This window comes from Mustela erminea, chromosome 9 (genome assembly GCF_009829155.1).
Source record: "Mustela erminea isolate mMusErm1 chromosome 9, mMusErm1.Pri, whole genome shotgun sequence".
Classification (NCBI taxonomy): Eukaryota; Metazoa; Chordata; class Mammalia; order Carnivora; family Mustelidae; genus Mustela; species Mustela erminea.
In genome coordinates this window covers 77885530-78173887 of record NC_045622.1, presented here as the reverse complement: position 1 = coordinate 78173887, position 288358 = coordinate 77885530, and the positions used below count along the sequence as shown (strand labels likewise).

General features: G+C 35.3%; 2 pseudogenes; both read left to right on the top strand.

Annotated features, from left to right (window-relative positions):
* The first annotated feature begins 119134 nt into the window (after window positions 1–119134).
* Window positions 119135–119889, top strand: LOC116599846 (annotated as a pseudogene).
* A 13200-nt stretch (window positions 119890–133089) lies between these two features.
* On the top strand, window positions 133090–288106 carry LOC116599845 (annotated as a pseudogene).
* Window positions 288107–288358: the final 252 nt, after the last annotated feature.

Sequence of the window (288358 nt, the reverse complement as noted above, 5' to 3'; positions counted from 1 at the left end):
CTCCCTTTACTAAACCCTGGAAACACAAACGTAGAGAGGACATTCTGATTACTGCCAAGATGAACTAAAAGATTTACTTTGCTTCACTGGGCTTAACTTGTTATTTTTTCTCTTTTCTTTTCCAAAATAAATCATAATAAATTTTAAAGTCTAAGAGCTACTACCCCACTCAGAAAACTATTTTTGATTATTCTAGATGCCAAGTAAAGTAATGGGATTGATAGCTTTGTCTTTGGAGGCAGATTTACCTCACCTGAAATCTTGACTTTATCTATTATCAGCTGCATGATGGAAAGTTACTTAATTCTCTCACATTCTGATTTCCTTGCCTTAAAGTGAGGGTACTCTCAGAGTCTTTCAGTAAAGTTGTTATGAGGACTTCATGTAAATTACAAGTATTGGGCAGTACATTACATATCCATATGTTAAATCCCCAACAAAGCTCTCAAGAACATCAGGATCTCCATAATCACTATTGCCAGCGTCCTTAAATTCAGTCTATACCACTTACCATCTCTGCAAACGTTAAGCTCTCTCTTGTACTGTTTATTTAAACATTTATTTATGTATTATGTCTTCAAATAATTTGTAACCTCCTTGAGAGCAATAACTGAATTCTTATATGTATTACATGATTGGACTCTAGGAGCATAGCTAGTTCACATTAGTTCACATTGCTGCTATAACAAAATACCACTAGCTTAGTGACTTAAAATACAACATTTTGGCTCTTTCCACCTTTGGCGATTGTGAACATTACTGGTATGAACATCAGGACATATATGGCTGTTTTGTTCACTACATCTGTATCTTTGGGGTAAATACCCAGGAGTGCAATTGCAGGGTTATAGGGAAGGAATGGAAACATAATAATGCTGTATCCATATAATAAAATATCACTCGGCCACCAAAAAAATGAGTGACATCTGATATATACTACACTATGGATGAATCTTGAAACATTAGGTTAAATGAAAGAAGCTAGTTACAACATATGGACAGATACTGTGTGATTCCATTTACATGAAATGTCCAGAATAGGTAAAATATGGAGAGAAAGTAGTGGTTGCCTAAGGTTGGGGGATATTGAAGAAACTGGAAATTGATAGCTGAAGGTTCCAGCTAAGTTGCTCTGCTACCACACTGGGTTCCTTGCTATTACCTAATCATGTTAAGTGCCCTTCAATTTCAGGATCTTTGCACAGAATGTCTTCTCTGCCAGAATACCCTCCCACCTGTTACTTACATGTCTAGCCCCTCAATCTATTTGGGTTTCTTTTAAAATGTCACCTCTTTGGAGAGTCCTTTCTCTAAAAGATTGTATAAAATATTATCTTCTACTGGGGCACCTGGGTGGCTCAGTGGGTTAAAGCCTCTGCCTTCGGCTTGGGTCATGATCTCAGGGTCCAGCGACCGAGCCCCGCATCCGGCTCTCTGCTTGGCGGGAAGTCTGCTTCCCTTCCTCTTTCTCTGCCTGCCTCTTTGCCTACCTCTCTGCCTACTCGTGATCTCTGTCTGTCAAATAAATAAATAAAATCTTTAAGAAAAATATTATCTCCTACTCTGGCTGGAGTCCTTATGCTCTTTGTCTGCCATATGATTTTTTTGTTGCTGTTTCTTAACTTAGCCTTATCTGACATCATATAATTTATTTATTTTTATATTTTTATTTTTATTTACTTAGAGGGGCCTCCCACCTCTAGAATTAAATGATTCTGTGTTTTCACCAAGTTATGCCCAACATTTAAAAAGTGTCTGGAATTGGTGTTTATTATAGTTTGAACTGCCCCCCCAAAACACATGTTGAATTCTTAACTGCCCCAACTTGTACCTCAGAATTTGACCTTGTTTGGAACTAGGGTCTTCTCAGAAATCATCAATTTAAAATTAGTTCATTAGGGTGGTCCTGAATCCAGTATGACTATCGTGCTTGTAAAAAGGGGAAAATTGGACAAAGAGAGAGACGCATGCAAGAAGATGACATTATGAAGACACACATGGAGAATGCCATGTGAAGACAAGGAATTTAAGTAATACAGACACACACACACACATGCACATAAGCCAAAACTTGCCAACGAATGACCAGAAGCTAGGAAGATGCATGGAAGGATTTCCCCACAGGCTTCACAAGGAATATGGCTTCTAGCCTCCAAAGCTCTGATATAATAAACCTGTTTTGCTTTAAGCCACCCAGCGTATGGTATTTTGTTATGATAGTCTTAGGAATCTAGTAAAATGCTCAATAAATATTTATCAAATAGATAACTGAATTAATGGATCTGAGTTCCACAGGTAGATTTTGGAAAACACTCACACTATACAAAGTTTAAAAAATAACAAATCTCTAAAGAAGGAAGGAAAGAAGGGAAGAAGAAAGGGTTAGCCTAGGACGACTAAATGTGGTTCAGGAATCCAAAGTGTTTTATTAATGAAGAGGAAAGTATTAGTATTATTATTTCTTGTTATAATTCAGAAACTGATTCTGAGTCAATGTGACGTATGTTCTATGACATTTTCAAAGTTGTGAGGGGGAAACAATAGTGTTTTCAAAAACACCATTGGGATTTTGATAAAGTTTGCACTGAATCTGTAGATTGCTTTGGGTAGTATGGACATTTTAATAGGTTTTTCAATTCATGAATGCAGCATGTCTTCCCAATTATTTATGTCTTATCTAATTTCTTTCATCAATGTTTGTAATTTTCTGCATGGACCATATGCGTAGGAGTCTCACACTGAATTGGGGTCTTTTAGATGCTATTCAACTTCTCAGTCCCAGGCATCAGCTGCCCTCAGGGAACAGCTGCCTGCCTGCCTACTACCAGCACTATCATCACCATCTTTATAGATATAAACAAAAGAGAGAAGGAAACTTAGTTGAGGGGCTAATTTACTAACAGAGAACAAAGCTGATTTCTACAAACAGTCTCATTGAAATCTTTCCAAAGACTTAAAAGGGTATTTTTTTTTTAAACTTCTTTAATGTGAGGGAAATAGAAAGCTCAGAAAAATTAAGATAGTTTCCTGAGAAACAGAACAAAGATTGGTGGAGGGATTTTGAGTTGGTTCTATCTGACCATAGTATATATCCTGAAAGGCAGGAGAAGTGAGTGTCCATCTCACTGCTTTCTCTTCCACCTCAGAAATCATCCCAAACCAAAAATTCCAGGAAACTCATTTCTTTCTCCTCATATCCATATTTTACAGTTTTAAATCACTTCAGAGAAGGTAAATGTGACAGACTTAGGAACAGAGCAAATATCTTGATGACAAAACTAGTGTCCTGTTGTCCTAAGCAACATGAGCCATGTCAACTGAACAGTTAAAGTTGATGGGATTATTTTCTTCTCAAGAATGGGAAGCATCATCTCTAGGGAAGCCTTCTCGCTCCTTCAGAAGAGTCCTTCAGCTCTTACCTTATGCTTTCTCTTGCAAGTGAGAGAAGGAAAGATGTTTAAAAATGGCCACATTAAAATATAATCAAACCCAGAGAAAGGTCCTTGCTTAGATTTTCTAACTACCAATGCCTTTACAATGTCTGATCATTTTAACCGTAACTACTAGGGGAAATACTTGGGACATTTAAATACATGATTTATTATTTCCTTGAAAACTCAGGAAGGACCTCGTTATCACTGTCAGGCATCATCCTTTTCTCCCTTTCTTTATAGTTGTTCCAACTTGTTTATTGCTCCTCTCCTGATTTATGTTTTTCTGTGAACATTATAACCAGTTATGCCGTAAACTGCCTTATACTACATGCATTATACACTTCAGAGGAATTATGATTTTTTTTTTCCCAAAATGCTATTTGAAAGAAAATATAATTGGTTTACTTTTGTAATTTTGCCTTTCAGATACTTAAAATATTTTCCCTTTTCATTTTTATTTTGCCCTTTAGACATTTCAAGCCTACTCAATAAGGGAGTTTAAATAAACTCTAAACTCTAAACATGCTCAAATTTTGTTCTCCAGCTGTCAGAGGTATCTCTCAAATGTCATGTCACACATCTTGCCATCTTATAATGGATACAACATCTCTGTGAATGGAAATGACAAATGAAATCTTTTTTTTTTTTTTTTTTTTGCTCTTGCAAGTAAATGATAAATACAAAGAAAATGCCTGATGTATTTATTCCTACATAAGGTGCTGAATTTTTTAAAGTTAAATGAATGCAAAGAGGTTAATTAACATAAGAAAAGAAGCAAATACTGAAAGCAAATGGAAAAAATATTCATCCTTTTGAGTAATCAACAAAATGCATATTTAATCAACCTTGAGGCACCATGTTTATACTGTGAACACAAGACAATATTACAATTATAATGCTAATTGCTAGAAGATTTAGTAAAATGAAAAGAAGAGTTTTAGAAACTGTAAATGGCTTTAAACTTTTGAAAATCAATCAAGTAATAGGTAGCATAGTTATAAAGATATTTATATATTCTGATCTTGTAGTTACGTGCCACCTTGAAATTGTTGGGGTGCTTGTGTTTCCAAGTTTATAAAAAATAGACAAAATTTCAGTTCACAAAGATACTCATTGATACATTACCCATTATTTAAACAGAAGGGGGGAAAAAAAAGCCTAGAAATAACTGAAGTACACAATGATATTTAAATGGTACATCAACGCAAGCAATTATTATCCTATCATTAAAAGTAAAATTATAATGGAGACTAAAGATAATGTGGTTACCATTTTGAAATGTACATAAAATCATAAAATGAATTTATATTTATTCAATTATTATAATTGCAATAATATGTTTGTTTGTGTATGTATTTGCTCAATTTGAAGAATGGAAATAAAACATTATGGTTTTGTTTTGGGAATTAAATACAATAATATAAAGTGCTCAGAAAAATGCCTTACTCATTCTAAGCCTTAGGTATATGTTATCATTACTATTACTGTGAAATGCCATAACCTAATTATGCCTTTGCAGTTACTTTATTTTATGTTATGTCTTGGTTTACTTTGCTTTTTTGTTTTTTCTTTTTTTTTTTTTTTTTTTTTTTTTTTTTTGTCAAATTCAGTGGTCATAAGACTATTGTTAGGCGATCTTTATGAAGTCTCTATCCCCACAACTCCACAAATCATGTAGTATGTATTAATGAAATTCAATTCCTAGCTTGAATTCTGCTGTTCATAGAAACATGTTTTGGAAGAATGCTTTTGAACAAACACATACACACTAAAGTTATACATTTATGGCAAACTTGGTAAAGTTACAGTTGTCTGTCTTATAAGAAGTGTTCTGAAAAGTATTTCTTGAGGAAGTTGCAACAATATTTAGTGGTTGGTTAGGCTAATTTAACTGTCTGATCAAACAACAGAATCTTCTCTTAGTTGCAAGGACACAGTGCCAAATCTGAGCCCTAAACTAAAAAGTATAGTCTGAGATTGCAGTGTGCCAAGATCACCTTATGAGATTCTGAAAAGGGCAGAGATGTCTGTAGAATTTTCCTGACTAATCTACATGTATTGTTGTGCAACCTGGACTGGATCCTGACAGAAGAACCAAGGGGCACTTGGAGACTTTGGAGGATCAGAGGTTTATTTAACACCAGTGGGCTCAGATGAGGTTGTTCTCCAATGGTCTGAGCCAGAGCACAAGCTGGCAGGGGGCTAGAGGGATTTATACCCTTCTACTTCCGCATACTTGGTACTTTCGGTGCATGCGGGAAACAGGGTAGGAAAGAAGAACCCAGAAGGGCTTTGAGACAGGAAATGGAATTCTCTTGCTGGTTTGGTCAGTCATCTTAGAGTACAGTTTTTCCCAATTGTTTCCCCCTTTGATGCCTTTTTAAACACCTAGTTTAGAGGGAATCATTATCATCTATTACTGTGGTCCTGCAAAGCTAGTATTTGGACAGTGACTCAGTTGGTAACAATGTTTTCTATGAACTTAGCAATCCAACCTAAGGTTCCTAAGGCTGCCCAATAAGCAATAACAATTACAAGTTTCTGGGAGAAAGTCCAGACAGAAGGGGGAGCAATGTAAAGTCCAGCTCATGAGGTGAGGGTGTCAGTGTCATGTTGACAATAGTGAGGGACCATGGTGAACAGATGTCCATCAGTTGGTAGGGTCTCATCGAAGGTGGAGCTAGAGCAGGTCCATAGGATCTGGTTGGGCTTTCCACAGTGTGATTCATCCAACTGGTGAGGACCTTCTTTACTCTAGAGCAGTGGACCCATTTGGTGACACCTAAGACCCTGAAGGTAATAGGGCTGATTAGAACAACAGTGTGGGGCCCTGTTCACCATGGTTTGAGGGGGTCCTTACTAAAGCTTCTCAGAAGATGCACCTTTGAGTTTTTCCCAGGACTTGGAGGTGTTGGAACACCTCTAAGTTTCCAATCTGTTCAAAGTCTCCTCTAAGGCTACTTACTATGGAGGATGGCCAGCCATAGAGCTTTTGAGGTGAATTACAGCTACAGAAATCTTTTAAATCCAGTAGACTAGAATGAACAGTATCAAAGACCTCCAACAGTTATGTTCTACAGAAGAATGACATTCAGGTCCAGGCATAAGGGTAGCTGGATTTTAAAGTCTGACAGGTTTTAGGTATTATTTCAGGCATCTTTATCAGTGTAGCCTGGTATTTAGTAAGTTGGCTTCCATCATCCATCATAGCCTTTGGTTTATAAGACAAATCTGGACCTGACGTGAAGTCATTACTGTTAGAGACTGTCCCATAGTGAGCTCTGAGGCTCCTTTTACAAGGAGGGCTGTTCTATGCTTATCTAAAGCCTTTGTTTATAATTGTACCTCAATAGAGGTGGCTTCTAGGGTAAATATGACTAAGGGATGAAACCATTAAGAAGCCCTTTTCTTGAGTGGTCCAGCCTTAACAATATCCCAATTACAAAGGATCATTGGCAAGTGGGAGAAAAATTGTCAAGAGATAAGGGGAGTCCCACATGCATCATCCAATTCAGTCATAAAGAAAGTGGGGTCATCTATTATCTCCACAAGTCCATAGTTAATCCTATGGAGTGGGGGGGCATACTTCTGGCTTTTAGGCAATTTCATTATCCCAGCCACACAGAATTACAATTTTGGGGGAATCAATCCCATTTTCCAGTTGTTTAATGATGTGCCATGGGTTCCTGTTATTATCCCTGCAGAATAAAAAGATCATCTAAGCAAGCTATTGTGCAACTTCTCTGAATTTTACATCAAGTTGTCTAGCTTAAGTAAACAACAAACATTTAAAGACGACCAAATCTAGAATCCACAAAGGTGTGTTATTAAGACATAATTTTTCTCTCTAAAATAACCTTTATTTTCAGAGATAACCAAGTCAGGACTAATTTATTTGAAAAATAAAGTCCAGTTAAAACAAACTTGGCCTAATTACATAAGATCAGAAAGAACAGTGAGTGATCATATAGAATTTTTAGAATCTGCTTTGCAGGAACTTTATAAGGAATCTCTAGGTTGAACTTTTAGTAGCCTCTCCAGGCCAGAAGCCAAGCCACATACTTGCTATTAGACGTGCCTGTAATACCTCCCGATTTGGGCGAATTCCTTTTCCTGAAGTCCCCAAAGTATCCTGAGGTTCCTGCACCTGGCAGGAAGTGACATCCTTTACTCACCTGGTGAGGCTGCTGGGAGCTCTGTAAGCAAGGGATTAGGCCAACAGTTCCAAAGGGCTTTATGGCTCCAAGTTTCATGAAGTCAACTTTAGTTCCTTTAAGCTGTCTGGTCGTATCTGAGTCTATGCATATCTTTCTCAAATATGACATTCCAGTCAAAACCTTGGTACAATAACCCATGCTTCCAATAGTGTCCTGTTACAAGGAGAACAGATTCTTATTTAACTTGTGCAAATGACTGATTGCCATGGAAGAAAGAATGCTTACAGAGACCTTTTGAGTTTTAGAGGGTTCAGATAGAGAGAAAAGGTGAATGCTTTGATTCGTTTACAAATGAATATTTTTACATTTCTGTAAGTCACAGATAACTTAAGTAAAATTTTCCTTAGTGTGAAAGAGCAAACATTAGAGAACCAGCAATGTTTCAAACAAGAGGCACAACACTATAATCTTTTAGTACATTTAGTATGCAGCTTTAGTTAGTTCTGGAAATTCTTCTCCATTTCAGTTTTAGGATTTTCAACATAATGAATACCTGTAGTTGTCCTGAAAGTCCTTTATATGAATCTCCTTTAAGGTGAAACTCATTTTACAAAACAACTAAAACAATTATATGTGACCAAAACTCAGAATAGATATGGTTATAGAGTTGATGAAATGAGAGTTTACAATATAGCTGACAAGGAAATCGGGTTTTTTCTGTGACACATAACACTTTAATAATTAAAATATCAAGTGATGACCTTATCAAAAGATTAAAGCTTAGGAAATGCATAGAACCTCTAGAATCCTTACAGCATTTACCCAAATGTAACCCAAGGTTTATCATTTGTTTAGCGGTACTTCCTGAGTAACTTAACATACCAAGGAAAAGCCTAATGAGTTAAAAAGATTTCATTTACAATTTAAATCTTGTCAACATTTGCTAAAATCTTCAAAAATTTTAAAGCACATGCCTAAATGTAATTAGGATTTTAAACACCTGATATAGGCAAAATGTGGGAAATGATTTTTCTGAACAGGCAAAGAGGAAAAAACTGTTTATGTTTTCTTCTTAACAGCACATCAAGTAACCTAAGAAAACTTTGTCCTTTTGAATAGAGAGAAAACCAGCTTTCTAGACCAGTGTCTTTTAAAAAATTCATTTCAATCTTAGTCCGTCATGATCACACTTAAAAATCTTTTCCTAAAGACTTCCCTTCTCAAATCTTCTACAACTTTCCTTTGCATTTAGGTTTTGTCCCAAGCCACTTCCTTCCAAACAACCATCTCATTCAGGACAAAATTACCTTCTTTTCCCTCAACAAAATGCATTCCCATTCCTTACATCTTTCTTACATATCTCCTACTTTTCCACATACGGAATTGTTTCCCTTATTTCCATCAGTCATAGTTAGCAGAATTTTGTACTCTTAATTCACCTTAATATCTAGTGATGACTAAGTATTAACCATTTGTGAACTGTTACAACAGAATTCTTTAGATGGCAAATTTATGAATCACAAGACGTTTAATCACAGGACGTTTACCAACATATTTAAATATTCTTAATTTCTTTGCAGTAAGTCAAAAGTACAAACCTATGTCCAGTAATTAATCACTTAGCATTTTATCCTATTTGAAAGACCTAGATGTCCAATGAATTTAATTCCATTTGTCATTCAACCAAAACTTTAAAATTTCAGTTTACCAAAGACTTTGAAAGCTATATTAACAATTACCCATGAAAACTTTGAGACAACTAGCCATCAGTTTAGTCATCACTTTGCTAACAAATTTCAACTGAGATAACGAGCTTATTTGACCTTCAGTAAACCTTGATAGAATAAAAGTTTCACATTTACTACTGATAACTTAAAAGATACATCTGTCTGAACTAAACCAACAAACTTAGTTTAAATGCTGAAAATGTCCCACCAGGATCTTCCCCATGGTTAATTTTCATCTGAAACACATGGGGAAAAATCTGGAATGGGTGGTGTTAGGTTCTGTGGGTGCTCTTCTTGCTCCTTGACAAGTGGTGCCTGAGGCACTGAGGATGGTCTAGAAGCCAGTAATGCAGGCCACACCCAATGCGGTGCAGAAACAGGACAAAGGGGGATGGGGAGGCAGAAGAGACAAAGTGCCGCCAGAGGGCAGAAAAAGGGTTCCCAATTCAGGAGATCATCAGCTCCAGAGGAGCAGATGCCATGTTTTCCCACTAACAAGGGCAGTATAGACAATCCTTATTGGGCCAGAGAAGACAGGGAACTTCCCTGAAACAAAGGAGATTTGACCGCTGCTTGGGAATATTCCTTAAAGTCCCCATCCCGAAGGACACCTGGGATCGTGACCTGAGTGTAAGGCAAATGCTTAACCAACTGAGCCACCCATGCGCCTCCCCCACTTTCACTTAAAGATAAATATGAGAGCTCCTGTCATTTTACATTCTGTTTCTGTCTGGATCAAGTTTCCTGTGGGCCTATCAGAGCTGCTAATCAGGTATCTCCCCACACATGCCTCTTCCTAGAAGCAGGGTAAGTGTCTTCCTGTGGCTCAGCTTTAGGCCACAGGTCAAAGGAGGACTGTGGTCCCTACACTTGCTGACGGGTTCATCCTTGTCCAGAGCTCATCCACGTTGCTGCTTCTGATGCCCCCTGGCCAGGGCCTCCCTGATAGGCTTGCTTCCTTATAGACTTTGGGCTCTTTTACTTGGGTTACAAATGTCCTACTCTGGTCCTTCCTATTAGCACAGAATTGGACCCATGGGGGTAGAGTTTGGGCTATCTGAAGCCAAGAATCAATATATGGGAAATGGTCAGGGTGTCTGGGAGTCCCAACCAAAATAAATTACATGGACAGTGGGTCATATACCCCCTGAGAGGTTTTACCTATGAGCCTTCTAAGAGGTTCCTGGGAGCTGATCAGTTTCCCCTTCTACCCTTGGGGTGGGTCTGACTGGGTCCTGGGCCATAATCTGGCCAAGCCTTACCAGAATCTGATGTCAGGACCAGGTCCTCACCTGCTAAGTCTGCTTTGAGCCTGGGTAGGAACAGCAGAGTAGGCTAGCCTGAGGCAACGGGGCAGGAGACTGCCCCAAACCAGGGAGGGCATGCCTTCTCCCTTACGATCCCTCATTCCGTCACTGCCCCGCCATTGCCCCAAACTGGTGGCAACAATGGGCCAGCGTGGTTGGGTTTCCCAGTCAGGGAACCAAATGTTGCAGATCCTAGACTGGATCCTGGCAGAAGAACCAAGCAGCACTTGGAGACTTTGGAGGATCGGAGGTTTATTTAACACCAGTGGGCTCAGACGAGGTTGTTCTCCAAAGGTCTGAGCCCCGAGCACAAGCAGGGTGGAGGATTTATACCCTTCTACTTCTGCATACTTGGTACTTTTGGTGCACGGGAAACGGGGTAGGAAAGAAGAATCCAGAAGGGCTTTAAGACAGGGACTGGAATTACTTTGCTGTTTTGGTCAGCCATCTTAGAGTAGTTTTTCCCAATCAGTATCAACCACTATACATTCCCGCAGAAAAAAGTAATTCTAATTATTTATAGTAACTAGAAAAATTCTATTGAAAATATAGCCATAGTTGAAGCACTTTTAGTATACCATTGTTGGATAATGCATAAGTGATTAGAGAGCTTCAAGTGTTAACTAACACTAAAGTATAAGACACAGACAAGTATTACACTATTTACTGACGTGTTATAAAGCAAATTAGAGATAACATGATATTCAAGATTACTGTTATTATTATTATAAATATTCTATACATGCATGTGCAGTAGATGGTTATACAAGCAAATCCTGGGCAAGGATGAATGGGATACTTGATATTAAAGGAAACCATTGAATTAATAATTTCTATACACTCCTAGAAAGGGTTCCGTTTAGATGTTATTTTCCTGCTAAAAGTCAGTCTGTTACCACTTCAGAATCTGCTGAGCTGCAAAGGAAGTGATGCTGACAGCCTTAAAGGAATTTTTCAAGAAAACTCTCCTAAATTTCAGCTCTACACAAAACTTTGCAGTAGTAGCTAGTTGGAACCAGAATAGGTTGGTCAATATAAATTCATTATGGAGAAGCTCTTATGAGTTATTTTAGATAAAAAGTTGAGATTTCTTTGTAATTAGTATAGAAATTCCAGTACAAGTGACAGATGTTACAATTAAAGTAATGAGTCAGAAGATCTAGGGTATGATAGGAAATTAGCATTAGATAAAGTAGCAGAAAATCTGCAGTATCACTTAATCATTATTTCATTTTAATATCAAGTAATATTATTTGTGTTTATATTATATAAAGTATATACTTATTTGACTCTAATTATGAAACTAATTATTCTCATAAATTATTTCTAGTGATTTTATATAATATTAGATTAAATCTCTTCTCTAACAGGAAAAATATCTTATTGGAAATAAGATTCTTACAGATATAATCAGTCAAGTTAAGATGAGGAGATTCTGGAGTATAGTGGGTCCCCACTCTAATATGCCTGGCATCTTTATAAAGAGTGGAAATTTCGACCAGCAGACTTACAGAAGGAGTATGCCATGTGAAGACTATAGTTATTCCTTGAGCCATGGACCTATCGGAAGCTAAAAGACCAGGAATACATATTTCCCTGGTGTTTTCGTAGGAAACGTGGCCATGCTGAAACTTTGATCTTGGACTTTTGGCCTCCAGAATGATGAAACAGTAAATTTCTGTTGTTGAAGCCACTCGGTTTGTGGTAGTTTGTTAGGGTAGCCCTGAAATGGTAATACAGCTCTGGCTACCTCATTACTGATCCTACCCCCATGCCAGTTCCCAGTTCATTAGCTGCTCTCTCCTTTACAGTTCTGGAAAATGTGAAGCTTCCTTCACATTCCATTTCAGATATAATGTGTCTTTATGAAGGTGTGTATTTTAGATTTTAAATCCCATTTTCTCTGAATCAAAATAATTTGAAGCAGCTTACAGGGTAAGCCCGTTGTAGAGTAAGACACTTTGATATAAAAGCAGAACCAAATACAAGAGAGAAGACCCACCAGAGGAGAACAGAGTCCTCTTGGGAGAGACTAGTGGTGGTTTGGGACCCACCAGGAACCCACTTCGCAGTTTCTTGGTAGCTGAAGTAAATGAGTAAAGTTATTGTTTTTCATTTCCTGATTAGGAGGTATGGTTTAATTAAGGTAGATTTGCAAGTAGGAAAGCTGAAATTTGGTCAGGTCTTGGTGGAGATGTGGGGGTACAGTGCATAGCTTCCTGAACCTCAGTTCCTCTCTGGCTCGTCTGCAGTTCCAGAACATAGCATCCTACCACTGGATGTTTGACAGGTTTGGTGATTGGGAACCATTTTTGTGGGTTTTTTTGTTTTTTGTTTTTTGGGTTTTTTTTAGATTTTATTTATTTGCCAGAGAGAGCGAGAGAGCACAATTGGGGTGAATAGCAGGCAGAAGGAAAAGTAGAAGCAGTCTCTCTGATGAGCAGGGAGCCTGATATGAGACCTGATCCCAGGACCCTGAGATAATGACCTGAGCTGAAGGCAGACGCTTAAACACCTGAGCCACCCAGGTGTCCCAGGGAACAATTGTAACAATGATGGTTTGGGAGGGGGCCAATATTGTTCATCCTGAATATGTGTACATATTTTGATATTTTTTCTGGCACATGGTAGAAAGATGTCCTGACCAGAAGAGCTATTTTATAATTCTCTTCAAGACAACATAGAGGCACATATTGGCTCAGATCTTCCTTTAGAATTTATGTACACAATCTATTTATTCTTATAACAATGCATTTTAAAGGAACAATATCCAGATTTTACAGTTAAAGAGACTGATATTCAGAAAGACTGCAACTTACCCAAAGACACAGAGTTTGCCATTGATTGAGAATTTGAATCCCAATCTACAAATGGAGCACGTATAAATATATATATTTCACATATCTATATTTACTTTTTATTTATATTTGTATTTTTTTTTAAGATTTTTATTTATTTGAGAGAGAGAGAGAGCATGACCAAGGTGAAGGGCAGAGGGAGAAGCAGACTCTCTGCTGAGCAGGGAGCCTGACGTGGGGCCTAATCCAGGACTCCAGGATCATGATCTGAGCCAAAGACAGACGCTTCACCAACTGAGCCACCCAGGCACCCTTTTATTTGTATTTTTAAAATGAAAACTTCCAACTGTATACAAACTAAATAGAACACACCCATGAGTCAGGCATTTGATACAGAGGGGAGTTGAGGGAAGTCCCAGCAATCGTGGTGAGTAGTGTCTGTCACACATGTGACACAGCATCTCTAAAGTAGGACAAGTCTCTCTCGTGGCAGACATCAGTTATTATATCATTTATTCTGAGGAGATCATATTCTCAGTAGAGGTCATTGTGAAAATACATGTAATATATATTTTTATACAATGTATTTATTTATCCTTAATCTGCAAATTTGAGTCATTCCTGTAGGGCTTCTGATGAAAACAAATACTGTGGCTAGAAAGTTGCTGGAAAGGCCAATTTTCTTGATTCAAGGCCAAGCTGATGGAAACAATCATTTCAAATGACTTTTTGTTGGCAGTGCAGAATATCCAATATTCATTTTTGAATGCATCTGTATTTTCATATCTTGCATCCATAATTGACTATTTTCATACAAAATCATCTTACTCCTGAACAATTGAGAACTCAGTAGGCTAGAACACTTCTGCAAGCACAAAGAATGCATTTATACACTAAGAAACATGCCTGTTCTAATAAATTCTAACTTATCTGCATTTGAAGATCTAATTTTTAGACTGCTTCATTTGACTAAATATAGTATCCTGGAATGTTAAGGAAAAATGCAGTTCTGTTTTCAAGCCCCATTATCCTATGGCCATTTTTATGTAGAGAGAAAGCTCCCAGTTTGTGACTAATGATACTAAATGAGACGTATAATTAGTAAATTCTTTAGAATATAATTAATATTATATTTTACCATAGATATAAATGCACTAACATTACTGATCCTTTCTTATGACCCAGGGACTATCTGCTGTGTACTCCCTAATTACAACTGTGATTAGAATATTGTTCTGTTCAACAAAGTCTGTCTTCACATTCCCTGGTAAATCACCATGCAGCCTGATTTTATCTATCCTGAGCCAATGAGAATAATAAAATGAGGATGGGGTAGGGTAAATTTGTTTCACATGGGATGTCCTCTTCTTTATTTTTGTCCTCTTTCGTATTTGCATGATTACGTGATGGGTAGTGTATATTGGGTGATGCAGGGCAGGGTACTGAGAACTACAGAAGGAGAAGAGGGATTTATGCCATTAATTGAGAATCACAGAGACTTATGGAGATGCCAAACTTTCTAATTTTAAACTTCCCTCTTAAAAATAAAATAAAAACAGGGCGCCTGGGTGGCTCAGTGGGTTAAGCCGCTGCCTTCGGCTCAGGTCGTAATCTCGGGGTCCTGGGATTGAGTCCGGCATCGGGCTCTCTGCTCGGTGGGGAGCCTGCTTCCTCCTCTCCTCTCTCTGCCTGCCTCTCTGCCTACTTGTGACCTCTCTCTGTCAGATAAATACATAAAAAATCTTTAAAAAAAATAAAATAAAATAAAAACAAACTCCCCTCCTGCTTTGCTTAGCTACTCAGGTTACATTTTAAGTAGACTGTGGGCATTCCTAAATGTACAGAAATACATTCCTTTAGGAGAAGATGCACTCATCAGTAACCCTCCGGGCTACAAATCACTGCTACTCCTGTGTTTTGTGGTGCTGTTTATCCCACCAGATCTGATGCTCAGGATGAGGGAAAAGTAAGAATCCTTAGTTGGACTTACCAGCATTTTTATCCTTCCCTTGAAATAGAAGTTTAGTAGTTTTCTTTCCCCAGGGCTAAGTGTTTATTGGTTTTCTCGGAATAGTCACCCAAAACACAAATAAATAATTTATAAAATCTGATAAATAAGATCTGTCAGTACAAGATCTGATACATTTTTTATCACTTATGATCAATGTAGCTATATTATAAGTGCCTCAATTTCAGACATTTGTTTTCACTTGTAGGGGATGTATTTACCTATCATATCTGTTTTTATATGGACTGCATGGTTTGACTGAACTCAGAAGTTAAAGCAGGTTGAAGTTAAATCATGGATCTGTTGATCAGTTGTGTCACCTTGGGCAAAGTGTATAAGCCTTCTGATTTACCTTCCTAACTGAATGCTGTTGAAAGTATTAGACACAGATAACATATGGCAGCACTGAGCATGCTATTTCAACTAACAGCGTTTGGAGTGTTCATTGAATTCACAATGACACTCATCGTATAAGAACATTACCCAGTGGGAAATGTACTGAAAGCTATGACCCTTAACCCATGGCCACAGATCCAGAGATGATTGGATTGCTGGAGGAAAGAAAGCCCCAGACCCCAGAAATCTGAAACTGAACTAGTGACATTAGTAAAGGAGAAAAGATGTGAATTGCAGTGTCGTATTAGTAAAAAGTAAAGTCTTTCTGCCAAAACAAAACAGAACAGAACAAATGAGCAGGAATGAAATAGCTCAAAGAGGAAAACAGATTAAGAGAAGAAAGCATGGGCCAGAACATTTCCAGCTTCTGGAAACAACCTAAATTCTTTGCTGTCCTTGCTCCAAAGATGGTATAGGGGCTCTTCAATAAATTCACTGGTCTAAAGCAAATGCCTACAACATGATAAATACTCAGTAACTATCAATACAACAACTACTTAGTTACACAAATGCTTTGCCAATCTTTTACTCTAGGAAACACAAGTATGCAAATACACATTTAAAAGTAAAATTAATGATTAAAACAGCAATGAGCTAAGATTTGACCGCTTTTCTATGAAAAACAAATTAAAGATGTGACTTTGTCTTTGCTTTTTGTCTTTTTTAAAGATGTTTTAAAAATTTTAAGTGATCTCTACATCTTACAACGCTGAGATCGGGAGTCCCATGCTCCACTGACTGGGCCAGGAAGGAGTCCTTGACTTTCTTTTATACAAAGCAAATAAAATATTTTTAAAATCACACACATCTAAAAACTTAATAAAATATTCTTTATTAAAAGAGAAAAACAAAATGGAAAAAGATATTCTTCATGAAAGAATACAGGGGTAAAGAATAAGAGATAGACTTCCCAAACATCAGGCAAACTGATTCGAACAAAATAAAGTTTTCGTTAGCAGAATTCAGTGTCTAAATCTGTGAATTTAAATTCACAGAAAAACCATATATCCACTTACATTCCGGAGGGGAAAGACCTCTGAGACCAATCACACAGTTCGTTTTTAAGCTACCAGAAGGTGGTGCTCTATTTATTTGGCAGTATATATGTCCATCTGTTGTTAAATGTTGGGTAATATAAACCCACACCGACAAAAATCACCATCATAAAACATAATCAGCCAAAATCAGGTCTCAGCAATACACCAACATTTGTCTTTTGCTTTGAAAAGAATCTCTAAATTGATGTGGATAGCAAGGCAAAAGAAAAAAAAAATTAAATTTCCTTTAAACTTAACAGCTAATTGACAAGTCCTTGAGACAGGCAGACAACCTTCCTCTAGGAATGCAAGTGCCTCAATGTTAATACTTTAGCTGAACATTAGCCTGACCTCCAGGATCCTGTAAGCCTCCTTTAACATATAAAAATTCTTTTGGAAACATCCTTTATCTCTACTGTCCCCAAGATACATGTTGACAATCATCAATCAAGCATCGGCCTACTTAGATACATCTGCAGGGTCTCATTACAACGGTTTGGCTGGACAATAAAATGACCTTTTCCTAACAACAGCTAGCTCCTCAAGGTCCTGGAAACCTTGCTTCAAAATTTCTTAGAAACTTAGCTATCCCTAACCCCCTCCCAACTTGAAAGTATATAATCAGCCATTCCTCGTGACCCCAGTTCAGCTTTCTGCCCACAAGTCCTGTCCCTGTGCTTTAATAAAACCACTGTTTTTGAACCAAGTATGTCTCAATAATTCTTTCTTGACCATTCACTCAGAACCCCAACACTTTCACATCATAAATTGTTTGCTTGAAGGTATACTAGCATTTGAGCAGTTGGCTGAAGATTTTGCTCTCAGAGATGTCTATCTGCAGAGAAAAGAGCAAAGCTTTCAGATCACATTTCAAAACAAATTGGATGACAATACCCTTTTTGCAAATGAATAAGTTAGTTTTCACTAATTGGGAAAGAAAGATGTATGCACATCTCTACGTTTATAACACTTTCTTTTTTAATGTTAAGGAGATCTGTTTTATCAATCCTACCATATTTGGATCAAAATGTGATCCAAGGTAAATGTTTTCCTTCCTGAATGACCTTCTGAAATTGACCATTGCTATTCTCCACTGATTTGGTGCATCACCATTTCCTGTCTGAAGAGACCTCCTTGAGGTCTCTTGAGGGACCCTTCAAGTAAGAATTCTTGAGTGAAAAATTAAAAGAAAAAATCTTAGTGAAAAAAGAAAAGTAAACTAAAAATTGAAAAACTCCCAGTTATAGGAGGCTATAGGACTAATTTCTATACCTTAAAATGTGCATATCCAGAAAATACACCCAAGGTTTTATGTGCTATTATAGAAAGAAATTAATGTCACTTTGTGTCAGAGTTGGCTAATGATAAAGTTATATTTACCTATGGAGACATTCCCCATGTTTACTCAGATTTAACTTAGGTAATCACTAGGAATCATTATAAATCTAGGTAAGACCCTGTTACACTAAAAGGCAGTAAGTAAATTTTAATTAGTGGGTTGATAACAATTATTATAAAGCCATAGATCTTTTGAGAAGAGGGACTCAGGAAATCCTGTGTGTCTCAAAGAAGAGGTAAAAACCGAAGGTATGCTGTTAGGATAATGCTTGAGGGAATGCTTGATATGGTTATATTCACTTCTAGAATAAAAATTCTTCATATTTGCTCATTTTAAGCTTAGGTACTCACTACTAATCATCATCAAGAACCAGATAAGCAGTGAGTCAATTAATCAGACCTGGCAACCACCTGTATAGCACTTTAGTTATTGTCTTCCTGGCCTCGGTGAATCTTAATTTTTTAAGGTTAAATGAGGACAATAACAGCTATCTCATAGTTCACAAAAGGTTGTCATGACAGTTAAATATAGTTACATGAAAGCGTAAAATAATGTCCATAACTTAAAATAACAGTTCATCAAAAGTCAGTTCACTCTTGTCCATGAATTTCTTTGTGAAAAAGTGATAGTTTGATAAAAAAGACAGAAAGTCTAAGGGATAGATTGGTGACTGATAAATTAGAGAAAAGATCATGACTGAGACGCCTGGGATCTGGGTATTGGTCCTGGCTTTGCTATTGATTTAGCTGGTCATGAACTTGATGTCACAGGGCACAAGTGCCACAGCACATCTCTCAAGAAACCTCAGGTTTTGCACTCCATAAGGTGGTGCCAACTTATGTCCCTCCTTCCCATTACTTCTACCCTCTCTTCTTGACAATTCCAACCCAGGACGCCATTACTATACAATGAGGGCTTGCATGCAATGATCTGCTCTGAAGCTGCCTGTTTTTGATTCAGGCTTATCATTCCTTGCCCGGGTGAGCTGTCTGTGCCACATCCAGGTAAGGTGGCCCGTACAGGATTGTGAGAAGTCTGTGTCTGTATATCAAACCTGTCACTTCATAGTTGGGATAAGTCCTCACACATGGAAAATCTTTATCATAACTGAAATTGAATTTTCTAAATTGTTTTTAATTAAGACAGTGATAAAGGCAGAAGCTAAACACCTGTCAGGATCCTTTTCACTGGAGAATTTTCCGTATTAATGCTATTAATTGACACGGAGGTGTCAATTAAATTTCAGTTATATTTATGCATATTCTCATATCAGTGATTCTGACAAGTATCTAGAAATTCCTTCAATTTTATAACTTTCTAAATCACATCTAAAGGAAACATATCACATTTGAAATGACAGAAAGCTTAAATTTTCAAGACAAATTAAAAAGATACATGATTGTAAGAGTAATTAGAAGAGAACTCTTTTATTAAACATTTTTCTCTTTTGATGCATGTCACTGTGGTGCTGTCATGCCAAAATAATTTCTAACATTTGCACATGATCATTAAAAAGGCAATTCTTGAATTATCATGGAATTGTAAAACTGTGCTTTTCTTTGGAAAACAGTGATGAGAGAATAATATTCTATTCCATTCCTTTGGTACAAAAATAGTTTAAACAATTTTAATTTAATTTAATAATCTGAATAGCCTTATACAATTTTTAAAAACAGTGATGTAAAATGATTAAAGAACTATTTCCATTTGATTCTAGGCTGGGATCCAGCGTCAAAGACATCTACAGATAAGATAAACAAAGATAATTCACTACTGAGTTCTAGAAGTCATGGGACATTAAAGTGACTTTAGGATTGCCTTAATAAAATAAATTTACATAGTAGCTGTAGCTTGGTATTAAAATCACCAAGAATTTATCTTCTGTTTTGGAAACATGAGTAAAGATGCAGTTTCATTTGATAAGCAAGTGATAGCTTCGAAAATGCTGTGCAACCATTCTCTAGGTGATCCTTTCCCTTTGTTAATGAAAGAAATATCTCCTGAACATTTTCATCTACAAAATACATGGTATTCTTTTTATATAATGAGCATTTTTAGTGAACACTCATGGAGGTTGCTTCTTCATCTTTCATTCAAATTCTCGCTTCCAACCCATTACTTTCTCCATGTTTAAAAGTGTTAGTTACTTAAACAAAGTACCAAAAATTGCCTTGAACATCTAGGAAATGAGCCATCAATTATTTAAACAATAATTCTTCAAGCTGTAAGTTGTTAGATATCTTGCATCCTGATACAATAACTCTGCTTTATAGGTCAGTGATTTAGTATTCCTTTGAGTTTCAGATTTTTTTGAAAAACTGATAAAATCATGGATATTCTCCAGAGAACATATATACACTCTTTAATTGGAAAAAGCACACTCTTAACACACTTTTACAAAACCACATACATAAACCCAAATACCTGAAATGTGCCTACAATTTCAGGGGATTCCTAGATGCCCTAAGATTTCAGTATGGTCCCAAATTATAATATTGGATACATGGAAATAGGCTACTCATTATATACTCATGCAGAAGGATGTCTGGCCAGTTTACCTAAAACAACAAGCAGACTATGAAAGCATTTGGCAAATGGGAAGAGCCTATGACACTAACAACACTTAGATCCATACTACCAAAATGATATGGAACAATATTCTGATATTCTGATTGTGAAATTGTATGAAATTTATGTTTAAAATAAAAATAAACTTGAGGATTTGCTAAGCAACATGAATGTCTGAATCAAATAACGTAATGACCACATCTGGTGTTGGGTATTTGGCACAGCAGATTGGGCAAAAATACAGAAGCTACATGGTACTGTTCAACAGACTTTTGTGTAATGTTCTGTGTTTGAATTGTCCAGTGAGGTAACCATTACCCACATGTGATCAGTGAGCACTTGAAATGTGGTTAGAGAAGTGAAGGAACTAAGTTTGTAACTTACAGTTAATTTTCTAAGACTTGATTTTTTAGAGCTGTTTTAACTTTACAGCACAATTGAGAGCAAGATGCAGAGGTTTCCCATATACCTACTGCCCCTACACATGCATAGCCTCCCCCATGATCAACACGCCCCACAAGAACTGTGTATTTTTGTGCAACTGATGAATTCACATTGACCCATTATAATCATCCAAAGCCCACAGCTTACATTTAGATCAATTCTTGGTATTGTATATTCTATGGGCTTGGATAAACGCTTAATGATGTGTACCTGCCATTGTAATATACAGAGTATTTTCACTGCCCTCAAAATCCTCTGACTCCACCTGCTTATCTTCTCCAAGACCTTGAGTTTGGCTCTAATGCTTGCTTTGACCTCTCAGGCTCTGTTTTCCCATTTATTTATTTATTTATATATTTATTTATATCAGAGAGAGAGAACCAGAGCACAAGAGCACCGATGGGTGGGGTGGGGGAGAGGCAGAGGGAGAGGGAGAAGCCGACTTTGCACTGAGCAGGGATCCAGAACTTGAACCCAGGACCTTGGAAACAAGACCTGACTGAAGGTAGGCACTTAACCACCTGAGCCATCCAGGAGTCCCTCCTTCCTTTTAATATGCTGTGTAGTTTGCGTTGAAAGACAGGCATAGTATTTCTGGCGGGAACTGAAGTTAACAGACCTTACTCTTAAGATTTAATGTTAATGTGACTTGGAATTGGGTTGTTTTTAATGTTTTCTGTAGCTTTAAGTGTCAAGGCTTTGAATGCTTCTAGGCCCCTTGTTTCTTCCACCTGTTGTCTTTGGGTTTTCCTAACAGCTCCTCTTAGGCAGTGGCATGTCTCTTACAGCTGCTTGAGCTATAATCTGTTGTTACCTTGGACTCTTGTTAGTGTGATAGTAAGTTGTCGGGGGAGGAGCAGGGTTCTATGATTTTATGATTAAATCTCATTCTTTAAATGGGCCTAAGCTGTGAATGTGGCTGTCACAATGTTCATTAGAGTCATTGCATTTTTTTAACCCTCATTATCTGAGACAGAAAAATTAGAGGGGCTGGAGTTAAGTAAATTAGTGAAAAGTTCAGAGAAGTAGACAGAGATATTACCATTCTGTGTACATTATACGTCAGGAGATTTTGAGGAAAATACAAACCTTTTAGCAGATCATTAATGCATAACTCAATATGTGGTATATATTTTAAAATATAGATGATTTTTATCACCCAAGGACTTATTATTAAAAGATTGCAAAAGAAATGCCCACCATTGTGTAGACAAATGAACCAAATAATATACACTGAAATAAAGAATCAGAGATGACAACCTTCTAATGGCATTTATTTGGGAATTTAGCACTAAAGGAAGCCAAAGCACAAAACCATTTCATAACAATTCATTTTGTACACAATGTTAATGATCTCATTTGTTAACTTCAGAAGCCATTTCAAAATCAGGGGGCCCAACGCAAAATTCTTACTGTGTTACAGGCTGTTTCCGACAAAGCAACAAGGAGCAACAGACATAAAATTATATTCATGCTTAATCAATCATCATGAAAACACACGCTCAAGTTATTTTCCTGGCCACAAGGATTAAACAGTGAGCTAATGAAGCCTGAGTGCTTTCACTTTGTGAACAGTGGTTGGGGAGAAAGCAAGTAATAAAACTAATAAGCTTTAAACACCTATGTAGGGGAGGACAGATATATTTTCCTCTAATTTTCTAAGTTCTAGAGTGGGGCCCCTATAACAAAAGGCAGACTGACAAGGCCAAAGCACAGAAATTTATTTATGTAATATAAATTTGGGGTGATGTGTGAGCCTTCATAAGAAAATGTAGACTTGAAAAGAAGCTGGGTCTGAATGTGTTTATGGTAGAGTTGGTGATGTATGGAAAGCTGTTAAAATATGTGATGGAACGGGGGCACCTGGGTGGCTCAGTGGGTTAAGCCACTGCCTTCAGCTTGGGTCATGATCTCAGGGTCCTGGGATCAAGTCCCGCATTGGGCTCTCTGCTCAGCAAGGAGCCTGCTTCCCTCTCTCTCTCTGCCTGCCTCTCCATCTACTTGTGATTTCTCTCTGTCAAATAAATACATAAAATCTTTAAAATGCAAACTATAAAAAAAATATGTGATGGAACAAAAGGGGTATGAGCTCAGGGGAACAAATGGGGGAAATTAGCAAGACTGTTTGTTCAGATTCCTCTCATAATTCCTGTGAATCCAGAGATAAGGATGTTCCTTCCCTTCAAGTATAGGGGGTTACCTCTCACATAAGGATGAGGGCCTTAGGATCTACTTCAGGGGAAGGTCCTTCCTGCCACAATAGTTTCTCAAATTCCTTCAACTTAAAATATTCAGTTTGCCAAGGTCCATCTCTATGGGGTAGTGTGTTCTGAACTCCATTATCTAAAGTAATTAAATGGGGCACTATTCTGGATATGTGTGTGTGTGTGTATTTATACATATAATCTGTCTTTTTTTTTAAAGAGTTTATTTGACAGACAGAGATCACAAGTAAACCATAAAGTGCTAAGCTAATATTCATCCCTTGCAGGGGAGAAAAAAATAGATTTTTCAGGCATTGGTAAGGGCAACATTTTGTTTTCTTTCTCAAAACTCCCTGTTACCTCACCAATAATCATAATTACCATTTTTCTTATAATCTGTCTCATTTTTCATATGTTGGTGAAAGAACCTATATTCACTTATGTGAATTTAGTGAAGGTGATGTAATAATTTGAGGTCCTTGGTGTGAAATGGCATGCTTTTATTCTAAGATGCTGATCAATTGCTTTTGGAACTGCTTTGGGTTTCAGCTAACACAGAATAATTTCAAAGAAAAATTTCTAACAATAGTCAGGAAAAAGAGGCATTTAATACCTTAATATCAAAAGATCTCAAAATGTTGTTTGAGTGCATCCATCCAAAATCTTCTCAAAAAGCATTTCCAGTAGCATTCTCTATAATGCTTTATATAACGTTATCCAATTTTTCTAAAAAAAAAATGTACCTATCTCTTGGACCCTATTAAAAGATGAGCAATGTCTGCCACAAGTGGGAATGATACAATACACTGAGGGCTGCGAGAACTTCAGGCCCAAATTCTGGCATATAGTAGTCCTAAATTCAAGTCATTTAGTTTTCTGAGTACAAACTACATATTTCCCCAAATATACATATATATAAGTAGACTTATAAAAGGTGTTGTTAATTTTAGACATCAGAGAAAATATAACTGTTTATGGCAGAATTATTAAATATACTCTATAAATTTTAAGAATTGTTATATAGGAAACTGCATCAAAATCTTAATTTCTTAGATGTGGTTAATAATAGCAGTTTTCAGTCTTAAAAGAGATTAAGGTAGAAGGATTAGAAATTAAGACCAAAAAAAAAAATCATGGTTTTGAATTATGTAAATTGGCTGATTTGAGGTGCTGACTTTTAAAGGGGTAAGTATAAGTAATTGCAGCTAACCAAAGCCGCTTTGGAGAAGAAGGCAGATACTTGCATATGGCCTTGCACGGTTTAGAAAGTTTTTTCTTTGGGTCCCAAATATTAAATTGAAATGTAAAGGAGAGGAAGCAGATATCAACATAAGTTAGCACTATGTCGAAAGCTCAAAAGGATACAGGATTCTTGGTATCTGTAAACTTAATATGAGATCATGTGGTGATGTACCCCTCTCTCTCATCACTCCCAAAATAAGGCCAGTTAAAACATAGCCACGTTTGATTTTGAATATTAAGAATGATAAATGTCAATTCTCTCACCTTTTTAAAAAGTTTTTATTTTAATTCCAGCTAGCTGATGTCCGGTGTAATATTAATTTCAGGTGCACAATATAGTCATTCAGCACTTCTGAACATCACTTGTGCTCATCACAAGTGCTCTGCTTAATCCCCATCACCTATTAGCCCATCCTCCCACCTCCCTCCCCTCTTAAAACCATCAGTTTGTTCTCTCTAAAGATTTTATTTATTTATTTGACAGAGAGAAATCACAAGTAGATGGAGAGGCAGGCAGAGAGAGAGAGAGGGAAGCAGGCTCCCTGCCGAGCAGAGAGCCCGATGTGGGACTCGATCCCAGGACCCTGAGATCATGACCTGAGCCGAAGGCAGCAGCCTAACCCACTGAGCCACCCAGGCGCCCCTGTTCTCTCTAGTTAAGAGTCTGTTTGGGGGTTTGCCTCTCCCTCTCCTTTATTTCCCCTTTGCTAATTTGCTTTATTTCTTAAATATTCATATGGTGAAATCATATGGTCAGTCATAAAAGGAATGAAATCTTGCCATTTGGAAGGACATGGATGATGCTAGAGAGTATTAGGCTACACAAAATAAGTCAGCCATTTCTTCTCTAATTAGACCAAGGCTTGACCACTGGATTCAGTTGCTTCCATCTTAGTGACAATCACCTAAGTGTTCAGAGTAGTACATCTAACATGATATGAACACTGTGTAATTTGAGGAATGACTGAAAGAACTGAGAAAGAGTAAGGGTGGGGGAGAAAATCATCTCCCCATATCTGTCCTTAAAGCTAGAGTACAGAAATATGACTAGTTTGATAGATGTAACAGAGAAGCAGACGTTTCTTTAATATAAGAAAGAATTTAAAAATGATTGGAATTGTTCAACTATGAAATGGGTTATCCCTGACAATGATTTCCCAATAGGTGCAAAATGTTACATTACGGTCAGGATGAGCATATATTGGAGAGCAATGCCCCTCAAGTTTAATATGTCTAAAATCACCTGGGGATCTTGTTAAAATGAAGGTCTTGATTTCAGAGGTGAGAGAGGGAATGGATTGTTTTGTATTTCAAAAAGTCTATTTTTATGCTAATACTGCTTGTTTATGGACTGTGCTTAGAATATAATGTAGAGAGGTTACATAGACTTTTTTTTGGTAGGTTTCTTTTAACCTTGATAGTTCACTAGTTCTTGATGGGCATGACATGAATGCATAAGTATCTCAGATTAGACATTTGCTCACCCATCCCACTCTGGTCATGGAAAAGGGAAAAATTTTTCACAGAATATGCAAGAAGAGCAAGTGAGATTACATTGCCTAATGGAGAGGAAATCTTCATCCTGGTAGGTGTGTCACCACACACTACACTATTTTTGCCTTCTAAATTTAAGTTTTTGGGAAAACAAATGCTGCTCATATATTATTTTCTAGTGCCTTTTAGTAAATGCTTGTATTTTGTGTCACTGATCCTTGTTTTCATTAATATTGTTGGCAGTGAAACTCTTCACTAAGATGACTGCATCAAGGTCTTACTTAACTGCATATGGATCTCAACAAATTGCATGTGTCAGGTGAAAATTTGGAACATGACTCAAGTCTTTTCTTGTGATTTTATTTCTTTGTTGTTTCAGTTATAACAGGGGACAATTAAAACTTCAGATGCTTGACTATAAATTTGAAGGATGGTGGCTGAATCGTCTTTTGGATGAGAACATCTAAGCACTATAACTTTTTTTTTTTAAACACATAAAAGAATCTAAACTTTATTTGATTTGGCCATAATTAAATCATTTCTTTGAAGATGAAAAGCAATATTTGGTGCTTAAGAAAGTTTCACTCATGGAATTTAGTATGTGCTTCTCAGTTAGATGGTGGTTGATTTAAGTTTTAGCTTATTTAAGGGAAATCAAGGAATAAAAAGTAAAGATTTAAAAATTGTTTTCAGATCCTACAATAGAACAGGCAAAACAATCAACATTTTCCCCTTTATCACTTTGAAGGTCCAAATTGTAGTAAAGAAAAGAAATCATTTTTGTTTCAATGTTTAACTCATATCTTACTCCTTTAATATTTAGCCTTAAGAACTCTTATTATTTTTAATGAACTTATCTGTACCAATAAGTTCCAGAAGGGTGAAAGGGGTGGAAAGAATAAGAAGAATGAAAAGGATTTTAATTTTTTAACAAAAATCCCCAAGAAATCTAATTAAAGAAAAACGAGGACAAAAAAATGTATTAATTGACTTATTCTAGATTGCATGGCAAATCGTGATAATTTTAATTTGGAGCAAGGAGCTAAGCTCTAAACCTTGTGCTCTGACATAGAAACCAATCTCTGATTCACCAGATGAAATAAAGGATATTTGCCTTAGAAGAATTTAGGTTGAGACATGATTCATCCTCTTAGGGGAAAGTAAAACTATATATTGTTTGAGTTCAGATGTCAGTCAATGAAAAAACAACTCTTATAAATAAATGCTTTCTTGTTATTTCATCTATCTTCCTGCCTGCTTTAGGATGAGACTGTCAAAAAAATATTTTAGAAGAGCAATTTTGGTATAGGTCTATGTCTCAGAAGTGCATAATGAGCTATCAAAAACCAGTTCTGTAGAGTGTTAGTTTTATGGAAGATGGAAAAATAAATTTCTTCACAACCCAATGGAGAAAATAAACTTTTGGGTGCTTTAGGTAATAGAGAATTACATAAAATCATCCTGAGATATATATGTGCATGTGTGTATGTGTTACTTATGTACATATGTATGTTTATATATGTGTATACAAATATACATGTGTAACATTTATTTGCTACATATACATAATTTATATATTTATAATATATAATAAATTATAATTTATAATAATCCCCAGGTTAGAGTTAGGGTCATGGTTACCATTGGTGTTCATGTTTCTTATGTACTAAGTGATCTTTAATTCTCTTACAACTCTGAAATTTATGATTCTCATACACTAACTGAAATTTCAAAAGCCTGTGAAAATTCACTGAGCTGATGGAAATCACATAGTCCCTCACTAAGCTTCGGATGGCAGATGAAGAAAATGCTCCAAATGCATAGTTTTGTCTTGCCATAGCATTTTGTTCAGTTATCTCCCTATAGCTTTTATTGTACATATAGAAGAGAGAGTCAAGGATTCGGTGTGTTTTACATAGCCTTACTGGCAAAACCCAGAGAAAGTTTAGGGTTGGATGACACACATTCAGAATAGACAGATGATAGATAGATAGACAGACAGATGGACATATCCTATCTACATACATACAAAACATATATATATATATATATATACAGAAAACATTATGTGTGTATATATATATATACAGAAAACATTATGTGTGTGTGTGTGTGTGTGTGTGTATGTATATATAAATCAGTGATTTCTAGAGACATCGAAAGCAAAAAAATTGTCTTAGATATAAGAGAAATATGACTTGGAGAATAATTTGAATACTAAAAATATTGTTATTGAAAACGATGGGCTCTTATTCTATGTTCGGCGTCCTTCCAACACAAGTTCCTTAGACTTTAATTCCTGAAAGTAATGTCCTGGTTTCTATTCTGGGAGAACTTTTTTGACAGACACAGAAAGGGATTCATGGATGTAGAATGTTTGCAGTCCTCCTCCTCCGTAGTAGCGTCACTATTACTGAAATGATTTCAAGTTTCTTTATTTTCCTGGACAGTTTTACTAAAATGTAGTGACACAGTAGGATGTGATAAGGAAACAAAGAACAATGCGTGGCCACACCAAGCAAATAGCTCATCAGCATTAGTATACTATTTTTCTCAAAGACTTATGTACTAACATAATTGGGGCTCACAATTATAGGTGAAGTTTATGATCTTAGAACTATCAGAAAGAAACAACAACCAGGGCAGAGTATGAAAATGTAGCTTGTTCAACTTGTAACATGTCATCATCTCTGCAAAACAGAGACATGGTCATACACACAGTTTTCTCATAAGAAAGCTATTTGGCAAAATATATTCATATATATTCTTATTTATGTATTTAAATACATACCATATTAAGAAGGGAAAAGAAACAGAGAAAGAGAGGTGCGCACATTTTCTGTGTATGTGTGGGGGTGTGTGTGTGTGCATGCGAGTGTGTATTTATTAGCCTATCAAATTTGTTACATTTATATTGCCAAGTAACCCTGGGGGATACATGATTATAAGCACAATGTGAAAAACAATAACTTTTACATTGTATTATATGTTGAATATATATGAAGCACTCTTCTAAGCTGGCTACATTTCTTTAATCATTTAAATCTCACCACACTCTAAGATAACTGAAAAGTAAGAAAACCGAGGTTCAAGGAGCTAGAATGATCCGTGGAAGGTCAGACAGTTCATGTTGGTGGAACTGGAATTTAACTAGGACAGTCTGGCTCCAGAGTTGTCTCTATTCATTTTAACCTACGTCTTTTCACAAATAAAGAAACTTAACCCTGCTTTTCTTTGGACAGTTAATAGCATTCTGTCTCACCCTTTCATGAAGCTGTGGAAGACGTGCAGTCTTCAGAATTTGGCACTGCTGCCACGTTTCCACACTCCAGCAGAAATGACTAGATGGAAGACTCTGTGCCTTCTGCCTCGGTTATATACATTGCTAAGCCGGCAAATTCAACTGCAGTTGACCCTTGAACAAGGTGGGGGCTGGGAGGGCTGACACTCACATCTTCAAAAATCTGCATAAAACTTTTGAATCCCTCCAAACTAATAGCTATTTATACTATTGACCAGAAGCCTTATCACTAACAGAGTTGATTAACACAGAGCTGGTAGGTTTTATGGATGATATACTGTATTCTTACAATAAAGCAAGCTAGAGAAAAGAAAATGTTACTAAGACAATCATAAGGAGGAGCACCTGGGTGGCTCAGTGGGTTAAAGCCTCTGCCTTCAGCTCAGGTCATGATCTCAGGGTCCTGGGATGAAGCCCCACATCAGGCTCTCTGCTCAGCGGGGAGACTGCTTCCCCTCCCCCCCACCCCCCTGCCCGTCTCTCTGCCTACTTGTGATCTCTGTCTGTCGAATAAATAAATAAAACCTTAAAAAAAAGAAAATCATAAGGAAAAGAAAATGCATTTGTAGTGCTGTACTGTATTTATATAAAGTTAAAAAAATCTGCCTATAAGGGGGCCTACGCAGTTCAAATCCATGTTGTTCAAGGGTCAACTGTATAGGGAATATATAAATCAGGAAAATTTTAGTAATTAAGTAATTTAATAGCTGAAACTCGTAAGAATAATGGGTTTTCCATGGGAGTTTGTGCAGTAAAGGAACTCAGGAAGGACATCAAATTAGAGACAATGTTAAGATTCTCTCTTTTTCAGTTTCTGCATCTCTATAAATTAGTATCATTTCTGCTTTATTCCTTTGACCCCCAGACTTCTCTGGCCCACAGGGCAGAAACACGGTCCTTCACAGCTCCCACACTTGCGTGTACAGTGAGGCTAACTCCTCTAATCTTTGTCCTAGTGCCAATCTCCCAGCTCAGATTCTTAATTCAGATATTAGCTCAAGTGTCGGCCGGGTGGCCCTGAGAGTTTGCATAGTTGGTTAATCAAAACATACCTCCAAACATTGGCTATCCCAAATTAATTATTATTAATACATACAACTCTATGTGACAGATAATGTTGTTAGAATAAAAATAATAGACACAATACTCAGGTTAAATGATGTGCCCAAGTGAATGTGAAAATAGTTCTCAAATTTGGTTCTCACCATGAGTGCCTGGCTGGCTCAGCCAGTAGAGCATATATATGACTCTTGATCTTGGCTTTCTGAGTTTGAGCCCCATGCTGGGTGTAGAGATTATATAAAAATGAAATCTTAAAAAAAGAAAAAAACTGGTTCTGATCAAAATTTACACTTTCTTTCTTTAGATGACACTGCCTCCTTGCTGCGAGGTAATTTGTAAATTTAAAGAGCTAAAAATAATGCATATGTAAGTTTTTACACTTCGAATTGCATATATTTGAATAAGAAAATGCTCATGTGCATTTTAAACTGTTGTTTTCAGTAATCAAGAACCTGTCATTTTCTTGTGTTACTGAAGAGCTCAGTCTCAGCTATTTTCCAAGTTACATGATGGCACTTATGAACTGAGAACATATGAAGTGGGTTATTGGAAAAATGTGTGAAAATATTTAAGTGTCCATCTTAGATTTGAGGTATCAAGGACTGTATGATAGTATGTTTTTAAACAGTTTAAAATATTCAGCCTAAACACTTTTAACATTTTATGTATCATTTAAAATTATTTTTATAAATAATCATAATATAAATATTATATATAATGTTATATACATTATAATATAAACAATATTATAAATAATCATAATAATCTCTATGTACAAGAAAGTATAACCTATGTTCATGTTTTAAACACAATTTATTTCACATAACCAGCCCTTTTATTTGAATATAATCATCTGTATTTTTAATGGAAACAAAAGAGAATCATGAACACTCATAATCATCTCTTGAGACAAAGATTTTTGTTGGTGTTGGGATTTACACCAAAGATCTAAATTCATATATACAGCCTATCCCAGTATTACTGGGGAACATTCATATATAGCATAAGACCATCCAACACCCCCTAATTTTTAAGCATAATGGCTCCGTCAAATTTTAAGCAAAAGAAGTAGCCCAAGGATAATAAACTCCATCATCTTTTTAGAAGAAAGTGTCTGTTTCTTTGAGCTGACACACCCACACTTACATGCCCTCACCTTCCTCCTCATACAGATGCACAAATGTCTTCCCCAGCCACAGCACCCATGGGAAGAATTTGTCCAGTTTTATTCCGCAAGCACAGTTCTATCTGCATAGCCAGTATTTTCTTCTACGGTTCTTAAACTGCAATTTGTTTTCTGTGTTCATCAGCCAATGTGCTTACAGCTCAAGCCTCTACAATTAGCATAGGCTTAGAAAGGATAAGAAATGAACTTTTCCTGCTAATTATATCTATATATCTCTATCTATCTACCAATCAAATTTTCTGTGTATCTGTGTGTGTGTATAAATATTTAGTCTGAGGTAATTTTAGGTCCATGGGCTATTTTAAGATACAGAGAAATCCTTTATACTTTTCACCAAATTCCCTCAATGGTAGCCCCTTGCATAACTATAATTTATTATCACAATAAGGAAGAGGACTTTAATACAATCCACCAACCTTACTCAGATTTGAGATTGGACCAACTTTACATTTTGACTTCTTTTTTTTTTTTTTTTTTAAGATTTTATTTATTTATTTGACAGTAGATGGAGAGGCAGGCAGAGAGAGAGAGAGAGGGAAGCAGGCTCCTTGCTGAGCAGAGAGCCCGATGCGGGACTCGATCCCAGGACCCTGAGATCATGACCTGAGCCGAAGGCAGCGGCTTAAACCACTGAGCCACCCAGGCGCCCTACATTTTGACTTCTTTACTATAATTGAGTCTTCTAATCCATGAATACATTATGACTCTCCATTTTTAGGTCTTTGATTTTCTTCATCAGCTTTTGTAATTTTCAGTATATAAATCCTATCCATGTTTTGTTAGATTTAGAAAAAGTATTTCCTTTCATTTGGAGCCATTAAAAATGATATTGTGCTTCTAATTTCAGGTTCCACATTTGTTTCTAGTATTTAAAAATGTGATTGAGGGGCACCTGGCTGACTCAGTCAGTAGAGGATGTAACTCTTGATCTCAGGGTTGTGAGTTCAAGGCCCACACTAAGCACAGGGAGACTTTAAATCAATCAATCTAAACAAAAGTTAAAAAAAAAAGATGTGATTGATTCTTGTATATAGATCTTTTATCCTGTGATCATGATAAAGTCATGTTTTCAGTGGGACTCCCATGCAATCCATAGTGAATGCATCTACTTGGACTGGCTTCTTCTGATTTGTTAGGGTTCAGGGTATACTGGATCTGGGTTACATACTGAAGCAGGGTGGAGGTCATGAGATGCTAACTTCCAATCCTGTGATCTTCAGTCCCTCCTCCTTTTCTTAAAAATTTTCAGTATCCTCCTTTGTTTGCCTATTATTTTATTTCCAGGTTTTATAGGGTTTTTTGTGGGAGGTGAGAATTAGAAACAGATGAGTTTTAGCATAAATGATAAAGCAAGTATAGTTTCATGGATTCATTAATGTATGGTAGCTATAAGTCAGTAAGAATTAGTAAGTAAAATCCCCATCAATAGTTGGGTAATGAGTAGTCATAAAAAAGAAACACGGTCATCTTAATTAGAAAATGTTAAGCAACAGTTACCATGTAAAATGGTATTCAATTTACCTTCTCTTGACCAATAATTAAGTTACTTACATCATTTATTTATTTTTTTCATATATTCATTTAGTTGAATAGTTGTTAGTCACCAGTTGTGAATTTATTTTTTGTTTTTCCCTGAATTCCAATAGAATTATGTCCACATGGCTTCTGCTTGTTCTTGCTATTTCATAAGGTGCTTTGTATAAACTTTAGAACTTGTTGGTTTGTAAATAAATTAATGGTAGTAGAGCAATTTGACATTTCAATTGGGATAGATTTGTCTTTGTTTATATTATGAGCATATCAGTCTGTCTCTTTCCATTTAGAACTAACAATATTATCTAAATGCATTTTTTAAAACTTTTTCAACACTTTTAAGAGGGAAAATTTAGAGTAAAATCACAATGCCAATAGACCCCGGTAATCTTTTATCTTTACAAAATTGTTTCCTGTAAGACTTATTTCTACAGAATATGAAACTATTTGTTCTTACAGACCAGAAAAGGATCTCACAAGATAAGATAGGTAGACAGGTAGGTGGATAGGTAGGTAGGTAGATAGATAGATAGATAGATAGAAGGCAAAGTTGTGGATATAACTCAGCAGATAATTCCACAGTCATCATTTAGCTATAACTATTACTGTAAATACATATTTTTAAAAATATTTTATAATAAAGTCTCCCAGAGCCCAGAATAAATTTAGCAACACATTAGTATTTGATGATGGTGTGTATTATATTATTTTATGAACTTTTGTATGTTTGAAATATTTCATAGGAGATATAGCAATATATTGTAACTCATTATGTGGTTTTCTCTAACTAACACTAGACAGTTACATTAAAATGTTCTCTTGTGACCAATTCCATGCTTTGCATCCCTATTTCAGGAGAATATCAGGGACATTTTTCCTATTTCCCTTAACAAAGGAAACAAGGACAGATCAACTAAAGGCCTTGCCATTTATATAAACTACATTTTGCTTCTTGGAAGAACATCTATTATATGTCATTTTCTGAAATACAAGAGTTCATGACTAAAGCAGTTTGGTGGAAGAAAAATTACTATTTTAGGGACAGAAGTAATCTGTGTTCAATATTGGATTTGCTGCCTACCACTCCTTTTTTCTTAGTGTTAACATTCTATTATTGTGAGGATACATAGGACCACTGAGAGAATTATTTTTCCATTAGATAACACATGCTAAGGAAGAATAAAATTTTACAGTTTTTATTTAGCCTATACTTAGTTTCTACAGTGCTGTTCTGAGGGATTCTTTTTTTAAGGGAGAATATAGCAGAGAAACATCTGATTAGAAAATTATGTGGTCCAATGAGTACATTAAAACACGTTTTATCTTTTGTGAAATCATGAAAACAAGGCTCATAAAGGTCATAATAAAATGGCAAACATAACATCCCACTGATAATGAAAATTTGTAAAATAAAATTATTTCAGCCATGTGAAATAAACTAATGCATAGAAACAAAAAAAAAAAAAGAAAAAAAAGAAAATTATGTGGACTCTCTGAAAGTACCTAATATGTTCTTTATGAGGAAAAGTGCTTATAGCAAGTGCCTCAGAAGTACAATAATAAAATATTTTTGTAATAATCAAGAAGGATTTGACCAGAGTGTAAGCTACTTATCACTATGAATAAATTAGGTTGTCTTTATATTCATAGAATCTGAGTTTTAAGGGGGTTTATATGTCCTGTCATCCAACTGCTTGATTTTATAGTCAAGGACACTGAGCCCCAGAGTAACTGACTGATTTGCCCAGTGAAGTACCTGCAACCCTCACTTATTATTTTTTTTTAAGATTTTATTTATTTATTTGACAGAGATCACAAGTAGGCAGAGAGGCAGGCAGAAAAAGAGGAGGAAGCAGGCTCCCTGCTGAGCAGAGAGCCGATGCGGGACTCTATCCCAGGACCCTGGAATCATGACCTGAGCCAAAGGCAGAGGCTTTAACCCACTGAGCCACCCAGGCGCCCAACCCTCACTTATTTTATACAGAGAATATAAATTAGTCTAGTTTCAATAATGCGTTTTTGTGCACATTTTTCTGGTGTCCTCCACAATACTTCTTTTTAAAATACGTACTTCATAGTGATAAAAGATTTGAAGTCTAAAACCAGAGGTTGCAAAATCTTATTCATACTGTTTTTATTTATGCAAATGGGAAAATCCTGAATCTTTGAAATACAGAAACCCCTGTAAACACTGAGGTTAAAATATCAACCCTGATCTTCTTCATAAGATTCAAGATTGTTTTTTATTACAGATTTTGCCAGATATTTTGTAGATGTTGCTAATTTTATCTCTACCCATGTTTTAATCTTTTTCTCTCCCAAGGGTAGCTGTTGAAGGGAATAGTATATTGAAATTGCTATTTCTTTCTATCCAGATATTTGTATTTTTCTATATACGGACCTATTATAGTGTATAATATTATTGATATGTTTTGAATTATTATAGTATATAATATTGTGGAAATGTTTTGAGCATATCACTTTCATTACATATTTTATATCCTATTGGTTCACTCAATATTATGTAATCTCAATCTAGTTTATTCATTTTATTTACTGGATAAAAATTTATAACAGCATTTCACATAACTAAATTTGTCCATCCCTCTTTTCAGGAACATTTTGGTTTCTAGTTTTTTGATTATATACATTTTTCTTTAAAAAGCATTCATCTACACATTGTAAAAGAAATATTACACCAGAGTTATATAGTCAAGGAAGCTGTTATTCAACTCTCTATACAATGTGGAAGAGAGATTGAATTCAACCTCACTGAAACAAGGGTGAGAAGGATTTTAAGCATGAGGGTTACCAAGCAGAAAAATACTGAAGGAGTTGTGGGAGTTTGGTTCATGGAACATGTCCAGCTCAGTAAGTTTCCCCTGAGTTTTCAAAGGTTTATCTCTGAGATTACACCATATGTGTTGCTACTTGGCCTTATCAAAGTTAGGTTCCTACAGAGACTTTATCTCTGCACCATACAAATCTTGTTTGCTCTCCTGGGGTAGATGTCATTGTGGAGCGAGGTAATAAAAATAATTAATTAATTTAAGCTTCAGACATAAATAAATCAAAAAAGAATTGAGAATGAAATAAATTAGCTTTTTTAAAAAAAGAATGGACAGCACATTCATCATTCATAGAATTATATTTAAGTAAAGACATGAAGAAGATGAGGAGAGAGCCATGTGTTTATTGAGGGGAAAGAGTTACAGATAAATTTTGAATAGCAAAGACTAGACCTGAGGCAGGAATGTGTCTCATGTGTTCAAGGAACACCCAGATGGACAATACAGCTAGAGCAGATTGAGACAACATTTGGTAGACACTTTTAACAACTTTGACTTTACTTTGAGAGAAATAGGGAGCCAAAAAAGTTTTGAGCAAGAGAATGATAATTACACTTGTGTACTGGAAGGACATGATGTACTGGAAGTGACCACAATGTTGACAGTAGAGAAGTGGGATTCAAGAACAGGAGAGGGAAGGGAATTGAGGAAGCTATTCTAATAAGCCAGGCATGAAGGTAGTGAAATAATTGTCAAATGATACGTATTTTGAAGGTGGAGATGAAACTATTTTGGGGAGTCATCAACGAGCTGGAGTGAGAGGGAAAGTAAAGATGAATTGGAAGTTTCAGGCCTGTGAATTAGAAACATTTTCACTGGGGCATCTGGTGGCTTGGTCGAGAGATGTCTGCCTTCGGCTTGGGTCATGATCCCTGGGTCCTGGGATTGAATCTTCCATCTGGCTATCTGCTCTGTGGGAGGTCTGCTTCTCCCTCTCCCTCTCCCCTGCTGTGTTCTCTCTCTTGCTGTTTCTCTCCCTGTCAGAAAAAAAGAAAGAAAGAAAGAAAGAAAGAAAGAAAGAAAGAAAGAAAGAAAGAAAGAAAGAAAGAATTTTGCATCAGTTTCTTTGAAATGTATAATTATAAAACTTTATTAAATCAAGATATAAAAAGGTAGAGTATATAAAGTGGAGTTTCATGGGAACATTGTCCTTATTTTAATATACAAAAATCATTTGGACAATTCTTGGCTCTTGAATTTTTAAAGGAATTTTAATATGAGCTTGTTATAGCCTGTGAAAATCCTGATGATATTTTGACTGTCATTGTTTTGAATATATTAAGTTTTACTCTCATGGAGAGTAAAATAATAATTACTTATCTAGAAATATATTATTAATATAGCAAATTTTATGTCTTTATTGCCTAAACTGCCATCTTTAAACTAAGATATATTTCAGATAATTTCCATTTTCCTTGGACTAACCTCTTTTAAAAAAAGTATTAATTAAATTAAAATTGGCACTCAGGTAAAAAATATACAATGACATATTTAACCAAGAAACTAGAAACTGTGACCAAGTTCTTTTAATCAAAACAGAGGAAATAGCATTTAGAATCTAACATAAAAAAAATTTCCAATTAAAACTATAAAAATTACATGAGACTAAATCATTTAAATGCTTTGAATAGAGACTCAAAGAATGATATAATTCCATGCAATGGCCTTTAACACTTAAATGTTCCCTAGTGACCTACAGATATAATTTCTACTTGACAGAAGTAGTAATTAGGAAATACTGCACTTAATTATTACAATTGGAATTGGGTTAGATTTATAGCTGACTTTAAATAGAGAACATAAATTAACTGGAATAGTTATAAATTGATGTAACAAAAGAAAGTCAATGAAAATATTTTAGTCCATTTCAAATAGGGCTTAAATTTTTGAAAAAAAAATACATAATTTCAGTATAGATATACTCCTAAACCTAACATGAGTAATTTTTACTTCTCTAATTTGATAATCACTCTAATTAGCATATGCATAGTTTAAAGATTAATGTCTTTATTGCTAACTTTGAAATGATTTTTTTTAAAGACTGTATTTATTTATTTGACAGAAATCAAAGATCACAAGTAGGCAGAGAGGCAGACAGAGAGAGAGGGAAGCAGGCCCCCTGCTGAGCAGAGAGCCTGATGTGGGACTCGATCCCAGGACCCCAGTATCATGACCTGAGCTGAAGGCAGAGGCTTAATCCACTGAGCCACCCAGAAATAATGTTTAATAAAATTAGATACCTAGTTGGTTTTCAGTCCCAAGAAAAAGATGAAAATTTATAATTAGCTATTGCCCCAAGATGTCCAATGTGTCCCACTTGCAAATATTTATTCCATTTCCCAGTAAATAAAAACAAAGCAAATGCCATAGAAAGGAATTTGTGAAAACTTTTTAATTTTAAAGCCATTATGTAAGTTGAAAATATATTTATTAATCAACTCTTTATACCTGCTATGAAAAGTGAAGATTATTCTATGCATGAGTTTCCATAATCTGTTTCTCATAATGTGTATTTTGTGTTCTGTATATATATATATATCAATAATTTGAGAAGCTGCAGTACTATAGTTGATTTTCTAAAATGCCTTGTATTATCTGGAAAAAAGTCATATTCTCCAAATAATTGATTTAGTGACAGTGGGTAGGGAATGTGTTAGTAATTATATTCTAGTTGGCCAAATCCAATTGCTATACTCAATTTGTTCTGTTATTTCCGTTTTTGCTTCTTTTTTATTATCAATGTATATAAAATGCCTATTTACTGGTAAAAGTTTGGAATGGAGTCAGAAAAACAGCATAGTGATTTCCTTTTTATTTTTTTTTTGTTTTGTTTTTAACTCTTTTTTTTTTTTATATTTAATTTATTTATTTTTTTTTATTTCCAGCATAACAGTATTCATTATTTTTGCACCACACCCCGTGCTCCATGCAATCCGTGCCCTCTATAATACCCACCACCTGGTACCCCAACCTCCCACCCCCCGTCCCTTCAAAACCCTCAGATTGTTTTTCAGAGTCCATAGTCTCTCATGGTTCACCTCCCCTTCCAATTTCCTTTTTAAAAAAGATTTTATTTATTTATTTGACAGAGAGAGTGCGAGAGCATGGTTTGGGGGATGCGGTGAAGGGGAGAGAGAGAATCTCAAGCAGACTCCCCACTTAGCACAGAACCTGAAGTTCCCCAGAACATAACCTGAGCTGAAATCAAAAGTCAGACTCCCAATTACTGAGCCACCCAGGCACCCCATCATACCAATTCCTTAAGTGTTTATCCTGAGGGTCAAGATTAAAAGGAAATATACTCCATATTTATTATCTATAAATGTAAGATAATGAATCATCCAATCAGACACATTCAGTACAGATAACTTACCCCGTGTCAAACTTCACTAATAAATTCAGGTCATTCTGAGCTCCAGGAAAAGGAAGGAACATCAATCTTAGATCCTGTCTGTCCACATAAGAATGTTCTTTGGACCAGATTTTTGTTACAGATCGCTTTAAATATTGCAAACAGAGCATCACTTACAGAGAATGATGCAATTTTGGTAATCAAACATCTCCATTTTATGCCCGGATAATTATAAAAGGATATTATAAAATTTTATAAAGATGACCAGTATGTAAATCTATATATTCCATGATTATTTATTGTAGTTGATCCTAGACAGAACAGGTTCAGCCTCCTAAAAGCATTCCATACTTACATATTTTCCCAAGGATTTTCCCATTATTAGTGTGGCTGCCAGTAGGTCTGTCATTATAATATTCAGTAATCATTTTCCACCCTTCTTTTCCTCTCTCCCTTCTCACATTTTTTCCTTCCAATCTTTCATTCTTGGACTTCCACTGGAAAAGTAGGGGTTAGATTTAAGTTTTGCTGTCAGTACTTTCTTTTCAACATGCCAAGAAAATAACCCTCTAAAGGAAAGATGACAAGTCTTCTGAAATCTCCCCAAGTCATATCAGATGTATAAGGCACCTGATATGCCTCCTTCAAACACTGCAGAGGAATAAGGTATCAAAAATTGGTTTGCTGTATGGATCGCTTATATGTGGAATTTAAAAAAAAAAAAAAAAAAGCTTCATAGAAATGGAGAATAGGATGGTGGTTGCCAAGGGCTGCGGGAGGGGGATATAGGTCAAGCTTTCAGTAACAAAAGTAAGTTCTGAGGATCTTGTATAGAACATGGTGACTATAGTTAATAACATAGTATTGGACATTTGCAAGCTGCTGAGAGTAGATCTTAAGTGCTCTTACCATGCACACACACAAAGTTAACATTATGAAGTGATGGCCAGGTTAATTATCTTGGTCTTGGTAATCGATCCACAGTGTATCCCTACATCCAATCATCATGTTATACACCTTAAATATAGATAATTATATTTGTCAAGTGTTCTTCAAATAAATTGAAGGAAAAAAGAAAAAAAAGTTGCTTCCAGAATCTCTTTTGAATGAGAAATTTTTAAAAAATGTTATTTCACTCTAGATTAGAAAGAAATACAAATTGAGGGAGCATTAGATAGTTGGAAATGAGCCTATATCCTGCTTCAATATTCCTTGTAAGAAGTAACACTAATTTTGCATAGAAAAAAAAAGAATATGAGAGTACATATTTATAATATGGAAAAATTATAGAAGATGTGAGATTTTTTGGCTTCACTGAGTATGGTCTTTGCAGAACAGACAGAAGTTACTTCAGATTTTCTGAATTAGGGAATCATTGTAAAAATCTACCCAAGATGATTTTTTTTTAACAAAAAGACAAATAAAGACTGTATATTATTTTAAATTAGGAATCAGATAGGATTAGAGTCCCGTTACACTGAAGAACAAAAAATAATTTATATGGAACCACACTGTTGATCAAAAAAATAAACTATTTCCTTGAAATTAAAATACCCAAGCGAAGTAAATTAAGCCAGCTAAAGAATTGTACTGTATACTCACAACATGATTTATCTTACCGTAAATTTAATGAGCTGATAGAAATTGGGTAGCATCTGTCATAGGAAAAAAAGAAAATTGGAAGTTAGCATCTTATTCTAGAATTTGATATCTATTTTCTAGATTTAGAAACAAATTTCATGTGTGAAAATGGTTTAAATGAAAATTGAATGTGAAAGTATTCTACTCTTTCATTTTTACCACAAGTACTTCTGTTGTGTTCCTTATCCTTTCCTGCTATGAAATCCACTGTTTTACATGTCAGTCACACTTGGAGAAAAATTAAATTTCATTTTAATCTTACTGAACTGTTTAATCAGTTTTATTATGCCTACAAGAATTCATCTTTAAATAACTTGTCAAAAGCTCTCTGCAGAAGAATTGAAGAAGAGTAACATCTGATTAAAATGCTGAGTAAAAATATTGTCAAATAAGTAGCTTCCATACTGAATGAAATAGTGCAACTTCCCTTCAATTCTTTATCCATATTAATTTTGTATAGTTTTAATATAACATGATGTGATGTTCTGTTTCTATTTATATTACAGGTTGCATTTCATGATTTAGTAATTCAGATCATTCCATGTCCCTTATTCATGATACTTTTTTCGGTAACCATCCCTTCTGTAACAATAGAAGAATTGTTCCTCTTTGTGTCCTCCACTGAATTGCCCTTGTTTTCAAATAGAATATTCTGCAATTATTGTCTCTCTAACCTGTATCATTAATTTCCTGCGTTTATTCTGTCCTTTTTATTTGTTTTTAGACACACAGATGCCTTAAAAACAACCATCAAGAAAAAAACAAACAAACAAAAAAAACACCCAAGACTCTTCCACCCTCACTCTCCATACATTACTTATATCCTGAATTATGTCACATCACGAAGTATTTTGTGTATATTTGCTATTACCATGCACAACGCATTCTTTCTGTAACTTATTCCATTCAGATGTATTAAAGTCTCCAATGGCAATATGAGGCTGAAGTCAGTGACTCATTTTTAATTCTTCTCCCACTTGGTCTCTCAACAGCATTTGATGCGGTTGGCATCTCCCTTCTTTTCTTCATGAGGGTTTGTTTCCTCAACCTCCCTGGACACCACACCCATTCCCGTCATTCCTTCTTCATCATCTGCCCCAACACAGTTTTCTTGTTTCCCCCTCCGGGAGGCCTCCAAATGTCTGCGTGCTCCAGTGCTCAGTCCCCAGTCCTCTTTTATGTGTGTAATCTCACTGACTGTCAGGACAGTAATAAGATGTGCAAATGAATGAATTTCTAATCCACAACCCTAGCCAGGAATTCTCCCCTGAGCACTGATGTGCTGTATCCAACTGCCTCCTTGACTCCTGCATTTAAATATTTAAATAGTTCTTAAATTGCCAAATTAGAACTATAACTGTATTTACCTCACTCAAACTGCTCCTCTGGATCCCTTCTCATTAATTTATTCAAGCGCTGTTTTGAGTGCTAACGTGTGCCAGACACCAGCAGGGCCATAGGGAAACAGCAGAAATGGTCTGCCTGGCTTAGGTAATAAGTGGGCATACTTTCTGAAAAGAAATTTGAAACCTCACAAAAATACCTGAAATCTTAATCATGCAATGGGAAACCTAAACAATGTCTGTGAAAAAAGAGATGTCTCCATAAAGTCTAAATATTTTCTTTGATTACCATTGTTTTTAAATACATGTAAATTTAAATTAGGACTTTTTTTTTTTTTTTCATTTACCTTGTAATAAACTTTTCACTCTATCTGGAAGTTAATTTGAATAACTTGCAGTGGACAGTTTGCCTCCAACCCGCACAGATTCAGCTTTCCCTGTTGGTTCAGAAAGCCCGCAGTGCCTCCAATTCAGCTGGCCTTGTTTCTGTTTGCAGCGGTGCCTCCGCACGCCGTGGTAGGACACATTCTTGTTTGGAAACAGAATATTCAACATGAACAGCCACAGTGGAGGGCTTACACAAAAATAAAATCTTTGATTCCTCAATTCGGGAATTCCATAGCAATGTTTAGGTATTTTATTCCTGTTCAGAATCTAAAACAATGAAACAGTTCAAGGTGTTGTTTTGCTTGATAAGTGTACATTTTCGTTTCTATGAAAATAGGTTTAGCAAATGTGAATACCACCTTTAAAACTGGACATCATTCCTCTTTATTATGGCTAATTATATTTTAAAGCTAAATAATGAATCAAGAAAACGATAGTCCTTACTGACTATCATCTAATTGTTTTTCAAACAGTTCTGTCAAGTGGAGGGGAAGCTGTTTAAGAGGACCTCCTGCAGGGGTTTATTATGCTTCATACACAACTGGCAGAACAGCCTCTGAAGACACAGGAAGTTGGAAGAGGGCAGGAAGAACACCTAATCGCAGTTATCACTAGTTCCAAAATCTCAGTTAATAATGTTAAGGGCTTCTTTTCTTTTCTTGGTTCTGCTCTCTTGGTTTCAGTCTGTGGTCAGTTGACTGCAAGTCTCCGTAAAAGCTGCAAGTCCAGCTTTGAATGCTTTGGTAGCTTATAATTTTAGTAATGAGAAAGACCATTTCTTTCCCATCAAATCCGTATCAACTGTTAGGGTTGGTTTCATTGGTTCAGTTCAGGTCACACAACAATAACTGGGGCCACACATATGGAGTATTCTTATAAACTGTGGATCTTCCTTCGTTTGTGGTGAGGTTATGTCCCAATAAACCCATCTGAAGTTGAAAATATTTTAAGTGAAAAATGTAGTAAATACACCTAATCTACTAAACATACCTTAAACTAGCCTACATTAAATGTGCTCAGAACACACTTATTTTAGCCTACTGGTAAACAAAATCATCTAACACAAATCCTATTTGATAATAAAGTGTTGAATAGCTCATGTCATTTTTGGAATATTGTACTAAAAGTGAAAAACAGAATGGTTGTATGGGGACAAATACAATTTTGTATTGTGATGTGTATTGGCTGTTTACCCCCAATCCTGTGGCTGACTGGGAGCTCTGGCTTGCTGCCCAGCATCACCAGAGACGAGCCTACTGCATATGGCTCACACAGGAAAAGATCCAAATGCAAAACTCGAACAAGGGTTTCTACCGAATATGTATTGCTTTTGCATCATTGTGAGGTAGAAAATTATAAATTGAACCATCTTAAATTAGGACCATATATAGTCTGAATTAAGTCTATACTTCTTTTGTTTGAGGATTCTCTGTGATAAACTTAGTATAATCACAATGATTTAAGTTTTGAGATTAATTCCCAATAGAAAATAAAAAAGAAACCTGTCCCTACTGTATGATAAAATAAAGGAAGACAGTAAATAAAATACAAAATGTGGCCCATCATAAGCATTGAAAATATGCACTTTTTTCTTTTTCTTTTTCTTTCTTTTTTTAAAAAATATTTATTTAGAAAGCACTCAAGAATATCTTTAGAGGACCAACAGATATGCACACACATTTCCCTACCTTTATTAATATTGCCATATTGTTTCCTAAAAGAATGACATATTTTGCAAAAGAGCATGGAATAATTGAATAAACTACGTTTACATTCATTTCAACATTGTTACATTTTTTATAAATTTATGTATAGAAAATTATAATTCATTCTTTAGTACTGTAATTTTAAAAATTTCTAGTGCTGTTATTCCTAGTGTGGTCAGATATTCTTTTATGAATATGACTTTTTCACTGTTATTTCTTATGTGAATTGCTTCTTTATGCCTCTTTTCCATTTATCTATTTTAAATGTTATTGGGTTTTATATTCTAAAAACAAATGTACTTCTTCATTCTTCTGTGTCTTTTTAATCGACTAATTACTTTTCAGAAATAATCAGATATAAAGTAACTATTAACTGAACTACTACTGAGAATGTATGGTGAACAAGAACATCTGGTCACACCCTTCCTGGAGCTAATTTTATTATGTCCACTTATATTTCTCAGAAGTATAAATAATGTTCATAGTCAAACATGCAAATGTTTCTTTTCTAAATTTTGAAAATATTTATATCTTTAGAATAATTTTCTAATGATTGTGATTTATATTTCTCAAAGTGTTGTCTCTCTGAACACTTGTACCAAATAAGTTAAAGTTGATATTACTCGAAACATGTTCTATAATCATATATGTGTAGTAACGTTTGGGTTAAACAAAGTTAAATAGGTTTCTCCTACTGCAATTCTTCATGTCTATAAAGTATTACTAAATAATGCGGAGAAAAGGAATAGTCAATCATAGTTCTCAAACTTACTTTTTACCATTAAGTCCTTTCTCAGTATCATTAGTTAGTGGTTAATTCACTGGATTTGCTTGTGTAGCATTTTTAATATTAAATAAAGATTTAATTTTGTCACCCAGCTAGAGCATCATTTAATAAATGATATAAATTGTAGACATTATTTTACCCAAATACCTATGTTATTTTTATTTTATTTTACTTTATTTCATTTTACTTTATTTTATTTTATTAAGTAGACTCCATACCCAGCCAGCATGGAGCCCAACACGGGGGGTTGAACTCGAGACCCTGAGATCAAGACCTGAGCTGAGCTAAGAGTCAGACCTTTATTTTAATATGACTGATTAAGTCTCTTTTTTTGCTGTTTTGTCAGAATTACCACCATATATTAAATTTATATGTAATATTCAGTGTTTCTGGAATTTTTCTTCTGATAGAGAACTTCACAGATATTAATGTATTTTAATAGCCTAATTTGTTTTTTACTATTAGCTTACTCTTTTTTCTTTGTTTCTTTTTAAAAATATTATTTTCTGAACTTTTGAAATCTATTTTTCAAAGGAATTTTAATATATGAATTTTCAGCCTATAAAATTATCTTACTGGTATTGACATTTTACTGTACCAAATTTATGGATCAACTTAGTGAATATTCACAAAGGAAGAATATTTACCATTTTTCCTCCAAGAAAACTATGTCTTTCTGCTATGCAAATTTTAAATTCTTGTTAGAGATCTATATTTTATTTTGGTAATTTTAGGTAATATTTTTGATCATTTTTATTTTATTTTAGTAGTAGACAATTATTCTGTATATTGATTCTTTTAACATTTCTCCATCAATGTACATAAGAAAGCTTATGTCAAAGTTTTTTTGTTTATTTATTTATTTATTTGTTTGTTTTTATTGTTTTAACACTATTAAGTTAAGGAACAGACTTCATCATCCATATTTTTTATAAACATTTTTCAAACAGAAATCACATGCAATTGAACTAAATCTTGCTGTCTTAGTTTTTCTTTTATGATAAAATAACTTGTGTATATAAACTAGAGATGATGTTTTCGGACAAGATTATTTTGTGTGATAAATGACTATGATTATAAGATATATTATGTATTTCACTCAAAATATATACACACATACATACACATATATATTTTCGGCTTAAGTAAATCTCTCTAAATTATTTTCTGATACATATGGAGAATATTTTTATTAAATTATAGTAACTTTTTTCCCTATCTTACACATTATTCAGATTGATCATAAATCTTAATAAATTTAGCTCTGAATTACTTTAACCTTTTAAGAAAGCATTAAACATGCACCACTACACTTCTCAAAGAATCAGCTTTTGTGATGATATTGGGCTTAAATTTAAAAATCTGTACCCCAGACAGCTGGGGGTTTTCAGACTGATCTGTATATAAGGAGTTATGCCAATTCTTCCAGTAATTCACTTTGTGACATGAGGCAAATTACTTTCACATTCTAGACCCTGGGTTTCCAAATGAATGTATGGATCATGTACAAATGTTTGTATCCTATGCAGTGTTGTTTTGGGGGAACTAACACATTCTAATACACAGTCACTATAACTTTTAAGACTGACACATATCCCAGATCTAGAGCATGATAAAGGTAACCCAAAACTGGCCAATCTGAACTCCATTTCCATGACAACATTCACATTTCAGTGAATTGCAAATTTATAAAACAGAAATTGGCAAGTATTTCAAATTGGGGCTTCAGTCAATAGAATCAATCCTAAAAGTTTTTCTGACATTTTGGGAAGACAAATCCTCTTCCTGCCAAGATTTTGAAGGGGGTAGAGTTTTAGGTTAAGGCTGGCAAACATTTTTTTCTGGCTGGGAATAAAGCCAGGAAAACAATGTGGAGAGAAACAATTAAGAAATGATAATAAAAGTACAAGACTCTTTTTTGTAAATACTTTATGCCTAGTTGATATATTCCATTGTGTATTCATCAGTCTTTCTCCAAACTCATATTGTAGCCAACCTGTGTTTGTAATTAAAAACAAGGGTAGTTCTGACATATCGCCTATTTTCACTTACAGTTATGTGTAAAACCAAAGTGCACAAGAAAGACATATGCCAAATGTTTATTTGTTTATCACACATGTAAATGACTTCTTTACTAAATTATATGTAATTTTTGAATTCTGGAAGAAATTCACTACCCCCCCCCACTTTTTTTTTTTTTTTTTTGCTAGTCATAATATAATGGCTGAAGATATGATACACTTTTTCTTAGGTTTTTAGAAAGACCAACTTTATTAAGGTATAATTTACATACACAATCCATTTATTTAAAATGTATAATTCAATAGTTTTTGCATATTACATGAATTGTTACAAATTGCCCTTTCTTAATGACTAATGACATTGAGTATCTTTTCATGGGCTTATGGTATCTTCTTTGAGAAATGTACTCTACCAAACAACAGCAGAATACACACAGGAAATAAAACAACAACAAGGAATCCAATTAAATAATGGCAAAGGATATGATGCACTTTTAAGCTTAATTTGTCTTATTAATGTTTTCCCCATCACTTTAGCCAATCAACATAATAATGACTGAAGCCCCAATTTGAAGTACTTGCCAATTTCTGTTTTATAAATTTGCAAATTTCTACTATGATTTATTCCAACCTACCAATATGACATCACCGAGATTTTACACTGAAAAAGATCTGTGTTGTTACCATATATATATGCACACAGAGGATTCAAACAATCTCAAGAGTACAGGTTATAGTAAGTAGAGTGAAATGATTAGAAAATTATGAATTTTGAATAGATATTAATTTTGGGTTTAATATGACATAGTTATGTCTCATTTACATAAGTTAATTTTTAATAATGGCTGCATGTAACACCTTTAACAATTTGCTCACAACCATCCTAAGTTTAACAATTTCCACATTAGGACTTCAATATTTGAGTCACAGTTTCTGGACTTCAAAATGGATAATTTTGAGTACAAATGAGATGATTTGTGCTGAATGGAAAAGAAAATTGTGATTCTTTTGAAAACAAAAAGCTCCTTTGGCACCAGTAACCTCATGAACATATTCAACCTCACTTAACATCAATTTCTTTATAAATAAAATAGAATTGATAAGAGAATCTTCTTTATAAGATTATTTTAAGAACTAAATGAGACTTATGAAGCCCTGAGCACAATTCATGGGAATAAAAATTAAGTAATACTATCTATTGTATTACTATAATTATTAAATCATTACTTTTCTTTCCTACAGCTGAGGCCATTAGTTCCTGAGGTAGCATTTCCTCTTTCTTTTGCTCATTGTGTAGAATAAAAATTTTGGCCATTCAATTCTCTCTTGGCAAACTTGTGTCCTCTTGATGGTTTCACTAGTTGTGCTTCTGTGATAATGCTATTGCCTGGCTGAACTTTATTTCACATTTTTGAAACTCTAACCAGCTTTTCCTAATTCTTAGCTCTCTGGACCCTCCAAACATGTGAGTAGTCCTTAGTATCTCCAACGTGCTTCTTTTCACATATTATCGATTGCTTATTCATTACCCATAATAATCTCCATGAGAGATTCTGCCAGTGAATTAAGGAGTTTATATCACTAGATAGCTCTACTACTGAGGACCAAGAGGATAAACATATAATAGTATTCATCCTTTTACTAATGCAAATCATCATCACTCTTCTTGGGAGCATTGTGTTTGGTAAGATTAGAGTTTGGTCCATTCATCATGGAGAGTTATTCAAACAGGGAGACTGCTCTTCAGTAATGTGCCAGTTACCCTTGCTTGAAATTAGTCAGGAGAGTTTTCAATGAATGTCCTCTTCCAATTCCAGGTAAAACTAGGTAAAGTGATTTTAAATCTATACCATTTTCTCAACTATAACTTTAAACATGAGGTTTTACAAATATTATTCCTAAAAATGGTGACTATATTTGTTATTAAATTGCCTACATACAGTTTTTAAAATGTAGTGTTAAATTATTACATGTCTTTTCATTAGGTCAAATCTATATTGAGGTTTACAGTCTTAGATTTCCTGGTAGAACATCTCCCACCTTTTAAGACTTGACACTCAAGCAATTTTAAATTCCTCTATGTGGTATTATAATGATTAGACATTCATTCTGACATGATCTTCATTCACTACATAACATAATATTTATTAGTTTCAAGATTCCTTTGTGAATCTTCAGTTTATTTTGCCAGTGGAATTAAATCATATTTTAAATAAATTTTCCTCTACAGACTGAAGTTTACTATATGTAGAATGTGCTGGAACAACAGTCAACCTAAGCAGGTAAGAAGTTTTAGGTTATATTACAAGGGCTATAAATTTGGGAATAAACATTATTTCTGCCACTTAGAAGGGCCATAACTTTGAGGTAGTTTTTTTTTTTTAATCAGTGCATTTTCATTTTTCTTTGTTATATATCTATATCTACATATCAAGATTATAAAATACACAAAGTAAAATAATATAAATAATGTACATGATATAAACTCACTGAAATTCAAAATGCTTGGCACACAAGAATTGCTTAGTGAATGCAATTTCCTTTGGCTGGGAGGACATAATAAATATAAGAGAACTCACTTATTAACCATGCATTTAATGACTAAGCCTAAATTGCCCCAAATACAGGCCTAGACATTGAGTATGTAGTGGTGAATGGAGCAAGTCATAATCTCTGTCCTGGTGGAGTTAACTTACAAAAAGGTGATTAAAAATCCATCATTATTATAAATGTAATATAATGCATTTTACTGTATACTTTGTGAGATAAGAGATATGTTTAAGTTTCTTATGGGAAAAATAATGAGAGAAAGCGAGATGTTTAACAAAATCCAGGGACTATAGATGAAAGGCATAGCAGCACAAGGGTAGACATTTTTCTTTAAAAGCCTTAGCAAATAGGTTGAGGTAAGGAAATTTCAAATCTTTGAAGTGAGTTTTGGTCTAATGGGGGACAAAGTTGACACTTGTGTAAGACGGACCTAATGTTCGCAAGTCAGGCTGCTTTGAAATGTTCTGATGAGCTCTAGCATGGAATTAGTGTAGAGAGAGCTAACTCTATTTCACCATATGTTATAGAAAGTAAAGAAATTTATAACTGCTTTTATAGACAGAAAAACCTATAGTTATAGATATGGGCATTTTGGTAGATTAGATTATTTTTCAAAATATTCACTCTCCTGTCTGTCCTCCATGGAAAGATTATTTTACCAGTTTGTTTGGTCATGTATCTTGCTGTAGGCTATAGGATATTAGCAGATATGAGATGAACAGAGGCTGAAAGTGTGCCTTTGGGGTTGAACCTGTCTTTTGCAAATCTCCAATATCAATGAGAAGTAAATATGCCTCAGGTAGCTGCACCTCCCTCAATCTGGCACAAGAATAAATTCTTCCTGAGCATATCTGAATGAAACTTACAGATAAATATGCAGGTAGAGATAGTCACTGAAGCAAGCCCAGCCTGTGTCAGCAACACCTTAGCAGACATACAACTATGATAACAAGAATAAATTGTTGCTTTAAGTCACCGAGTTTGTGTGGTTTGTTATACAGTATGATATCTAATAAATATAGAAATTGGTAACAAAAAGGGAATACTACTTTAACCAACACCTGAACTATGTGGCAGCAGAGTTGATGTCAGGTAGTGAAGAGAGAGAGGAGACTGTAAGCAAACCATCCTCCTCGTAATAATTATATAAAGAAAGGGGAGGATTTGTTAAGGATTTATTATCTAAATGTATGGAAAAAACTGTGCAGGATTATCCCTGAAAGAGAATTGAGAATTTAAGGCTATTAAATTAAACACACATACAGATGGTATTAAAATATTTACCAAGTGGAGGGGCACCTGGGTGTCTCAGTGGGTTAAAGCCTCTGCCTTCGGCTCAGGTCATGGTCCCAGTGTCCTGGAATGGAGCCTCCCGCATTGGGTTCTCCAGTGGGGAACCTGCTTCCTCCTTTCTCTCTGCCTACTTGAGATCTCTGTCTGTCAAATAAATAAATAAATCTTAAAAAAAAAATACCAAGTAGAAAGGAATAGGTACCCTCCAACTTACACAGGTACAATGAACAAAAGGTGAGAATGATCCAGAGAATGATCCAGAGCATGAGTGGGGAGGAGAGGGAAAAGCAAGCTCCCCCAAAAGAAAGAAGCCCTACGCGGGGCTGATCCCAGCACCCTGGGATCATGACCTAGGCCAAAAGTAGATGCTTAACCAACTGAGCCACCCAGGCACCCCTGAAAATCCTTTTTTAGGCACATTTTACTTGTTACTCCCCATTTGTTCTACCAGATTTTCTGTGTATTTCCTTTACCCTTGTGCTGTGCTCAAGAGTTCAACATCTGTTGTGCAGGATGTAAGCTCAAGTTCACACTGGTTTCCAGTTAGCTTCAGTAACTGGGAGTCACAGGTAGTAGAACATAGGGAGAAAGGAGAAAGATATTGGGGATCTTTTTATTTTCCACAGCTATCAGTATTCACTCCCTCCCTCTGGAACAGTTATACTCTGATACAATGATCCCATTCTGGTATTATATCCCAGGAGAATATTATAGGCAAATATTAAAAATGTCACTTCATTTCCTTATGTGTATCCTGATAGGATGGCCAATGGTTTGTAGACATTAATTTTTGTCATTGAATCTTAAATTGAATTGAATTTTAGACTCAAACTTTTCTGTGTTTTCCCCCATAGCCAGAATAAATGGGTCTAGAAACCAAGACATGGAGCCAAGTGTAGCTTACTTTAGTACTTTCCCTAATAGCCCACTTCTAAAGAAATTTTGTTTCCCATCCCTACTACTTGTAATTAGTAGATATGGAGGCCTACTAAGCTAAATAGGAAATTTTCCTGAGGAACATGGACATGGTGAATTCTAAGGTACAAGCTCCTCTGGGGTTCCTCTCTCTTTTTTTTTTTTTCATGGCTTTAACAACTCTCCAGGCATCACTAACCTTCAATAACCTCTTCCTTCTTCTTGTTCCCTTTATTTCTAGAAGTGCTAACAACTTCTTGGTGTTCCCGGCCCGGACTTCCTCAGGTTTGTTAGATGCCTTAGTTACTATAAATAATCTTTCTTTAAATTCTGTTTAGGTAAAATCTTTGAGTGTCCTTCTGTTTTCTGCCAGAATTTTGCCTACTATACACACCCATAAAATTCCCCCTGAATATTATCTTCCTTTTTTCCAATTTTCTTTTCTTTAGTCCCTGTCTAATCTCCACCTGCATTAAAATGTCCCAGAAAGAAGTGATTTTATTCTTTGCTACAGATGAAATTTTATTTATATCATTTCAATTACATGACATTTTAATCAGGTATTAAAATCATACTTTTTGAAAAATGACAATGAACTAGGGATTTTTTAACTGTATGGATAACAGAACTACTTCAGCCTATTGGAATTTTAACTTTCTCAGAGGGATTTCTTTTCCTAAACATCTTTCCTTTATATACTTTTACTAAACAAGGTCATTGAGCTACTTCAATTTCTCTGGCTTAGTGAATATAAATGTAGAAAGGATTTTAGAGCTTAACCAAATCCAGTTTCTCTCAAAATGCTATTCAGACAATTTAAAAAAACAAAACAAAACAAGAAAAACTTCTTTCTCATTGTGGTTATAGACTAAGGCACCCAGGGTACCTGGGTGGCTCAGTTGGTTAAGTGATTCTTCCCTTTTGGTTCAGGTCGTGATCTGAGTTCTGAGGTTCAGCGCCACCACCAGCTCAGCACTTTGCACAGAGTCTGCTTAAGACTTTCTCTCCTGGGTGCCTGGGAGGCTCAGTCCTTAAGTGTCTATCTTTAACTCAGGTCATGATCCCAGAGTCATTCATTCCCACATCAGGCTCCCTGCTCACCAGGGAGTCTGCTTCTCCCTCTGACCCTCACCCGACATGTGCTCTCTCTCTCTCAAATAAATAAAATCTTTTTTTTTTTTTTAAGATTTTATTTATTTGACAGACAGAAATCACAAGTAGGCAGAGAGGCAGACAGAGAGAGGAGGAAGCAGGCTCCCTGCTGAGCAGAGAGCCTGATGCGGGGATCATGACCCTGGGATCATGACCTGAGCTGAAGGCAGAGGCTTTAGCCCACTTAGCCACCCAGGCATCCCTCAAATAATTAAAATCTTAAAAAAAAAAAAACTCTCTCCCTCTTTTCTCTGACCCTGTAAGCACACATATGTGCATGTTCTCTCTCTCTCAAATAAATAGCATATTTAAAAACAGATTATGTCCCTCAGTTATGGATAATAAACATATGACTTATTTTTGTTTTCCCCAATGTCACCAATATTACCTCTTAACATAAATAAAGAAAAGATCTAGAAAATTATCTCAAAAGGGAACAAAATTGCATTATTTAGTAATTCTTGCAAAGTAAGTGAACAAAATCTTGTAGACTTTGTGATGTACAACAGAGACAGAAATAACTTTGTGTAAATAAATATTATGTGACAAGACTAATAAATAAATGTGGGGTTACCATGTCATGTTCTTGAGGTTTTCCAAGGATCACAATATCTTTGACACTTTTGTCTTATGGACTGTAAGTACAATACAGAACTATCTTGAGTAATTCAGTCTTTTTTTCCCAAGATAATTCAAACTAGGAGTACTCCCTCAGAAGTGAGAAAATTACAATACCTGCCCTCTGCACACACAATATTTGCTGTATGTGGTGTATTCAGAGATGGTTTTTACACACAGGTACATATGTTCATCTTGACTATAAGGACACATGGCAATACTTGCATTTATTCCTACACATGGAATTCTAATCATAAGAGAGTGTGCATTAAAACCACTACTTGTATAAAATTTTATACATGTTATTATGTTCCTACACACGTTACATACATTGCATAAAACTTATAGAAGGGTTATTATGGTCCAGGTATTTTGTTTATATTATTAAGATAAAGTAATATATTAACATTCTAAGGGATACCTACTATAATTATTAGATAAGCATCCTTATTCTCAATTTTAAAATGATAAAAATGGGACACATAATGGATAAACAGTGTGCCTAAGATCACTCAGTTAATGAATGGTTGGACTCAGAATCCCCAAGATGTCCAGGTCCAAAGCTTTTGGCCTCTCTCCCTCTCTCTCTCTCTCTTTTTTTTTTTTTTTTAAATTTAAGATTTTTATTTACGTGAGAGCGAGAAAGAGAGTGAGAGAGAGAAAGCACAAGCTGGGGGAAGGGTCAGACAGAGAGGGAGAAGCTAATCCCTTGCTGAGCAGAGAGCCCAACTCAGGACTTGATTCCAGGATCCTGCGATCATGACCGGAGCTGAAGGCAGACGTTTGAGTGAGCCACTCAGGGACCCCTTTGGCTCTTAATCATTATGCTGAACCATTTCTACTATATACATATGTCCCCTAAATGACTGGACCTTAGTATGCTGGTCCAAGCTGTTGGATAAGCATATCTGAGACATTCTTAATAGTTTATTTAAAAGATCACAAATAGAAAGCCATGCTCAGGAAGATTTCTGCAGGCCCCTGAGAAAAAGCCACCATCCCATCCCCTGAGCCAGACAAAGTACATCAATAAACCTTCAGAGGTGAATATTGGTAAGCTTTCATTGTTGAAGCATTTCTTAGGGGACAACCTGAGATGATAAGAAGGAGAGAAATAACTTGGTTAGCAAGTTTAGTCCACAGATTACCTGTAGAGATTATACAATGAACACTAGATCTTAGATAAAAGCTAAGAATGGTTGGCGGGTTATACCAGGGAATAATAGTTAGCATTTTGTTTGAGCTATTAAAACATGTTTGGCTGGCATTACTGAAATCTCAAATAAAACATGTAGAGAAGAGGCAAAGTTATAAGGGATTGCTTGTTTTAAACAAAAACTAAGTATCATTTTACTCATAAACAGACACTGATTTCAAAAGCACATTAGTTTTTTAAAAAATAGTCCATACTCAGAAATAGCCAAAGCTAGTGTCTATAAGAACATTCTGTCTATTGTTATTGGAAATGAATGACATATTCTATTTTCCTTGACATCATAACTAAATTATTATGTCTTTATTAGTACACATTCTTTTCAGTGTGGTCACAATGTGCCATCTAACCTACTTGCTTCCTTTACTTGCATACAATTAAAAATATCCTGGATGTAAATCAGGATAATTTATAAAGTTCCTTTAGGACTCTGTGCATACACAGGTCTGCTAAAACAAATCCAGCCTTTGACATCCAATGAATAAATCCAAATGTAACTCCTTAGTCCAGATCCATGTCTAGGCAAATAAGTGGACATGAAGATGTAGATGAAGCCTGTGTCTATGAGCTTTGGTAGCTGTGGACAGCCTGTATTAGTATATTGGGTCATTGCAACAACATTGGAACTTCACACAACATGAGTATCTAACATTTTTAGAATCCTAATACCTAGTAGTTTTAGAACTCTTTTGTAAATAATGCTGTGAACGGTTTAAACAAAAACAAAACCACAACAAGCAAATAAAAAGGTATACAACACCTCTTTGTACATTTTCTGGATTTATGTTATGAGGCATAGAAACATGTGTAGCTACATGTACACATGCATATCGGGGTACACATATACAGGCATATATGTACATATGCCCAATGCATGTGCCCACAACTATGTGTACAAATGCCTGAAACCACAAATAAAAATAGAAGCACAAGCCTTTGAGAATGCTCATGATGAGGCTGTACAGAGAAATACACACTCACAACAGGAAACATATATTTATACAAATCTATGTACAAACAGAAATGATAATTTTCAGCTAATAGTAGAGATCTCAAAGAAGGAAACATTTACATTCTAAAAAGAAGTGAAACTTATTAGGCAACTCAAACACCAGGGAATCCTTATTTTTTTTCCTCCACCATGAAAGCAGAAATCACAGGCAGTGAACATAATATTGTGAGGTAAGATCTGTCCTGGGTGTTCATTCAAAAGCTCTTACAATTCTTTAGAGAACGTTTCTTCCAGAGTTCTGATTTTCCAAAACTGTAATCAATTCTTTAATCTCTTATTCTGTTAATAATCCTCATATTTAAATTAATCTGTATTCAAGTTAATCTGAAAACACGTAAAGGGAACTCTCAACTTACTACTACATTTTTTTTTTTAAAGATTTTATTTATTTATTTGACAAAGAGAGATCACAAGTAGGCAGAGAGGCAGGCAGAGAGAGAGAGGAGGAAGCAGGCTCCCTGCTGAGCAGAGAGCCCGATGCGGGACTCGATCCCAGGACCCTGAGATCATGACCTGAGCCGAAGGCAGCGGCTTAACCCACTGAGCCACCCAGGCACCCTTACTACTACATTTTGAGATTCATTTTCTTTTTTCAAGGATTCTTGAATTTATCACATTTATTATCACCTCCTGCATTTTCCTGAATACACCCAGCTATTCTCGAGTTTTGCTCATTCAAGTTAGTGAAAATAATAAAAATAGAGCCATCACTATTTTATATATATATAATATATATATATAATAGAGCCATCACTATTTTATATATATATATATATTTATATTTATATATATATATATATATAAGCAAAATTTCTTTCTTATACACCTGAAAAGGATGGATATTTATCATCTTGGATGTGTTGCTCATTTAATAAGGGATAAGTGGAGAGCCTAAGCAGAGCTAAAACTTCTGCTGTATCCTTTAAACTTAAGCAGAACCAATCTGTTAAATACCCATCACTAGACTTATGCAGATGAAATATTCATCTAATAGCCAGATTTTACATAATAGTGTACAGATTGACTAGAATTTTTTTAAAAAAAGGAAAGAAAAGAACAAAAAGGAAAAAAGAAAAGAAAATAGAAAAAGAGTAAAGAAAAGAAAGAAAAAGAAAGGGAAGGGAAGGAAAGGAAAAACAAAGCACAAGCCCTTGCTTTCTATTCTCTTGTTTGGTAGAGATACTCTCTGTGGAAGTTAGATATCTGCTCGTTGCATAACCAGGATTGTAGCTTACGCCCTGTCAAAGTGGAGGGTGGGGGTTGCTGGGTACAAGTATAGGGCCTTACCTGTTCTCAAGACATTACTGTGTTTTAGCAGCATGAAGTTGGATTTGAGCTAAGATAGATAAAGGAAAACACATGCACACATTTTCATTTGTGTTGATTTATGGTAGAGAAAGTTTGGGATCAATAATTTTAATATCAAAATTCTGGCCTTCTGATATGCATGCACTAGAGATACAATGGAGAGAGAGAGACAGACACACACACAGGATATAAAATATCTATAGAAAAAATTAAGTTTAAAGGGCAACTAACTTGATCTCAGAAAGCTTGCACAGAATAAACAGCAATGGCATTGGTTTCAGGTGATGCTATCATTCTCTACCCACTAACTTCGCAAAATTATTTGGTTATTTGAATCCCAGCACACACTTTTTAATATTTCAAGGCAGTATCTGAATGAAATTTTCGTTTGGAGGTTTTGGAAATCCATAGAGGAGAATGTGTTAGCTAAGCTTAATTCAAATTCTATTTCCTCCGTGAAATTATCAGACAACTCAAACACATTCTGACACCTCTGTGCTAGGATCCTCATGTTTTTCTTGATAGTAGTTATCACTGTTTGTAATACAGGCTGTGTTGTTCAATGTTTGTCTCTTCCACCAGAATATGGGCTGTTTTAAGCCAGGGCTCCGCCTTTTCTGCAGAAGCAGTATGAAATGCTGGTTAAACACATGCCTACATGGGATGTCTACATGGCTCAGTGAGTTAAGCATCTGTCTTTGGCTCAGGTCATGATCCCAGCGTTCTGGGATCCAGTGCTACATTGGGCTACTTCCTGGTTGAGGTGCCTATTTCTCTCTCTGCCTGCCACTGGCCCTGCTGTGCTCTCTCTCTCCCTATCCCTCTCTAACAAATAAAAAAATAAAGTCTTAAAACAAAAACAGAAAAAAACCTTCAAAGAACACATGTCTGTAGTAGATCACCTGCCAGAGTCCCAGCTCATCCTCTCACTGCGCGTGTAACCACGGACGAGTGCCCTAATATCCTTTAACTCATTTTCCTCTTCTGTAACATTAGGGAAAATAGAGTATCTATTTCCAAGGTGTTGTAAGGATTTAATAGGTTAATACATGAGCAAACATTTAGAGCAGTAGCTGGATCATAAGAATATTAGTATTTTATAATATTTTTATTATAGTATTTCAAGCAGTGTGTATAATTCCTGAAACATTGTGAATTTATAAGAAGTGATTCTAGAATAGTTTGATGACTAAAGTATTTAACAAATAAATGATGGGAAAAACATCCTATCTTCTTTGATCCTTATCAAGTCATTTTAGCTGTGGACCCCATTTTCAATCAAAATTACATATTAGAGACCAATGTGTTAGCCCGATAATGCCTGAAATAAAAGAGAAGATACTGTAATTTAATGCAGAGGGGGGAAAGTTTGTGGAGCCCAGAGTCCTATTCCTTACATCTTAAGTGTCTCTTTACCTCCTAAACAGTTCCAGAGTTTTCTGCTAAGAGACTAAGCATCCACAGGAAGAAAATAGGAAAATCAGTAATTTCAGTCTTACCCATGAGGGTCAAAAGCGAAAACCTCCTTATGTCCAGTCAAGAACTAAAGCCTTCTGGGGTGCCTGGGTGGCTCAGTGGGTTAAAGCCTTTGCCTTCGGCTCAGATCATGATCCCAGGACCCTGGGATGGAGCCCCAAATCCAGCCCCACGTCTGGCTCTCGGCTCAGCAGGGAGCCTGCTTCCCTTCCTTTCTCTCTGCCTACTTGTGTCAAATAAATAAATAAAATCTTGGAAAAAAAAAAAAGAACTAAAGCCTCTGACTCCCTATCCACTAGTGTATTTTATCCTCACATTTCTTTCAAAAACATGTTTGTACCAGGCACTAGGTAGACACAGGTGTCCTCTCTCCCTCTGTCTCTCTCTCTCCGTGATACAAAGTGTACCCTATTCAATTTACAGACAGTTGGAATATACAAAATGAAACCAAAGCACAAAAGAAATTCCTAACTTAGAAATAAAATCACATAACATACTAATGAACATTTTTAAAGAACTGGAAAGAACTAAACTACTTTTGTGTTTGTTAAGACCTTATAAAATCATGCTATTTCAAGAAATGACATGGTTATTACTCAAGAATCATTGTATATTACACGAAGATGGACAGTCTTTGACTCCTTGTCGTTATAGGTCTACCACACAGTTTTATTACTGTTCTCTGACACTTAGTTGAATGTTTTATTTTACATTAAGGTGACAGGGCTCTATATGTTAACAAGTTAAAAAGATCACTTACATATATAGCTATACTTTTTAAAAATATGATACCTATATTTTAGTCAACAGCTATAGACATTAAATAACTTGAACCTTTTAAGCAAGTAAAAGAATGCATAAAATAAACACATGGATTAAATTTAATATCATAGAATATAGTGAAAATAACCTAGTGTTTTCTATTACTAAGGAAATATACAGTATTTATTTTCAAATCCTTAAAAGCCACTCTTACTATCATTTTTATGGTAGAACAAATAATGCAATCAGTCCACTGCAATAAATACTTACAGATGCATGGTTTTGTGTGTCTTCGGAATACAAGAACTCCCAGTGCTGCAAGGCCCAGAAATGAACATGCCAGAAATTAAAAAAGGCAAAATTTGAATATATGGTCATATCTCAGAATGAAAATTTAGAACAGTTAAAGAAAACAAATGGGAAAAAGTAAACTTATTCAAATCTGATTCTCCATCTAGAAAAATATTAGGCCAAAATATTTGTGTTTTTTGGGGGGTTGGGGGGGTTGGTCAATGTATTATTGCCATGTAATTCCTGGCAAAATCAGTCTGCTTCTTCTGTCAAGTCTTATAAATACTTCCAATATGTGTCATGTTAATGTGGAACAATGACCAACTTTGCTTTGTATTGCATAGGGTGGAATGAAGTGGGATGAGGGGTGGACCTAAAATTTAAATATTTCCTGATTCCCTATCATAAACTTGTAAAGACAGTTAAAACTCTTCCTGAGAAAAGTGGAAAATTAAGGGGTTTTGTAAGATGCAATATTCACTCACAAAAACACACATTTGTAAGAGCTGAGAAGGGGCCTCAGGGAGCCAGCAGGAATTTTTGTTTTTTGTTTTTTGGTTTTTGGTTTTTTTTTTAATTAATTTTTTATTTTTTGTAAACATATATATTTATCCCCAGGGGTACAGGTCTGTTAATCACCAGGTTTACACACTTCACAGCACTCACCAAAGCACATACCCTCCCCAATGTCCATAATCCCACCCCCTTCTCCCAAACCCCCTCCCCCCAGCAACCCTCAGTTTGTTTTGTGAGATTAAAAGTCACTTATGGTTTGTCTCCCTCCCAATCCCATCTTGTTTCATTTATTCTTCTCCTACCCACTTAAGCCCCCATGTTGCATCACCACTTCCTCATATCAGGGAGATCATATGATAGTTGTCTTTCTCTGCTTGACTTATTTCGCTAAGCATGATACGCTCTAGTTCCATCCATATTGTCGCAATTCCTTGGAGAGCCTGGGTCCTCAGTCAGTTAAGTGTCTGACTCTTAGTTTCAGCTCAGGTCATGGTCTCACGGTTGTTGGATCGAGCCCCACATTGGGCTCTGTGTTCAATGCAGAGTCTGCTTCATATTCTCTCTCCTCTCATTTGCACACACTCTCTCAAATAAATAGATAAAATCTTTTTTAGAAAAAAAAATTTTTGATTCTTCATTTCACCCTATTCATTTCATCAGGAAACTCAATCATCTATAAAATTGGTTCTTTCTCTTTCTTTCTCACACTCTTTGTCTCTAACTGTGCTATGAAAATGTGAAAATTAGATCATAAATGACACTAACTTACTCTTTGAGTAAAGTCTCTATATTTTAAAATAATAATTTAGTACTGGTAATATTTTTCCAATTCTCCAAATTATTAAATTCTTTTGATATGTCACAACCAAAGCTGTGAATCCCAAAATGGAAGGTGACTTATTGATTTCAGCTTTTATTTAATAAATTTTTAAAAGATTTTATTTATTTATTTGACAGAGATTACAAGTAGGCAGAGAGGCAGGCGGGGGTGTCGGGGTGGGGGAGGCAGGCGGGGGTGGTGGGGTGGGAGGAGCAGGCTCTGTGCTCAGCAGGGAGCCCAATGCGGGGCTCTATCCCAGGACCCTGGGATCATGACCCAAACTGAAGGCAGAGGTCTTAACCTACTGAGCCACCCAGGCACCCTTATTTAATATTTTTTTATGAATAAAATACTATATCCCTCTAAGTCTCTGGTCTCCCACATCTGAAAGAAATTTTTGAGATGGTGTACATGGCACAGGACCTGTAATTTACATTAATTTAAATGTGCTCATTGTGCCTTAATACATTTTTTTTAAAACCAATGATTTCTTCATTTTTTGTATGTTTTTATGAAATGTTAGCTACCCAGAGAAACTGAATACACTCAGGGTGGAGAAATTACTGCTTCATTCAATCTATTTTATTTAATAGATTAAATCGGGCTTAAGGCCCGATCTATTCTATCAGTCAAGTAGTTATTCAAATACCAATCTCCTTAAACTTGAAAGCCATTTCCAGAATGTTCAACAGTGCATTTAATTTGATTTCTGAGGTCATATCAAGATTCTAATTTTCAGATATTAATAAAGCCATTAAATTTGTAACACTATGTTTGTGGTTTAAAAGTATGAGTCTAAGATTATTGGTTGTACATGAATTTTTTTCTTCCATTAAATCCCACTTTCTTAAACTTCTCTTTTGTTATTATTTTTTAAAGATTTTATTTACTTATTTGACAGAGATCACAAGAGAGGCAGGCACAGGGAGACGGGGGAAGCAGGCTCCCCACTGAGCAGAGAGCCCAATTCGGGGCTTGATTCCAGGACCCTGAGATCATGACCTGAAGCAGAGGCTTAACCTGCTGAGCCCCCGGTGCCCCTTAAACTTCTCTTTTAAATAGAGCATGTTATCTGCTTGTTGTATGTTTGTTTTCTAGAACTGTTCATGCCAGTCCACATTCCACTAACTGATTTACACAAAAAATTATGTTAAACATTCCTAACAAGTCAGTAATTTTTCTAAGGGTCCTTCCATGAGATATGCATACAAGAATTGTCTTTAGAATGTTAAATAAAGTAATTGAATCATTCGTCTAGATTTTTTTTCAAATAACATGCCAAATATCAGTTGTAATGAATTCTTTCACCAAGTACTAAATTACGTAATTATTTTTTCTTAACATTACATAGGCTTACTCGTATAAAGTAAGTAGAGAAATGGAACTCACAGTAATGATACACTCACATCAGCACAGAATCCAGACTTGAGAAAAGTGATCTAACTGGTTGTGTAAACCAAACATTTATGGGACAGTTGTAAGCTTGATCCTAATAATGCTAAGGATCCACAGGTTTTCATAATCCACAAAGTGATATTAATAACTGGATCATAGAGGGATTAGAAAGTAGAACTAACCAGAAACATTAACTGTTATATAACACTGGGTTCAAAGCTGATGAATTAATAATTGGCAAATTCCTAAAAAAGGCAATACAGTCTTTATGAAATTATATCTGCAGATGTCTATTCCAAATAGATTATTTATTTATTTATTTATTTTAAGATTTTACTGATTTATTAGAGAGAGATAGCAAGAGAGGGAACACAAGCAGGGGGAGTGGGAAAGGGAGAAGTAGGCCTCCCACCAAGCAAGGAGTCCGATGTGGGACTCGATCCAAGGACTCTGAGATCATGACCTGAGCCGACGGCAGACACTTAATGATTGAACCACCCAGGCGCCCCCAAATAGGCTATTTTTTGAAGGATCAAAATTGGTCTGCCATCTTCTAGGGAAAAAAATGGACTACATTACAAATACATAGAATTATTTTTTAAGTATCATGCTTTTCAACCAAGATCAAAGTCTAAAGTATTTAAAGAAACAGCAACTAAGTGAATATAATTCAGCTGTTGGCTCTATCTAGTTGTTTGTTTATAGGTTTTCTTCTGTACTTACTATTACTTAGAAGTTTTTCACTTGTTTTTCTGCCTCTGTGTGTGTGTGTATATTTGTATCTCACTTTCTGGTGTAAGGGCACTTTAGAAATATCTTTTAAAATAGTTACAAAAACAATAAGAGTCAAAATTAATATAATTTAATAAATAAAAATCTAGAATCCTAATAATTTAAGATTAACTTATTTGGCTCAACAAATTACAAAACAGGGAAGTAATAAAGAAAATTAATATGAGGCAAAATTATTAAAATCTAAGTATCATCTATTTCTACTTATGTAATGCACAAAAACATTATGTTTGTAGACGGTATGCTCTGTTTTAATAACAATTCTGAGAAGAATCTAGACACTACATTTACCTCTGATCTGTCCAAACAAAAGGATCAGAAGTGTTATATTGAAAGAGATAAAAGTCAAGTCTTTCCATGATACAATAGATTTTGTCAAACACAGAATGGTAATACTTGGAGTTCAAAATAATTTCCTCAGTTGCCTTTTTTTGAGGGTAGGTCTAAGTGTTTGCATTGTAACCTCTCCCAATATCTTATTTATCTATTTTGTGTCTTTAAAAATGTGCGCAATCTTTTAGTTTTGTTTTTGTTTTTGTTTCTGTTTTTTGGGGGAAGGTATTTCCTTCACTCTCAAACTTTAGTGCACCTCATACAAACAAATGGAATCATGTCATAAACTTAACACCAGGAAGGGTGTGTGTAAGGTGTCAGGTAAGGAAACAGACTCCTTCTTGCATTATACCTGTGCTAGAAGTTCACAGGATAGGATCTACTAATAGTAGTAAGTAAATCTAATAAAGGCTTTCTATAATCAGAACCAGAAATATCTCCAGGCAGTACTGTTGCTTATGAGACATTCTTTATGCTTTACTGAACAGGTCCTGTAGGTGTACCAATTGTGAACAGACCAAAGAAGTTAAATTTGAGGAGGAAAGGGACAACAGATTTGCTTGAATTTTTCACATTTGAGAAAGTCCCATCGTTTTAATACATGTGGGCGGGACAAAATAGAGACAAAATTACAAACATTAGTGGGATCTACAAGAAGAAATCAAGTATTCTCAGTGGCTTCAATAGACATAAAGACATTCAGTCACTATGAACAAGTTGCCACTCGAAAGTTCTTCCTTTGTTATAAGTAAAATATTTTTTATATAAAAGAATGAGAAAAGCATTGAAGTCATAAGGTGTCTAGACACTATAATTTAAAAAAATGATAATGACCTATGTGCTTGTAGATACAATAATGGAAATCATGACACAGTTTAAAAACAATCATCAATCTGTCTGGGGAAAAAACTCAACGTCTTCTAACAGATAGTAGCACATTGAAAACTAAGAGACAATTTTTTGTTTATCAGAAAACCTCATCTAATATATCAACATAAGTATTTTTTAATAAGATTAAGTGCTTGTATTCTAAAAGCATACCAGCTGTTTATTATCAGAACCCATACTTCAAAAAAAACAATTATTTACTTATTTGAAAGAAGAGAGAGGGAGGATGCATGCGTGTGCACGCATGCATGAGCATGTGGGGTGGCACAGGAAGAGGAAGAAGCATGCTCCCAGCTTAGCAGGGAGCCGGATGCAAGAGACCTGAATAGAAGGCAGAGGATACACTGACTGAGCCAATCAGGCACCCCTGAACCCACATTTTTAGTAAGCATCTAGGTGATTCAGAAACCCAGCGAGGTTTGAATTGTACTACCTGATAACCATCAAATATAATATGAAGCAGATACAGTGTAAAGCTTTTCTGAATCTGTTCCCTTACCCTGAAACGCTTTCGGTATAGCATATCCCTTGAAAATATAGTCATGAAAAAATCACTTTAGGATATGCTGTAGTGTGGGTTCCTTCATTAATGTAAGCATAGATAATTATGCAGATAAAATTCTTTGATCATCCCAACAACATTTATTAAATTTGAAAATTAAAAAACACGATTGATGGCTGGATATCAGCAACAACCTTGTCTGGTGCCTTGATCTTATTGACAAAAATATCTTTAAATTTATTTTCTTTGTTCTCCTCAAGCATTATGAAAACTTAGCAAGATAATGTTCAGAAAATTTTCAGTGTTTCTCAAGGAAAGAGCAAGAGATAAGTCCAAAATAATTATGACTTGCAAGTGTTATGTCTTAAATATCTTATCAGTGATGGGGCCCGTGATAAAAGGAGCGAGACTGATACAAAGCAAAGGTCAAGGAAAGCTTTATTTCACGCCAGCACCGAGAATCAAACCAAACAACCGGGGCCGTCTCTTATGGAGAGAACGACCAACCCCAGCTTCACAGACTAGCTTTTGAAGAGCAAAGACCATGTGGTTGAGCCTGGCCAATGAGATTGTTTCCACCTGGCCTGACTCGTCCTTGCATTCTGGGCTCTGCTATCTCCACCTGACCTGACCTGTACTTGTATTTGGGCTCTGTTATCAGGGACTGGTCAACCATATTTTATTGGTTTCCCAGACTTGCTTTTAAGTAAGTTCCTTGTGGGGGGGCAGGCAGGGTCAGTTTAAGTTTTACTGCACAAACAACAAAATGGCTGTTTAACCGAGATGGTGTTGCTCTGGCTAAATAGGCCCCTACATCAGCACGGTAGCTGTTGTTGAAGCTGGGTTTCTTTCTGGAAGAATATGAAGGGGACGTGGATTATTGATGGATTTCTCTCCACCTCCCTCTCCTCACAAATAGCACTCACCTTGCCTTGGAAGGAAAAAAGTGGTCACAGAAAATACCCCAGATGATTATAAATGCTGAAATCAGGGAGAACTGCCCCTTCTCCTGTATTATGGTAAAAAAGGCAGCATTGTCATGCTAAAATTAGAACTTGGTTTGAGAAATTACCCCAGGAATAGTGCCTTTTTTCAGGGAAGCAGCTTCACCTGCAAATGGCACAAGAGGTTTGGGATGGAAATCTACAGAACTGGGAAATGAAAATAGCAGAAAGCTGAACTGTTCTTGGAACTAAAGCCCTGTAAGTAGACCAGACCCTCCATGCTAAATGTATTCAGGGTAATTGTCTGTTATAATACAAGTGTTAAATACTACTAGAAGCTCTCCTGACCTAATAACCTACATCTATAGGATTCCTCCTAGAATCCTAATATAATCACTGCTCAAACTAAATCCAGGAAAACCACAATTCAAATAAGGAGAGAGAATCAACTAATGCCAATAACAAGATGACTCAGGTGTTGAAATTACCCGACAAGAACTTTAAAGCAGCCATCATAAAAATGCTCCAAAAATCCCTTGAAGAAAAAAAGAATTAAAAATCTCACCTTTTTGTTAGAAAAGAAATTATAAAGCAATACATGTTCTACAAAAAACATTTTAAAGAAGAAAAATCACCCAATCATATCATTTGATATAATTCAACACCCATTCATGATCCAAAGTAGGTCAGACCCCCTATGTAAGGAGCTGGAAAATCACCACTCCATCGCAGAGAACAAGTGAAAAACTAAACTAGATGAATAATGAGTAACTCTTCTTGATCCCTACAAGATGGGAGGACACAGAGCAAAGAGCTGCCCCCAAAATTTGAGAAGCAGACATGATTATAGAGAATTGAGGTTTACCAGAGCAGGGACTCATGACTGGAAACCAAACGGAGAAACAGGGCAGGGGTAAGAAACCCCGAACTGTGATTGACTAGTTGCTGGAGGCTTTGTGCCTGCAACTCTTGAGAGTCAAAAGCTCTGTGTGGATCCAGTTTAAGAGGTGGGGGAGATGATAACATTGTGACATTTACCTTGAGAAGCTCGGAAAGATTCCCACATAAACATCAAAGAAGTATCCCCTTCTGCTTCTTGCAGAGAGAGGGAAAGAGAAATCATTTTGAAATATACCAGAGATTTTCTTAACAAAGCTCACCTTCATGAGAAACTAGTTAACCGGAGCCTAATCCAACGGGTATTCTCAGTGCCTAACTGACCCGGGGCAAAAGAAATGCTGAGCTCCTTCCTGCTCTCGTTTTCCATGTGGGACAAGGGAAACATCCAACTTGAGCCCACTTTAGCCAACCAGTCTCACTAAAGGAAAGAGAGAAAAACTGAGAAACACTTGTAAGGTTCACAGTCCAGAGGCACAGGCTCAATAAAAGGCAGAGACTAAATGATAGGACTATGGATTGCTTCCTTTCCCCACTCGCATCACTACTGCATCCCCAAAGGCCTATTTCTAGCATTTTTTTCTACCCTTACTTCATATCTGGCTATCAAGAAAAAATTACAAGTCATAGAATAGGGAAAAAAGCACAGTTTCAAGAAATAGAGCAAACATCAGAAGCAGAGATGGCAGGGACACAGGCATGATCAGGTCACACATCTAAAACAAATCTGATTCATATGCTAAGGCCTCTCAAGGATAATGCAAACTGCATGTTAGAACAAATGGACATGTACTAAGAAAGTACCAAAGAGAGATGATAGATAAAAAAAAAAAAAAAAAAAAAAAGTAACAAAAATAAAGAATGCCTTGACGGGCTAAATAGCAAACTGGACATGGAAAGAATCTCTGAGCTAGAGGATTATCAACAGAATTTTCAAAAACTGAAAAGCAAAGAGAAAAGACTAAAGAAGCAAAACAGAATATCCAAGGTATATGGGACAAGTAAAAATGGGTAACACATGTTTAATGGAAATAAAAAGCATAGTAATTGGGAAAAAAAATTGTTTACAGATGACATGATCATCTCTGTAGAAAATCCAAGAAAAATGATTAAAAAAAATCCATAAAATGGAGTATTATGCAGTGTTAAAAAGAAACAAGCTCAGTCCTAAATATGTACTACCAAGTGAAAGAAGCCAATCTGAAAAGGCTACATGCTCTGTGATTCCAACTGTATGACATTCAGAAAAGGCAAAACTATGAAGACAATTAAAAAAGAAGCCGGGGTTGTGGTTGGTGGGCCTTGGGGGCCAGGTGAATACGGGCAGCACAGAGGAATTTTCAGGCTCTGAGAATACTGTATGATTCCGTAATGATTGATACATCTCGTCATCCATTTGTCCAGGCTCATAGAATGTACAACACCAAGAGCACAAAAAGCCAAGAATTTAATGTAAACTATGGACTTCAGTGATTATGATGTGTCTGTGTAAGTTCATCAATATTAATAAATAGACCATTTTGGTGGGGGATGTTGATAATGTGTGGGTGGGACCAGGTGGTCTATGGAAAATGTCTGTATCTTCCTTTCACTTTTGCTATAAACATGAAACTGCTCTTAAAAAAAAGGGGGGGCTTAATAAAAAAGCCTATACTATCAGAAAACTAAAAATAGAAGGAAACTTCTTCAGTCTATGAAGAGTATCCAATGGAGGGGAAAAATTACAGCTAACATCACACTTAAGGGTGAATGACCAAATACTTTTACTCTAAGATCAGGGACAAGGCAAGAGCGTCCACATTCACCACTGTATTCAACAGAATATTGTAAATTCTAGCCAGCTCAGCTCATTAAGGGAATGAAATAAAACAATTAGAGTCTGAAAAGTTGCAGCCCCTGCTTGTAGATGCCATGATTGTTGATTTAGAAAATCCCAAGATACAAGAAAAGTAAAAAATTAATGAGTTCAGTTCACAGGATAAAACCTGCCTGTATCAATTGTATTCCTATAATGAACAATTATTAGGTCACCAATATTAAAAAATATAATACCATTCCAAAATAAAATAACTAGTTGTTAATCTAATAATAGATATGCAGGACCTATATCTTGAAACTTAAAAAATCTTGATGAAATAAATTTAAAAGGATCTATAAATAATTGGAGAAATGGGCAGTGTTATGGATTGGAAGGCTCAATATAGCAAAGATGAAAATCCTCCCTAAATTGATCTATAGCTTTAACACTGTTCCTGTCAAAATTTCAGCAAAGTTTTTTATAGATGTAGAAAAATTTATTTTGAAGTTCATATTGGAAGAGAAAGGCCCTAGAAGAGCTAAAACAATTTTCAAGAAAAGAAAAATAAAGTGGGAAGAAGCACTCTTCCCGATGATATAATTAAGACTGTGTGGGAATTGGCCAAGGGACATACATATCTGTGGAACCAAATAAAGATCTCAGATACAGAGCTACACAAATACACCCAATTAATATCCTACTAACAATCTGACATTGAAATCAATCTGGTGGGTCTCATTCCAACTCTGCTGGGTGCATTTCAACTTCCTAATGCTATGGATTTCCTTCTCATTTTATTCCAATAACTATCAATGATGTGAAACAAAGTATATTTTAGATAACGTTATGTAAGTATATTTTAGATAACATTATGTCGCCAAAAAATCATATATAATAGCATTTTAGAATTATATATTGTATATACTATATAACAGAAAAACACAGGACAACTTTAATATTGCATTATTAGTATTAATAGAACCTATTTAAAGTAATGAATTGCAGGACACCTGGGTGGCTCAGTGGGTTAAAGCCTCTGCCTTCGGCTCCGGTCATGATCTCAGGGTCCTGGGATCAAGCCCTACATCAGGCTCCCTGCTTGGCAGAGAGCCTGTTTCCCCCCCACTCTTTGCCTGTCTCTGTGCCTATTTGTGATCTCTGTCTGTCAAATAAATAAATAAAATCTTTAAAAAAATAAAGTAATGAATTGCTACTAAATAAGAAAGTACTATTTTACACAAAACAAAAGCCAAACAACAAACTTACCCAGTTTACTTGTCATGCATAGATTTACTGTTGCTTTGCCCTAAAAAGAAAGTTGTGTCTTGAAGATAGAAAATGAATGCTGACGTGATTATAGGACGCTGTCCTTCTGCATTCAAGGTGGTAAACTATTTCACAGGAAACTGATTCAAGAATCTGAACTAAGGAATAGTGCAAAGGATCATGGTGGGGGTGGTGGGGGAACTTAAGGGGAAGAAATAAGAGAGGGAGACAAAAAATATCAGACTCTCAACTCTGAGAAACAAGTTGAAGGCTGTGGAAAAGGAGGTGGATGGGAAGATGGGGTAAATCGGTGATTAACACGAGATATGATGAGCACTAGGTGTTATATGCAACTAATGAATCACTGAACATTATATCAAAAACTAATCATGTACTATATGTTAGCTAACTGAATTTAAATTAAAAAAATAAAAAACAGAAAACCCCAAGGTACTGGATTTATTTTCTGACTCTGGGTAGATGGGTCCAAGATTATTGGTGTAAATAAAGTTATTTTAGTTAGAATGTCACACCCCTAATAGGCTTCAAAGAGTGAGCACTCCTCCCTGTGGGCATTCTCCCTTGCACTTTGGTTTTTCCTAGCTGCCAACAATATGGGTTACCTTCAAATCCTGATACAGGTTTTGGGGAGAGTTTTATAAAAGCGACTGTCTTTTAATGAGCAATGTAAAAGACAAATCTCCAAGGCTAATAACTTCTATGGAGTTAAAAGGTCATAAGCATCCCTTTCAGTCTGACATTTCCCCCCGTCCTCCACCAGAAAGCGTGATCACAGAACTTCAAGGTAACTACATCTAAATTGGATTCATCTGTAAATATTCTTATGTACAGAATGCCAAGGAAGAGTAGGGGATTTTTGAGTCCCAAAAGATTGAGTGTGAAGGAAAGAACAAACAACTCAAAAAAATGAAAATGCCTTTCCTACTGAGAAAACATCCCATATTGGCTTTTCTAATTTTCTATATTTGAGGAAATGTACATTTGGAAATCTGCAAGCTTTTTATGGCAAAAGTATAAAGACTTGTTTTGCCAGATTTTACTTGCAAATATTTTCCTGTTTGCATCTGGAATGATGAGAGAGGAGGGAAGTAAAAATAAAAAGTTGTATGAGACTGTTTAATTAAAAAAGTGAGATGAGATTCGGAATTGTAGCCAACGTACTCACCTTGATAAATCATACCAAAGTCATGGTAAGACTAGTACCACTACATTTAAATACAACAACAAAGAAAAGAAACAATTAAAAAAAAAAGAAAGTGAATAAAGAAAAAGTTTAAAAAAGAAAAAATATATATATATTAGATACACTAGTTTAAAAAAAGTTAAAAAAGAAAAAAAAAGAAAAGCTCCATATCACTCAGCATCAGGGAGATACAAATTAAAACCACAATGAGATATCACCTCACACCAGTCAGAATGGCTAAAATTAACAAGTCAGGAAACGACAGATGCTGGCGAGGATGTGGAGAAAGGGGAACCCTCCTACACTGTTGGTGGGAATGCAGGCTGGTGCAACCACTCTGGAAAACAGCATGGAGGTTCCTCAAAATGTTGAAAATAGAACTACCCTATGACCCAGAAATTGTACTACTGGGTATTACCCTAAAGATACAAACATAGTGATCCGAAGGGGCATGTGCACCCGAATGTTTATAGCAGCAATGTCCACAATAGCCCAACTATGGAAAGAACCTAGATGTCCATCCACAGATGAATGGATAAAGAAGAGGTGGTATATATACACAATGGAATACTATGCAGCCATCAAAATAAATGAAATCTTGCCATTTGCGACGATGTGGATGGAACTAGAGGGTATCATGCTTAGCGAAATAAGTCAATCGGAGAAAGACAACTATCATATGATCTCCTTGATATGAGGAAGTGGAGATGCAACGGGGGGGCAGTTAGGGGGTAGGGGAAGAATAAATGAAACAAGATGGGATTGGGAGGGAGACAAACCATAAGTGACTCTTAATCTCACAAAACAAACTGAGAGTTGCTGGGGGGAGGGGGGTTGGGGGGTGAGGTTATGGACATTGGGGAGGGTATGTGCTATGTTGAGTGTGTAAACCTGGTGATTCACATACCTGTACACCGAGGGATAAAAATATATGTTTATAAAAAATAAAAAATTATATAAAAAAAAACAAAAAACAACAAAAACAAAAGAATCTGCACTCACCTATTTGGAAACACAGTCTTGTTATACTGTTAAACATGAGCACAAAACATTTAATTGCCCCTAATACATTCTTTCCTTCATTTGCCAACATTGACTAGAATAATTATTAAATTTTCATTCCTTAATTTCTGCCTGATGCCGTCTATTTAAATACATAACTCTTGGAAAGATGCGGGGAATGTCTGATATAAAATACTTTAAAACAAAATGAGTACATATTATTGAACACATTAGCTAGTCTAATGTTCAAGGTCTAAAATCTGCTTTGTGCTTAATTTCATGTTTTTATGTATAAAATAAAGTGGATAATTCTATTGTCCTGGATATTTGGTAAGTTTTCCTGTTTTGTCTGAATGGATTGTCGTATGTCTTAGAAAGAAGATAATTGCTATCATTCAAAGACTTGGTTAATATTTGGCAATTATAGGGGCACCTGGGTGGCTCAGTGGGTTAACCCTCTGCCTTTGGCTCAGGTCATGATCTCAGGGTCCTGGGATCGAGCCCCGCATCAGGCTCTCTACTCAGCAGGGAGCCTGCTTCACCGCCCCCTTCTCTCTGCCTGCCTCTCTGCCTGTTTGTGATCTTCCTCTCTGTCAAATAAATAAATAAAATCTTAAAAAAAAAAATTTGGCAATTCTAGTCACAAAAAACACTATCAAAATGCAGTGAAAAATATCTCAAATATTTAAAATGGTGGTTATGAGGAAAGAAGGGCTCAATGTAATAGGTCCTTTTCCACAGATTTACCTAGAATAATGGAGTGCACACTATGGAGAGGCTGGATTGAAACCTTTACCAAAAGGAACATTTCTTAAATATAGGAATTTTATTTATTTCCAAATGGAATTATCTTGAATGATCTTAAAGACAAACTGCAGTCCCTGGCTCTGTACATATTTATGCCAAATCAGAAAGCTTCCTCCAGGACAATCATAAGTCAGATTCATGCTGATCTGCTGACTGCCACTGCCCAAAGGTATCTCCAACATTTGATAATCATACTTTGTTAGAAAAAAAAAAATACTAACTTCAAGCTATTAAAATTTGGTTTGTTCACGTACAGAAAATTACATCCTACCCATATTTCTTAAGTGATTTATTTTATACAAAGAATTTTAAAAAAAGGGTAAGGATGGTGATTACAGAGAAGATTTAGATTCAGCAATCAATTTAAGTACAAGGTAGTTTAATACACATTATAAATCTTCTCCTAACCAAAACTCTGCAAAATTTATATCAACACTAGAGTTGATAATTATGTCTGTTTTTCTCAAAGAAAATCACTAGACTTAGTAAGAATGAGAAAGATTTTAAAAAACAGTAGTATTTGGTATGTTACAAACTAAAACTAATATGGAAGTTCTGAACTTAAAGAACTCAGTGAGAATTTCAGCAGTTTAGCACAGTGGACTTTGAAATAGGAAGACCTGGGTGTGAATTTTATTTAGAATTTTCTTATGTGTAAAATCAGTGTGATAATATGTATGGCAAGTTATTACCTGTTATCCATGTAATATTGGGCTTGTTACTTAATCCCTTTGAATCTCTTGTTTATTGTCCCCATTTCCAATATCATAAAAGAAAGGACACAGCAACAGAATTCATTTCATGGGATTGGTGTAAGGATTAATGGAGTTATACTAAAAAGTTCTTATATAGTTCCAGGAACAGGCTATATTCTCAATAAACCTTATCACTATTATAACATTTTTTCCTTACATAGACACAGACCCATATGGACACACATTCACTAAATGGTAGTTGTCTATAAATTATGATTATTGTGACCCGTCCAATTTATTAAAGAATTTAGTTATGAATCTTTTCAGACATATTTATGTCTATCAAATGCCAGCCTCAGTACTTTTGCTTGTCAGACATAACAAATAGCATCGCTGTTGGCTAGAACATAATGAAATTAAATCACTAAGCTCTTTTACTTTCAATGCTATCATAATAATAAATTGAGTCAGGGTTTTGGATACTGCTTAAAGATAAAAATAGCTTAAATAGGTCCATGATTCAATTTCTTTCTACTCTGGAATTTCCCCTTTGAGGTAAATAATCTTCGATTATATTAAAACTTTATATTATTGGAAAGGTAGAAAATAAATAAATGGTTGAATATATACAGGAGGGTTAATTAATGATACCACAGTAACATTACATAGTCTTAGTGATGGAGGTAGCATTTCTTAAAAATGTTTAGAAATGTGAAAAATGCTTATAGTAGAAGGATAAAATAAAATTTATTTAGATGATTATTATGACTACATGAAATAAGTTTTTTATATAAAAAGATGGAAATGAAAACATAAAATTTTTAATATATTCCACCCATCTTTGGTTGGTATTTCTTAGGTAGATGCTTCCACTGGTTATTATTTTTGCAAAAATTTCTGGGGATATGTAAAGGAACCATGTATAATTGGGAATTTTTGTGCTTCTGGGGATAAGCTTTCTGAATACACTGAAACAAAGCCGAGGTGTTTTGAGGCTGCCAACGAGGATGTGAGGGACCTGGACTGAATGTGCACTGATCACAGAACATGGAGATTCCATGGATTCCTAAATGTCTACTGGGAAGCTACCTCTTTTTCATTCACCATAGACCCACCATTCAGGGAGAATAAATACTTTTTAATGGATACATGTTAGAATAATCATAAGATGGGGAGGGAGACAGAAGAGAGAGGAAGAGTGGGAAGGTAGGAAGAAAGACAGGAGAAAAGGAGAGAGGGAGAGGGAGAATGAGAGAGAGAGAAAATGAAAAGTGTTAAACTGCTCATTTCCTCCTGTTCTTTGTTTTCCTTTCTCCTGCCCCTACCCCACTGTGCCTCTTACCTCCTCCCTCCCTTACTTACTTACTCGCTTACTTACTTCTCCCTTCCTCCCTTACTTTTTCATACTTAGCAAAGGAAGAGAAAAGGATAATAAAATTAATCCACTGGCAGCAGATAAAAATTCTAAGTATTAAAATGAAAGTCCAACCTGGATGTATGTGCCTTGAAACTTCATGCTCTTTCTGCTCAGCAGCAACCAGACTCTGGAAAAATACAACATCAGTTAAGGTAAAAAATAAGAGAGCTGATATTAGACAGGCTTGACTTAAATTTTAGATCTGCTACTTGATGACATGTGACCTTGGGAAAACTACTTAAATACTCCATTTTAGTGTCATCATCAGAAAAAGCAGGTTAATAATATGTAGCTCATATAATTATTATAAATGAAAAATTCAAGGTAGGCATTTAAAGTGTGAAACATTTAATATTAGTTCAATCTCTCTCTCTCTTTCTCCTTTCTGAATTTCCACTTCCTCTTTCCTTTCCACTCTCTTTTTAGTTTGTGGTTTTTACAATTTAGTTAATCTACCAGTCTAGCTATAAATTAAAAAAAAAAAATCACGAGAACATAACTGTTTTGTCACTTTATTTTTTATTTTATTTTATTTTTTTATTAGTGAGAAGGAGGAGGGGAAGAGGGAGAGGAAGAGAGAAAATCTCTCAGGGTTCAATCTCATAACTCTGAGATCATGACTTATGCCAATATCGAGAGTTGGATGCTTAGCCAACTTGAGCCACTCAGGTGCCCCGTTCTGTCACTTCAAATAGAAGTATTGCCATTTATAAAAATAGAGTATCTTTGTATAGGTGGCCCAAATACTTATTTCATATATATATATATATATATAGTTTTTGAGAACATAGGCTCTCCATTCTGCATCAGTTTGAACCAATGATTATCTTTCTTGAATATTTGAAACGGTCATATCTTACTTCCCTTCACCCACATTAAATTAAACAACTATACTGTGATTTTGAACTAGTGAATAGACATGTATCTCTACATAGTGGGTAATTAATTAAATTTATGGAAGAACTACTTTCTATTTTAAAGGAATCAAAAAAATGAAAGTGGTAAGCTTAAGAATTGAACAAAAGAGTACAATGAAAGTCTAGGCACAGGTCGTCAAAACACTTATCTTGATTAGTTAAAAATTCAGCTTGATTAAAAAAGGTACCTTCTTTAGAAATTCATGTAATAAAATATGCAGGAAATCATGCACAAATTCAGCTGCTTCAACACGCAGTTTGCCCATTTAATTATACAGGAGACCTAGGGAGGAGCACAGCTGGATCTGTAAATTATAAAATGGGATGAACCACGAATGCATCTTTATTAAAATGATTATACAACCTCTCTCCTACATACAAATTTCTACCAAGAAATATCGGAATAATCAGTTTATTTCTGTGCTTTTTGACAACAATCTACCATCTGTTAAAATGTGATAATCTAGTAACAACAGCATGCAAAATAACACCAAAACTCTTACATAGGTAAGTAAAGATAAGTACTTATGTAAAGGAGTAAATGCCCCTAATTACTTATCTCTTTGCATGAAAAACAACACAAAATCCATGATGAGAAGGATGTTATACTGGTGTATTCCTGAATAGTCAGCAGAACTCCTGTCTCCTGGGGCGAGAAAGGCACGGAGTTTCAACCCCACCTCGTACCAACTATGAAAGTCTAAGTGAAAAACATAGATTCCAAAACTTTTGTGTCTTATAGAATAGTAAAATTAAGTACCAGTAACAGAAATTGAGGTTCCAAGTGTAAAATTTGACACTAAGACACATAAACTAAAAAATAAATCCAACTACAACCTTTAACATGTTAACAGTCAAAGCACAAGAGATATCGAATATCAAAACAATTGGTATACTTTAAATTAAAAAAATAATTCATGGAGGTCACAATTTTATCCTTATTTTCTCATTCTTACAGGTTATTTTTTATCTTTGGATTGTTAAAAAACATTACCAAAAGCTATTCCTTGTTTGTGGGTTAGTGTTGGGAGAAACGGACAACCCATTATAAAAGTGAGTATAAGAAAGCTTATTCTTAAAATGTTGACACTGGTTTGAAATGAATTAATGGATGCAACACACATCTGGGAAATAGATAATAAATACAAACAAATGTGAGTTAGTTTCTGTCCCTTCTGGAGGAAACATAATGTTGTGAAATGCGTGAAGATTTTGTCACCCCATGTTTAACTTCTTTTGCTACGTATAAGCTGGATCAACTTGGAAAAGTGTCTTTATCTCACTGATGTTCTGACTCTTCTTCTATAAAAAAGATAAAACGTGGGTGCCTGGGTGGCTCAGAGGGTTAAAGCCTCTGCCTTTGGCTCAGGTCATGATCTCAGGGTCTTGGGATCCAGCCCCGCATCGGGCTCTCTGCTCAGCAAAGAGCCTGCTTCCCCCTCCTTCTCTGCCTATTGTGATCTCTGTCTGTCAAATAAATAAATAAATAAAATATTTTTTAAAAAAGATAAAGCAATACTTATCTGAAGGGATTGTTGGAAGATTATGTTAAATAAGAATATATGACCATTTCTGATAAAAGTCCATAGTAGATGATCAATTAAGTTTTGTTTGTCCTGTTTCGCTTCCTTTCCTGGAATTCTTTTCTTTCAATCAAAATATCTATATATTAGCAATAAATGCATGGATTTTATTAGGGTAGAAATAGTAATATTTATTTATTTTCATTTTGCTATTTTTGATGTTATTACACTGGCTAAAACGTAGCTATCAGTTCATCAGCCCAGACCATCTGATCTAGCCTTTAGAATTTTTAAAATATTATTTTAAATTTTAATATGCATGCTTGGTTTCAATACAAATATCTCATTTGAAAATTTTTGTTGGTTCAAATTTGTCCTAACAAGGACATGTACCAAGGAGTTCTTAACAGCTCATTTCTTGAAAGTCCTTTAAATGAGAAATGTCATTCTTGTTTGTTTGTTTGTTTTACAGTGACCTAATTCTCTGGAATTAAAGAAAAAAATAAGAAAAATGCATAAGTAAAACCAATACAGGTTTAAGGCTTTGTAGTAATTCATTGACAAGTCTTGGTTGAGTTTATACCTATCTCCCCTGTCTGTCTTATATTGGTTCTATATTGCAAGAGAAGTGCATTAAATTGAGTCTAATTTATTTTCTGTAAAGCCCTTAGAAAACACAGCAAAAGCAAAAGAAAATGCAAAATTGGTAAACAGAAATTATAGCAACTAGAATGATCTATGACAGAACAAATCAATACTCCGTACCTACTTAATTAAAAGATAAATGAGAGTAGAAGCTGATATTAAGCATGTTTTTTCTAGAATATTACAAAGGAGAAAAAATTGTAATTAAAGTTTAAGCTGCTTAGAAACATGTACATTTTGATACAATTTTTCTGTGATTCTACCACAATTTGTTACATTTATGACAAAGTGCACTTCAATACTGTTAACTATTCAGAAATCTTCAGATATTGGAATAAAATAGGGAGAAAAAAGAAGTGACAAAAGAAAAAATATGATTCTGAATCAAAGCAATAAGCCAGTAAGATGTCAGATGGGGAATGAGTATGGGAGTCTCAATATTGATTCTATGTTAACAGACCTGGGGCTCTAGGCAGTCTTCCCTCCCTCTTTTTTCTCCAATTTGTATTCAAATTATTATTTTTCTGACATATACCTTTCCTGTACCTTTAAATATATGCAATTCTATATGATAAATAAAATTAAACATTTGCTATGACAAGAATTTTGATAGGTGTTGAAGAAAACCTAATGCTATAATTATATAGTCCGTATTTTCAAATTTCTTTCAATCTAAAGGGAAAAAGAGAATCTTTAAAGGAAATTAAATTCTTGTTGTAAGCCTTCTGACTTGACAATATGGTGAAGCTCCATGTCCATAAAGTACAACTTTAACCTTTGAATATGTAAGATTACAAGAGAACTCTGACAGGTGGAAAAAGGAAAATAAATGGTTAGAGACCCCAGGGTTGGAGGAATAACACGCATTAGGCAGGGTATCTTATGACCCAAACATAAAAAGTAAGGCAACCATTTCACTAAAACAGAACCTAAATACTCTAACTTTACCTGTTTAGCCTTAAGTAACAAGCAAATGACAAACAAATAACTGAACAAGGTATCCTTCTTCATTTATATTTATACAAGTTCAACTTGGGTGTGGGTTACTAATAGGTAAACTGCTCTTCTCCTGTTTCTTCACTCTTTCTGTTTTTGTCCCCCTTCTGCATGTTTTTGTTTTTTGTTGTCAACTCTAAATATTCCAAATTAGGAAAAAATAATTAAGCTGATTAAGCTGAAATCAAACTTCAGAGTTGGCCTTCAAATGGATACATAGGTGAGCATGCTGAGATAGATGCTCTCGGTGGATCTGGGATCAGAAATGGGTAGCCCTTGTCATCAGAAGGATTATAAAATCTCATCTCATTTACTTCCATAAATGACTTCAAAATAAAGCAGATTAAATATTATAAAAGAGGACACAAGTGAGGCGCCTGGGTGGCTCAGCCATTAGGCATCTGCCTTCGGCTCAGGTCATGATCCCAGAGTTCTGGGATGAAGCCCCGCATCCAGTTGCCTGCTTGGAGTGGTGCCTGCTTCTCCCTCTCCTACTCCCCCTGCTTGTGCTCCCTCTCGTTCTCGCTGTCAAATGAATAAATAAAATATTAAAAAAAATAGGACACAAACAGTTGTGTTTTTATTTTTCAATTTTTATTATTGAAATATAGTTGACACACAATGTTATAGTATTTTCAGGAGTGCAATGTATTGATTCAACAATCTCATATGTTATGCGGTGTTCATTGCAAAAATTGTAGTCGCCATCTGTTGCCATGCAATGTTATTACAATATTATTGACTATTCTTTGTGCTGTACTTTTTAATCTCAACAACTTACTTGTTTTATAACTGAAAGTTTGTACATCTTAATCCTCTTCATCTCTCTCACTTATCCACCCCACCCCCCACCTCCCCTCTGGCAGCCACCAGTTTGTTCTCTGTATTTATGAATCTGTGTTTGTTTCATTATTGATTTGTTTTTGTTTTTTTTTTAATATCCTACATATAAGTGAAATCATATGGCATTTGTCTTTCTCTGACTTATTTTACTTAGCAAATACTGTCTAAGTTTTCTGTATGGTGCACACAGCACATAGCAAAGGAAACCATCAACCAAACAAACAGGCAACCTACTGAACGGGAGAAGATATTTGTAAATGATGTATTCAATAATAGGTTAATATCCAAAATATATAAAGAATTTATACAATTCAACACCCAAAAAATCTGATTTAAAGATGGGGACAGGATCTAAAATGAATAGACATTTTTTTTTTTCCCCAAAGGAAACATATGGGTGGCCAAAAGGCACATGAAAGATGCTCAACATCACTAATCATCAGAAAGCAAACCAGAACCACACTGGGATATCACCTTACACCTGTCAGAATGGCTGGGATCAGAAGACAAGAAGTAACAAATGTTGCTAAGGATGTGGAGAGAAGGGAACCCAGTTCACTGTTGGTGGGAATGTAAATTGGTACAGCCACTGTAGAAAATACTATGGAAATTCTTCAAAAAATTAAAAATAGAATTACTATATGATCCAGTAATCCCACTACCACTTTGTTATCCAAAGAAAATAATAACGCTAATTAATACAAAGATATACATCCCTAAGGGTCACTGCAGCATTATTTACAATAGCCAAGAAATGGAAGCAGTGTTGTGTTTTGATTAAGAGGGTCAAGAGCAAATCTATTTGGAACAATTAGAAAACGAACATTGGGCTTTGAAGAATAGAATGAAGTTTGACAAATTTGACAACAGTGAGGGAGGACATGCTATGTCCATGTCCAAGTTCATGAAATAGCATGAACAAAGACATGCAGGCATAAGACTCTTGAGTCTTATGCTCAAGAAACAGTATATCAGCCAAATTGCTGTTTATAGGGTAAGAAGGGTGTAGACCAGGAAGATGACACTTGAAAGGAAGGAGCTTTAAACGTTTAGCTAGTGAGTGTGTGTTTATTTAATTCATGTGGAGCCACTTACACACTTTTAATGAAAGAGGATGGCATCATTAGGTTCCTGACAGAACAATGTGGCAGTAGTCAGTGCAAGAATTGGAAATGGAGAAGCTTTTGGTGGGTGAATCCAGTTAAAGGGCATTTAGGATCATGAGATCTCAAAGCGCTAAATTAGGGTGTCAGCAGTGGTGATGTGACAAAACTACATTTTCTTAATCAGAGAAAAAAAGATTAGAACCTGCATAATTTAGAAAATTCAGCTGAAATAGAGATGAAAGGAAAGGGGCTGTGTTTAGTTAAATAAAATTTTAAAGCACTTGCAACTTTTGCAGAAGACTGAAAGCGGTAAAAAGCAGAGAAGGAGAAAGGGTCAGGGGAAGCATTTATTCTAACTAAAGTTTATTTGGCATTCAAAATGTTTTTCCTATGGCTGAAAAACTGCAGTACAGTTAAGGTATAAAGCTGCTGAGAACCAAAGAAGCTTAAGTAAATACTACTAATAAAACCACTTGTCTCTGCTGGCATTCATGACAAAGCTAGCTACAAATAGGCTAAGTTAAAGAATGGAATTAAATTACAGTAATAGAAAAAAACAAATTACATTAATAGACATCAGAGCAAACTTAGCATGCTTTATTTTTGTTGAATAATCTCAAAATGGAATAAGTAGTCCACCTTATTTCTATAAATCCTAATTGTATAATTATACTATAACTACATTAAACAAAATTAAAAATAAAACTCATCTATTATTTTAGCATCAGTTATTTTTATTTCTCTGGGTTGTCCTTTTCCTTATGTTTGCATATTTTATACAGTTAAAATTACAATGCTAATAGTATTTTGTACTCCACTTTTCTACATATAAAGCGTAAATTTTTTTCATGTTGCTTTATGGTTTATATTTTAAATTTTCAAACAAGAGTCGATTGATTAAATTTGTGAAAAGATGTAGATTTATTCTTCAGTGGTTGAAGTGTTAGGCTCTTTTGAGACTTTCTATTATTAGAATTAATATTGTGGTTAACATCACTTTGGATATTATAAGTCTTTTCTCTAAATCTTGTTAATTCATCCCAGATAACTTCTCTAAATCTTTTTGCTAGGCTGCTAACTCCCACTAGGAAGTCATTTTTCCTTATTCCCCATTGCATCTGCTGAAACGCATAGCTATACTCCTAACAAATGTTTTGTATTGTGTGTGTGTTTGTGTGTGTGTGTGTTTCTCTTTTCATCATTCTAGTAAGGAGAAAAATAAAGAATATATAGTAACTGAAAGGGAAATGAATGTATGAAACATCTACAAATGACTGAGTACCTTCATTCCAGTAGAAGGCATTTCCCAGATTTTTCAGCTACAAATTATCATTATTATTATTATTATTATTATTCCCTCCCTTTCTTCTGGAACAGCCTTTGTTCCAGTCCATTCCCAAGCTTATCTCTCCTGTCCTCTCCTGGATACTGCAACATCCTGATGTTCTGTCAATAAACTCCTTTGGTTCACCTTGTCCAGAATCAATGTTTTTGCTTGTAACCAGAGAGGTCTGTTGCTACAAGTAATCAAAGCATTAAATGCAAGTTAGAGAATTCATTCAAAGTTCTGTGGTAGAGGCACTGGGAAACCACAAGAGGGAAACCTAACCAAGCTCAGAATATAAAGGGCCTTTGTCAGTTTCATTTTGCAGATTATTTATTTATTTTTCATGCTCAGTTGAAGGTCCTTGCTAATTGCATCGAAGACTAAGAAGGTTGGATTAATGATGCTGGTGCACAGAGAGTGGGCAAGTATGAAGGAATGACAAGGTAACTTTTCCCTTCAATTAATGCTATTCATTTGGCAACTGGCAAGCCTGACTTGTTAACTTGTATAAGAACACTAATGTTATCTCATCCGTTTAACTTTAAATGAAAACCCATATGTAAAACATGGTGACTACTATAGTTGGCAACACTTTATTATATTATTGAAATTTGCCAAGAGAGTAGAAAAGAATTAATTAATTAATTAATAATTAATTAATGTATTAATTAACTAGGTGGTGGAGCCCTTATATAATGTATCCATATACTAAATTATCACATAGTACACATTAAATAATCTTATAATTTTATTTTCAATTATACCTCAGTAAATCGGGGGAAAAGGCCATGTTAAAATTCAAACCATGAGAATTATATCCACTTCACCATTCCTATACTTTCTCCACAGCACAAAAAATAAACATAAAAAGTTAAATTTCCTTAAAATGTGATAGACATCATTTGTTGATTATTGTGGGACTTATAATTGGACAAATATGAACATAATCTTCAAAATGGGTCTCTTCTGAAAATGGGTTGGCTATTTCTGAAAATAAATTTTATTGACTCTGATACATTAATACTTAAATGAGATACCACTGAACTCAGGGAAATAGAATGAGTTTTGTTGGAGTCAGAAAAAAATTGAAGTCTGATCCTGGCTTAGCAGTTGAAAACAATGGGACACTAGCTAAACTGTGTAACTTCTCAGTCTTGTTTTTCTTCTCTGCCAAATGGGGACAAGAACACCTTTAGCATAGGGCTTTTTGTTACAAATGGAGAAAATGAGCATTAAATGCCTGGCACTTTTTTTTTTTTTTTTTTTTTTTAAGATTTTATCCATTCATTTGACATACAGAGATCACAAGTAGGCAGAGAGGCAGGCAGAGAGAGGGGGGTGGAAAGCAGGCTCCTTGCTGAGCAGAGAACCATGCGGGGCTCAATTATGACCTGAGCGGAAAGCAGAGGCTTAACCTACTGAGCCACCCAGGCACCCCAAATACCTGGCACATATTAAACAGTACATTGTAGCAACTGTTATTTGAACCATTTAACTGAGAGTGCGTGGGTGGCTCAGGTCCCTTAGGTGACTGCCTTAAGCTCAGATCAGGAACCCATCCTGGTTGGTCTCCAGGGTTGGTCTCCCTTCTCACCAGGGAGTCTCCCTTTGCCCTTCCCCCTGTTTATTCTCACTCTCTTTCTCTTTCTCTCAAAAATAAATAAATAAATAAATATGTGTGTGTGTGTGTGTGTGTGTGTGTGTGTGTGTGTGTGTGTATAATCTTAAAAAAAGAAAAAGAAAAAGAAACCGTTTATCTGAGCAAATAGTGTTCTACATTCCTCTGGGGAGGTGTAGGCCTGAGGAGACTGGCTACTCCTTCCAGTAAATTAGAAACATTTTAGAGACTCATGGTTTCAACTTGGAATGTATTCTAGGGTTCTAGGACCCAGGTCAAAGCTATACATTTAAATATTTCCTTAGTAGAGTTCCCAGGCCTTCACTTATATTTTCTGCTGCAAGTGTCCAAAGCCCAAAGCCAGGCATTTAAAATCTACTTGAGAATTGAATCCACGTTAAGCACTTTTAAAGTTTCACTGAGTGAAACCTGGGTGGATGGGACTGGATGGGATGTTGTCTGCCTTCGGCTCAGGTGGGATCGAGTCCCACATGGGGCTCCTTGCTCACCCGGGAGTCTGCTTCTCCCTCTGCTTGTGCTTTCTCTCTGACAAATAAAAAAATAAAGAATGTTTAAATAAATAAAAGTTTCATTGGACTAAAATGTTTCATAAACTGATCAAACCCCTGGCTAGGGTGCTTGTCAAATCCAAATTTCCAGGAAAAATGATGTCATAGCTCCTTTCTGTGTCCTTCAGTAGTAAAAGGCAGAGCATGCAAATCACACCAATTATCTTGCTCTAATTTTACCTGTTTTTAAAATATACTTTAGTACATATTTTTCTATAAAATCAAGGAAACGAAAGAAATGATGTCTAAAATTCTTTAAAGGGAGTAATCTCATTCTTAGAAATAAATGAGTAACATAGGCCAAGCTCTCAGCAGTAGAGAGATCCTAAGTGATGGTCTGTGTCGGTGGAGGTTGCAAAGCTGATAATCGGTTCTGAGTCTGGGCTCTTGATTTAAACAAATTAAAAATATATCAAATACTTACCATATTCCAAGTAGATTTATAAGCTTTGCATATGCAAACTTTCATTTGATGATCTCAAAACTCCATAAGAGAGCAAGATTCAATGTGTTTATGTATTTGTCTATGTTCTTAATCCTGTATTCGGCTGCCTTTCCCTCTGCTGCTTTTGTTCAGCCACTCATTCGTCCATCTGTGGTCTTCTAAGTCCCAGAGGACATATAGAAATAAGAGATACAAACTTTTTCAAGGGTTCAGTATATTAAGTAAGATAAACATGAAAACAAGTGAACCTTGGCTAGTTTGTATGTTATGTAAAGAGAAACAACAGCTTGGAGCTTGGAGCTTGGAGGAGTCATTCCTGTTGGAGCAAGCTCGTTCTACTATTGTGTTTCTAAAAAATATAATGCAACTTTACTCTTTTTGTTTCATCATTGGTACATTAGAGCTAATAATATTTATTCACAGGGTATGAGATAATAAGATAAAGATTCTTGGAAGGTCTGAATTGTCAAGAAATGTAATTCTCCTTTATATAGTTTTTGTAATGATTTCTTAGGAGGGCGAAATCTCTTTCTTCTAGCTTCATCTTCAGGATATATGCCAATTATGATAATAATAAACTAAATTCAGAATATATATATGTATATATATAAAAACTTTATATATCTTATATGCTTCTTATAACATATCCAAATGATACCATATAAAGAATGTTATATAGATGTTTTGCTACATCTTTAAAGAACAGAAATCTCTTCCTATGCACACTATTTTTTTCAGATTTATTTATTTATTTGAGAGCGATCAAGAGCATGAGCATGGGGAAGCAGGGTAGAGGGAGAAGGATACAGAAATTCTAAATATCGAATCCAATGCAGGACTCTATCTCACCACCTGGAGATCTCGACCTGAGCCAAAACCAAGAGTGGGATGTTTAAACCCCTATACCACCCAGAGGACTCCCTAGGCACACTATTTTAGGAAGAACCAAAGAAGGGAAGCAAACCATATGAGATTCTTAATTACAGAGAACAAATTGAGAGGGTTGATGGAGAGTGGGTGGGGAATGGGGTGAATGGGTGAGGAGTATTAAGGAGGACACATGCTATGTGGATCATTGGCTGTTATATGTAAGTGAAGAATCACTAAATTCTACTCCTGGAACCAATATTACACTATGTTAACTAACTAGAATTTAAATAAAAATTTGAAAAAAAAAAAGAATAAGAAAAAGAGAATACTCTTCTAACTTATTTTATAGAATTAAAACTAATAGAAATTAATTCAGACATACGTAATACAAGAAAAGCTTATATTATAAATAAGTCTTAGACATACAAATGTACTAAATAGATACTAAAATCAAATTTATTAACGTACCAAAACATATATTGTGATAGAATTTCCATTTCAAGCCATGACCGGGTAATCCAGCCTAGACTTACTCTCCCTTTTTAAATGATAAGAAAAATAAATTATGTGAACTAATGATTTCCTGATATTGGGCAATGGGCAGTATGAAACCATATTCCTGAGAGAAAAAAGAAAATGACATAGCTCTAAGATTTTCCCAGTTTATTGCCTGGAAAAAATTTCCATATCATGGTGGAGAAGGGAGGAACCCTAGCAATGGGAAAAAAAAAAAAAGGAAATAAATAAATAATAGAAACAAGTCCAACATTATTTAAAGGCATACAACAAATATTGCACCCAAAACCATAATATTCACTATATCCAGCAACCAATAAAAAAACTCTCAGGCACAGAAATAAAGGGGGAAGATATGATTCTAAATTAGGCAAAAGAAACAAACAAACAAAACACAATAGCTAAAAACCCAGTCAGTATGAAGGTGCCCAGAAATGGCAGAGATTACAAAAATGAACAACCAAAGATATTAAAACAGCTATTATATATAAACTTTATAATTTCTTGAAGTTGCAAAAAATAAACTGGATGAGGAAAAATTGGAAAATTTAATAAAAATCTAAATGAATCATAAATATATGAAACCATTCAAATATTGAAAATGAAAAATACACCAGAAATATTTACTATCAAATTAGACATTGAAAAATAAAAGATAAATAAACTTGAAGAAAAAGCAATAAAAATATTTTAAATGATGAGATTAAAAATAATTTGTGGAGCATAACAAATAGCATGGAGGACATGGGGACTTAGAGTGGAGAAGGGAGTTGGGGGAAATTGGAAGGGGAGGTGAACCATGAGAGACTATGGACTCTGAAAAACAATCTGAGGGTTTTGAAGGGACGGGGGGTGGGAGGTTGGGGTACCAGGTGGTGGGTATTATAGAGGGCACGGATTGCATGGAGCACGGGGTGTGGTGCAAAAATAATGAATACTGTTATGCTGGAAATAAATAAAAAAAAAATAAAAAAAAATAATGAGCTTTATCTAAACTATAGGAGAATATCAAACATTATTATATATATGTAATTGGAGATCAAGAAACAAGATGGGAGAGAGTGAGTGAACTATATTTGAAGAAATGATGAAATTTGAGAAACAAAACAAAGAAAAAAGAGACAAAAATCAGACTCTTAAATATAGAGAACAACCTGGTGGTTGCCCAAGAGGAGGCAGGTGGGGGAATAGCTGAAGGGGATTATCTTGATGAGCACTGAGTAATGTTTGAATTGTTGACTGCTATACTGTACACTCGAAGCTAATATCTTTGTGTTAATTATACTTCAATTAAAAAAATGACATTTTTTTCTAAACTGAACGAAAACTCTTAATGCCAATATCCAAGACACCTGTTAAATTCCAAGAAGAATAATTTGAAAAAAAAAAACACACAAAATATGTCATAATCAGCAGAGGAAAACAGATACACACACATGAACATACACACACACACACACACAAGTTGGTCACAGATATGACATTATCTGAAATTGCCTACCAGACTCAATGGAGTGAATTCTCTAAATTAAATTGCTAATGTATATTCTATTACCGATTTTTTAAAAAGTGAAAATGAACTTTTGGGATTTCATCAAGATCAAAAGCCTCTGCACAGCAAAGGAAACAGTCAACAAATCAAAGAGGCAACCCACGGAATGTGAGAAGATATTCGCAAATGACACTATAGGCAAAGGACTGATATCCAATATCTATAAAGAACTCCTCAAACTCAACACACACAAAACAGCTAATCATGTCAAAAAGTGGGCAGAAGACATGAACAGACACTTCTCCAAAGAAGACATACATTTGTATGTCTATTTGTATTGCTAACAGACACAGGAAAAAATATTCATCATCAATAACCATCAGGGAGATTCAAATCAAAGCCACATTGAGATACCACCTTACACCAGTTAGAATGACCAATTCTAATGTCTTTAACAATTCTAATGTCTTTAACAAGACAGTAAACAACGTGTGTTGGAGAGGATGTGGAGAAAGGGGAACCCTCTTACACTGTTGGTGGGAATGCAAGTTGGTGCAGCCACTTCGGAAGACAGTGTGGAGGTTCCTTAAGAAATTAAAAATAGAGCTTACCTATGACCCTGCCATTGCACTACTGGGAATTTACCCCAAAGATACAGATGTAGTGAAAAGAAGGGCCATCTGTACCCCAATGTTCATAGCAACAATGGCCACAGTTGCCAAACTGTGGAAAGAACCAAGAAGCCCTTCAACAGATGAATGGATAGGGAAGATGTGGTCCATATATACTATGGAGTTTTATGCCTCCATCAGAAAAGATGAATACCCAACTTTTGTAGCAACATGGACGGGACTGGAGGAGATTATGCTGAGTGAAATAAGTCAAGCAGAGGGAGTCAATTATCATATGGTCTTGCTTATTTGTGGAGCATAAGGAATAACATGGAGGGCATTGGGAGACGGAGAGGAGAAGTGAGTGGAGGGATATAGGTGGGGAGACAAACCATGAGAGACTATGGACTCTGAAAAACAAACTGAGGGTTTTGGAGGGGAGGAGGATGGGGGGGTTGGGTGAGCCTGGTGGTGGGTATTATGAAGGCATGTACTGCATGGAGCACTGGGTGTGGTTCATAAGCAATGAATGCTGGAACACTTAAAAGAAATAAAATAGAATAAAATGGGCAAAAAAAAATCATTGAAGACACCCCAAAAAATTCAAAAATAATTATGAAATAAAAAGAAACGCAAAGATCAATCTCCAACCCTCCCAAAACCTTAGTAGATGTTATTGCCAAAAGATTTGTAGTCCAAGAACCAGAAATTAAAGGAATTTCTTTGGCGAGAAGGAAAAATGATACCACATGGCAATTAGTCTATACAAAACAATGACAAGAACAAGAAATGAGAAATATGTGTGCAAATATAAATCATTTATTTTTTTCTAATGGAACTGATTTGGGGTGCCTGAGTGGCTCAGTTGGTTAAGTGTCTGCCTTTGGCTCAGGTCACGATCCCAGGGTCCTGGAATGGAGCCCCATGTCAGGCTTTCCACTCAGTGCAGAGCTTGCATCTCCCTCTCCCTCAGCCTGACACTCCCCCTGCTTATGCTCTCTCTCTGACAAAGAAATAAAATCTTTTTAAAAAAAAGAAACGGATTTTTTAAAACAAAAAAGCAGTGTTTAATTTTTTGTTTTATACATAATTAAAGAAGTAGGAAAATATATCACAAATATGCACAAAGGACAAAAATGCAGAAATGCACATAAAGTTTTATAGTATTCTTACTAAATACATGAAGTCATATGGTGTTATTTCAAGGTTGACAGTTACATTTTGAAAATCTACATTATAAACCATAGAGAACCACAACAAATTAAATAAAGGGGTATATAACTAATAAGCTGATAGTGAAAACAAATCGAATGCATAAGAAAAACTTGATGATTTAAATTTACATGAGAAGAAAAAAATAGGACTGATGAGACAAATAGATTGCAAATATCAGACAGTGGATATAAAACCAAAGGAGTTTACTTCTCATTCATAAATATACTTTAACATGGATCTATTTTCACTTTTGCCCTCTTTTTATTGGATTGTTTCTTTCTTATTAATGAGTGGTGAAATCTTTTTATATTTTCTCTATACGTGTTCTTTCTCAAGTATATGTTTCACAAATAATTTTTTCCCTCAGTATGGGTTGCCTTTTCTTTTCCTTAGCATGTTTAAAAAAAGTAATTTCTTTCCTTAGCATGTTTAAAAAAAGTAAAATTTCCAGTCTATAAAATTGTATCCTATTTAAGAAATATTTGACTAACCTATAGTCACAGATTCTTTTCTGACTTTTTCCTTTAGAAAAGTTTGATAGCTTTAGCTTTCATAGTATACATAATTCATTTCAGGTTAATTGTTTGTATATAGTGTGATAGGTGCTAGATTCACTTTTTACATTTATAGATATCCAGGTGACTTAGTAGAATTTCCCTAATGGTGTCTGCTTTATCCATCAGAGTATCTTGAATCCTTTGTCAAAAAGACAATATGTGCAGGTTTTTGGTTTTTTGTTTCAAGATATTTATTTATTTATTTATTTATTTGGAGCATGCGAGTAGGAGAGAATCTTCAGCAGCTCCACACCTAGCACAAGCCCGATGTGGGGTTCCATCTCACAATGCTGAGATCATGACTTGAGCTGAAACCAAAAGTTGGTTGCTTAACCAACTAAACTACCCAGGCACCTCTATATAGGTTTATTCTTACAATCTATTTTGTTCCATTGATTTCTATTTCTATGCTTACCAATGAGAAAAATTGAACCAATGAGAAAAATTGTACCAATGAGAAAAATTATCTTCATCTATGTACCTTTAAGTAAGTCCTAAAATCATAAAGCGCAATGATTCCATTTTTTAAATTCTTTTTTAAATTCTTTTTTTAAATTCTTTTAAATTCTTTTGAAAAATCATTATGATTAAGTTTTTGCATTTCCATATAAATCTTTCCATATAAATCTCAGATTCAGGCTGTGAGTTCGCCAAAATGCTCTAATTCCCAAGAAGGGAATTACAATGGGAATTATTGAGATTATACTCAGTAGATCAGTTTGGGAATCAGTAGGTCAGTTTGGGAAGAGCTGACCTCTTTAATCACGTGGTGTAATTCATAAATTTGGTGTTTTATTGGTCGAACAGTTTTATTCATAATAGCCAAAAATTGGAAACAGTGTATACACCTATCAACAGGTTTATGGGTAAAGAAATTGTGGAGTAAGTATACATTGAAATATTACTTGCAACGAAACAGAACTAATACACATACAAGCAACCTTATAGATCAATGTCAAAGGCATGCTATACTAAAGAAGCCATACACAAAACGCAATGAGTTTGTAGTGATAGTGACAGCAAGCAGATCAGTTGTTGCCAGATGTTGAGGAGAAGAGGATGGGATTGCCTTTAAATGAATATGTGAGAAGTTTATAGGGTGATAGAAATGTTCCATGTAATTATGATTGTGGCTGTATTCCCACAACTGTCTACTATTGTCAAAATTCACCCAATTGTTCACCTATATTGGGTGTAACACCTAAAAATTCAAAGGTGAGAAAATAATTACTCTATCAGTATAGTTTGTTAAATAGACAGTGTTGGCAAAGGAAGTCCACCATGGACCTCCAAGCATTCCTTCATGGTCTTTCTGCGAATGCCAAATTTCAAAGTTTGTCAGTCTTCTGACAATGAGCGCTGTCTCTAAATAGAGATACCTACAATACTAATTAGGGCAAGGAAGTCATAGAAATTGTTTGCTCCCTGAGGAAGTTCTTTTTTAATGCCAAGGCCCACTTATAAAATGGAATTTCCAGGAAGCCAACCAAAGGCAAACTGCTAACTCCTCCTGCAATGAGGAACACAGAGAAGAATGCAGTTTATTGGAATTAGGATGTGAGTGACTCATCTCAGTTCTCAGAACTTCTGACTAAAATAAAACTGTGAGCTTTCGCAGGGCAAAGATAGTACCTCTTCCATCTTGGTAATGCCCTTCCATGACATCTTTTTGGGAAGAGCTGTTGAGAGAGATACAGTTGCTCATGTTTAGGCAAGCTCAGGAAATGAGAATGTGTGGCTGTTGTCCACGAAATTAAGTAATTAATGATGTAGGAAACAAATGTAAGGTTTCTTGCAACAAATATTATTTAAGCACATCCGTGCAAAATATTAAACTCAATATAGATTGAAATAGCCTTAAAAATCCCATAGTGAGACTGACATGAGGGTGGAAAAAAGAAAGTTCATACTTAGCAATGACTGAAAAAATGTTGCATAGACTATGACCAAAGTTATTATTGAAATGTTCTTTTTTCTAGTCCATGAAGATGAAACTCTTCCTTTTGATCAATTTTGAAATATTGAATTCTAATGTGTTGAGGCTCTTTAAAAGGTGCTACCTTTGGCTAATTGTGGGTCTCTCATACATACCCATGATTAACAAAAGGAGAAAATAGCATAAGAGTAGGGTTTTCTTTAAAATCATTTGGGTAATTCTAATGTCTAATAATATATAATTATATTATGACTCCTTTCCACATAGATATAAAAGGAAATAAGATCCCACAAAGTTTTAATTAACACTTCTATGGCTTTTTGAAGTCCTTAGTTGAAAAGTACTAACAGAGTATAAAGTATTATAATTAATATTCTAAGAAATGTAGATTTTAATTTGCTTTTCAATAGAGTTCCAAGATTTGAGAGTATGTGATATCACAGACCAGGAAAACTGGTTATAATTAGGCACAAAGAGATAGTTTAAGTAAAATTGCTCACATTGACTCTGAATTTAGTTACTAATGGAATTTATGAAAAAATTATAAAAATCACAAAATTTTTATCATGCTGAGGGTGAAATAAAACGGCATTTAATGTGACTGCCTTTGGGCTCTATTTAACTCATATTGGAATAAGAAAAAGTGGATGAGGAAGAGGGATATTGGTCATTTGGAATTATAATACATTCCCCATAAATAAAATAAATTAAAATATAATAGTTACAATGAAACATTATTAAATAACAATTTTCCCATTGATTATGGATGATTATGTGAAGGAGAAGCTTTATAACTTTATGCATTTTTAAAAATTATATTTATACTTCAATGAACACTTATTAAAATCTCTTAATGAGCGGTGTGCTAGATTCTGAAAGTGTTGTGCATATTCAGACAAATCTCTACTGCTTTATATTTGAAGGAAAGGGGAAATTGTTATGTAATGATTATAGCAATTTTTAGCTAATACTTCCTGTACAAATTTGGAATATCTTATTATATTTCTGCGCCATAATTTTGAAGTCCAAAAAAATTGTATCTAATTTAATACAAAATTCAATTCAGTCCCTTGAAAAAAAAAGAACATGAAACAACTACTTCTCTTTCTTTCTAAAAAAAATAATAATTCCCCTTTTTCTTAATATAGGTGTAGAAGATGTATTTAAGGATTAGTTCATTATTTACAGAATTTGGAAGCAGATAGCCTGCCAGAATTCAAGCTTCAATATTGGGTTGGTTTTGTAAAATTCAGCAAGATAGTTATACTCACTCTGTCTTAGTGTTCTCATCTGAAAAATGAGAGTTACATTTCATATTATCATGAACATTGAGTTTATTCATGAAAAGTGATTAGTACTTTTTGCATTATAAGTTTCCAGCAAATTAATTTAATTAATATTTAGTTATCATTATTACTGTTATTATTGAGTTTTTAAAAAGTTTTAAAAAAATTTTCTGTGCTACTCTGTAAAATATGAAAGCAATTAGCTAAACAACAGTTTTGAGAGATTTGGGAAACAAGTGAATAAAAATAATAAGGAATGCTCATGCAATAGAAATTCAATATTAAACCCATAAAGGTTAGTTCATAAATACTAACAAGAAATGCAGACTGCATGAAGTAGAAGTCATGGAGAATCTCCCTTAGGCTATCAAGATGGCATAATAACAGTTCCTGGACAATTAAATTTGGTGATTGAGAAAAACCATTCTCTATGAAAATGGGTTTGTAATGAACTTGCTCTGCAAGAAGGTGTCTTCTGGAAATTAATTTACTCTGTTTTGGATATTCCAAGTTGAAAGAACAAAATGAATTCAGGTCCTTAAGCATGAAAGTCATTGACTTGTATTCAGATATGAGTGGGGAAAAGGGTAAGTGGTACTGAAAGGAAAAAATTATGGCCTCGAAGGGTGGATTGGGGCCAGACTGTAAAAAGCCATATTTAGACTCGATCTGGTAGTTGTTGACCAAATGGAAATCAACATGGCATAATTTATTTATACCTTTATCTTTTCACATGAATGTACAAAATCCCCACCATGATCTGGGTACAGATCAGTCACTGGCCATGGAACAATCATGAGCAATGAGAATCAGAAAACTTTGACCCTACTGTTACTGGACCCCCAACACCAAGCACTTGAGTCTCAATGTCATAGAAATGAACACTGAACTAGTGAGAAAGAAAAGAGGCAGAATTCATTAGACGTATCTTGTGTGCAAGGGAGCAAGCAAGAAAGAGGAATGTCGCTCCCCAAAAGGGTAGCATACCCTACTTATAAAGGCACTTTTCCAAAGGGTGAGAGGCAGGGAGTAGGGAAATCCTTAAGTCCCACGGCCATTGCCTTGTGGTCATTACTTTTTAATGGATACAAGAACCACAGGATGCCTTTTTCCGTGGTCCACATTCTTTCCGAGCTCCTAGAAAACAGAAATACTTGTGCAAGCAGGTTTTAAGTTGTTACTTCTGGTTTTGCCCAGGTAGCCATTACTCCCTGTCCATTATTATCTCTCATTTGTTTGTTTGTTTGTATCCACCAGAAGGAGATATTTCCCTCCAAGTACATGAAAAATTTGACCCTTGCCTCAGACCAGTGTCTTCCCAGGAATGAAGTCCCTCTTGCTTTCTCTAGACTGTCTCACTGATTTGTTAGTGTAAATGGGGGGGGGGGCGTAAGTGAGGGAGGTGAGCTAGGAAAGTACTGACCATTATAAAGAACTGTGGAATTGTGTGAATAAGGTTGGGCTGCGAACTTAGGGAGCACATGTCATATTCAGGTGTAGGTAGCCTAGAAATTTGTCCCGGGGATTCAAGAATTAAAAAATGAGCTGTTTAATGAAAAACTAACAAATGTGTCTTCAGCATGAAAGGCTAAGGAGGAGTCCAGGAGAAATGGGTGAGAAGGGGAGCTATTTAATTTGGCTTCTTAATTTATGATTCTTTTTGTTTTTGTTTCTATCTAAACTTTTCTATCTTTTCTAAAAAAGTTTCTATCTAAACTTTTTTTTTTTTAAAAAATTCACGCTTTCCTGTCAAAGTTAGGATCAAAGGCAGCTTTTAGTTATGGTTTAACTATCTGATGTCCACATTAAAAGTACGTCTCATGGATGCTGTTATATGTTATTAGAATCAATTTACTGATCCTCTTGTTCATCAAATGTTCATTTAGTTCTTAATATATAATATTGCTTTTCCATGTACTAGAAGTATAGTGATTAAAAAGAAAGTTCCCCTCTTCATGGAGTTTATATTACAAATGGAAATATTAAAAATCACGTATAAATATGAAAATGTAATCGTAGACAGCAGTAAATGCTATGAAGAAAATAAAGCTGCAAAAGAAATTAGAATGTAGTAGATTTAATTGATGGAAGTAATTTTTCATCATTCTCTGAAACCACCCCTTTGTACATAATTAAGGGTTTTTCTTTTTCCTCATCAAGAAGTGAAATGTATTCTTCATCCTATTGTTCCTGAAATTGGCCACTTAATTCACATTGGCAAGTGAGATGTCAGCATGCACAATGTAAGCAGTCATGTTTACAGTGCCTATGCTTGGATTTTCTGTATCACTTCGGTATCCTCATAAAAACACATGCCTGAAGAAAAAAGTTGGAAGACACTTCCTACCCAATTTCAAATTGCCCTATAAATCTACCGTAAACAAGGCAGCAGCACAGGTACTGGTGAAAGTATAGATATGTAGATCAACACAATAGAATAGAGATCCCCAAAATAGGTCCACATAAATATAGTCAATGGATCTTTGAAAAAGGAGCAATGCAATGCAAATGAATGAATGATCTTTTCAACAAATGTTGCTGCAGAAATTGGACATTCATAGGCAGAAAATTCAACCTAAAAACAGACTTCACACCTTCTACAAATGTTACTTAAAATAGATTATAGCTCTACAAAAAAAAAAAAAAAGGAGAAACTCTCCGTGGACTTGGATCTGATCATGAGTTTTTAGATATAAAAGCAAAAACATGATCCATAGAGAAAATTGGATACACTGTTTTTTTTTAATTTTCATGTCCAGAAAAAAATATGAATAAATCTTAACTCTATACCTCTATGTGAAAAAAGCTAGTTTGAAAAGGTGGCATATTACATAATTCTAATTAAGTTTTATGAAAGACGAGAGTGTTGGTAAACAGATCAGTGTTTTCTGCTGAACTTAAGGGTTCAGAGGAAAAGGAATAGAGCTGAATAGAGGAAGCACAGAGCAGTTTTTAAAAAGGCAAAATTATTCTACATGATACTAGAATGGGAGAATACATGACACTGTCCCTTTGTAAGAATGCAAACAACTTTAAGCACAAACATTAGAACTTACAAATTAAAAACAAATCATTTAAGACCCTGGGAAATCATGGCAGACATGCAGGATACAAAAAATATCAGTCTAGCTGCATTACAAATATATTAAACAATGCCATCAAAGGGCTTGAGATATAAAGGAACTGACCTAGGTCATGTCGGAAATAAATGGAGGGTCAGTAAGACTGAAGGCAAAAGGAACTGCACAGAAACACTGTTCTCTAGATGGCAGAGTTGTTTCCCTCAGGGGAAAGATTTAAGAATTATGACCCTGAAAGTGAGCAATTAAATAAATAGATGGAAGATGATGGGAACCAGGTTTCTTATTGTTGGAATGAGAATTTACAGATAAGCAAGAAAAAGGAGTTTAGAATGACCCAGATAGTAATGGGTTAGAATTGGAGTCATCAGAATGAATTCATATTTTACTTAATATATTTACAGATAGCTACATATATAAATATTTATAGATATATGTATACACATTGTTAGTATTAACAAATACTTTTCCTTTGTTAGCTAAGTGGGACTAAAACAATGGCACCTTCAGAGCAATGCTTACATCTGGTGGCTAAACACTTGTTTCTAAAGCCATCCCCCAATAAGAGTACTAGGATTCCTTGAAGAAAAGACTGGTTCTAGGACTGGCGTTTGAAACATTACTAGAGGGTCCTACAGTGCCAAAAAGTAAAAAGTACTTAAAAAAAAAAAAAGTCACAGTAATGGAGGTTTATCAAAAGTATTCAGGAACCAACTGAACGGGAAGGGTCCTCAACTGCCAAAGCCCAAACAGTTTGGACAACAAAAGAAATAAAAAGAATTTTGCATTATAACTCAAAGTCTGAGATAAATATCCATAAGCCCATAGTGATACAAATAAATGATTGAAGACATAAGTTAATGAGGAGAGAATAAACACAACTCCTGTTCAGGAGAACTCCAAATAATTGATGTAGATACTCAGCCTTCAAGGAGGTAGAGTCCAAATCTTTACCACTAAGTGTCTTTCTACATAGACTAACTTCTTTCCCAAAAGTGAAGCCAGAAATGGGAAAAAAAAGTCATTTTATAGTGATCTTGCTATAGAAATCTCACAAACGCTACCTCAGCTATGTGATTAAGTTCAACATCAACAGTGATAAGTCACGCTGATAGCAGGTACTCTTGAGAGTTGGAGATGAAAATGACAATTTATTTCTGTGGTTTTCCTCCCCCAAACATATAACTCCAGTCTATTCATGAGAAAAACATCAGACAAATTCACTGAATGGACATCCTGGAAATACCGAACCAATACTCCTCAAAGCTGTCCATGTTCCCAAAACAAGGATAATGTGAAAAACTCACAGACAAAACAAGCCTAAGGAGGCATAATAACTAAATTTAATGAGGTATCTTAGATGAGATCCTGAAAAGAAAAAGGATATAAGGTGAAAAATAAGAAAAGTGAATCAAGTGTGAACTTTAGTTAGTATAATGTATTGATAATGGTTCATTAGTTATGTCAAATATCTATAATATATGCTAATAAAAGATGTTAGTAATGGTGGGAGATAAGGTCTGGAATAGCAGGGCTGGTATTTAAATACTGACTCCTATCACTTTCTGGTTATGTAACTTGGACAAAACACTAACCTCTCTACGCCTCAAATCTCATTTCTGTAAAATGAGGATAATATCAGAAACTTCCTCGTATAATTGTTATGAGAATTAAATTAGAAAGCATTCCTAAAACACTTAGGATATTAGCTGTTACATAGTAAGTATATATATTTGGTAAGTAAAAAGGAATTTGGTGGGGTGCCTAGGTGACTCAGTGGGTTAAAGCCTCTGCCTTCGGCTCAGGTCATGATCCCAGGGTCCTGGAATTGAGCCCCGCATCGGGCTCTCTGCTCAGCAGAGAGCCTGCTCGGCAGGAGCCTACTATCCTTCCTCTCTCTCTGCCTACTTGTGATCGATGTCTGTCAATTAAATAAATAAAAATTAAAAAAAAAATTAATTTGGTTTCTAGTTTTCTTTTCCTTGCTACTTACATATCATAAAATGAATTAAATTAGCGATCTTGAAAACTTGTGATCTGGCAGGGACAATAGATTCTAACGGGAATAGCGAATGTGTCACCAGCTCACAGGATTTCCATTATATAAATTGTTGAGGGCCTCAGTGAATCTGATATAAACTAGCTTAGGGATCTTGGGAATTGAAATATTACAGAAAGAGTAAGACAAGGTGATTACTGGAATTGTGATTAATGTCCCATGTTGTGATAGATTTGATCCTATTCCTAAAAGAATCATCTGTTTGCATTATTGTTGCATTAAAGTCATAAAAACATAATAAAAGAACATGATTTCAGAGTACTAAGCCAACAAAAGACTCATGAGGGCCTAGAGCCTTTATTGGATTTATTTAGTTAGTGTTTTGTCCATTTATTTTAAATGACGTTACCTTAAAAAATGCATAATTTCAATATGAATGTTTCTAATGTTTATAGATTGTAATATAATCATACAACCCAACTTAAACACAAATAAAATCTTATGTGTAAATAAAAGCACAATAGATCCAGAGAAAACATAAATTATAAAGTGTGACTTCAGGTGTGGCTATAAGGATTAAAGTGGACGGCAGGAGAAAATTGCTCTGATAATAAGGCTATAATATTCAAGGTATTTATTTGCATAGCTGAGGTGTAAATCTAATTCCAACCTTCCTTGAAGCCAAATGTAAAGTAAAACACAGTCTGTTTTATAATCCTCATTATCAAGGAACAGAAAAGTTACCAGAGACATAGAAAGAGCAAAACTATTTCAAGCAATAAACTCTAAAATAAAATTCTCACAAACCAATGTCATAATTCAACTCAAGAAAATGAATTATTCCAGAAACCAAGATAATATAGTCCAAATCTACGGCTCTTCTTAAACCAAAGATAAAGCTAAAATATATATTTTTAAAGATTTTATTTATTTATTTGACAGGCAGAGATCATAGGTAGGCAGAGAGGAAGGCTGAGAGAGAGGAGGAAGCAGACTCCCTGCAGAGCAGAGAACCCGATGCGGGGCTCGATCCCAGGACCCTGGGATCATGACCTGAGCCAAAGGCAGAGGCTTTAACCCACTGAGCCACCCAGGCTCCCCAAAGCTAAAATATTTTAATGGTTTTCTTCTCAATGCACACGAAGTGGGATGAAAAGTCCAAATGTTTTTTTTTTTTTTTTTTTTTTCTTGTGGTACACACTCCACATCACTTGTTCTCACTCACACTGGAGAACAAGTGAGAGAAAGTCAGTGCTATACTCTAATCTGTGAGGCTAGAAGAGTTTCCTCAGTGTTGTATTCTTAACAGCTAGCAGTGTCTGACACATAATATTTTGTGTAATGAACAATTTAAAATGTTGTCTAAAAGTCAGTTTTGAGTAATACTGAACTAAACTAGGGGTGTAGGGGCAAGCAAGGAGGTCCCTGCGTGTTGTCTAAATTCTCAATTTGACCAATGACAAAGCATGGTGGGGAAGTCTGAAACAACAAAAGCTAAGTATGAGGCTATCCATGCCTACCTAGATCCTCTAAGGCATTCCTCCTGCTTGGAGAGACAGCTGGGGACAGTTCTACTCTAAGACAGATTCAGAAGATCAAGTAGATCAGATTCTTCAAACATGTAGCTGAAAACAGATCCAGTGAGTATCTGGTTTGTTACCAACAAACAACCCCTCTCTTAGGACGAGGGTAACAGTATTACCTACTGAGAAAATAATTTATCTAAGGTCACAAATGTATATAATGACAAAGGCATAATTCAAATCCAAGCAATCTGGCTCCAGCATTAGTGCTTCGAACAGGGATACTTGTATATAATGTGTAATTGGTAAAATATGAACATACTTAAGGGTGTGCTCTGGAAACTCAATATTTTAAATATTGAAGACCATTCAAACTATCTTAATGTGTTTAAGACTATTCATCTAATAAGAGTAATGAATTAATGAAACGGGAGCACTTAATAGTGGTTGGAAGAACAATGCTAGGATTACACACCAGTTCAGCTCCTTTGTAAGTATTTATAAAGCACATGCATTCCGTTTAATAGCACCGATCTGTATGCTGTGGTTAATACTTGATATTTATAACACATATACACAAATCATTCTGCTTGTCACTTTACCCTCTTTTTAAGGAGGTTGAAAGTCAAGATCCCTGAACAGACACAGACACACAGACACACACACACAGACACACACACACTCAGTGAAACATTAAAATTAAGATTAACTTTGACCTCAGGTTTTTGTTGCAACATCTGGTCCTGTCAATGATAATATCTGGTGATTAACATTGAGAGAATTGGCCTTGAATCAGTAACATATGTGTAAGGACCTGATTTGGTTTCTAAATTACACAGAAATAGCTTGGCATAACATCTGGTTAATGCGTTACTAAAAATGAATTTCATTTTAATAGATTAAAGTTATATAAGTTTCCTTTGGGAGAAAGAACAGACAAATTGAATTTTCTCAAATGTAAGAATTATGTATAATACAAATTTCTGAAAATGGGAGCATTTTTATTAGAGTGGGTATGTGTGCAACATTTTCAGACATATAAAAAATCTAAAATAATGAGTTTTTCTTACTATATATTTTGTATCAATTTCCTTTTTTTCTTCCAAGAGAACGCAGTTTTTCTTTCAGTTGTGTATGTATGTATGTATGTATGTATGTATGTATGTATGTATGTATGTATGTATTTTTGGTGTATAATACAGGAAAATGGAGGAATCTCCTCCACCTCTATCTCTGATGATGGATTTTGGATGAGATTGCTTCATATACACAACAGTGACCTATGATTGCTTAAGTCAATTTCATGTTCCAATGGGAATTTTCCAATTTTCTGTGGTATCTGTCTTACAGATGGTTATTTTGAAATACATTGTGGATGATTAATTTGCGAACTTGAAGACATCTCTTATGCCCTCCTTTCTCTCTTAATTGAGTGTTAAAAGTCTATGGGTAGACTTAAGGTGAATAATTATATTATGTGTGAATAAAGATGGGTACATTTTTCTCTGGAGAGGATTTATGGTTTTCACAAGATTCTCAAATGATCAAGCATCAGAAAAAGAAATAAGTGTAATGCTTTAGATCAATATTGAATTTCTCAAAAAAACATTCCAGTAGCGATTACTTTTCTCAGGGTCAGAATGAAGTTGTTACAGGATCTAAACCACTCAATTACTGACTTTAGTTAATTGATCTGTAAAGCAAGTACTTTGGATTATGTTTACCTTTAGTGTCTTTTCTAACTAAAAGAGTCTACAAGTGTTTGGATTCATTACGAAGTAGCAAACATTTCTAGCGCATGTTTAGAAATAAAGAAAATATTCTCAGATTCAAACTTACCTAACATAAGGCTATTTATTTCAACTTTCTAATGTTATTATTATTTATTGAAGTTATTAATAAGTAATAACCTTGTTTTTAAAGTACCTGTTATTATTTTTAAAGTTATTGTTTCTAATAAATGGGCTATTTATTAACATTGTAAGCTTTTAATACATATTTAGTAATTTTCCATAGGACAATTATTTGCAATTCTATTTATTAACGGAGTTTTGATTAATCCTCAGTTGACTTTTAGTTATTTTAAAGAAATTATTGTGTAGAAGACCTGGTAAATGCTATCTCGTATCATCCCTTCCCACCTAGAATTGATTCTCTTTTTAAAACTGTGTATAGGGCCCATGGGTTGTCTCAGTTGGTTAAGTGACTGCCTTCAACTCAAGTCATGATCATGGAGTCCCAGCATCGAGTCCCACATCTGGCTCCTTGCTCGGCAAGGAGTCTGCTTCTCCTGTAGACCTCTCTCCTCTCATGCTCTCTCTCTCTCATTCTCTCTCTCTCAAAGTAAATAAATAAAGTCTTTTAAAAAAATTAAAAAATTAAAACTATGTATACACACACACACACACACACACAAATACAATTTTATATTGTATTTTCACTTGGCACATAGTGTATATGTGCCAAATGATGGTCCTGTTATATTTATGATTATAAAAAGTGGATGATTTCCTGGAATATCTAAGCCCATGAAGAAAATACAGCAACAAGGTGTAGATAAAATTTCATTACATGTATTCTCCCTCTTTATTCAATCTTTCACAGATCTTTAATATCAACGTATTAAATTGAAAGCATTTTGTAATTCACATGTTATTTTTATTTTATTATTTATTTGTTTACTTACTTACTTACTTATTTTTAGAGAGAGAGAACCCAAGTGGCAGGGAAGGAGAGAGACTTTCAGGCAGGCTCCGTGCTCAGTGTGGAACCCAATGCAGGGCTTAGTCATGACCCTGAGATCATGACCTGAGCCAAAATCAGGAGTTGGGTGCTGAACCTACTGAGCCGCACATGTGCCCCTAATTTGCACGCTATTTGAAAAGAGAAATATTGTCTCCCTTTTCTTTGTCCTTTTCTCCCACCTTTATTTTGTTTCTTTCTTCACTTTTAGTTTCAGTCTTTATTTAGCCAGAGAAGAGATAACACATACAATACAAAATAAAACCATATCTCTGACTCCATGAGGCTTATAATGAATAGGCTTTTAAAATAGTCTTATATTCACATAACCCTATATCTTGCTCATAGTGGTGTACCAAAATGCATTTTTACATATTGCATGTATCCGAAAACTTACCTTTACTATTAGAGATTATTGTCAGAAATCTTTTTATCATTTCAGTGGTTCTCTTCTTAGCTACACAATCTGCTTCAAAGTAGCAATTGTCTTCTCCACTAACTTTCAGGACTAAGCAAGTAACAATATATTTTTTAAAGTTTTTATTTAAATTCCAGTTAGTTAACTGGAATATATTATTATTATATATTATATATATATAATTATATATATATTATATATACATATATACATTATAATTATACTATTAGTTTCAGGTATATGATATAGTGATTCAACACTTCCCTACGCACTCAGTGCTCCTAGCAGCTAGTGCCCTCCTTAATCCCCATCATCTATTTTACCCAGCCCCTACCCACCTCCCTTCTGGTAACCATCAGTTTGTTCTCTCCAGTTAAGAGTCTGTTTTTTGGTGTGTCTTGCCCCCCCCCCCCGCCCTTTGCATGTTTGGTTTGTTTTTTAAAATTCCACATACGAGTGAAATCATATGATATTTGTCTTTCTGTTACTGACTTACTTCCCTTAGCATAACACTTTCTAGTTACATGCATGTCACTGCAAGTGGCAAGATTTTATTCCTTTTTACGCTGAGTAAATATATTAAAAATTCAATACGAAGCATGTTGGGCATCAAACAATTACGAAAAAGTTCATATTTGAATTTTATATTGTATTTTCAGAGCAACCGAGTTAACTTTGCAATGTCAAGATCACAACCAACTGGCATATTTGTATGTGTCTTGCCCCAAGTAATATCCATTTGTAATAAAACTTTGATTTTCTTTTGTTGACTGACAATGGCAGCTCTTTCACATCTCAGGACCTTTGCATGTCCATGTTCCTTCTTCCCTAAAGACTACAATTAAGAATATTTACTGTATTCTCAATTAGAAATATTTACTAACTCTTACTCATACTTTACACTTCAGCTGTAAATTCCATTTTCTCAAAGATATCCATCTCTGATGACTCCACTATAATTTTGTCCTATTTTTCTTTTAACGTGTCGTATTTTTCTTTTAAGTATTTTGACTAGGTATATAACTGTAATATATACAGCAAATTACATAACAGCAGGCACCAACCAACAAAGCTGATGCTATTTTTATGCTTGAGTCCAGGAATGTTCTGTTGGAAGAGTTATTAACTATTTAGCTTCTGGACAATAGTAAGTTCAGGATAATTCAGAGGAATGGGCCAGGATAACTTAGGTAATCACTATTTACCCAGTAATACAGAACGATTTCAATATTTTAAGCATTATTAATGCTATACTGACACATAGCTATATATTAGTCTGCTTTATCACAGTCTTCATTGTCTCCCCATTGTTCTTTATTTCTCATTACTTTCACTAGATAATATTTTCCATTACCATAAACACTGTCTCTGTTTCAATATCCATTTAAAGTATAATGACTAAAGATGACTAAAGAATAAATAGGTGACCGATACTGATGCTTCATACTCCACTACATGTTCTATTAAAAAAAAAAAAAGTTCTGTACTCTCTTCCAAAGCACCTAGAATTATTGTTTCCCAGTTAGTATTTGAAAAACCTAGTCTTTTTTTTTTATTATGTTCAATTAGCCAGCATATAGTACATCATTAATATTTTTTTAAAGATTTTATTTATTTATTTGACAGAGAGAGAGATCACAAGTAGGCAGAGAGTTAGGCACAGAGAGAAGGAGAAGCAGGCTCCCCACCGAGCAGAGAGCCCGATGCGGGGCTCAATCCCAGGACACTGAGATCATGACCTGAGCCGAAGGCAGCAGCTCACTCCACTGAGCCACCCAGACGCCTCACATCATTAGTTTTTAATGTAGTTCAATGATTCATTACACCCAGTGCTCATCACCACATATGCCCTCCTTAACACCTGTCACCCAGTTACCCATCCCCCAACTGCCCCCCTCCTATAGCCCTCAGTTTGGTTCCCAGAGTCCAGAGTGTCTCATGGTTTGTCTCTGTCTGGTTTCTTCCCATTCAGTTTTCCTTCCCTTCCCCTGTGGTCCTCCGTGATATTCCTTATGTTCCACATATGAATGAAATCATATGATAATTGTCTTTCTCTGCTTGGCTTATTTCACTTAGCATAATCTCCTCCAGTACCATTCATGTTTAGGCAAATTGTGGATATTCATCCTTTCTGATGGCTGTGTAATATTCCATTGTATATGTGAACCACATCTTCCTTATCCATTCATCTGTTGAAGGGCATCTTGGCTCCTTGCACAGTTTGGCTATCATGGACATTGCTGCTATAAACACTGGGGTGTATGTGCCCCTTCTTTTCACTATATCTGTATCTACAGAGTAAATACCCAGTAGTGCAGTTTCTGGATCATAGGGTAGCTCTATCCTCAAGTCTTGAGGAAGCTCCATACTGTTTTCCAGAATAGCTGCACCAGCTTGCATTTCTGCCAAAGGTGCAAGAGGGTTCTTCCCTCTCCACATCCTCACCAACACTTGTTGTTTCCTGTCATTTTGTTTTAAGATTTTATTTATTTATTTGACAGACAGAGATTACAAGTAGGCAGAGAGGCAGGCAGAGAGAAAGGAGGAAGCAGGCTCCCTGCCGAGCAGAGCCGGCTGCAGGGCTCAATCCCTGGGATCATGACCTGAGCTGAAGGCAAAGGTTTTAACCCACTGAGCCTCCCTATTGTTTCCTGTCTTATTAATTTTTGCCATTTTAACTGGTGTTAGGTGGTATCTCATTGTGGTTTTGATTTGTATTTCCCTGATTGGAAAGCTTATTTTTAATATGTAGGGACATTCTACCTAGTTGAGAACTTAGGAGAGCTCGAATTCACTCCCATAACAGAATGAAGAATACTTCTCTAGAAGCTATTATGGTTCATCATGAAATTAACCTTACAGACAGTGGCTAACTTCCTTCTTCCAAGCACTGGAATGGATGATTTATTAAGGCTATAAAAAATCTTGCTGAGGGGGCATCTGGGTGGCTCAGTGGGTTAAGCCGCTGCTTTCAGCTCAGGTCATGATCTCAGGGTCCTGGAATCAAGTCCCAGGGTCCTGGAATCAAGTCCCGTATTGGACTCTCTGCTCAGCAGGGAGCCTGCTTCCCCTTCTCTCTCTCTGCCTGCCTCTCGGCCTACTTGTGATCTCTGTCTGTCCAATAAATAAATAAAATCTTAAAAAAAAATCTAGCTGAGGAGTGGGGGATAAAATACATAAAAAAATTGTATAGATGTCACAATTACTAAGTCAGTGATGTATAAGTTCTATAGGTACTTTTATATAATTGTGTATGATTGAAGGTAATTTTCTTTTTTGTTGTTTTTTAAATTTAAATTCAATTAATTAACATATGGTGTATTATTAGTTTCTGAGGGAGAGTTGTGATTCATCAGTTGTGTATAACACCCAGTGCTCATTACATCACGTGCCCTCCTTAATGCCCATCACCCAGTTACCCCATACCCCCACTCACCTTCCCTCTACCAACCCTGTTTGTTTCCTATAGTTAAGAGTCTCTTATGGCTTGTCTCCCTTTCTGATTTAATTTTATTTTATTTTTCCCTCCCTTCCACTGTGATCCTTTATTTTGTTTCTTAAATTCCACATATGAGTGAAATCAAATGATATTTATCTTCTCTGACTGGCTTATTTAACTTAGCATAATATCCTTTAGTTCTATCCACGTCATTGCAAATGGTAAGAATTCAATTTTTTGATGGCTGAGTAATATTCCATTGCATATACATACCATATTGTCTCTATTTGAGAAAAATCCTTCTGTCATTTGACGGCTGAATGGAGACAGTTTTTGAGTGTGTCACGGACAAATTCTAATAGCTGCATTGATTTTGGTCCCCAAAATCGTTTATTTGCTTAACTAAAAGAATTGTCTTTAACAAAGTCAACAGGTAATAAAATGACCAGATATTAGCTTTCAAATTCTCCATAATTATAGAAGTATCATCCTATGAATTCAGTTTCAATAACTCTAGGAATTTTAATACATTCTTCTGCATTATTGATCAATGTGATTTATTATTTACTATAATATCTAGCATTTAAAATAGAACACAAAACTCTATAAATTATCTGAGCCTCAAGATTATAAGGACATCTGGTAGAAATGGGTCTGAAAATCTTGTACCTTATGCTAGTATGTAATGTCTTACGTAATTCTACATAGGTCTATGTTCAATGTCTTATATATGGAGTCTCTGTTGTGTACTCAATATGCTTTTTAAGAAAAATATGCAGAGTTTTTATTTTATGCAAGTCATATTTCAAGCATTTAAATATATTGTTACCTTTAAAATATCTTTTAATTTAAAACTTTTTGGTTAAAAAAAATTTAAAAGTTTCTTTCTCTCTCTGTGTCCCTCCCTACACTCTTTCTCTAAAATAAACAAATAAATAAAAAATAAAACTGAATATTCCAGTTTCTACTTTCTCCATGAGGTTCATGGAGGCTAAGGAAGCTCTATAGCTAATAAATTACAAAACACAGTGATAACCCAAGTCGTAATGATTCCAAACCCTTTCATCCCCTTTAGACCATAATGTTACCTTGTCAAGGAGGCCTATTCTGCTACCTAGTGGATGCTGCGACCACCCCTTCCTTTATCTTCTCTCTCCAAACTCCCTAAATACCATACCTTTCTTTCTTTCTTTTGTAACTTTTATTATTTTTTTAAAGATTTATTTATTTGAGGAGGGGAGGAGCAGCAGGAGAGGAAGAGAGTCAAGCAGACTCCCAGCTGCCTGTGGAGACAACATGGCAATCAGTCACATGATCCTGAGAGCATGACCTGACCTAAAATCAAGAGTTGAACTCAACTGAACTGACTGAGCATCCAGGTGCCTCTACTCTTCCTCTTTTAATGTAACATTTAACTCTCTGATATGCTATATAATTATGTTTTTTGAGATTTATTTATTTGGTTACTAAGTACCACCTATCTCCACCCTCTTGAATATAAGCTAGATCAACTGTGGAACCATATCTCTTTTGTTCACTTATGTATCAAACATTTAGAACATAGAAGGACTTCCATAAAAATTTAACTGAATATATTATTGTTACGTCTAACAGGCAATAGAAGATAACTGTGAAGTTTTAGATCCTGTAGCAGAAATTATCCAAATACTTTAATGGAATTGAGTTCATACTCAATAAATAATACATATAATAATAATAGTACTATTATTAGTATAAAGATATATATATATATATATATATATATTTATATTTTTTAGTAGTCAGACTGCTACCAATTTATTTGATATCTAGTGAGTTTGTTTCCCAGATATAGAACTCTCTTCAAATCTTGGAGTTATATTGTTGACATTTTTTATATCTCTCCTGATTTTTATTCTATTTGTTCTATCACCTTGTTATATCAGTTCCCAAGACAGGTGTGTTAAAAGCTGTTACTATGTTTGTGAATTTTCCATTTATTCTTCTAGTTTTGGAGTTACCCTTTAGCTGTTAAACAAGTAACTTCTAAAATATATTTGTTAATGATGCATATGTTATGCATTCATTTTCAAATATACCTCAGTATAAACATTAAGATTAAAAGAAATTTCATGGAGCTAGTTTCATGGAATCAAGAATTTCATGGAATCAAGAATCAAGAATTATTTACTCAAATAATGTGTGCACATATGACAAAATATAAATTTCTTCAGTGGATAAGCTGGAGAGGAAGAAGTAGTGGAATCTTGCTTAAGACTCCTGAATTTTGATGTATATATTAAAAAGACTAATAAATTAAAATGAATATTTAATAAATGAATTGAATTAAGTATTTATTTAATATAGCACATTTACTGGGTGTACAAGGAAATACCAAAATGAAGAAATTACACAATTATTCTAAAAATACATTTCATGGAAACATGCAGGAACCTGAGTTCTGGTTCTGGTTCTATCTCCAAGCACATAAGCCTGAAAATTATGTTAGTTCTCAATGTTTTCACCATACCTTACCCATCAGGAAGGAGTAATAATGCTATTCTATCAGTCTGATGGTAATGCTGTTACTGAGAAGTTAGATCAACTTAGAGCCTGTAAGTATAACACAATTGAAAAACATAAGATATTTTACCAATGCAGAAATTTTTAAAAATTATTTAAACTGTTAAAAACACTTACCCAGAAAATCCCCCTAATTTGAAGGGAGATATGCACCCTTCTGCTTATTGCAGCATTATTTACAATATCCAGACTATGGAAGATGAATGTATAAAAGATGAATATATGAAGAAATGTGGTATACACACACAATGGACTATTACTCAGACATAAAAAGAATGAAATCTTAAGAGGGGAAAAAAAAATATTTATTTATTTATTTATTTGTTAGATATTTGTCAAATACAAAGCTGTACTCTCAAATTGACACGTTTTTTGTATTTTGTAAGTTAGGCTTTCATAAGTTAATGTTTCAATAAAGCATGTTTCTTTAAAAATAAGTAAAACAGATAAACCACTGAAAAGTTAGAAAAAAACAAAAAATCAAATTAGAAATAAAATGTGAGATTCAGCAGAAAAATAGTTTTTCATTTACTTTTACTTTACATTTACATTTACTTTTACTTTAACTTTACCTTTTAAATACTTAATAATGTACTCTAGAGTAAACATCTTTGCTTTAAAGGATCTGAATACAGTCTTTTTCTATATTTGACAAAAGCCTTTCCATGTTATTGTATATAGAACTTAAAATCCACAAAATTCACAATAAGATTGTCTGGGGCTTATGCCACTCTCTGCAAAGCCCCAGGAAGGAATCTATGGGTTCCTATAGGACTTAAAGACTGACACACAATAAACGGCTCTGTTTGCCCTTGCAATAATCTTCTTGAGTTTAGATCAGCAATTTGGGCTTCGGTAAAAATTCTTCATAATTATATCCCCATTTCTTAGGCCTATTGCTTCCCCACAGACTTCTGGAAAGACTGATTTCCACTGACCTGCTTCATCTGGCATTGCTCTTTTCTTACAGTTAGAGAGGTTGCACACCTGGAGTAAGAGCTCTCAAGGTCGGAATGTTTATCCAGCTAGTTTTAATTGTTACATCAATTTTATCTACTGCCGTCACCACAGCCCTTAATTTATTTGTGTATCATGATCTGGAATTCACAACCAGAAAATTAGCAAAGAAACTCCTTCGTATTGAATTTGTTTTACTGAACATGAGAAAAATGTTTTTTGTTATTGTTGTTTCATCTGGCAGATTAGTAGATTAAACATGGCAAGGAGATTCCAGAAATTTGATTGTTCTTCATCATTTCATCGTTCTTTATTCACTCATTCATCCTCTCATTACTTCACTAGGTTTTCCATTTATCACCCCAGCTACTTGCCAGTGATCAGCCCCAGCTGTATGCCATCCCACTGATTTCATCCTTCATTTTCCATTCGTTACATCCCTCTCATGAATTCTCTGTGCATCTGTGCAAGAGTGTATCTACGTGCTCACCAATCCGTCCATCGTCCATCCTTTATCCGTCCACTCATCCCCCTAACTCAGCATCTACCTAGCCACCCAATACTACAAAAACTAATTGTGAGTTTGGCATTAATCTATGTTAGACATTTCAGAAATAAGAAAGAATTTCATAAAAATGGTCTCAGACAAGAGAGGAGAAGAAGCTTATGAGTTATTAATTTTTTTTTCATTTCACTTTTTTTTTTCATTTTTTATTTTTTATAAACATAGATTTTTATCCCCAGGGGTACAGGTCTGTGAATCGCCAGGTTTACACACTTCACAGCACTCACCAAAGCACATACCCTCCCCAATGTCCATAACCCCACCCCCGTTCTCCCAACTCCCCTCCCCCCAGCAACCCTCAGTTTGTTTTGTGAGATTGAGTCACTTATGGTTTGTCTCCCTCCCAATCCCATCTTGTTTCATTGATTCTTCTCCTACCCACTTAAGCCCCCATGTTGCATCACCACTTCCTCATATCAGGGAGATCATATGATAGTTGTCTTTCTCTGCTTGACTTATTTCGCTAAGCCTGATACACTCTAGTTCCATCCATGTTGTCACAAATGGCAGGATTTCATTTCTTAATTTTTTAACAGGTTGTGACTTTCAGAGAACTTTTCGAAGTTCATCTTTTCATCTTTATTTACTTAAGTCATGAATATTCAGAGCCATGTGGTTACACAGATAGCAATTACCTGTGGAATTTGAGGAAAACATAGACACCCAGGTCTAACCCAACTTTCAAATATAGGACTTAATAGAATGTCTTGCATATGAGTCATAAAATAACATCTAAATGCATATACCTATTTATTCTTTATGTCAAACTTTCATTTATATGAGCAACTTAGCCTCAACATCAAAATTTTTGATCACTCCACATCAGTTTAGGTGCATAGACAACATTCAGAACTCCTGGATTCAGAAAAATCCTACAGTGCAGTTTTCATTCAATAGTAAGTTTCCCTAACACACTTCAGGAGAACATGGGTATATGTATTAATCAGGCTTATCATAAAATGTAAATCTCACATTGTGGAAAGATATACATAAATCAATATAAACAAACATATTTAAAATGTGTGTCATTACAGTTGTTAAAAAGCCCTACACATGTTAATGGAAGGAGAAACAACATGTTTTATAACAGACATATTTTTCAAGAAAAAATAAGAGATTAGATTTCTTTATTATTCTTACAGTTTTATAGGAAACTCCTTCTGCATCTTCCAGGAGGAAATAATATTGAAGATATGTTTCTGGATTCTCATTAAGAATGCTCATTAAGTCTCTCTCTGCCTGACTCTCTGCCTACTTGTGATCTCTCTCTGTCAAATAAATAAATAAATAAATCTTAAAAAAAAGAGAAAAAAGGTCGGGGGGGCACCTGGGTGGCTCAGTAGATTGGGCCTCTCTGCCTTCAGCTCAGGTCATGACCTCAGGGTCCTGAGATCGAGCCCCACATTGGACTCTCTGCTCGGTGGAGAGCCTGCTTCCCCCTCTCTCTCTGCCTGACTCTCTGCCTACTTGTGATCTCTCTCTGTCAAATAAATAAATAAAAAATCTATAAAAAAAAATGTTCATTAAGGCAGGAGGGGTGTTTTGTGAGTGGTGGGTTGAGAGTATAAGATTTATTGATCTTTTTTCCCCTCTCTCTATTCAGCAAAGTTAAGGTAAAGTTGTCTTTTGTCTGGTGATTTCTTTATTTTTCTTTTGAAACTTCCCCCTGTGTAATAAACATCCCTCCCCAATCTCTTTATGATAAGCACAGTTAATTTACAGCCTAAAGCCTGCTTTCTAGAAGCATTGGTGGAGACTTTCTCTCTGTCTTGTTTTCAGGATTTTATGAAAACTAGACTGCAATTTGTTCTGTAGCTAGTCTAGAATCTGTCCTTCAAACCCAGTTCTTATATGCATATATAGCTTTAGGATGCAAAGAGAAGAAATAGAGAAATAAATATGATATAAAATTTTTATGGCCTAATATTCACTGCTGGTAAGTCTGGAAACTTAGCAAATGGGATGGTTCACTGAGAAATTTGTATGCCATGATAAAGAGTCTGAGCTTAATCCTATAAGACTTTGGAAGATATAAGGGATTTGAGAGAGGAAGAAATGAGGCCATCTGCATTTTTTTAAAGACTTTATTTATTTATTTGAGAGACAGCAAAAGGGAGAGAGAGAGAGAGAGAGAGAGGAACAGAGGGAGAAGCAGACTCCCTGGTGAGCAAGGAGGCTGATACGGGGCTTGATCCCAGGATCTTGGGATCATGACCCTAGCTGAAGGCAGACATTTAACCCACCAAGCCACTCAGGTGCCCTGACCAGGCAACTATTCAAACTACAGTATGGGAGACACTATTCATGCTATTCAAGTACAGGGTGGAGGAGAAGACTGAGACAGGGGACCTGTCTATTAGGTTCTACAATGATGTGGAGGAGATGATAAAGTCTGGAAGAGAACAGTGGCTGTGAGAAAACAGAACAATATTTAGAATGAAGTATTTATTTTAATTTTGTGTCACCATAAATAACATGCAATCACTGTTGGGATGTCTCTTAAATCTCCTGCTTCTGATTCCCAGAATTAAACAAGATCATCTACTTTAATGTTTTGGGGTTTTCCTATTAGTAAAACAGCAGAGAGAAAGATGTGGAAGGGATCCATTTTGACATCGGAATATGTTGCTAAATCTCTGAAAATGGCAAATAGGAGTCTATTCTGGGAAATGTGCTTCTTGCCAGTAACATCTGGCAGCTTGTTCTGAGATGTTTTCCAGGTTGCAAAAGACTTAGGATTTCACTGCAAGGATTTCAGGGGAAAGAATTTGCCTTTGCTGTTTTCAATATCATTGCCCTGAATCAGAAATTTGCATGGATGCAGTTATGAGCATATAAATCTCATTTAAGATGCTCTATCCATATCCGATTTCAATTAAACTCAGAAAGCTGCTACTGCTCATGAGTGGTAAAGTTTAAGATCTTTAGACTGTCATATAAGGGTCCCAGTATCTTTTCAGTTCCTGCCAGGACACCACTGACACTTTGTGAATTTGTCATATCCAAGCTGTCCATGTGGTCATGTCTCTCTTCCTTTGTTCATGCGATGACCTCTACCCCAATTTCCCTTCCTCCACTCCATCTTCTTCTAAATTCATCTCAAAGTTTAATTCCTCTTTGAAATAGTTTTATACTCTTCAACCATTTGAGCCCCCTCACACTATCCCTATAATCTACGCAGTTTTCCAACTCCACATTTTTCCAGCTTATTCTGAGAATTTTACAGATTTTAATGCACACGTGATCAGCAAATCAGCATTTAAGTTTACTTAAGAGTGGCTCAAAAAAGAAACCAGATTATTATAGCAAAAACTCCTGTATATATAATCAAAATTAGAGCTTCCATCTGTTATTCCCAGAAAAACACGTTATAAGCCGTTGATAAGATGAAATCTTTCACATCTTTTCTCAGACAGCAATTGGCAACAACCAACTTAATGAATTGCATTTAGTTTTTGTCCTCAATATCCATTTCTCTTCTTTAATAAAGAGGTTTATGTAAGACTTTTATTGGACAAAATATTCCAGTGACAGTCGCATTTCAGAAAAGCTATAAAGACCTTGCTTTTTGGTAGCCTGCTACATACTAGAGAACATAGGCTGGGTCCCCTCTTGAATGGGCTGAAGAGGCTTTTGCTTCTACAAGGTTTAAATAAGCAAAACAAATGTTTTACCTGAGGTGAAATGATTGAGCTGCTCTCCACTGACTTACAAGGGTGGGTACGTAGCTAGAGGAAAAATTGGCCTGGAATATAGTTCCACATAACACAAAGATTGAAAAGTACAAGGGTTTGAGTTAAAAAGGTACAACATATTTCTCGAAAGGGAAAGAATAATAGATTTAGACTCTCATAAAGTTGTCTGAAAGTTCCTCGAGAAAGATAATGTTTTTGAAAAGTGGATAGTAGTTCATTAGTAGTGAAGAAAGTAAGTGAACTCAAATATAGGGCTTAATAGACTATCTTGCAAATGAGTAGTAAAATAATGTTTAAATGGATATACCCATGTATTCCTACTGATCCTATGAATCTATCAACTAACATTGAAGAGCATATGATGATCAAACCCTTTACAGATAGGGAAATTGGGGTCCAGTCAGTTTTACTATCTCATTTTCCAAATAATCACAAGAACTAGCATGGAATTCAAACAACACATCAATTACATTTTTCAAAAATGATAAAAATTGATAAAATATTCAGAAGAAAGGAGGGTACCTGGATGGCTCAGTGGGTTAAGCCTCTGCCTTCGGCTCAGGTCATGATCTCAGGGTCCTGGGATGGATCCCGCAACAGGCTCTCTGCTCAACAAAGAGCCTGCTTCCCCCTCTCTCTCTGCCTGCTTCTATGCCTACTTGTGATCTCTCTCTCTCTGTCAAACAAATAAATAAAATCTTATAAAAAAAAAAAAGAAGAAAATGCCACACACACATACATACATAAAATAAATTATAAATGCTTGGAGAAGACTCAATATTTCTCTATATTTAAAATTGTAAGTTGATCTTTTAAATTATTTTTTTTCTGTTTCTTTCAGCACATAGCTCAGGTTGGCTCCTTCTCTCTGTGGCATTTGTTTGCTGTAGTATATTGATCACCTGGTGGAATGCAGGAAACTGTCCTATCACAAGTGTTTGACAATGCATAGAAAGAGAATATTTGCATGTCAGAAGTGTATTCACACCACCTGGTTATTATCAGCTTCAGTAAAATTCCATAGTTCCAGTTGTTGACACATGATGGAAAATGTGGGATATACACAAACTGTCAAGTGGGGTAAAGGAGAGATTAGTCGCTGCCAAAGAAGAATGAAAAGGTATTGGTGATTACAGTTTCAGACCGGTTTTGCCTTTTAATTGCTGCCTAAGTGGCAGGATTTCCGAGCATCAACATGACTTTAATAACCTCCTTAAATACTCAACCTCTCTCCCCTTCTTCTCCCTCTTGCTTTAAACTGTACCATTAACAACCGAGTGCCTTCTCATTTCTGCTGAAAATGCAAACCTGCCTGGGAATGGAAACCAGGTACATGATTCACTTAAATTCTCTTTCCTAAGGGGAATTGAGAAACTGAGCATAAAGAACAGAGAAGTTAGACACAGAAGACAGAAAACAAAACGAAACAAAACAAAAAACAGGAAGAAGGAGAGGGGTGCTAGGAAGATGAGAAGAAAAGTAAAATGATGAGTGCAGAGATGAATCACTGTCACTGTCTATACCTCAGAGCCGGTATTTTCTGTGCATATCCACTTCATCAGGTTTGCTGAGAGAGAGATACAGATTTTCTAATGGAACTAGGAAGGGGAGAATGGCTTGATTATGGTGCACCAATTTCTAATCACTGAAATTAAAATAATAGTGGGGATAATCCTTTTAGCATTCTGCCTTGGCAGAATGAGTCTCATGTTAGTTGCAGTGGGATTTATAAATTTCATTCCCATGAATCATTAATTTGGGTTCATTGATTGCATTATGTCTATACTTTTACCTCCTACACTATTGTCTGATACTTAGAAGACACTACAAACCATAATTCAATGAATTGATTAATTAATTTTATTACCACCTTTCTTAAAATGGAGAGAGGAACCCACTTTCCAGAATGTTAAACTGAGTCCATACGTGGTTTTTTTTTTGCGTCCACACTTTAAATAAATAGGCATACAGAGTAAATGATTCAGTTATAATGAACATATTGCAATGCATTTTCTATGTTACACAGAACCAGTTGATGAAGCAACTAGGCATTAGGAAATAAAAATGCAGACATAAATATCCTCCAAGGTTTTATGAAGAAAGAAATATATACATTATTCTTAAAAGTCTAAAAAGTGCAGGGAAGGTTAGATTATTTTTTCTAAATGAAATGTTAGGTGAAATGCTCTCACTAAAAGTACACTGTTATGAATATGATAATTCATTAATTAAGTAAACTTTTACTTTACAAATTTAACTTAGTTTTATACAAAAGCTTTATATCTCACATCCTGACATTCTTATCTGTGAACAAAGCATAAGGTATTAGTATTAATTTTCTTACATTTTAATTTTTACTCAGTTCTCAGTAATCTATTGATTTCTTCAGAACAAAAGTCCAAAAAAGCCTCTTATCAAACAACAAAATCAGTGGCATCCAGACAGAAGTGAATTGAGTTTTTGTTTTTCAGCCTTAACTGTGTGAAACAATTGGTGCCCCTCAGTGATTAATAAATCACTCAGATGGTCCCCTGGAATCACCCATTATGTCTGAGCATAGTCATAGAATATAAATATGGGAGCTATTGGTACTCACAAGTCTTACATATTTGGGTCGGGTGGGGTCTGTTACTAAAATACACAATTAAAACCATGTAGTTTAATAGATATGCCTATATATGTATATGTACATATGTACATATGTATACACACATATATAATATATACACAAAGTAAATGTATACACATGTAGTTTTAATTACACATATAATGTATATACACATATACAAAATGGAAATCATATGCATATTAAAAATGAGTTAAATCTATAATTATTGCATGTTTTACATTCTCATGTGAGAAATTCAAGTAGTAGACAAGCAGTGGTTTTGGCTCCACTTTTGAAAACAACCATACAAAGTGTATATGTACATGTGTTTGGCTACATGAAATTTTATAAATGAGGAAAAGCATACACTAGTTTGTTAAATGTCATACTCTTATATTGCATGAATGTCTAGAAAATAAAACTATCTGTACTTAAAATTCACATTGAGATGCAAAAAGATTCAACAAGCATATATTTAAAGATTGGAAGGCAAAATATGCAAGTGAAAACTTGTACTTGATTAGCTTATGTGATTATCCGGTAATTTTCTTCATCAATTTATTATTTATGTTACTTTCTGTTATTTACAGATTTATGTCATTTTAATAGAGTTTAGCATATCAATATAGTAACAAAATAATCCATATATATTTCAATAGACTTCAAACTTAAATTCAACTATGAAAACAGAATTAAAGACAATGCCTTATATCAATGTAAAATACTATTAAAGTTGCAGCTAGTAATACATAAAAAGAAGAAACGAATAAAGAGTTGAGACCTGAAAGAGTTTTTCTATTGTTTTGTTATTTATATGTAGGACCTGTTCCCTCATCTAAACTGAAATCTGACTCTGTCAGATTTTTCCTGGGTTCCCACTGGCTCAAAGTGCCCTACCTAGAATCCGTATTCAGCGAATACTTGTCACAAAAAATAAGTCCAATGTTGACTGACTCAGAATTCAGAACCTTGAAGTGACCTCATCTTAATAACAACTGCAAATCATAAAGAATTATTCCAAAATCACATCTGAAATCTCCGCTAGCTTTGTCTTCATAGAACTTCTTAGGAACATAAAAGAGGAAACTTTTTATAAATAAAATGCAATGGTATTAACACATGTCATTCTTCTGATTTCATAGGCTTTCTTTTGTTTTTCCCCAGTAACATTTTTTTATTGTGTTATGTTAGTCACCATATAGTACATCATTAGTTTTGATGTAGAGTTCCATGATCCATTGTTTGCATATAACACCCAGTACTCCATGCAATCCGTGCCCTCCTTAACACCCATCACCAGGCTCACCCATCTTCCCCCACAAATCCTGTTTCTGTCCCCAAGTCCATAGTCTCTCATGGTTCATCTCCCACTCCGATTTCTCCCCTTTCATTTTTCCCTTCTCCTAATGTCCTGCATACTATTCCTTATGTTCCACAAATAAGTGAAACCATATGATAATTGACTTTCTCTGACTTATTTCACTCAGCATAATCTCCTCCATTCCCATCCAAGCTGATGCAAAAGTTGGGTGTTCATCCTTTCTGATGGCTGAAAACCCACAGCAGACTCCTTAAAAAATCCACTGCAATGTATTTCCCCCAGGATACTGCTGTATCTCTTAAGGGCAGACTAAGTGCCCATATTATGGTGGTTCATATCTCTGCCCCTTTCACTAGAATAGCAGTCTCTTATTTTTAAGAACTACATTTCTGTTGTTTTCTTTTATTGTTTCTTTTAAGTTTTTATGAATGTCTTTAGTTAAAAGGACAAATTAGGTATTCAACAAATATTTGCTGAATGAATTAAATACACAATGGAAGGGTTATAATCTCAGTCTGAGGATCTTATACCTAAAATGCCTCAGATGTGGTAGGGTGTTTTTGGATGAAGCTGAACATCTCTTTCCCAGATACTGGCTGCCAGAAACTCATCGTGGCTGCCAGAAACTCATCGTGGTAGACAATGAATGAAAACTTTGTGCCTTTTATGAGAAGTGTATGATCACACAAGTTGCTGCTGATGTTCTGGGTGAAGAATGGAAGGGTTATATGGTCCAGATCAGTGGTGACTATGACAAACAAGTCCTCCCCATGAAGCAAGGTGTCTTGAGTCTACCTGCTGTTGGGTCTACCTGCTGTTGAGTAAGGGGCACTCCTGATACAGACCAAGGAGGACTGGAGAAAGAAAGCACAAATCTGTTTAGGGTTGCCTTATGGATGCCAATCTCATTGTTCTCAACTTGGTCATTGTGGGGAAAGAAAAGGGGGGCAAGGATAATCTTGGACTCACTGATGCTACTGTGCCTTATTGCCAGGGACCAAAAGAGCTAGCAGAATCCACAAACGTTTCCATCTCTTTAAAGATGATGTCCGCAAGTATGTTGTGAGAATGACACTAAACAAAGAAGAAATCTAGAATCAAAGTGCCCAAGATTCAGTGCCTTATTTCTCCATGTGTCCTCCAAGACAAATGTCATCATACTTCTCTAAAGAAACAGTGTACTAAGAAAAACACGTGAGAAAATGCAGAATATGCTAAACTTGTGTCCAGGAGAATGAAAGCGGTGAAAAAATAAATGCCACAAACTGATTGCCAGGAGATGGAAGCTGTGCTCTATGAGAGTTTCTACCTCTGTCTGAGGGCAATCAAAAATGAAATTTCCTAAAAGTAACAAATAAATATGATCAGACATCAATGAAATGCCAAATACAGTCACACATATTGACGCCACTGGCTATTCAGTATGGAACGTACTCCATTGTTTCCTCAATCCAGACGCATTCTAAATATTACCACTTAACAGAGACACTAAAACATTTTTCTCTAAATCTAACATTGTAGAGATAAAAATATTAACCAACATGTTTTACAGGTGTCCATACACTGAATATATTTTAAACCTCTTCTTGACATTTAGATCTCTATTATAAAGATGAGTTAATATATAAGATACAAGTGATGTTATTTTTGCTCCTCTTTTAAGTGGCTTCAGATGTATATAATGCATATAAGCAATTATAAAGAGATATTTACCTGTATGCACAATGTTGGCATTATAGAATATTTAAAATTTTATATTCAGGAATAGCCATTTTTGCAATGACTTATTAAAATTATATTACTATCTAGATGAATCTTCTCAGTGAATACCAATGAATAAAGAGTTCCCAGAATCTCATTACACTTAATTTATGTATGAAGTTCCCATGACCCAGTTCTAATGTGCTCTCAGAGCTCAACATCTACTCATCACATAATTCTTACTCATAAATCAGGCTTATAAGATTGATTGGATGCACTGTTTTCCACTCACCACCAAGCAACTGTTTCGTTTACAAACGATGATTCCATTTGGTCATTTTAATAGTCCTAATAGATACAGAAAAAGAACTGACAATTGCCAGAGGGGAAGGCTATAGGAAGTGGGCAAATCGGTGAAGGGGAGTGGAAGATATAGGCTTCCAGTCAGGAAATGAATAAGTCAATGCAATTTTAATAGCACTGTATGGTGACAGATGGTATGGTATCTATACTTGAGGTGAACGTAGAGTAAAGTATAAAGAAGTTGAATTATTATGCTGTATACCTGAAGCTAACACAACATTGTGCGTCAACTAAACTCAAGTAAAAAGGTTTAAAGGGACATGGGTAGATCAGTCAGTTGAGTGTCTGCTTTAGACTCAGATTGTGATCCAGGGTCCTGGGATCAAGCCCTGCATGGGGCTACCTGCTTAACCGGGCGTCTGCTTCTCCCTCTGTCCTTCACCCCCACTTGTGCTCTCTCTCTTACTCTTTCTAAAATAAATAAACTCTTTTTTAAAAGTTTAAAAAATATTTCAATTTGGAAAAAAAAGTATTTTAGTTATAGCAAAGGTAAATTAATTCAATTTTCTCTTATTCATTCTGTCATATTCCAAGGAAGCATAATAAATGTTTTAGTAAAAAGATTTTTTACTCTTTTGGTCAATGCACCTGGACTGGTGTATAATAGACTCAGGAACCTAGCCATGGCGATCCACATAGCTACCTAGAAATGGGCAATAATTATGATGCCCTGTGGTGGACAGGTGTTCTAGGCAATGGTGTAAAGCAACGTATTTTCATCATGCTAAATTTCATAGTCAGAGTTTAAAAGTTAGAACAAAGTTTTCCAAACCTTAGAGCAAAACACCAGAGTGGCCTGGAAGATTTTTAAAACACAGATTTTTTTTTTTTTTTTGCAAAGCCCCCAGATTCAGCAATTCTGAAATGAGGCCAGCTATTTTGTGTTTCTGACAAGTTTCCAAGGTGATATCAAAGCTGCTGGTCTCAAGACCACACCTCAAGAAAAATCAAGTTAAAGACTTCCATTCTTTTTAAAGATTTTCATAACTGGGAATAATCACCAGCAGCCAAATTACTAACTGATCCAAATGTACCTGAAAGCTACATGTGGTAAAGGCAGGGCAGGGGGATCTTACCAAGTCTCCTACTGTGATTTCTTTCTTTCTTTTTTTTTTAGATTTTATTTATTTATTTGACAGACAGAGATCTCAAGTAGGCAGAGAGGCAGGCAGAGAGAGAGGAGAAGCAGGTTCCCTGCTGAGCAGAGAGCCTGATGCGGGGCTCATCCCAGGACCCTGGGATCATGACCTGAGCCAAAGGCAGAGGCTTAACCCACTGAGCCACCCAGGCACCCCTCCTACTGTGATTTCTTAATGTCAATCACTTTAGAGCCTGGGATAGCACAGGTTAACTGCAGAAAGAATGTGAACTCTCAAACTATGTGCTAATGTAAACTTTTTTCGCCTCATGATATTTTTTTTTTGTAATTTCAGGGACAATCATACTTGAAAAGTTCATGCACATTAAGAATGTGATCTCTATCTTTTGCAAACACACATGAATCATATCTATCTTCATCTACAGAATGGTTTTCAATCTTATCAAAGCCAATACCCTTTTTTTTCACAAAAATTAACACTCATTTGTTGAAGAAGCTGTTCATGGGTAATATAATTTACCCACAACATAATTTAAATAATCAAAATAATGCCCTCATTTTCATATAAAATATGAATGGAAAGTTATAACAAATTAAGACTATTTTAATATGTAAATGATTAATCATGACTACTTTGAAAATATAATTAAGAGACTAGAGGTTTGTACCTATATGTAAAATAGTCGTTAATGCAACAATGTCCAGTAAGACTGTTATGAAAGTGTCATCACAACTCAAATCTCATCATCAGCTCTGTTATTAATGACATGATTTTATAGAATTTATGCAGTCTTTGGTTAAGTTCTGAATGAGACAAGTATTATTTTCCTTAATTTGTTTTGTAGTTGAATGCATTTTGTATTATAAATTAAACAACTTACAAAATGTGTAACATCCTTGAGAAATACTTTATGTTGACCTACAGAAACAGCCTCTAGTCTAGGCTCAGGTAATTAAGTGGGTGTGTTTGTGTGTTTGATCCACATGTCATGTTGGGTGTGGGGCAATAGTTCTTTGCTTGGAATAGCCTGGGCATTGTAGGATGACTTATGCTATCATTTCATCATAATCACTATGAAAACCCCAATACTGTACTTTCCTCTACAATTCCCACAACACCTCCAATGGCTGGTACCACCAACGTTAAAAACAACAGTTTCTAGATAGATTCCTCAGTCAATAATCCATTTTCACTACTGACAACTTACAACAATTGTAGCCAGTTATAAAATATTTGCTCCAAACAACTATGCAATTCACCTGAAATGAGGTTCTCATTTTGCTTGTAAAATCCTTCATTGTCTTTTGATAAAACTTTTAATAGTTGAAGGGCGACTGGGGGAGGGGCTCAATCGATTAAGCATCAAACACTTGTTTTCGGCTCAGGTTCAGGTTAAGATCTCAGGGTCTTGAGATTGAGCCCTGCATCAGACTCCAGGCTTAGCATGGTGTCTGCTTGTCCCTCTCCCTCTGCTCCTTCCCCTGCATTCTCTCTCTCTCTCTCTAGAAATAGTAAATAAAATTTTTTCTTTTAAAAATATTTTATTTATTTATTTGACAGAGGGAGATCACAAGTAGACGGAGAGGCAGGCAGAGATAGAGAGAGAGAGAGGGAAGTAGGCTCCCTGCTGAGCAGAAAGCCCAATTCAGGACTCGATTCCAGGACCCTGAGATCATGACCTGAGCCGAAGGCAGTGGCTTAACCCACTGAGCCACCCAGGCACCCCAAGTAAATAAAATAAAAAAAGGAGGAGTTAGCTGAGATGATATTTCTCTGGGAACACTCCCCTAATACTCTAATCCAAATCCTGTGCCTATCCTCCAGTCTACACAGAATATCTCTCTGCTTTTATACTTACATATAGTAGTGAAATGACCAGTTCACAAATCTATTTCACAACTGGGCTATAAAGAATCCCTTGAGATAATAGGAGTATCTAACTCCAAAACATAACTAAACACTGGGCATATTGCACATATTTGTATTAAGCATTTCCCAATTTTGAGCTTTCAAGGGATGCTCAGCTATTTCTCACTAGCTTTTTCATTTAAATCAAAATGTTTCAAAATAGTTACAATCCAGATGTACTCCTATTTTATTCTACTGGAGAAAAAAATTCTTGATATCAAATATGCTAGGTTGACTTTTGTCGACTTTAAAAATAAACAACCAGATATTTGATCAGCTAAGGGGGTTTATTAGCAGGGAATTGCAGCTCCAGACAAGCAAACTAGAGCAAAAACCATGGGCAAGTCCAACAAGCAAAGGAGAATCATGTTACTTTACAGGGAAAAAGGAAAAATTGAAAGGGGTTGTTTCAAAGAAAAGGCCATTGGAGGAAAACCAGGGCTCAGGGTGGTCACTGTTTCTCACTGGCTGAACTGCTGGGCAGTTCCTCCTTCCTCCTGCTGAGGTAGGAAAAAGGCTGTATCAACTTGCAAGGTGCCTCATCTCTTCTTGTTGAGGTCTGTGTTTGTCCTTCCTGCTGAGGTCTGTAATTGAGGTGGCGTGATACTGCTAAGGGCTCCCCCTTGTGGCCCCCTGGCTCCACTTTTAATGAGGTTTCCCAGTATCCGTTTGCACACTTCCAAACTTGACTCCTTTGTGGAAAACATAGTCCTTCATAGTATTTCTCTCCAGATTTACTTTTTTTCCTCTCCCTAAAATAGCAATACTCTTGGCAATAGACTCTGCTTCTTCTGTTATTGCTGTATCCCTGTCTTTAGTATAGTGCCCAGCCCTCCTGGGTTAGAAATTGGGACTAAATATATGGCAAGCATTCACCACGAAGATTATTTTGTGAAAGACACATCCCTTCCTTCATCGAATTATTAAGCCCTTGTATGTTCCAGGCACTGGGGCAACAGAGACCTCCTATAAGAGGTTGTGATCTAGTAGAAGACACTAACAGAGAAATGCCAAGCTCTGAAAAAGATAGCCACAGGAGGCAACTGAGAATTGCACCAGGGGATGACTGAGCTGAAAGTTTGAGAGAGTGAAGAGATCTGCTTGATATGGAGACATGAACAGAGAAAAGGATGTGCAAAAGCCCTCTGAGGCGTTCCCTGTGGATATATACCATGGGCTGGTGAGAGAGATGAGTGATAGGATTGAAAGAGGTAGACTAGCCATGAGCTGCGTAAAGCCCATTGTGTCAGACAAAGATGACTCTGAAGATATTTACTGGAAATCACATCATCATGCTTATACTTTAGAAAGATCAGTATTCTGGATACTGAATTATTTTATATATCCAATACTGCACCTTATGGGGCATCTGGCAGTTAATTTATGCTTAGTGTTTATAGATCGAGAATAGAATGATCTGGTTTATGTTTTGTTTCCTTTGGGCCAAATTTTAGTAGATTGATTGCAAATATGCATAGGCATTTCCCCATCTGTATCTTGTGCCCCTTTTTAATAGATGCTACAACACTCTGAAAGAAGAAAAGGAATCTATTTCCCCACATCTCAAATCTGAGATGGCCCTGTAACTTCATTTGGCCAGTAGAAAGTGCAGGAAGAGCTGTGTGATATTTCCAAGCCTAAGGACTCAAAACGCTTAAGCATTTCTACTTTTCTCCTTGGACCCCACACCCCTCCCTCCAACACAACCCTTGCCGTGCAGTCATGGACCAGTGAGCAAGCTGGAATGCTGGACAATGAGATCACATGGAGGACAGACCATTCAGCTCAGTGAAGGACACCCAAAACCAGGTAGACCTTCCCTAACCTACTCATGAAGAAATTTAGCTGAGGTCAGTTGAGTGTAACACAGCTGAAAATGGGAAAATGCAAATGTTTATTGTTGTAAGCCTTTGGAGTTTGGTAGATCTAGAATGCACATTATTATGGCAGTGGATAACTGGTACACAGACACCGCACAGTGTTTTAATACATGGCTTTACTTAATGCTTATATCTACTTTGCAAGGCAAATATTATAGTCTTCATTTTGTAGAGGATAAATCTGAGGCTCAGACAGTTAATCTTCTTTCCCCCTTGCCACTAAAATGATAAATTGCAAAGCTGAGGTTTAAGTTTTGTCTAGCTATTGCTAAAGCACAGAATCTTCTCTGTCAATTCTGTGGTCTTTTCAATTTCTCTGTCTTGAGGAAAAAAAAGAATAAAGTCAAATACTTTCGGTCAACAGTGTCACTTATGTACAAATGAACTGAAACTCACTGAACAAAACATATATATCCGTTGATGTAATCATTAATGAGTTTTTAATTCCAAGAAGTCTACAGCCCCCTGGACAGGCAATATAAGTAATTATGCTTTAAAAAGCAACTTCTTTCCTAGAATAGAAACTGAAAAGAACATGTTGTGAAATCGTTAGAAAGGGTTGGTAATTCCATTAGAATTACCGCCATGGGTATTCTCACCCGAGCCTAGCCAATTAGGGAGCACGGTGACCAACTGCTGTGGTTCCAAAGAGATTTCTCTTCTCTCAACCTACGGCAAAAGCGAATTATTTTTTAAATGTTATCAGGAAAATTATCATTCCCTTTTTTCGAGGCCCAGAATATAAAAGCATGCTGCATATTTCCACATTCATGGGGAAAATGTGTGAGTTGCTCAAGCCATATTCAGGTCCCCTGTTTAAATAATCATGTTATGGCCAACCATTGCTAATCAGTGGACTCGATATAACAAGAATATCAGAGTTAACTCATTAAAGAGAATATATTCACACCTGGCTTAACACTTTTGCTATAATTGAAACTTGCCAAATATTCACTGCTGTGATATAATTGAATGTTACTCAGCTATAAAAAAGGATGAGATTTTGCCATTTGCGACAGCATGGAGGGACCTACAGGGAATTATGCTAAGTGAAATAAGTCAGACAGGAAAGGACAAATACCATATACAATTTCACTTATATGTGGAATCTAAAACACAAAACAAATGAATAAATGCAGGGAGATGTTGGGAACGTCAGCATCAGAGGTCTGATCACCAAGACGCTAGTGACTCACCTCAGCCCAAGTTACAAGCTCTGCATTTATCAGAAATGTGAAGTAGGGGCGCCTGGGTGGCTCAGTGGGTTAAAGCCTCTGTCTTCGGCTCAGGTCATGATCCCGGTGTTCTGGGATCAAACCCCACATTGGGCTCTCTGCTCGGCGGGGAGCTGCCTCCTCCTCCTCTCTCTCTGCCTGCCTCTCTGCCTACATCTGCCAAATAAATAAATAAAATCTTTAGGAAAAAAAAAAAAAAAAGATGTGTAAAGTGTTCCCAGACACTTTTTTTTTTTTTTTTTTCAGATTTTGAAGGACTCCTTTTACAAGTAGAGGAATCCCAACCTGGTGTTCATTTCAACCTATGAGTTTGTCTCTAGTGTTACGTTGTTTGGGCTTTTTTTATTCCTATAGTTCTTGAAAGTGGAACTCCAGGCTGCCTCCACATTTTGTAAAGCTTAGAGAACAGCAAACTTCTGCTTTGAATCTCTTCCTATCATCCCAAGAAAACATTTATCTTCTTTACCAACATCCTTCTTTTTGGTTTTCTTTGTGCGTGCCTTTTAAATTTTGCTTTACTATTGCTATGTCTTACACAACTGGGAGTGTATTGAACTCTAAAATTAAGGAATCAACTATTAACTTCTTTTAAAATTATTTTAAATTTTTTTTATTTTAATTGAAGTGTAGTTAACATACAGTGTTCTATTAATTTCAGGTGTACAATATAGTGATTCAACAATTCTGTATGTCGTTACTCAGTGTTCATCAAGATGAGTGTACTCTGAACCTCTTCACCTATTTCACTCATTCTCCCATCCACCTCCCCTCTGGTAACCACCAGTTTGTTCTCTATAGTTAAGAGTTTGCTCTTTTTGTTTTTGTTTGTTTGGTTGTTTTGGTTTGTTTTTTCTTTCCTTTGTTTTTGTTTGTTTCTTAAAGTCTACATATAAGTGAATTCATATGATATTTATATTTCTCTGACTGACTTATTTCACTTAGCATTATATCATCTGGATCCATGTTGCTGCAAATAGCAACATTTCATTCCTTTTTTATAACTGAGTAATATTTCATTGAGTATATAATTCACATCTTTATTTATTTATCGATGGACACTGGATTGCTTCCATGTCTTGGTCATAGTAGTTAATGCTGCAATAAACATAGGAGCACATGCATCCCTTCAAATTATTGTTTTCATATGCCTTGGGTAAGTACTCAGTCTTGCAATTACTGGACTGCATGGTAAATCTATTTTTAATTTTTCAAGGAGACCCCACAATGTTTTCCACAGTGGCTATACCAGCCTGCAATCCCATCAACAGTACACATCGTTGCCAACACTTTTTGTGTGTGGGGTGACAGGTGTGAGGTGATACCTCATTATGGTTTTGATTTGCATTTCCTTGATGTTTAGTGATGTTAAACATATTTTCATGTGTCTGTTGGCCATCTGGTTTTCTTCTTTGGAAAAATGTCTGTTGATGTCTTCTGCCTGTTTTTTTAATAGATTATTTGTTATATTTTTGTGCTGAATTGTATAAGTTCTTTATGTATTTTGGATATAAACCCTTTATGGGAAATGTAATTTACAAATATCTTCTTCCATTTAATAGGTTGTTTTTAGTTGACTGTTTCTTTTGCTTTGTAGAAGCTTTTTATTTTGATGTAGTCCCAATGGGTTATTTTTGCTTTTTGTTTTCCTTGCTTCAGGAGACATATCTAGAAGAATGTTTCTCTGACCAATGTTGTAGAAATTATGTCTCTTTTCTAGGATTTTTGTGGTTTTGAAGAATGCACTACTAATTTCTGAATATCTTTGATTTGTGATATGCACTTGTATAGCAGGTATCTGTTCCTTTTTATATGTATAGATATTTTCCTAAAAATTTTGAAAACTTCTCTTCATCAAATGATAAAATTTTCTTCACTGATCCAATCAAAATAGTTTCAATTGAATAAAAACCCAAGTTACATGGATCAAGAGTTAGTCTTAACCTTTCTAGCTTCTCAAGTTTGTTTTCTTAGGCATGGTTAGGAAAAATTGCTTTTAAAAATTATATGTATATGTATCTACAATTTAAATCTATTTCTCATCCACAACTATATATGTGTATATATTATTTAATCAGAACAACTAAATATATATGTATATAAATTTATATTATATTTTATATATAAAGTTTTGTTTTCATCATATTATGTTTCTATTGAAAAAGGCCATAATGACTTCTAATTGTTTATCATACCAGATATCAGTTCCTCAGCATTCTTTTCAAAAACACTGACTGTTTCCCATATGCTATTTCACATTAGAAGTATTCTCTTTGATTGATAAGTGAATTAAATCCAACAATTATTTTCTCTTTTTTTTTCTCTGTGTAAGGTAATGTCCTGAACAAAACATAGTTCAAACCCTCAAGCATTTTGTTTTATACAAGTGTACTAAGATAAGTATTCTAAGAATTATAAAAAAGAAAATAATATGTATTAGCTTTATAAATATTTTGGGTTAGATTAAATAATTATTTTAAGGGTATTTTCAGAAATGATATACGTTACACCAAAATTTCTTATCAGTATTTGATTAGATAAGAATATAAAGAACACTATGGAAAAGAGAATGAGATCTCAGTTAAATTCACCTGGTCTGAAACCATGGCTTCATAAATCATAAGCTATTTGGACTGACCTATCTGGCCTACAGGCCCTAGTCATGAAGATGGGAATAACAATAGTACCTGTCTCATAGAGCTGATAAGGGTATTGAGATAACAGAGTTGTAAAGCAAGTAGGAAGTGTTTGGGGGAGGGGGGAAAGTAAGTGGTCAATAAATACTAGTTGCCCTTATTCTTAATTATCAGTATAATTCTCTATAGTCTACTAATTTCTGTTTGCCTTTTCTTACTCCTAATGGCCAGCTTAGCATATCTATCACCAACCCCCCAGTACCATTCCAAGTTGAACATGGCCTTCAAGGCCCAGATGCAAATCTTTCTCTTCTAGAAACTTTTTACTTAATAAGCTCCCTGTCCATTGGATTCTTCTCAGTTCCATATTATTAGAGTTGCTTTCAGCTTGGTGTTGTGCTTTCTTCCTTTAGTTTTATAACCTAAAGTCTTTTTTAAAAACCAAGTCTTGAAAAATGTTCTATATTACATTAAACCAAAAACTAAGTTTTTTCTCAATGCCAGACACAGTGTTCTTCTAACAGAATACTCAATAAAATTTTAGCTTAACACCTACAAAAAAATATGCAGTAGTAGAATATGTAAGCTGTGCATTTACCCATTTATAAATAGTTCTCAAGGTATGCATTCCTTTTATTTTTACATCTGTGCCATCATATTCCTTGGTGCTGTACAGAATTTAAGTCTAGTTAAAAAAAGAAAGAAAGAAAGAAAAGAATAATCATTTCTTTTTTTTAAGATTTTTAAAGATTTTTAAATCTTTTTAAAGATTTTATTTATTTATTTGACAGAGAGAGATCACAAGTAGACAGAGAGGCAGGCAGAGAGAAAGAGGGAAGCAGGCTCCCCACTGAGCAAAGAGCTCAATGTGGGACTCGATCCCAGGACCCTGAGATCATGACCTGAGCTGAAGGCAGAGGCTTAACACACTGAGCCACCCAGGCGCCCCAGAGTAGTCATTTCTTAATGGAGAATTTGTTTGGCTGGAACACTGCAGTGAAATAATGTTCTCAAAAACTAAGGATAAAATTTCATTTAAGCTACCTAAAAATAAATTATAAGCCCAATAATTTCCTTAAAAAAGAAGATTTTATTTATTTACATGTCAGAGAGAAAGAAAGAGAGAGATCATACAAGCAGGGGGAGCAGCAGGCAGCGGGAGAAGCAGGTTTCCTGCTGCACAAGAAGCCTGATGCTGGACTCCATTCCAGGACCCTGGGATTATGACCTGAGCCAAAGGCAGACACTTTACAGACCCAGGCATCCCACAAGCCCAATAATTTCTTAGAGTTCAGCATGCTATGGAGTGAGACTAAATTCATTGTATTAATTAATTAATTAAATCCACTTGCTTATGTGGATTTAAGACTATTAAATTGGGAAGAAAAATTATAGTAGTGAGACCCTCCCAATGTTCAATGCTAGCCCAAGGGGTACATGGGTTTGATAAAGGAGATTTTTACTTACTGTACAATCTTTAGAGAGATAAGTCTATTTTATAAGTCTATTTTACAGGCTGTTTTCATGAGCAAACCAAGTTGATATTGATTGCAAACCTGACTCTTCCTTAGAAAACAGCTTGGAATGATTCATATCATTCCCTTTCCTAGGACGGTTATGTGTCATTTATTACAGAGTGATTTGGATCTATTTGTCTTGAAGAATAGAACAAATTACATTGTGTTGTCTTTACCACTGGTTAGATGCTTTCAGCTTGATGTCTATTCAAATCATTCTTGAGCACAAGGAGGGCTAACAGACAGTTTTAAAATGAACTGCTTAGTGTTTTCCATTACACAAAATTAGCTCAGGGATATGAATGGGAAAGGATGAAGATAGTTGGACACCAAAGTCAAAATGCACATTAGCTAGCATCACACTTACCTGCCCCACGCATCATCTTAAGCACATGTTGGTTGATTCCTAGTCCAATGCTTTTGTTCATTTCACTGTTTTAGTTCATTTGCTTTGTCTTCCTTTCACTAACTCTTAGAAACAGAGTAATGGTGTCACAGTGGCCAAGCATGTTGTGATGGGAACTGTGGCTTCTTAAAGGAAACATGCTGTGCTACACAAATTTTCTTTTGAAAGTCAGTTACCTCCAAAGGAATTTTCCATATGTGAATGAATATTTTAATTTTCCAGGCATTTTTGTGCATATACCTGATAGAAGTACTATATATTTTTTAAAAGATTTCTTTATTTATTTGAGAGAGAGTGAGAATGAGTGGTAAGAAGGGACAGAGGGAGAAGGAGAAGAGAGAAGTAGGCTTCCTGTTGAGCAGGAAGCCAGATGCACAGCTCAGTCCCAGGACCCTGAGATCGTGACCTGAGGCGAAGGCAGAGGCTTAACCAACAGAACCACCCAGGCACCCTTGTCTGTTTGCTGATAATTGAAAGTATGTGATTCACAAAATCTTCTTATTGATATGGACTTAAATTTTCAACATACCCAGTACCCTTTTAACATGTTTATGAGATTCTATCCATATTGTGATCTAGCTTACACTTAAACAGGTCTGAAGACAGAAACTCATTGCTTTCATAACATTGACTTGGGAAGTCCTTCCTTATTATTTCTCCCTGACAAATAAATAAATAAATAAATGATAGATAGATAAAATCTCTTAATTTTTTTTAAAGATGAATCTCTTATATGATGATACTTGAAATACTCCAAGCTCAAGGCTACCTCTCAGCACATTTACAATGGTTTCCTATAACACTTAAAATGTCAGTATTATAGCTATGTCCTTTATTTATAGGTGCATTACCATACACTCATTCCTCAGTCAAGCATTCACTGAATATGTGTGTGAATCAGGTGTAAAGGCATAAGATACGATACTTGACATGAAGGTCCTCATTGTTTATTGGAAAATGGATATAAATGGTATGATGCACTAAACTATAATTTAAAGGTATATCACTATTTAAAATAAAGCATACTTGACCTTCACATAAAATGTATATTCTCTGGGGAACTATATCAGAAAATATTTGGGAGATAACATCAATAATTAATGGTAGTAGGATATCATTAAATTTATATCATCATCATTATTATAAACTATGTTTTTCTAAGTTTTTTTAATAGCAGGTTTGTAATTCACATACCATAAATTCAATGTTTTTAGTATAGTCACAGAATTGTACAACCATCAAGACTCTTTATTTAAAATATTTTTACCGGGGCACATGGGTGGCTCAGTGGGTTAAGCATCTGCTTTTGGCTCAGGTCATGACCTCAGGGTCCTGGAATCGAGCTCCACATCAGGCTTTCTACTTAGCTGGGAGATGCTTCTCCCTCTCTCTCTGCCTGCCTCTCTGCCTACTTGTGATCTCTCTGTCTGTCAAATAAATAAATAAAATATTTAAAAAATAAAATGTTTTTAACACTGTGAAAAGAAGCCTCATATCCTTGGACATGAGGTAGTGGTCCAGTTGTTCAAAAAATAGCATTGGTGCTAAATGTACTAGTATACTATAAGGAATTGGAGTAGCAGGTGCAATGTCAGGTATGCAAGGTGTGTGAAGGATTTGTAGCTATAAGAATGGTGAGATCTTAGGACTATTGCAAGGTGCCATTTATACACACAAAAGAATCATGAGCAGCCTAAGATGAGTAACAGGCAGTTACAATCAAGGTATGAAATCAGGGGGACTTTTTGATGAGCTCTCATCATCCACTGCAGGAAGATGTGGGAAATCAAACACCAAGCACAGGATCCATCAGAGACTGAATATCAAGGACAGGTAAATGCTGAACTAAGGTAGGTCTGTTTGGACAAGGCAAAGTTCCAGTCTGAGAAAATACTGACTCACATGGTAAGAACATCTGAGGGGGTGCTTGGGAAGGTTTTTTACTCCTCCAAATTCTCCAAATCCTCCAAATCTATTCAACTTAAACATGTGGCTCACTGCTAGCAGTGATCTCTCTTATCATTGAATAAAGTGCTGAGGCTTCCCTCCATAGGACAACAGCTGCTTTCATTAAGACCTATCACTCTTCCTCTCCTATTTACTAATTTTATAACTATAGTTAAGTCACAGCATATCCCACCTTGCAATATGCTGAACTGGATGATAGAGGAAAAAACTCTAATACTCAAAGGACTTGTAAGGCTTAACTAGCATGTACAACTTTCAATTTTCTACCACTACCCAACCTTGTCTGTGCACACAAATCTACCTTGTTAGTATGGGATAAATCTTACTGTGCTAATAACAAATGATTCTATAATCTCAGAATTGAGTTGACTTACCCCATCACACTAGTTTATTTGCTACACATATGTCAAGGGACATACCAACCCCCCAGCTCCATGAATTCTTCCTTGTGGGACTCAGAAAGTTGGAGCAGCCCAATTTGGAGCAACAGTTCTCTTTACAGATAATGTGAAGGAAGGATACACTGGTTTTTAAATTTTCATCTCGGAAGCTACATGCATTACTTCTACTCACATTTCATTGGCAAAGCGAGACTTGGCCAATGGCCAAGTTGGTCACCATCAAGACAGATAAATATTTTAGAATAGAATTTTAGCAGAGGATATTTCCTACACTACTACAATCTGCCGTGTCTAACTATTTATTTTTAATGACAATAGTATTCCACAATATAAATGTACTCTAATTTATATTACCCTTTTTCTAGTGATGAATATTTTCATTGTTTCACGTATTTCAATGTTAGAAACTATGTTGAACAGAACATGGATCAAACCATATACACATGTCCACATACAATTTTTAGATTGGATTTGATAAATAAAAAGAACACAGAATTATTTCTTTCGGATCTGAAAATCTTCTGAATATCAAATATACAAAACCTTTCTATATCTGACTTTCGCTAATATTATATTTTTTTCTTTTTTGTAATAATCTTTCTGTGAATAGCTTCATCATTCCAAAAGTACTGGGCAAAAAGTTCTTCTAAAAATGCATTATTTCAGTGGCAGAGTGCAAGACCACCTTTACCTTTGGTTGTTAGAAAATGGACATTTCCATGTCTACAGAGGGCTATGCTGTCAGGAAAGAGGAGGAAGGTTGGTCTGCCATGCTCTGATATGGTTTCCTCAGCACTGCTTCATGTATTTTCTCCCATTGGGCTCCGGTTGCGTAAGAAAACAAGTACTTATAAGCCTCTGACTACACTGGGTCTAATGGATGAGTTCTGATCAACTCTGTGATCATTTCTATTCCCTAATCCATCAAAGGTCTTAACACAGAGCTGATGTTTCTTGCTTCAGTGAAATGATGCCATTCTTTTCCAATTTATGGAACAAAGCCAATCAAAGTTTGTGTAACATTCTCTTAATTCAGAGAATAAGTGTCAAAGAGGTACTATCAGAAATAACTCAGAAACTGCCCAACATAATTCATTATACATATTTTTAAATCCACATGATCATTTGTAGCTATAACAGTCTTTTCAGAATAAATTAATCACATCTGACATATAAGGTGAAGTCATAGTTTAATATTCAAATTAAATATATCATTTCATGTTGTTATCTAAAGAGTACAGTTTTAAATAATTTTCAGTTACAGACACATAAATATATTTTTTATTCCTTCATTCATCACAAGCATCATGTTGGAAATTTCTTAAGGCCTTCAGTTAAAGACAATAGTTGAGGGTTTCTGAAAATAAGGGAGAAAGACACGAGTATGTGTTCTCAAAAACATGTGCAGGAATTGAGCCTATATTAAAGCTGAAAAACTTTCTCTTCTGTAACAGAGGAAAGAGAAGAAACTATGAGCTTGGATGATGGCAGGATTTTAGTTTTGATATGGAACAATTAGAAGTTTTCAGAACTGATAGACTGAAAGTGGCAGAACCTAGTTGGTTATGAATTAAAGTTCTGGCATCAGGTATCTGAGGCTCAGACGTTGTTCTGAGTATTTAGGGGTTTACAATTCACATTCAGATACTCAATCTGAACCCTCACAACATTCATGGAGTGTAATAGAGTCATTATTATTTCCTTTACAAAAAAGAAAATTAATCAATTTGAAATGTAAGTCACATAACTACTGCCATAAACAGATATTATATGATCACAGAAAATAAATGAAAGAGAAACTCAGTGTATGCTGAAAGGGTTTCAGAATTCTTCAAAGAGAGGATAGAATGGTTTCTACCTAGATTATCAGAGATGCAGGAAAGAAATTTTATAAAAAGTTGGCAAAAATATATAAGAAAAGACCCACGTGAAAACCAAAGATAAATTTGGTATATAGTAAGTATATTACTTTGGATTTAGTAGGCAATTCTTTTTTTAAAAAAATTTAAATTTTTTTATAAACATATAATGTATTATTAGCCCCAGGGGTACAGGTCTGTGGATTTGCCAGGTTTACACACTTCACAGCACTCACCATAGCACATATCCTCCCCAATGTCCATAACCCCACCACCCTCTCCCTACCCCCCTCCCCCAGCCCCTCTCAGTTCGTTTTGTGACATTAAGAGTCTTATGGTTTGTCTCCTTCCCAATCCCATCGTATTTCATTTCCTCTTTTCTCCCCCCAACCCCCCCCATATTGCATCTCCACTTCCTCATATCAGGGAGATCATATGACAGTTGTCTTTCTCCAATTGACTTATTTTGCTAAGCATAATACCCTCTAGTTCCATCCACATCATCGCAAATGGCAAGATTTCATTTCTTTTGATGGCTGCATAGTATTCCAGTGTGTGTGTGTGTGTGTGTGTGTGTGTGTGTATCTCACATCTTTATCCATTCAGATGGATAGATAAAGATGTCCAGATAACATATGTCTATCTGTTGATGGACATCTAGGTTCTTTCCATAGTTGGGCTATTGTGAACATTGCTGCTATAAACATTTCGGTGCATGTGCCCCTTCGGATCACTATGTTTGTATCTTTAGGGTAAATACCCAGTAGTGCAATTCCTGGGTTGTAAGGTAGCTCTATTTTCAACTTTTGAGGAACCTCCATGCCGTTTTCCAGAGTGGTTGCACAGCTTGCATTCCCACCAAGAGTGTAGGAGGGCTCCCCTTTCTCTGCATCCTCGCCAGCATCTGTCATTTCCTGACTTGTTAATTTTAGCCATTCTGACTGGTGTGAGGTGATATCTCATTGTGGTTTTGATTTGTATTTCCCTGATGCCGAGTGATGTGGAACATTTTTTCATGTTTCTGTTGGCCATCTGGATGTCTTCTTTGCAGAAATGTCTGTTCATGTCCTCTGCCCATTTCTTGATTAGGTTATTTGTTCTTTGGGTGTTCAGTTTGCTAATTTCTTTATAGATTTTGGACACTAGCCCATTATATGATATGTCATTTGCAAATATCTTCTCCCATTCTATCAGTTGTCTTTGGATTTTGTTAACTGTTTCCTTTGCTGTGTTCATTTTTGCCCTTGCTTCCTTTGCCTTTGGCGATGTTCCTAGGAAGAAGTGGCTGAGGTCGAAGAGGTTGCTTCTTGTGTTCTCCTCAAGGATTTTGATGGATTTCTTTCTCGCATTGAGGTCCTTCATCCATTTTGAGTCTATTTTTATGTGGGGTGGTAGGAAATGGTCCAGTTTCATTCTTCTGCATGTGGCTGTCCAATTTTCCCAACACCATTTATTGAAGAGGCTGTCCTTTTTCTATTGGACATTCTTTCCTGCTCTGTCAAAGATTAGTTGATCATAGAGTTGAGGGTCTATTTCTGGGCTCTCTATTCTGTTCCATTGATCTATGTGTCTGTTTTTGTGCCAGTACCATGCTGTCTTGATGATGACAGCTTTGTAATAGAGCTTGGAGTACGGAATTGTGATGCCACCAACTTTGGCTTTCTTTTTCAATATTCCTTTGGCTATTCGAGGTCTTTTCTGGTTCCATATAAATTTTAGGATTATTTGTTCCATTTCTTTGAAAAAAATGGGTGGGATTTTGATAGGGATTTCATTAAATGTGTAGATTGCTTTAGGTAGCATAGACATTTTCACAATATTTGTTCTTCTAATTTATGAGTATGGAACATTTTTCCATTTCTTTGTGTCTTCCTCAATTTCTTTCATGAGTACTTTATAGTTTTCTGAGTATAGATTCTTTGCCTCTTTGCTTAGGTTTATTCCTAGGTATCTTATGGTTTGGGGTGCAATTGTAAATGGAATTGACTCCTTAATTTCTCTTTCTTCTGTCTTGTTGTTGGTGTAAAGAAGTGCAACTGATTTCTGTGCATTGATTTTATATCCTGACACTTTACTGAATTCCTGTACAAGTTCTAGCAGATTTGGAGTGGAGTCTTTTGGGTTTTCCACATACAGTATCATATCATCTGCAAAGAGTGAGAGTTTGACTTCTTCTTTGCTGATTTGGATGCCTTTAATTTCTTTTTGTTGTCTGATTGCTGAGGCTAGGACTTCTAGTACTATGTTGATTAGCATTGGTGATAATGGACATCCCTGCCGTGTTCCTGACCTTAGCGGAAAAGCTCTCATTTTTTCTCTATTGAGAATGATATTTTTGGTGGGTTTTTCATAGGTGGCTTTGATAATATTGAGGTATGTGTCCTCTATCCCCACACTTTGAAGAGTTTTAATCAGGAATGGATCCAATCAGCAATTCTTATAAAGAATAGAGAACAGGTAGTTAGATAGTGATTTTTAAAATATTGATTGGTCTAACCTTGGATACCAGGATACAGATTTTTTTTTTTTTTTTTAGAGTTGTATTTATTTAACATGAGCAGGAGACAGACAACAGGGGAAGAGGGAGAGGATTTCAAGCAGACTCTCCTTCCCTCCTGAGAAGCCTGACAAAGGGCTGGCTCTCATGACCCTGAGATCACGACCTGAGCCAAAATCAAGAGGCAGACATTTAACCGACTGAGCCACCCACGCGACCCTAGGACATAGGTTTTAGGCTTTAGTAACTGATATAGGTACAAATATTTCAGGGCTTACATGTATCAAGCACTAGCATAAACAATTGACATAAAATATCTCATTTAGAGTTCTCAGTGACACTAACAAGTCAGCTGATATTATCCTGATTACTACAGGCATATCAATTAGTGAGGCTGTTTTTTGTTTGTTTGTTTGTTTTGTTTTGTTTTTAAGTAGGTTCCATCATGAGCATAGAATCCAACACGGGGCTTGAACTTATGACCCTGAAATCAAGACCTGAACTGAGATCAAATATCGGATGCTAAACTGAGCCACCCAGGCACCTCTCAAAGGTATTTTGTTTGTTTGTTTGTTTGTTTGTTTTCCTAATGAACAAATTGTAATTTGTTACATAGGAAGCCTATAATGTTTTTAAGGGAGTTGTCACAGTTTGAACTACAAAGACCAAAGTGTTAAATTTTGGAGATCCCAGCTTTCCCTTGGTAAGAAGAAGACTGAGAAAGACTCTCAGCTAAAAATATAGACTATTTTTCATAGACAAACAAAGATGACTCAAAGGACATGGACCCAAACACAAAGGAGAGATTTAGGGACTATGGAGAAAAATAAATTAGGAGACAGCTCCTGAATCTAAATAGGCTCTAACAGAGACCCCTTCCTGTTTCCAGTCAGATCTGGTGGCATACACCTGGCTGGATTTCAGAATTGCCTTAGACACGATTGCTACATAACTTACATTCCACCCACAGCCTTCTAAAGGGGAGGGCCTATGGGGGATAACTTTTTCCTGTCTTAACATTGTATATTACATCTATTTGAGGCAAATATGTTGTCACTTTAGTTCATAGGTTTGCATATTAGGAGCAGAAACACCTTCATCCATGTTTGGAAGTGAAGCAGATCATAAGGCCCTGGAGTTTGAACTTGTTCTACTAATAGGATGAGGCTCCCAGGGAAGTTAGTAAATGTACTTTGTAAGTGGAGAAGCCATGAATTCTTCTTACAAGAGGGTTGACTGTGCAGATTGCTCTTGAAAAGTTTATTAACAACCTCTCCTCAGCTTGTATGCATATGTCACTATTCCCATTAAAAGATGTCCTTTCCCTTTTATATGAACTGACCTTGTGACTTGCTTTGGAGAATGTAGCCAGTTGTATTAGTTCTGTGGATAACCCTTAAAAGACACAAAACTTTCTGCTTTAATGCTCTGATAACTCGGAAAATACAGAAAGGAACAGTTGAGAAGAACTGCTCTTCCATGCAGAGAACTGAAGTGCCCAAGCCAAAAATAAGCACATACTGGTAGACATATGATGAAACCTTCTCTTACCTTAATAGCTTCAGCCTATCAGGTAATGCTGTCACATTATGACCCCTGCTGATGTGACATGGAACAGAAGAAGTACCATATGTGCTTAGTCAACACATGAGAGACAATGAATCACTCTTGCTTTAAGCCATTATGTTTGGGTCAGTTTCTTCTACAACATAGGTAACTGAAATGGTATATTAAGAAAACAACTCATTTCAAAGGGAGAAAGTACAAGAACTTCTTGTTTTTTATTTTTTATTTTTTTAAAGATTATTTATTTATTTATTTGACAGATGGAGATCACAAGTAGGCAGAGAAGCAGGCAGAGAGAGAGGAGGAAGCATCCTCCCTGCTGAGCAGAGAGTCCGACGTGGGGCTCGATTACAGGACCCTGGGACCATGACCTGAGCCAAAGGCAGAGGCTTTAACCCACTGAGCCACCCAGGCGCCCTCCTTGTTTTTATTTTAAAATTTTTGATATCAACTCATAAAATCCCTTATTATCATGACAATAAGAATATAAGCGAAAATGATATTTTATTCAACATCATAGACTCCATTTTAAAATTTCAGCTTGAATTATGTCTTCTGTGTCTTTGGCTAACTCTATGCTATCAATGAATGAAAATGGAAAAAAATCCAATTTGTGAGTGGAAATAACATTCTCTTTTCAGGCATAACTAGTAAATGGAAACCACATTTCTCTTTACTTATATGAAAGGGAAGAGTCTCATCTTAACTGAGCAGTGGGGATATACATTATATCCTCTGTCCCAACACTAGGTTCTGTCTTTCAGTTTGGTAAGATTCCATTAACAAAAGGATTTATTTTTATTTTAAAAGCTAAGACACTATGTCTCCAATCCATTACAGAACTATATTCTACAAGTATATTGCATTTTTGAAAGTTCATGCATTTTATTTTGATCTAACTAGAGAGAATATATATTCCTTTCTATGCATTAAGTCTAAATACATGGTTAGCATTTATCTTAATATAGCTTAGAAGGAGAAAAATGCAATTATTTATATATGGAAAGTGGAACTTGGTCATTAGGTAGATGATAGAGACTGGAATGGAATGGAATGGAATGGGATATAATGGAAAAGTCTGGAGACCCTTGGGAGAGGCTCTGGTGGTTTAAGAAACTATGATGCAGAAGATATTTTATGAGTGGCTCAGATGGAAATCACAAAGGCACAGAAACTCAAGAAGCATAATGTGCTATTTCCAAAACTTAAAGTCTGTACAACAAAATTAAAAAAAAAAATGTAAGTACAACATCACATGATTTAGCAGGTCATTCTCGCCATGCAGAAATCTCTCCCTATGTCAAAAGGTACGTGTAATCATCCACAGAGAACATCATGAATAAAATAAAACACTTGGCATTGAGATCATTCTAAATGGTCTGAAATTTCTTGTAAAGAACACATCCAACTAGCTCTATTCATCACATTTCATTTAATAGGTCACTTTGGGATGATTTTATACTATTTTTCTTGCTTGTTCCAGAAAGTGAAACTCTTACATAACATTATATTATCAATCTACAGACTTGCATATGCCCAGGAATTTAAAGAATGGCCTTACTGTTCCCCCCCCTCTCTTTTGCCCTTTATCAAGACATACATTATTTATGTTCCTTACACGTCTACAACCAGATACACCCTGCAGATTTTTTGACTCTAAAAGGATGTATATTAGAACTGGTTCACAAAGTTGTTGAACAAATTTAAAGGTCTTTAGCTTATTTCTTTCACCAAAATTTTCCTTGCCTTTTCCTATACCTCATATTACTTCTCTTTCTGAGTTATTTGTACCTCCCATCTTTCTATTCTCACTGGTCCCTGTGGTCTCCTGAGTTACTGTCTGAATATTTGATCCATGACGACTTTGAACTGATATCCTTATTTCCTCTTTATCATGTTTCAGATAATAACCAACAAGATAAAGTGACCAATATCAGATGGACTACAAATTTTGTTTATCAGGAAAAACAAAACAACAACAAACAAGGCTTGGAATTCTGAAAGAAAGAGAATCATCTTTATTTTGAAAAAATAATGGCTTAACAGGGCGCCTGGGTGGCTCAGTGGGTTAGGGCCTCTGCTTTGGGCTCAGGTCATGGTCCCGGGGTCCTGGGATCGAGCCCCACGTCGGGCTCTCTGCTCAGTGGGGAGCCTGCTTCCTCCTCTCTCTCTCTGCCTGCCTCTCTGCCTACTTGTGATCTCTATCTGTCAAATAAGTAAATAAAATCTTTAAAGAAAAAAAAATAATGGCTTAACATATGGGTTTGCACATCTGGTTGGACTCTAAAGATTTTTACTTAGTCAACATTTCTGGTTAAGTCTTGCTGTATAACAAATAACCCCAAAACACAGTGCTTAAAACAATACATTTTATTATATCTGGTAGATTATTTTTAGGGTCAAACATTCAACCAGGGAGACTTTCAAGTTTCCACTTTCTTTTTTTTTTAATTTTTTTAATTTTTAATTTTTTATAAACATATATTTTTATCCCCAGGGGTACAGGTCTGTGAATCACCAGGTTCACACACTTTACAGCACTCACCAAAGCACACACCCTCCCCAATGTCCATAATCCCACCCCCTTCTCCCAAACCCCCTCCCCCCAGCAACCCTCAGTTTGTTTTGTGAGACTAAGAGTCACTTATGGTTTGTCTCCACTTTCTGATGTAAGGAGCTTGCAAGGCATCATTCCATCCCAATAAGTAAGAAGATGAACAGCCTGAAAAATCAACAAATCTTCCTGGATCCATAGAAAGAAGAAGACACAGGGAAAATCACTATTAGGACTGAAAAGACAGAAATGCGAATACAGAGAGATACAGCTTACCAGAGCAGACCCTCATGAGCTGAAACAGCAAAGGACCCGGTGTCAAAATAGGAAAAACTGAGCACTAAAGTGAAATTCTGGGCTTTGGTGATAATGATGTGTCAATATAGGTTCATCCTTGGTAATAAATACATTATCTGGGGAGCGATGTTGATCACAGAGTGCATATGGGGAGGTAGGCATATATGGGAAATCTGTATTTCATAACAATTTTACTGTAAACTGCCCCCCACCAAAAAGCCTTGAAAAGACATAAAAGAAATTCAGGCAGGGATCTGCTAGGTGATTCTTCTCCTTTACACAGTTTTGATTAAGGTGTTTTAGTCAGCTTGAAAACTAGATTGTCCGTAGCACCCAGTTGGCTTTATTCATGTATTCAGGGTCATTGTTTGGGTGGCTGGAAGGATGAGCTGATCCAGATCTCTCAATCAGAGAGCATGCACTGGCTGTTCTCAAGGTAAGTGGACTTCTTATGGTTCTCCCAGATAGTGCTCATAGAGCGGGAAATGGAATCTGACCGTTTCTTCAATCCTGGTCCCTAACAGGCCGTTCTTTCTCAGCATTTTATTGGTCAAAGCTAGAGAGTTTCCCCAGAACAAAGGAAGTGGTATAGATCACAACTGTAGATACTGGGAATGTCAAAGAATATAAAGGATCTTTAATCTAACTCAGTAAAATCTTACCTAGATCCCCCCAAATTTGGGGGCAGTACATAGTTATAAAGCTCACCAGTAGAGAATGTAAAAAAATAGTAATTGCCATGAGTTCTTTGGGGATGTGTAGTGTTGAATAGTTTTCAGATGTTAAAGGTCATTTTCACTGTCCACACCGATATGCTCTACAAATCCATGGAGTGATTCTAAATGAGAAAGATGGCCATGGCAGGGCTTGACTGAGGCAAAATAATCGATGCAGTCCAGCCCACAGGGCTCTGCTGACTTCTCTAACATTACCCAATACTACAGAAATGCTTTTTGTCTTGGTCATTCCAAATTTCTTTCTTTTCTTTCTTTCTTTTTTTTTTTTTTTAAGATTTTATTTATTTGCCAGAGAAAGAGTATACACAAGCAGGCAGAGAGGCAGGCAGAGGCAGGGAGAGAAGCAGGCTCTCCGCCAAACAAGGAGCCCGATGCAGGACTCGATCTCAGGACCCCAGGATTATGACCTGAGCCAAAGGCAGCAGCTTACCCAACTGAGCCACCCAGGTGTCCTGGCCATTCCAGATTTCTTGAAATCCCATGACCCCACCATCAAAATGCACCTCCTACACTTCTATGGCTAGGCACACCTCTCAGTATGAATTTCAACAAGTAGAAGTCCACTAATCTTTTTAAATTAAGATTAAGAATTACTTCCTTTCTTGAAGTACTCTACTTCTAGTTTACTTCTCACTCTTCTGAGTGCCAATAGCCCACCAAGCATACCTCTATTAATTTATCATCTATATTGATATGGATGTTGCAATTCTGGTCTCTTCTAAATGGCTGTAAGCATTGTTGGTCCACAGAGACTGAGAGTCCATTATTTTCCTTTTTTGATATATGATGTAAGTACCTAATGAATGTTTGATTGTTGATTCAACAAAAGTTGATTGAACAAATGACTGAACCAATCAGGTGTATTTCCTGTTTGCCCTTATCTTCAGCTCTAGAATGTTTATGACCATTTAGTCATTTATCCTCTTTTCCCCAATATCAATCACTCTTTTTTCAGCCAGTCTTTTTTCACTGGCTGCTTCATCATTGGTCCCTCTTGACCTGTTGCTCCTAACTTTCACCATACCACTCCTCAAAACACAGTGAAAATCCCTGTCATGGATCCAGGTTCAAACAGGAGACCACAGCCTTGCTCCAGTAAACTTACCCCCTCTCTCAGTTTCTCCAAACGAGAGGTAAGAGTGAATTCTTTCTGTTAATAATTTCTGGGTTTTCTCCCCTTCCCTTGTTGACTTCTCAGCTCTTACATAACTAATTTTCTAAGTTAAATTAACTCCCAATTTAAATATTTAGAGATGTTTCTATTTTCCTGTTTGTATCCTGACAAAAACAGTCTCTAAGAGAGTAGAATTTGGAGAGATAAGTAGGCCGTAGCAAAACTTCCAAGGTCAGAATGGGGCTTTCCTCGTCTACTTTCAGGCAAAAATTACATTTTCTTAAAGACTATCATGGTTTCACACAAATCATTTTAATCATGTTGACTGCAATTATTACTAGTAATCTGTGTACAAATTTAAATCATAATAAATGGACATGGGTATAATGGATAGACAAGGTGGTTATAATTGGATACTCAAAATCACTAGCATAGCATCTTACTATGTCAACATGCCACCAGCTTTCAACTACAGGGCCAGTATAAGCTCATAAATCTAGAAGCCTAATTTCCTTGTATCAAATGGGACTTAATGGCTGTTATTTGTTATTTTCCATGTTTATAACTATATTTGACATACTTGGCCTACATTTAGTAGAAAGTTAATTCACTTTTAAAAATTCTTAACTTTTATTGGGAATTGGGAAAAAAAAAGGAGACCATCCCACTACTTAAAAAACAAATGCTTTTCATTAAAGAGTTATCTTGTTACAAAATCTTTAACTTGGAATTATTCTCAAACACTGAGAGCTAGATATTAGAAATGATAGTTTCATCAGAATTTCCATTACCAATAATACCAAAAATAATTATCAAGAAAACCATTTATTGAAGTTAGTTGACATCAATAATTTGATTAATTTTTCTTTCAGTGTTGGTCCTGTGAAATACAGCAGTTGGGAATCTCTATAAAAATGTATACTCTATAATAAAGACTGTAGTCTACAGAGAAAAAAATAACATGTTCAAAGTTCCCAATTTCTTACCAATGACTAACAATGCATTTTTTAAAAATTCTACACAGGATCTATAAAAGCACACACACATGCACATATATATATATACATATACACATATATATACACAACATATATGTATATGGCAAATACTATATTTAGTTTTACATTTATTATTTTTCATACAATATTTTTGTGAATGTTGGGGTTTTTTTGGTTAAAGAAAGCATTCTACAAATAGATTAGCTGGATAAAATATTTGGTCATTTGAGGGCTCATGACATTTGAATAAGGGGCCTAATAGAGATGAAAAGCACTCCAGCTAGAAAGGACCTCAAGTGCAAAGGCCCTGAGACAGAAGCAGGCCTGACAAGTTATAAACATCATAGGGAGCCATTTTGGCAGGGCAGAGCAGTAAGGAAGGAGAATAGAGAGCATAAGGATTCCAAGGTAACTGGGAAGCAGATCATGTAGATAATCTTTTGAGTCACTCTAAAGACTTTGTTCTTAATTCTGAGAGAGAAGGGAAACCTTCTGCTCAGGGTTGTGAGCAGAAGAATGACACAATCTCAATTATGTCTTCACAGAACTGTTCAGGATCTTTGGTTAAGTGGATGTCGAGTGAGTGGGGAGAAGCAGGAGGATGAGTTCATTAGAACGCTGTTACAAGAACCTAAGCAAAAGATAAAGAGGGCTTGGACGTGGGTGAAGGTGACAAAAGTATTCAATAGTTTTGGATTCTATATATATTTATATGTTCGTGCCAAAATGAAAGTGACAATTGGAAGTGGTATATGAAAGGAAAAAGGCATCAAAAATGACCCCAAGGTTTTAAGCGACAACAAAGAGAAAAATGGAATTGGGATTCACTCTAATCATAGATATTTCTTTCCCTCCAAATTTTGCTTCATAATCCATGTGCCCAAGATCTTGCATACTGGATCTTGCTTACACTTTCAGCCAATGCCCTCAGTGGAAACTTTAGCACCATATAACCTGGGCAAAAAGAGGATTTTCCAGATAAAACCCCTTGTAATTTAAATAAAGCAGTATTAACAAAATACAGAAGTTAAAATCCTGAATAGTCTAAGCAGGACCTCTGTCTTCACACATTCTAGGGTGAGAATCTGACTTTTACACCATTTTAAGAAATGTTATGATTATTATTCTTACAGTAACTGAGTTTCTCTTTCTTTGGAGGAAATATGGGCTGGTGCTGGTACTTCTGTTAGGGTAAAGGGGAAAGAAGAGAAACAATCAGAAATTGAAAACAAAGTGGAAAGAAAACATTCTTGCTGCAGGGAACTCAGATATATGCCATCAGACATTCTTCGCTGGTTCCTATCGTCTCTTCTTAGAATACTGATTTCTTCCTTTCTAATTGGCTAAATCTTAAATTTATTTCAACAGTTTACTCTGGTGCCTTCTCTAGAAAACCTTACTCGAGCTTATCCACGTATGTGAGTCTGAATTAATGCTGCCACGGCATTGGGCTGTTTGCAAATAGTGGTGTTTTTTTCTCAATCTGTATAATAATCATACACATATCTCTTTCCTCCATTAAACTGACTCTCTCTGACCACACAGATAGTCTCATCCATTTCTTATTGCCAACACCTACCTCTTAGTGCTAACATCAACTTTATACATCAATTCAACAAACAGCATCCCCCTTACTCTGTATCAGCTGCTCTGACAGGCACTGATGATAAAATACCAGACACATGAATGCCTGCCTTCATGACCTGTGTAGACTGAAGAAAGACTCGTGAAAACAAAGACAAACCCACATGCTGTCTACACCAGCAACACCACCAAGCATAATCATGAAAATGTATCCTTAGGTGGCTGCAATGGCCATGTAGGATATCACTGGTAAGTCTGATGTTCTATTTTGGGCAAAAGTTTCCTTTCCTTTTAATGGATTTTAACATGACAAATGACAGTGGCCCCAAACCAGAGCTCTGTAGCCAATCAATCATCCTGAACCTCAAAGCCCTTTCTCAGAGAACAGGTGATGAGAATAAATTTATTCCGGGGAAATTTTCCGTTACATACAATGCATGCTAACTTATAAGGAAGAAAAAGCCAAGGACAACGTTTTTACATTTCAGAAGTGGTCAATGATAAATGGAACAAATGCAACCAAAATTTTAAGACAGTAATAAATAAATATTACATTCACCAAACCACAAGGAAGGGAAAAGTCTGCCTGTCATTGTCAACTCATCTTTACCAGAATCTGCCTGGGACTTGAAAGACATGTTTTCAAAGATATTTTCTGTCTCTCATCTCTTGGAATATTCATGACGCAATGCAGTCTTAGAGCCAGGTGTTTACTTTGGGACTCAGGAAATCTCTCTATGAATTATCCAGGAGGGTTTGTGAGTTTAACTTTGTCGAGTCCCTCAATTTTAGAAATAAGCTCTTTCAAAGTTGTTCCTACTAAGATCAATTCTTAACTGTCTCGCTTTCTCAGTCTCCTTTCCCAGAACTCTGTTTCAGATATTTGAAGATGTATTACTTTTAAAGCATTTATTAATGTATTTACACATTAACCGAGTACCTACTAGCACTCTTCTAGGCACCAAGACTATACCTTTGGGTGAAACAGATCGGATCTCTGCTCAAATGGAGCCTATATTGTGACAATGAAAAGTTTATTCACACATCAAAGGTGAATTTTTCTAGGGATTAAGTTACTGCTTATTATTTATAGTGAGTTTTAAAAAAGTGACTTTCATATCCACGAAAGTTAGGGAGGACACAGGCGTAGAAACAAACAAGAAATAAACAATATCCAACAGGATGAACCTGATTTATCTGTGATACTCATATATTCAGAAGGCTTCTTTTTTGCAGCACTTATGAGAAAACATACTAAAAATAAAATGCTTGATGTTACCCCAAACCTCATGTCAAAAATGTTATTTAAATCATGCAGCTGCATGGACATCTAGATATTCTATTTATAGAAAGTTTATGTTAAGAAAATTTCAGAGTGAATGTTGTAAAACTGTAACCTTAAAAGATTATTTCTCTGCTTTCTCAATGTCCTATACTCTACCTTTACTACAGCAGGTAATTTTACAAACAATTCCTTTTTCATATATTTGCCAACTACTCTAAAATATTGTTATCAGGTAAGAGGATATGAAATGTTTTTTTGAGTACAATCACTCTAATTCTTCATAACATAATCTTATTGCTTTAAAAATAAGAGTAGAGGGGCACCTGGGTGGCTCAGTGGGTTAAAGCCTCTGCCTTCGGCTCAGGTCATGATCCCAGGGTCCTGGGATCGAGCCCTGCATGGGGCTCTCTGCTCAGCGGGGAGCCTGCTTCCTCCTCCCTCTCTCTCTGCCTGCCTCTCTGCCTACTTGTGATCTCTATCTGTCAAATAAAATTAAAAAAAAAATAAGAGTAGAAATCTATTTTCAACATTCAACAGAAGCTAGGTCAAATCTATTGTTCAGGTAGATACCAGTTGAATGTGGCAATTTTCTTACCATTCGTTCTGCTACTCAGAGTAATGGTTGTATGTATCTTTACACATGTCACTTCTAGCATTTCTACTAGGAAATATCTGGAAATATCTGGAGCAGCTCCCACTTACCCCAGTTGCTTCTACTGGATTGCGTGAGTTTTGTGTTTTACTTCACTTTATTATCACTCTGTGATTACCTGATGTTTAATCCTTGGACATTTTGCTACCTGAAACGTGGTCAACAATTTTTGAATACTTCAAAAAGGAAGTTATACAAATGACTAGCCAGCATATTAAAATGCACTCAACATTATTAGTCATCACTACTTGCAAATTAAAATTACAACTCCAATAAGAGAAGGACTTAAATTAAAAAGATTGACAGCATCAAATATTGGTGTGGATATGGAGTGAAGAAACTCTCTCACACTTTTGGTGGGTGTGTATAAACTATTACAGCAACTTTGAAAGAATTCTTGTCATTTCTTATAAAACTAAATATAAAGCTCCTCAGTGACTCTTATTTGAAAAAAATACATGTATTCACAAGAAGAAATCCATAAAAATGTTCACAAGAGTTTTATTCATGATGGCTGACAAATTTAAACAGCTAAAAAGTTCATTAACAAGAGAATGTAAAAGGAAACAAAACAACTGTGATATAGTCATAAAGTGGAATATTGTTTAACATAAAAATAGAACAAGCCATGGATACACGCAAAAGTACTGATGCATCTCATAAACATTACGCAGAGTGAAAGAAAGCTTCAGAATATACGAAGTCAGTCTACGATGAAAATCATCATAACAGTTGTTGCATCTGGCTGGGGTTGAGAGAAGCAGAAATTGATTGGAAAGAGACACAAATGACTTTTCTGGGGGTGATTGTGATGTTCAATATCTTGATGTAACAAAACTATATTCGTTTGTCAAAACTCAGCAAATGGTACACCAGATTTGTACATCCTATTCATTACCTTTCCACTAAAATAAATAAATGAAAATATTGAACTCAGTTAGTGATATTCAGGATGAAGACTCTAGGAGTGAAATGTACTGGGTTAGTAACTAGGGATTATTAGACATCATCCAACCTATGGTAGACCAACTACATCCACAAAAAGGGCATATAAGATGATAGGATAGAGAAGTGGCTAGACGGATATATATGTGTTAAAGCCAATGTGGTGAAGTATTTATTATCGACTGTATAGGGTGTTGTACGATTCTTCCAAATTTTCCATAAGTTTGAAAATTTTTATGATAAACGTTGGGAGATACACAGAATGGTAACAACAATAAGACAAAAGTTATATTTCGAAGCATCCAGTAACTCATAAATTTGGTTAATGTGAAGTCCTTCTAAAATAACTTTTTAAATAATGCTGTGAATATTTTAGCCTCCAGCATTGCTTTGAATCAGAATCTGCAAGACAAGTAGAGTGATTGTTATCTGTGTTCATGAAAGAGACTGTCAGTGTCCCTTTTGGCACAAGGGTTTAGGATAAGTCTGATTTTATTAAAACAGAAGAATTTCATACATTGACAGGATAATAAGGCCTGTCATTTTGTATTTTTAAACAGAGATATCAACAATGTTCAAGGACACATACTATTTCCTATGCAGAAGAAAAGCTATGCTATATAACATGAGAATATTTTAGGAAATTTAATCTTTGCATGGCACTAACTCAGCTTTTTAAAATAAGATTTTTACTGCTGTCGTTTAGTTTAAACATTAGAAAACTTCCAGGACACAGTTTTCTCTCTCAAGGAAAATTCAATTTACAGATTTAGTCTGTGTTTCCATGGGATTATTAATTCTGACCTACAAAGAGAAGATAAAACCAGCTCCATTCTCTTTCCAGAATTGTGCAAATACACAATATAAGACTTGGAAGAATCTTCAAGATCATCTAGTTCATTGCTTTCCAAATTGTTTTCATTGGACCCCTAACATGTGTAAAGGGACTTCCAAGTTTAACCTAGGGAGCTTTGGCCCCATTTCAATTAGAGAAACTTCCTCTTTAACAGATTTGGGTTGTAAGATTCTGTTTGAAAAATATGTACTGCAGCAGGAAAAATGCATGCCTCGAGAAACTATTCATGTGATAACTTCCTCATTTAACAGATTAGAAATCTGAAGGTTAGAGAAGCTAAGTTAAATGATAGGAAGTAAAACAACTAAATAGTACCAGAGCTAAAAGTGGAACGCTCTTCTGCTGACCTTTAATTTAGTGCTCTGCCTCAGAAACTCCCCAAACCCTTCTCTTTGTTGTCTGTTTTTGCTGGATAGCATCATATCCTCTGATCACTGAGAAAGATTAAGCTTCTATGATGGAAATTAAAAAAAAAAAAAAAACAGACAAAAAAACGACAAAACACAGAAATAAACTCCCCCCTCCCTAAATTTAATTGTTTAGCACCATTTGTATTATAAGCTGTCCTGTCATTCTCAAGACTGGCACACATTAGAATCACCAGGAACATTTTCTTAAAAATATAATCCTAGGCTCCCATACCTTGAGGTTCTAAGGCAGTAATATCAGGAAAGAGTTTAGGAATATGTGTTTTGGGTATGAAGTTTCATACAGGAATCCTCTGTTGTCTTCTGAAGCTATTGATTTAAAAAACACACTTAATGGTTGGTGTTTCCCAAACCTGGCTGTTAACAGACTTATTTGAAAAGGTTTTTGAAATTATGGATCATTCGGCTAAGACCTATATACTCAGAATTTCTGAAATGAGACCCAGGTTTTTCATTTCAAAAATCTTAATGGGGGTGCCTGGGTGGCTTAGTGGATTAAGCCTCTGCCTTCGGCTCAGATCATGATCTCAGGGTTCTAGGATCGAGCCCTGCATCGGGCTTCTCTGCTCAGCAGGGAGTCTGCTTCCCCCTCTCTCTCTGCCTGCCTCTCTGCCTACTTGTGATCTCTCTCTGTCAAATGGATAACTAAAATCTTTAAAAAAAAAATCTTAAGGATACAAAACAAGGAAGAATTCAAGCAAAACCAATCTCTGTGGAGTTCTGATTTGGGAATCAACGTTAGTTGACAATATCATGACCTATGGACGTTCATGTTAGCTTTCTGTGAAACAAACCATGCTTTGGTTTTTTGGGTTTTGTGTGTGTGTGTGTGTGTGTGTGTGGTTTTTTTGTTTGTTTGTTTGTTTTCTTTTTTCCTTTAAAGTTAGGTATCCCAAAGAGTCATGTTAAATTGCACTTTCAGGACAAAGCCAATGTCAGTCTACAAAAATTATAGTGAACATTTTTTTAGGCAATAACTTCCTTTTCACAATTACTATGTAGATTTATTATTGCTATGCTTATTATAGTAGCATTCTGGTCAACGGGTAAGCATGGAGAACTTTGCACTAGCAAAGTATATATATATATATATATATATATATATATATATATATATATATATAAACTAGGCAGATATTGGATGAAAAATCAAAACCCCCATTCTCCCAAAATTGGATGAGAGAGAGATACACAAACAAAAAATAAAAAACAAATTTAAAATCTTCATTTAGGACAGCAGTATTTAACAAAATAAATATGTACCTGTTGGAGCTAAGTTTCATTAGTTAATGTATATCAGACACTGACTCATCATTTGTTTCCTCAAAATATTGCCAAGGCTTCATCTGCACCAGAATCACCTGGGTGAATTTGAGAAATGAGGATTGCTGCCTGGCAGCTAGGTATGTTGAGAGATAGTGTAAGTGAAGTGACAGAGGTGGGATGGGCACAGGACTGGAGAGTACTGGCAACTAATGCAGGATGTAAGGGTCAGAGTAGCAGAAGGGAGGATTAGATGGTTAGATTAGGGGTTCAATCAGTTGGGTCTGAAATACCAGCATAGCTAATTGCTAAATTATTTGCAGAGTGGGGTGGCAGGGGCAGAGATGAAGGGATGTCATCCATCTAGTTGTTCCTTGTCATATTCTAGGGAAGAGTGTTACACTCAAAGGTCAATGATGTACTTACTCTTGTACCCTCTCTTTCCTCAAAGAAGGGTGTTCTTCTTCCTCTAATTATGTGCCTGGAAACTCTCAGACATCTTGAGATCCACTTAAAATGCCAAATTTTTTATTTGTTTTGTTTTTCTCCGAAACCTTTTTTTATTTGCATTTCTTTTAAATGCATGATTCTTATTCATCTCTGTTATCACAGAATTATATTAACCCTTGGTTTTAGCATTTTAGTTAAGGAAATGGGTCTGAAATTCTTCACTTGTATAATGGGGTTTTTTGGCATTATCCATGCCATATACATTTTGGGGGATGAACTGGAGTAACCTTTATAATGTGTTAGCAGTGTCTGGCATGTAGTAAGTGTTCTGTAGAATTCTAGTCATTGATTGATTCTAGTCAAACTAGAGCCACTGGTCTGCATCTGTCTTGTTAAACAAATGGCAGTTTTTTAAAGGATGGAAATGTGCCTAATACAAGTGGAGAAATCACCTCAGAAGAGTAACTTGGGTATAGCTGTTACTCAGTAAGTTTGGCTACATCTGCTGGGAATATTAGAATAACAATTCTAGAGCAATGCTTAATAGTGCAGAATTAATCAGTGATACAGGAAATCAGGCATGATCAGGAAAACATTTTTTTTTTTGACTACATAAAACATTTACAAATGTTTTATGAAGGAGTCCTTTATGATGCCTATGTTTTTCTAGGACTTAGGCCATGTAGACTGCTCTTCTGTCTAAAGCCAGAATTGTTTGCCAAATCTCATATTTCATGCATATTTCATTATGATAATGTATTAGTTTGCTGGTGTTGCTCATCAAAGCACCGCAAATGGAGTGATTTAAACAGAAATTCATTGTCTCACAGTTCTGGAAGGTAGTAGTCCAAGATCGAGGTGGCAACAGTGGTTTCTTCTGAGTGCTGTGAGGAATAAGCTGGTTCATACTTACCCTCTATCCTGCGGCTTTCGATAGCTGTTGGTACTCTTTGGTGTTTTTTGACTTGTAGAAATATCACCCAATTGCCTGAATCATCTGCTTTCATCTTTACATGGTACTTACCCTGTGTGTGTCCAAAATTCTCCTTTTCATAATGGCACTGGTCACATTGGTTTAGGGCCCACACTAAAGTCCTCATCTTAACTAATTACATCTGCAGCAAAGCAATTTCCAAATAAAGTCACATTCTGGATGTTAGGTCTCTTATGAATTTGCCGTGGCAGAGGGGAGGAACCCAATTCAACCTATAACAGATGGACTAAAACTTTAATATAGGGTATCCTATGTAAATAATTCTCCCTCTTCAAATAAGGTTACATTTTAAAAACACATCAACTTCCAAGGTCACTTTAATGAAGAGTCATTGGAATTTCTCAGGTCTAGAAGGACATAACCAATTTTTTCTGATGTATTTTCTTCTAAATATTCATATTTTCATAAGAGCTTTGAGTCTGATCTCTACTTTTATAAAAAGACTTTTAATGGACACATTTGAGTCCCAAGGAATTTCACACAATGATAAAGAGAATATTTATTCGGGTGTAATGAGAATATTTATTCTCGCTAAGTGGCACTACTTTAATAGAAATTCTGCTGAGTGACTGGGCCAAGAGAATTACTAAGCTGCTATCACATAACATGTATAGATAAAATTTAACTCACAATATTTACCCAGGCAGTAAAAACATTTTTCTTAATAAATTTGGATTAGAGAAAGGAAAGTACACTGAAAGTATATATTGCAGTAAACCTTGATTTTGACATTTGATGTCCCTAGGGACACAAAGCAGAACTGAGGAACATCAGATCAAAGTATGTTGCAGAAATTATAGATAATTTCCAGTGAATACTGATGTCAGTAGCCATATCCTCAGAAACTTTGATATGCCTCATCTATAATACAATCTTTTTTTTTCTCTTTTTTCCTAAAAAGAACTAAGCTTAACGAGTCTCTAAAACAGCTAGGCTCTAGAAGACAAGGCTAGTTTTGTTGAACATGTGAGCAATGTGTCATACTTATTTTTGTTTTCCTTCTATAATATTCACAGCTGCAATCACAAAGATGAGAATTTTAGTTATTCTATAAAACTTAAGGTGGACATTAAAATTATCTCTGTTTCACAAGTAAAGAAATGGAGGCAAAGAGAAGGAGTAACAAATCCAGGACATGGATTCCTGTTTCTATTTACTTAACCATTAAATTACACCATTTTTAAAATGGTACCCGTAATTAATTTCCATAATTCCTCTTGAACTGGTCATTCAGCTGATGTGCAAATGCTAATTTAATGGGAAAAATAAACTCTTCATAAAATTTTAACCAAGAACTATTAAAGAGGTTCATCAATCAAATATTTATTGAACATCTACTCTGCCAGGCTTTGGGTGACACCTTGGAAATAGCTATGAATGGCACAGGCAACAAATGGGAGTTAAATCTGGACTCAAGGAGGAAGGAGAGAAGAATAAAGGAAACAAAGAAAAAATAGCTTTGGTGCTAAAAAGAAAGTAAAAGATACGACATGACATGAAGTGTTGAGACAGATTTTTGAAAGAGTGGAAGAATGTGATCTTCGAAGGTAAGACATTTGGGTGACACTCTGGTTATAAAACTCTGGTTATGAAAGAGACCTATGGTAGGAGTGTTCCAGGAAATGAATGGGGAAAGCAAGTGAAGAGGTGACTTGCTTGGTATTTGCAACAAATGTTAGAGAACTCTGCACCAATTCTCAGGATCAAGTTCAAGAGATTTCATGAAATTTTAGGGAAACCTAATGATTGAGGACTCTGCTTATGTCTGCTTGTTCTCCCAGTGCCATGACAAAATTCTTAACAAGCATAAATGGGAGGTCACCAGTTTGTGGTTCCATATCAATTAGAACTGGGGCCTTTTAAAAATCAAACTCTCCTTGGAAACCAGTTAAGATTATATTTAGTTAATGGATAGAGGGTGATCTTTCTTATTTAAATATATAGGGGGAGGGAAGGAAAAATAAAATAAGACAAAAACAGAGAGAGAGGCAAACCTAAGAGACTCTTAATTATAACGAATAAACTGAGGGTTGCCGGAGGGGAGATGGGCAGGGGATGAGTTCAATGGCTGATGGGTATTCAGGTGAGCACTTGTTGTGGTGAGCACTGGGTGTTATATATAAATGAGGAACCACTAAATTCTATTCCTGAAACCAATACTATACTATATGTTAACTAACTTGAATTTAAATAAAATCTTGGATTTTATTGGAGAAAAAAATATATTTCTTCTATTTATAAAGCAATGCATCATATATAGTTACATAGCCTCTTTAATAATATAGGAATAATTTTACATTAAATAAACTGATGTCTGAACTTTAATCTTCCTTTCTGTTTTACATATTATTTCTCTTATAAACCTATCACTTTTTACCATACAATTTGATTTGTAAATTTTGTCATTATTGTTTAAGGATTTTTATTCTCTGAAGAATATGAGCTTCATAAGTGCAGAGATTATTGTCTGTTTTGTTCAGTAATGTAAAGTCCAGAAAAATGGTTCATAGACAGTAGGAACTCAATGGATATTGAGTAAGTAGACAGATTAATGAATAAATGAATTTAAAATAATGTTTAGTGGCTACGAATTCAAAATCATACATGTATATTTTTTGTGAGGGGTAGGACATCAGAAAGTGTCAATACTTTAGAGAGAATCCTATGGTTGAGCCCGGTCATCTCTTAAATTTTCTTAAGCCTTTTCCATAATTAATATGTCCATGATTCTCTGTCACAACCATCTAGTTTAAAATCTACATATTAATGTTCAAAATATAGACAAACACAAATATGTATGTAATATTCTAAGTAATATTTTGTTTAATATTTTGTTTTACATTAAAACAGTATTTTTTCTTTTTATGAATCTCTAAAATTGGCATAGATAAATGTATGAACTTCATATTTTGGGTAGCAATTTCTTTTTGAGATTTCTAAAATCCTAAAAAAATTTAAACTTAAAAAGAACCTAGTTTAATTGGATTGATTATATTTTCTTTTGAATGTGCAAATACATACCAAGACACCAAACACATGATTCACGAAAGGCTAGTACTATGGAGGAAGAAACAAGTCTTTAGTGTGTTAGCACTTAGAAACTTTAGTTTATGAAGTTTATATACAGTCCATGTCCATATAAAACAAGAGAGCTCTTGCCTTCCCAAACACACAAGATAAATTTTATTTTTTTTTAGAATTACAGCTACCCTATAAATACCTAACATTCGTAAACACTGTAAACTTAGTAGATTTTCAAAGTAAAGAGAAACCATCTATAGTCGATGTGCTAAATCATTCATAGTGTAGCATAAAAATAGGGAATGAAACCTAAACTTCAATGCATGCCTTTAACATGTTATTTTTCCCTTTCTTAACTTTTTTATTTACAAAGATAATAAATGTATCTTAAAAAACTTTTACACTCTTCTTTAACCCCAGAATGAACATCACCTTCAGAAACACATATTATCACATTTGTAGGAAACCTTCAATGACTCATGTTATTTAGAAAGGAAAAAGTACTCATAATTGACAGCCTATTTTAGAAAACTCCTTTCTAAAATAAGATTTTGTTTAAGACTTACTTATCATGATTTTGGACAGCCTTATATTAGGTAAGCAATTTTGAAAAAATAAAATATTTTTATAAGATCTTATTGATTCAGCAAACAAAAGAAAAAACCTTAGTGTGACCTAACTTATGAAAGTATACATGAATATCATTGTAAAATAAAAATATGCACATATTTTTCTCAAACTGTGATTAAACACCATTTTAAGTTCATTTATTCACTGATCTTATTTTCTTTTTCAATATCTATTGAGTACCTACTCTCTATCAAGCATTTTTCTAGACTCTACATTACTGAACAAACTAGAGTTTCACTAGTGACAAGATTGAGACTCAGAGAAAATGAACACGTCTTTGGCTACAAAGTGAGAAATATAAAATGCAAATCAAATTTTCATTGACTCAGTTATTAATCTTATAGGCATTCTACACTGTGTAGAAAGAGCTGAAAGGAAAACCAGCAGAGAAGGAAAATTGGTTAAATAAAATTTGTTATTATGTGAGTCTTTGACCTAAAATGCCTTTCCCCCCCAAAAAACTTATAATTATCTTAGAAATTTCTGTCACTTTTATAGAAATATAAGGTCCACAAAGTAAATCAATGTAACAAATATACTATTTTCTTTATGGCTGGGGATTTTACGGAGCCTTGGGTGATACTTTTGAGACTATCAACTCATGTCAGCATGAGAAAACCACCACAGTATTTCTGTTTGAAATTTTTTCTTTCTTTTTTTTTTTTAAGATTTTATTCATTTATTTGAGAGAGAAAGAGAGCATGAACAGGGAAGGGATAGAGAGAGAGGGAGAAGCAGACTCCCTCCTGAGGGAGGAGCCCCACACAGGCTGGACCCAATCTCAGGACCCTGAGATCATGACCTGCTCTGAAGTCAGACACTCAACTGATGGAGACACTCAGATACTCCTGTTTCAAAATTTTTCTATTCTGCTTATATATTTAGACGGCTTGGAGGCAAACAAATATACAAACTTTTTTTTAATTTAAGATATTGTTTATTTATTTGACAGAGAAAGAGATCACAAGTAGGCAGAGAGGCTGTCAGAGAGAGAGGGGGAAGCAGGCTCTCTGCGGAGCAGAGAGCCTGATGTGAGGCTCGATCCGAGGACTCTGAGATCATGACCTGAGCCGAAGGCAGAGGCTTAACCCACTGAGCCACCCAGGCGCCCCTAAACATACTATTTTAATACAACTAGAAATGACCATGAGCAGACTTAGTCATCTTAAGCTGAACAGATTTTTATACTAGTTTTTTTTAGTTTTAATGCCAAAAGACAATCAAGTGATAGACGAAATAATGTTCTTACAGCGTAGTGATTAAAAGCGTGGGATCTGGAGCCAGATTCTGATTCTCTGAATTATAGTACTGGATCACCCACTTAACAACCATGTAATTTTAAGTGAAGTAATATTCTTCTCAGTTTCCCCATCTGTAAAATGGGGTTTAAAAATGTGCCCATCTCTTGGTGTTTTGCTGAAGATTAAATAAATTAAAGAAGGATTAAATTAGAAGTATACCTGGGTTTTTATTACCAGGATGCAGATAGAGAGGAAGGTTAAATTATTTCTGTAATTCTGGACAAGGCCCTCAGTTTTCTGTGCTTGTGGTTCTTCATCTGCAAAATGATGATATTAGGTCAGAATCCTCTGCTGAAAAACTGAGCAGATGATGCCCCCTCAACCCCAGAAGTTTGGGGATTGCTCTTCTTGGGCATTCAAATAGCTCTGGGCATAGTGGATCTGAGTGAAAAAAAATGTATCTACGTGACACACAGAATATTTAACAAAAAATATAGACACTACAGTGATATTAAAAGAACTTTAGAAAGAGAGCATATGAAAGGAACTAGGGGTCCCGATATCAGGGACAGGTATTCATATCTGAAGGAAACTCACTGAGGGTATGGAAACTGCCATCATTACCAAATTCACTTTTCAAATTAGGGGAAAAAAAGCTGGTGTTTAAGGGATGTTGGAAATGGTGAGACATGCTCTTCAAATTATTTTATTTTATACCAGCCATAATATAGTGGCTAAGCATGTTAGCCACTGGCTAAGCCATGCTAAGCATGTTTTGACCTGTTCAGAAAAATCAAATGAAAGTCTCAAATAAAAATGACTCCGCATTATTGGAGACCTCATTTTCCTCTTTCTCTATGAAATGGAAAGCTTATTACTCAAGAAGACTGGCCACTGTGACCTCCTTGTGAAATACCTGTGCCAGAATAGAAAATTCCATCCCCTAAAATGCCAATGGAGGCTATACGTTGTTGACTGTTTGAAATACAACAGATGTTATGCAGGAAGAAAGAGAGTCTGTGACGAGTCAGCATTGGGGAGGAACTTATCAGGCAAAATTAAACAAGTTTTTTGTTTGTTTTTTGTTTTTGTTTTTGTTTTTACAGGAACACTGATCAAGGCCTTCCGTTCATGCATGGTTACCATAATACACACCGTGTCCTGCATTTAGGGGAATACACGGGAATAAGAATTATTTCACAGAAGTGATCACACTGTGGAAAATGAAGAGGACAGGAAGCCATTTGGCTGTTTTGGAATCTGCACAATGTAGATTTAAGTTCTGCTTCAGAGTCTCATAACCTTGGGCAAATTACCCAACTGCTCTGAGCATCCATTTTCTCATCCATAATTAGAGACACAGACTTCGTCATCCTCTACTTTCATATCTCAGATGCCAGTGACTCAGAAAGATATTATTAACATTTGGAATCGACTTACAGAAGGTATTTCATGAACTTTGCTATATAAACACTGCACCTGAATACAGTCTAAACGAGCTTATTAAAATTTAACTGATGTTCTCTCCTGTCTTTACATTTCTTGATTTTTCTCCCAGTTTCCGGCACAGATTGATTCCATTTTCACTTCTCTTTGGATGACTCAGAAATCCATGTCTGGAACTTTATCCACTCTCTAGGTCCAGCCTCATAATGCTGGCAGCCTAATCCATGTTTCTTCCTGGCTGTTTAGCTAAATCCCTGATCATTTCAACTTCTTTATGTGTTGTATATTCCACAACCTTCTGTATATTGTAGTACCTTTCAATTCATCATATCTGCCCTGATATTCATTTATTCACCTAATACTGAGAACCGTGATCAGCCACTTGAGAAAAAGAACTATCATAAATGAGGTAAATTCAGGTAAATAGATTAAAAAAGACATGAAACAAAATACATATCCATGTAAAAAACGTAGTAGAGTTCCAAAGACATAAAAAGAAATGAATATATATAAATCCACTAATTTCAGTAATAACCATACAAAATCACTAAAATTACTCATGATTATTAGTTATTAATATAGGGTTTTAATAATTTTAATCATGTTAATTACAGATTAATAAAGATGTTAAAAACATTAAACAGAGAACTTAACATGGTTTCACAATCTGGTTAACTATTTGCACTCTTCTTTCTCTAATATCTTAATGCAACAAACAGAAAATCACTTAAAATATTTACATCTAATTCTATTGCTCCTGCCTTACTGCCTAAAACTTTCTCAAAGCTCACCATCATAATTTTTAAAAATCCAACTACATACTCTGCTCAGAAAGATACATGCGACCAGGACACTGCCTGGCTCTTGAGTCCATGACATATCTCTCTTTCAGTGGATTTCTGAATCTAGCTACACTAGCTTCTTTCAGTTCCTGAGGTTTTCCTTCTCGAAAACCTCTTTATTTGTTGACTTTGCTCTTTACGGTAAATATGAAATTAATAATGTCATCATGCTATAGTGACTTCATCCTGTTAAACTGACACCCTGTAAAAACCACATAATTTGTAAATCCCAAAGCAAAATTAAAATGTGAGGACTTTTGTTCAAAAAGAAAAAAAAATAAAGTTGTATTTTTAAAAATGAACTAAAATAGGGATGCCTGGATGGCTCAGTCTGCATCTGACTCTTGATCTTGATCTTAGGATCCTGAGATTGAGCCCTGAGATGGGCTCTGCACTGGACACGGAGTCTGCTTTGGATTCTCTCTCTCCTCCCCGACTTGTGTGTGCTCTCTAAATAAATAAATAAATAAATAAATAAATAAATGAAGTTTGAATGTACTAAAATATAAAGCTTTTTCCTTTCTTTTGTGGCCTCTCTCTCTACTCATAGGGCATCACACTTGCTGTATGTTAATGAGGTGACAAGAACAATAGGTGTACATATTGGGCATAGCTTCTCTGCTCATGTGCCTGGTCTGTTGTCTCATCAGCCTTCACTTTCACAGACTTTGACAACAAAGTCAAAAATAAAATTATCAAAAATTTCAAAACAAGAAAAGCAGAATATTAAACCAAATGTGGAGCCATCTGAGAGTGAAGCTTTGTGCAGTTGTGTGGGTCTCATGTTCATGAAGACAGCTTTTCTCCCGTCCATGGCCTATTCTCCCTAGTAGAAAGGATCCCTTTAAAGTATAATTCAGGTCATGTAATGACATTCAATGCCCTTCCATAACTCTAAAAATATTTTATTCAGCTTTTCATGGTTAACACATATAGGAATGGCTGGCATAGTAAAGGTTGAATAAGTAACTGATGAGCAGCTATTTAAGAAGATTATAAACCCTCTATGAAGTCATGGGCTCATTTTTTTTTTTTTTTCATGAACAACTGGCTTTAAAGAACCTAAATTCCATAATCAGACTGTGATCTCCTTCTCTTGAAACTGCTCTCCTTCTCTCTTTTACGTTGGCTTTATTCTCAAGAAAGATGTCTCTACAGACTGGCCATGTTTTTCCCTGTTGTTTTTTATCCTACCATTTTTACTTAGTTAAACGGGGACTTTCCATATCATTATTTTGAGCAGAACTACTAAACCTAACTCTAGTTGGCCCCAATTAAATCACACATCCGTAACTTTAAAAAAAAAAAATATTGACTTTGATTCTGTTAGACTAAGCCTAAACCACCCCAAGTGGTGAAATGTTCATTAAAACAATTTAGGGCCCTTTAACTGGAATAGTGATGGATACAAACAGAGAATATTTATGTCTTCAACCTGCTAGATAAAGCCAAATTATTCTCTGTGCCAGTGGGACCAATAAGTTGCAATTATAATTTAATTTTGGGAAACTGTTAAACAAAAAATGTTTGAGTATATTTGGGTAGATAACATGAGAAAAGTATACATTTTATTGATAGAATTATTAAATTTGAATCATACAGAAAAACTAAGTTCCTTGAATTTGAGAAATCTGGAAAATCAGGGATCCATGACAATTATGTCTATAAGCTACAAAGTCTCTTTTCATAAATGGTGTGGAAATGGTAAAATAAGAGGCTATTGGCCACTCAGTAAACAGGGACTTGGTCTGTTTCTCTAGATTTTTCAACTGGAAGAATCTGGGTTTCCTAGAGAGTTGAAAACTAATGTGATACAGAACATTGAGTAGGAGCCTGATTATTACAGAGGATCTAATCTTTTTTTTTTTTCCTGAAAAACTGAGATAATGGCATTGAACTTTGGCTTTAGCAAGTAAAATTTATTACATGTTCACTACATACCAAGTCCCATGTTTATTCATATAATCTTTATAACACTGAGTTAATAATAGAAATCAGCCCCAAAATATACTTGAGAAACTTACCTCTTAGAGAAGTTAAAGAATATAAATTAGGTTAAATAAAGATAATTACACAAATAAATACATGTGTTTATCCTTTGCTTCCAGGATTAGCACAAGGGTCTCTCATTCTCTCATCTTCTTCCCTCATTGTGTTTGAATCAGGCATGTTTCCTGCCTTGCCGGAGTAGCCGTGATACAAACATTAATAATCTTATCCTTTGCTGAAGGACATTTATGTCAGGTCATCTTATTTATAGCTTTAAAATTTGCCAATGATAACATTTATAGTTGGGAGAAATTTAATTGAGGCATACTATCCTTTTGAATGTTCATTCTAGAAACCATTTTTCCCCTTTTTACTCCAAAAGCCTGGCATGCTCATCATGCCATGTCCACTCTCCTCCTCATACACAGAGGTGAAGTAGACGGCATGGTGTTAGTATTCTGGTAGAATTGAGACACCATAAAAAGTTAGTAGGGGAGATATTTGGTTGGTATTGGGCCATCCCATGAAAGTTTCTATGTAAATTTGTTTCTTCTAATTGGTACTTGGCTTTTTCCACAGAGAAAAGTTTTCCTGCCCCATATGCCTCCATTTGCCTTACTTAAACTGCTTTAAGATGCCAGCTCAAACCTTGTGACAGTTGTGCACGTAGGTGCAGTCTTCACATGTAAATGCTATTCAATACTTGAGTTCTTTGCATGAGACTTTAAAGTATAAATATCCATAATCATAGTTTACTACCTACACTTCTAGCCTAACTAAGCAATGATTGTGAGTCTTAAATATTCATGCTTGATATTTAAACTCATAGCAAGTGTTAGAGCTGAACTTTATAGTTAATTGTTCTGCTTTCAAGTAAAGACTTTACTATTTCTTAGCTTGGGGTCATCTGTAAATCACTTACTCTCTCTAAAATACAGCTTCTTCTTCTGAAAGTTAGGATTGTCTTCATAACTATCTCTTAGTATTGTTATGAAGATAAAATATAAAGAGAACATGAATGTGTTTTAAAGAGCTGGAGAAATGTTAGATACATTTCCTGAAATAGAGGCTATATATTCTGTTTTTGTGTATAGAATTTGGTATTGTGATTAACAGGTCCCCTAGGTTTGGGAGGCTGACTGCCTGAATTCAAGCTCTAGTAACATTATTTGTATTCTATGATGGTGTGCAAACAGTTTCATCTATAAAGAAGATCAATAATAACCTAACCCCGTAGGTTTATCATGGGGATCAAATGAAATATATATGTAGACCACTTAGCAAAATTCCTGGGACATAGTAAACAGGAAATGAACATTAGATTTTGGTGATGATGGATGGATGAAAATGTTAACAGATTTTTCCAAGTCTGTGACCATCGGGTATTATTACTTTGTTTGTTATGAGATACTGTTTCTAATAGTTATAATGCATTAGTCACCCACAAAAGATGCTTAGAATATGAAAAATATTTCAAGATTCTGCCAACTTTTATCTTGAGTCATACTTAATTAACTCCATTATGTTATAAAAAGTATCCCTTCTCTGCTAAGAAAAATGCAAACTCCCATCTTAGTTTTATGGTCAAGAATAAATACCTCGAAGTTCAGTATGTTAAGATGCATAGTGGCTGTCTTAGCAGAGAGAAAATTATGTATTCACAACAAAGACCTTATCTACATTTAACCCAAATAATTAGACTTTTATGAGAGCGTGTGTTATTTTAAAACCAGTAGGTCTGTGTCCCTTCCTCTGGGACTGACATGCCAGCAAAGCTAACCTAAACTTCATTTCCTAAGCAGGAAGATAAGGAAATTAAAATCGTATTAAAAGGATTCACTCCTTTTTGCACATATGTCAAACAGTTTTCAACTTATTAGTCAAACACAATTGAGTCTGTCTACCTGGATTGCTGTGCTGAAAAGAAATCTGAAATCTTGGAGAAATCAAGTGCCATGATTAGAGAGATATATCTAGGGATGCCTGTGTGGCTTAGTCTGTTAAGTATCAGACCTTTGAATCAGGTCTTGATCCCAGGTTCCTACATTGAGCCCCACGCTGGGCTTCCTACTCAGCAGAGAGCCTGGTTCTCGCTCACCCTCTGCTTCACCCCCTGCTTGTGTTCTCTCTCTCTCTCTGTGTCAAATAAATAAAACCTTAAAAAAATAAAGAGAGTTGTCTGACAGGGGAACATGGAAATCACAAGTGGAACTGTGTAATCAAAGATTTGTCACCTCTGATTTCTACAGCATAGAATGAATAAATGGAAGTTTAGAGCTTTTTATAAAATGAGGAAGAAATAACTTCTTGATCTCATCCACCAAAATATCCTCTACAAATGTGGTTTTATTTCATAATATTTGTCAATATTAAACTTATTTCCCAAGGAAGAAGAGAAAGATGTAGAGCTATACGTTCAATATCATTGAGTAAATGACACTATTACAGAAAAATCCCAGCAGTGACTTTCATTTTAGAAAAATTTTTGTTTCCTTTTGTTATGGTTTTGTTTTGTTTAAAATACATTAGTTTTAGGTTCACTGTAAAGTTAAACAAAAGGTACAGAGATTTCTCATTTTCCATATACTTGTACTTCCTCTACTATGTCTTCCTCCATTATAATTTCCCATACAACGGTAGTCACTGTGTTAGAATCAATGAATCAGCATCACTGTAAGTTGATAGCCTACATTAAGGTTCATTTTTGGTGAAATAGGAGATTACACAATTTTTACTTTGTTGTTTATACATGCCTATGTATTTTACTCATATAACATTGAAAATACTGTCCAGAACTACATCAAATTAAAAAAAAAAATCTTGATTTACACCTATTCTGCTTAACATGATTTACCTTCTGCTTACTGATGAGGAAGGAAAGACTAAATAGAAAAATATAACTTGCATTACTTTCCATTTCCTTTTATGGGACCAGTTTCAGCATAAGTGGTATATTTTAGTCTGTTGGGACTACTATCACAAAAATATTGTAGATTATAGGTTTATAGCCTATGTATAGCCATAGGGGATTGTTTCTTTTTCGTGAACTCTGCACGCAATCTTCATTTGTGTTTCTCTGCCTTCTATGTCACATACTGCTGCTTCTACTGAAAATGATTGCCATTTTCTCTGCAGGAAAGATAAATCAAGACAAAAGTATTGAAGATAAACAATAGAACCTCAGGATCTATGAGACAATTTCAAAAGTTCTCACATATCTGAAATTGGAGTGCCAGGAAGAAATGAGATTATGAAAAATATATATATGTTTAATGACATTATAGCTCAAAATTTCCCCAAAATGGAGAGTACTTACAGATTATAGAAGACCCACAAACTATAAGAAGGATAAATATGAAAGGAACAATGCCTAGATACATCATAGTCAAACTGTTAAAAATTAAAGACTATAAGAAAATCTTGAGATGACCAAGAAAAATGACAAATTACATAGAAATATAACAATTCAAATGAATATGCACATCTCATCAGAGGAGCCAGAAGACTGGAAAGAACTTTAAAATGCCTGAAATAGCACTAAGTTCAGAATTCTTTACAAAGTGAAAATACTCTCTAAGACCAAAGGAGAAATAAAGAACTTTTCAAATAAAAGAGCACTAAGAAAATTCATTGACAGCAAGTCTGCACTCTAAAAAATGATTATGGGTAATGATTTTTAAGACCTAAGAAAAATGGTAAGAGATGGAGATATAGTTTGCATTAAGGAATTAAGAACACTGGATATGACATAAATATTTATGTAGATGTAAAATATTATTTTTCATCTTAGTATCTGTAAAATATCTATAACTATCAAAGCAGAAATTAAACTAACAATTTGTGAGGAATATATTGCCCTAAATATGCTATGCATGAAAACTATAGCATAACATGGTATGAGGGTATATGGCCTATCTGCAGACAAAATTTCTATATTTTATACAAAGTGATAGATTATTAATTCTACATAGGGTATGGCTATAAAGTATTATATAAATTTTAATCCTCAGAGCAACCAGTAAACAATTTTGAAAAAAAATTGTAGCCAGATAACAAATAAGTTAATTATAACAAAATTCTAGACATTATTTAAATAATCTAAAACAATATAGAAAAAGTTGAACTGAAGAACAACTTAAAAGGGGTAAACAACAAAGCCAGTAATAAAATGGTAGCCTTAACACAAACACAGGAAAGAAGTATCAGTCAGTGTTCTCCAGAGAAACAGAGCCAAATAGGTTTTACATATATCCACCTATAGTTATATCTGTATTGATCTCTATACCTCTATACTAATATTGATCTAGTCATAGATAAAGTACTTTTTGTTCATTTATTTGTTTTTTAAGAATTGGCTCATGAGATTGTGGGATGTGGCAGGTCCAAAATCTGTATGACAGGCTCAAAGGTTGCAAACCAAGACAGGAGTTAACGCAGTTTTAGGCAGAATTTCTTCTTCTATGAGAAACTTTGTTTTTGTTCTTAAGACTTTCAACTGATTATATGAGCCACCCATATTATTCATATGAACTCATTTACTTAAAGTCAACTGATTATTGATGTTAAACACATCTAAAAATACATTTACCACAACACATAGATGAGTGTTTGATTAACAAAGTGGGCACCATACCCCAGCCAATTTGACACACTAAGTTAGCCATCACAAATAATTACAGTAAATGTTATTGGACAAACTATTCTAGTTAAATGCAGAGATTACCAATATACTTTTGTTTAAAAGTAAACTTTCTGGGGCTCCTGGGTGGCTCAGTAGGTTAAAGCCTCTGCCTTCAGCTCAGTCATGATCCCCGGGTCCTGGGATTGGGCCCCACATTGGGCTCTCTGCTCAGCAAAGCGCCTGATTCCCTTCCTCTTTCTCTGCCTGCCTCTCTGCCTACTTGTGATCTCTGCCTGCCAAATAAATAAATAAAGTCTTAAAAAAAAAGTAAACATTCTAACTGTCTAAAAATTATGTACTTCGGGGCTCCTGGGTGGCTCAGTGTGTTAAAGCCTCTGCCTTCGGCTCAGGTCATGATCTCAGGGTCCTGGAATCAAGCCCCACATCGGGCTCTCTGCTCAGCGGGGAGCCTGCTTCTTCCTCCTCTCTCTCTGCCTGTTTCTCTGCCTACTTGTGATCTCCATCTGTCAAATAAATAAATAAAATCTTTAAAAAAAATTATGTACTTCAACTGTAATAATATAGATCATTTGAAAATATATGGTGAGGGGAACCTGGGTAGTTCAGTCGGTTAAGTGTCGAGCTCTAGACCTCAGCTCAGGTCTTGGTCTCAGCCCCATGTTAGGCTCCTCTCTGGGCATGGAGCTTACTTTAAAAAAAAAAAGAAAGTAAGAAAATATATAGATGAAGAGGTTATACCAAGCAAATATCAATCATCGAAGACTAGAGTGGAATATTAACATAAGATGATTTAGAACTGAGAGAAAAAGACAGCTATTTAATAATGAGAAGACCAATTCATCCAAGAGACATAAAAAACATCAAAGTGTTTGTGTCTAATAAAAATGCTTCAAAATACATGAAGCAAAAAAACATTAGATTTCATATGGAGAGACAATTCACCATTAATAGATATTTTACATCTGTCTCTCCACAGTTACTAAGATAACAGTAAACAAGCAGTAGACAAAATATCAGTAAAGATGACTACCTCGAATTGCATGATAATCATGAGACTCTATTCACCCAACAACAGCAGAGTACACATTATTTTCAATAGTATATGGTATGTTCACCTATACATCATGTGCTAGTCCAGAAACTAGTCTCATTAAATGTAAAAACTTTGAAATCATACGAAGTATATGTTATCATTTAACTAGAATTAGATTAGAAATCACTAGTGTATGTAATTGCATTCAAAATTTTAAGAAAAGTCCATTAAACCAAATGTAAGTAGAAGGAAGAAAACAATAAAGATAAGAACAGAAATCAATAAAGTAAATAAAATAGAAAGCAGACAAACTATGGAGAAAATTAACAGAGCCCAAAAGCCGGTACTGTGAGAAAAAAAATATTGATGAACATCTTCTAGTTTGAAGAACAAAATGTGAAAAGGAAGGCAAATTACCAATATAAGGAGGTGTTACCTCTGCAAATGGTGCATATATTAAAAGAATTATAAAGCGATAATATTTAAAATTTTAAGCCAATATACTCGACATACTTATATGGAAGCACCAAATCTTAAGACCTACAACTCACCAAAACAGACACAAGAGGCTGTCAAAGTGGTTCCAAAAACCGCAGTCTGACTGATAATGTCTCACTGAAGATTTTTACTGTGTTTACTATACTCCACAATGACTAAGTTTCTCCTTTTCACTACCACAGGTGCTGTTAATGGTGCTCTGAGTCTATATATCTTGTTCATATCTTTTACTAACTTTATATGCTGCCATTATTATTCAGTTTCTGTTTGGACAATAAATTAACACGTATGTGTTGAATGTTATATATAGGGGGACTCTTGCTGTGCACCAGACATGTACAAATGTTTCACAAGTCACGCAGCCAACACTGCAACCAGTGTTGTGCTGGTAAACAACTTCTCTCCTGGTGGTTTGTAGTGTTTGTCATTTTCACGATGAAAATGCCCCCAGCGTGGTCAATTTCAATTTGCCAGTGGTTTAATGGCCAGCTTGCAAATTTCCAGAATATTTAGTAAAAGGCTCTGATGAATGAGTACAAGTAAATTTCAGCAGAGCAAAAATGTAGCCCTGGGGGATAGATAAAATTATGACCCTCATTTTGTAAATAAGGAAAACTGAAGCATAGAATGGTTAAGAAAATTACCCAAATTTCCTCTGTTGGTAAACAATGGAGTTGTGTTCAAACTCAGGTCACTTTGAACCTTTTTGCTGCTGAGCACCCAGGCCACTCTGGGAGAAATACTGACTTATAGGATTTCTTTTTCTGGATAGTGCCCTCCTGGGAAATAGAAACCTACCTATTCATTTTTGTATTCCTCACCGTGTTTTCATTAATCGGCACCTTATTCCAAGTTATTTTAAATACATGTATGAACTAATTGAAGGGAAAATTTGAGTAAAGGATAAACTCTGCTATTATACTTGCTTATGAAGCACAATAAACTGGAGAGCTCTCCCCTTGGCAACTCTTAGAATCTTGGTCAACTATCTGTAATTTAGGAATTTACTATCACAGGGAAACTATCAGCAATATCAGTTTTATAATCAAATGCCAAACCAAATGCTGAGAAAATTAACAGTATTGTTTCTGAGTTTCTTTTTTTCTCTCTGTGTTTTAGGGGGTCTTAGGATAACAGCAGACTGTATGGTTCATAGTAAAAACTGTCTTTAAAACATCTGAGCATTTAGATATTAATATAGGTATATTCACATATTGTGTGGCCATCCTGTAAGCAATGGGCTCAGATCCCCACCCAGAAATGGTTCAAATGATGAGGCTAAGATGCCACACACATAATGGGGTGCTGGGTGGCTCAGTGCGTTAAGCCTCTGCCTTCAGCTCAGGTCATGATCCCAGGGTCCTGGGATCGAGCCCCGCATCGGGCTCTCTGCTCCTCGGGGAGTCTGCTTCCTCCTCTCTCCCTCTGTCTGCCTCTCTGACTACTTGTGATCTCTGTCTGTCAGATAAATAAATAAAATCTTAAAAAAAAAAAGGATATGAAAAGGCTTATTTCTCACATAATGAAGTTTCTTAGGAGAGTAAAACAACCATTCCCATTGATCCTAAGTAAACTGGGTGACGGTTGGTGGGGGGGGGGGGGGGGGGTTGTGGCTTTAGCATTTTTTTATTAGAAGTAGGACTGTGTCAAGGTCCCTCTTGCTTACATGGTGGAATTAGCATGGTTTGAATTCCAGGCTGGTGCCAAGAAGAGAGTGAGTTTTCTTCTTGGCTTCCCTGTATGTGGAATAAGAGGGTAAGGGGGCAGGCGGGGGCTTGGAACATCACAAATAGAGTCAGAATCTTTATTACATCAAACTTGGAGACCTGAATCTGAATTGAGAAGGAAATTTCCCATGTAAACGGAATAGTACATCAGAACCATTTCACTTGTGTTTACAAAATGTTTTACAGAAAGACACAGGAAAAATGAGGGAGAAATTGGAAACAAGACAATATATATAAACCTGCTGTTTAAAATTCTCATTTTAGGGGCGCCTGGGTGGCTCAGTGGGTTAAGGCCTCTGCCTTCGGCTCAGGTCATGGTTCCAGGGTCCTGGGATCGAGCCCCACATCGGGCTCTCTGCTCGGCAGGGAACCTGCTTCCTTCTCTCTCTCTCTCTCTCTGCCTACCTGTGATCTCTATCTGTCAAACAAATAAATAAAAAAAACTTTAAAAAAAAATTCTCATTTTAAACAGCTTAATTCTATGTAAGACCCTACAGGATTTCTACATTCCAACCTGTTAATAATATTTGAATCAACTGTTAAAGGGTCTCCTCCTCCCCCTCCTCCCCCTCTTCCCCCTCCTCCCCTTCCTCCTCCTCCTCCTCCTCTTCCTCCTCCTCTTCCTCCTCCTCCTTCTTTTTCCCAGAGCCTCTACTTCTCAAACAAGGTGATTACATTGTGAACACTTGGATAATCTGGGATAGTCTCTATTTTAAAGTTAACTATTGAGGGAGGAGTTTAATTCTATCTGCAACTTTAATTTCCCTTTACAATGTTATAGGATGTATTCACAGGTTTGGAGAGTTAGGATTGGGTAGATCTGGAGGTCATTATTCTGGCTACCACAAGCATGTATGGAAGAAGAGTAGATTTAGCCATTTTTACCCAACGTGAGGCTCCTCGAAGGGCAATATTTATGCTAGAAATCCCAGTTGCAATGGCAGCAGCTTTCTCTGAGCTGCCTTCCACTGGGAGGACTGGTCTTCCTTCCTAATTTCTTTCACAGTTGTCAGTTCTGACTTGCTTTCTGAGGTCTTTCTCTGCCTCTTGTTTCTTCCTCCTCCACCTTTCACAGGTATTGCCTCCAATTATACTTTTAACAATTTTATTCCTTTATGTAGAGGACAGTGAGAGCAAGAGCAGCATGACTGGTGAAGGGCAGAGGCAGAGGGAGAGAGAGTATCTTACACAGGGTGTCTACCCTGCTGAGCATGGAGCCCGATGCCACAGGGCTCCTCCTCATGACCCTGAGATCGTGACCTGAGCCAAAATCAAGAGTTGGATGCCCCTAATTCTTTTGTACTTTCAAATCTATCTTGGTGTCTGCTTCATGGAAGACCCAAATTGATACAATGAGTCTGAAAAGTTATCAAACCAACATGAAAGCATTCACTGTTTCCAGTCTGAAGAAGGATACTAGTTCTTGGCTTAGATACTACTTTATAAATTCACTTACTTAAACATACTGATTAACACACATTCAAAAGTTCACCATCGAATGAGAAACATAATGCGTAAATATCATATTACATATGATCTATGCATATACGTAAATATCATATTACAATTATTAGTAAAACTTGATTAGCCTTAAACAAGTTAAGAATTAAGTAGTAACTGATAGTAACTACTTAAGTAACAAACAATATCATCTTGTCTCAATGACATGCAGGGGTATAAAAATTAAATCTACTCTCTCTAAAATAAATCAGAGATCACCAGAGTCAATATGTTAGCTATGTTACCTATCCTCACAGATAATCAGACCTGACTAATCTGTAGGCTAAAGAGGCTTAATAATTAGCAATTCAAGCTTTTTAAAATGTATTTCCAAGAACCACTGAAGGTTTTTTAGGAAAAGGAATAAAGGTTTTTTGAAAAAGGAATAAATTTGAAGTTTATGTACTATTTAAAATTGGCTACTGGCTCAACCTGCCTATCTCCAGGCGTTCTCTCGGATAGTACCCGTTTGTCATTGTAAGTGGTTTTGGTGAACATGTTTCTGCTTTCTCTGGCTATCTAGCAAGCCATTTACAGAAAAGTGGCACCCTGGCTGAGACCTGTGAAAACAGAGTGTGTGTACACCTGGGATTTCAGTGGTTGAGAAGGTACACACATAACAGTGATACTTAAAGAGCATCTGTTCCCTGGTGACTGGTGCTGTTCTTTTCAAATGTGTAGAAGTCTGAATGTCACTAATGGGCAAGGTCAGGTAGGTTAGAGACACTTTTATGAACAGCAGCTATTTGAGGATAAAAAAACTCCTGGACTGGTCAGTTCAGTTGATGAAGTCTTTATTTGGACCCTAAAGAGGACTTTGTCTCAAATTCATCCATCCTGAGGAGCAGTGCAAAGCTATTTTCTTGTCAGAGCCATTTCACACCTGAACTTCAATGTTTGCTTGGGACCTTGTCCAAGCTATAATAGCTACCATGTAAAATATCAAAACAACCAACTATTGGCAGGAAAAATCAAAGCTATTCTATGATTAAAATAAAGCAGTACAAAAGGGCTGTTTGTAAAATTAGATAATTTTGTGTTAATTTTTGAGAAGCTACTAATATGACTAGTTTCATTAATACTTTCATAATTACTAGCAATGAACCATGCATGACTTGTACTTTATAGGGTATCAGGCAAAATTTTATCAATTAACTAACTTAATGTTTACAACAATCTTCTGGAAACAAAACAGTGAGAATAGGACTTCAAAAAAGGAACAAAGAGAAGGACCAATACAAAGAATGTGATCCCAATGTCATGACCTGTGACTATAACAGAACTCAGCAAAAAACTGCAAGAACTTTAGAGCAGTAGCTGGGGGCAGAACTAAAGCCTTAAATTTTGATCACATCTCTCAGTTAGGCTGAAAATCTGATCAGAAGGAAGGAATTATTAAAAACAAGGCAACAGGCCCATAAGGAGTCACTTATGCCAAACCTCATGTCACCAACCAAGACAGTGACAGATTAGGCTCTCCCAGAAGTAGAAACTGAAACCAATTAGGATCTGTCTGATGAGCACTAGTTCCTTAATCTGCCTGATAGACCACTGCCATTCATCTCCTCAAGTAAAGAAGTCTTGCAATAACCAACCTGCGTTTTTGCCTGCTATACCTTCCTTGTTCTCAATCCTTTCTTTTTTTTTTTTTAATTTAAAAAATTTTTTAAAGATTTTATTTATTTGACACACACAGAGAGAGAAATCACAAGTAGGCAGAGAGGCAGGCAGAGAGAGAGGGAAGCAGGCTCCCTGCTGAGCAGAGAGCCCAATGTGGGGCTCCATCCCAGGACCCTGAGAGCATGACCTGAGCTGAAAGCAGAATCTTAAACCACTGAGCCACCTAGGCACCCCTTAAATTTTAATTTTAGTTATTTTTATTTATTTTATTGTGTTATGTTATTCAGGATACAGTACATCATTAGTTTTTGATGTAGTGTTCCATGATCATAGTTTGCATATGAAACCCAGTACTCCATGCAATCCATGCTCCCCTTAAATACCTATGAGCAGGCTTACCCATCCCCCCACCCCTCTCTTCTAAACATCTCCATTGGTTTCCAGGAGTCCTTAATCTCTCATGGTTTGTCTCCCTCTCCAATTTTTTCAATCCCTTCTGCCAATAAAAGTCTTTCATTTTGCACAGCTCCTTGAAGCTCCCTTCTATCTGCTAGATGGGATCCTGCACAATTCAGGAATCAACAAATAAGGCCAATAAGATCTTTAAAATATACTCTTTAAATCTTTAAATATTTAAAAGGACTGGTGATTCACAGACCTGTACCTCTGGGGCTAATAATACATTATATGCTAATTAAAAAAAAATTTGTCCTTTCACAAAACAAGCTTATTTCCATTGTACATTTAAAGCTTTATTATTGCTGTTAACTGTGCCTCAGTTTATCAACTGTTTCCCTTTTTATCTCTATAGACAGCATCCAAATCAGATCACTGTGAAACTTAAATGAGACCTAGAGCTGGACAAAAGTAACCACAAAATAAATATTTACTATCATTTATTATTTTTACTATTATGTACGATGAGAAAGAAGATAAAAATAGTTGGAAGGGATTTTTTTTTTTTTAATTTGGGATGCTAAGTAGAGGTATATGAATCCAGACAATATTTTAACACTTAGTTTAGAATTTAAAATTAAGGCACATATTTCCAAACACTGTAAATGAAGTCATAGTTGTAGAAATTTCCCCATTGGTTTTCTAGGAACTTTCTTTACTTTTTCAAAAGTGATAAATAAGAAGGCTTTTTTGTTTGTTTGTTTGTTTACGATTAAACTATTTAAAGGTGGTGAGAAAATCCTAAAATCAGGGACGACTCGGTGGCTCAGTGGATTAAAGCCTCTGCCTTCAGCTCAGGTACTGATCCCAGGGTCCTAGGATCGAGCCCCACATTGGGCTCTCTGCTTAGCAGGGAGCCTGCTTCTTCCTCTCTCTCTCTCTGACTGCCTCTCTGCCTACTTGTGATCTCTGTCTGTCAAATAAATAAAACAAAAATTAAAAAAAAAAAAAGAAAGAAAATCCTAAAATCATTACCTTAGGAGTGTATTTATTTCATAGCTATTTTTATTTATTTATTTGTTTGTTTGTTTGTTTATTTATAAGTGAGTGAGTGAGAGCAAGAAAGAGTGTGCACAGGGGGAGGAGCAAAGGAAGATGGAAAGAGAGAATCTTAAGCTAAGCATGGAGCCCCACTCAGGACTCGATCACACCACCCTGAGATCATGACCTGAACAGAAATCAAGAGTCAGACCCTTAGTGGACTGAGTCACTCAGGGACCCTTTATAGGCATTTAGACTTCTAAAATTAAAATTTATATGTGCTTGCATAATGTGTTCCTTTTTTTTTTTTTTTTTTTTTGGTATGTTTGTTAACTACTCAGCTCTTAGGTAAATATTTCACTGTGAACAATGCTTATTAATGCCAAAATCATAGTGTAACTCTTCCTTAATGGAGAGTAAGTCATTTGCTAACCTTGAGCTCCTTAGTTTTGATTGAGAATATTTTGATTAATTTATCTTTCTATACATTTCTCTCCTCAATATGTGAAGGGAAGGAGTTTTTTTTTTTTTTTTAACAGAAATGTGAAATTATTTTCATTTGTAGAGGGTATTTATACTGATGACCTTTATACATTTCCATGTGTCCTTAGGGACAATTTTCCATGTTAATATAACTAAGATTCCTTTTGCCACCTAAACAGAGAGATTAATTTGAATGATATTTTTCCATAATGTGGCAAACTTAAAGATAAAAAAAAAGTACATGAGAGTATTTACCTGGAAACATAGACCAAGTTAGATATTAAGAAACTTTTCTAGGTTGGTGCCACAAATTACTGAGAAAGATTATATCAGTGTCTTCAGTCCCCTTCTTTAAACACCTAAGGCTATCCCCCAGTACACCTGAATTCCTTTTTGCAATACATCGTTTCCTCTACAGGAGTCCACAACTTTATTTGTTCTCTTAAAGCTGCAAAACTTCACCTTTCAGTTATAAAACTCATCTAAACTGGGATCCTCTCTATAGTCATTTGTTTTCTCTGTTCTACCATTATATACTTGGAAAGAAAATGGAGCATATAGATTGTTTCCCTTCTGATATCAAACAATGTGGGTTTGAATCTTAGTATGTTGTGTTACATTACAAAAACAAAAAATATGATGACAATGATGATACTGATGACAACAGATATAAGTAATCAAAACCTCACTGAAGTAGAATTAAAATGTTGGAAGGTAAATATATGAGATGTCAGGGGTATAATTGAAGTTAAAATGTTCTAAGATTGTTATAATGTTTTGGAGGAAGGGAGGCATATAGGCAAATTTCAGATTTTAAATTAAGTATTAACATTAAGCATTAAGAATATCACTAATAAAATAAAAACAGAATCCATAACTTTCAAAGAATTGAAGAGAAAACAAAATAAAAACTTTAAAAAGGTAAAGTGTATTAGAGTTTTCAGAAAAGCAGTACTGAGAAGACACATAATTGCGTACATGTGCACATACACACACATACACAAACAGAGTGAGATTTACTATAAGGAATTGGCTTAGGTGATTATGGAGGCAGAGAAATTCCAAGAATTTCAATCAGCGTGTTAAAGACCCAGGAGAGCTGATGATACACATCTTCCAGTCTGAGTCCAAAGGGCTAAGACTCTGAAAAGTCAATGGTATAAGCTCCACTCTGTCCAAAGGCAGTAGAGCACCAGTGTCCCAGCGCAGAGACACACAAAGAGAAGCAGGGAGAATATTTTCCCTCCCTCAGCGTTTTGTTCTGTTTGGGGCTTTCACAGATTGAGTGAGGTTCACCACATTGGGAAGGGCGATTGGCTTTACTCAGTCTCTGGATTCTAATGTTAATCTTACCCAGAAACACCCTCACAGACCCACTCAGAATAACGTTTAACCAAATATCTAGGACCCTGTGATCCTGTCAAGTTGGAGCTTAAAATTAAACATCCCCCAAACAGAATATCTTTGGTCTTGACTTAGGCGGTAATTATGCAGTTGTATTGCTACATCAAAAATCAGCAGGATGTGCGTTTAATATTAATATACTTTACATATGGCATACCTCATTAAAAAAAACAGAAAGAAGAAAATGTATTGAAAAAGCAAAACAAATATAAAATAATGTGATAGAAATAATTGTAAATATGACAATACATTTAAAATGAATCAAGTCCCATCTGAAATACATAGAGTTTAAATTGGATAAAAATAAATCCATCTTATTTGCAAGACATACATAAAATGTAGGTTTACAAAGTAAGTTTTTTAATTGAAGAATGGAAAGAGGTATTTCTTTCAAGACTCATCAAAAGGAGGATGGTGTAGCATTTGAGAGCATGGATTTGGGAGCCAAACTGTCTGGATTTAAAATGCTTGTTCTTGTAAATTCTGTCAAAATGGTCAAGATAGTTATGTTCATCATCTGTATTGGAGCATTTTGATAATAATATTGTCTGTTCATCATTTTATTGTGAGGACTAAATAAGATGGTATACTTAAAGCAACTAAAAATGTTTGGCACATAGTAGATACTCAAAAATTGTTGGCTATTACTATTGTGGCTAGTATTACAGTCATCATCAAATGAAATAAAATTTATAGCATCATTAGTTATAAAGAGGCCATGTATAGAACGCAATATTTCAATTCACCAGGTAATTGTAGAATTCTAAACATATATGGATCTCTTATTACAGTTTCAAAATAGAGAGGGCAAATGTGGACAGAATTAAACAGAACAATTAAAAAATCCATCACAAAAGTAATTTTAATGTTCTTAACTTACTACCTGATAGACTAAAAATGGACAAAAAAATAAGGAAGGTTATAGGATATTTGTGGAAAAAACTTGTTAATAACTTGGTCTACTGATATAGAGATAACTAATCTACCAGAGAATTCATACATTCAATAAAACATCCATAGGAGTTATACAAACTGATCATCTACTAAACTAAAGAAATTCTGAATCCACTTTAAAGCATTGATTAAATATTACCCATTTTCTGATCCCAATAAAAATAACATAAAAAACATTAAAATAGTAAGATAGAGAAGTAAACATAGTATTACATTTTTTAAAAAATATTTTATTTATTTAACAAAGAGAGATCACAAGTAGGCAGAGAGAGAGGAGGAAGCAGGCTCCCTGCTGAGTAAAGAGCCCGATGTGGGGCTTGATCCCAGGACCCTGGGATCATGACCTGAGCTGAAGGCAGAGGCTTTAACCCACTGAGCCACCCAGGTGCCCCAAACATAGTATTAAATTTTTAAAAATGTTCTTATAATTTATGATTCAAGTAAATTGCAGTGGAAATAAAATAAAGACTAGATGATATTGAAAATGCTGAATGCTTTTTATTAATCTATGATATTTTTTATCTGGAATTCAGGAAAGACTTTCAATTTCTGGATTCAGTAATTCATTTGTTTCAGGGAAGTTCTGTATTTTATTTTTAAATTCTTCCATTATATAATCATGTACTTTCTGTTTCAATTATTCTCTTCTTTTATTTAAAAATATCAATTATAGTACTTTGATATTACTTTCTGTCATCTGTATCCCCTATAGATAATTTGATGAATATTTAGTTTATCACATTTTATGGGTATATGTTCATTACAGACTAGAAGTAATTCCATCTGGTCATCAAGGAAACTCTTCGCCTCACTTGACTCTACTTCTGAGCCTTCCCTCTTATAAAGGACAATTTTTGCACTACTGGGAAACTCTTCTTTTCAGATTATGGTTTTGGATTGCACCTGCTTTTCAATTTCATCTAAAATATTGTTTCCATTTTGTGTTTTCAATTGATATTTTAAAGAGGTTCATGCTTGAAATTGTTTTACACATCATCTTTGTTAAGATTCCATCCTCTCATATTTGACTCTGTAAGGTAAGATGCTGGTTTATTTTCCCCATGAACTTTACACTGTGGGTCAAAAGAAATTTAACTCGCTGTTCAAACTATAGGAGTGTGCTGAAATTTTCCACATTTCCACATTTGTTGAGACAAATATACTTTCACTCTTAGTATTTGCTGGAAACCAGTCCGAGACACAGGTATGTTGAACTATAAAACTGTCTCCTAAAGTTGAATTTTTACCTCCATTATACAGTCAACAGAATGAGCACGTGAGATGAGCAACTTGGATACAGGCTTTGAGTTGAAATAGACCTTAAAAATTTTTAAAACAAACTCTAAAATTCATGATACCTTACCTACTTTCTGCATTCATATTAACAAAATACCTACAATTTAAAATGTTACTTTAAGGGGCGCCTGAGTGGCTCCGTGGGTTAAGCTTCTGCCTTCGGCTCTGGTCATTACCTCAGGATCCTGGGCTCAAGCCCCACATTGGGCTCTCTTCCTGCTTCCTCTTTGCTCTCTCCCTGCCTCTCTGCCTATTTCTGATCTCTGTCAAATAATTAAAATAAAATCTTAAAAAAAAGAAATTATAAAATGTTACTTTAATAATATACTGTGTGTCTTTCAGTCATAATAGCAAATATGATACTTACGTTTGCTTCTGAATTTTATATTTGTTAACAGTATATTAAACTTTCCCGACTATTCACTTTTTTAAAAAAATATTTTATTCATTTATTTGACAGACAGAGATCACAAGTAGGCAAAGAGGCATTTGACATCGTCTGTCAACCACTGTTTCTTAAAACACTCTTTTTTTTAAGGTTTTATTTATTTATTTGATAGAGATCACAAGTAGGCAGAAAAGCAAGCAGAGAGAGAGAGTGGGGAAAGCAGGCTCCCTGCTGAGCAGAGAGCCTGATGCGGGACTCAATCCCAGGATTCTGGGATCATGACCAGAGCCAGGGCAGAGGCTTTAACCCACTGAGCCACCCAGGAGCCCCACCAGACTATTCACTTTTAACAATAAAGGAAATAAAGGACATAAAATTATCTCCTGCAGGTCATCAAGTTTTTGCATTCAAAATTTGGACTTATTTTAATTTTTATTATTTGTTGGCTTATTTTAAAATAATATATTATATTTGTCAAGAATAAGTAGCCTCAACAAAGGTTTGTCAAATATTTTTAAAGAAACACCTAAGAATCACAGAACCATAGAGAATTAACACCAGTTACCTAGGACCATAAAGATATGTGGCAACAACAAGGCCCAATTATTTGTTTGCTGTCCATTAATCCTGAAGTTTTATTATTTCTTTCCAAATATCTGATTGCAACGTGTTCAATTTTAAGAACCTCATTTTGCAACTGAGCGTTGCTGGGGGGGGGCGGGAGAGAGGTGGGGGGGTTATGGACATTGGGGAAGGTATGTGCTATGGTGAGTGCTGTGAAGTGTGTAAACCTGGCGACTCATAGACCTGTACCCCTGGGGATAAAAATACATTATATGTTTACAAAAAAAATTAATAAAAAAAAGAAGAACCTCATTTTGCTTATTACCAAAGTATGAGCAGTCATAAAGTTGGGAACACTCTCGCTTCTGGATTCCACCAGGGGGCAGTGCAGTCTGTGGCTCAGGAAGCCACCTGTCCTCTCTGCCGCCTCTGGGCTCTGCTGTCTGGTCCATGAAGGGTTAATGCAGCCCACCCAGACCAGTGGGCTCACTTGAGCCAGGCCCTTCTTTGTCCTCAAGGCAGGGGGGAAGGCAGTGAGGTCCGGAGCTGTCCAGGCTGAGGAGGACTCTCTGGGGGAGGCTGAGGGGAGGGGGGTAAGTAAAAAAATTCCTGCAAAACATCCAAAGTACTGGCTGTTATAGAGTAATGGCTCAATAAATAATAAACAAGTATCTCCGTAGCAGACACAGTATCAACAAGAAGTAGAGAGAAGGAAGACAAGCAGGAGGAGGAAAATTATGGTATTATCCTTCTTTTATTGTTTAGTGAATTCTGTTTTGCTCTTGAGAACTCAATTTCAGTACCCCATCATTCACGAAGTCCTCATCAAATACACTGAAGAGAGACAATCTTCACTATGTACGAATTAATCTCTTTTCCATGTTTCTTAGACACTTTGTAGTTTAGTGATTTTTTTAGAAATAATTCACATTATCCTTTGATTATTTGTACGTATCTTTGTTTTCTCGAACTGACTGAATTACAGGAGGACAGGAGTTTTGCTCTCTTCCTTCTCCTGATGAGTTTCATTTGATTAAAAGGAAAATCACCACCAGCAAAATAATTATGAGGGAAAAGCTGTTGGATCAGACGAGTGTGTGACTTTGGATCTGGAATGTATTAAAAGTTAAGTAAGAGCCTCACTCAATTCTACCTGCAGTTTGTCATAGACTAAGAACAATTAAGGCATAACTGTGAATGGATGTATGATTGATAAATAAAGTCTTAACTTAAGAGTGTGAAGTACTGTTCATCTCCCTATCTTTCCTCGACCTCACACACCCCACGTCTCAGGGTCAGAAAGAATCCTATACTTCCTTGTCTCTTACCAATGTCCTATGTTTTTGAAGCCAGAAGCTCTCTTCACTTTGAACATCTCTCAATATCCTTTACGTTCAGGAAATGTATTGGGCACCCAAGCGAAAATCGTTAATGGCTGACATTCATAAAACACTTTCCAGATTATCTGCGTAATTTTTATAATTTTTCATGTATTATCTGGTTCATTCTCACTCTGACAGAAATATATATCAGATAGTCCCTTCACCCATAATGAATGGAAAAAGAAAAGTAGCTCAGAAATTTAAAAACAAACAAACAAACAAACAAAAAATCTTACCCTGTATCAGAAAATTAGTATTCCCAGACCAAGTGCACCTTGTCTTCTAGCACCAAATTTTATTTTTGTTTATAAATACCAGTAACTCTAGCTTACATTTCCACAGCAACTTTTGCATATGGCATAGCAACTAGGGTACTTTGTTTTGTTTTCTTGTTGAATTAGTTTTATGTTAAATGAACATGTGTATCTTGGAGAACAACTACAGAAATTTATATATAATTGCATAAAAATACTGTGATGGGGGTTTTGAAGAGATACCTTGATGTGCTAAAATACTTGAAATCAAAGATCAGCTGGATTAAAAGATGATTTTTTAAAAAATTTTGTTTAATTTTATTTATTTATTTGACAGAGAGACAGGGAGGGAGAGAGAGAGGGAGAGAGAGAGTGAGTACAAGCAAGGGTGGTGGGAGGCAGAGGGAGAAGCAGGCTCCCCGTGGAGCAAGAAGCCCAATGAGGACCCCAGCATCATGACCGGAGCCAAAGGCCGACACTTAACCAACTCAGCCACCCAGGTGCCCCTAAAAAATAATTTTGTTTTGATTCAGGACCAAGGACAGAAAAGATGGTTACAACGGTAATAAATAATATCAAAGGAGATACTTAACGTCAAAATTTCCCTGATTAACTAACTATAGAGTAATCTAATTGTGGAGAAGTTTCATCACCTGCCAGAGAAGTTTGGAGATTGTTGTAACAGAGTTTGATCGGCACATTTTTTATTCCCAGTATATCAACAATCATAGTTTCTTCCTGTCCATTTATCATATCCCTTTTGTTTCTTTAAAAAAAGTTTCATTATTAGATCCATCCCCACTAAAATCTAAACATATTCAAGCCTCTTCCATCTTAAAAAAATAAAGCAAAACAAAGCATAAATACTTAATGTCTCCATTTGGACATCATGAGGCATCTTCAACTTAGTGGTCTCAACATTTGGACACACTTCTATGTCTCATTTTGTGAAACCTCTTTTCCTATCATGTTCATTTTTTCAGTCAGTTTTCTTAAAAGAAAGAAAAACCATTGGTCAAGCTAAGAAGTTGAGCAATACCTTTGGACATACTCTCCCTCAATAACTTTCTCTGCATTCTACCAGTACCAAATCCCATCTCTTTCATCCACCAAATATTTATTTAATCTCCCCACTTTTCCCCATGTTCATCACTAGCACATGTGTGCTATCTCCATCATTTCTTACCTGACTACAGATATCATCTCTTATTGATATACTGCATGCATTTTTGTTATCTCCAAGTCTATTTGACACATTGCTAGTAGAATGATATTTTAAAATTCCAACCTTATTTTTATTTTACTTTACTCTTGTGTCTATGATGGACCCATGATTGATTTCTCCTTTGCTTGCAATACTAATTTATTCTTATCATCCCATTTGCCCAGCTAACTCTTGTTTATAATTTGGGTCTCATTTATATGTGACTTCTTCAGGAGAGCAAAGGCTAACCCCATTCACAATATTCATCACTTGTTCAATGCCTCTTGGTTTGCAGGGTTAGCTATGTAATATGATGAAAAATAATATTCATCAGATCCCAGTATTTGTACAACCAGGTCGGTTTCTCACCTGACTAATACGCCCATTGTAGCTGTAGAGGGTTCTGTTCCAGAACCACTCAGAGATCCAGGGTGATGCAGATTCTGCTCTCTTATGGCTGTCAGTCTGTAACAAAAAGTTCCTTAGTTACATCGGCAGGAAAAGCAGGAGCCTGTAACATCCTTTAAGTTATTCCTGCCTAAGAATATATGTGAAATATTTCCCTTTTGCTGCTGTTTCCTTGGCTGGAGCCAGTCACATATGAGGCCCGTGTTCCAAATACTGGACAGTATTACCATCCAGGGGCCAGAGAGTAGGAAGACCCGGATATTGTTGTATAGCAATGTCTACCTCTTCTTCCTTTTCTACTAGAGTTCCCGTTCTATTTCCTTGTAAGCCACATGGGGACAGTGACTTGGTCTGTTATATTTACTTCTGTACCAGATACGGTGCTGTATCATAATAGGTTAAAACCTAAACATATGTTAGACAAATAAAAGTCGGTTAGCAGAATTGACTCTTGGTTTTAAATACCACACCTATAAATTAGCAACTGAGTAACCTTGACCAAATTAATTTTTTTTCCTTACCTTTCATCTATAAAAGGAAAATCATACAGTTCCTACCCAACAGAGTTTTTACAACAATATTTTGTTTAAAGAGTATCTGAATCATTATAGGTTTATGTGTGTAAGCCATTGGTACTATTTTTATTTTTTTTAATTGAAGCACAGATCATTGCTTTATAACAAAATAAATATTCAAAGTGTAAACATATCCAAGTAACAGTAGCATGGCTATTGGTCACATTGAATCAATAATTTACATAGACTTTTAGAACTCGTCCAAATCTAATGTTTTGTTTTACATATTAAAATATTTCTGTGTTCCCTCTAGGACTTAGTAGCAATGTTCAAACAAATATTTAAATCTCTTTCCACTTATCATCAGTCTTCCTTTTTGGGCAAGTCAGAAAGTCAAGGAATTTTTCATCAACTGCTTTATGTTCACTAATGGCTTAATTGATATACTTATCTGGAAATCCACAAAGCTAAATAATTTTAATGCAGACAGACTATTAGTTTGTTCATTTATTTTTATTTTTTTTTTAAAGATTTATTTATTTATTTATTTGACAGAGAGAGATCACAAGTAGACAGAGAGGCAGGCAGAGAGAGACAGAGAGAGAGAGAGAGAAGCAGGCTCCCTGCTGAGCAGAGAGCCCAATGCGGGACTCGATCCCAGGACCCCGAGATCATGACCTGAGCCGAAGGCAGCGGCTTAACCCACTGAGCCACCCAGGTGCCCATTCATTTATTTTTATTTTTAAAAGATTTATTTACTTATTTTTTTCAAAACTTTTTTTGATTTTTATTTATTTATTTGAAAGACAGAGATCACAAGTAGGCAGAGAGGCAGGCAGAGAGAGGGGGAAGCAGGCTCCCCGCAGAGCAGAGAGCCCAATACGGGGCTCAATCTCAGGACTCTGAGACCATGACCTGAGCTGAAGGCAGAAGCTTTAACCCACTGAGCCACCCAGGCACCCTTATTGACTTATTTTTAGAGAAAGGGAGAGAGAGAGAGAAAAAGCAGGGGAAGGGACAGAAGGAGAAGAAAAGAGAATCCCCAAGTAGACTCCCCACTGAGTGTAGAGCTCCAAGTGGGGCTCAATCTCGTGACACTGAGATCATAAATCTGAACTAAAATCAAGAGTCCAACACTTAACTGACCGAGCGACCCAGGTACCCCCAGACAGATTATATAAATGGCATGGAAAAGTACTAAGAAAAATAATATAATTCTGATATGCAAATGAAAACACAATTTAGTAAATAATACTGTGATACTGAAATTTAAATGTTTGTTCCCTTTTACCTCAAATATTCACCATACTTGTGTCTTTTCTCAGGAGCATTAAGACACACATCATCTTGGAAGACCTTCATCTACTGTGGTTTAAAGACCTGTGAAAATTCCAGCTCTCCTAAAAGTAGTTTTCATTATGTTGTTTGTTTTCTTTACGAAACAGCTTTGTTATAGTTGATACACCACAATAGTTGTCCAGTGTCCCATATGCAGCATGCCCAAGCTCCAAACCAAACATAAAACAAAAATGTGATCATCACATTAGTAGCTTTTTTTTAACATTAGTAGCTTTTTTTAACATTATATGCAATAAAATAACACCCAATAACTTTCAAGTTTTAAAATACACAAAACACACCAATAGACAAATAGCTCAGGGAACACTGTTGTGATTATTTTTATTTCTTTGGTGAGATAATTTATATTCTCTACCTAATGTACTAATCAGTGCCCTTCAAGATACCCAGCACCCATGCTGTTCTATTAATGATTGTGTGAAGAGAATAGGCAGCATTTTCTAGCCATCATTTTCATTTTTAAGATTTTATTTATTTATTCATTTATATAGAGAGGGTTCATGTGCATGAGCTGGAGGAAGGGCAAAGGAAGGAGAGACAGAATCCCAAACCCACTCCACGCTGAGCGTGGAGCCCAGTGTGTGGCTCAATCTTACAACACTGAGATTATGACCTAAACCAAAATCAAGAGTCAGAAGCTTAACTGACTGAGCCACCCAGGAAGCTCTCTAGTGATTATTTTTATTCTATTTTGTTGTTACACCATGTGACAGCCCAGCAACAAACACAAGTCAGTGAACATAATCCAGAGGCTCAAAGTGGTACTTCACAAACATAAAATATTAGAGTCATAACATAAGACCATATTTTAACAGCAAATAATAATAATATGAAAACAGCAACTTGCCAAACCTAATTTTCAGTTATGTCATATTGAAAATCCATGCAAGGTTTTTGGAGAGAAGATTCTATGCTGAGGACATAATGACTGCTGGAGCCTAAAGCCTGGTGAAGTTCGATGTGCATTAGAGGGGAACAGAAGGTCAGTGGGACTGAATTCAGAAGAAAGTGTCAGGAGATGAGCTGACAGATAGGTATCATATCATTTAGGTCTTAGAGGCCAAATAAAGGAAGGAGATTACATTTTAAGGGCAACTGGAAGCCATTGTAAGGTTTTAAAAAAATGTTCATGATATGAACAATTTAGATCATGTAGACTGCCATGTGGAAGAAAGTCAATTCTAAAAATTAGTTTTGTCTTCATAAATATTGTAAAGTATAAATAACTTAAATAACTGTACATTTCCCTGAAATGTAGATAAGCACACACCAGAAATTTGTAGAAGAAAATATTAAGGAGACTTTAGTCTACTGAGACTTTAGTCTACTGAAATTACATTGTGTTATTGTCTCAGAGGCCTAGCAGAAGGCCTATTTCAAAATGGTGTCAGCTACATAACTTCTATATATGACAAAAATAGATTTATTGCTTACAGGGAGACTACCTCAACAGAGTTTTGTTAGTGTCTCTGAGGTGGAAAAGTAATATCTGAATTAATTCAGAATTTGAAGTTTGGTTTAAGGTAGGCCTTTCAATGTAGGGGTTTGTGGGTGGAATGTGAGGGGTGGGGCAGACTGGAGTTAGGTTAAGGTTGACTAAGGATTATGATGTAAAGACAAAGTCTTCTCGACAAGCAGTAAGAACAAACCTGTAATTGCACAAATCGGGTTAATTACTTGTTGCAGAAAGGCAGAATGCACATCATGGAGAACAAAGTGGCCTCTCAGTAAGATGTTAGGAATGATTTATAAGGGAGTGGGCTTGTATTAGATAATTTGGGGGAAGATCCAAAAAAAAGAGCAGTTCTGCATGGGATTGTATGCTTTCAGGAAGTGGAGGTAATTATATAATAATCTTAATAATATTATCTAGAAAAGGAGAAGACCAGATTGAGGTTTAAATTGTATTTTGTAAAGAAACAGTTTTTGCCTTTTTATAGACTCAAGACAAGTTGGTCCTCTTTTGTCCTGATTTATTATGGTCAAAGAATGGCCTTGTCTGAAATTGATGTTCTATGAAGTTGCTTATGTTCAATAGGAGAACATCAAGATCTAGGTGATAATACTAGGACAGATCCTAGATCTACAAGAGGCTGCTTTTTTGTTTCTCAGCAGATTAAGATTGGTGAAAACATGAAGATGGTGGGTTCAAAAATGCCTTAGGTCACACACTACCTGATAAGGCTCTCTACTGAAGAATTGATGGATCCTTTTTAGGATCCATTTAATTTGGGGGAAATTAGAGCAATGAAGAAAATTACCTAGGCAAGAGTCTTCTGGAATCGTAGTTATGGTAATGAAGACAAAAGAACACCAAAATCATCCTAATTTGTACACCAAGCTGTATGAGAACAGTTTGGGGGAAGAGTTACCACCTAGTTTTTATCTTCAGTGTTTGGCAACTAATACGTATTGAATAGAGAAACAACCACCTGTGCAACCACTCTGTAGAATAGTTTTTATCTTACAAATGAGAAAACCAAGTCTGGAACAGATTATGATAATGAGCTCTTTAGGAGAGGTGAATGGAGCAGTGGGGGTAGCCAGAGCATCTCTAAAGACTTTTATACCTCCAAGACTCTGGAAATGCCATACTTCCCAGAAAGCTTAAGTATTTGAGCTTATTTTGAACAACATTTGGCTTAAATAAAAATCAAACTTAACTTACATCTTTTGAGTAAAGAAGTAGCTAATGGAAGAGACAATAAAATAATTCACCTTTTCTTTTGTCTCAAGTACAGTTCCTCCGGGACAGGCTGCTGAAGAGTTGATATTTAGAGACACATAATCTAAGTTCCTCACTTAACCAAAAGTAACATAAACCTTCAGAGAGTTTAAACAAAACAAAACAAAACAAATTAACATGAACACATTTTATTTTCTGTTTCCAGCCAAGCCAATTTTTACCTAAAATTACAGATATTAGAAATTATTAGAGACTTTGCTTAACAATCAGGAATATTTAGCATGTTGGTAGAGAAACTAAACCCTCTGAGTTTTCTAAGGAATCATAAGAGATGTAGATTTTTCCTTTGATAGTGACTGAAGGAAGGTAAAGTATAAAATTAAAAGATTAAAAGGAAAAATGGAAATTATACTGTTTCAACCTCAGTGTTTTAGGTAAACAAATTTGAGCTTCTGATCTTTAATGTTTATTATAGTAAAAAAATGGAAAGACTCAAAAAACAATAAGATTGGTGCTATGAACTGAATTGTATTACCCTAAAATTCTTATGTTGAAGTCCTAAACCCCAAAGTGACTATACTGGGGACAGGCCTTTCAGAAGGCAATTAAGGTCAAATGAGGTTACAAGGGTGGGGTCCTAATCCAATATGATCAGTGACCTCATAAGGAAATGAAGAGAGGGGGTTGCCTGGGTAGCTCAGTGGTTTAAGCCTCTGCCTTCAGCTCAGGTCATGATCCCAGGGTCCTGGGATAGAGCCCAACATCTGGCTCTCTGCTCCGCAGGGAGCCTGCTTCCTTTTCGGCCTCTGCCTGTCTCTCTGCCTACTTGTAATCTCTCTCTGTCAAATAAATAAACCAAAAAGAAGAAGAAGAAAAAAAAAAGAAAATGAAGAGAGATCTCTCTTCACACACACACACACACAGTGGAAAGACCAAGTGAACGCACAGCAAGAAAGCAGCCATCTGCAAACCAGGAAGAGAGATTTTACCAGAAACCCATTTTCTTGCATCTTGATTTGGGACCTCTAGCCTCAGAACTGTGAGAAAATAAATCTCTGTTGTTTAAACCATACAGTCTGTGGTATTTTGTTATGGCAGCCCAAACTGACTAATCTAGTGGGCTTTGGAGTTAGATGGCTGGTCCTTTACTGTTCACCTTATGCTTAAATCTGGTTAAGTTACTTAATCTCTTTGAGTTTAGTAACCAACAGTAAAATGCAAATAATAAAGCATGTTTTATTGTGTGTTTGTGAGATTCAAATAAGATTATAGTATTTCCGGAACATGGTAGCTGTTAAATTTCCATCAGCCAAGTGACAGATAGTTAATAGTGTGGTAGGAACACAGGACACAAGTGTGAAAAAAAAAAAAAAATGACCCATGTTGTGATGAAGTTTATTGGCTCCTATATTTCTTGGTGAAAAGACCTAGTCTAGCTAATATCTTTTATTTTCACACATAGCCTGGTGTACAAATGTTCAATCAATGCCCGCTCCATGAAAAAATGTTTTCTTTTCTATTGTCAACAAAGATTTTCCCCACAGACAACTTGTTCAGTTTCATTAAGTGCAGTGTAAGAGAGAAATGCCACAATGCTAGGGGAACGTCTATACTTCTAACAGTTACATAAAATCCTCATCAATAATTCAACTTGCCGTTGTGTATTAGGTTTTCCTCAGCATTATTAAAGGATTCACATTCTCTGTCCTGGATTCTACTGAAAATGTAATGTTATTTTTTGAATGGGCGACATTTATTTGGGGTCGTAAAAAATTATAAAATTTGCCACTCTGAAAGAATAATTCATCAAGCTGCTTCTTTACAGCAACCCTAATCACAATCAATATGAAATAGTGCATTGTGAACCTAAAGGAAGAGATCTGATTGCAACATTTTCAAATATCTTGGGTACTGAAATTCTCTTTATGAAATATATTCCCCTGTTCATAGTGATCTGTGGATAATTATTGGTAAAATGCTGCAGTAACACACAAGAAACCACCAATAGGAACTTTCAGGGGAATATGAATAGCTCCAACTGATACTGAAAATTTTAGTATTACCATGAGTAACTACTCTGTGAATTGTTTATCTACTGTATCCCTAAGATAAATGAGTATCTGCTTCTCTAGGTCACCAGTAATTTTTCTGGATTTGACTCTTTTAATATAATTAAGGTAGTTCCAACTAGCAACTTGTAATCTTTAAATGTATTTGAAATATAAAAACTGAAAAACATAATTGCTCAAATGAAAAATTAACTTCATGAGTGTAGTCAAAGAACAGGCATTATAAAAGAAATGGTCAGGAACATCAAGACATTTGGATAGAAACTACCCAAATTTAAGCATAAAATGGCTCTAAAAGAAAAGATAAAAAGCCACATGACCTGTGGGAAAATATCAAACAATGTAATGTATATTTATTTGAAGTTCCAAAAGGGATGGAGATATCACTAGAGATCCTAGAGATGTTAAATGATAATAAGAGAATTTTATGAAAAATTTGACAATTAAAGTGGAAAAAATTTTGAATGAGAGAAATTCTAAAACTATTCAAAGAAGAAATAAAGTATCTAAATTGACTTCGATCTATTACATGCACAGAACTTGGAATTTAAAACTTTCTTGTAAGACAAATTCCAAACCAAAATGACTTCAATGGTGCATTTGTAAAATGTTTTTTATATAAAGTACATAATTCTTCATTCTTTCAGAAAATTATATGAGTCAAGTAATCCTGCTCCATGGTACATAGCTATCACTACTTTAATACAAAAATCAGAGGAAAGTATTAGAAGAAAACTACAGATGAATATCCTTCCTGAACAGAGACTGATTTCTTTAAAAAAAAAATTCAGCAAATTCGATCTAGAAATGCATAAAAAGGACACCAAAGCACAATCAGATCACATTTATTCCTGAAATGCAATGATATTTTTAAAATATGAAGAGCAATTAATGGAATTCATCATTAAAGATTAAGGGAGAAAAATAATATGTCCTTCTCAATAGTTATAGAAACAACATTTGGTAAAATTTAACATTAATTCTTGGGGGAAGAATTAGCAAATTATGAGTGAAAATAAACTTCCTCAACCTGAAAATGGACATCTAAGAAGAATTAGCAATAAACAAATTTCTTAAAAGATAAGGAATAGAGCTAGGAAATTGTATCTCATGATTTATTTTTATCATTGTATTAGACTTCCCAGCCAGTTCAGTATAGGAACAAAGATAAATATGATACATTCTGATTGAAATAAAGTAAAAACCAATCTAAAGATTGCTTGTCTTAAATTGCAGCTTGGTCTTCTTTGTAGAGTATCTTAAGTAAACTGCAAAAAAAAAAGCTGTTTATTCTATTACCTATATTTAACAAAGTCACAGAATACAAAGTCAATATAAAAAAGTAACTAAATTTTGTGAATGCTGGCAAATCAATAAGCAAATTAAATAAAAAACAAAAATATTGTTTACAATCTCAAATACCTAAATAAATGGTGAAATGTATTACCTTCTTGGATTTGTAACACAAATTTTTAAATAATATCAGTTCATTCTTAAATGAACTATATATTGATTTCTCAACCAAAACCTGGGCATCAGACCAAAAATTATTTGAGGGATCAGGGGAAAGGTGACAAATTGGCAAACTGACATTTAAGTGGAAATGCAAAGGAACTGGAATAGTCTGAACAATTTTGTACAAGAAGAATGATATTGGTAGACTAGAATATCTGATTTTTAAGGACTATTATAAAGCAACAGTAATCCTGACAGTGGGATATTGTAATAATGATAGAAACACAAGCCAATGGAACAGAACAAAAGCCAAGAATAATCTTGGACATTTTAATTGTTCAGGCCAATTGATTTTAAAAAGATCATGATAATTGAATGAGGAAATAAATAAATAAATATGTATGTGTGTGTGTGTGTGTGTGTGTGTGTATATATATATATATATATATAATTTTTTTTTTTTTTTTTTTTTGAAAAGCTGCTGAAACCATTAGAAAGCTATTTGGAAAAAAAAAATAACCTTGATCTTTCACTCACATAACTTGTAACATATTAACTTGAATTTAATCAAAGACCTAAATTTCAAAGCTAAAACTATGAAACCTTCAGAAGTAGGTCAACATGTTTTAGCTAGGATGCAAGAAACAATAACCACAGAAGAAAAAATAAATGAAAATATGATTTTGAAAATTATCCTCTGTTCTTTAATAGACATCATCAATAAGTGAAATGGCAGGTCATAGATTCAGAGAAATTTTATCTGCAAATGTGTCTGTAAGGACTTACACCCACAATATATAAAGAACAAAACCAGCTCAATAAAAGGACAAAGAAAAATAAATATTGAACAAAATATTTGAAGAGTTATTTCACAAAGAATATGTATGATGTCCAATAAGTGCATGAAAAAATGCTCATCATTAGTAGTCATCAGGAAAATGCATCCTAATGCTATAATGAGAAACCTCTATGCACCCAAATCTCATATATAGCTGGAGGGAATATGAAACTGTAGAAGTACTTAAAAGAACAGTTTCATAACTTCCTTAAAAATTGAACACACATTTTCCATATAATTCTGCTATTTTATTTTAGGTATTAATACAAAATAAATTAATATATGCACCTACATAGAGATTTTAAAAAATACTTATAATAGCCATATTCATAATAGATAAAATCTGGAAAAAAATCTTAAAATCAGTGAAATGCTCATTGACAGGTGCATGGAAAAATAAGTTATATCATGTCTATATGTTGGATAGTATTATTTTACAATATAAAACAATGAATCTCCAAAACATGCTGTTTGGAAAAAGATAGGAGGTAATTTGAATACATTCATTATGAATTATTACATGATGATTTAAAATAGTCAAACCTGACAGTAGATTGCCTGGAAATGGAAGGGAGGTATAAATGGTTTGAAATGGGCACACAGGAACATTTTTTTTTTTTTTTTTTTTTAATTTCCAGCATAACAGTATTCATACACAGGAACATTTTAAGGTGGAACGTTCTATATTCACATTGTTTTAGTGTTTGTTGAATGTATATACTTGATCAAATTCATCATACTATACTCTTTAAATGAGTACATTTTATTTTATGTAAATTACATCCTAATAAAACTCATTGAAAAATAAAATAAAAATCAATCTAAAAGCAATTTTACCAGTAGAGAAAGAATTAGATCATTGGAGCTCCAATAGACCATAATACCCAGAGTTCACTAAAAGAGGTGAAGTCTAATCTGCCTTAAACTCCTGTGCAGCCTAAGTCTAATCTGCCTTAAACTCATATGCAGCCTTATCAACTTCAAGTTTCATAACTGATTTAATATTGCTCCTTCACAACCTAACATACATTTTTACTTTTATTCTGCCACATGCATATCGCAGGGTCTGAGTGTAATTCAACTCTTCTAGAAGAGAAAGAACGTTTCAGTCTCTATCCACCAAGCCTTCCAGTCCCTAAACAAATCCTAATATCCTTTCTGTCTCTATAGATTTGCCTATCCTAAATATTATGCATCAATATAATCATGAAAATATTGATCTTTGTGACTGGTCTTCCACTCAGCAAAACGTTTACAAGATACCTTCATGTGGTGGCATCTATCACTCTTACCTTCATTTTTATGGCAAAATAATGTTCCATATTTTGTTATTAAATGATATTAGAAATACCAGCAACAGGTCTTTATTTCTGTTGTTTAATCTGCTGTTACTTGTATTCATTGGAGCCTGAATCTGTGTTACTTGTTTTGAAGTCCTACAATTTCCAATGAGTTTTTTCTAGATTTCTATTCCCTGGTTATAATTTTAATATTTTTGGGGTACCTGGGTGGCTCAGTGGATTAAAGCCTCTGCCTTCTGCTCAGGTCATGATCCCAGGGTCCTGGGATCGAGCCCTGCATTGGGCTGTCTGCTTGGCAGGGAGCTTGCTTCCTCCTTTCTCTCTGCCTACTTGTCATTTCTGTCTGTCAAATAAATAAAATCTTTTTAAAATTTTTAATATTTTCATTTATTTTCTTGAGGATATTAATCATAGTTATTTGGAAATTTGTGTTTGATAATTCCATTATTTGGGTTACTTTTGTTTCTATTTCTATCATCTGTATTTGTTTGTTTCTATTATCTGTGTTTTGTTTTTTACTATGGATTTTTTTTTTTCTTATTTCTTGGATAGCTAGGTCATAGTTTCTTGTTTATCTGAAGAGATATTTGAAGACAGGTTATCCTTATCATCCTCTCTAAATGGATTTATTTCTGCTTTCTGACAGAAATTCAGACGAGGGACTTATTACCTTAATTCATCCCAAAGTGTACCTTTATTAAAGCTTACTACAGTCTTCAGGAGAAGTGGTCTGTATCTGGTTCTCATTTACCCCCAAATATAGTCATTCTAGGTTCTTAAGTGAAAGCCTGGTCTATTAACCATGAACCTTCCCTTTTCATAATGCATAGCTGTAATTATTAACTCAAGTTCAAAGAGATGATTCCTTGCTTTGACTTGCCCTGGTTGAAACTTGCAGATCTGCTTCATAGCCTCTCATCTGAGTCACTTATTCAAAGTGTCTTTGGGAAAAGTGGCACAGAGTCAGGCTGACTTCTGTGTGTGTTTCTTCCATTCAGTGTCTTTGTCTGCAGGTACCGGTTCCTTGGTAGTTCTGAATTCCAAACTTGATTTCCACCAGGTTCATAATAAGAGAAGTTCAGGGTCAGTGACCCAAAATTTCAATTGTCCTTTTCTGATTGATTACATAGGTTCTCAGCTCCACAGAATTTACAAATCAACAAATGGCTGGAAAACAAAAGCAACACAAAACAATGTTTCTATCTCAATTAACTCTTTTCTTCTATGCCCCAACATCTTCTTCTTCTTCTTCTTCTTTATTTTATTTTTATTTTTGTATTATGTTATGTTAGTCACTATACATTACATCATTAGTTTTTGATGTAGTGTTCCATGATTCATTTTTTTTGTGTATAACATCAAGTGCTTCATGCAATAAATGTCCTCCTTAATACCCATCATGGGGCTAACCCATCCCCCCATACCCCCTAGCCCCTAAGACCAGCTTTTTTTTCTTTTTTTAAGATTTTATTTATCTATTCGACATAGAGAGAGAGAGAGAGATCACAAGTTGGCAGAGAGGCAGGCAGAAAGGGAGAGGGGGAAGCAGGGTCCCTGCTGAGCAGAGAGCCAGACATGGGGTTTGATCCCAGGACCCTGAGATCATGACCTGAGCCAAAGCAGAGGCTCAACCCTCTGAGCCCCACCCAGGTGCCCCTAAAACCAGTTTCTTCTTAAACATAGCTCTCTTAAAATTCTTGAAAGTTCTCAAATACCAAACAAAAACAACAAACCAACCCCTAAACCAAACCCCAAACAATTTTTTTTCCAGCTTTGCAATTTTCTTTTGTTTTTCCTTTCTTTCTTTCTTTCTTTTTTTTTTTTTTTTTTAAATTTTCTTTGAAAAAACTTTGTCCACAGGAAACTAATCCATCATTACTAGATGTAGAATATTTATTTCCTGGATGAATATTTTAACTGAGAACATACTCTTTCTGTGGGTACTGCTGGAAGTGGTAACTCACAGTAAATTCTGTTGAAAAGAAATCTTGAATGAAACATTTTATATTGAAGTGCATAATAGCCCCAATATTTTTATAAGTACTACCATTTCACATCCCTTTCAGAATTATTTTTTTCAACAAATAAGCTATAAGAATTTACATTTTATTTATGATACTCTATAAATGCTTTTTAAAATTTAGGTGTTACAAAATTGCAGGCATTCATTCTCCTTTCTATTTCAGTCCAGAAAGCAGATTCAACCAATTAAAACTGAGTCTCCTCAAGGGGCGCCTGGGTGGCTCAGTCACTTGGGTGTAGCCTTTGCCTCAAATCATGATCGCAGGGTCCTGGGATTCAGCCCCATGTTAGGCTCTCTGCTCAGTGGGGAGTCTGCTTCTCTCCTGTGTTCTCTCTCTCTCAAATAAATAAATAAAATCTTAAAAACAAAAACAAAAACAAAACCTAGTCTCCTCAAAATACTATTTTCTCAAGGCAAAACATTCCAAAGTGCAATATAGAATTTCTAAATTGGATCAGGTACTCTGTAAGCTCCCACCATTTAATTAATTAATTAATCAATCAGTTCCTTCTTTAATTTTGAAGAGATTACATATATTTTTTAAAGATTTTATTTATGTATTTGTCAGAGAGAGAGGGAGAGAGAGTGAGCACAGGCGGACAGAATGGCAGGCAGAGGCAGAGGGAGAAGCAAGCTCCCTGCCGAGCAAGGAGCCCGATGTGGGACTCGATCCTAGGACGCTGGGATCCTGACCTGAGCCGAAGGCAGCTGCTTAACCAACTGAGCCACCCAGACGTCCCTGAAGAGATTATATTTTAATCAATTTTTGTTTACAAAGTATTTTTCAGTGACTGAAAATTATTAAAGCTTTAAATACAAAATTTTTAGTGTTCTAGTCTTTCTATTTGGTTAGATTTCCAGCTGATTTTGATGAAAGTATAACTAAATTAAAATTATTTATCTTACAAAGCAATCTCAAAACTATTGCCAGGCACTTAGATTGACATGAATAGTAGTTTATAAAGATTAAAAAATTTCTGAAACCATACAGACGATGGACTGCAAAAGAAAAATCACAAACTGCCGTGCTAACTTCCTTAACATTACATTTGTTCCTGAAATTTATGTTCAGTTATGAAAAATGAAGAATTCACAAGCATATGTTGCCTGTCTGACATATGAGATTGCTTCTTTCTATAGAGCATATTATCTCTGTTGGACTGGATGAAATTTTAGATTATCTGTCCTCTATAACTAAATTCAAGTATATTTCTCTTCTGTTAGTTTATTAGAGTACTACCTTTAATTGACCCTCTGTAGCATCAGAATTCACTTATTTTTAATCACTGCAGGGGCGCCCGGTGGCTCAGTTGTTAAGCATTTCTGCCTTCAGCTCAGGTCATGATTGCAGAGTCCTGGGATCGAGCTTCACATCAGGCTCCCTGCTCAGCGGGAAGCCTGCTTCTCCCACTCCCTGTGCTTCTGTTCCCTCTCTTGCTGTGTCTCTCTCTGTCAAATAAATAAATAAAATCTTTTAAAAAATCACCGCAAAATTTTCTAACTTTAATATTGAACTTTTAAACAAATATGCAAAGGGATTCACAATATCAAATACTTCATCTTTTACAAAATGAACTTTTCAAAACAGAATATAATACTGGATTTAAAAAAAAAATTAAAGTATTGAAATTAACTAATCTTAGATTTTTTTTCAAATACATGATGATGCCGATACAAAACAGCCATCCTTAAACTGTTTGCAAAATTCCTGTGTTGATGAAGCCATCATATTAACAACTATCACTATTTTTTTATAGATGTATACTTACATACCATATGCACATAAACAGCATGTACTGGGAATAACATGAGTAAAATAACATTTAGCAAATGAAAAGCTTAAATGAAAGTTCTGCTTTATGATGTGATATGTAATAGTACTTTCTTGCGTTTTCTTGTCTTAAATTACTATCTTTGGGGATAGTCTTCTAAAAACAACTAAAAACTTTTGCAATAAATATCTATGACTCTTCAACAGATTTTTGCCTACAGTTGCATGTGGTTAATGATATCATTATGACCCCTATAGTAGAAGTTCAACCTACAGGATATTTTGTGATACTTACACTTTTATTATCAAGTTTCTTTAGAAATGGAGAAATCATTTATCGGTTTTTCATTAAATATGAATAATTTTTCCAATTGCTGTGAAATGGATTAATTGCAATTAAGAGGTATAAAAATAAAATATGTAATTATCCATTTGTCATTCAATAAATCATAAATTCTCTAGTAAAAATGTTTATACTAGCACTTTTCAAATTTTCATGAACATACATATGACCAAGGGATATTAATAAAATGCAAAATAATCTGAGTGTGAGACCTGAGATTCTGCTTTATATTTTTTCTTCTTTTTTTCTAAGACTTATTTATTTGAAAGAGAGAGAGCATGAGCTGGAAGTGCAGAGGGAAAGGAAGATAGATTCTCAAGCAGACTCCATGCTGAGCATGGATCCCAATGTGGGGCTCAATTTCACAACTCTGAGATCATCATGACCTGAGCTGAAATCAAGAATCGGATGCTTTAAAAAAAAAAAAAAAAAAAGCATCAGATGCTTATCTGACTTTACCACCTAGGTGTCCATCCATTTCTTTTTTAACTAGTTTACTGAGGTATGATTGACATTCAAAAGCTGCCCCTATTTACGAATTTTGCATTTCTAGTAAGGTAAAGGGTGAACAAGTCTGAGAACAAGTGCTGAGTGACAAGGGTTTAGACTACTCTAACTGCTCTACAGCAAACTAGCTAAGCTTTTTGTCCCACATGTATTTTACAAACAGATGACATAATCTCCTACATTTTCCCTTGAGTCTCGTTCACTGATAGATGCCCCTTGCAGGCTTTCACACTTGTCCACCAAGTGGCCTTCAAATACAGCCACATAAAACACAGCACCGGCAAGCTCAACATGGAACTTTGAAAGGAGTTGTATAGATCTAGTGTTTTGTTTTTTGGTTTTTTTTTAATCAGAATGTACTTTGTCTTACCAAAGAGCAACCTCCTTCAAAGTGATGCTTTATGTTGTTTTGATCTAGAAATGTTTGGTGAAGAAAATATGTGTTGTTGATGATCTCCTTTCAATATTCACCTTGTGTTAAAAGGAAGCATTCTGTCTAGTGTGTAGGGTCTCACATGGTTAGACGAGACCTTGGTAAAAGCTGCAGGTGCACCCTGAGGTTCTCCCAAGCCCAATCAATTGTAATACAACTAGTAATGATAATAGTTGGTGAAGAAATGAAAAAAAAATCTGAACAAAAAATGCAAAACCACATAAGAAGTGAGGACACTGAACATAGATCAGAGCTAAAATTGATAATATTAATATATGACCACTTGAAATGTGAGCCTTAGTTTTTATTACAAAGTGGATCCTGGCCCCTAATCCCACAAATATTTTTCTATAATGACTCACATTTTCCTTAAGCAACATCCTCAGGAAAAACTCACAGTTGATAATCTGTAAAAACTGATCTCTAGATAGGTGAGTTGAATTTCAGTCTCAAATTGGTAAAGAACTGGTTGGGTGACTGGCAGAGTCTCATTTGACTTTTCTGAATCTCATTTTACCCCTTTATGAAAAGAATATTAAATTCCCCACTGCTATGAAGAAAATTAAAATTTACAAATTGCTTTCCTCTTAATTAACAAAATACATTGATTTATCCATAATTCGAACTTTATGAAATCTATTATCCATTCGGACTTTAAAACTTCAACTGTGTTGGAGAGCTTGGGTGGCTCAGTCAGTTGAGTGTCTTGACTCTTGATTTCAGCTCAGGTCACCATCTCGAGGTCATGGGATCAAGCTGAGCACTTGGCTCTGTGCTCAGTGGGGAGTCTACTAAAGATTTTCTCCCTCTCCCTCTTCTTCTGCTCCTTCTCACTTCTCTCTCTCTCTCTCTCTCTCTCTCAATTTCCAAAATAAATAAATAAACCTTAAAAAAAAAAAAAACCCTTAAGCTATGTTAAGGTATTTAGAAATTCATAGGAAAAATGTAACATGGACATAAACAAGAGGAACTTGCTGCATTCTGTATGATCTCAATCTCTGGGGAAATTTGTGTTCTATTTTCATGAGTTTGAGAATTTCTGTTTGTTGGGAATTGTATTTACTCACTACTGTTTAAGTTCTGTTCAGTATATTTTCTTCTATGATTGTTTCTGAATGCAAATGTATTTAATGGGATATCTTAGCAGTGTTCTGGGAGCTGCAGCCCAGAGCTTGTCTAACGTTCAGGTAATCAGGACATATTCTCCATTTTTTTTTAAGATTTTATTTATTTATTTGACAGAGAGAGATTACAAGTAGGCAGAGAGGCAGGCAGAGAGAGGGGGGAAGAAGCAGGCTCCCCGCTGAGCAGAGACTCCCCCCCCTACGCGGGGCTTGATCCCAGGACCCTGGGATCATGACCTGAACTGAAAGCAGAGGCTTTAACCCACTGAGCCACTCATGTACCCCATGATCTCCATTTTTTTATTTACATTTTTCCTGTGGATTTGGGGAGCCCTCTCTGTGTCTCTTCTCATTGAATCTATGAATTTATGTGGGAAGAAGTGAGCAATCTATAAGTCAAATGTGGGTAAGATCCCAATGAGCTTCAAAGTCTTTAAAGTCTGTGGAGTTTGTGAAGCAAATTTTCAGGGCAATCTATGTTCGTTTATACCTGAAAGAATGCTTTACAGCTGTTTATTTTCCCAGATCTGCTACTTTGTTTAAACTCAAACTAAATGATCAAGACTGGCTCACCTCGCTTTCCAACTCATCAAATCACCTGGACCAGATGAATTTTCTATGATAATTAAATCTAATTAATTAAAATACTATACTTTAAAATTGCATAGCATCCATCCTGTTAATACATGAAGTCTTTATAATACATAACTCAAATTTAGTAACAACAATGCTGGCTGACATGTTTTAAAATACTTCATATTCTCTCTTCATATACGTCACCTAATATTTTATTTTGGCTCACAGTGAAATCTTCTTTCAAGCTTTGATTACCTTTACACACAGGATATTGTGACTCTTTACTCCCCACCCCCTGCCAACAACATCACCATTAGAGTTTAACCTTCCACAACATTCATGGTAGTAATATATTTAAGTATGGTAGTAAATATTTAAGTAAACATGGTAGTATATTAGTGGTTTCCAAATCTAGTTGATCAGCAGGCTTGTCTAGAGAATGCTGAAAGTTGCATTTTCCATAGTTCCATCTCATACTTACTGAACCTGGAATTCTGGGATTGAGGCTGGAGGAGTAGTAGTTTCTTTTCTTTCTTTCTTTCTTTCTTTCTTTCTTTCTTTCTTTCTTTCTTTCTTTCTTTCTTTCTTCTTTCCTTCCTTCCTTCCTTTCTTTTTCATTCTCTTTAAGATTTTTATTTATTGATTTATTTTAGAGAAAGAGAGAGAGAATCTCAAGCAGACTCCTTGCTGAGCACAGAGCCTGTTGTGGGGCTTGATCTTACAAGGCTAACACCATGCATGACCTGAGCCTAAACCAGGATGGCCACTTAACTGACTGAGCCATGCTGGAGCCCTGGGGCTATAAATTCAACAGCTCTCTGCATAATACTAACGTGGGAAACTCTTAATTAAATAAATTCAATAGGATCCTTTCAGTTCTTTAAAACTAGTCATCCAGTCAACAGAAGGTGGCAAGGAATATCTCCAAGTTTCTCATACCTGTTTTAATCTTCTGAATCTTCCAAAATACAAAGATAAAGAAACTGATTCAAGCAACTGATCATAATGAAGGCTTCAGTTTAATATAACTTTGGAAATATTAACTAATCAGTTTATTGCAAAAGCATTAAACTAATTGTGTTTTTCTTGTAGTGATGAATTCAGCAAGGTGACAGAGGTACTGTTATAATTCTTATTTGCAAAATGTTCAATGCTCTGAGTATTCATGAAAACCAAAAAATATTAAGGGGAAATGAACAAACTGTATTAATATTAAGCTTATTGTACAGAACCATGAATTTTTTTTTGCCATCTTCCAATAAACATACAAATGTTGTGACTACATTGAAGTTTTACTAATATGAATTTTAAGAGTTTGCATATTTTACAAATGATCTGATGTGTGAGTGCATGGAAATGTTGCTTAATTTTCAACCACTGAGTGAAAAATCTTTATATTTGGCCTACAATAGTGATTCAATTATTTTTTCATTTTGTAAATAATGTTAAGTTTTGTAATAAAATAGTTATGTTCTGATACCAAAAAAAAAAAAAAAAAAGTACTCTGGTACAAAATTTGAGATTCTTTATCCTGGTTAGCTCCAAAGAATTCAGTTTTGAATTTGAAGGGCTCTTAGAGTTAAATAATTTAAAATTCTAATTTTATCTTTCAAATAATTTGCAGAAATTAGCTGATTTTACTAAACTCCCATAATCAATTATTAAAAGAGAAAGTCAAGGCTGTGTCTAGCCTGAATCCAGAGGTTAGTGAAATCTGGTGTATTTATGAACAGAAAATCAGAGACAAGTCTGAAAAGACATTTTGTTGATTGGCATTCACTTTAATTATGGTAATTTTCCCCCTTTAATTAAAATGGTTTTTGGTTCCAAATCTAAAGATTGGTCATTTTATCCCTTGTAGTAAATTTTTCAGAACATTTTCTGTATCATTTTTCACACACGTAATATTCACATATTAAAGGCAATTGCTCAGGATTCTATAGTCAATCATATTGATTCTACATCCTAATACATTTTCTCCAAATTTAATGTTTATTTATTTAGAAGACAGTCATTTGACCTTATTAACACACAGTGCATTTCGTGATCATATTCCCATAATATTATGATTCTGCTTCCTGCAGTTTTTAAAAATTAATTTATAAAAAGCAGTCCTAGACAAAAAAAGGGGTTGAAAAAATATAGTTTCAGTGGAAACATGTAAACTAACCAGCTCATCACTAATTTCAGTGGAACCTAACAGAAAAGTTATTTATTTGGATGCATCAGTTCTATGAAGCATTTACATTAACTTCACATCTGATCTCCCAGGAAACATATAATTTGTTTAGGAATCCACATCTGCATTTCTGGAATTACCAAAATGTTTTCTTAAATCAAAGGTGCTCATTCTATGAAGGAGATATGAGAACTTGGGTTTTTCTAAAAATGAGTTTTAGTGCCAAGCAACTGGCTATCAATAAGCGAGTCGTAGGACTATGTTATAATTTTACTTAAGAATAGTTGAAGTCTTGGGGTGCCTGGGTGGCTCAGTGGGTTAAGCCTCTGCCTTCAGCTCAGGTCATGATCTCAGAGTCCTGGGATGGAGCCCCGCATCGGGCTCTCTCCTCAGTTTTTTAAGGTGTGAAAATGGAAAGAATGTAACCTCCTCTCAGGAATTTTTTAAATTGTAAATGAGATAATATATTCAAAATACCTAGCATAGGACACCTCATTCATTCAACATATGTATATAGCCCACTGTTTGCTAGGCACATCTCTAAGCACAGGGAAATCATTAGTTATCAAAACAAAACATTCTAGCCCCATGGAATGTATATCCTGGTGAAGAAGAGACAGTTGATGGATACAAGGTGAACGCCCACAGTAATAAGCCCTTTAAAGAAAAACAAAACCATATAAGGGGAATGTACAATGGAGTCAAAGAAGGGTCCTTGGGAAGTATTTCCGGAGTATAGACTAGGAGAGGTGAAGGAATGAGGATTTAGGGGATAGAGTCCTCAGGCAAAGTCCACAGAGAGAAAAACGTGCTGAAAATGTGTGAGGGTCAGTGAATCCAGAAGGAATTGAGCAAGGGGAAGACCATATAGGACCATTGCACACGAAGATTTTGGATTTTTCATATAGGTTTGTTGGGAGGAGAATTAGTATGAATAAGAAAGTCATATAATCTGATTTATATAATAAATTGTCGTTATCATTACTGTGCAGAAACAGGCTTTACTGCTACGAGCCACGGCAGGGAGCCTAACTAGCATGTTAATGCAGTAGTGGAGGTGAAAGGTAATAGAGGATTAGAAATGGTGTTAGCAATGGTTGCGGTGAGCGTTATTCAGCAACGTGATCTATTTTGAAACTGTAGTTGGCATGGTAGATGTGCTAATGGAATCACTGGGGAGTGTGAAAAAAATTAACAGTGTCAAGGATGATTTCAGGTTTACAGCAGCTATCATTTTGAATTTTACTACACCCCAGAACAGTGAATCCAAGAGATTGGTGTAATTATGATTATCATCTTCATCATGGAGCCTGTGATCTCAACCTCTGTAACAGACTGCCTCTTAGCAAAACGAACAGTAGTAGCTAGTAAATAGCACTCTTCAAAATATTATAAAATAGTAATAATACAGTTTTATTTCATCTGATACTTGTGTGTTACAACTTTATAAAATTTAAAGTTCAGCAAAGGCTCTATGAATATTCTTAACTGTTTAATCTATTCATCTACTTTCTTCTAAAATAAAAATAACAGCAATGTGGGGCACATAGGTGGCTCAGTGGGTTAAGGCCTCTGCCTTCAGCTCAGGTCATGGTCTCATGGTCCTGGGATCCAGCTCTGCATCTGCTCTCCGCGTAGTGGGAAGTCTGCTTCCTTCTCTCTCCCTGCCTGCCTCTCTGACTACTTGTAATCTCTATCAAATAAATAAATAAAATCTTTAAAAAAAATAACAGCAATGTATACCAAGGTTAAAAGAAATTATTGAATAATATTTTATTTATGTACATTTTTTCCTAATTGAAAATTTGAGCTCAAGCTAAAGTACTTTCTAGTAATTATTTTTAATTTTAAAAAGTAGATGTATCTGCAAGTTATTATTTACATTTTTTCAAATAAGTTATTCTTACCTATTCAGTCACACAGGATCACAACACCGATATTAGACCCATTCTAACAAATACTTGGGATAAAAAATAGCAGATACTAAGTACATTTACAAAAAGTACTCACTCTTTCACAATGGATTCTTCAATTTTCCTTTTATTATTTCAAATTAGTTCAAATCAGTTAATGTAACCTTGCTATTGTTTTACTTTATCAAACATTTATGATTTTACTAGAATCTATACACCTAAATGCTTCCATTAATATGATGTACTTTTTATTTTGCATCCGCCGATGCTCGATAAATGACTGATATATGTTATCACAAGTTATCCTCACAACACTACAAAATAAACATTTTCTATACCAATTTCCAAGTGGAGACTAAAACGTTTAGGAGATTAAGCAATTCACAAAAGGTAATACAGTTAATAAATGTCAGTGCCATGATTCATTCCCTGATTTTCTGGAATTCCAAAATTCATGCTCTTAATCCATAACCTTTACTGATATTCTTGTAGTTCTCATAGAGTTTGCAAGGATGTTATGAATAAATACAAAAACTGTTGATCATTTCTAATCCTTTCATATAACTTGAACATGAATCATCTTATTTATTAATATGCTTATATATGTTATTTATATATGCATATATGCTAATATGTACCCATTGCATTTTGATATAGTAAAATGTTGTTTATTTTCTGAAGACTAGGCTGTTGACACCTCAATCAGGATGTTTCAGCAATGTGCCAGTAATGTGTGTTAACTTGAGTAAGTACTAAATAAATTCCCTGGAGCCCTGTTGGTTCTCAATTAAACTACTTCTTCAAGACCGACGTGCAGCCTTTGAAGTGTAGAATAAATACAGAAGACAGAGGAATGTTGTGTATTTTTCAATTGGTTAATTTCTCAACAGTGTGGCTCATCTTCAACGTGGTTTCCACTAAATCTGGGCAAGGGTCTTTGGAGTCCCATTCCTGCCACACCAGGGTCTTTCTCTTCCCTGTTGACAATGAGCAATTCATTACTGTTTCTAATTCAAAAAATGAGCTATTAAACACAACTGATGACAGGCTTCAATATGGATTCCTCTGCAGAACTTTTTACCTCTGGGACTTTTCATGTCTCACTTTAGAGGACAATCCCTTAAGTCTATCCTTCGATCATTATAATAATCACACATGTAGAGACTTTTACCCTCTTTTCATAGAAGGGAGAGATGAAGTTAATGCTCAAAGTGAGAAAGTGCGTTACAGTAACTAAAAGCTGGGTGTTTGGAACAAGGTTATAATCTTGACCTTGTCACTCCCTTGGGTGATTCTGGGAAGTTCTTATGCTACTGGCCTCTCAGTTTTCCTGATGGCAAAATAAAGATGACAATACCATAACCTCAGATTTTTCTTATAAGGACTATATAATGTGGCAGACATAAGGCTTCTGATGTGGAATTCTGCAAATGGTAAATTCTCAAAAAATGTTAGCTTTTGTTGTTCATCAAATAACACTAATGTCACAAAATCAATCTCAGTGGTAAACCTACACCTTTTTTTTTTTTTACTTTTTTTTAAAAAAATTATTTATTTATTTGACAGATAAGGATCACAAGTAAGAAAAGAGGCAAGCAGAGAGAGAGGAAGGGAAGCAGGCTCCCTGCTGAGCAGAGAGCCCAATGTGGGGCTCAATACGGGGCTCGATCCCAGGACCCTGGGATCATGACCTGAGCTGAAGGCAGAGGCTTTAACCCACTGAGCCACCCAGGCACCCCAAACCTAGGTCATAATCATAGGCTGTCTTACTCTCTGTAGAAAGTTTCTATTTGTTAAGTACCAAAGCTACCACACCAAATTGCATCTTTTGTTCATTTTCAGTCGCAGTCACTATTCTGTATAGGAAGAAAGGGGGTTACTGTTGCTAGGATTATGAGACAGTCTACTATGCCTGTACTTCATAAAATTGTACTGTACTAGCTGAGTGCTAAGACATTGACTGGGGTCATGTTGTCAAGTTTACACTCTGGTTCTACATTGGTCAAATAATTTAACATTTTTAACCTCTCTGTGCCTAAGTTTTCTCATCTAAAAAATAGGGACAAATATCTCAAAGGCTTCATTTGAAAATTAAAGGCATATTTGTGTGTATAAAGATATTGATATATCTATCAATATATTGGTATGCCTAAATATTTCTATGTGTGTATTATATAGATGAATATATTTGAATATGTGTATGTATATATATAAACTGAAATAGAAATATATATATGTACATGGATATACATATATATATAGAGAGAGAGAGAGAGAGATTTGCATGTGTGTATGTATATACTTAAATATAAAATTCATATCATGCTTCAAATATGGAACTCAATCTCAGAACTACCCCGCAAAATATTCAGGCATTGTACCTGCCTGAACCATAAGGTCACTTTCTATTTCGTAATGTTCTTTTCCCATTTTGTTTTTACTTTAACTTTTTCCTTTAATTCCACTTAGTTAACATACGGTGTTGTATTAGTTTCAGGTATACAATGTAGATATTTAACAGTTCCATACAATACCCAGTGCTCATCACAAGTGCACTCTTTAATCTCCATCACCTATTTTTTTTTTAATTTAAAGATTTCATTATTTATTACATATATAGAGAGAAAGCACAAGCATGGGGAGTGGCAGAAACAGGAGAAGCAGGGTTCCCACTGAGCAGTGAGCCTGATATGAGGTTCAATCTCAGGGGCCTGGGATCATGACCTGAGGCTAAGGCAACCACCCAATCAACTGAGCCTCCCAGTTGACCTCCATCCCCTCATCTATTTAACCCATCCCCCTACCCACCCCACCTCTGGCAACCAGATTTTTCTCTATAATTAAGAATTTGTTTCTTTTTTGACTCTTTCATTTTTTCCCCTTTGCTCCTTTGTTTTGTGTCTTAAATTCCACATATGAGTGAATCATATGATATTGCTTTTTTTCTATCTGATTTACTTTGCTTAGCATAATACTCTCTAGCTTCATGTACATCATTGCAAATGGCAAGATTTCATTCTTTTTATGGCTGAATATATATATATGTAATATATAAATATATATAAATATATTTTATTATATTTATACAATACATTTATATTTATATATGGGCCATTTCCATATCTTAGTTGTTGTAAATAATGCTGGTATAAACATAGGTGTGTACATACCCCTTTGAATTAGTTTTTTTTTGTATTCTTTGGATAAATACTTAGTAGTGTGATTGCTGCATCATAGGGTAGTTCTATTTTATTTTTTTTTTTAAGATTTCATTTATTTATTTGACAGAGAGAGATCACAAGTAGGCAGAGAGGCAGGTAGAGAGAGGAAGGGAAGCAGGCTCCCTGCTGATGCAGGACTGGATCCCAGGACCCTGAGATCATGACATGAGCCGAAGGCAGCGGCCTAACCCACTGAGCCACCCAGGCACCCAGGGTAGTTCTATTTTTAACTTTTTGAGAAACCTCCATACTGTTCTCCGCAGTGGTCTTACCAATTTTTACTTCCACCAATAGTGCACAAATGTTCCCCTTTCACCACATCCTCACCAAGACCTAGCGTTTCTTGTGCTGTTGCTTTTAGCCATTCTGATGGGTGTGAGGTGGTATCTCATTGTAGTTTTGATTTGCATTTCCCTGATGAGGACACGATCTCAGAATGCTGGGATCATGACTCGAGCTGAAGGCAGCTGCTCAACCAACTGAGCCACCCAGGCATCCCTCTGCCCATTTTTTAATTAGATTATTTGGTTTTAGATATTGAATTTTCTAAGTTCTTTATATATTTTGGATACTAGCCCTTTATCTGATACGTTACTTGCATATATATTTTCCCATTCTGTAGGAAGCCTTTTAGTTATGCTCATTGTTTCCTTTGCTGGGCAGAAAATTTTTTGTTTTGATGTAGTCCCAATAGTTTATTTTCATTTTTGTTTACCTTGCCTCAGGAAACAACTGGAAAGAAGTTGCTATGGTCAATGTCAAGGAAGTCACTGCCTGTGTTCTCATCTAGATTATTTATGGTTTCAGGTCTCACATTTATGTCTTTAATCTATTTTGAATTTATTTTTGTGTATGCTGTAAGTAAGTAGTCCAGTTTCATTCTTTTGCCTACTCTGTTCTTTTTTGTTTTGCATTTGAATATCTTTCAGGTAGAGTTTGGATATAGGTTTCTTTCAGAATCTTATTTAAGATCTAGGTTTTTCCTTGAACATCAATGATCTATAAAAAGCAAACATTTCAATAATTAATGAATCATAAAAATTCAAAGGATTTTAAAATTTAAGTGTATGTATCTTTAGTGTTTTTATAAAACTTTGACAGTTTGTGATAACTATTTATTTACTTCAAATGTGGCTAGAATTTCACATTCTAATAAATGTGAAAATGCCTTCTGGTGACTTTTGAATTTTAGAATAACAGTTCGCTCTTTGCTTTCTAATATATCTTCCTATATGAACCTGACAACAGGCCTGTGAAGTATCACTATCTCTGTTTAGCAGTTGTAGAAAATAGGGATATAACAAATAATATAAGATAGCTGTGTTCTAGATGATTACATGGAGAATCAATCTTATGTGTCTCTCTAGGTTGGCGTAGCACTCTGTTCTTATGCTAGAGTTGATTCCATAAACGTTATTTTTAATTGTGAATGCTCTTAATTCCTCTCTTCTTCGCAGATCTATCACAAAGTCCTAATCAATGATTTCATCTCATGTTGATTAGCTCTCCCAATCATGTGGGGCTCAGTTGAATTTGTATCTTATATTCAGGTATTATTATAACTAGATTGTGTTTTCTGATTAGGTGTTTTTTTTTTGTTTTTTTTTTTTTTAAAGATTTTATTTATTTATTTGACAGAGAGAAATCACAAGTAGATGGAGAAGCAGGCAGAGAGAGAGAGAGAGGGAAGCAGGCTCTGCCGAGCAGAGAGCCCGATGCGGGACCCGATCCCAGGACCCTGAGATCATGACCTGAGCCGAAGGCAGTGGCTTAAACCACTGAGCCACCCAGGCATCCCTCTGATTAGGTTTTAAACCCTTGGAGTATACTCATAGCTTATAGATTGATGCTGGTAATGTGATACTTACCTGGCAAGGCTTTCATTGATTAATGAAATTTCTAGGATTAGAAGGATTTTAGGTTTCAGAGCCATGCCTGTTTGGGTTTAAATCTGATTTTTTCCACTACTTATTTGCATAATTTCCATTTCCTAGCTGTGGACTCGAAAGAGTGACTCTAGGAACCTTAATTTATTTATCAATAAAATGTGACTGATAATCTTTGCCTACAATGGTCATTACAGAGATAAAATAAAATTACAATTTTAAGTTACCTGCCAACATTTCTGGCATACGGAAGGCATGCAAAATTGTTATTCCTTTCAATCCCATCATCCTTCCACTTTTTAGAAGAAATGTAATAAATATTGCATGTCATCTTTTTCTACAGAAATAAATTATTCCTAAGCCAGTGTTCCATAGAACCATTTAATGCTCTTGGTTTTAGAATCAGGTTACTCAATTTTGAAATATAAATATGACTTTCACCATTATAAGTTAATTTTGCTCTTTCTCTCTATTTCATTTTCAATTCACTTTGAGACTTTTAACTCTGTCTTTCTCATTTAAATAATCTTCAGAATATTTTGCTATGGAATTCATCCAAGTACATGAAATGCATTAGAAAAGCATGAGTGAGTCTAAGTACATATTGCCATCTAATCACCAGAAGCCTATAATACACAGGATGGATGGCCTCTGATAGCTTTTCAAGATTCAAAACTCTTGAATTTAAGTCATGGGAAACTGGATAGTGAATAAGAAAAAGCAGTGAGGTTTTTGAGGAATGAAGATGCATGGTTTAAAAGAAAACTGAGATTGTTTAGACAGGAGATATATATATATATAATTATATATCATAATATATAATTATATATATTATACAGTAGATAATTATATAGAGAGAGATATAGACAGGAGATTTTATATATATATATAAATATATATATATAAATATATATATATATAAAATACACTCTACATATATACTCCACCAGCAGGCTTTAGAAAAAAAAAATCAAATCTAATTACCCTAAAATCCACACTTTCAAATGGTTTTAATAGTTCTCATGTATCATCCTAAGTTATGAGCATGGAAGTCAGAAGAATTTACTTTGAATAAAAGTCCTGATTCTTATAGAGATGGTTATGTAATGTGAAGGATACCATTTCAAGTCTCACTTTCCTTGTTTAAAAAATCAGGATGGCATTAGTTTTTCATATGCTCATCACCCACTGAAAAACAAAATAAAACAAAAACAGGAATAACAAAAATAAAAACAGACCTCTACATTTTGTGTTTTATTTAATATATACCTTTATAATGAATCCAGTCACTTTCCCCTGTTTGGGCTCTCAATTTTAAACCTCCTTAGCTCCTGAGTCCTCATCTTTTTGTCCTTAGATTTTTGGACTTGATGTTTAATAATGCTTCTCTGTTTTTTTTTTTTTTTTTTTTTTGTCACTGTTAAAAACTGTGGTTTGAAATTATCCATCTACTCCTTTTTTTTGAACTATTGACATGCAATAGCTTATTAGTTTCAGGTGTGTAATATAGTGATTTGGTATTTTTATACATTATAAAATTATACCCATGATAAATCTAGTTAACCTACCATCTGTCACCGTACAAGGTTATTACAATATTATTGATTATATTCCCTATGCTGTACATTACATCCCCATGATTCATTTATTTTATGTCGTGGCCGGCGCAACAAATCGACCAGGAATGTGAGGGTAAGAGGATGGTGAAAAGAAATTAAGAGACAAAGAGATGGGGGCAGGAGGAGCACTGAGGAGGATGTCCAACAGTGCCGATTTTATTCCACATCTTATAATCATTTATAAGGTAAGCCACAATAGGAGGAGTAATACATCAGTATCTAGTCAGATAACCACAAGTTCCTATAACAAGTTTACATTAGAGTTTGTTTCCTCTTCATTTTGATCTAGATAAAAACTAGGTGACTGTTTTGGCCTACCAGATTTTCCCAGCTCCCACAAATGGAAGAGTTAAGAAGTGATTGAAAATTGAGAGAATGAGTCATAAAAGGATTTATATCCTGTGAAGTTTCACAGGGCCCATCTGAAACAATAGGGGTATAAATTGTGATGCTCAAGGTTAAACAAACTTGAGACAGAAAACATAACTTTATAATCCTATCCTCTTTCTTTTCATGCTCACATAAAGCCAGGAACATCTTTATCATGTGTCTTGAAAGAGTGGGTTGATTCTTCTTAGTACTTAGCTTTAACCCTTCTAAACATCAATTTTCCTTTGCCAGTTCAGAAGTCTCTTTACAAGAATCCAGAAAATAATTTGTGTTATTCTATTTGACCAATTTGGGTTTTGCAATATTTTTCTTATTATAACCATAACAAGCAAAAAAATACAAATCTGAAGGCAAATACAGCTCTATTTTTATAAGAAAAACTGGGACTTACCATAAAGGGGGAATCATTTATAAAAGGCAGCTGCTTCTCCTTTTCTTTGTCTTTCTCCTGTTCCTCCTCCGTCTTTTATTCTTCCTCCTCTTCCTCTTCCTCTTTGAATAATACAGAAGTGAGCTTTTAAATTAGGTCTCCAAATCTACTGTCTTCATTCAGAATCTCATCTTCTTACTCAAATTATTGTTTTTATATTTCTCTTTCTACCATCATTAATTCATCATTTAAGTGTCCAATCTCATGATGCCTTCTATTTTGTTTTTTTTTTAGTTTAATTGTATTTTTTTTCAGTGTTCCAAAATTCATTGTTTATGCACCACACCCAGTGCTCCATGCAATACATGCCCTCCATAATACCCACCACAAGGCTCATCCCACGCCACCCTCCCTCCAATTGAAAAATATGTTTAAATGGTTCAAAGAAGACTGTAAAAATTACCCATATTCCCGATTTCAGAATCAACTGTCTTAAACATTTTGATATATTTGCTTCCAACTTTGTTTTAATTGTGATTTGACAAATATTATGTGTAATATTCAAATGCAATGTTTTTTTTTTTTAAATGAGAACATTATAAATAAAGATGACTTTTGACTTTTACTGGCTTAATATCATTTCTTTACTTAGCACTTTTCAGAGGCAGAGTACATTATCCAAAACCTTTAGCTGGAATAAAGCATGCATCAACTTGTATTCTTTATATCCAGGCACATTCTTAGTCTTCTTCATTGTACTGTGATCCCACGGACCTAAATTGTTCTCATCTTCTAAAAACTTGCTGCATTTACAACACTGAATATACTTCTGCCTGGACAGTTGTACTTTCCCTCTTTGCTCATAAAATCCTGCTTAAGTCCCTGAGCTTTTGAGAAGTCCTATTAGACTTTTTTAGGCAAAGATATTCTTCCAAAATTACTGCATAGTCCTTTCTCTGTATAAAAGTTTTGCTAGTATTTCAGTGTTGTTAGTTTTGTATGACCTCCTCTGCTGGAATTCAAAGATCTTGAGATCAGAGGACCATTCATGTTCACGTTGGTTATTCCTGAATTCCTCCTGATACTGGGCCTTAGCTGGATCTCAGTACATTTAATTGTTTCAAATGTGTACAAAATGAGGTCATGAATGCCAAAGGATAAGGGATGAGGTTAGCAAGAGTTTCCAACTTGCTATTTATTAACTTACATTTTGAAAGATATTTTTAGATAAAATGGTAGAGGTCAAAGATTAAAAATGTGAAAATATCTTCACAGGTTTTCTCGAATGTTTGTCTAATTCAGTTGTTTTCCTGAAGTAAATCATTTAAGACATGAGATTAAGTTTTTAGCCCTAGAAAAATGTATTGGGCAAAATGAGATTTTAGAATTTCTTGAGAGAAAGTAACTATTCAAGTCTTGAAAATAATATTTGTCCTTACAGGAAGAAAAAAATAGTAAGGGAGTTGTCTAGTTATGTAAACAATTTGGCAGTAGATGGCTCTGAAATAATTCCCTGAAACCATGATCACATTATGCATTTTTTGTTTGCATTTTTAATTTTATGTAGCTCCAACTGAATCTTTCAGTTTCCTTAAAGTACAAGTAAATACAACTTATTGATAGGCGATTAATCATTGGTGTTTAATATATACATAGAAATTAATCTGGAACATTTGTAAGCATCGTGTTTCTAGAATTGTATTGATTACACTGGGAAATAATTTCAGGACATACCCATGATTAATAATACCATAGTAATTCAGTTGCATAAAGAAGACTGATAGCAATCCAATAAAAGAAGATGCTATTAATTTTTTGTACTTCTAGCTCTTTAGAATTAATTAAGCTACACTTATAGATCAGTTAGATAAAGACTGAAGGAAAGGAATTTGCTTATAACAAACAAAACAGAGTAATGGGAATTTGTTTTGGCATATATGTAAATGGTTATGTGAAAAATACTGGTTGATGTCTCTTTGGGTAGATAGACCATCTCCTCAATAGCAAAGTTACCCTGCAGGGTATGAGCTTACCAGCAATCTGGGACTTAACCTCGTCCAAAACAAAAGTTTCCTTGAGAAGTTATTTGAAGATCTTACTTAGATCTTCAGCACATTAAATGACAAAAGTCATCTTATTGGACTTGCCTTGTGGTCTCATTTTGATTAAAAGGCCTTCAGGAATTCAAAGTGCATTACAGCCTTGCCAATTGCAATCTCACTGGATATCGACTAATCTAGAAGATAAAGCACAAGCAGAAGTGTCTCCAGATAGGAGAATTTTGATGAAATAAGTCCTAAAGATAGAATTGCTTGCTGTCTCTTAAATGGCAGTATTAATCAAAACAGAAATCTATTAAGTCAAATGAGATAGAGGTAACAGTGTGTATCTGTCAGATTTTCTACACAACAAACAAACACAGAACTCTCATGACCACAATATGCATTTATTTCTAGCTCATGGATCCCTGGGTTAACTGAAGTGTGATTGAGACTGTGGTTCTGTTTTTGGCTGCAGGTTGAGTTTAGGTGTTTTTAATTATTTTCATGCTGAGGACCCAGTGGTGGAAATAAGCTAAACCATTTTTCTTTTCTTATAGAACTGGGTCTTTGGTCTCCCTAAAAAATAGAAAGTGACAAGAGGCTAACCTGAGAAAGGAGGAAAAAAAAAAAAAAACTAGGGGGACAAGTTGACCAAAGAAAGCCATTTTGGTGTTTGGCTGACTCTTAACCTAAAAGTCAACAGGTCATAAAATGAGTCACAAGATCTAACTCATGGAAAACCACAAGGCCCCAATCCCTCTGGCACTAAAAGACACATTGGCTGGACTTTCTTGAAATTGCTCCCTGTGGGTAATTCCACCACCTTAAGACAATGGAAAAAGTAACCATCCAAAATAAGTGATAAACCCAAAGTTGAAGAATAAACCCTTCCCTATATGGTTAGCTGATTTTAAAAAAAACTTAAAAAGTTCTTCCTTAGAAGTAGGGTCCCCTTCCTCACCTGGGAGGAGAAACCACTGCTTTGTCTATGAAGGAGCTCCTTTCTTACTTGTATACTTGATAACTTTTTGACCGTTTCTCAAAATGGCTTACTCTTGAATTCTTTCTCAAGCAAAGCCAAGAGCTCTCTTGGTGAAGAACTGAAGCCTTGCCTCTTGGGGCCTGCCTATCTGGTACCAAAAAAAGGAGTTTCAGGCAAGGATTTATTGGGTTTCATGCTAAGCACAAAAAGTCCTCAGGCTAACCCTCCCAAGGACAGAGACCAGGGAGAGTTATAAATAGGCAGGAAAGGGGTGATATTCAAGCAGGTAGAGGTGGGGATTTATTAGCACCTGTATAGTTAATGGACATGCTTCTTCGGGCATCCCATGTGTAATTAGCATGTGAAATCTCCATCCTGGGCATGATTTTTAGTATCACAACGAGGGAAAACATAGACGAAAGATCAGCCAAGTGTCCACCTTGGCACAGACTGATTTGATTCTGTCTTTTACAGTCTTTATGGTCAAGTCCCTCCTTTGGTCAATTTCCTGCTTCCACATTAACCAAGATAAGCAACTCAAGAGATATAGGGTTTCAGCTATCAAGGAACACTATATTACTGTTAGGGTTGAGGAGACCAAAGTTTAGTCCCTGCTCTGTCTCACTTTCATGGCAGATTGGAACACCAAAGCTCAGCGCATTTGTGGTCTCTCTTTCTGACAGCTCCACGAACACTATCATGCCCAAAACAAATCACAAATTAAGTTCAGCATCAATGAAGTGAACAAGTATATTCTGCCCATAATTGGAGGGGAAAAAAGAATGAATGCTGAAAAGTATCGCATACATTTGGTAAAAGGACTGAAAATAGCAAACTGGTTTTTTCAATGCCAATTTAAATGAAAACTTGCCCTAGCTCACCTGCCCTATCTGACATCATTACTTCCTGGAAGAAATTTTAAGAGCAGGGGGAGGAAGGCAAGAGAGAGTGCTACTGAATCATTGAAGTAAAACTGCCTCTGATTTCACAAAAAAATGGAACTGACTGCTTGGAATAGTTTATAAATTATGGAGGCACCTGACTGATTCAGTTGGAAGAGAGTGCAACTCTTGGTTTCAGGGTCTTCAGTTCAAACCCCACATTGGGTGTAGAGATTATTTTTTAAATAATAAATAAGTATATATTGTGTTTATCATTAATATTATTTCTCTACTATTTCCATTAATATTATTATTGATTATTCTATGGATAAAACCACTAGATGTAGCTGAAGAATCAATATTTATTTTCAGAATAATAGAAACCTGAACCACTATTCAAGAACATAACATACCTGCATAGACTGCAATTGCCCAACCTTCCTCTAGAGAGGTGTGGACAAGTGCCAAGTTTCTGTCAGTGAGATGTAAACAGTAAAGATGTTTGGAAGTTCTCAGAAATTTTCTCAAAATACAGCAGATACATGCGAGACAGAAGAGTAATATGGAAAAGCTAAGGCTCCTAAGAACTTTGCTGAAGAAAGCCCTGGGCAACAAAACATCTGAATTTTATCTGAGGAGGAATCAAAGGGACCATGACTAATTGAGTTGCCAAATGTCAGGGTCAGAACTTAGGTGCTCTGACTCTTACATTTTTATTCTTCTCTCTACTTCTCATATTGATTAGGAAAAATGTGCCAAGTACCCCGGACCTTGTGGAACTTTAAATTATTTATTTATTTTTTTTGGCTCACTTACTGCCTTCAGCATATAAAGACTATGGCTATAACCTCATGTTGATCAATTTTAACATTCAAACATCAGAGTCTATTGTTGTTTCTTGTTAACAATGACTTCATTAGAATTCTAATTTCTACCCATTAACTGGAAAATAATTATAAACAATAAAGTCAGCTAAAATTCCATGTTTAGGAAGCTTTCAATTTTTTCTTTCATTAAAATGTTTGTGTTAGTGTGCCTGGGTGGCTCAGTTGGTTAACCAGCTGTCTTCAGTTCAGGTCATGATCCTGGAGTCCCAGAATCAAGTCCCACATGGGGCTTCCTGCTCAGCAAGGAGTCTGCTTCTCTCTTCGACCCTTCCCCTTCTCATGCTCTCTTCCTCACATGCTCTCTCTCTTTCAAATAAAAAAAATAAAATAAAATAAAATTTTAGTGTTATGTGTTATGTACCAAAACTATGTGTGAAAATCATGTCAGCCTCTGAATGTGTTCTATTTATTTTATTTTTAAATTTAAATTCAATTAATTAACATTTAATATATTATTAATTTCAGAGGCGGAGTTCAGTGATTCATCAGTCTTTTTTTTTTTTAAGATTTTATTTATTTATTTGACAGACAGAGAACACAAGTAGGCAGAGAGGCAGGCAGAGAGAAAGGGGGAAGCATTCTCCCTGCTGAGAAGAGAGCCCGATGCAGGGCAAAATCCCAGGACTGTGGGATCATGACCTGAGTCAAAGGCAGAGGCTTTAACCCACTGAGCCACCCAGGCACTCCAGTGATTCATCAGTCTTATGTAATACCCAGTGCTCATTCCATCCCATGCCCTCCTTAATGCCCAACACCCAGTTACCATATACCTTAACCCTTCTCCCCTCTAGAAACCCTCAGTTTTGTTTTGATTTTTTTAAGATATACTTATTTATTTATTTGTCAGAGAGAGAGAACAAGAGGGCACAAGCAGGGGGAAGAGCAGGTAGAGGGAGAAGCAGGAACTGAATCACAGAACTCTGGGATCATGACCCAAGCTGAAGGTAGACTCTTAACTGACTGAAGCCCCTAGGCATCTCCTCAGTTTATTTTCTATGATTAAGAGTCTCTTATGGTTTTTCTCCCTCTCTGATTTTGTCTTATTTTATTTTCCTCTCCCTTTCCCTATGATTCTGTTTTGTTTCCTAAATTCCACATATGAGTGAGATTGTAGGACAAGTTTCTTAATCTGATTGATTTATTTCACTTAGCAATGAACTAGTTCTATCTCATTGCAAAAGGCAATATTTCATTTTTTGATGGCTGAGTAGTATTCCATTGAATATATATACCACATCTTCTTTATCCATTCATATGGTGATGGACATCTGGGCTCCTTCCATAGTTTGGCTGTTGTGGACATCGATGCTCTTAACACTGGTGTGCAGGTGCCCCTTCAGATCACTACATTTGTATCTTTGGGATAAATACAGAGTAGGGCAACTGTTGGGTTATAGGATAGCTCTGTTTTTAACATTTTGAGGAACCTCCATACTGTTTTGCAGAATGGCTGCACCAGTTTGCATTCCCACCAGTAGTGTAATAGAATTCCCCTTTCTCCACATCTTTGCTAACATCTGTTGTCTCCTAACCTGCTAATTTTGACCATTCTGACTGGTGCAAGGTGGTATCTCATTGTGGTTTTGATTTGTATTTCCTTGATGCTAAATGATGTTGAGCACTTTTTCATTTGCATGTCTTCTTTGGAGAAATGTCAGGTCATGTCTTCTGTATTCTGGTGACAGAATAATAAATTGGATTGTTTATTCTTTGGGTGTTGAGTTTGATAATTTCTTTATAGATTTTAGATACTAGCCATTTATCTGATAAGACATTTGAAAATATTTTCTCCCATTCTGTCAGTTGTCTTTTGCTTTTGTCGACTGTTTCCTTCACTGTGCAAAAGCTTCTTCAACAAAGCAGGGAAAAGTAGCCAATGGAAAAAAGATAGTCTCTTCAACAAATGATGTTGGGGAAATTGGACAGTGACATGCAAAAGAAGAAACTGGACCATTTCTTATACTGTATACAAAAATTGGACTCAAAGTGGATAAAAGACCCAAATATGAGACAGGAATCCATCAAAATCCTAGAGGAGAATACAAGCAGCAACCTCTGTGACCTTGGCCATAGAAACTTCTTGCTAGACATGTCTCCAAAGGCATGGAAAACAAAGGCAGAATGATCTATTGGGACTTCATAAAAAAAGAATGTGTTATATTTAGATTTAAAAAAAAAGAAAGATCTCTCTTTTCAGTAACCTATTTTCAGATGCTAAAATTGTGAGAATATATTAGATAGCATTTGTTCTGGCAAATAATTATTATATTCCTCATGGTAAATATTGAATGAACATGACCAAACATTCACCCTGGCTCTATAAAATCATATACTACAATTTCTTACAAATATTGTAACACTCTTTCTTTGCTGACTTCCTTTTATACCTGGCTAACTAAATTACCTTTTAATCTTAGTTTGAATGACACTTCCTCTGGAAAGCTAACCTAGATTTCCCAAATCTAGGTTAGATGGCTCCACTATTTGCTCTCATGGTTCATCGTACTGCTGTTCTCAGTAGGGCATGTGTTCAGTCTACTGAGACAGTCTCTTCTGCCTTTTAAGTTTCATGCAGGTAGAAATTTATCTATCTATTTAAAATGGTATCACTGGGAAAGATGTTTAATCGGTGCTTAGCAATACTACTCTGTGGAATAAATAAACATGTGAATAAAAGCTAACTCTGAAAAAAAGGTAAGAAAAAATTGGCATACACAATGCCATTGAGTTCTTAAAACTAACTAGAGGCAAAATTATTTATCTTCATTTCACACATGAGGAATTGCAATTTAAGGAGATTAAGTAACCTGCCCAAATGATTGTATTATGGGAGTAGCAGACATAACCACATTCATTGATCTTTTTCTCTCTCCACATTTTCTACTGAATCTATGTCCCAACTTACAACATTATGTTCTTTTCATGCCCATCTCTTTGATTGTTAGCTCAGCATCTTCAACTTCATGCTGGAAATTTCAATTTAGATGTCTCACATCAACCCAGGCAACATTTAAAATAAATGAAATCTATAAAGTCAGTTTTTATATGATGGAAGGTGATGAAGATGATGAAAGGATGGGTTCTCGGTCATTATACTTGGAGAATATTAGTCAAAGTGAAATATTAATCTTTAAGATGGGTGGGTCCTCTTTCACTGCCAGTATGGCTAAGACCCTACTAGATCCATATCTCCACAGACAACAGATACAAAACTTGGAAATGTAATGTTTGCAGAAAGCAATGTAGAATAATGAGAGAAATGCAGATTCTGGAGGCAAGTACACACATTAAGAGGAGTTATCTGGAGTAAATTTCCATTTTTGCAGTTTCTTGTATGAGGAGCTGGAAATTGGGAGAAAGAAGTAGTCTTTCCAGACTATGAGGAGAATACTGATATATTTCATGGTTGCTGGAAAGAGGGGAAATCTCAAGAAAAAGAAGTAGAGTGGGAGTTCCCAAATTTTATCTCCCCATACTTCCGGCTTATGTCAGAGCCTGGTGGAGATGTTTGAAGTGATATAAATTCAATAATGGAATAAGGTGTGTGATTCTCCAAGGGAACAGAATTTCAGTCAAATAAAATAGACCAGCAAGCTGAGTGGACTTTGCTTATTTTGAGTTGCATAAAGGTTAGTGTAGCTGTTTCACAATGAAAGAGGAAAAGAGTAGTACAGAGTGAGGTGAGAGTTGAGAGGTCATATCACTGAGTGTAATGGGAAGCCACTGGATGATTTCGAGCACAGTTAGAATGTAATTTGATTCATATTTTACACATCAGGATGAAGTTTGAAATATTTAATATAGAAAGTCATACCTAGAAATAGGAAGACTTTTAGGAATCTATTTTATTAATCCAGACCATAAGCTAAGAGAAACTGTTGAAAGGAATAATTACTTGTTGAATTTAGGGTACATTTTAGAATTTCTAATATATAAATGTAATTTCAGAATGTGCTGCAGTAAGTAACTTTGATGGAGAGATTATTCAGCTGGTGCTCTGACACATCACCTATATTTTAGCAGAGTAAAGTGTATTCAAATACAAAATCAGCTTTCTCTTTAACACTCATTAACTCTAAAGTGCCATCTTGGGGTATGTTCAAAAAATGCTCATTTCTGAATGGTGTTTTTATTGTGTAAGTATCCAGGCTACGTTATGGGAATCCAAATCCCTGCTTATGTTACTAGCTTTATAATTTGGGGCAAATTAAATAACTCTTCCTTTTCTAACCTTTTCATGTGTAAAATGGGGGAAAATATCGTGTGCATCCATCAGTGTCTTAAGCACTGATTGGAACCATGTATGTGAAATACTTGGCTTAGGCACTTAGTAGAAATTCAACAAAAATAAGTGATTATTTTCAGTGATTGGATACTCTAAGAATTGTCATTGAATATTCATCACACAAATCACTTCCAAGGTTTAATGTAAAATATTTAGTGAAGGAAAGTGATTTGATTATGTGCCCAGTGGTCAGATTGCTTGAAAAATTATCTTTCAAGCAATTGACAGAAGGACTGAAACAAGCAGAGACTATGCCATGGATATGAAAGAAAAGAAAAATTTTATTTATAAAATTTTGCATTTTTTTTTTTTAAGGAAGGACACTAAAATCTACAAGATTCAGACCTACACACACATAAAAAAAACCCACCTCTGGATACCACAATAAACAATTTTAACAAGGTCTCTGCTTCAAAAGTACTTACCCTTATTTTGAATCTTTTTTTTTTTTTATTAATTTTTTTTTTTTTATTTCCAGCATGACAGTATTCATTATTTTTGCACCACACCCCGTGCTCCATGCAATCCGTGCCCTCTATAATACCCACCACCTGGTACCCCAACCTCCCACCCCCCGTCCCTTCAAAACCCTCGCTTAAGTGGGTAGGAGAAGAATAAATGAAACAAGATGGGATTGGGAGGGAGACAAACCATAAGTGACTTTTAATCTCACAAAACAAACTGAGGGTTGCTGGGGGGAGGGGGTTTGGGAGAAGGGGGTGGGATTATGGACATTGGGGAGGGTATGTGCTTTGGTGAGTGCTGTGAAGTGTGTAAACCTGGTGATTCACAGACCTGTACCCCTGGGGATAGAGTGAATCTTTTTTTTTTTTAAGATTTTATTTATTTATTTGACAGAGAGAGAGAGAGAGAGAGAGAGATCACAAACAGGCAGAGAGGCAGGCAGAGAGAGAGGGGGACACAGACTCCCTGCTGGGCAGAGAGCCTGACGTGGGGCTCAATCCCAGGACCCTGAGATCATGACCTGAGCTGAAGGCAGGGGATTAACCCATTGAGCCACCCAGGTGCTCCCTGATTTTGAATCTTTAAAGAAAGTTTTGTCTTGGCGTGCCTGGGTGGCTCAGTGGGTTAATGCCTGCCTTGGGCTCAGGTCATGATCTCAGGGTCCCAGGATTGAGCCCCACATCAGGCTCTCTGCTCAGTGGGGAGTCTGTTTATTTTTCTCCCTCTGTCCTTCCTCCTTCTCATTTTCTCTCTTTCTCTCTCTCTATCTCTCAGATAAATCAATAAAATCTAAAAAAAAAAATGTTTAATTGAATTTGACTCATCTTAAATGCATCTGATGCATTACTGGAAAGATGTGTAATAATGCTTAGGGCAACTCAGAGCCTCAAGCCAGAAGCTGGTAATGTGACAATGATATGGTTAGAGGTGGCAAGATGAGAATCTCAGAGCACCAGCACACAGTGTATTTGGGAAAACCCAATGACAATGGTGACTCATCAATACATCTCCTTGCTTTTAGAAATTTCATTAAGAATTATTTGGTGAACTGAGTTAAATGTAATAACAATTTCCCACTTCTTGCTTTCATTTTCTCCCCATAAGTCAAGGGTCAATAAAAATTATAAATCTGAAACTCATAACATTTATAATAAAGTCTAGCTCATAATTATATTTGGAACAAATTTTGAGAGAAAAGAATATCTTAATGATTCGCAATTGATTTTTATTCCTTTCAGCAAGTTAAAGATGGGGCACCTGAGTGACTTAATTGGTTAGTCCCAACTCTTGGTTTCAGCTCAGGTCATGACCTTGAGGTCATGATCTAATGGTCATGAGATGTAGCCCCGCATCCAGCTCCACACTGAGAATATAGTCTGCTTCAGATTATGTTTCCCTTCCCTCCCTTTTTGCTCTTACCCTTGCTTGCACTAGAGCACACTCTCTCTCTCTTAAGTAAATAAATGAATAAATAAGTGAATAAATGAATGAATGCATAAATAAATAAGTAAATAAATTAATAAAACTTTCAACAAAAAGTTAAAGAGAAAATGGAGGGGATCTTTACATTTGGATTAGTATAGACATAAAGAGCATTTTTGGAGATCAGCCAGGTGAGGCAAAGGTTGTATTTTAAGCAAAACCAATAGATGATCATTTTCTTGTTGTCATGACTGTTCATCTTAACTACAAAGTTTCATCTAATCCTTAGAAAATATAAATAAATAATATATAACCTTGAGGTTAATGTAGGATAAAAATCTCGTGAAGCATATTTATAGGAAATGTATCTCTTGATCTGACCAAAGCATGCTTTTTTTGGGAAGTTGAATTTGTACACTTAAGCTGAAATGAAGACATTTTCAAGGAAACTGCTATCCAAACCCAATAAGAATTGTCATGTTTAAGAAACAGCAGCAGTTTAAAATCATACACAGCATCATAATTTTTATAAGGCAAAACATTAGGTAGACTAGAGGGAAGGTTTGGTGGAAACAGGCAGTCTCAAGGAGAATTGAATCCTTGACTTACAAACTTCCTTGAAATTATTTGCAACGTTCTACACCCATTGTATGGATAGAGGCTCTAATGATTTTCTTCAGAACTACACAGAGGTCTCTGTAGTCCCTCAAATTAAGAACCATTGTTCTAAAGGTTGTTCCAATGTCTTAACTACAGTGGCTAATGGTTGTGATGATAGTGGGGCAGGTTGCTATAAGCAGGTCATTCCCAAACTTGACTGCAAAACAGAATCATCCAAGGTACCATCAATTAATCATTAACATTAATTAATGATCCCACCTCAAAAATTCTGAATCACTACATTTGAATTGGGAATTAGTATTTCATATATTTTATTTTTTTAAATGAGTAATTTTCTTATAGTTGTTTTTTAAGAACAACTGGTATAGATAATTTTCAAAAGCCTGAACCTTGAGTCTCATTTGATGTTAAGCATATTGAAACATACTTACTAGATATGTTTTTCAAGCATTGTGCAATCTGCTCATAAAAATATTCCTTTATAGTCTTCACTATGGACTGTTTTCTTGGTAATCCTAAATTCCTAAATTTGAAAGAGAAATAAAGAATTAATTCATTAGTGCCAATTTTTTATATTACATTTTACTGTACCTTTTGACTCCATCATTTCAGGAGTAAACAACAAAGTCAAAATATCTAAATATTAGTGTGATACAATAACAAAAACTTAAAAAATCTCATTCATTGTTTTTTTATAAATTCTGTGAGCTACGATATTGCTAGAGAAACAGACATTTCCTTTATTAAAAATAAATTAGAATACCTCTGTATTGTTACTTTATAATTTAATATAGTGCATAGATAAATCATATGATTTATTACAATAATTAAAATATTTTTAACAATAGTTTGATCCCTTTAAGTGTGTTTACTCAACCACAAATCCTCTACTGCCCGATCAGGCTTACTCAGCCACAAATCCTATACTGCCTGATCAGACATATCTTGCTTATCTATAATCTCCTTGGACTCCTTTGTTGATTGTTATCTTGTATCTAATAAATACGGGACTGAGAAGTTGTTTGGGGGAACAGTCTTCTCAACTGCAGACCTCTGCTTCCTTTCTTTTGAAGCTGACTTGTTTGTGCCTCATTCTTCTCCCGTACACCAACGGGAAGCGGCAATAGTTGTTTCTATTATTTATAATATATAAATATCTTAAAGATACAGAAGGAATTAAACACTGTAGTTCTTACTCCCTGTTATTTTGGAATCATTCTTGACAAGCTGTGTAATCACTCTAGGTTACTTTAACTTCTGAAGTGTTTAAAAATCTGTAAATGAATATAATGATAATATCAATAACAATTTATGAAGTTGTTATAAGTGTTAGATATAATCAATGTAGAGCTTTCAGAACTGTATATAACACACCATAGCATTTAATAAACATGTTCTAACTAGCTTAGTTATTTTATATTTATGTAAAATAATTTTTATTACTGTGACAGAAAGATGTCACCGATTTTTAATTTTTTTTTTCATTCAAGGTAGTACAATTTTATGGAAAGAATATTGACATGATGTAAAAATCAAAACACAAATCAGGCTGAAAAGTAGGACTTCCTCTTAGCAGCTGTGTGACCTGTTCTTTGTGACTTGATCTTTGTGACTTATTTCTTTGGGAAATTGAATATAATAATATCATTATTACTAATAACTACTACCCTACTTTATTAAAGTCCCCTGAGGTTTTTATCAGGGATCACATAGTAAAGTACTGATGGAAGGTGTAGTATATATTTTAATATGTTTCCAGTGTCTCTACATAAGTGATATGCTTATTAATTGGAATAAGTATCTGCCAATACTGAAGATTCACCAATCAACACAAGAGAATCAAAGTGTGATGATAGTAGTTTGGTTGAAAAGCACCATCTGGTGAAATGAAAGTTGAATTTGGGGGTCAGATGGATCAGACACAGTGCATTGTAGTTTAGGCTTGTTAAACTGGTTTTATTTCATTTCACTGGTGAATTGGTGAATACAGTGCAAAGAGGAAGGAGGAAAACCTATGTTCAGTTTCTACTTTTTTTTTTAATTTTTTTTTTAATAAACATTTTTATCCCTAGGGGTATAGGTCTGTGAATCACCAGGCTTATACACTTCACAGCAATCACCATAGCACATACCGTCCCCAATGTCCATAACCCCATCACCCTCGCCTGACCCCCCTCCCCCCCAGCAACCCTCAGTTTGTTTTGTGAGATTAAGAGTCACTTATGGTTTGTCTCCCTCCCAATCCCATCTTGTTTCATTTATTCTTCTCCTACCCCCCTAACCCCCACATTGCATCTCCACTTCCTCTTATCAGGGAGATCATATGATAGCTGTCTTTCTCCGATTGACTTATTTCACTAAGCATGATACCCTCTAGTTCCATCCACGTTGTTGCAAATGGCAAGATTTCATTTCTTTTGGTGGCTGCATAGTATTCCATTGTATATATATACCACCTCTTCTTTATCCATTCATCTGTTGATGGACATCTAAGTTCTTTCCATAGTTTGGCTATTGTAGACTTGCTGCTATAAATATTCGGGTGCACGTGCCCCTTTGGATCACTAGTTTGTATATTTGGGGTAAATACCCAGTAGTGCTATTGCTGGGTCATAGGGTAGTTCTATTTTCAACTTTTTGAGGAACCTCCATGCTATTTTCCAGAGTGGCTGCACCAGCTTGCATTCCCACCAACAATGTAGGAGGGTTCCCCTTTCTCCGCATCCTCGCCAGGATCTGCCGTTTTCCGACTTGTTAATTTTAGCCATTCTGACTGGTGTGAGGTGATATCTCATTGTGGTTTTGATTTCTATTTCCCTGATGCCGAGTGATGTGGAGCACTTTTTCATCAGTTTCTACTTTCAAAATAATACTGGAACTCATTTATGAAAGCAAAAATGTCTTCTTAAATGGATTTTTAAAAATCAACCCCTGAACTCCCTAAAGCAGTAACTCCAAAGAGAATGAGCTATGTAAAGCCATGTGAATCAAGCAACATACCACAGTGATTAATAATGGGCTAACTTTTTTTTTTAATTTCTTAAGTTTTATGTTTTAATTCCAGTATAATCAATGTACAGTGTTCTCTTAGTTTCAGTTGTAAAATACAGTGATTAAACAATTCTATACATTACTCAGTGCTCATAATAAGTGCACTCTTAATCCCTTTCACCTATTTCACTCATCCTCCTGACCCACCTCCCCTCTGGTGGCTATCCGTTTGTTCTCTATAGTTAAGAAACTTTTTGTTTGTTTCTCTCTCTCTCTCTTTTTCCTTTGCTTGTTTGTTTTGTTTCTCAAATTCCACCTGAGTGAAATCATATGGTGTTTGTCTTTCTCTGAGTGACTTATTTCACTTAGCATAACACTCTCTAGCTTCAACCATGTTGCTACAAAAGGCAAGACTTTATTCTTTTTTATGGCTAAGTAATATTCTGTTGTATGTATATATACCATATCTTCTTTATCCATTCATCTATCTGTGTACACTTGAGCTGCTTCCCTAATTTGGTGATTGTAAATAATGCTATTATAAAAAGAGGGGTACCTGCATCCTTTTGAATTAGTGTTTTATATTTTTTGAGTAAATACCCTGTAGTGCAATTACTGGATCATAGTATAGCTTTATTATTAACTTTCTGAGGAAGCCCCATACTGTTTTCCACAATGGCTGTGCAGGTTTGCATTCTGAGCACCAGTGCACAAGGGTTCCTACTTCTCCAAAACGTCACCAACACTCATTTCTTCTGTTTTGATTTTAGCCATTCTGACTGGTGCGACATGGTATTTCATTTTACTTTTTTTTTTAAAAAAGGTTATTTATTTATTTATTTATTTGACAGGGAGAGAGAGAGATCACAAGTAGGCAGAGAGGCAGGCAGAGAGGAGGGGAAGCAGGCTTCCTGAGGAGCAGAGGGCCCGATACAGGGCTTGATCCCGGGACCTTGAGATCGTGACCTGAGCTGAAGGCAGAGGCTTAACCCACTGAGCCACCCAGGCGCTCCTCGTTGTACTTTTGATTTGTGTTTTCCTGATGATGTTTTACTTCTTTCTTTCCAACTTAGATGACTTTCTTTCTTTTTCTGGACTAATTGTTCAGGTTAGGTCTTCCAATCCTGTGATGAATAAGCATCACAAAAGAAGGCATTCTGTCTTGTTTCTGATCTTAGAAGAAAGCTTTTAGCTTTTTACCATTGAGTATGATGTTAGCTATGGACTTACCATTTGTGGCCTTTGTTATATTAGGGTGTGTTCTTATACACACTCTGTTGAGAGATTTTTTAAATCAGTAATGATGTTGAATTTTGCCAAATGCAATTTATGCATCTTTTAAAATAATCTTGTGATTTTTATCCTTCATTTGTTAGTATGGAGTATCACATTGGTTTGTGAATGTTGAACCATGCTTGCCCCCCTGGAATTAATTCCACTTGATTGTGGTGTATGATTATTTTAATATAGTGTTAAATAGGGATTGCTAATATTTTGTTGAGAGTCTTTGCACCCACTTTCATCAGAGATACTGGCCTGTAATTTTCTTTTTTCATGGCATCCTTATCTGATTTTCACATCAGAGTAATACTAGCCTTATGAAATGAGTTTGGAAATGTTCCCTCCTCTTCTATTTTTTGAAAGAACTTGAGAAGAATGGGTATTAATCATTCCTTGAATGTTTCAGTAGAACTCATCAGTGAAGCCATCTGGCCCTGGACCTTTGTTTGTTGGGATGTTTTTGATTACTGATTCAATCTTCTTACTAGTAAATAGTCTGTTCAGATTTTCTGTTTCTTCATGATTCAGTCTTGGTATATTGTATGTTTCCAGAAATTTATCCATCCCTTTTAGATTGTGCAATTTGTTGGCATATACTGTTCATTGTAGCCAGGATTCTTTGTATTTCTGTGCTATAAGTTGTAATGTTTTCTCTTTCATTTCTAATTTTATTCATTTGAGTCTACTTTCTTTCTTTTTCTTGGTGACTTTAGCTTAAACGTTGTCAGTTCTGTTTATATTTTTCAAAGAAACAGATACTAGTTTTATTGATCTTTTCTAGTATCTTTTTAGACTCTACTGCATTTATTTCTGCTCTAATCTGTTATTTCCTTTCTCCTACTAAATTTGGGCTTTGTTTGGATTTTTACAAATATATACTAAAACAAAATATTTCCCTGAAGAACAAAAGATAAATTTCCTGGATTTTAAAACGGATTTTTTTTTTATCCAGTTAAGAAATTGAAGTACTCAAACAGATTTTGAGTGAAGAAATAATATCTGTATACATATTGCAAAATTGGAACATGATACAAAGTTAGACAAAACTGTAGAGATTTCTTTATAATATGGCCACATAATTTCAAGGGCTATGATATTGGGCATGATAGATTATTTTAATAACATCTAGTCTCCACTTTCAAATTAAGTAATGGTAAATTTGAGGCTCAGAAAAATTTTTTCACTTTCAATCTCAATTCAATTCAATTGATGTTTGCACAAATGGGATTATTTCCCTTGACTTTCATGTCAGTACACACCTCTTCACAAGACACAATATATTCTTAAATTCCAGAATTTCAAGTTTATTGTTTGTCTACAATTAAAAAAAACAAGTAATTATTATCAAAAACTATTCTACCACCCATGTTATTAACTAAAACACCAGAAAAGTTTGAGAATATAGCATTCAGTGGTAATTCTAAAGTTTCATCTTTTTAAGTCAGGAAAGTAAAGTTCTTCCTATTTATTTTCTCTCTTAACTGTGGCCGCTGGCCTGAAACTTTTATACTTTTAAAGCTCAAAAAATATCCCAATTAGATATTAAAAATGAATAGGATGATATTCACTTTATGTCCTGATTATTCACAATGACTATAATCATTTTAACAACAGTATACAAAGAAAATGATTTGCTCAAAAATTTCTGACATGGGCCCCCTTACATTTCCTTGTTTCTACAGTTTGTATTCAGATCAACAGTGGTAGACAATACAAAGTAATTCATGAACTTACCATAACTTAGATCCAAGAAAATGATAAAATTCTCTAGTGGCCCATCAAATTTATGTTCATTGAAGTTTCTAATATTTGTGCCCATAGTTAGCTTATAGAATTATTTTCACAGCACAGGCTCTCTAGACCATAAGTTCTGAGAAACAATCACTTCGCTTTCTCACAGCATTGTAAGACACAGAAGTGCTTATGGCCCTGGGTAACTGACAAGATTTAAACACAATTTTCATACAGTATTTCATGTCTATAGCAGGCAAAATACAATATTTGTGATTTATCTGAGATTTACTAAAGATAAAATTTCATATTTCCTTATCATCTTATATTTCATATTATTTCAAAATTTAGAACTCCAACAATAATGATTGCTGTTTATGTAAGTCACAGGAAATAGTGTCTTTATAGAAAATAGTGTCTTCTAATTTGAAACAGGTGGAATAAATCTAACAATTGTTTACTAAAATAGAACTAATTGATTCTTAAGTTGGACCCATGAAATACTGCAAGAATTTTGCAGTATTTTGCAAAATTTGGTTGGTTTTGCTGGTATGACAATTAAGACACATTCTCATATATGATGATATTTTTATAACTTATAAAACATATGCAGAAACTATCTCTATAATGTTATAAATTTATAGTTAATAAACCTTTCATGTTCTGCATGGTGCCCAGGGTGGACTCCATTAATTACTTACAGGTTTCTAGATTCTGTTGGGTTTAGCCTGTGGAGAACTGTAGATAGGACAGAGGGAAAATAATGAAGCCAGGGTATTTATTTCCACAGCTTTCTCCCCTGTAGGGTTTTCCCAGAATCTGCATTTCTGCAATCAAAGACCATTAATCCCTCTTCACACATATCTGAATTTCCATGTAAGTAAGTATCTCATCCTTCACCTCTATGAGTGGTGATGTGCCCTGTTGTATGGCCATTCTGGTTTCTCTTCAACTTTCACACGCCTTGAAAATAGTCTCTTTATAAAAAATCTGTAGATTACCTCATTTTGGTGTGACATCTGTTTTTTGTCATGTCTGTAGCAAAATGGCCGATATAACCCATTTTCATTTTTTTCTGATTGTTTAAACCCAAACAGTATTCTCCTTATTGCCCTTTTCCAGATACCATTTTACTTCCTATACATCTTGTCTTGATAAATAGCACTATGCAGATGAAATTCTGAATTCTGGGAATCATCCAAGATTCCTTTCTCTCTGTTATCTCTTAAAACCAGCATCTAATTGTTGGTGGTTTACTGAATATGCTTTTGCAAATGTGATTCCTTACCTTGAAAAGTCCTTTCTGTTTTCTTGAAAACCTTTTATTTTTCTTCCAAGTTTCATATCAGATTAAACCTGTCCCATTGAACTATCTTGAAAATATTCTCCCAACCCAAGTTCAAGTAATTATTTCTTCTTTCTTCAGATTTATGTCCTTGTTTATTTTACTTTCGCCATAGTGCTAAGTTTTTTTATTTACACATTAGATCACCCAAACCAGTAAGATAGCTCCTTGAAGTCAGGACTATATTGTACCCATTTTCCAATTCCAGAAAATTAGCACAGAACTTAATAAAGAGTAAGAGCTCAATAAATGTTTTCTAAATCCAATTACTATAAATTAGCATTGGTTTATAATTTTCCTACCATATCTGAAGCTGTCAGGATATATAGGCTAATTTCCCTTAATGAAAGAATATCCTTCCCTGTACTGTTTACTCATGGCTAGTTGATGGAGAAGGGAAGGCAATTATCAGGAAATTAAATTGAGTCAGAAATACTGGGATCAAGGTGTGCCTGGATGTTGCAGTAGGTTAAGGGTCCTCCTCTTTATTTTGGCTTAGGTCGTGATCTCAAGATCATGAGATTGAGTCCCAGCATGGGAATCCACACTCAGCATGGGGTCTGCTTAAGACTCTCTCTCCCTCCAAAAAAAAAAAAAAAAAAAATCAAAAAACAAAAAAACTCTCTCTCCCTCTCCTCGGGCCCTCCCCCTGGGCGCTCATGCTCTCTCTCTCTCTCACAAGTAAATAAATAAATATTTATTAAAAAAAAAAAAAAGAAGGAGAGAGAAATACAGAAATACTGGATCAAAGATTTCACAATATTTTCCAAACTGACAAAACCTAAGGCCCACAAATTACATTGTGGCCATTCTGCAAATGATAACCTCTCCACCACTCTGAATCAGTGTGGCCTTAATATATATATATATATATATTTTTAAAGATTTTATTTATTCATTTGACACAGAGAGATCACAAGTAGGCAGACAGGCAGGCAGAGAGAGAGAGAGAGGAGCAAGCAGGCTCCCCGCAGAGCAGAGAACCCAATGCGGGACTCGATCCCAGGACCCTGAGATCATGATCTGAGCCGAAGGCAGCGGCTTAACCCACTGAGCCACCCAGGCGCCCAGTGTGGCCTTAATATAAAACCTACGCAGCAGGGAGCCTCTTTCTGCCTCTGCCCCTCTCTCCTGCTCATGCGCTCTCTCTCTTTCTCAGATAAATAAATAAAATCTTAAAAAAAAAAAATGTCTGAAAGTCTTATGAAATCAGGTGCATCATTCTCACTTTCTTCTAGTTTACACTAGGACTGGACATTACTTCTTCATTTTGCATTGAAGTAACTTGAGAGTGACAAAGGGAAAGATTTCCTATAAGCTTCTTACCTTCAGGCCTTGAGCTAAGCCTAGGTTCTCTGGAATCAAAAAGGGATCACCTCAAACAAATAAACATATATATTTTTTTAAAGATTTTATTTATTCATTTGACAGACGGAGATCACAAGCAAGCAGAGAAGCAGGCAGAGAGAGAGGAGGAAGCAGGCTCCCCGCGGAGCAGAGAGCCCGATGCGGGGCTCGATCCCAAGACCCTGGGATCATGACCCGAGCCGAAGGCAGAGGCTTTAACCCACTGAGCCACCCAGGTGCCCCAAATAAACATATTTTTAATAAGATATTGTAGTATCAGAAACTAATGCTCTTCCCCATAAGATGTTTTTCATTGTGATGCATGATTGACTAAAATGTTTTTCTTACCACAAAAAAATAGCAGTCATAGTTAGAATAAAAATCTATTTATTTGCCTTTTTATTTTTCACACCAAAAGCTAACAATTAGACATTCTCACACCCCCTGACTGATTCAATAAGTTTGGAATGAGGATATGAATAAAAGCTTATCTTGTCATGGAGAATGTCACTTAATTCCTAGACTCTGTTTCCCAATATACAACTTTATTTTCTAAGTGGAAATACATTTTGAAAGACTTAAAAATTTTTTTCTGCTAAGTTTATATTTTCTTGTTTGGAAACATTTGACCAGAAGCAATTATATTTATACACCCCTTCACCATGTCATCACTTACACACATTTCTCATCACCTTAGTTTTCCATTAAGTTGGGAATTTAGAAAAAAAAAAATTTAACATGCAGAATTCTTTTGCAGCAATAACTGTTGATCTTCAAAGCACAGTTGTCGCTTCTTCTGTTTTCTCTAAAATACAAATTCAAAAATCTATCTATAGACCAATTTAGACCCATCATATGCAATATTTAAAAATTACAAAGAAACATTGCTTAGATTTATGAGAAAGGCTGCAGATGAAAGACTAAAACAGGAGCCAAGGATATGAACTTTTCTAGTATTTATTTCTGACAGTTAAATGGAACAGTTGTGCAAAATTATGAAGATATTCCAAAAATGTATGTGTCTGATGGATGCCAAAATTGGAGCAACTAGAATACTGACATTTCTTTTTTTTTTTTTTTTTTTAATTCAGGAGCCCTTTGAATTTTGCTGTCAAATTTACCACATGTGCATCCACATTAATATGCTTATTGGCCAATAACTTTCCTTTTCTCTGAATAATCTTCCCATATTATTTTCTTATTTTTCAATTGATTTGTGTGTTTTATCTTATAAATATTTGCTTCTTGTATCCCATTTGAATAAAAGTTTTACTGTCATAAACACTGATATTGGTATCATGGCTTGAAAATGTTATTAAGATATCCTCCATAAAAAGGAGAGAGATCTTTGCAATGTTTACTGAGCCTTTTTTTTTTTTTTTTTGTATTTGTAAGAAAGCCAGACTTAATATAATTGGACCTCACACTTCCTTCTAACAGCAAGGTTGGACTACGAGAATAGGACATGATGATACCAGGTGAGCTAAGCATATAAGAATTAATGGATCTTGAGTATAAGAATTATGGATCTTGAGTCCTAATGGTTTTGACATAGGACATGTTCTCAGGTGGTAGACTAAAAGCAAAATTCCAAAGTGCAGCTTTCAAATCATCATCACACCCTTTCACAGACATTTATATTACTTCTCTGTGAGGTATTCATAATTGTAGAACATACAAGAACTTGAACTGATAAAGTTATTAAAATAGATAAGAGAAATACAGAATTTTCTGTCAAAACCTTGATGCTCAAAAACTTCACCTGCAGAAGGTAAATTTTGATTTGAGTCTTGGAGGCATTTATTACTTTACATATACTTTACATGTTCAAAGCTGAAAGTAATTATCTCCTAAAGAACCAAGCAAGAACACAGAAGCAATGATCATCTTAAGCCAAAATTAGAATAGTTAAAATTGATTAAACTTGAATAAAGAAATGTACACAAGAGTTTGTTTTTCAAATGTGCAAACTCTCCATTTTTATTTTAATTAGTGAGCTTTTCATTCTTTATAATATTTATTCTATTCATCAATTATTCTACCTTGGGCCTATTGATGATTTGTGCAAAATTTTTCTGAAGACTTTATGAATCCTGATGTGGATCAAAATACATCTTCTAGTCATTGTTGCTGGTTGGCACTATGTGTAAATAGTCCTGTCTTCTAAGTTGGGCTACCACTTGTGGCAGAAAGTAGATAGTCATAATTGTCACTGTCACCCTCTTACAGTAAGATTTTAAAAAGATTTTGTTGCCACTAATAAAAAATGGAATTTCCTCAAAATTACAGCCTTACATTTGTAAAAATGCAAGTACTATTGGAGAAAAATAAATGAATCATACATTACCAACGCCCAATGTTTTCAGTCTATTATTTGAAACATTTATAATTACATTCCGTTTGGTACTCATGTCATCTACAACAGCAATATTGTATGAAAAGAAATAAAACAGAATAAGGAGGCATAATACTCTATCCCCAGGGGTACAGGTCTGTGAATCACCAGGTTTACACACTTCATAGCACTCACCAAAGCACATACCCTCCCCAATGTCCATAATCCCACCCCCTTCTCCCAAACCCCCTCCCCCCAGCAACCCTCAGTTTGTTTTGTGAGATTAAAAGTCACTTATGGTTTGTCTCCCTCCCAATCCCATCTTGTTTCCTTTATTCTTCTCCTACCCACTCCATCAGAAAGGATGAATACCCAACTTTTGTAGCAACATGGACGGGACTGGAAGAGATTATGCTGAGTGAAATAAGTCAAGCAGAGAGAGTCAATTATCATATGGTTTCACTTATTTGTGGAGCATAACAAATAGCATGGAGGACATGGGGAGTTAGAGTGGAGAAGGGAGTTGGGGGAAATTGGAAGGGGAGGTGAACCATGAGAGACTATGGACTCTGAAAAACAATCTGAGGGTTTTGAAGGGACGGGGGGTGGGAGGTTGGGGTACCAGGTGGTGGGTATTATAGAGGGCACGGATTGCATGGAGCACGGGGTGTGGTGCAAAAATAATGAATACTGTTATGCTGGAAATAAAAAAAATAAAAAAAAAAAAACAGAATAAGGAGCAGGCTAGCAACAGAAGTTTAAGAAAACAAAAAGATAAAAGTGGAACTAACAAAGAAAGACAAATTACTTTTATTTAAGTAACAGATGAGAGAGTAGCTGAGAGACCCTGAGAAACAGGACATCTTGAACCAGGTCAAGACACTCTAAACTGAGAAAGTGGTCTGTCCTACATATTTTGCTATTTGGAGAAACTAGATTCTAACCAACTAGGGTCTTGGTTTCCTCTTATTTAAAATAAAGAATATAATCTGTGCCATGAAAATCTCACTCATTTGATACGACAGAAGATAAGAGATGAAATTTATAAAATTGTGCTAAACTAGCAATTGTTAGATTTACATAAGGTTTCAACATTGGGGCTGGGAAAACATGGCAAAATAATTTTGTGGGTAATTTTTGTTTAGCTTCCTTCAAATAACCTGAAATTTCATCCTTTTGATGCTGGAGAAAAATTTAACTTGATGGAAGAAAACATGATGATCATTTATTCCATCTTTTTGGTTACATGGATTAGAGAATTTAGGGCCAGAAATGTTTAATGTTTGCCAGAGTTGTACAATGAATAAATATCAAAACAGTGATGATTATTTATGTATCAAATTGACTAGGCCATGAGGTATTTGGTCAAACTTTATTTTCTGCATTTCCCTGAGAGTCATTTTGGATGATATTACCATTTAAATCAGTAGATTGAGTAAAGCAGATTGTCTTCCCTAATAAGGGTGGGCCTCATTCAATCAGTTGAAGGTCTGATGAGCACACAAAGGTTGACTGACTCTTTCCTTAGTAATGGAGAGTTCTTCTTGCCTGACTGCCTACAAATTGGACATTACTTTTTTCAGACCTTTGGACTCAAACTGAATCATTGGCTCTTCAGGGTCTGGACCCTACCAGCCTTTACACTAGAAGTACATCATTGGCTGTCCTGACTTGAGGGCTAATTCAGCACACCTTGGAACTCTTTAGCCTCCTGAACCACAGGAGACTATCTTATAATAAATCATATATCTATCTCTTACTCTATATCTATCTGTCATCTATCTATCTATCTAATTATTGGTTCTGTTTCTCTGGGGAACCCTGACCAAAATAAAAACTAAGACAGAGGCCAGGACTTTTGAGTTTTAGATTTATTTATTTATTTATTTATTTATTTATTTTTTGCCCATCCTACTGTCTACTTCCTTCCATCAGTTCATGCTGAGAACCAGGCATGGCAGCCTCCACCAGGAACATTATGACAGGTTGACCTTAAAAAGCACCCGCTGTGCCCCTGTTTGTTCCAGCAAATGGCCAGCCTCAGAAAACCTGTGATCTCTATTGTTGAACAATCTTTCTTCTTTTAAAATTCCAAGCCACTCCCTTATAGCTAAACAAAAACTGCCAATATACCTAAAGACCAATTAGAATATCTTCCCTGCTTCTAGCACTCCGACTTTAATAGGACAATTTTCTTTAAATCTATGTAGAGTCATTATTTTTCAAAATATTTTTTCTACCCTATATCTCTCATTTTCTGGGACTCCTATTATAAACACGTTAAACTGTTTGACATTGTAGACAAATTTTAGATGTCGTTTTAAGGCTTTTATGCACATTTTTCTCTTTGTGTTTTGATTTGAAAAATTTTCTTTGAAATTTCTTCAAATTTAATGATACTTTTCTTTGTCATGATTATTTACTACATTCTTTTTTCTCCCATGCCTAGCAGAATATGGGGAGCACACACACACCCCCCCACACACACATACACACACACACACACACAGTGTTCAAGAGCATTCAAGAACAAATGAATAGTGGAAGAGAAAATGAATTTGAAACCACTTGTAAGAAGATGTGCTTTAAAATTATTCTTTAATAGGAGGTTTTCTAGCTCTAGATAGCTCTTGAAGACTGTCCTTATTGAATATATATATATGAATATATATATGAATATATATGTATATATATTTGTTTTTATATATTTGCTTTTAGGTATTTTGTATCTTTCTTTTGGGGTTTTCTCATTAGGTGCTACAGTTATGAATTATGTTTACACATTTTTCCCCCTGAGATAATCTTTTAATAGATAATCCAGTTACATACTATATCCTTCTCCCAAAGAGTGAGATTTCTTTTAAAAAATACCTATTACTGATAATATAAGTCTAATTTAATATATTGCACAATAGAGAAAATTCTAATTGATTTATAATACTTGTGAAGTCAAACATCATATTATTTAAAAATACCAATAATAGATACTAATTCCCTAAAATGATGAGTGAGTAATCAGGATTTTTATAATCAAGTCTGAAAAGACAAAATTATATACCCTCCAAACTTTCTTCTAAGCCCCCCCACCTCCAATGCCACCACTTCCCCGCCCTTGCCCCCATGACCGTCTTTATGTGTCTTAGCTTATTACAGGCTCTGAGAAATCTGTAAGAAATAAGCCTGTTTGACAGAATTTAAGTCAGGATTTTCCAATCTGTTTTAACCCTTAAATGTCTTCCTAATAGAATATTTACTATTACCTCTTATTCTTATTCTTTTTTTTTTTTTAAAGATTTTATTTATTTATTTGACAGACAGAGATCACAAGTAGGCAGAGAGGCAGGCAGAGAGAGAGGAGGAAGCAGACTCCCCGCTGAGCAGGGAGCCCGATGTGGGGCTCGATCCCAGGACCCTGGGATCATGACCTGAGCCGAAGGCAGAGGCTTTAACCCACTGAGCCACCCAGGCGCCCCTCTTATTCTTTAAAAACCTGCCACTTGGTGCGTGGGTTGGGACCTGCAGTATAGCCATCATCAGGAAGCTAGTTAGAAATACACATCTCAAGTCCCCCAATTCCATGTCTACTATGTCATAATCAACATTTCAATAATGGTTTATTATATGGCTACTGGTTTATTATATGGATTCCTAAATACCAATTAGTAGCAGCTGCTTATGTTACTGTATTTTTCATTGTTAAACTCAACCCATTGACCTAGATGAATTCCTTAGTTTATAATCTGATCCCAAAGGATGCAACCTCTAGATTGTCTCACCTTTAGACTCGTATAAGTATAAGGCAGCAATTTACACTTCAACCTTAGACTATTTCTTATTCATGGAGAAAAAGGAGGGGGAAAAGTTTGCTGGAGAGCATAAGACATTAAAAATACTATAATAATAATAGTAATACTACTATTACTAATAATAAATTTTATCTTTTTATACCCTGATTAAAAAAATATGTTTTAACACTGTCAAAAAAAAAAAAAAAGAAGAAGGAAGAGGTATAGTTTCTAAGGTTCTCATACCTCCAAAATCTCTATACAAATCTACACACTTCTCTCAACTGCGGGCAAATCTGAAATGAGTATTTTCTAGTGGCTTGACCTTAAAATTACTTCTGCATTGCTTATGCTTCTTGTTAGCTTGGAAAAACAATGTAAAGATGCAAGAATTTTGATGAGTCCATTTCTAACTAAATTATTAGTTAGTGGTGAAAACATTCAGCTTTGGGGCATAGTATGGAAGACACTTTCATGACCAGGATCCTGTGTGATCTGTTGCATCTCTACTCTGAATCGTTAAAGAGGGTCTTTGGTGCAACATTTCCTTGGTTTAGTTTGAGATATTTCCATGACTGCACATGTCATAGCCTGGACCTTGACCTCTCAGAACTATGGTGAGCTACTTGACATCTTCTATTAACGTCCTTTTATGCTTAAACTAGTCAGTGTAGAACCTGTTGTTTGCAAATGGAAAACCCAACTGGTTCAGAAGTCCACATTTTCCCTCCTTATTTTCAAAGTCAATTACATTTCCTCTTTGAGTGAGGTATATAACAGTTTCTATCTATTAAAAGACATATTAGAACAGTGCTACACATATAGTAGATGATAAATAATTATAAACTGACTGATATTAGGTTTACTCATATAGTTCTTTATAAACATTGTCCTTTGAGAATAATGAAAATTTTCTTACCTAGTTATCAGGACCTATAATATATTTGAAAATGTGTTTAGTTAGGTGTTCTATCTTCCAAACTCCTCTTTTTTTATAAGGATGCCTTTATTTCCAAATAAGAAACTAAGGCATCTGATATAAGTGACCGTGCAGAGAATTATCTCTCACAGTTCATTTCTAATTTGTTGCCTAGGCAGTAGTTGTCATAGCCATGGCATTTCAGTGATTTGGAGCAATTTTAGTTCCCAACTGGTCTATTTGCTTTTCAAGAAAGAAAAAACAAAACATAGTCACTTTCCAATGATTCTAAAGCACGCTCATCTCTTTGCAACACAGCTCATAAAGAATGCATGTGAAACTGCACCTCAGTTAAGACCATCATCTAGGCTGAGATACCTAAACTTCAAGTTTCAGAGTTTGAGACCAAATGAGGAATAGTAGCTTTGACTCACTAAATTTGAAGCTTCAGAACATTCCATTCATAAGGCCACATCCTTTTGGTCAATATTATCAGGTGGACAGTTGTATGCACGTAGAGAAAGATGACAGTGCCACACATATATGATATGCCATTCTCGATCCTTTCTCCATTCTTCTCTACCTTCTGATTTGCTGCAGTATGATTTTACAGAACACATCACTGGGATTCATTGCATTTGCTCTTTGGGTTTTAGCAGGAGGGTGAGGGAGGCAAAACCAAGTGATTAAAAAAGAGTGGTTGGAGAGAAGAGAGAGAGTTATGCCCTAATTCTGTCCTTGCTGGATCATGGGTTGGCAGTGGGTGTTTCTTTCCTGAGCACCATAGATCCTGATACCTGTTTCTTATCTCTGGCTAGAGCCTCTTCACAAGGTTCTGCTAACAACTCCCTTCACCTTCACTTTTGCCCATTCAAAGGTAGTGTTGTAACTGCTTTCTGCTGCTGTTAGCCCAAGAGTGCTTCAACATCTTTCTTAGATTGTGTAACCCTGTTTGTACTTAAAAATGGTCTCTTTACTAAGCTCTACTCTACTCTTTTTGAGTGTGCATCTATTTTCCTGCTGGAATCCTGTTTGCCATAGTAATTGTTTCCATGAATTGACCTGGGGAAACAGATCCTAGAAACAGACTTCTGGAGTTGGGCTGGTCATATATTTGATCTTGATTTGAGCTCCTGTGTGTCTTTCTTAATAGATGGATTAAGTCATTGACAATTCATGGTTTGTATAGACATTATGATTACTGACTTTTTTACTGAGGATGTATGGAACGTGGTGTGAATAGAGGATAAGTTGTTGGAAAATGAGATGACTGTGGCACCTGGCCACTATTATGACAAAGGTGATGAAAAGAAAAGTGGCATAGGCTGTGGCTTCTAGCAAAAGTAGAAATATATATACAAAGGAAAGAATAAAGTAAAAATTTTATTGCCTAACTCAGGCATACGAGGAAAATCATTAAGTGTCTATAGCAGTTTTTAGAAAATCCTTTTTTTCACAGAGGTACAGAGCAGACATGACCTGGCAGTTCCAAGGCCTGAATGTAAAGGTTTTTAAGATTACACAAAAAAATTTAGTATTCAGAATTGTTGGTGATTCCAAACCCCCTGAACCATTTTGTCTAGAACAGACATATTTCTATTCATCTCTAATTATTACCAAGCCCTTAAGAAAGGCTGGATCCAGCCTAGCTCAAACCATAAATAGAAGGTCTCATCTAATAAGACCTAGACTAAAAGGGGAAGAATGGTAGAACTCTGGCAATTTGAGTATGAAGGACTTTGGGGACACATATGAGATGTGTGGAATGAGAATGCTGGGATGAGACGAACAAATTCAAGCTAGCAAAAGGAAAACCAAACCAAAACAATTCAATAAAACTAAGTTTACCAACATGGATGTACTTGCTTGAGATTGAATGAGTGAGTTCAAGCACATGGAGTTGCCTTACCAGTCTTTATTCATGCCTCTTCTCTCAGAAAGAGCTGGCTTGATGGTACTGTAGAATGACCTTCTAAAATCTTTAGGATAGCACCAGCTGGGAGAAAACTCTATGCAAGATGGAGGCTCTGTCTAATGGGACGTGACCTACACCTTAAACATGTACACCATATATGGCATGGCCTCTCCTGTCGCTATAATACGCACATTCAGAGGTCAAGAAGTGCAAGTGAGAGTAGTCACTGGCTCCATTCACTTAATAATTCACTTGAGGAATTTTGCTTCTTGTTTTTTAAGCTTGAGCTTGCTGAATTTGGAAGATCTGGCAGTCTTAAAAGGAATACTTCACTGGGGAGATGGCCATGCCCAAGTTACAGAAAAGGCAATCATTCTACTGGTCTGAGAGATTGGCCTGGACTCCCAGACAGAAAACACAAGTTTGTGAGACTACAAATACTGTGTCAGAAAGCCAATAGATTCAGTGGGTGCTCTTTTTGGGTTATAGCCTTGCTGCTATGGCTTCCTACTGTCTACAATCCCAGTAAGTGCAGTGTTTCTTACTTCCTGAACAAAATTAAAGAAATGAGGACGTTGACTCTTAATGTCTGTATACTAACATATTATCACTGACTAAAGATGAATGTATAGGGTAGTTGGGTTATGGACATTGGGGAGAGTATGTGCTATGGTGAGTGCTGTGAATTGTGTAAGCCTGATGATTCACAGACCTGTACCCCTGGGGCTAATAATACATTATATGTTAATGAAAATAATTTTGAAAGATGAATATATAAAATTGAATATAAGCTGTGAACTATATAAAGTAAAATTTACAAAATAGAACTTGTTAGCCCAACCAAAAAATAGAAGGAAAAAATGTTCAATTTTTCATATCTTGTTTTATATTCATATCACCCACTGAGTTAGTTGGTCTGGAAAACTATTGATTCCTTTCTTTCTCTTCTTCCACCCATTACATTGATGGTCCTCCTTGCTTCTGCCTTAAAAATATATTCAAGGGACACCTGGGTGGCACAATAGGTTAAGCATCTGCCTTCTACTCAGGTCATGATCCCAGGGTCCTGGGATTGAGCCCTGTGTCAGGCTCCCTGCTCAACAGGGAGTCTGCTTGTTCCTCTCCCTCTGACCCTCCCCCCACCCTCACTTGTGAGCTCTCTCTCTTGCTCTTGTACTCTCTCTCTCAAATAAATAAATAAAATCTTGTTTTAAAAAGATTTTAAAAAATAAAGAAAATATATTCTAAATCCAATTACTTTTTTAGACTCCTGGGTGGTTTAGTCCACTGAGCACCAACTCTTGGTTTCAGCTCAGTTATGATCTTGGCGTGGTGAGATCAAGCCCTGAGTGGGTTTCTAATCCAGGTGGGAAGCCTGCGTAAGATTTTCTTCCTCTCCATCTGCTCCTCTCCCCCTCATCCCCACCCCCTGCTTGTGCCTACATTCTCTTTCTCTCAAAGGAAAAAAAAAAAAAATCCAGTCACTTCTCATCAGCCTTTACTATGGATTATCACCTAAGTCCATTTTCACACACTACAGGATGCTTTAACTACCAAAATCATATTATGTCAGCACCATGCTCACACCACCTGAAGTCCTGCAAAGCCAGGTATGATCACACGGCCTCTCTTTCTCTGACTTCATACCCCAGCCCAGGTGTGATCACACGGCCTCTCTTTCTCTGACTTCATACCCCAGCACTCTTTTCTTTGCTCATTCTGGTCCAACCACACCAGTATTCTTACAATTTCTGGAACATCTTAAATTCATTTCCAACACAGAGCCTTGACCCAAAAAACCAGCTCCAGGCCTTTGAATAAATTTGCTCCTTGACATCGTTCAAGTAACATTCACATTTCACCTGCGAAACTTACGACCTAGCTATCTAAAATGCAATCACTTTCCTCATCACACTCCATTCTGTTTTACTGCTTTATATATTTTATAGTCATTGCTCTTAGAAGTATGGTAGTTATTTATGTGTTTTCTTGCTTTATTTCCCACCTTCCTCACCAAAATATAAGTTCTATGAATGCAAGAAATTTGTCTTGTTCATTTCTATATCTCCTTCAGTTAGGAAGGTACCTGGTTGGCAATTTGAGATGTCCAATGGCACTATCATGGATAATTTATTGTCTCTTCTTGGCTTGACAGACATTAGAAACTTTAAGGCTTATATTCATTCTATGTTACTTTCTTCAGGGCATTAAATCTTCTCTGAACCTCTCTTCTCCCCTGTAAAAATGAGAAAAATTATCTTTCTTCAATATCTAAGTTGGTACATGAAACAGTGAATAAATAATAAAAGATTCATGTTACATATTTCAGCTTTCTCACTGCCAACCATGAATACACAGCCCTTTAATTAATCCACAACATTCAGACCTCTATACCTAATTAACCAACTCACTTTTCTCAATAAACAGAATGATTTTGACCATGGGCACCAAGCCATTTTTAGGGCAAGTGCTGATGTTTTTAAGATTTTTAAATCACCTGTCAAAAGTGGGAGTATATGTCATTGCAAAGACTCATGCTATTGTCCAGAGCCTATTTCAACTCTATACTTTCATTTTTGCCCAAACCGTATTAAAGCAAATTGGTAAAAGAACAAAATTCTGTATCTCACAGTGAATAGTTAATATTCTATTGCTATTGGACTTTTTAATGATACAAGATTGCCAGTGAGAATCAGGACTAAAATAACTGCAGATTTAATCACCTGTTGGGATGATTAACCTTGTCTCAGGTAACTATCATAGTGATTGCATTAGTTTATCCAAATAGAATTGATTAAGAAATGTTATAAAGTTAACCCCATTTTATAATATATGCAATTTTTAATCGGTGGAAAATGAAATGATAATTGATTATCGTTAAGTAAGGAACTAGATATAATGTAAAAAGCCAGGCTTTTTTGAATTTATAAATCTGAGGTTGAACCCTGGTGGTCTCATTTGTTAATGATGATATGGTTAGGGGGATACTGGAGATTATATGAGATAATACTGTGACTTTTGATGCAATAAATGATAGGCATTATTTTTATTATTGAAGCTAAATATGCTGTGTGACTTTTAAAACCGAAAGGCTGTTTTTCACATGTTTTGACATTTGTGATAATCAATATACTTGGAACCTGTACAGAAATATGTGGTTGAAATAACAGCATAGATTCAAGTGTGGAACTGGCCATTGATTACTTTCTTTAAAAATACATATAATATTAATCTAAGCTATACTATAACCATTCTTTAACTTCTGCCATATACTATATGATATTCTTTGCCATGAAAATCTTTTCATTTGATGCCTATTTTTTATGATACCAGTATCTTATGCCATGTCATATGTTTTTATTTTATATTAGATACACCAAAATTGGGGCACCTGGGTGGCTCAGTCAGTTATGTCCCCCACTCTTGGTTTCAGCTCAGGTCCTGATCTCAGGGTCGTGAGGACAAGCTCTGCACCAGGTTCTGCACTCTGCATGGAGTCTACTTGAAAGTCTCTTTCCCTCTCATTCTCTTGCTCTCTCTCACATCAATAAATAAATCTTTTAAAAGTTTTGAGTGTCACTTATTGCATTCTCGAGTTCAATATAAAAAAAAAAACTTAAATCATGATTCTTCATGATTCCTTCTATTATTTCCAGGCAAGTCATGATACGAAACCACTGTTAAGACTTCCAGATATAGAAGCTAGGAGTGTTACGGTCATAAGCTTTTATATCTGGAAGGCTTGACAGTGGTTTCTTATTAAGTGGACATAAATCAGTGCTTGCCATTTTTGAACGATGTTCTCTTTATTTTTACTTCTCTATATTAGTTATGTAGGAAAAAAACCTTTCTGAGATGCCTGATTGTCACAGGATCTGTTTATTGTGATGAAGAAGAATAACAACCTATGATATTCACATGCCACTTAACTATTTTCAAAGCAGTTTTATCAAATTACCTCACACGATTCTTGCAGGCCCATGTATTGATTCAACAAACACTTATTAAGGATGTATATGTTTGCCCTTAAGGATCTCAAGTTAGTAGGGGAGACATATTATGACGTAATTAAAACATCATGTGATGAGTGCTGTTAAATTGAGTTCTTTAACATTACCTACAAGTGGCCCCTTATCCCACCAGGATTAGGAAACACAGGATTCTCGGAGATTATACTTGAATGGAAACTTGAAATGTGATCTTTTAAAATTAGGTTTTACTTAGGAGAAGTTGCAGGGGAATATATCTGAGGCAAGGAGAAAACCACGGCAAGCCCATGGATGCGTAAAGACATGTAGGATGAAAGGATAGTTAAGGGTACAGCCTCTGGAACCAGAAGGTACAGGTGCATAAACTTGCATTAGCTTCATGCTGGTTGCGCAGCTTTCCTCAATAACTTACCTCCTGGTGATGCAGTCATCTCATCTATAAAATGGAGACAAGAGAGGCATCTGCTCCCTAGGACTGTTGTAAATATTTAATGAGTCAATATGTGGAAAGCACTTAGAAATGAACTGGAACATAGGATGCACTCAGTAAAGGTGATTAACACGTCTGGAGGAAGGGGAGGCATAAAAAGTGGGGAAACATGAAGCTCCCAGAGAACAGGTTTTGTCTCTAGCTTACACGTAAGTATAAAAAGAAGCGGTTTCCGATATTTAGGCAATCCTTTCTCTTTTTAACATTTATTACTGTTTTCAGTCCTATTTCAGGTTACTATCTTACTAAAACAGAACACAATAAACTTTTTCTGTAACATAGTTTCCTAAGCGGAAACCACTTGCTAAACGGCACTGTAGTTGCAAACAGTCGCTTAAAAATGCAACGCGTGCCACCTCTCCACAGCTGTTTGGCAATGAGAAAAAGAGCAGTTCACTCTGGTGATCTGGTTCAGATCTCCTGCTCTAGCAGTTACAGGCTCCTTTAGACAGATTTGAACATTATTAAAAATGTTACACTAGTTGAATATTACAGACATCCTGGAGCTTACATATGAGGATTTCCAAGTAAGGACCTCTATACATAGGTCTGTTTCTGAGTAACACACTTTCACTTAAAAATGTAGGCTGCCTTACATGTGGGATTCCAAAATGACCTAGAAATGTCCCTGTTGTTTTAATTCTATCATTGGTAGAATATCACCTTTAAATCACATTAGTTACTATTTAATGCTTTACCAATTTATCTAATCATTCTCTCTTTCCATGTATAATATCATTTAATTTTGTGATAAATCCCTGATAGTCAGAATAATTGGAATTGAATTGAATACATTTAAATGTTGGATCATCCAGCTTACTGTGTCAATAAAAAGAAGTCACTACTGCTAAATTTGGGGGAATATCATAAAAATGAGTGGAACTATACTAGCTGTGCTGGAGACTATGAACTAAGTATACAATTTAGTTCTATTTATTGAGTATAATTACTTACTTCTTTCTTTTTCTTTCTTTCTTTTTTTTTAATTTTTTAAAATAAACATATAATGTATTTTTAGCCCCACGGGTACAGGTCTGTGAACCACCAGGTTTACACACTTCACAATACCCCCCCCCCCCAATGTCCATCACCCAACCACCCTCTCCCTACCCACCCTCCTCCCGGCAACCCTCGGTTTGTTCTGCGAGATTAAGAGTCTCTTATGGTTTGTCTCCCTCCCAATCCCATCTTGTTTCATTTATTCTTTTCCTACCCCCCAGATCCTCCATGTTGCTTCTTGACTTCCTCATATCAGGGAGATCATATGATAGTTGTCTTTCTCTGATTGACTTATTTCACTAAGCATAATACCCTTTAGTTCCATCCACATCATTGCAAATGGCAAGATTTCATTTCTTTTGATGGCTGCATAGTATTCTATTGTATATATATACCACCTCTTCTTTATCCATTCATCTGTTGATGGACATCTAGGTTCTTTCCATAGTTGGGCTATTGTGACATTGCTGCTATAAACATTTGGGTGCACATGCCCCTTTGGATCACTACATTTGTATCTTTAGGGTAAATACCCAGTAGTGCAATAGCTGGGTCATAGGGTAGTTCTGTTTTCAACTTTTTGAGGAACCTCCATGCTGTTTTCCAGAGTGGCTGCACCAGCTTGCATTCCCACCAACAATGTAGGAGGGTTCCCCTTTCTTTGCATCCTCGCCAACATCTGTCATTTCCTGACTTGTTAATTCTAGCCATTCTGACTGGTGTGAGGTGGTATCTCATTGTGGTTTTGATTTGTATTACCCTGATGCCGAGGGATGTGGAGCATTTTTTCATGTGTCTGTTGGGCATCTGGATGTCTTCTTTGCAGAAATGTCTGTTCATGTCCTCTGCCCATTTCTTGATTGGATTATTTGTTCTTTGGGTGTTGAGTTTGTTAAGCTCTTTATAGATTTTGGATACTAGCCCTTTATCTGATATGTCGTTTACAAATATCTTCTCCCATTCTGTCAGTTTTCTTTTGGTTTTGTTAACTGAGAACACAGGCAACAAACTCTTCGATTTTTCTTTCTTTTTGAGATAGCTCTTAACTTTTCTCTTCTGTAGTTCAAAAGAGATAAGAGGAAATGTAAGCATTCCAGGTAAAAATTCATGCAGGGACCCAGGGCAGGCTGCCCCAAGATGGGCCACTTTGGCATAAAGATTATTTTGAGTTAAAAGTAATCAAACCCAGGCTGATGCAGGAAAAGCTCTCTGCTTCCCCCATAACTGCCTAAACTGACACTGAAAGGAGAACCTGTACCAGGAAGAGAGCTATTGACAGAGACTCTCTTTTACCTAAGGAACTTACCTGCCTAATAGAGCAAACTTGTTTTTCAAAATGTCTCACTTTCTTGCTAATGTTTTTCCTCCCTTTTTGTTCTCAAGCTTCTACCCCTCTCCTTAGCTCATAAAAGTTTCATGTTTTCCTCGTTGTCTTTGGAATCTCATTCCTTTGTGGATTCCCCACACATACGCCTATTAAATTATATTTTTTTTCCTGTTAATCTGCCTTGTGTCAATTTGATTCTGTCCAGCTACAAGGACCACAGGGCAGAGGAAGGTCTTCCTCCCTGGCAGTGGTAAATTATTCTGTCAGCACAGTTGCACTAGAAGGATACAGGGCAGCTATTCCAATCAGCATCCTAAACATATGCTGTTATGTCAATTCCATCCAGGATGACTTTATCTCAGAGTGCCTCATAACATTCTGGAAATGCTTTGGCCTGAATCGTTCAATTACAATTTTATTTGTGGTATTATTTGTGGAATTATTAATGTCCATGTTTTAAAACTAGACTGAATTCCATGAGGTTAGGAATTATAGTAGTCAGATTTATCTACTTAACTTTGGGGTTTGGTAGGTGCATGGATCATAATTGCCCAATAAACATTTGTTGGGTAAATGAATAGATGAATGAAGTTACTCAGCCTCTTTGAAATAAGTCTTAGTGTTCTTTTCTTCAGAGTAGGATTATATATTCATTGTCTAAGTTTGTTTTGCTCAACTTCTTTTATTTTTTTTGAAGAACCTTACAAAATCAACCACCTACCAAATCCTGCCATTTCCACTTATCTGTTTCTCTTCTTTCCTTTTGTTTGTTCTCTGTGCATCTCTTTTACTCTTCTTTCTAAGGGCTGTTTAAATTGTAAGCACAAGATTGATAAAACAACGGGATTCACAATCTAATCTAGAATTTATTATATAAATGAAAGTCTTCAAAGATTTGTGGGCTTTCACAAGGGAGGTATGTTATTATTTAGAAAAATTTCTGTGATAGTTGAAGGTTGCAGCTTAAGGGATAGGCTTTGAATCATAATAACCCTTATTCACCTCTGAAGATTTATTCAATTAAGGTTAGAATCATCTAGTGCTATTGTGGATACAGAAATATCCATCTCACCATCTTTGGATGGAAAACCAGATGAGTCACTAGGCACTGTGGTGAACCCAAATGAATTCTTCACTGTTGATTAAAAACAAAGGGCACAGATGTTTTAACTGCACAGACAGAATAAGATTTTGGAACATAAAAGCCAAGAGGACAGAGTCATCATTCAAAAACACAATTGTAGTAGATAATATCAAAGTTTAAGAACAGCTCTGCCAAATAAGATTTGTTGGCAGTGGTAGGTAAAGGCGACTGTTTCTCTCCTAGATTTTCTCTTTTGTGCTAGAAGCTTGGACATATAGGCCTGATGATGATGATATTAATGATCTTTTTGTGAACAAATCTACATTCTTTAGGGAAAAAAGAATTTAGTTCTCATTATATATACTGAGTACCTAAAATATACTCTACATAAATAATTTGTGTATTTGAAATTAAGAGTACGTGATATGCTTACAACTTATAACACAAGACATAAAGTTGCCAATTGTTCTCACTTGATTAAAATCAGTCCTGTGATTTATGCAAGCTATTTATGTTGGAGAATACCTGATCTCTTATTTCTTTGAAAATATATTTATTCTGGCTTTGCCACAATATTGAATTATTTTTCCCCTAAATAAAACCCATTTTGTTATTTCCCAATATCTGAACTCCCTTCCCAACATCCTTGCCTCCCTTACAGATAGAAAGAAAGTGATCCATCTTCAGAGAAAAGTCTTGGGTTAAGAGTTAGTGGGATTTTGCTTATCTATTTGAGGGGATGTATCTGAGCAAATTTCTCCATGTTGTTATTAATGCAAACACATTACTGAAGGATTATTGTCACCTCTATTCTTTATTGTTATCACCTCTGATCTTTCACAAGCTTTTTCTTAGCTCATTTCTTAGCATTAATTGCATTACTATTTATGGACAAGCTTCTGAATCATTCATTAACCAAAGGTTTCCCTTGATTTTCTGCAGAAACATATCTATCATTATTGGGTGTGAATCTACCTTGGGTATGGAGATGCAGCTGGCCTGACAAAATGATGAATCCTTCAGCCCCTTAAATGAGGTTTATGCACTTGCCTGACAACCTAATTTGCTTTTCTTTTTATTTTTATACAAGGAGAGAGAGAGAGAGAGAGAGAGAGAGAGAAATTTTCCTTCGAATTTCCTTCAAATTCTTCTGAGGCTTTTTCTAATGATATGATCAAGATCAACTTGAGGATCCATTATCTTTTAAACTCATTCTGTTCTCATGCTATTCTCCGTGATTAATAGCAGTAAATATTGAAGCTGAAATATTTGGAGTCAAACTTTCAAACCATCCTTGGCTAATCCCTGAATATACTGGCTGAATAAAAACTAAGAGCAAAGCCTTGAGGGAGATGAGGGAATCTGCTGTATAAATATTCAAGAAAGGCTTCACAGGCAGAGCAAAAACCCTGGAAGGGGATTAATGCCTCCCATTTGCAAAGAACACCAAGGAAGAGAATGAGACTGAAGAAAAAAAAAAAAAAGATGAAAGTTGTCAAGAGTGGTCAGCAAGGGATACCTGGGTGGCTCAGTAGGTTAAACATCTGCCTTCTGCTCCGGGCATAATCACAGGGTCCTGGTCTTGAGTTCTGCACTGGGCTCCTTGCTCAGTAGGGAGCCTGCTTCTCTCTCTCTGCCTGCCACTCTCCTTGCTTGTGCTCTCTCTCCCTAACTCTCTGACAAATAAATAAATTAAAAAAAAAAAAAAGTAGCCAGCAAGATACAGTCTCTTTGTTCATTATAGTGACTTTGACACTGTTATCTACCCCATGCCCTGAGTGTTTAAAGTCCTGTTGACCATATCTTTTAATTTTTGTGGGGCACTCAATGATTTCCTTCCATCCATCCAGCCTCAAAGATGACATTAAGGACACCTAAAAGACTCCACATTGATGTCAGTTTTGAAGGGATAAAAATTCTTTTACTTGTTCCTTGCACCAGTGGCTAGTGTGACTTGAAAAGAATGCTTTCTCTTGGTAATTAGTTTTATTTTCATGAGAGAATAAAAAGAAAAGGAAGAACGAGAGCACCATACAATATTTGCTTAGGTGGAAGAAGCAAACAAACAAATAAACAAATATATAAATAATAAGAAAGTGGAAATAATGAGACAAAGGAAATCTAGACTAGAGCTCCAATCAGAGCCAAGTCTCCTGATTTCAAGGGTAGGGATCACCCCAGTGCAGTAAGACAATGCCTTCTTAATCTTGACCCTAATGATCTGCCTTCCAATTCAGTGGTCTTACGGTCATTTATCAAATGCTTATTTAAAAATTGACTATGTACTAGATATTGTCTTGGGCCAGGGCCCACATGCTTACTCATATAAAAATGTACAATTGTAGCTACATTGAGGCAAGTACATTTTCCACCTTTTCTTTAACTACTGTCATCCCTCTAAATCTGATAGAAAATAAAGAGAGTTTAGAATTTGAGGTCAAAGTTAGGTTTCTATGAAAATATTTAGGTAGAAGTCACTGTTAAGAAGTCAAAAGTTAAGTGAATTAAAAACCAGTAATGTTTTAAGCTAATTTAGAAGAGATGGTCTGAGAAGTGGAGAGAAAACTATTTTTGTCTAGCAATTTCTAAGAAATAACTATATACTGTTTATCTAACCACCTAAAGCACTTCTGAATGTCAATATACTCTAACATTTCTTGGAAAAATTGTCTGTAATCATGCATTTAACATGACTAGAGAACTGGCATTTTTGTCCATAACTACTCGATGGAAACCACCATTTCACCCACTAAAATTGATAAAGGGATGGGTAAAGTTAACAAGGAAAAATTAAATGCTAAGATACAGAGGGTGATTTGGAGAAAAATGTCAGGAATGCCTCTTTTTTTGCATAACCATGCTTACATTCCATTTGACTGGGTTGGTACTGGGAAATGGGCTGGGGTAGAAGTTATCCAACTAGTAGAAACATAGCCTTGATGCAAATGGGTTGTAATCATATGAACTCTAACCATATTCCTTGAGACTTCCAGAGCCTGGTTTATATTTTTTTTTAATTTTTATAATTATATTTATAATGTTTGTGTTTCTTTTTTAAGATTTTTATTTTTTTATTTGACACAGAGAGAGAGACAAAGAGAGTACAAGTAGGCAGAGCGGCAGGCAGAGGGAGAGGGAGAAGCAAGCTCCCTGCTGAACAAGGAGCCTAATGAGGGGCTTGATCCCAGGACCCTGGGATCATGACGTGAGCTGAAGACAGGTGCTTTAACCTGCTGAGCCACCCAGATGCCCCTAATGTTTGTGTTTCTAATGGACATTTGCCTTCTAGGAATTCATATCTAGAGATATGCAATTTAGTATTAATCAAATAACTTTGATAGCACTTCAGTAAATTTCAAACTAGTTCTGCAATTATCCATACAGTTGTTCATTTATTTGACAAATACTTAAATTTCAAAGATCCAATGTCCTATGAGTAAGTCTGACATTGTGACTAAATCTAATTTTGAGATGAATTATTTATAAGATCACCTGGAGAGTATATACATGCCACAAGCCAATCCTAATGTTACTACTAATTATAGGATATTTTAATTGCCTTATTCCTGGCCCTTGTCTGTTTCTTAATTATTCCAAATCTGGGTCAGGGTAAAAGGAATGTTATATAGTTATCCACTCAAAACATTATAGAATAATAAGTAAGAACTAGTTCATGAAAAACCTTGTGGACAATAGTAAGTAATTTAATTTTAATCCTAATAGTAAGTATCTTAATTTATTCCTAAAGACAATAAGAAGTCAACAAAGATTTTGAAACTATGGACTGACATGTTTTGCTCTTTAGAAAGTAATGACTCCTCTGGGTGCTCTATGGAGAATAATTTACAGTGCAAGGATTAAATAAATTCAGAAAAGCTAGTGAGAAGAATATCAGGATAAACTAGGCAAAGCATAATTGCTATGTAGATACATACAACTAGCATTCTCTAGGTTCTGGGCATAACTAAGATGTATATAAAAGTAGTTCTGTACCTAGTAGACCTGACTATAAGGCATTTTTTTAATTGGGTTATGTTAGTCACCATATAGTACATCATTAATTTTTGATGTAGTGTTCCATGTCTCACTGTTGATACATAATACCCAGCGCTCCATGCAATCCATGCCCTCCTTAATGCTAATCAACAGACTCACCCATCTGCCTCCCTTCTAAAACCCTTAGTTTGTTTCCTGGAGTCCATAATCCCTCATGGTTCATCTCCCATTCTGATTTCTCCCCCTTCATTTAAATCCAATGTCCAACACAATTTCTGACACATAAAAGATTCACACTAGCTATTTGGTGAATGAAGATATGAAGAGGGATGCTCTAGTAGGAAAAGCTAAATATATTATATAAATCTTTATTTTTTTTCTTCTTGAGTTGTAGTATATAGATATTATATATTCAAATCTTTATAAAATACGAGAATGGAATTATAATCAAGCCATACATTTATAGAAAATAAATACCAGAGAATTTCAGGGGAAAATTTCTCAGTCTGGGTTAGAATGAACTAAGAAGGTGTCCTCAAGAAGAAGAGCCTTCAACTGAGGCTTGAATTTGGGGGTTTGGAAGCCAAAATGAATATTCATGTGCCCACAGAGTGAGTTCATAGCCTAACATAGAGCTGAAGCCTTATGCATGGCTAAAGCAGAAGACATTGGATGATCTACTGGATCAGACTATACAGATCCTTAAATTTCAATCTGAGAATTTTAGACTTCGTGTAATTATAAGGGAAGAACTGTGGGGTGTGTGTGTGTGTGTGTGTGTGTGTGTGTGTGTTGGGAGGAGCAGAAGATATTCTAATTCCATTTAAAGAGATTTTGTGATTTTCAGAAGACCCATTAATTATTCCAGGTAAACCATGATTGAAATCTGTATCATTATCCATTTGCTTCTTCAGCTTGATAAAATTCCTTTTAGCCTTTTATTTTTAATTTGTGGAAGAGGGATATTAATATATGTCCCCAAAACTTTTTTGCAAGAATTAACTACACACATTACTACACAATGCACACAGTACATTGGTTCTTAAGTGTCTCAAATTAGTAGTTGCAGGTTATAGAGGGGATTTCTTTAGAGAATTTCAGTATATGGTGCTCTGAGCTTCACATTTTTCTAAAGGGAAATTGCTTTCTTTTTTTAATGGATACCTTCTTAAAATTGATACATTGATCTTTCTAATTTAGCACCTCTTTAATAATAAACTACAGTTCATTATTTGCTTTAGAAACATTACTGAAAGCAGTTGCTTTAGAAAACAGTAGTATAAACTGCAAAAGACATTGAAACAATTTTAAAAGACTCTGGAAAATACAAGAGTGAAGATTAAAATACTCATTAAAATATGCATAACATAAAATATACATAACATTAAGGGATGCTCTATTTAGGAGTCGAATATTTGGCCATTGGAAAAAAATTTCTATCTGAAAAAATACATTATTTTACTATTAAATGGAGCCAAATAATATATTTGTTCCATAAAGAAATAATTTCTCCCAATAATTATTTCTTTTATAAAGAATAGAATAATAGATGATTTAATGTTAGCTGTTCAGAAAAATGTTATTTTATTTAGCTATGTGGAAATATAACAAGAGACAGATTTAATAAAGTAAGATGATGCCTATGTTGACTTGATTCTGGATCATTCTATATAAATTGCACCCAAATCACCTATTACCTTTTTGGTCTCTGAATAATCAGTTCAGTTCTGTTGTTCACTAACTTTATTTATCAATGTCACATGCCTTATGAAGATTCTCAGCTTAATCACGAAGTCCATTTCTAAGCATATAATAGATGAACAGTGTTAACTTAATGTTCATTCAGAAAGGGGTTTATCTTTCAGATATATAGATCTAATCCACTGACATAAGTCACCAGGAAAGATTCATTTCACAAATTAATTTTATCAATCATCTGATATGTTTTGCATATCCGATATGTTTTGCATATCAGATGATTGATAAATATCATTGATAAATATGGCACAATTTAACACATATAAATGGCAATATTTTCACACTTTTTTGAAATAAAAGGAAAAAATGTAGTAGAAGGAACACAGCAAACATTTTCAGACCTCACAGATTTACTGAGAGGCAAAAAGGGTTTTGTTGAAAAGTTATGTAATTTATGTCTCTTTATGGAAATGTCAATACCAACCAGCCTAGACCACCTGTAACTTTTAGCTGAACAAGTTACAGTGAAGGTGAACACATACCTTCGGGAAACCACTGGGTTCCCTGTAAGAGAGCATTACAAAGAATCTATTATAAGATATGTCCCTCCACTTGGTGATTTGAGGGACGTCTAAGGAAGTGGGATTTGCTCTAGATTGGATGCTATGAGAAAGTGGTGGAAATTGTATTACAAAGTATCTCAATAAGCTTTATTTAAGGGGATGACAGATTAAAGGGATAATACATCTGTCAATGATGAGGAAGTAAAAATAGTTACCATTTTAGCCAAGAGAGGAATGTGCAATATTAGGTAAGCAGCAAGTGGCCCAGAGCCCTTGTTTTTATCTGTGCTTAAAACTATAAAGTGACTTTGCTTTGTTTCATTTTATCACATACACACAATAACTTTGTCTGCAATTGGTATTGAGATGGTTTAGGTCCAATGGAAGACTCTCATGGCCTACGAGTGAGCCACAGGCCAATTTGCAAATGTCAGTGGATATTTTTTTTTCTCAAAAATGACACAATTGTCCTCTTTATTTAATAAGAATGATAGCTTCTGTCTGTACTTCCAAATTTCTGTCTAATGACTCAGCCATCTCCATCAGTTGAAATTCATGTAAGAATTACATGAATTACACTTCTCTCAGGAAATGTCTTAGAAAACAGGTGATACTCTTGGCAGAAAGATGGGGGTGGTATCAATAACCATGTATCCAAAATTGGTTTTTCTGTGATAGATGGAATTTGTGGGGGAAAAGTTTGGAATAACATGTGTCTATAAACAGTGATTTTTAAAGCCCATTATCTTAAAAATCAAGATTACTATTTTGATTATCTTAAAAATGACTGTTTGTCCATAAGAGACTCTTAATCTCAGAAAACAAACTGAGGGCTGGGAAGGGATAGGGTGGCTAGGTGGTGGACATTGGGGAGGGTATGTGCTATGGTGAGTGCTGTGAATTGTGTAAGACTGATGATTTATAGACCTGTATACCCTTGAAACAAATAATATGTTAATTTTTTAATAAGCTGTAAGGAAATAAAGGTTGAAAACAGTGTTTAAAAATGATGTTTTTGTAAGTTTACAAAATACTTCTTTTCTAGCCTACTCCATGTTAACTTAAAAAAAAAGAAAAAAAAAACAATTTTCAAGCCTATTTTGACCCTGTGCTCATTATTCATTTTTTAAAAACCTTACAATAGACTTTAATTTTTAGAGAAGGATATTATAAAATTGAAAGCAAGATACAGAGATTTCCATGTATCTTTTCCCCAACATATATATATCATCCCCAGTTATTAATATCCCCCAACAGAATGGTACATTTAGTACAATAGCTGAATCCACATGGAAGGATCATTATCATCTAACATCCATAGTTTACATCTTGCTTCATTCTTGCTGTTGTACATTCTATGGGCTAGAAAAAAAATATCATGACATGTATGTACCATTATAATACCGTACAGAGTAGTTTCACGGCCCCCAAATCTTCTGGGCTCCATCTTTTCATAGTACCGTTGCATTGCTCATCATTAAGTACGATGTTAGCTTTAGGTTGTTTGTAGACATTCTTTATTATATTGAAGAACTTCCCCTCTATTCCCAGTTTTCTCACAGTTTTTATTATGAATGGAGGCTAGGTTTTGTCTAATACTTTTCCTGCATCTCTTGATATGATTTTATGATTTTTCCTTTTTAGTCTGTTGATGGATTACCTTAATTAATTTTCAAATATTGAACCAGCCTTGCATACCTGGGATAAATCCCACTTGGTTGTGGTTTATAATTTTTTTTATACATTGTTGGGTTTGATTTGTTAATATTTTGTTAAAGATTTTTGCATCAATGTTGATAAGAGATATTGGTCTGTAGTTTTCTTGTAATGTCTTTTTCTGGTTTTGATATTAGGGTGATTCTGAGCTTATAGTGAGGATGTATTCCTTCTACTTTCACCTTCTGAAAGAGATTATAGAGGACTGGTATAATTTCTTCCTTAAATGTTTGGTAGAATTCACCAGGGAACCCATCTGGGTCTGGTGCTCTCTGATTCGGAAGGTTATTAAATATGGATTAGACATCTAATAAGTAGACACTTTAGATTTACTTTCTTCTCATATGAGTTTTGGGAGAGTATATCTTTCAAAGAATTTATCCATTTCATGTAGATTATCAAGTAGGTGGGCATAAAATTGTTCATAGTATTCCTTTATTATCCTTTCTATTCATGGGGTCTGAAGTGATGGCCTATCTTTCATTTCTGATATTGAAAATTTTTATCTTCTCTCTTTTTTCTTAGATGTCCTGGCTAGAGATTTGTTGATTTTGTTGATCTTTTAAAGAACCAGCTTTTGATTTCATTAATCATCTTTACTGATTTTCTATTTTTAATTACATTTGTTTCTGTTTTAATATCTATTATTTATATAATTCTGCTTACTATGGTTTTAATTTCCTCTTTATTTCCTGATATACTAAAGAGAAAGCTTAGATGGCTGATTTTAAATCTTTTTCCCCTAATCTATCCTCTCACACTATAAATATCCCTGTAAGCCCTGCTTTCACTGCATCCCACAAAACTGTATAGTTCTATCTTATTTTCCAGTTAGTTCAAATTTTTTTTTTATTTTTCTTGAGATTTCTTTGATCCATTGTACTATTTAGAAGTATGTTGTTTAATCTCCACATATTTTAAGATTTTCCAACTATATTTCTGTTGCTGATTTCTAGTTCAATTCCACCGTGGTGTGAGTACAGAAATTGTATTATTTCCATTCTTTAGAATTTGTTAAGGTGTGTTTTATGACCCAGAACATCACCTATCTTGGTGAATGTTCCCTGATAGCTTGAGAATGTGCATTCTGCCATTGTTGAAGTGGTCTACATGTGTCAGTTATATCCAGTCAATTGGTGGTGGCTAGATGAAGATCTCATCTAGATCTTCGCTGATTTTCTGCCATCTTAATAAGCAGACACTTTAGATTTACTTTCTTCCATCCATTTCTCATTGGGGCATTGAAGTCTCCCACCTTGATAATAGATGCATCTAATCTTGCAGTCTATCAGTTTTTGCCTCACATACTTTGACTCCATGGTTAGGCAGATACACATTAAGGATCATTATATCTTCTAGGTAATTGACACCATTATTATTTAAACCCCTCTTTATTCCTGGTAACTTTCCTTGATGTAAATGTGCTCTGCCTGGAATCTCTTTAAATATGCTTTTCTTCCGATTAGTGTTAGCACAGCATTTGCTTTTAATCTGTGTGTGTCTTTATATTTAAAGTGGGTTTCTTTAAACAACATATAGGTAGGACTTATTTTTTGATTCTGACAGTGTCTTTTAATGTGTATATTTAGACCATTGGGATTCAGGGTGATTTCTGATATAGTTCAATTAATATCTACCATAACTGTTACTATTTATTTGTTGCCTTTGTTCTTCGATCCCATTTTTGTTTTCTATACTTTTTCTGCCTTTTGTAGCTTTAATTGAGCATTTTAAATGATTTTTTCAGTTTATAGCATATCAGTTTTTCTTTTTCTACTTTTTTTAATGGTTGCCATTTGCAATAGAACATTTGCAATATACATTTGCAACTAATCCAAATCCATTTTCAAAAATATTATACTGTTTCACAAGTAGTACAAGTACCTTATAATAAAAAATAATCCTAATTCCTCCTCTTATTCCTTGGATCATTGTTATCATCCATGTCACACACATTTACACTCATACACACACACACACACACTCTTACATAAGCGCTTATATATACATATATGCATACATACATGTAAGCATCCAAAATTGAATACGTGGTTCTTATTATTATTTTGAACAAACTGTTTTCTGTTAATTAAGAATGAAAAACTAGTTTTTATTTTATTTTCACTAATTTTTCCTTTCAATGCTTTATTCTTTATGTAGATCGAGTTTCTGACCTATGTCATTTTCCTTCTCTGTAAAACTTATTTTAATATTTCTTGCAAGACAACCTATTGGCAACAAATTCTTTCAGGTTTTGTTTGAGAGAGGCTTTGTTTCTTCTGTTTTGAAGGACAATTTGAAGGATAACTGTGTACAGAATTCTAGGTTGGTGGGCTCCTTTTTTTTCTAACACTTTAATTTTATTCGACTCTCTGAAAAGAAGCCAAATGCATTTCTCATATTTACTTTTCTGTAGATCAATTGTTTTTGGTTTTTGTTTTGTTTTGTTTTATTTTTTAACTTTGGCTTCCTTCAGGATTTTTCTTTATTTTTTGTTTTTTTTTTTTAGTTCAAAAATGATATGCATGGTTGTATGGTAGGCATGGTTGCATGTATGTGTGTCTGACATTTATCCTGCTTTATCTTTATATCTGAAATTCCTGAATATGTGTGGTTGGTATCTGACAATAATTTAAGGACATCCTCATTATTGTTTCAAATATTTCCTCTTGTTCTTTTCTTTTTTAACCTTCTGGCATTTCCATTATTGTGTATATATCCCACTTTTTGTAGTGACTTTATTGTTCTTGGATGTCTTATTCTGGTTTTTTTCCCCCAGTCTTTTTTCTATTCATTTCTCCGCTTTGGAGGTTTCTATTGAGATATCTTTATGGTCAGTGGTTCTTTTCTTATTCATGTCCAGTCTGCTAATAAGACCATCAAAGGCATTCTTCATTTCTGGTCCAATGTTTTTGATCTCTAGCATTTCATTTTAATTCTTTCTTTTGCATTTCCATCTTTCTTTGTACATTGTTCATCGCACAATGCTTACTTTATTCATTACAGCACTTACCATGTTTAAACAGCTGTTTTAATTTCCTTGTCTAATAATTCTAACGTTCTTGGAATATCTGAATCTAGTTTTAATGTTTGATCTGTGTCTTCCAACTGTGTTCTTCTTACCTTTCAGTAGGTCTTGTAATTGTTTTTCTTGATAGCTAGACATGATGTACTGGGTAAAACAAACATATAAATAGGCCTTTAATGATGTGGTGGTAAGATGTGCGTGTGTAGAAGACACCCTCAGTGGCGCTATGGTTAGGTTTCAGTCTTTTAGTGAGACTGTACTTTTGGATTATGAACTTTACATGTGTTTCTTAATCATACTCCCTTCCTCCTTGAGTGGAACAGAATGGTTACTGTCCCTGTGGCTCATTATTTTCCTCTACCAATGTGAAAGACTAAAGGAAGCTAAAGTTAAATATTCCCCTTCCCCAAGGTCAGTTAGGATCTAATAATATCCCAGCACGTTAGATGATGCTTAATTAGTTTCTTCACAGGGCAAACCTTCCTAAGAAGAGCAGATGTTCTGGAACATTTTCCCCACCCCTTGTTGGAAGTATGAGATGATTTTTCTCCAATATTCACTGTGAAAACCAGGTAGAGCTACCAGAAGTACACATCACACACTCAGAGGGACCTGCTATGACTACATCCTTGGAGTTTTTAACTCTTGCTGTTGTCCATATTGAGTCTCTATAACTCTTTGATTACAGTTCTGGTTTCCCCATCATGACATGAATTCCTACAGAGGTTGTTACTTACAGGTATTCTATTCCTATAAGTTGTGATTCTCTGTATTCTCCTATTGGACTCTCTAATTTCAAGACAATAGTTTGCTCTGTGACCTCACTTCTTTTACAGAATTAAGAAGAATTCTTGGCTTTTGAGTTTGTTCAGGTTTTTACTTGTTGTTAGGACAGAATGGCAATATCCAACATATCCATGTGGGGCCCAACCCAGAAGTCTCATTATTTGATTTTAACTCTTTATTCTAAAATGGTCAGAGTGTGATCAGTCATGAGGGAGAAGGTGACCAAATGGGTTATCAAATGTTATTCTTTAAAGAGTTAGTTCTGCATGAAACCCCAATGATACTGTTCCACTCATGAGATTGCTCTAAAGTGTTTAGATTCATCCATATAGATTCAAGGTATGTCTCTCTGTTTAGAAATTCCATTAGTGTTATTTGCTTCCTGTAATAATTATTAGTTTATTTTAAAAAAAGATAATATTTATTTACTTATTTAAGAGAGACAGAATGAGCACAAGCAGGGGAGGAGCAGAGGAGAATGGACAAGCTGACTCTGTGCTGAGTGCAGAGCTGGACCCAGGATTCGATCCCGTGACTCTGAGATCATTACTGGAGCAGAAATCAAGAGTTGGACCCTTAACCAACTGAGCCACCCAGGCGCCCCTCTTACTTTATTTTCCTGAAGACACATATTTCAGATCTACAGAGTAAATTCTAAAAATGGCAGGCCATGAAAAGTACTTCTCACAATGAACATAATCTCCCACTTAATCCCTTACCAGGTCTGTAAATTATTAGCTCAGACAATTCTTCAGCATTTGGTCACAAAAATCCAGTAAGAATGATTCACTATTTATACATGGCAGGAGTTATCAGGGTGCCGTGCTTTGGAGCTGTGGCGGTGGGAGTGACAGTTGTGTTAAATCTTTACCACCACAGTGATTGACTTGGTCAAAGACCCATATTCTTTGATTTTTAAACTGATTTTATCTCTGGAAAATTCTAGATTCCGAGGCTCTGTATTTTTAGTGTTTAGAATGTTTTAATGATTAGGTTTAAAAAGTCTTTTTATCATTCTTTGAATTGGGAAATTGGTGGGGGCTTTTTATTTGAATGCACAATTTAATCCTGGAAAAACCCTTTATTCATTAAATGATTATTTTTTAAGTGCTTATTATTTGTCAAGCAGGCAAATGGGAATAAAATAGCAACTTTTTTAAAAAGCTGCTAAAATGGATATTTCTTACGTTATTTCTTTTGTTTCTCTAGTAAATTGTCCCTGTCCTTTTTTTTTTTTTTTTAATCTATGACATGGTTGTCAGAAGTGCTTTTAGATTAATTTCTTAAATTAAAAATCAACAACAACAACTATTTTCTTCATCATTAAATTTCCAGGAGATTACTTTACCTTCTTAATTGCTGTTGATTTTATTTTGTGTATTCATTATTAATGTCCAAAGAATACTTTTTTACTGGGGTACCTGGGTGGCTCACTTGGTTAAGCATCTGCCTTAGGTCCAGATCATAATCCCAGGGTTTTAGGATGGCCCTGTGTTGGGTTCCCTGCTCAGCAGGCAGCCTGCTTCACCCTCTCCCTCTGCTGCTCCCCTTGTTTGTAATTGCTTGCTCTCTCTCTCTGTCAAATAAATAAATAAAATATTTTTAAAAAATAATGCTTTACTTTGGATATTTCTTTTAATTGTGTTGATAAATTCTCATGATTTTACATGGATAAAATTCCTTATTTCTCTTTAAAGATATAAATTATGGTGCTCTATTTTGTTTTGCTAAGAGAATATCCTAAATTTGTGTGTGTGTGTGACATTTCTTTTCCTTTACTGTTTTTGGTTTAATTAGTGTGTTAGTGTTACTGATCTGTCACAGCCACTAACTCAGGAAAGGAACGGGTGAGCCCAGCCTTGCTATCACAGTCAACTTCTCCCTCAGAGGGAGTCCCAAGGAGGGCAGAAAAATCAAAGGCATAGTTTCTGGCAAACAGGGTTTGCCAACACTGTTGAAGAACAAACTCAAATTCATCACAAGAGAAGCCAATAATTCAAGGGACAAGGGTGTGGAAAAGAGAAAGGGAGCAATTTATTTCAGGTCCAGCAGCTAGGGAGGCTGGCAGTCTCAAGCCTTAGCAACTGACCTCTCTGCTAGCCAGATAGACACCTAGAATCTTATAGGGAGAGGTTTAGCAGCTGCGGTGGGGGAGGGAGGGCAGGGTGGTACATACAAGAGAGCAGGCAGAGAGCACAGGATCATGGGTAGGGGATGGTATGTGTTCAGCATATGATTATGGGCAAAGAAAGGAATGAGCTCATCTAGACATTTCGTTCCTTCAGGACTTGTCTGGCCTGGCAGTTGGAATGTCCTAACAGTCATTGCAAAACACCTTCATCAATGCCTCAAGAAAGTGCAATAAGAAATAAGAACAATGGGTTTCAGTTAGAGCCTGAGTTTAAGCGGTTTTGTCCGTTTCGAGATTTAACTGTTGGGGTCTACAGTTGAGTAAGAACACTTGCTGGCATTAGTGTTAAAATGTGTCCTAAAATACCTCATTGAATTTTACCGGTTGTCAATTCATATTTTTGAACGATTGAGGTAGTAACATATATGCGATAAAGTATACAAATCTTAAGTGTTCTTCTCATGATATTTGTGTATTTGTAGACACCCATACAACTATCCTCCACATCAATATTTTATATATATATAAAATATAAGACATAAGAATATATAATAATAATGTAAGATATTTATAATATAAAGATATAATATAAGATAATTATAATATACATATTATTATATATATGTGATATTATATATACTGCTATGAACTTACTTCTACACACATTTTGAAATGGAATTTTGGGGTCATAAGGTAGGCATATATTTGTCTTTGCAGATAAATGTATCTGCTATGTATCCTTATTCATTTTATTTTTAACCTTTAGATACTCTAGTGGGTAAGTAATGGTATCTCTTAGTGATTATAGTTTGCATTTCTCTGATGATCAACTAATGATGTTATGTACCTCTTCTTATGATCATTGGCCATTTGATATCTTGATATTATTTTTTTTGTGAAGTCTGATAGGATCTTTGTCCTTTTTCTACTGAACTATCTCTTTTAAAAAAAAAATCACTTATTTATTTTTAGAGAGACAGAGGGGGGAGGGAGAGGTAGAGGGAGAGAGAGAAAGAATCTTAAGCAGGCTCCATGCTCAGTGCTAAGCCCAATGCAGGGCTTGATCTCACAACCCTGAGATCATGAGCTGAACTGAAACCGAGAGTTGGACACTTAACCGACTGAGCCACCCAGGTGCCCCTTCTCACTCCTTCTTATTGATTTATAAGAGATGCTTTTAATGACTAAAATACTTTCCCAAACACAAGGTCAGGACAAGGCTGTTAGCTCCGAGTTTGGTTCTTAGTGCATGATCTTGGATGAGTTATGTAAATTTTCTAATTCTCAGTTTTCTTATGTTGAAAAATGAAAACAGAAAGTCAGTTCTTCCTTCTGTATAAAGTTTTTTGTTAGAATTAGATCCAAAATAAGGTAATGCATATGTAAGTGGTTAGAAAGCTGTAAGGTACTCTAAAAATATAAGGGACTACTCTGAATAAAAAGCATCATGAAATTTTTATTTGAATTTTATATATTATTATTTTAAGACTTGCAGTCTTCATCCTAAAAATTTTTAAAAAGTCAATGAAAGATTGTCTAAAGAAGATACTCTGGGCTTTACTCAAACATTGCCATTGTTGTGACACACTGATGCCAACATTTCTTTACAAACTGATTGAAAAAAAACATGTATTTTATTCAGACAACCACTTTCTTGATATAGAGAAGAATGAAAGGCAGTCAGTATAGGTAGTAAGTTGTATGAATGTGTTGGGTTTCAATAGATGTGTACACAGTACACACTGTGCTCCACTGCTAAAATAAAATGCATCATGTGCGAAGTCCAAGCCTTTGCACTATGGCTCCCTGTGATGCTGTTTGAATTCTCACTTTTATGAAGTCACTTTAATTTGTTGTACTCTAAGGCCTGAAGGTAGTTTCTCTCTCTCTCTTTTGTAATATAAGTGCCTGACTTAAGCTTTGATTGCCCAGGCATCCACTTCAAAGAGATATTTACTTCAAAAATACCTATTTTGAATAAACACATTGCCAGCCAGGACTAGACTAGGTCAGGCACCTTTCTACTCCCTCCCCCCACAGCAGGATGCTTTGTTTTAAAGATCTTGGTCAATTTTGGATCACTTTTTTTTTTTCCTTTTTCCTCTTCCAGGTGCTTTAAATTTCCACTCATGTATTTTAAATTCACCAATGAAGAGTGAGTCCACAAAACCCTAAGTCCCCACTCCCGACCCCAATCTAAAAGTAGAACCAGACCCATGCTCTCTTTCTCTTTCTACTTGTGACCTCACTGTGTTGCCTTAGGTGTGCCATGGAATTCCTAGGATTTGTAGGTAATACATTTTTTATTTGTTCAAGTTTTCTGATGGTTATTTTTAAAGGGCACCTTGCAATCACCTTAAGAATCACAAGCGTTGGTCCAGCCACAGCATTGGTTATTCAGAGTCTGAGATCTGCTCAAAACATTTGGAAGATTGCTTATTCATATCTTGAATACATTTAAAATTTAAAAAGTTAAAATAACAGGACCACATCATTCTTGTCTGAAAGTACAATAGGATATTTCAGATACAGAGTATTTACTTCCTGTCCATTTGTGCAAACCTTTAGTAGTCTAGTAAGTAGTTGGAAATTATAGAAAATATTAGGATTTTATATATAACATTAAATTTGACTCTATTTATACCCAAACTTCTCTTCATTACAATCCCTAGAAAAACAGGAGTTTACACCCTATGATTGAGCAATTGCACTGGTAAGTATTTACCCCAAAGATACAAATGTAGTGATCCAAAGGGGCACCTGCACCCTAGTGTTTATAGCAGCAATGTCCACAACCGCCAGACTGTGGAAAGAGTCCAGATGTCTGGCGACAGATGGATGGATAAAGAAGATATGATTCATATATAACATGGAATGTTAATCAGCCTTCAAAAAGGGTGAAATCTTACCATTTACATCAACATGGATAGAACTGGATTATTATGTTGAGCAAAATAAGTCAATCAGAGAAAGACAATTATCCTATGGTTTCACTCATATGTGGACTATAAAAGCAGCACAGAGGATCCTAGGGAAAGAGAGGGAAAACTGAATGGGAGGAAATCAGAGAAAGAGAAAACCAAGAGAAACTTTTAACTATAGGAAACAGACTGAGGGTTGCTGGAGGGGAGGTGGATGGGGGGATGGTGTAATTCGGTGATGGGCATTAAGGAGAGCATGTGATGGGATGAACACTGGGTGTTAAACACAACCGATGAGTAACTGAACTCTACCTCTGAAACTAATGATGTACTATATGTTGCCTAATTGAATTTCAATTAAAAAAAAGACAGGAGTTATCAATCTCATTGTTCAAAAATTGGCCACATAACATCATAGCAAAAGAGTGGGGGATAGATGTGTCCCCCTGCTGTCCAACATTTCCAGACAGCTTCATTGTCCTTTTCCATGGCTGATCTCAAATTAGAGTCATCAGGAGGCTTCATGGACTGGCAATTTACAGCAAAGAAATATCACCAGGAATTCTGAAATATGAGTAAGCTCTCCAAATATGTTTTCCAGTCAATCCATACCAGACAACATTCCCTTTAACACATTTCTGGTTCTGAATGTGCTCACACAGACACACATGCAAATATTATTCAGACTTAGAAAAGAAGGAAATCTTGCCCTTTGCAACAACATGGATGAATTCTGAGGGTCTGATGTTAAATGAAAAAATCAGACAGAGAAAGACAAATATTGCCTTAGCTATATTTTTGGAGGTAATCTACTTTTTCTTTCTTTTTTCTTCTGAATATGTTAAATTTTTACAATTGTGTGACTATTGAGCACAAGCCATATGATAGTCTTTCATGTCATTATTTGGTTACTATGTATACATAGAAAACATATCTATTTTTAGTGTTTGATTTTTGGTAACAATGGTTTCCTTTACTAATATGAATAATATGGTGTTTATTCATTTTTGTTTTCTTGGTATAAAACATTTCTTAAATAATCCTACTGATCCCTTCTTTGCCACTGGTTTCATAAAAATCAAAGTTATTAGAGAATTGGTAAGCCAATAATCCAAGGATTCTTACAAGAAAAAAAATCAACTTTCTTGAGAGAGAAAAAAAACACAAAATATATGAGTAAATGAATAAGTATACCATGTGTGATCCTAGACAATGAGACAGAACACCATAAACATGTTGAGTCCCTCAAATTTATTTATTGCTTGGCTTACTATAATTCCAAACAAAATTTTAGTGAAATATCTTTGCACATAAAACATTATTTGTTTTAAAAGTTTATCCAGAGGAGTGCCTGGGTGGTTCAGTTGGTTAGGCATCTGCCTTTGGCTCAGGTCATGATCCCAGGGTCCTGGGATAGAGCCCTGGGGTCGGGATCCATGCTTAGCAAGGAGTCTGCTTCTCCCTCTCCATCTGCCACTCCCTTGCTTGTGCTGTCTCTCCCTTTATCTCAAATAAATAAATAAAATCTTTTTTAAAAAGTTTATCCAGAAAAAAAATATTTTTAAAAAAGACTGGAAGTGAAAAAAAAAAAAAAAAAAAAACTGGAAGTGAATTGAATGTTGTTGGGGGTAGGGGAGCAATTCTAAAATGCTTTAGTTAGAACTGGTTTTAGGTGAACACATTAGGAGACTCAACTATAATAAGTTAAACACATTTTCTTTTGTCTCTTGTTTCTTTTCTTTCTTTCTTTTTTTATTTTTTTTTATTTTATTTATTTATTTTTTAACTTGACAGAGAGATAGCGAGCACAGGAACGCAAGCAGGGCAAGTGGGAGAAGCAGGCTCCCCACTGAGCAGGGAGCTCAATGCAGAGCTCAATCCCAGGACCCTGAGATCATGACCTGAGCCGAAGACAGACGCTTAAGGACTGAGCTACCCAGGTGCCTCTTTGTCTCTGTTTCAAGCATAAACTGACTGACACTTTACTGAAGAAATCCCATCTCTGTTCCTGAGGAGGGCATGAGGAAGAAGAGTACCACCGACTGCACCTGTCCCAGATTTTCAGGAAAACCACAGCTCTCATGGGAACTCTATCAATTCCATAGTCCATAATATGATCACATAAGCACATCCAAATTGTATTAGTTTTAGGTATACAACCTAATGATTTGATATATGGATAAATTCCAAAATGATTACCAAAATAAGTTTAGTTAACATCATCGCCCCATATAGTTACAAAAATCTTTTTCCTGTGTTGAGAACTTTTAAGATTTACTCTTCTAGCAACTTTCAAATACACAATACAGTATTATTAACTACAGTCATCACACCGTACACAAAATGCACAATATTAAACATAATCCAGGGCCCTGTATGATCTAGCTTCTGTTACCTCCCTAACCCTAACTCAGACCACACTCCCACCTACTCACGTGTCTTCACCTGTGCTTGTTTTCATTTGGTTTCTCAACAATCAGGGCATTTCTTGCCTCAAGTCCAGGGTGCCTGCTCTCGCTTGGATATGACATTATTATCTTGATCACTCCATTTATATCTTAACCTAAATATCACTTCTCTGAGAGACTTTCCTAGACCACCCTCTCTAAAAGTTACTTTCCCTTACTGCTTTCCATTGCATTTATGGGTTTATTTATTTATTTTATAGCTCTTATCCTGGTAGAAGGAAAGGTCCATGAGGACAGGAGCAGGAATCTAGCCACAATGTGAAATATATTGTAAGGGCTGGCTCTTTTACAAAAAGATTCTGGCTGCAAAAGATGGTTACAAAGTAGCTGTCATGTATGATGCAACTATTTCCCCTTTATAATTTCCTTTTATTTCTATTTTTATTTTATGAAATATTTTACATATTTATATAGTCAAATACCACAGCTATGCATATACTTTTTTTTTTTAAGATTTTGTTTATTTATTTGACACAGAGAGAGATCACAAGTAGGCAGAGAGGCAGGCAGAGGGGGAGGGAGAAGCAGGCTCCCCGCTGAGCAGAGAGCCGATGTGGGGCTCTATCCCAGGACCCTGAGATCATGACCTGAGCTGAAGGCAGAGGCTTAACCCACTGAGCCACCCAGGCGCCCTATGCATATACTATTTTTAATATAATCTTTCTAATGCAATATTGTATGTCAGTTACAGTTAGAAAAAAAATTATATGTTTTATTCTGAGAGAGACAACTTAGAAAAGATTATTGCATATGCCATCCTCCAAATGTTAATCACGAAATCCAGAGGAAATAAAAATAGTCTTTTAATAAAGGAATTAGTAAGAATATGATACTTTCAAGAATTCTACATTCTATAACCATTGAAAAAGTTGTGTTTAAGGAATACTTATAAAAGAATTGGAAATTTTTCATAAATGAGTGTTACAAAGAGGAAATCAAATCATAGTATTATATATGTATGTGGTGAAATCATTTTATGAGTATATTTATGTGAGGGTATACACAATTTTATATATATGTGTATATATTTAATATACATTAAATATATAAATATATATTATAGGATTATATAAATGTATAATAAATATATAAATATGTAGATTATAAAATATAGATTAAATATATAGATTATATATAATATATATTATATATGTATATAATTATCTATCTATCTATCCATAGCTGTTAGTCCCTACATTATGTTTAGCCATGTTTGACCTCTAATAAACTGGCCTATTGCTAAGATTAATTACTTCCAAATCTTTCAAAAATTGTTAAAATCATTAAACAGCCTTCCAAATGGAGGTGTATTTGCATAGTCAAAGTCAATTGAACATTTTTGCAATTATCCAGAAAACAAACTCAAATGGTGAGAGCAAATGAGATGTCTTGGACACTAAATGTAGATCAGCTAAAGTACCACCAGCTAAAACATAAATAAAAGGAAAGAAAACACATCATTTGTAAAGTTACTCTCTTTCCAGCAGAAACTTTTTGTTTCTTTGGTTTTTTTCTTTTATCATCAGAAGATTTCTAAAAGAGGATTCTTTTTAAACCTCCCAATGGTGTCACACAGCAACTTCTCTAAATTTTACATGTGGGAAAAATGAGACCCAGAAAGATTAAGTCATTTGTCAGGATCCACACCACCAGAGAGTAGATTTGGAGCATGAACTTGGTTCTGCCTGACTAGGGCACATTGTAAGTCTAGATTATCTGGAAGGACAACTGAATTCCCATGACATCAGTCTCTGTTCTGCCTCAAAAATTATCACTAGGAAAAATTTTCAGGACACACACTGACTCAAATTCAGAACTGTTTTTCCCAATCACAGAAGCAAGTGTTAAAGGTGCTTGTTTAAAGGCCTTGTGACAAGAGACATCCTTACCCATGTTGGATAAATGGAAGAACAGCACTGGTGAAGATGGCCTGGCAGTCCTAAGTAATGTGAGTCAGACTCAGTTCAGAAATCAAACCCTCTTACAAAGGTAGTTGTATAAGCCAAATCCAGGGACACAACTGTGAAGGAATTTCACACTCCATCAGAACCTTTCTTCAGCATTTACCCAGCACCTCCTATTACAAGCAAGATAAACAGCTTATTTAATTATGGCCAAATAAGAATCATATGGCAGGGATGCCTGGGTGGCTGAGTTGGTTAAGCAGCTGCCTTCGGCTCAGGTCATGATCCCAACTTCCTGGGAGTCCCACATCAGGCTCCTTGCTCGGCAGGGAGCCTGCTTCTCCCTCTGCCTCTGCCTGCCATTCTGTCTGCCTGTGCTCACTCTCTCCCTCTCTCTCTGATAAATAAATAAAATCTTAAAAAAAAAAAAAAAAGAATCATATGGCAGAATGGTCTATTCCAGGGAACTCCTAGCCCAGGCATGCTCATTGTCGATTCCCATCCTAGTGTTAATCACTGTAACCATCACTATCTAGGAAACAATTGAAAATAAAAATGAATGGCTTGTAGTTTTCTTAACAACTCAGGACCGTTCTTCGTCATTCTCATGCCGTAACTCCATATTCTGTTTCTTTTGATACATCCCACCCTTGTTTTGCTTGTCTCTTGATTGATGTTTTCCTGTAAACAGTGCAATCAATTATACTTTAAAGCCAATGTTTATGTTATTTATATTATGTAGTTCAGAAGAATTAGAGTCTGTCTTTTAAAACATGGTTTCGAGGGAAAGGTTACCTGCTTGTATCCTTGACTTTGCCATCCAAATGCTCATTTATCATATTTTTTCTCTTTAATTTTGTTTTGCCTGTTAGGCATTTCAAATTCCGTCAACAAGGAAGCTTTAGGAAAAGAGCATCTGGCATCACTGAGGCTGTAAATGTGGTCTAAGGAGTTTTGTTCTCCAAACTTCCCAGTCATCTATCAAATATCACTCACTATGACATGATGTGTCATTTATCCTAATGGATATAACAGTGTTGCAAATGGAAATGCCAAATAAAACATTTTTTTTTCTCTTTTAGTCTTGCATGCAATTCATAACTACCAAAAAAAAGAAAACACCCAAATGGAAATGTATACGTTTGGGAATGTAATTTTCAAAGTTAAATGAATACAAATAGACAATGGACATAGAGAGGAAAGCAAGAGTAAACATACATGTAGAAAAATGATTACCTCTGGGAATCATAAAAAAGTTTATTAAAATTACCCTGAGTTACTATTTTTACACTAGTAAAGTCATTGGAAAAATCAATTAAAATATGCATTGCTAACAAAGTTAGCTTCAGTAAAACTGAAGCATAGGCACTGTGTCATTAGTACTCAAAATGCTAAGAACTTCTTAGAAATAGAAAGATAAGATGTCACAGTACTTACACAAACATACATGTGTAAAGACCTTGTAATTCTGTCCAAGGAATTTATTCTGAAGTTGTAACTCAACAAATGGGACATATTTTGCTATAAAAAATAACTATTAGTGAATCATCCATCATGAAAAGAAAAAAACACAAGCCTGATATAATTGAAATGCAAAGTCATATTGAAATGGTATATTAATACCTCTCATATTTACATAGCCATTAAATGTGTATTTATTATAAAGACAAAGGAGATCCATGGAGGGGGGAAGCTTTTGTAACATTACGTAAAGTCATAAAGTGTAATTGTATTTATATAATTACCACATGTGCATTCATACATGTTTTCTCAAAACAAGTACATCGTGGGAACCTAAAAAAATAACAAGTTATTTATGAAATAATAACATAAATAAAATAACAAGTTATAAATAAATAACTAATTTTGTTTACTATATCAAGGCTGTACACAATGTGTGTATGTTTTGGAATTTGAGGAGGCAGTAGGAGAGGTAACTATGTCTTTGTTTAAATTTTTTACTCATAATTATAAAAGACAGGGCCCAATTTCATAAAACTGCAAAGTAAACATGGCGACGTCCTAAGTTAAAGCCATTTGGGACTGCAGTACGTGTCTTAAATGAGCCTTTCTAGATATCAGTAATCCTGATTTGTCTGAGGATTTTCTTGCTTTAGAACCGCAAGTTCCAAGTCCCAGAAAAAAACTTTAGTCCTAGGCTAACCAGGATGAATTGGTTCCCCTCATTTCTTTTCTTTTGCTCGAATTCCAACCACTCCACCCTTCACAGTGCAGGATGCCCTAACCCTTCCTGAATAGTAACCACATCTCTGTCTCCATCTTTGCCCATATACCCTATTACAAGAGACGTAGTGCTTGTTTCATGCAATGTCTTGGACTCCTCAAATGGGCTGGTAGAGCTGGTAGGGTTGGGAGATAAGGGTTGTGTTAAAATGTAATAACTCAGGTTCCTTTACTCTGGATCTGTTTTTTGTCTAAAACAAAGTAGGTCTCAGGGAAGCAGACTGGCTTTATCAGTGGAGCATGTGATTTGATCTTCAAGTTGTGTGTTTGAGCCCCATGATCAGTGCAGAGATTGCTTTAAAGAAAAATAAAAAAGATCTAAAACAAAATAGCTCTCATACTCCCCAGGATTTATTATTTCCTAAACCCTTCCCTGACCCCTCATCAAATATGTAGGGGGAACACATCAAATATAGAGAGGAAAATCATATCTTCCTATTGGAGGAAGTCTGACTCTGTGTCAGTAAATTCATGTACTGACCTTACTGTTCTAAGACAGCATTGACCCTATATTGGCTGGTTATTTTTCACAAATCTTACCTAAATTAAAGTAATGAAAGTCTAAGGTCAAGGCTAGCTGAGTAACTCTTTTAAATCTTTAAATCATAAATCTGGGTGTAGATAATCATAAATAATTAAATTACATATTTTAAGACATATAAATACATTTCATATATCATCACTATGAATTTTTTGTTGGTCACATGTATGGCATCATTAAACTAATTTAACACCTAAGAATGTTTTCTCCTCTCTCTTCTGTCTTTCTTCCCCTGTCCTATCAGAAACTTCATCTGATGTCTCACTTGATATTTCACGTTATATACAAATCAGAGCAGGGGGCTAAGGGCTAAAGGAAGACAGAGAAAAATAATTTGTTATTAATAACATGATACAGACATAATGAATTGTCTTTCCCCATAAATCCAACCTTTCAAATATCACATACTCTCCAAGCTTTCTGAGCCACTTGGGTTACATTTTACAAATATACCATAGTTAATGCAGTTTCTAATCCATGGGCATGCTTCACTGTAGGAGAGAGTGCACTTATAATAACTGTCAGCCCTACAGACCAGTTGTGTCATAATGCATGTATTCATACACAATTCCGCCCAATCCAGTGTATACATAAGAAAAATGAAACCAAATCTCTTGGAGAACACCCCATCATTTTCCCCTCCCTCCTTGAAGATGAGGTTTAAAATGTTCTACCCCAATAATGAATGTTTTTTTTAATTAATTTTTTATTTTTTATAAACATATATTTTTATCCCCAGGGGTACAGGTCTGTGAATCACCAGGTTTACACACTTCACAGCACTCACCAAAGCACATACCCTCCCCAATGTCCATAATCCCACCCCCTTCTCCCAAACCCCCTCCCCCCAGCAACCCTTATTGATTTTCTTAAAATGTCCATCACCATTGCAGAGAAATAATTTAAACACATGAATAGAGGCTTTTATGAATAAGTGTTGAATCATTCCTCATAACAGGATGAATGGCTCATCCTCTAGAAATTTCATACTTGCAAGCAGTTTTCTCCTCCTCCTCCTTCCTGTGTGTGTCTCTCTCTCCCCACCCCACCTCCTTCTCTGTTTCTCTCTCAAAAAGAAAATTCAATACCCAAGTGCAGTATTCATATTAGCTCATATTTGGGGAAAATTCTCTCCCTCCACATATTCTCTATGTCTCTATATTTATTTCTTAGGCGTTCTTAAGGGGTTGATTGGGCTTAAAACGTATAACTGACTGGATTCAGATCATAGAAATGTGTCATCAGCTGAGTGACTATTTTTTGCCTTCTTAGCTGACTTAGTCTTCAAGGTTATTAACAATATGCTTAGATGAACATACTTTAGCCATCCAGCACAATGCTGTGGAAAGCATTTTGGGAATATCTCCACAGGACATGATGATAACCTTCTTCTCAGAGTTTACCCCTAGAGGAAGTACCTTGGCAGCATTATTCTGTCCTCAGCTTCACTGGATGACTGTTTGACAGATGGCAGAGTCTTTAAGAAATCTAAATCAAAGATTCAGAAATATCCTTTGGCTAGAACTGAAGAAAAGTAAACCAAGTGTTTTAAATATAGAGAAACTGAAAAATCTCTCCTTAATGAAGGACTACATCAAAGAAGTATCTCAGTGAGAAATGAAGGGTAAAACAGAAGAGGAAGCAGTGCCAGTTACCTGACTACTTTCTAATTCAAGATGTTAGCACTAAGTAAATCCAACTCTCCTTGGGCTTGGAAAGGTATCTCAGTATCTATCCAATAGATTTCTCCCTTCTATTTAACTAGATCAAGTGGGTTTTTTTCTAACCTGCAACCAAAACGGCATTAAACAGGACAAATGCCCAAATAACTGTCAGTAAAGTTACCATCTGGTTCCATAAGTAATTAGCTTCTTTTTTTCAGAAAAAAAAAAAAAAAGAAGGATAAAATAAAGTTGTTTACTGCTATTCAAGAAGTTGAGAAGAAGATATACATACATTTTGGAAAAGAGAAGTTAAAACCACTGTGACTGAAATGACTACTGTATCGGACTGTGATGAACTTCCAATCATGGTGATGATTATTTCCCTTCTGCTGTCCACATTTAATCCTAGGTCTTCATGCTGCCAGCTGTAATCTGGAAATATACATGGAAATTGGTCCAAGAAAATGGACTTTCCAGCATAACAAGCTCATATAATATGATCCAACACAACATTCATTTATTATAAATTAATGATGGAGAAAATCAGCACTACCAATTAGGTCAAGAAAAATTAATTTGTTGTGGTCTATGGTCCCACAGAAATATCTTTATTCACATAACAGGAGAAATTACAAAAAGAAATAGTATATTCATGAGTATGTGAATAATTGCTTTAGGAGATTTACATACTGTCCCTTTAAACATTCCTCAAAAAGGGGCAATTAGTTAAAATGATCCCTGCTTTAGATATTTAGAAACCAAAGCTCACAGGGATCTATTCATTTTATTTCATGTTCATGTGTAGACATTGGTATTAAATGCATCATTAAGAGTTTATATAATCAATATGACACTTAAGTATTTGAAATTTGTTTAACTGCAATAGTCTTTTCTTTCCTACTTTAAAAAAAAAATTAATCTTATTTTTTTTTCATTGTTCCAAAATTCATTGTTTATGCACCACACCCAGTGCTCCTATGTGCCCTCCATAATACCCACCCCCAGGCTCACCCGACCCTCCACTCCCCCACCAAAACCCTCAGTTTGTTTCTCAGAGTCCACAGTCTCTCATGGTTTGTCTCTCCCTCCGATTTCCCCCAACTCACTTCTCTCCATCTCCCAATGTCTCCTGTCTTCCGAACTTGAAATATTTAAAATTTACACCATTGCTTTCTAAAAATCTCCAAAAAGACAATAATAACAATTAAATTGTTATAAATATAGCCCATTATGTAATTCGGTGAACAAATATAGACCCATCTTATAATTAACCAACAGTGGCCTGAGGCTCTTAACTTTATAAAAAAAATAATACTCAGATTATGGAAACAGACACATTTGAATGTGTAACCTATTTCTGATATACACAAATTGTGTGACTTTGGATACATTACTTTAACCTTTTTAAGACTGTATTTTTTTGTCTATAAAATAGAGAAAAGAAGTACATATAGTTTATATATTTATTGTGAGAATTAAAATGAGAGGGTAAAAACAATGAGAGGGCAATAACCTATGCTCAGTAAATATTAACATAATAAACTAAAAACAAATTGCAATATTAAAATTATGATGAGAAAGTTTGATATATATAACATATGCATGTATAACTTGAAATATATACTATGTAGTGTAATTCTTATGTGTGTGTATATATTTTTTGTGTGTATATTCTTTATTTAACCCTGACCTGAAAAAGGTTCAGAGGTAAAGTCAATGTTCAAATACAGTAGACACATGGGCCTCGTTTTCAGAGATACCAACTCCCTTGTAATCTCTGCATTTTATATATTTTTTATTTTACAGTTCCTATGGGATCAGTCCTTTTGTAAATTTCCTCAAGCCTCTTAGTGGAAAGATTCAGTTTAAATTCTCAGTAAATAAACATCGCATATGAACTTACTCTTTCCTAGATAATTTGAAACTTTTAGTATGTTAAGAGATACTATTTTCAGATCAAAATATTAGCTGTCTCCCTACCTCTCTCAACCATATAAAATACAATGGACTATTTTTCATAAAAACCAAACACAATTTTTCATAAATCTCTCAGTTAGCTGTTTTTAATTCTCAGTTAGCTGTTTTTAATAATATTTTATTGGTTTCCTGGATGTCATTCAGGCAAATTGACCATATCAAAATTTATGCAATCCTGCCAAGAACCTCTCTTCAAACAAATTCAACTAAACCCATAAAAGATCCCTGATGAACTACAGTAATGGTGAGGACTGCTTTTCATTAAGGTTAGTATCAGACAATGCCTAGCATTATTGGCTTAATTCACTATAATCGAAAGAACTTTTTGTCCGAAGTTTTCTAGCAAATTGTGCAAAGAGACTCTTTGTCTTTTAATGATGCAAGAGGATGGAAAACCTAGTCATAAAATTTCATGGCTGAGTTCTACGAAACCATTGAGCCTAATAGAGTATTGATTGAACCAAGTAGAAATATGGAGAAACAGTTGGAAATATTCCCAGGACATCTGAAAACCTAAGTAGCATTACATTTAAGAATTTAGCAAAACATGCAGGCAATTCTCTTAAGAGTTGCTGTCGCCTCATTTCAAGGTGTTCCTAGGGAATACAAATGTTGCCATGTGATACATGAAAAACAGCTCGTGGGAACAGAAGTTTCTCTCACTTAACAGAGTTAAGAAAGTATCAAATGACTGTTTGGGCCATATTAGTCTTAGTTTTCCTTTATTTTATTTTATTTTCCATGCAATTCATGGATGAAATTATGAAGTTTATGTGTATGACATTTCCTAAGACACACACTAAACAGCTCTTCTCTTTGATTATAAGTTTTTGCAGAACTAATTTGTTTCTCATACAGCAGGTACGTTAACAAAGACTACTGTATAGAATCATATTAACGATAAATTGAGCAAAAACTTATCATGTAACCATACTCAGTTGGTGCTTAATAATGATCACAATTTTTGTTTAATTTGAATCACTCTAAGGATGTTTTAACACCTAACTCTAGAGTTACTGCTTTTCTACTACTGGTTCCATAAAAACTTAGACCAGGCTTGTACACAAATTTAGAATTCAATGAAAAAAAGAAGAGAAAATGATAATTTATTTTTCTGTGCTCTCCTACACCATAGTTGGTAATGATTTTGTGGTGTTTATAGTTCTAATATTTTAAAGGAGGGTGGGAAGTGAGATGTACTACTTTGTAGACCTGGAGATTTAAGTCATTTATCTAAATCATGTAGAGAGCTGGTATCAGAAACAAAAATTAAAGCCATATTTTCTGATTCCCAAAGATGATACTATGAAATTCAATGTACAGTTTGTCATAATTTCTGCCAAGTTTTTTCATAGATATTCTCCTAATATTTAAAATTATAATATTAATGTCTCCAGTTTTCATGTCTCTGTGTTTTCCATGCTATTGTGAATTACCATTTCCTTTACTATAAAACTTTTTAGAATTACTCCCACATTCTATGGGAAATTGAGATGTCACAAAATGGTTAAATTTATGTTTTCTCTTTGACTTTTGGAAATTATTCTATCTTGACAGCCTTGGATTTGCTTTTTTTCCTGACCGATTGTATTTTCCATTGACCCTGAATGTCATTACATCAAGGAATGTGTGAATTGTTCATTTTATTGAGGGTTTTAGATACTGCAGTAATAGGGGTTGATTTTGTATACATTAGTCATAGGTAGCACAGCAGATAACAATAAAGACTATAAGATCAATTATTGTATATTCCTCTCTTAGGTCCTCCGGACATCCTGGCCATTGACAATTTCTCATTTGCAGCTCTCTCTGATACATATCCTAAACCTCCTTTTGCTGTTGTTACAGGGTTGCATGGTTCTTGACTCATGGAGTGGAAGGATGAATCTGGTGGACAAAAGAGTGAAGGGAAGTGAAATTTTATTAAGTGAAGGTGGGAACATAAAGGAGGTAAAAATGCTCTCTGGAGTGAGAGGGGTCCCAAATGGATTGCCACTGAGGGCTTTTATGTCTGTGTTTTATAGAAAACTGACCAGGGAACTTGGTAAATTTCTTGTCAATAACATTCAGAACAAACACAGTAGATCTGTAAATATCATGAGAATATCACATCTATCTTTAGAACAAACAAGATGTTCCCTTCTCTCTGGTTAATATCTTCTCTATAAAACATTTCTCCACAGCTGGGATTACTATGAGCCTGGTTACATAGCCTCTGGCCTGAACTTTGTAATGTAGCCCCTATCCTCTGTCTCGCCTACCTAGACTTGCCTGTTCCTTACCCACTATGTTTGTGAGTCGTTGTATTTACTAAATGTTTCATTATAATAGTCTCCTAACCAATAAATGTTTTCCCTTTTAATCTCACCTTTGATAAATACTTACACTGTTGTATTGGTGTTAGTTTTAACATGTACATTTAATTAAACTACTTCCAAGAAAAAGGCTCAATAATTTTAATGGTATAAAAAAGTTACACAGTATCCAAGAAGGTAAAATTTATAATTTGACATACAATGAAAACAATTTGTTTGAGATAAAATAAAAAATTGTGATATGCAAAAAATCAGGAAAATGGAAGCCATAATGAGGAGGGAAATTAGTAGAATCAGAGAAATAATAGATGGTAGAATTAATAGAAATAGTGTCAAAACAATTAATATAATTACAATTGATCTATTCAAGAAGGTAGAAGACAGCAAAAGAGAGACAGGAAAGGTATTACAAAACAGTCTTTATTAAATTTCTGGAGACAAAAATGGAAGTCTGAGTTTTAAAAAATATATGTGGAATGTAATGACAATAGGTTAAATACAGAAAACAAAATATTTGTAATGCACCTGAAGAAACAACAATAGAAAATACTTAAAATTTTAGAAAGGAACATAAGTTTATTTTATAACCATAAACAAAATATTCCTAGGCAACCTAATAGACATGAAAAGGGAGTCTCCAAAATGAGAGAAAGGAAAGGAGGACAAATGAAAACATTTTAAGAAATATTGGTTAAAAATCTTTCCAAACACAATTAAAACTATAAAATCACAGATCATCTTTCAAGACAGCCTCAGTGTTGAAAGCCTCAGTCTCAGCCTCAATTAAAATCTCAGCAGGTTTTTATTTAGACGTTTACCAGCTAATTATAAACTGTGTGGTGACATGCAAAGGACTTACAATAAAAAATAAAACAACTTTAAAAAAGAAAAAAATGAAGGGATTACTCTTTTCAAAAGTTTTAATAAAGAAAATAGGGATAGCATTTCTGAAATAAACCAGAAATAAGCTAGACAGAAAAAGGCCAACACTGCATTATATCACTAATGTGTGGAATGGAGAAATAGGAAGAGGTTGGTGAAAGGGTACAAGTTTTCAGTTATAAGATAAATAAGTTCTGAAGCTCTAATGTATTGCATTGTGACCATAGTTAATTAGACTGTGTTGTGTATTTGAAATTTGTTAAATATTTAAGAAAGAAAGAAGAAAGAAACAAACAAACTGTAAGGTAATGGATATGTTAATTATTGGTATCACTTAAATATATTTGGAAGTATATACTTGTTTTAAGCATTAAAAGTTTTTACTTACATGAAAAAAATAAATTCTATCTGTACAGATCATGACGGATAAGAATTGTGAGTAATCCGTAAAAGCCTCAGCATTATCTGAAAAAGGAAAAATCCAGCCCAGATGAAAACAGAGTCTATTCTCTTTATAACCCTGCTAAAAGCAGAGTCTGAACCTTACTGCAGATTTTCATGTAAGATGGATGGGTGATATATAAAATACATACCATTAATAGCAGCTTTAAATCAGCTCGAATATTTACAAGATGGAAGTCACAGGGGCGCCTGAGTGGCTCAGTGGGTTAAGCCGCTGCCTTCGGCTCAGGTCATGATCTCAGGGTCCTGGGATCGAGTCCCGCGTCGGGCTCTCTGCTCAGCAGGGAGCCTGCTTCCCTCTCTCTCTCTGCCTGCCTCTCCGTCTACTTGTGATTTCTCTCTGTCAAATAAATAAATAAAATCTTTAAAAAAAAAAAAAGATGGAAGTCACATATGACCCTAAATCAATAAATTGAAATAAACTCCTAATTATAATGGGAAAATTGACTATAACAGGACAGTATCCAAGCACTGGTTAAAACCATGAATGAAATGGCTCTTTGTAGCTGGGCTGCTCAATGTGTGTGTTAAGAAGGGTGAAGAGAGGGGTGAGTGGGATGGTACAATGCCTGGTACACAATAGGCAAATAGCTAAATGATATCCTTAGAAACCATATTTGTAGCTCATTTTACAAATTCGTTTTCACCTATTTTATTGAATATATTCTTTGGAAGTCCAAAATTCCTTACTATAGGAAATAACAATATTCAAAATACATAGGTATATACTAAAAGGCATAATTAGAAGGGTAGCAAACTAAAATTGCATCTTTGAATATTACAAAGGGGAAAATGCTCTAAAATCAGACTAAAACAAAAAGAAAAGTAAGAGGAAACCCAAAAACAAAAGTAAAAGGAAAAAACAGATTTAATGGAAGAGGACAGGAGTTAAAAAAAGTAAGTAGCTTCCCTGAGCTTATGACAAATGGTCTCAAACAAAATAAGTTTATTCAGTAGCTGCATCAGCAAAGCCCATTTAAGCCCAAAGAAATATCACAGATCTACACAGATTCAAGACAAGAATGGCCTCTGGGACCATGCAGTCCATTTTTTATGGTTTGAACATTGTGATTTACTTGTCTCACAATATATTTGCCCATGTGTTTTTAAATGTCAAATAACATGAACAGGCTAACTAAAATGGTCATCATAGAACACGATCAGCAGTTCACCACGGGTCATCTTCACCAGCGCTTGCTCTGGGAGGAATCCATATAAATTTCCTGCACAATAAGGTACCTTACTGACCCCCACCCCAAAAATGAGAAAAAAAGTTCTGCTCACATAAATGGTTAGTTGCCTTCATAGAAAAGAGCAAAATTTTTATCAAAGTTTTAAAAAATGCTTAGTTATTCACTAAGGAAACTCTTTTACTTTTGGCAAATTAAATTTAGAGAGACAAAGCATGTACTTTTTTATTATTTCTACTGTGTTTTTTCAAATCTTAATAAAGACTTTTCTAAATCCTGCTGGAAGATGAAAACTGGACCCTAAGTATCTTCTGATATGAAAAAACATTCTAAAACTGGACATTGTCATTCTCCTAGTAGATGGTCCATACGTGTTCTCTCTGACGATCCTTACTTGATCTGTTGTACTAAACATAACACTTTGTTCCTTTATTTTTTTTTTCTGGCTTAATATGTATAATTTTTCTAGCTTAAAATGTGTAATGAATGAACATGGATTCTGGAGTCAGTTCAGTTCTCAGGCTCTTCACTTAAAGTGGCATAGCCTGGTAAAAGATAGTACCGCTGAGATAAATGTTTATTTGTTAGAAACAGGTTTAGCTACAAGTAACATAGTACTTAAATAAATAGCTACTTAAACACATATTGGTATATCTTTCTCACCAGAAATCCTCATTACGTTGATTCAACTACTCTATATTGCTAGAAGGAACACATGCTCTTTCATTGTTTCCTCGCTGTCATCTGTAGTGGACTTTTTCCTCATTTTTGTTCTTTCTGTAGTCACAAGATGGTTGCTAGAGCTCCATATTTCACATAAGTATTCAAGGCACCAGCTAAGGCTCTGCCCGCTTATCAGGAAACAAAAATTTCAATATTCCATCTAAGTCCCTCTAGCAGATTTGCGGTTAGATATCATTGCCCCTAACTTCAAGAGATGCTACAAAATTAGAGAGCATGGTTGATATTGGCATAGAGCATTCCTTCACAGGAAGGTCACAAAGAGGGGGAGTGGATTTTGTGTAGGTTCGCAAAAGTATAGAGCACAAGAGCACTTATTCTAATGGTTAATTGTGATTCTTATGTAAGAATGTGAGTAATTATCTGTCACAAACTGAGCTTTAAATGATTAATTAGTACCATTAAAAAAGCTATCATCATTTACCTGCTTTAATCTATAGTATTATATCCTACTTGAGAGTAGGAGCTATATTTAATTCATATATATGTATTTAGATACTTCTCACTATTAGAATAAGGAAAATAAAGCAATATTTTGGCAATTATAGTTTTACACATACTTATTTTTTCCTTTTCTGTCTTTTAATTTATAAACTATTACTTTATATCAGTCATTAACACTTTTTGTAAAATTTATAATTAATCTGTAACCTTTGTGAGGTTTAGCACTGGGAGTATTCCTGTCTGTCAATTCTTCAGATTATCAGTATTTTGTCTGGTGTTTTTTTTTTTTTGTTTTTTTTTTTAAGGCTTTATTTATTTGAGAGAAGGAGAGTACAAGTGGTGGGAGGGACAGAGAGAAAGAATCTCAAGCAGACGCTCCGCCGATTGTGGAGCCCAAGCCAAGAAGAGAGGGGAAGAACTCAATCTCACAACCTTGAGATCAGGACCTGAACTGAAATTGAGAGTTGAGTGCTTGCTTAACTGACTGAGCCACTCAGGTGCCCCTGATGTCTTATGATCTGGCAGAATTTAAACCTGACATCTCTAAACGAAAACTTCCTTAATTGGATTCTCCAACTTTATATCAACTTTATTTTTTTTAAGAAGACAAAGGTTTTAGTTTCTCCCTGGCCTCAGAGAGAATCCATTTGACTTATTCATTTCTTCAAGTGCGCTCCTCTGATCACTGAGATTTAAAAAAAATTGTGTGTGATACAGCAGGTGAGGCGTTAATTATAAGAAACAATAACATTTTTGCTGGATATCCACTAGGTGACTAAAAGCTACATTAAAAAATTTCTAAAAATAAATGAAAGGAGGGAATATTATCAAAGTCTTAACTTTCCTTCATGCAAATCAGAGAATAAAATGAATTTGTAAAGAGAAAGAATTGTCAAAATAGGACAAATTGTAATAGAACACCCCTCAGATCATCAGAACCCTCCCAAGAATTCTGAGTACATCAATTATACTATACACTTCGTCAATGCCAACAGAGACCTTTATCTCAGAATTAATGAAAATGGTTAGAAGACTTCTGAAGTCCCTCCTTCTTTGAACTGTGAAATTGATTAATGCCAGCTATAAGAACATAGACAGTTTTAAATTTATTGTATAGCAAAATAGATATTCAATAAAGAATATTCAATGTATTAATAAAATTTAAATGTAAAAAAGTCTAAGTAAAACAGAGAAAAACTCCTACCTCTAGAGGACTGTGTCTCTTAATTTTTAGTCTTTGAATTACACACATCCAAGCAAATATCTCAAAGGCTTAAACGCTGTTACTTGTAAACTTCTCCATCTTTGGGAATGTTTTCAGATATATTGAGTGATACAACTATGTCTCCATCCAGAGATCACATACTCCATATTTGCTTTTCTCTAAGCTTAGGTACTCACCGGTAATCATTATAAATCTAGGTAAGACTCTGATAAACACAGAAGGTAATTAAAAATGATAATTAGTAAACTGATGGCAAACATTATAAAGATAGAAACTCAATACCAGGCAGCCCAAATCTCCCTGTTTTAAAAAAGTGATTTTCAGGTTTATCAGTTCAGAATAAGCATTAAGAGAAGTATATGAGATGTAAGATAATTACTGAGTTAAAGCTTCTCACCCATGGTTGAGACTATACAGATAGTTTCTATTGAACCCAAATGCCACCTACTTCATTAAACACTTAAAACTTATGTCAAGTCTCTGAAAAATGAACACATAGCCTCTGCCCAAACACTATGCTTGAAAGATTTAATGATGGTCAAAATCAGCATTATTAAAAAGTTTAAATCTTTGGCAAGACTTGATTATTAAAGTCTACATTCCAAAGACCAGAAAAAGCAAAATCCAATAGGCAATCCCATGACCCAACTCTGAGTTTGTAACACTTTCCATTCCACCTCTCTAGATTTTTTCTTTCTCATCAGATAACTGAATTGTTTAATCAAATATTCTTAAAATTCTTTAGTTCTATGATGTTTTATCAATGAAAAATGAAGAAAACTATAAGCTGAGGAAGTTTTGAAGACTAAGAGTCTTACTGACCTATAAAGGGGTCCACATTTTAAAAGTATTTTTAAAAATTTTTTATTTAGTTACTTGACAGAGAGAGAGAGCACAAGCTGGCAGAGTAGCTGGCAGAGGGAGAGGGAGAAGCAGGCTCCCTGCTGAGCAAAGGAGCCTGACATGGGGCTTGATCCCAGGACCTTGAGATCACAAGCTGAGCCAAGAGCAGTTGCTCAACCAATTGAGCTACCCAGGTGCCCCTAAAAGTAAAATTTTAATTAAGATTTTAATTAAAATTTTAATTAAAATTTTAACACTGGTATTCATAGACCTTTAAATCTCTGGAAACAAACTTCAAACACAATTACAAACAGTATTATTTGACTCTACAAGTACACTCTTTCCCTATTTGCTCATTTTAATCATTCTTCATCATGAATTATCCCCAATGATCTGGGTAAGAGCCCAGGACACAATGAAGTAATTAATAAACACAAATTAATAAACTAGTGTTACCTGTCAAGAAGTTAGGAGTCTATAACTGAAAAAAGATTCCAAATTCCCCATAGACCTTAATATTTAGACTCAGTAGGTTTTACAGATTCCCTGAATTACAGAATTTCATAATTTCAGGGAACCTTAGTTATTATTTAATCAACTCATGATGAAATGCCTAAAACCTGTTTCTATCCTTCCTGAGCAAGACTTCACCCAACCTTTACATAAGCACCCAACATCTATACTATAGAAATTAGATGTTTACTGGTGAAAATGGGCTGTATGGCAAGTGCATATTAAGGGTCCATCAAGGGTAATGGGACAAGAAGAAGTAGAACGAGTAAATGTTTTAATTAAATTTTCCTCAGAGGTGTAGATTTTGAACCCATGACACAACAACTAATGTATCTCTCTCTATTCAAGAAAATAACCTACAATTTCCTAATATTATTAAAGAATGATTTTCAATTATCAATATTCATTTGAATGTATATAATATGTAAAGTATTTTAAATAATTCATTGTGTGGTATAAGATAGCAAAAGATCATTTTAGTTAATGGCACTAGTTTCATATCCATTGAAAAATAAATTTTGAAATTAAAATGAATCCTATAAGTAGTGAAAAACATACTGTATAAACTTAGAATTTTTTAAGAAATTATTTTAAAGTATTAAAGAAAAACCACTTAGTGTTACTTGCTGAGCCAAAAAAGGATTTAGTATTCCCTAGACACACATATATAGACATATATAGACAGAAACCCCTATCTATTTTGAGAATTACACAGAACCACATAGTTAAATGGGAACATAAAATATCATATACCAAAATGCTAATTAAGCTGTTATTATAGAGACTAAAAATATATAGTGTTCATAGAATTTTATTTAGTTTAAAAGTTCTATTAGATTTCTTTTTTATAGTGACAGGCCCTTGGGTTTTTATTAGATGTGTGGTGATTAGAAAGAAAACAGAGAGTGTTATATATAGTGAATGGATCTAACATAAGTGATTTGAGTTCTAGTAAGAGAAGGGAGTGATTGTGGGGATAGGAAATATAGCAAGACATATGTGCTGAAAACTTCCTGAATTTGCTATAAAATGAAAAGCCACAGAATAAAGATTATAAATAAAAATATAAATAAAATCACATAAATTACAACAAAAATAAATCTAATACATAATCCATTAAAATGCATTATAGTGATACCTGAGCAAATAGAATGACAAAGAAAACTATTTTTAAAAGCAACCAGAAAATAAATGGGGAGAATGGTGGATGACTTTACAACATAGTCAGTGGTGTCTGATAGATAATGCAATAGTATCTTTATAATGCTAAAAGAAAATATCTACAAACCTAGAATTTCTTACTTAATGCAAATGTCATTCAAGAGTAAAATGCAGGGGCGCCTGGGTGGCTCAGTGTGTTTAAACCCTCTTCAGCTCAGGTCATGATCTCAGGGTCCTGGGATCAAGCCACACATCGGGCTCTCTGCTCAGTGGGGAGCCTGTTTCCCCCTCTCTCTCTGCCTGCCTCTCTGCCTACTTGTGATCTCTCTCTGTCAAATAAACAAATAAAATCTTTAAAAAAAAAAAAAAAAAAAAAAGAAAAGTAAAATGCAGGGGCGCCTGGGAGGCTCTGTGATTAAGCCTTTGGTTCAGGTCCAGATCTCAGGGTCCCGGGATCCAGCCCTGTGTGGGGGTCCCCGTTCAGCCATGAACTTGTTTCTCCCTCTCCCTCTGCCACTCCTCCACTTGTGTTCCTTCTTTCACTGTGTCTCTCTTTGTTAAATAAATGAATAAAATCTTTTTTAAAAAAAGAGTAAAATTCATGCTTAGAACATAAAACAAGAGATTTTGCTATTAGCAAGCCTGTACCAAGTTAAATACTGAAGAATATCCCTCCAGTGAAGGAGCATGATGTCAGATGTAAGTTCAGAGATATAGAAAACAACAGCAACAAATAACAATGAGAGCCTATATGTGTGGGTAAATCTAACTGCTGACTCTAAAAAGTGTTACTAGTCCATATGGGCACCCATGGGGAGGGCTGCAGCACTGGGTCGCCACAGCAGAACTGCAGCTGCTCTGGGTACAGGAGGCCGTGGACTTCATGGTGAAGAGTGTGGATGGATAGAACATCTGGAAAATGCAAGGCTTCATGTTTAGGTATAGTGACCGCTGTTGTGAGAAGAGCCAGGTGTCCATGAAGGTGGTGCACCAGGGCATTGAACCCTGCTGTGTCCTTCCTCTTAATTAAAGCAAAGTGACCTGTTGACAGTCCTGATGACCAGTGAGTTGGAGAAGTCCTGGGTGCCCTTGCCCAGTGCACCACGTATTGCAATAACACAGCCAAAGATTTAATAGATGCCGGAAGTAAAGAGCTTCAGGTGATGCCGCAGCTGGAGACTAGTGTGACCAAGTGTGTGGGTGACCATGTGCACCTCAGCCCAACCACGACCAAGATGAACGAGTCTCTTTCATCTCTGGGGAAATAGAAGTCTTTGCAATTGGCCATCGGAGCTGATGGCAGGGATCTAAAAAGAGAATTGAGAGTTTTGGTCTTTTAAGGAAAGTGTATGAAGAAATTAAGGATGGCACAAAGTTTGAGGCATGTGTCATTTGCCTCTGGATACTTGGTTCCTTTATGTTTCAATCCTACAAAGTGAAATGGAAACAAAACAAAACACACACACACACACACACACACACACACACACACACACAGAGAAAACCAAAAAACTGGAGTT